Below are 212,867 nucleotides of genomic sequence, written 5' to 3'. Positions count from 1 at the left end.
CTCCCAGGATGTGACACATAAAAAACCATAAAACTAAGATGCTAATGAAAATCTCATGAGCAGCTAAGCTAGTCTCCCAGTGTTAGATCCTTCTGTAAATGATTAAAATGTCTCAAGTGTGGAACTATCCACTAAAGTGCGTGGGGAAGTCAGGGAAAAGGAACAGTAAAAAACAAATAGATTCTTCAAGGGTGGTAAACAGAAGATTTAGTTTTAGAAACAAGTACCCCAACGAATCCTCCTGTTCTCTCCAAAGGAAGCCCCCTCACCCTCTGATTTTAAATGAATTCCGATCAGTAAGTACTTTTGGAAATGACTTCTTCTTACTGCAACTTCCCACAAGAGGTGAAGCCATGCTGTTGACATGCTCAGGTTTCCACAGCGACCCCAGTGACATGAAGGTGCTGGAAGCACAGATTTCATTCTTCTTCAGCATTTCACTCTGGATGAGAAATATTTTCAATTGATATTCATGAGGAAATTTTTCAGAGGAAACCATCCATAATATGTAACATGTTGTTCTATTACATTTGGCACACTCTGTCTACCCTTGCATTCATTCATTTGTTAATTCAACAAATATTTAGTAAGTGCCTACTATGTGGCAGGAATTAATGAACATAGCAGATAAACCCATGTTTTCATTAAGTGAGTGAAGGCAGATAAAATCTATAGAGCCTATTTTTAAATGTATTTTACCATTACCATCTTTATCACTGCTGTCTGTTTCTCTTTGGTGTCTCTCAATATCACCCTGTTCTCCATCCAACCCCACAATCAAATCTACAGCATCCTCCTTCCTTACTTTCATATTTGGCCCAATCATTGAAATAGAGTAGGAAGTTTGTTGTATATGCCTCTCAACTTAGATCCCCAGCACTAACATTGACCTGGTAAGGAACCTAAGTCACACTTCTATTCTGCATTGGCAACAGACTTCATATCTTTTAAGGTGAATCTACCCTTGATTTGGTGATTTGCACATTCCTTGTGTGCAATTCTGAATTCTGCATAGAATCAAGAACTGGGTATAGTCTTTAATGATGTAAAAATATATATATAGTATTTAATAAATTATTTGCATAGTCTCAGGAACTAGAGTTACATAGACAATAGAGCAATGATAAAAAAATTTAACCATCTGGACATTGAAAAAAATTATTACATGTACTATATTGAACACTTATGGAGTTGCCTTCTTAGCAACATATAGAAAATGACCCCCTCCCCATTCATTGTTATGATCAAAGCCAAGTTCATACACAGTGATCCTCTCTTTCCTTATTACAATTGACTGGTTTAGGGATAGGCACTTGACTCAAGCTGAGCTAAGTAGGTAATTAGTTTCCTACCTAATATTTGCTGAGTAAATGAATTATTGGTCTGCTCCCAACTTTTGTCAGTGGGATATTTAAGAAGAGACCCAAATTTGTTGGTTAGAATCTACCTATGGTGATCTCTAAGAATCTATGAATACTCCATTTATTTCAACACTGGAAAAGTATCAAAATGATTTACTTACCCAAATTTGCCTCAAAATCCTTCAATGTTTATTTGGTTGGCTTTAATCCCCAGTGACCAGTCTATTATTAGGTCCATGGGGCCACTTTTCAGACCCAGGACAACTGCCTTGGAATTATTTTCCTCCCGAAATCTTACCTTAGAAACACAATCTGCTTTTCTACTGGCTTTAATGCTAATCGGAGTCAGTCCATCTCTTGGGATTTTTACTCCAACTGTATCTTGGAATACACAACAGGATACTTCCTGGCTACAACCATACTTTCTACAGCTCTTAATTTCCTTTCTACCTTGGAAAGAATGCACAAAATACCCAGGAAGAAATATACCCACTAAAGCAATATTTTGAAGTATTAGTGCTTGTCAGGTTTTTTTCTTTATACAAGCATAGGAAGCTGGTTAGTTATTTAATCTATGAAATATCCAGAAGAATGCTTCAACTCAAGACATTTAGAAGACAACAAAAGTAAAACTCTGTATGTGTTTTTATCTTTTTGGTAAACTTATGCTAAACAATTACATTCAGCATAGATTCAATATAGTGGTCATTTGACATTCATTTCCAATTCCCTCTCAAATGAGAAGTTGGTGAAGACTCTTAAACATTGAGAATATAGTGTCTGTGATTTTTCTGGTCCAAGTTTTTTTTCTCCAAGTGTTGTTGGTCTTTTCGGGGCCCTACATTATTCTCCTCTCCCACCAACGTGCAACAGCATCTTGGTCCTTTCTCAGGGCCTTTGTAATCACCTGAGAAAAGTTCTTAGGTTTGCTTATGCACTTTTTAAAATTACTCTCCTTTTTGTAAAAAGAGTACAATTTGAGTTTCATTCTGAATGCTTTGGGCAAAAACCAGAAGGGGATCTATTTCTAAAACAGCATCATTAGACATTCCCTTGGAACAGAAGCTCGGGGCTGTTTGGTTAGAATTTTTCTGAAGCTACTGTCGCATAGGCTACACAGGTACACAGGTCTTTTTTATCTTTTATGAGTTTTCTTACTAATCATTGTGGAGAAATAGCTAAAGGAAAGCAAATTCCCCTAAGCTAAGAAGTTCCAGAACTTTCTGTATTTCACAAAATTCTTACAGCTATGGTTTATTATTCCGACCTCTTGAATGTTGGTGGCTAGAAACTACCTTTTAACTTCTGCTTTATGATTTATCCCTGAGGGCATGTCTCACCAAATATTAACCCTTTCTACCGACTTCCATTCAATGCAAGTACACATTCAAGTTAGAGAACGACAATGGGCATAGACCAGTTCACATGCAGTTGTTTCAATGAGCTAGTTGCACTTCTTAGGACTTCCAGAAGGGAAACTCCTATTTCTGTGGTCCCATTGGGCTCTTGCTATACTCTCTTCGAGTATTTGGGTTTTATTTGATAAAAAAATATCGAACAGTGTAATACAGTGCTTCTCACCGGCATTCACCCATAACTTCCTCCCCCCAAAACATAGAAGTACATATATCATTCACCAATTCAAAGAGCTCTCTTTACATGAGTCTAATTATACTTTTTGATCGATTCTCTCCATAAATACTTCCCAAACTCGCTTGTCCTCTAAACTAAGAGGACAACAATATGCACTACATAAAGAACCTGGACCTTATATTCAAGAGTCTTTCAATTTCTGGCTCTAGAACCTACTGCCTATATGGCCTCGAACAAGCAAAGTGAATCTCAGTTGCATTGATTTTTAATAATATCTTATTCAATTGGGCTTTTGTGAGGATTAGGTCAAGCAGTACTGTATGTGATTGTACCTAATACAGAGCCTGGCCTCTTTTAGGAACTCAATAAATATTAGGTTATTTTCCTTTTTTTTTTTTCTTTCTCAGAACTTTAGAAACAAGAGGTAAGCACATCACAAAAAACAGGTGACTCTGCTGACTCAGTAGGTACAAGAAGCAAAAGTGCCCAAATGAACCATTTTATTTGCTGAACCCACTTCCTGAAAAGATATTCAGAATTTAATTTCTGGAGCAAGGATCTTTGTATCCCCAGTTTATGCTCTTCTTTGTTCATTGTCAAGTGAGATCGATATCACCCTCCACATTGAACAATCAGGGGCAATTTGGCTCAGAGCTTTCAGATAAGCCTCTGTTTCCCTGAAGCCATTTTCTGAAGGAAAGGTCTAAAAAATAAATGATTTTTACTTTCAAAAGCCATAGATATAGCTGAGATTAAGCTGGCTCAGGAAGTCTAGGGTGAGGTCCCTGATTCTGTGTTCTTATTCTCCCAGGATCTCATTCAGTTAATTGGTCACACTTTAATAAACAGCAATCTACAATGTCTGATGACCACGGACATGAGGGGCAATGTGACTGATGGCATCCTGGTCATGACTTCCGGTGAAGGATTGTTACCTTGTATGCTCCCCATGAACCTTGGCCATGAATTAGGAAAGTCTGCCTTTTAAGATTCAAAACATTCCCCAAATGTCGTCAGCTTCTTTCTATGTCTTCTGGTCTGGACTGAGTAAAGCGGATTTTCCTCCCTATTCTGTTTGGGCCTCATTCAATCAGTTGAAGTTCTGAATAGAAGAGAAAGTCCGAGTAGGAGCGGATGCCTGCCTGACTGCCTGAAGTGGGATAGAGGTCTTTTCTGTCCTTTGCACTCAGGCTGACACATCGGTTTTCCTTGGGTCTCTGGTTGCCACCAGCAAATCTTGGGACTTGTCAGCCTTGATAATTTTGTGAGTTCCTATCTTTTAATAAATCTCTCTTTCTCTCTTGATTTGCATGTGGATCGACATGGATATAAATGTTGATCTTCTTACCTGTCTATTTCATTGAAAAGCCATAATGGAACCAAAACCATAAGCTGGCTTTGTGGCTCCTCCTACCCCAAATAATCTTCTACCCACAGACTGGACATTGGAGTGCAGCAACTCCTTCTGCTTCTCGAGGAAGGCAAACGTCTGCATTACAGTCATCTGTCAATAGGCTAATATTATTGTCAGCAAGAGTGGATCTCTTTGGCATCCATAATTTAGCCACTTACGTTTTCAACATTGTTGTAGAAAAATGGACTTGACCTTCGTCCGAGGACTGCTGAGTCAGACCTTTTAATGACCTCATTTACTATGTTCCCAGTGCAGTTCCATGACCACGCATAATGTCAGCATCTTGAGAGTAGAATCGGTACTCTTTTACATACAGAGGGTTTGAACTCAGAGAGTAAAGAAGACAGCTGAAGCCCTTATCCTCATGGAGCATCTGAAAAGCAATTACATCTTTAATTTGCAAACACCTCGCCTCGCCTTGGACCCAATCACAGGCACCTTTGTGTGTCAGGTAATCTGTGCCCCTTTGAGAACTACTTGTCCTAATTCACTTCCTTACATTTATTAGAAAGTCTCTAATGGAATTGTTGTCCTAAAAGATGGTATAAAATTTGAAGGACCTTAGACTTACAAAGCCAGCAAAGGGAACAGAGATAACTTGTGCGGTCTTGAGTGTGGGGAAAGAAATTTAGGTCATGCATTTGGATTCATGAAAAAGAAGGCAAAATGAAAAAAGTAAAAATCAGAACATTTGTCTGTTTCCATGTGCCTCACCTTAAAATATTTTTCAAAAATACATTAGTAGTGTTTGAATGTATTTAAATGCTGATTGTACACATTGCAGCTCTCAGTTCAGGCTCTCCCTAGTGTTCTAGTTACTCTCATCAACTTTGAACCTCACAGGTGATCAAGAATGAATATCTAAAGTCAATCTGATTAACAAAATATCAATGTCAAACTGTCCTTTGCTTACAATATGTAATTACTTTTAACATTTTCTTCTTTGTGTTTAAAACAAGTATCATACTTATTATATCTTTTCTGCCATAATTCTTTCACTTATAATTTTGAGAAAACAATTAAGAAAAACCTTTCCCCCCCCTAAATACTATTAACTTTTGTTGCTGTTGTTGTTAAAGAGCAGTGAATGAAACTCTTTGATTACTTGTAAAGCGAGCTGTTTTAGGGTATGTGGGTAGACTGATGACTAGGTAAAGTTATTAATTAAATTTACACCAAGAAAAGAAAAAAATATTCCAATGAATAGAATCACTATTTGAAGCCTAACTTTGAGCAAGGTGACTTACTGATAAAGAGAAATGACAATGTCAGTGATTGATGAGCTACGCACTCAGAATTATGCATGGTCATCATTAACTATTCCACTGAAGAAGTGATTTAAGCAAAAACACTATCCTGGGGTGAGGGCAGAACAGGGAACTAACATTCATTGAGCATCTACTCTGTGACAGGTATTTGACCCTTGCTATTTCATTTGATCCTCAAAAGAAATCTTCAAGGGAGGTATTACAATGTCATTGTTTTACATGTCAGGAAACAAACTCTAAAACCAGTGACTGGCCCTCCTAACTGAGCAGAATTCAGTAAGGGAAGGAGCAGAGTGTCAAACCAGGTTTTTATTACTACAGAGTTTATCATCTTTGTAGAATGTTGCCACTTAAAAACAAATAGAGAAAATATAGGAGTAAAAAGTCCTTGTGCAAACTATATTTAAACATTGACAACGCGTACTTTTGTTGAGTTTTATTGAAATGCTAAGTTTCTTGACATTTTTACTTTCAAGCCTTCAAATTTGGCACTTTCGAAACTGCAGTGAAAACTTTAAAAGAATTACACAAAATTTGAGTGAAGTCTTTTTTTTCCTGGTCTTTGCATTGTTTTTGTTTTAAATCTTATTTTCCAATTACAGTTCACATTCAATATCATTTTGTATTAGTTTCGGATTGGATTTCAGCAATGGTGGTCGGCATGAACTGCAAGCCAGACTGATTTTCAGGAATGGTGGGAGGGACTAAAGACTGATGGTTTAACAAACTGGGAGAGGTTTTCTGCAGCTAGGTGAGGAGGCAAGGTTGCCTGAAGTAAAACTAGGGGTTCGGGAGGCAGAGATAAAAGTTACCTAGAGATCTAGAGATCTAGATCCACGCTGGATAAAATACAAGCCAGCATCAGCCCTGGGGTGAAGGTGGGAGGAGGGAAGAAGCAAGTGGTCAGGGCAGCAAGAATCACCACCATCCTGCCTGCTTCCTGCACTGTTGACCATCTTCCTGAGGCTCATACCTGTGTGCAGAGCCCTGCCCCAGATGAGGAAACTTGGGGTGCCAGGCTCAGATGCAGCTCAGTGACGGAGCAGCAGCCATGCCTTCTCTGAATGGGACACACATTTTCTGGACTATGACAGTCACTTGGAGTTTTCCTGCAGGTGCCTATGAAAATCTGGGAGATGAGAGTCATTGGACACCCCAGAACTCAATCTCCCAACACCTCAATACACGTTTTCCAGACAGAAGGAGGATGGGAGAAGGACTGAGACAGAAGAAATTTGCATGCACTCGTTTTCCTTCATCCACTCCACCTTCAAGAGCTGGTAAATGCAGTCAGTATAACAGAAGTACCAGTCGGCATTCCTCTCTCCAAAAGGAAGGATGGCTTTGGCCACCCCTTGCCTTCTCTCAGGGATCCCGAGCCGTGGGAGAATTTAATGGGCCCTGCATATCCCCACGTTTTTGATAATTGTAGATGCCACAGGCTTCTCTGCTTCCATTTACATCCTTGTTCCTCATGCATAAGCCGAGGACGGCAGCCAGAGTTCGCAGCAGATAGAAATTCTGTGATATCCTTTCCACAGGTGAGGTTCCAAATAGCCAGAGGTTAGTGCTGTGTCGTCCAGGATATGGAGAGTAAAGAATTCTTTTTAGCTTAAAGCCAGGGCTTGTGGGCAGAATGAAAATGCAAATTTCAGACCCCTAGCCCAGTGCCGCCTGGTTTAATAAAAATCTCTTCATTATTGATGTGCCTTAAGAGGATTAAAAAGTACAATAGCTCTCTTCTACCATTCCAGACATCAACGATTTTAAGTGGCAGTCCTGAGAACTGCTTTAAAAATTAACAATGCTGAAGTAAAGAATGTTTCCAGATATTTCTATGTTTTTACTATATGCTGAGCTAGGTAACCAAAAATCTTAGGAAGACTCTGAAAGTGTCACAAATGAAGATGATCCAAATTCAACATCGTTTTAAGTAATGGCCTCAAGTCACTTTTCTTCCAAAGGGCAGCCTAGTGACCAGGGCCAAAGAAATTGTCCTGCTTCCTGTAAGACTGGTCCGAGCAGGGCCACCACTACCCTACATAGTGACTTGTGTGAAGTAGGAAATGGGGCCTCCCCCGGGTGGAGGCTGCCCAGGTGGCAGCTGGCAGGGGGGAAACAAAAGCTGGATTTCAGCTGCTCAGCACCCTGGCCTCAGTGCACGGTGGCACAGCTGTGTGCACCAGCTCTGGTTAAAATCCTATGCCCAGGTGGATGAAACCTAGCTTGGGAGTGTCAAGAAATGTATACAATGTGGTCTGTGAAGAACTCTTTCTTAGGCCCCGTGGAGTCTTCATCAAGACCAGCCTTGGACATATTACTTAAGCACTCTATGTCTCCAGAGCTCATACACTGTCTCGAACTAACTTTCAAGAATGTTTTAAAAATAAGATATTTATCCAAGTGCACCCAGGGGGAAAGTAAGGGCCACTGCAAAGGCTTGCAGTCTCCTGATCAATTATTCATTCACCGCTCAGCAAAGCTCCCACAAGATGGGATCTGCATGCACTCGGTAATTTACTTTGTTTTCAAAGACAAATGAGACTCCTTTGAAGGAGGCTGTCACTCAGATTGCACATTTCAGCTGTGTCATCTTTGTCACTGTGCTTGCAAAACCCAAGGGGATTCAGCCCCCTCCCCCCAAGCTGGAACTGCAAGTAGAACAAGAGGCAGCTAAATGTGTAAAGTAAAAATCGATTTCAAAGATAAAGTTAATAAATGTGCAGCTAATTTTAAAAATATGTCTTTGGGAGATTTTTTTATGCCTAGCCTATCTAATGAAAGGGTAATATGCAAATTAACCATCACTCTGTCACAAAGATAGCGGCGCCCATAGCGGCCGGGGCACTGGATGCTGGCGGCATTGACCCGGTGACAAGCCCCAGTGTCCTGCGCACCCCGACCCGTGGAGGGAGGGCTGGCAGGCCTCTGGCCAGAGGCCGGCCAGGGCGCGGGATGCTGGCGTCATTGCAGGCCGGGCTGAGGAACCCCCACCCCCGTGCACGAATTTCGTGCACTGGGCCTCTAGTAAAATAATATATGTGGTATATGCATTGTAAAACATTCACATGCAAAATATACAGAACAAAAAATAAGTGTCCCTTTACTGTTCCCCAAATGCCACTCCTCTGACCAGAAGAAACCACTGTTAATAATTATTTCTAATTTTTTTTCTAAAAAATTATACATACACATGTACCTATACAAATGTGTTTAGATACATTTTAAAGTAAGCTTTTTAATTAAAGCATAACACAGATGTAGGCACAGCATAATTTTATATCTTAATAAATTGTCACAGACTGCACGCTCCAATATAACTACCAAGAAACTACCAAATCAAGACACAAAGCACTATCAGCACATAAGAGGCCCCAAATGTTCCTTATCAATCTAGGTATAGTTTTGGTGCATAAGATACACATTTTGCTGTCGTTAACTTTTTCCAGTTAACAATAATTTTTATGCCAAAAATGTATATATTAGTTTTACTGCTTTGTAATATTTATTTGTATTTGCTTAACATAGTTATTTAACATTAGCCTGTTAATAGACATTTATTTTATTAAAATAATATTGTATAAAACATTAAGCTCTAAGTTTAAACATCGATGTGAGAGGGAAACATCTATCAGTTGCCTTGCATACACACCTGGACCAGGGATTCAACCAAGAATTGAACCTGCAACCTTTTGGTGTAAGGGACCACCCTTCACATAAGCAACCCAGCTAGGGTGCATCCCAATTTTAAGGCCACAATTAACCTTAATTACCTCCTTAAAGACCTTACCTCCATATGTAGTCACCTTGGGGGGTTAGGGCTTCAACAATTGACTTTTGGGGACCACCATTCAGCCCATAACTCTGCCATAATAAATTATACACATTTAGCAGATTACAGCCACACAAATTTGTTACCTTCTGTGGGTCAGAAATCTGGGTTGGTTTCTCTGCTCTCATTTCACAAAGATGAAATCATGATCTTGTCCTGCTGGTTTCTTGTAAAGAGGCTCTAGGACAGTGGTTCTCAACCTTTCTAATGCCGCGACCCTTTAATACAGTTCCTCATGTTGTGGTGACCCCCAACCATAAAATTATTTTCGTTGCTACTTCATAACTGTAATTTTGCTACTGTTAATGAATCGTAATGTAAATATCTGTGTTTTCCGATGGTCTTAGGTGACCCTGCTAGTGGTTCTCAACCTGTGGATCGCGACCCACAGGTTGAGAACCGCTGCTGTAGAGCCTAAGACCATCGGAAAACACAGATATCTACATTACGATTCATAACAGTAGCAAAATTATAGTTATGAAGTAGCAACAAAAATAATTTTATGGTTGGGGGTCACCACAACATGAGGAACTGTATTAAAGGGTCGCGGCATTAGAAAGGTTGAGAACCACTGCTCTAGGAAGTATCTGCTTCTCAGCTCTTCAGTTATTGGCAGAACCCAGTTCCTTGCAGTTGAAGTTCCCTATTTCCTTTCTGGCTATTATTTGGAGGCCACCCTTAACATCTAGAGTCCTCTCTCAGGTCTTCGTCTGTGGGCCCCTCCATCTTAGAGCCAGCAACATTGCATCAATTTCTTCTCACACTCCTTGACTGCTTGTTCTGTGTTTGCAAGGGATCGTGTGTTTAGATTATGTCCACCTTTATAATCCAGGATAATCTCCTGATTTAAATTCTGTACCTTTAATCACACCTGCAAAATTCCCTTTTCCATGCATTCTACAGCATCTTCACAGCTTCCAGGGATTGGAGAAAGGGCCTTTTGGGGAGCCCATTATTCAGTTTACTACACTAGCATTTACATTAGAGCTTCCAATCCCTCCAAGAGAGAGTTGTGGGAACAACACCAAACAGTAATGGTAATAGAAGTTCTTGATTTGTTACTGGTTTATGAGACTAGTTCTAGCACTTTATAACTTAGCAGGATGCTGGCTTTGGACCTGAGTGTGTGTGTGTGTGTGTGTGTGTGTGAGTGTGTCTGACTTCCCTGGTAATATATGTATATTAAAAAGTATCCAGTTATCATTATTTTATAATTTAAAAAAATAATAATTGCTTTTCAACACTGTCAAATGTCTTTTTGGCATCTACTATAATGTTTATGTTTTTCTCTTTTGACCTATTAAGATGGTACATAAATTAGACTATTTATATTAATAGTTTTTCTACTATTGAATTATCTTTACACTCTAGAGTCATTTTAATATATGCCCATAATCCATATCATGTGAGTTTTTTGTATATATTTTTAAAATATAACTTTCTATTTTGTCTTATTTGTTAAGTTTTTATATCAGGGTTATTATGATCTCATAAGAAGAATTGGGATGATTCCTTTTTCTCTGTGCCCTGGAGCTCTTTAAATATTACACCAGGTGTCTGTTCCTTAAGAGTTTAAAAGAATGCCTCTGAGCACCACTTGGAGTTAGCACATTTTGAGAGAAAGCTTCTTTCATAAATTTTTAAATTTTTTCCTCTTTTTGAATCAGTCCATCACAGTTTCTTTCCCACATTAAATACTTATACACGTACTTTGAATGAACACCATATATCTCAATACATAGCTTTGAATGTGATCAATGGCATGCTTTTTGCCATATCTTCTCGAGGTTGGGTTGACAATAATGCTACATGCAGAGGGAAGAGGGACAAATATGCCCAATTTGCTTTAATAACATTCATAGCAGAGAAACTCATCTCTAGGAAGTGTGGTGATGGGAATGAAAATGAGATACTGAAGCAAATGTATCAAGTTTTCAATATGAATATTTCACTTTTTCCCAAAATGAAGAAATAGAGCTGTAATTTCAAAATCCATCTTCAAGTTTTCATCAGTACTCAGCTCCAAAACTTACCCTTTAAGGTTACAAATGTACAATATCTTTTGATGAAAGAACAAATGAAAAGCGAATGAAATTTCCTGGAATGAATCTTCTCTTGACAGAAGATAAAACTCAAAACATCCTACCATTTGAAAGGGTTTCAGTGATTACTCTTTGTAAGTGTGCAATATCCAAATCATCACCTCCTTCATGGTTAATCATTGTTAAATTACGAAAAATGTCACAGTGGTCTGTAGAAACTATCCTTACAACTTCTTTTGCTTTCATTTTTGCCCTTTTATTTTAACTGCCTTTGAAAAGCATGTTGCTTTTTTTTTTCTTGCATGGACATATTAAACATTAAAATACAGAAGAGAAAGATATATATTTATAGGGATATTAGGGTAAAAGTAAGTCCAGATGTCCATTTTGCAACTTTAAAATGTTGGGACCTAAAACATTGAGATATTTTTCCTAGCTCAGATATTCTCAACAGAAAATTTTACCTTAATAACCCTTGTATGTCAGCATGTAGTAATAGTTGCTTATAATCAACTCATATGGTAAACAGAATAAGGACAATAATCTCAAAGTTAACACATTAGCCTTATGAAATTCACAAAATTTATAGCATCAGTAAGTGCACGATATAGATGAGCTGACATTTTTCATAGCAGGACTCCCAGTGAAGGAAGCAGGATGCTGACTGATTGACACCTCCCGAACCTGAGGAACGACCTCAGAATGCTTCTCATTGCAGCTGCACCATCAGAGCATATTCCTGCAGGAAACTTAAATCCCAAACCCATTTGTTGACCAAAAAATTGATGTGAATAAACATTTAAATGATTGCATAAAGTAACAATTTATAAAAAAGAAAAACACTCTTACATTTTCTCGTTATTGTACACATTTGGTTTGCCTTCAAATCTTAAACTATCACAAGCTGTAATGCATGTTACGTTTTTGGCTAGTCTTAGTAGGACTTCTTTTTCTCTTATGTATTATAATCCATACATTTACAATAGTGTTGTAAATGGCTTCCTTAGGTTGACTAGTATGCAATCTTATCTTCCACAAAAATAAGTGTGTCTTCTTTCCAATATTTATGCTTCTCATATCTTTGTCCTTTCTAATTGTATTGGGTAGTACAGAATTATGTTAGACTAGAGTTTGTCAGCTTCAGCGAGTAGGGTAAGGGAAGGCTCTCCTGTGCATTGTGGAATATTTAAGCAGCAAAGTCTGGCCTCTACCTACTAGATGCCAGTAGTAACATGTTGTGGTCAAAAAGCTGAGTTAGAGGTAAGTAAACAAGAGGTCAGAGAGGATAGGAGTAGCAATTAGGAAGTTGGATATTGATGGGTAAGATCTCTGTGAGGAGTATTACCTATCACTGAGCCCATTTGAGATGCTTTCTGATTTATTATCTGTGTCTATTCATTTGCTTAGAAAGCAGTTACACAGCACAATCTATTTAAAAATCTGCAGAGACAAAAAGAGAAAGGAAAAACGTTCAAAATTATGAGAGTTGCTATTTCTGAGTGGAGGATCCTTTGAAATTTTTTTCAACTTTTAAAAACATCTTTATGATTTGATGGATACAATTTTTAAAAATTGAGCTTATGTATATTTATAATAAAATAATAGTATTTAAAATATTAATTTACAAAACTTGGTAGATGCTGAATAACCATAATTATGCTAAAAGCTAGATCATTAGAAACTCTAATGTTAAAGCTATTTGTTTATGGATTATAGAAATGTCTTTTTTGTATTTTTCTTTTTTGTGATAAACATGTGTGATTCTATTGTTGGAAGGAATTTTGATTTTTTTAAGAAAATTTTTTAAAGATGGATCTTGATCAAAAGCTCTGGGGTATTATGGTTATGGGAGTAAGTAGTTTAATAGAGTGAATATCTCTAGAAGCAGCAGCGAGTAAAAAAAAAACACAAAAAAACCCTAAAAATACTCTAACTTGCCTTTGTTATATTGGAAATTCAGTGAGCTAAACAGAAGACGCCATAATCAAAGAGCCGAATTTGGAGTCTTTATTTCAAAAGCTGGCGTTCACGAGAGGACTCGTGCCTCTCCAAACCTCGAGACCCCCAATGAGCTCAGGGGATCGCATATAAAGGCAAAAACTGCGTCCCTGTTAGAACAAAGGGGGAAGCTGTGCTTAGCAGATATTTTGCAGAGAGCTTGTAGCCTTGAGCACAGCACAGCTTAGATAACCCGAAGACACCTGGCATGGGAGGAACTAAGGACGGCCCTGACCCTTACGTCAGCAGAAAGGCTTGCAGGACCAGATAATTAAGAAGGGGCAGTGACTTAATTATAGGCTAGCAAGAGTGTACATTAGGTTACTGGCACAGATTCAGATTGCTACCCCCCCCCCCCCCAAAAAAAAAAAATGTCTTATTTTCCCCATGACTCGAGCAAGCGTGCTTACAGAAGCTAGAAATAACCGAGTTACTTCCTGGAATTAACAGAACAAAGAACCATTGTGTTTAGTGGAAAATGTTAAACAGCAGTTCTTACAAAATGGAGGTTATGGGAGCAAGATGGAGTGCCTATGGTTCTGATGGAGGGTGAGGGACAGGATGGAGTCAGTCCTTTCCAGGCCCACTGTTCACCTTGTGGTCAACTTTATCTCCAAGGAAATAGAGACAGCGGAGAAGTGATTTCCTATTATGAATGCAGACCGGCACCAGGACCAGCTACAGAATGTATAGAGCTCCAAGCACATGGAACTATGGGCCCTTTGTTCAAAACTCAAGGACTTGAAGACGGTGGGAGCAGGGCATTGGAGGAGTGGGGGCCCTCAGAGCACTACATTTTGCGCACGAGCACGGATGGCATGCCCTGGAAGTCAGCCCTGCCCACGTGGAAGACTTCTTTTATTTGCCAAAGAAGTCATAGCAGGGCCTGGCAGAACATGCTCATTTCACAGTTCATAATAGCCAATAAAAGGTATGTCCTAGATGTTGGCAGGATGGGCGTAAAGAAAAATCAGAGAAAATCACTTCATGACACGGATAGATGAAGTCAATTTCCATGAGTTGAGAATTTCTTGAAAATTTAGTTCAGATTTCATAACTGAGGGTGAAAAATGGGCGTGGGTATCTAAAAAAAAATACGTGCCGATTAAAAACACAGGGCTCCTCAGATGATGTCAGGTTTTAAAGGACTTTTATGTAAGATAATAAACCGTATCACTGAAAGGGAACGTCGGGGCCTCCTACAGTGCTGGAGTCCCTCCTTTTCCTCGGGGGATGTGACCCAAGACCCCCAGTAAATGCTGAAACTGTGAATAGAATTGAATCCAAGTATACCGTTTTTCCTATACATGCCTACCTTCTTCCTTAAAGGAGGCCTTTATAGCTTTTCCTTGGTATTTCAGAACTGCTAGCATTGCTGCTCTGGCGCTCCGGGGGGCGAGGTGGGGAGGGAGGGCATTATCTAGTAAAACAAGGGTCACTTGAGCACAAGCACTGTGATACTGTGACAGCTGTATGATGACTCCTAAGTGACTAACGGGCGGGGATGGCGTGCAGGGAGGATGCTGTGGACCAAGGGATGATTCACTGCTGCCAGGCAGGACCCAGCAGGAGGGAAAGAGATTTTATCACGCCACTCAGACCAGCTTCCCACAATTTAAAACGTATGAACTTTTTATTTCTGGAATTTTCCATTTAATATGTTGGGGTAGTGGTTGACTGGGAGTAACTGAAACTGCGTAAAGCGAAACCGTGGATAAGGGGGGGCAACTGTACTACAGAACGATGCCGGGGTGGTCAAAGGTCAGGGTGAGCTGGGTCCTGGGAGGAAAAGTTCACGCAGTAAACGTGGCTCTTTGCACGTATATTACAAAGACAAGTAAAGGACAGCAGCCCAAAGTCTATGAGTCATAGGTTTAAAGTGAAGACTTCTGGATAGTCACATAACAGGGAAGCTTTTATGACGGACTGTCTAGCCAGGTGGGGAGAGGGCTGGGGGGCAGGTAGGAGTCCACTTGAGGACAGTTTCCTGGTACATTTTCAAGGACTCTGTTCTGGACCCTGTTCTTCTCAACAGCTCCGTGACTTACATCCCGACAGAACAATGAATTAGGTAAAAACTTGCTTGAAGCAGAGAGATGGCTAATGTGTTTTGGTGACAGAACCAATATTATCTTAAATCATCTTAATAACTAGCATCATAGGTCCAATTGGATAAGGTGAAAATAAGTATGAAGTACTGAACTTTGACTGAAAAAAAAAATCAACTGCAAAAATATATCTGAGAGACATGATTTAATAAGACTGCAAGGTTTAGTAGATGACTTCACAATTGATGTGATCAGATTAAGCACAGAAGTGTGCTCTTAAATAAGTGAGTTAGGAGTGCTCTAGTCAGATCACACCTGAAGGACTGGGTGCAATTCTGAGGGCAACTTAAGATGGGAACACTTATAACATCTAACCAAGAATTGCAGACAACTGAGTCACCATTAAAAGGCGGTGACTATGTCACGGTAAGTATGTGGAGCAACAAGAACTCTCAGATTCTGCCAGCGGATGGGGAGTAAACCGGTGTAACCACTTTAGAAGACGTGTGGACACAGCATTTCTGCTCCTCGGTATACACCCTGGAGAAACACCTATTTTTGTGCCCCAGGATATGTGATCTGGAATACTCATAGCAGGCAGCACTGTGCACAATACCCCACGTGGAAAGTTCCCAAATGTGCCTCAATTTTAGAATGGCTTCAAGCAATGTACCATATTCATTCATTCAACGGAACACAATAAGAAGCAAACAAAATACAGCTACACACAACAATAGGCATGAATTTTAAAAACAGCTGTAGAGTAAAGCAATGAAGACATGATTGACACTATATACTGTATGGGTTCATTTTGCAAAGTCCCTCCTCCCCTTCCCCCCCCCCCCCCCCCGCAAAAGAAAAACCCAGGCAAAACTAAACATTATATAGTTAGTTAGGGTTCTATAGTTAGGTGAATAAACTGCCAAAAAATAAACAAATAAAAGCAAAGAAGGAATAACCTTAAAATTCAAAATAGTGTTTTTCTTTGGGGGGATAAAGGAAGAAAAAGGAAGTACTGGCAGTGTTGAGGTTATGGACACTCTTCTGCTTAATGCCCTAAATGGTAATTAGACAGGTATATAGAATTGTGTATTATGCTAGTCATTGACTTTACTGTATATTATATGTAATATATACAAATTTTGAAGAGCTTAAAAAAAGATAAGGGGTTCAAATTAGTGTGAAAATGGTAAAAAAAAAATATCTCAAGGTGAAAAGTTGGGAATGAAAGACTCATAGGAAGCCTGATGGTTATCTTCAGATATTTTGCTGGATATTATTCTAGAGTAGAAATTTTGGATTTGTTTACTCCAAACTCCTCTTTATCTGGGCTTTGAGATCCCCCTTTTTTTTGGGGAAATAACCCCCCTCCACTTTCCCCTTCTCACTTCATTTACATGGTTGATGTCACCCATTTTAATATAGTGTGAGCACCCCAACCTCCTCACACACATAGCCACAGTGGATTAGTTAAAGAGAAAATACCTGGCTCAGGTTAGGTCATAAGAGTCTATTTTCTATAAATGTATATTTAGGGCAACTAGAACTTATCAGTTGAAGTTACAGGGTAAAATGTTTGATTATATGGAACTAATGTATTATTACAGAGTCACTTTCTTCTAAGGTACTGACTGCCCTGTGCCTGGAGGTCTTTAGGTGTGGCCTGAATGATTCAGGAAGATAATAGGCAGAAATAGGGACAGAAAGAAGGTGAAGGGGTTAACTAAAGAACATATATGCATACTCCAGGGACAGAGATAATAATGTGCTGAAAGCCGAGGGAGGGGAATGTGGGGGTGGATGGAGATGGGCAAAGGGCGGGGGAAATGGAGGACATCTGTAATAGTGTCCCCATTAAAACATTTTAATTTAAAAAACTACAAAAGTTCTTAAACATAATACAGATACATGACCGTTCCCCTCATGCACCCTCTCTATTACAATTTTAAATGCCTCTGTTTAGAACTAGTTTTTTTCTTTAAAATTAAAACATGTAATTCCTCTCCTCAAGCATCTAACCAACATCTCCAATATAAGATTCCTTTTGCACATTGAGATTTATGAAAGGCTATAATGACTATGCCATCTTCATTTCATTTCACCTCTCCACATTTCACCTCTTGACTTCAGCTAGGTGAACAAGTTTATCATTTTAAATGTTCTATCTTCAAACTCCCAATGCCTGTTTCTCCCCTAGTATGCTTTGTTATTATTTTTTAGTAATGAAAAAAATTATATCTAAATGGACCTAATGTACTGACTTTAAATGCTAAGATTATATTTTCCAAGAGGAAGAACCAACTTGGTAGAACTAATGCTGAATAAACAACATTAATTATCACTGACAGATTTTCCTTGGTAGATGGGCACAGAAATCTTCAGGGAAGAACTCTTGTTAATGTGCTGGAAAAATTGTGTGCTGGAATTTAGATTGTACTGTAATGATAAAAATTATTTGTATGTTGCATTGCATTATTCAAAAAAAAGAGAAAAGTAATGAGATGAGAGAAATGTGCAATGTGTCATCTATTATTTAAAATAATCAAGTAGATCAAGTAGTTCATTCCACTGTGGGATGGAAATGCAGCATTATTTATTTATTTATTTATTTATTTATTTATTTATTTATTTTGGCACAGGACATTTTGATACTTAAGGTGAGAGAGACATTCCCCAGTTCATTTGACTCTTACTTACCTATTATCTGAGCATACCTACTGGAGTATTTAAATTTGGGGCAATAATTGTCAAATAAAATAAAACACTGTTAAAATAAAGTTGTTTGAAATTCATATGATAAAATTTGTTTATATTCTTCACAAATAAATTAATTGCAGACTGTTAAAAAATTCCTGCATTTAAAAATATTTTCAAATATTCTAGAATTATTATTTAATATATGAAGTCAAGAGATGTTAGACTGGAAAAAGAGGAAGATTTGTACAGTTTTGGCATTGAAAGTCCCTGCCTTTCAACATACTAGGGTGTTTGTGTTAAGCAGCCTTTAAGGCAGCCTCCAGGGATACCAGCCTCCTGAATGTCATGCATTATTTATTCCCCTTGAATATGGGCTGCATGAATCAGCTCACTTCTAGTGAACAGAATATGGCAAAGAGTAGGCTAGGAAAATGCGGTGGCTTCCATCTTGGGCATGTTCACTCTTTCTGTCTCCTGGATTGCTCCTCTTAGAAAACCCAGTTACCATGCTGTGAGGCATTCCCGTGGAGACATCCACAGAGCAAGAGACTAAAGCCTGCCAACAACAAATAGCTGAGCTTGGAAGTGGATCCCACCTCAGTCAAACCTTCAGGTGAGGTTAGATCCCTAGGTGATGGTTTGAACGCCACCTCGGGAAAGACTCTAAGTCAGAAGTGCACTACTCACTTGTGCCCAGATTTCTGACTCATAGAAACTGTGAGATGATAAATGTTTGTTGCTGTGCGCTGCTGAATTTGGGGGTCATTTGTTATGCAGCAATGGATATCTAAAACAGTTGTACCAGCAAAATGGAGATTTGGGGAAAGGGTACATTTGATAATATTCTATGCATGATTTTACCTAGAAAAGTCAGGCAAAGGGGGGGTGGTAGATGAAAAATGGTCCCCATGCTAATCCATGGAACCTGTGAATCTGTTCCTTCAATAGCAAAAGGGATTCCGCAAGGGTAATTATGGTTCTTAATATGGAAAGACTATCCTGGATTATCCAGTTGGGCCCAAAGTAATCACAAAGGTCCTTTATTAGGGAGGCGGGAGCATGAGTCAGAAAGGAGATGTGACCATGGCAGGAGAGGCTGGAGTTCTGTGCTCTAAAGAGGAAGAGTCATGACCTAGGAATGTAGGCGGCCCCTCGAACCTGGGAAGGGGCAGGAATGCATTCTTCCTTAGAGCCTCCAGAAGGAACGCGTTCCTGCCAACAGGTTGATTTTATCCCAGTGAAGTGGATTTTGGACTCTGACCTTCAGCACTATCTATACTAATAAAAGCCTAGGTGGTCGTCACACCCTCACGCTGTCACACCGTCATGCTGTCACGCCGTCACAATCCATCACCAGAGTGGGCGGGGCTTGACGCTGTGTGTGTGGCATGGGGGTGGGTCCCGGCGGCTGCTCTGCTCGGCTTCCACCGGGGTTCCTGAGGCCCCACGTGTGATGTGGAGGCAGGACCCCCGGCTCTGGGGCAATCCATCAAGGAGCCCCGGATGGGTGGGCGGGGCCTACCTCTTTGTGGCGATTCTATCCCGGGGCTCCTGCACTGTGAGAGGGCACAGGCCAGACTGGGGGACTCCCCCTCCGAGTGCACGAATTTCATGCACCAGGCCACTAGTAAGATAATAAATTTGTGTTGTCATAAGCCATTTTGTGGTAATTTGTTATAGCAACAGTAGGCAACTAATACAGGAGCATTTGTGAACATCCTACTGTACTGTTGTTATATTGGAATCCACATGTGGAATGGCAAAACCAGGGGTTTAAGACAATACAGACTGAATAAAAAGTGGTATCATGTTCAAATTGGTCTTGAAGTAACAGCACTTCCCACCCTCTGCCTCCTTCCACCTCTGGCATCTCACAATTTTCCATTATACGACCAAAGGGAACATGGAAAAAAAACACACACCTCACAACGAAAATTAAAATTTACAAGCAAATGAGAGGCTAGGCTGTATGAAGGCAAGAACCGTTTCTGTTTTAATCATGACTGTTAAACCAGCAACCAGTACAGCACGGCCATATTGCAGACTTGATAAATGTCTGCTGAATATTGTCAAATGCACAACCTAAAAACTGACGTTGTCAGAACTTGCCTGTAATGATAAGACAGATGGATTATACTGAGGAAACCCATGTGGACCATGATGGCATGTGCAGTTTGTCTTGAAACTTAGCCTATCCGGGGGGAAAACAGGTGAGAACCAGGGACTTTTTTATCCAGAAGACGGCGTGTGGTTGGTTCTTCTTCTATGAAGGCTTTGCTTTTTAAAAAACAGAGAGAGAAGTATGTCTTGCCTCCATCCCTCCTTGGTTCTAGGTTCATTTAAATGCATCAGCTCTAAACTTAGTCTCCTGGAGTGAAAGCTAACTCATTAGGGTACACACAGGAAGAACAGGCGGTACTACATAGGGTTTCATCTCTTTCGGTTGTTCAGACTATCAAATAATCATATGTAGGGAAAAAGGAGAATAGGACTAAACTGAAAACAAAGTAAATATCTGTCAAAAATTGGTAATTGGATTGGGACTTGCCTACATCTTTGTATCCAGGTACAAATCTGAGAATGGAATTTGACTAGCACAAAAGTTGAAAGAGAACAAAATAGGGAAAAATCTGTATCTATGATTTGATAGAGAAGAAAATGAAAAACAATCAGTTTTCTGAAGACTTAGAAAAAAAGCACATTGGTGGAAAGCCATGACCTAATAATCTAAGAAGAAAATTCTAAGAATTTTTGGCAGTCTCATCAAATAAAAGTAGATATGATTTCTTTGAAACAGAAAAAAAGGCATAAGGAAAAACAGACCAAAATAAAAAGAGAACAGTCCAAATATAAAACACACACACGAAAATAAGATAGTGAGCAATTACTAAGAAACTAAAAAAATAATAAAAACATTAAATCCCACATTGCAGGGAATAAAGGGTGGAAATAATGAGTGAAAAACTGAAATAGAGGGTTGAGATGCTATCTTGAAATGCCAAGGAAAGAAAGAGGATAGATATAAAATAGAGAATGAAAATGTAACAAAAGAAAAACATTCATAGAGAAGAGCAAAAGTTATGAAATGATGATAAGAAACTTTTCAAACCCCCAAACATCTACATGGTATTTTTTTAAAGAGTTATCCATTCTCTAGGCAAAATAAATGAAAAGGAATCTACAACTAAATGCATCTGACAATATTTTTATTTGCAAGGATTAAAAAATGGTCTGTAAAATCTCTAGAGAAAATAGATCTTTATATCTATGATTATATCTAAATCTACAAATATCTACATTATGTCTATATCAATATCTACATCTGTATCTATGACCCATATATAGAGCCAAATTTCAGATTGGGTGAAGATTTTTCTTCCTCAAAAACATATGGCAATAGGGCTATGTGACCAAACGTGTTCCAGACTAAACTGATTCTCATGTATAAAAGCTCTTATAAATCCACACTCCCATTTAGAATGGCTCATCAAGTCTATCACCCATTTATTCACCTTTCTTAAATAACTTGAAGACATATATCCAATGATCAAGAAGTAAAATAAAATTAAGCTTATGAATGAAGAAAAGATATTTCAAAGGAAGGAGACAGTGCACTAAAACTAATGTTTTTTAAAAATTCTGAATTATTTTAACATGGATGTAACAACTAATTGGAACTTGCAAAAATTATTAATTGTGGAGAAGACATAGCAATTGCTCCACAAGTAATATATTCCAAAGAAATGAGTTTGCATTTGTGCAAACATATAGCTAATAAATGTTCACTAAAGATATATATTTATATATAGTTACAAAATGAGAATACCTTAAATCCACCAATAGAAAAATAATTGAGTTCATTGTGATATATAGCATTATGATGAATAATGATACAGTTCTTATGACAGTATGATAGAAGAACATTCAATAGCATGGGGAAATGTACACAATCTATTTTAGTGCGAAAAATAAGTTATAAAACAGTATGCATAAAATAAACAGTTTTTGTGAAAATAATGCATGTGTGCACGAAAGGATACTGGAAGATTTTGTGCACAATCACTAACAGTGATTTTCTCTGGATGATTTTCCTTTTTTTGTTTTGTTTGAGATTTATGCACTTTCTAAATGTTCTGCCATCAACAGGTATCACTTTGGAACCAACATGCACATTCTCTGCTTCAGCGGCAAATAGAAACATGCGTACCCTACTTTACATTTCACGAGCTGCGTTAAGAAGCAGAAGGAGCCACAACAGCTAATCTATAAAACCGAAACTATTATTTTGAGGTAGGCAGACATTCTCCAGCACTTAGGGGGACAGTCACTCAGCTGGCTGGAGGTGCATTTTCCCGTTAGTGCAGAATTTAGGTGGACACTCAGCCAGCAGGAGGTACATTTTCTCGTTAGTGCAGACCAGCGCCCCCGCTGTGGTAATGGACTCTCAGAATCCAGCCTGCTCCAGGCACCAAATTAAAATTCTTTTGAGGTTCCATGAAATCACCGTTAAGATTTACCCTGGAAATCGTCCTGGCCAGGATGTTTTCTATTCCCTGTAGACGTTACTAATTGATCAGATTAGCTGTTTGCCATCTTATGTTCATTACTCTGAAACTGCATTTATTCATTCAATCACTTGGTTAGTCAGATAGTCAGTCTGTCCATCAACAAATGTTTCAGAGTCAGACATCATTCTACCTATTGTGTTAAAACACAGCAGTGAACAAGACACCCGAGATATCCACTCCTGCGAAGCTTACATCCTACTGTAGGAAGATGGTCAATGAATAAGTTAAACATAAACAAGCAAGATCATTTTAGCCAGTGATGAGTGTTATGAGAAAATTAAACAGAAAAAAACAAGTGAGGAAAAGAGAAGTTTGCTTTATACATGATGACCAGGTAAGTTCTCTGAGGAGGTGGCCTTTTTGCCAAGACTGGAATGGCAGGTCAGAGTCAGCCATGAGACCATTTGAGAGAAGAGCATTTCACAGAGTAAACAACGAGTGCAAATGTCCTGGGGCAGGAAGGCGCCTGTGTTTAAGGAAAGGCAAGAGGTCTTTGGCAAGAGGTCCAGTGTGGCGGAGGCAGATAAATGGAGATGTATCAGTTACATCCATGAGGAAAAACAACAACTGCTACTGCATTTAAAATGAGGGAATTAATGTATGGAATTGGTTGCATGGGTGGTAGAAGAGATCAGAAGCCAGTGGGAGGGTGAGGCACTCAAAGATTAGGAGTAGCAGCCCGGGCTGGGAGGTCTAGGGGAGGGTGAGCGGTAAGCGGGGCCAGGTCAGGGCCACTCCGCGGAAGCTGGACTTGTCCCACAGAAGTAGAGCCATGGAGGAGACAGGTCAGAGAGACGGGGTGCATGTCCTAGTTCCTCCCTTCCTCCCTCTCCTCCCAGAGCCTTCCACTGGCAGACTCAGGCAGAGGGCCACTGATGCAGGAACAGACCGGGGAGTGGGGAAGGATCGGGTCTGCAGGCAAACAGGAGGACAGGTGCAGGCGGGAGAGGCGTCAGGTCCCAAGGGGTCAGGTCAGGAAAAGCCTGGCAGCTGAGGGAGGGTCAGGAGCAGGGCCCGAGTGTGCAGGGAAGCCGGGGAGGGTCTCTAGTCCCCGGAGAGGGTGAGGCAAAGTCCTGGAACTTAGAAAGTCTGGTCCTGCCTTCAAGTCTTCTGGGTCCCATGTCCTTGCTGAGGCGTGAGTATCCAGTTCGCTAATCCCCGTCCCAAATGCTGTTGTAAGTTATGAGAGCAAAAGGCCAATTTACCACTTACCTACAACACAGCTAAAACACTCAGAGGACATGTGCGCAGTTCCAGCGCTGCAGGGACGTCAGTGAGCTGCAGTATAGCATAGCAACAAGAAGCACAGACAGCCTGGGTTCGAATCCAAGTTCTGCCACCTGCCGTCAAGGTGAGCTCATTTCAGCGAGGTCTTCTGATGGGAACTATTCACACTCCCTCCTGTTGTTAACGACTCCGGGTCTTAGATCTTTTTTCACTCTGGTGTCTACTCTTGTTAACCAACTCAAGTTCCCTTTGAATTTGTTTACTCCAAACTCCTCTGGTCGGCAAACTCATTAGTCAACAGAGCCAAATATCAACTGTACAACGATTGAAATTTCTTTTGAGAGCCAAATTTTTTAAACTTAACCCTCTTCTAACGCCACTTCTTCAAAATAGACTCGCCCAGGCCGTGGTATTTTGTGGAAGAGCCACACTCAAGGGGCCAAAGAGCCGCATTACTATAGGTAATGGATGAAGCAATGAAAAACTGGTCTTGGGTGTGATGTCCTGAGGCAACACTTTGCCAAGTTACAATACAGCCGTGCTTTGAAATGCCATTTCTTCAGTTTTGTTTATTTAATAGAGGTGTCAAGCTTTGAAATCAGATTTCATGGGGTCACCTCAGCCCAACTGCTTTTCAGTTTGGGACTTAACTATTTGGTAACTCGAGTTTCTCATCAGTAAAACAGGAGAATTAATAATATCCCTTTAAGAAGATATCTGTGAATTTAGATAAATTATATGTAGAGCACTTGCCATAGGGCCTGGAACTTAACAGATGTTAAATGGGTGTCGGCTGTTGCTAGTATTGTTGCCATTGTTATGGTTAGTTATGGCAACTTTGCTCTAACAAAAGATTTAAATGGGCTTCAGAGATTATGCAATTCACAAAATACCATATTTATTCTAGACTAACTCATCATTTCTTTGTCATTTTTATTCCATCTTCAATTATCTATCTTTGTCATTGGCATTATAATCAATTCACAAGTAATTTTCAAGTTTTTGAGTTATTAAGGAGCTTACTTTTTGCTTTCTTATTTGCACTGATAGTCAAGAATTTTCCAAATGTTTGGAAGTAAATAGGCATTATTGCATACACTCTAAACCACACACATGCGCACACATGCACACACCCGGAAACATGCGGTGTAAACATCACTGCACCCAGAGCACTAAACATCCCAGGAGCAAAATTATCGTGGCTTCCTATTCTCTCTTCCAGAGAAAAGGAACATTTACTTAAATGACCAGGAAGCATCATGTAAATGAAGCTACTGGAAAGATGTTAAGACATCCAGGTTCCTGAGCCTCTGGCAAACCTACTGAGTCAGACTCTCCCACATGAGAAGTTACCAGGTTTCCTCACAACCGGGCCTTCCCTGTGAGGATGAGTAGTGAGGTTGACTATAGCAAAAAGGGTGCAATACCGCAGTTATGGGGGAGCGATGAGGATCCCAGGAGCACTTAGGGTCAGAGCAGTGGACCAAAAAGAACAAGTGTCAAATTACAGCGTGAAGGCTGGGGAGTATTGGTGAGAGGGGGAAGAGATCAACAGAAGGACTTGCATGCATGCATATAAGCACAATGGACACAAGACACTGGGGCGGTGGGGGGTGGGTGAGGGCTTGCGACAGGGGGTAGGGGAGGCTGGGGGAAGGTCAATGGGGTGGGGGGAAAGGAGATATATGTACTACTACATGTAATACTTTAAACAATAAAATAAAATTAAAACAACAACAACAAAGAACAAGGGAACCATCACCTCTGCTGAGATCAGCCTGGAGAGAAGATTGTTGTTGGAGGCTTCTCTCCGATAGCATGGGGGGTCCTGTTCTCCAGCCACACACAGCTATGCACACCTCATTCCAGGAGAACAACAGGACAGATGGCAACCATTTTGTATGTGAAGCTGAAAAGGAAAGATATTTAGCTAATTATGTCATTCTGAGTATTTGTGTGTGTGTGTGTGTGTGTGTGTGTGTGTGTGTGTGTGTGGTTCTGGAGAATTCTTCCTCTAATATTGACGTTCTTTATGTTTACCTACACTTCACCCACACTCTCCTCTCCAAAATAGAATTTACAGTTGATGTGAAATAGGTCTTTCTCTCAAAATTGTCTTCAACTCTATAAAGAAGGAGTGGGCGGGAAAGCACTTTGCCAGAGTGAAAGCAGCACGCACTTCTGCCTGCTGCCCGCTCTCCCTCCCAAGGGGCTGCACAAACTGCTGTCTTACAGAAGCCACCGAGTTCTGTGGGTCTTTCTCTTTGGTGATACGAGTTCTTACGTTTTAAAAGACAGGAAGGTGGCGGGCATGAAAAGGGGCCCTTAGACTAACAATCCTATCCATTTTATTCCATTTTAATCTACAATCATGACTTCCCCTTGGATCATCCTTTAAGCAACTCATGTCTACCAATTCAAAAGCACTTTTGCTATTTGCTTTGTTCTTTTCCTTGGAAATAAATGCTGTGTTCAGACTGCTGTGAGGCCCCATTTGCTCATGTTCGTGTTTCTGCCCGTGGCACCTCTTGCTCCTAGGTATTGGTTCTATTATTTTATAAAGATTATTGTGATGTCTTTTCCTTAGAGTCCAAGCACTCAAGTTGTCTCTTACGTTTATCTTTGATTCCAGAGGAAGTAATTTTAAATGTGAAAGAACACAATCGATGCTAATATTGGAAGTTTCACAGAGTTCTCCTCCACTCCTATTCTTACTTTATCAATAGGTAGTATTGAAAGCTTGCCAGGTGCAAGTCATGAGCTACATGTTTTCAGTGTATTATCTCCTCTATCCTCCTCACACCCTTTTATGGAGGTGGTAACATTTTACCAATGAAGTCAGTGAGGTACAGAAGTGTTAAGTCACCTGCTCATAGTCACACAGGTAATAAAAGCACAGTGGGGACATGAACCCAAGTCTGTATGACACTAGAGTGGACCAAATTTAACATCACTCAATAATACCTTGCATATTTACTAAAATTATGTGATGTTTTCAGTTTTGCAAGGTCTGTATTTGTGATAGCCTAATTATGTCCCACTCAAAGACATCAGTTCCTAATCCCTCATGCCTATAAATGTGCCCTTATTTGGAAAAAGGGTTTTTGCAGATGCAATTAAGTAATTATTCTAGATCATTCATGCAATCACATGTCCTTATTTGGAGATAGGATCCTCATGAGCGAGGCAGACGAATGTTAGACATAGACCAAAGAAGAAAAAGCAACGTGAAGGTGGGGCAGATAGTAGTGATATGGCCACAAGCCAAGGAATGCCAGTTGCCATAGGAACCTAATACATATTCAAGAAACCGTGTGTTACTTCACTGGTAATTCAGACAACAGAAGAGAAATGGTGCCTTGGTGACGACCTTACCTTTTAAATAGCCTGAAATTTTTCCAAGTTGACTACATGTTTACATATTTCCTCTCATTATTTTGAGACAAAATGAAGGCATGCATATTGAAGAGTGAAAATGTGTAACTTTGGAAAGCAAACTGGGGAAGAAAGTTAAAACGGAAATGTCTTTGTCATTGATTCTTCACTATTTTTTTCTTGTGTTCACTCCTATCTAGAGCACACTTGATAGCAGGTGCCTGTAGCTGGTCCTAGGTGATGTGTCTGAGTTGCCCTTCCTCCTTGGCCACACCCTGGTACTGCCGGGTGGCCCAGTACTCCAGAAGCAGCCCAACTTGGCAGTCCCCTCGCAGCTCTGATGACTAGCCGTTTACTGCAGGGTGTCATAGTGAGAGCCTTTTTAATAACTTCCCGCTGAAAAAACACATTCCCCAAAGTCTAGCTGACTGCTTGTCTGAATTCCTGATTCCTTCCTCCCCCTTCCTGTGGGAAAGCCTAGGGGGAGAAAAGCAACAGGATATCCTGCTGACCATTTCCCCCCTTTTCTCCCCCAACTGCCCAACCTCATGATCAACCTTTTTACTCCCTTATGTGAAAACCATTCTACATTCACTAGTTGTTTCTAATCTGGTTTCTGATGCAGATTATCTTATGAAATAACTTATAAGTATAAAAATCTCAGATGATATCATAAACAATTTTCTAAAAGCGTTAAATAAGTTTTAATAATATTAAATAGAAATTTAATAAGTTTAAAACAACGCAAAGTAAATTTTGTCACTATTTGCATATTTTTTTCTGATTTTTGTCTTCTTGTTCTTACTCTTACCCTATTTATTGCCAAATTTTTACCTTACATAGTTTCGAAAGGACAAAATAGCTTTTCAATATTCTTAGCTCCTTTTAAGTTCATTTATAAATATAAATGAACTGAAGTCATCAATTGTGATTGATTGAATTGTGTAGCCTCCCCAAAAATATGTTGGAGACCTAATCCCTTGTTCCTAAAAGAAAAAAGACCTTGTTTGGAGACAGGATCTTGAGAGAGGGAATCAAGTTAAAACGAGGTCATTAGGGTGTCCTTATTTAGAGGGAAAATTTGGAATCAGAAATAGACACATGTGAAAACCCACAGGAAGAAGTTGCCCATGTGCCTGAAATGAGGCAGCTACAAGCCAAGGAATGCCAAAGAGTGCCAGCAAGCACCAAGCACCAGGCATGGAAGGATGCTCCCCGATAGCCTTCAGAGGGGGCACAGCCCTGCCAACACCTTGGTTTTGGACTTCTGGCCTTCAGAAATATGAGACAATACATTTCTCTTGTTTTAAGCCACACAGTTTTTGGTAAGAAACTAATGCATTACTAAATAAAGACAAACAAACAAGCATAGACGTATTATTAATTTTAGTCATTTGTGTTGTTAAGAATTTCAGGCTAAATTTAAATGTGACCATCCAAAGGGATCATCTGGAGAGATCAGTGAAAATTGCGCTGATCAGAGGAGTTCAGAAAGAGTAATTGAGGAAATCAGTTACATCAATCAAGAATGGCTGCCTATTTCCCAAGATGTCTCCCAAGTAGTTGCTCCATTTGAAAAGAGTTCATTGATTTCAGAGTTTTGCCTTTTTGAGATCATCTAGTAATTTTTGCACACCCCTTGGTACTCAGCTAAGGTTCACCACCTTGGTGAAACCTTCCCTATTCCTTATCCTTGAGAGGACTGATGCCTCCACCTTTTTCGACCCCATGGTTCCTTTCACACTGTATTTGCAATTCAGTTCCTCTCACACTGTATTTACAATTATTTTTTTTTCTCTTCCAGGAGTCTGTTAGTTTCTAAAGGCTACTCACTGGCACAGAGTAGCTATTCAGTACACTAGTTTGGAAGCCTAGAACTATCTGGAGTTTGTAGAGGTCAGGTGACTCACACAAGTTCACTGTATTAGCCTCCTATGGCTGCTGTAGCAAATTACCATGAATATAGTAGCTTAAATCAACCCAGATTTATTGTTTTACACTTTCAGAGGTCAAAACCTCAAACGCAGTCCCACTGGGCTCAAGTTCAGGTCTTGGAGGGACGGATTTCTTCCCAAGGACCTGAGAATTTCTTTCCTTGCCTTGTTCAGCTTTTAGTGATCACCTGCTGGCTTCCTCATCTGGTTTCCTATATAGTCCATCTTCAAAGCCAGCAGTGCAGCATTTTCTCATCTCTCCATATCTCTGACTTCTGTTCCCTGACTCTGACCTTCCTGCTTTCCCCTTATACTGGGCTCACCTGGATAATCCAGGATAACCTCCCCATATCAAGTTTCTTAACCTAACCATGTCTGCAAAGACTCTTTTGCCATGTAAGGTAACATATTCACAGGTTCCGGGGATTCTAACATAGACATCTTTGGGGGGATCATTATTTATCTACCACAGTCACGCAACTTCTTCTGGGAAACTCCTGTGGTTTTTGCCCACAATAAATACCCTGATGACAACTGCATAGGCATCTTCAGCCCAAGCTTATCCTCACAGATCTCAGACTTGCAGGGCCCAAAGTTTACCCTCTATTTTTTCATGGAATGCCCCAAAGATACCATAAACTCAGGATACCCAAATTGAGCTTCTCAATTCTGCTGTCACTCTCATCTCTTATTGGTCATTGGCTCATCAGTGGCCATGGCAGTCAGGCTAGAAACTTTGGGATGGTACTTGTTTTCTCCTGTTGCCTTAACCCCCAAGTAATCTATCACCATGTTTTGCTGATCCCACTTCTCAGCTGTTTCTGAAGTCTCTTTCTCCCTGTTACTCCCCATGTCATGTCCTGACTCAGTCGCTCATCAGTTCAAACCTGGGCAATAAAATGTCTTCTAACTATGTCTGCCTGACTCTGCCCACCATCCCTTAAGTCTATTTTCCTGTCTGCAACAGAGGACTTACTTAATCACTATATCTTAGCTTTTTTTTCTTTCCTGAGGATATGGTGTTGTTTTTAAATTGATTTTAGAGAGAGGAAGGGAGAGAGAGAGAGAAAGGGAGAGAGAGAAACATTGATGTGAGAGACACATTAATTGGATGCCTCCCATATTCACCCCTATTAAGGATTGAACCTGCAACCCAGGTAATGTGCCCTGACAGAGAATAGAACCTGCAACCTTTTGGTGGGATGACGTGCCAACCAACTGAGCCACCTGGCCAGGGTAACTGAGCTGTTTTTCTCTCACTCTCATTCTCCAGAGAGCACATTCTCAATCTTTCACAAGAACCCACCTCTCAGACTCTCCTTTAGGGGACTCAGCCTAGTCTAGGATACAATCGCTATATCTCAGTTATCTCAGATTCCCCCTATTCTCTTACCCCCATCTAACGATGCCTTCTGTCTCATTTGCTTTAATTGCGCCACGTACCCATGCCCAGACTAAACCGCTGTTAAGGAAAAGGCATTACCATTATTACCTTAGACTATGTATCAGAGATGGAATAGATTTAGGGAAGATCAGTCATTCAAATATCAACAGATATGATCCACTCTACAGGAGGATTTTATTCTTCCCTTGGTTTACTTGGAATGTGGCGCTGGGAAGCAAATGTCTGAATCTGAAATTGCAGGGAACTGCGATGAGGACACATTAACTTACTAAGCTGAATAAGCTTTTGATAATTTTAGAGGAACAGTATTTTCCCAGCTCCTCTAATTCTCAGGCAATTCCAATGCCCTAAGCCTCTAAAGCAATTTTAAAATGTTAATGGGGGAACAAAAGCCTAAGAGCACATTGCATGATTCCTGCTGCAATGTGACACACAGGTCAGTGGACAGAGAAAGCTTCGTTCCTTTTTTCTTTCCTTATTGATTAAGGTATTACATATGTGTCCTTATCCCCCCATTGCCCTCCCACCGCCCCACTCATGCCCTCACCCCCCTGGTGTCTGTGTCCATTGGTTAGGCCCATATGCATGCATACAAGTCCTTTGGTCAATCTCACCTCCTTACCCTCAGCCGCCCCTACCTTCCCTCTGAGGTTTGATGGTCTGATCAATGCTTCTCTGTCTCTGGATCTGTTTTTGTTCATCAGTTTATGTTGTTCATTATATTCCATAAATGAGTGAGATCATGTGATATTTACCTTTCATTGACTGGCTTATTTCGCTTAGCATAATGCTCTCCAGGTCCATCCATGCTGTTGCAAATGGTAAGAATTCCTTCTTTTTTACTGCAGCGTGGTATTCCATTGTGTAGATGTACCACAGTTTTCTAATCCACTCATCTGCTGATGGGCACTTAGGCTTCGTTCCTTTGCAAAGCACAAGGTCACTAGGAAATGCTGTGAGATTTAACAATTGGTCTCATCCTAAAACCATAATGTCAGGACAAAACATAAAAATCAATCTATTATAAACAAAACTCATAGGAAATAAATTTTTCCAGACACCTATGATATCACCAGAAACATTTATCTTCTGCTTCCATTTGTGGAGAAGTTAGGAAATTAGAGTAAATGGGGGATGCATGAGGCAGTCTCTTCCCTACTATCCTGGACTTACCCCATATTCCAATCTTTCCCCTTGGGGTACAGCTTCATATTTCCTGGCTCTTTTCATTGAAAGAAAATACAATGAAATGAAAAAAGAAGTGAGTTGAAAGACATGGTATTTATTATCTGAGAAAACAAAATACATTGTCTTTCTTCTGTTCTTGCTTTTAATTTTCCATCCCTTAAAATTGAATTTGGGGTTTTAATTTTGTTTTACCACTTCCTCAGGAGAAAATGGGAAGATACATGTGAGCTTTTGAAAAGTAAAACAAATTTCTTACAATAAAATCAAAGTAGTGGCTAGTGTTCCATTATTTTAAAAAGTGGACAGGAAACTATAAAATTCAGGTCCATGTATGTGATGGCCCCTTAATAAAGATACTTTTCTAACATAGGAGGCATAACAATGAGGGGGAAAGCATATTAGATTGTTGTGGTAGTCTAGAAATCCGAGTCCGTTCCCTCCCTTACTACTCGTTCACTGTGGGCAAGTCACTTATCCTCTCTAGTTTGAACTTTCTTATCTTGAAATTTTCCTATATAATAAAGAGGTAATATGCAAATTGACCCTCACACCCTCACAAAATCACTGCCTATGACCAGGCTGGCAGGGGGGTTAGTGAGGGACCACCAAATGACTGAACAGCAGGCTGTATGTTGCGACCAGGCCAGTGGGGGGTGGGGGGAGCAGTTGGGGGTGACCAGGCCAGCAGGGGGGACAGTCGGGGTGGAGCAGGCCAGCAGGAGGGGCAGTAAGAGGCAACCAGGCTGGCAGGGAGGGGTGGCAGTTAGGGGCGATTAAGCTGGCAGGTGGGGGGGGGCAGTGAGGGGCAACTAAGCCAGTGGGGGAGCAGTTGGGGGTGACCAGGCCGGCAGGGGGGGCAGATAGGGGTGACCAGGCCGGCAGAGGGTGGCAGTTGGGGGCGACCTGGCCAGCAGCAGGGGGCAGTTAGGGGTGACTAGGCTGGCGGGGGGGGGGGCAGTTAAGGGCAATCAGGCCGGCATGCAGAGGCAGTGAGGGGTGATCAGGCTGGTGGGGGGGGGCAGTTAATGGCAGCAGGCAGGTGAGCAATTAGGAGCCAGAAGTTCAGGATTGTGAGAGGGATATCTGACTGCCAGGGGATCGGGCCTAAATCAGCAGTTGGACATCCCCCAAGGGGTCCCAGATTGGAGAGGGTGCAGGCTGGGCTGAGGGGACCCCCCCCCCATGCATGAATTTCATGCACCGGGCCTCTAGTATTGAAATATTAGGAGACTGCTACCACTAATAGTGCTGTTCATTATAACAATCATGACATCTACTGAGCACATGACAAGCACTGTGTGATATGTGCGCACCTATGCCTCCTATTCTTTTCTCACAAACCTCCGCTACAGGTATTGAAATGCCCATTTAATAGAGTTGGCTTCTCTGTTAAGAGACTTTTGTTATCAAGTCCTACAGGGAATTTATGAGCTGCTGTGATCTTGCAGAAAAGTGCAGGTGATAACGTGAGTGAAGTTGCTAATACAGTGGAGCCATTTTTACCCATTACCATGGACACTGTGAGTGAATAACAGTGGCAGTGCATGGCCTTTGACTTCCGGCTTCTATGGGCATCGATAAAATATGTTGGCATGACCCTAACTCTTACTCTCACTCTGGTTCCCTCTACTTTCTTGCTTATGTGCAGTAGGATGGGTAGATTAACCAAAGAGCCTCTTTCTTCTTTTAAACATTACTTAGACCCCATGGAACTTGCATTACTTCAGGATTTTCAGCAGACTTGGACCCATGGGGAAAAGAGAGGACTGCTTGGGCCATAAGCCTAAATTGCATAATCCAGCTCTATGGGGAATTCTTATATTATTCTTATTACATTCTTATCAGGCAGAAGTCCAGCTAAGAGTAAAGTGAATGCTTGATTTCCCATTTGTCATTGTCCCATTGAGTGTGTTAATCCCACAGGCTCCTCAGGGAGATAAGAGGACATAGGACCACACAGTAGAAATCAGTAATTCTGGATCTTCTGGCCATCATAGCATCATGGAATCCTCTCACCCTCAGCTCTGAAAAACACACAACTATGGACAACATCTGGGATTCCTATGCCCGATTCGAGTATGCCAAAACATGGCCTGGGTGAGCGCCAAAGAAGGAACAAGTCTAGGTTGTAAGCTCTAGTATATCCTGTATTTAGATAGTTGACTAGATGGATGAAGCTGGCCTGTGGGGGCAGAAAGCTGTCTTTGGACTCTAGTTAAAAATGGCATAAAGTGACTGAGGCCTTTAGCTTAGACATTTCAGGTTTTGTTTAGTCAAGAATACCAAGTTATAGGCTGAAATTAACCGGCCACCCAAGCAAGAAACTTTTATTTTAAATTAGAAATCCCTTTAGCCATGTGTTGGATATCAACATGTTTTAGTAATTGAAAATAGTTGGTGTTTTTCACACAAAAAAATAAATGTTAAAGTTTTTTGGGGAAAGCTTTGGCTATGGAACAATTGTGGGACAACATCATGTTTTTAAAAGCTTTCTGCAAAAGCAACCGACAGTGCTTTTATTCTCTCCTTCACCATATCCTCCTTTTAGCCTGTGCCTAGCTTTCTAATGGGTTAAAGTACTCAAAGCTATTGCTTTCATTCTACAAATACAATCCCAGCAACAATGCTCTCTAAATTCATTTTTGTTGTCACTCGGCTCAATTGAGTAATTAAATTTTTGAAAAACAAAATGAAGCTAGGAAAATGACATTTTAGCCATCTGAGATCATCGCTGATGACCAGGCAAAGCTATGGTTACTATTAGTGACATGGGCAACAGAGAGCAGGGGAAAGGAAGTCACAGACTCTACAACAGGGGTTGTGGGCTTTGGTTGGTGTTTCCTCTGTCGCTGGGAGAGAAATGACTTCACATTTAGCATCTTACACACCCTGTTACTGCGCTATAATTTTGGGATCGGGAATTCAAGCAGAACTCAGCTGCTGATTCTCACTTGTGGCCTCGGATGCTGTTGCAGTCAGATGCTAGCTGGGGCTTCCCTCATAGATCATGGACTGCAACAGACAGCAAAATGACTCACTCCCGGGGCTCTCCGTGGGGGTGTCACCCAGAGCAATCGCACGTGGCCTGGGCTTCTCACAGCATGCCTGCCAGGTCCCCAGAAGAGCGACTCCTGGGGAAGCACCCAGCCGCCTGGCTTCTCAGGGGCAAGGCAAGAGCTGCATGGTTTTCTTCCTAGCCAGCCCTGAAGAGAATTCGATGTCACTTTCTCTGAATTCTGTTGGTTATCAAACCACCGCAATGGCAAAGAGAGGGGCATTAGACCCCACCTGTTGAAATGAGGAAAGTCAAAGAATTTATGGCCATCTTCACCTGCCAAAAATTGGTTAGCTACCTAAGCAGCTTCTCAGAATGCGCACAGAAACCACTCTCAGAAAAGCAGAAGCGGTGGGAGAGCTGTTTTAGAGATTTTCCTATCTGCTCCTCGGAGGTGACACGAGGAGACTTATTTCCACGGGGTTCTTTCCTTCTTTCCCTGGAACTCTGTTTACAGGTGTACCCATAGTGAAATTCTTGCAAGGATTGAAGAGATTGCTTTATTAACATTGAATTCCAGGAAAAAAAATTTCCATCTGCTCTTTCAAACCAGGGATATTATTTTCCACCAGATGTTGGTAAGTTTAAGTGGCCATGTTATTTTTCTGAACTGTTTTAGTTCAAATATTCATATGTTTAGGAGTGTAGTTTTGAAAGTAGCCACTTCTGGACACATATGTAATACCTTAATCAATAAAGAAAACAAACAAACAAACAAACAAATAAATAAATTGATAAAAAAAAAAAAAGGAAAGTAGCCACTTTCATCAAAAAAGAAGTCCTGGCAGCGGAACATGTCCTCCATAAGCCATGATGTAAAACTTGCTCATGTAAAGGCATCTATGTCTTCATTTGGTGAGGTCTGTGGATAGAAGAAGGAATCATATCACTTGAACAATAGATCTCATTGACAGATGTACTTAAGCAAATGTCTGAGATTTCCCCCATCTTTGAATTTTCTAGGAAAATGTCAACTTGATCTTGATTTGTTTGGTCTGAAATCATGCAGCGGCATTTAAAAAATAAAATTTGTTTCAAGCTGGGCAGGTAGTCCTATAATAGTTGTTTCTACCCCCAAGGTCAGGTTTAAATCAAAAACAAAAACAAAAAAAGAAGAAAATTGAAAGCATTTGTTCTCATTACTCTTGACCCAGTGTCTCTCAAATGATAATGGGAATACAAATCACATAGAGAAATTGAACCTGTCAGTTCTCATTCTGGAGGTCTTGAATGGGGCTGGAGAGTTTGTGTTTTCAAAAGCTCCCTGAAGATATGGCTGCCATTGGTTAACAGACAGCATTTTGAGGAGCAGTAATTAGGTTTGACTGGGAGGGGAGACAGTGGGAAAAGGGCAGACGGAGACATGCTACCTGTTTAGATGGACTTCCAAGAGTAACTAACACATTTATATGAATTTAAAACTTAATTTTTAAAAAGGCGATTAATGTTTATCAATGGCAAAATATGTGGAATTAACCACATATGGGAATTCTATTATGGAATAAAGCATAGTGAGAAAAACAAAACAAATGAACAGAATCACCCCAAATGCTACTGTTAATATTTTGATATCTCTTTCTAAAAATAAGAAGCACTTCTTATTTTGAAATCAACATATAATTTTTAAGTAATTCAAAAATATTTTTTTCTGATATGTTGGTTAAATTATTTTACTAAACTCATTAACATTCCATGTTAAATATTTTTCTACAACATTTTAGTAGCTTTATAATGCTTTAGTGTGCACTTATTTTATAATTTTTCAATAATCTATTTAAGTTGCTTCCATTTTTCACTACTTTGCATCTTAATAAACATTGTTAAATGCTCATTTAGCACATGCTTTCCATTTTCTTTTACAAAAAACTTTTGTCATTGATGTTATTAAGTCAGTGGTGTGATGTTTCTAATGTCCTTGTGTACATTAAAGTCATTTTAGAAAATGACAAATTGTCCTCCTGAAATGTATAAGATATACACTGAGTGGCCAGATTATTGTGATCTCTGAATGCATAATAATCTGGCCACTCAGTGTATATCCTATATAATAAAAGGCTAATATGCAAATTGTCCCCTTGACCAGGAGTTCGACCAGCAGGCAGGCTGGCCAACCGCCAATGTCCCCTCCCCCCTGGCCAGGCTGGCCGGACCCCACCCATGCACAAATTCATGCACTGGGACTCATCCTATATAATAAAGAGGTAATATGCAAATTGACCATTACTCCAGCACACAAGATAGCCGCCTCCATGTGGAAAAAGATGGCCACCGCCATGTGGCCACAAGATGGCCTCCACAAGATGGCCTGCAAGGGAGGGCAGTTGTGGGCAATCAGGCCATTAGGGGAGGGCTGTTGAGAGGGACCAGGCCTGCAAGGGAGGGCAGTTGGGGGTGACCAGGCTGGCAAGGGAGGGAAGTTAGGGGTGACCAGGCCAACAGGGGAAGGCAGTTGTGGGTGACCAAGCCTGCACGGGAGGACAGTTAGGGGCGACAAGGCTGGCAGGGGAGGGCAGTTAGGGACAATCGGGCCAGCGGGGGAACAGTTAGGCATTGATCAGGCTGGCAGGGGAGTGGTTAGGGGGTGATCAGGCTGGCAGGCAGAAGCAGTTAGGGGCAATCATGCAGGCAGGCAGGCAGGTGAGTGGTTGGGAGCCAGCAGTCCTAGATTGTGAGAGGGATCCCAGATTGGAGAGGGTGCAGGCTGGGCTGAGGGATACACCCCTTCTCCCCCTGTGCATGAATATATATACTGAGTGGCCAGATTATTATGTGTTCAGAGATCATAATAATCTGGCCACTCAGTATATAATCTCCCTCCAGCTCATTCACTGTCTTCATCTTTGCCAATTTGCCATTTGACAAATGGACTGCTCAATGCTGGCAAAGTTGTGAAAAAGCCATTCTCATAAGCCATTAATGGGAAAGTAAATCAGAACAATATTCCTGGAAAGTAATTTTTAGTAGAGTATAAAGAGTCTTGAGAGTGTTCATACCCTTTGACCTACTTCTGAAAATTTGTCACAAAGCAACAATTCAAAATGTGAAGAAATAATTGTATACAAAATAGTTATATTTTAACAGGAAAATATTGTAAACATACTAGTTGTCTAAAAAATATGAAGAAATTATTATGTAAATTATGACATACTAGTACATTTTTAAAATTTTAGGTAAGGATTAAAATAATATTTACAAAGGTATAAAATACGCATAAAAATGCTGGGTGAAAGTAAATATACCCAGGTTATTAAAGAGTGACTGCCTGCGAGTGGTGAAATTCACCCTGTGATACTCAACGAAGCACCATGTACATGCACTACAGTGTAGGTGCTGCCCCCTGGAGTTGTGCAGTGAGATAACACTGGTGAAATGATTGAATTTTCCATTCTGCTTCACTAGAGGGGGCCTGTCCCCTTTGGGCTAATGTGAAGGGATGCCCAAAGGGAATTTTCATGAGGAAGACACAAGAAGACTTAACAAACAAAAACATGTTTACTGACTGCCTCAAATTAAAGAGCTGAACATCAGTACCAGAGGTGCTGTGCTGGATAACGCGAAATAAAATGTAGAAACAGCTCCACTGTGGGATGGTTTCACTGCTTATTCATACTACAAATAGCCCTAACCGGATTGGCTCAGTGGATAGAGTGTCAGCCTGTGGACTGAAGGGTCCCAGGTTCCATTCCAGTCAAGGGTACATGCCTGGGTTGCAGGCTCAGTCCACAATAGAGGTGTGCAGGAGACAGCCTGTCAATGATTCTCTCTCATCATTGATGTTTCTATCTCTCTTTCCCTCTCCCTTCCTCTCTGAAATCAATAAAGATATATTTTTAAAAATACTACAAATAAGTAATACTGTACAATAATGGAACCAGTTTGGTATTTCAAACCATATCCTCAGGAAATGAAAACTTAATCTCTAAGGTTGGATTTCACATGATAGTACACCTCGTCTGATCAATTCAGGGCAATGGATTTTGTCTCAGTTGTTTCTGGTATGAATTCAGTGAAATCAGGCTTCCTTCAATTTTTCTGACCCTCTTTTCCTTGGAAGATCCCTAAATTCTAGCTTGTGTATTGCCCAGCCTTCACTGGAAGAGAGGTTTCTGTGCATGGACATTGGCACCTGTTGGTTTCCTCCACTGAGTCTCCATATACATGCAGAGAGAGCTCCAACCCCTCTGCTCTCCGGGGACTGACCTCTGAACATCTGCATCCTCCTCATCCTGATGGGGGCCACTCTAGGGCTGTGGTCCTCTCAGCCACTTCCTCCCAACTCACAGGAGCTGAGAAAATTTTGCTCATTCTCCTGCTTTTTTCTGGGATGTGTGTGTTGGTGGGAGGGTTGTGGCGAGACACCTTCCCTGCCTAAACATATTATGCTACCATTTCTTCTGTGGTTGCATGCTTGGGTGTGAGGGAACAGGGATGGCAGTGGGGCTACTGTGAGAAGTTTGTAATCTCTCTGGACTTCACAATGAAAGTGAGGTACCCTCTGACCTCAGATTCCCAAACTTATGGAAAAGTTTATCATTTAACTCAGTCATACACAGGGATTCAGTTCCAGACAAGAGAAAGAGGGTCAGGGTTCAGGGACCTCCTGTTTGTGTTCCCCTATTCCTCTCTCATATGTCCCCAAGCTAGCAAGACCTTTACCTAGTCTGTGGTGGCAAGACCACCTGGCATCTCATCTATTCTCTTTCCAGTCTATGGTTTGGGACCAACTTATATGTATTTCAAGCCCTTGCAAAATCAAAAGCATTGGCTTTGAACTACTACTGTCCCTGAAGGTAAAACTTGGACTCCTTAGGTCTCACTGTTTGAATAGGGATCTTCTCTTCAATAGTCTCCCCAACAAAGTCAAAGGGAAGTTAAGAGGGAGTTTAGAGTAAAATCACCTCTTTGCTAACCACCATTACCAGGGCTCCAAAAATGCCCTTACCCTCTGACTTCTTAACATTTTAAATTTCTCTCCTAAGCAATCTCACAAGAATACAAATGCTTTTTTTTTCTTATTGTTTGTATATTTGTCCCATGAGGGCATGGGTTTTGTATGTTTTGTTTGCTGCTGTATTGTCTGTCAAATAAAAAACAATTTGGAATTTTGTATTTCATTTTACTTTATTCAAAAGGATTATTCCAAAAGGATCATCCCCACCATTTTGAGTTCCAGGAAACAGTTCCCTGCAAAGAACCAACCTTCCTCTATGGCTTAGATCAGACTCAGTGATGACCCCCTTGTTTATCCACAACAAGGTCAGACACCGACCCTCCAAATTCCCATTCTTTATCTCGTGATTAGCTGAACCATTGGTCCCCATTGACCAATGGGAGTAAAATGCCCACTATCCTGAGTTTTCCAGACTTAGACAGGCTTCTCTCTTTCCTTCAGGAAAAAGGGAATTGGACTTTGGTGTGCTCTTGAACATAGGGATGTGGAATAACCTCTCCTTCCCTCCTCAATGACAAGAATTGGTTAATCTAGGGCTGTGGTTGGCAAACTGCAGCTCATGAGCCACATGCGGCTCTAAGGAAAGGGGACTATGACAATCCAGAGAGGATAGTGGGAACATTTGCAAAAGGGCAGCACTCCAACCACGATATCTGCAAGCATCTCACAGGTCAGATCGATAAGGGATTGCTAATAGGAAGGAGTAAATGAGACTAGACAAAACCAAGGGTGGGAAGTGAGCTGAGCAGGTGAAGTGATAGGACAGTCAATCAGTGAATAACTTACCCTAGGTCAGTGGTCGGCAAACTCGTTAGTCAACAGAGCCAAATATCAACAGTACAACGATTGAAATTTCTTTTGAGAGCCAAATTTTTTCAACTTAAACTTCTTCTAACGCCACTTCTTCAAAATAGACTCACCCAGGCCGTGGTATTTTGTGGAAGAGCCACACTCGAGAGGCCAAAGAGCCGCATGTGGCTCGAGAGCTGCAGTTTGCCGACCACGGCCCTAGGTTAACCAATTCTTGTCATTGAGGAGGGAAGGAGAGGTTATTCCACATCCCTATGTTCAAGGGCACACCAAAGTCCAATTCCCTTTTTCCTGAAGGAAGGAGAGAAGCCTGTCTAAGTTTGGAAAACTCAGGATAGTGGGCATTTTACTCACATTGGTCAATAGGGACCAATGGTTCAGCTAATCACGAGATAAAGAATGGGAATTTGGAGGGTCGGTGTCTGACCTTGTTGTAGATAAACACGGGGGTCATCATTGAGTCTGATCTAAGCCATAAGAGGAAGGTTGGTTCTTTGCAGGGAACTGTTTCCTGGAACTCAAAACGGTGGGGATGATTTCCAGGAGGAGCCTGTCTTCTGGGCCCAGGTAAGATCAACATGGCCAGCAAGTGCCTAAAACAGTGCCTGCCATATACTAGACACCCACTAAATACTCGTTAAATAAATGAACTAACACCACTTAGGCAAGGAGGTAGGTGAAAGGGCCACCAAAGAATAGGAAGGAATGGGCTCAGACTTCACCTTCTAAGATAATAATTAATCACATGCTAATGTTGTTGCTATTGAGAGCTCATTACACACCAAGCACTGTGATAACAATCTTATCCACACAATCTAGCCTCAGTTCTAACCAAGCTGTGATCCTCACTCAGGCTCTTCCATCCTGCAATGGCTTTCACCTGTCACTACTTGAAATGAGCCGATCGACTTGGACAGCAGAGGATTTACTCTGTTCTGCTCAGAAATCTCCTTTTTCAAAGCCACCTTTTAAAAAAATTGACTTTCTCCTCTGGTGTTATGCATTCATTAGTAAGCTCTCTAAAAATGTTACCTTTTGAAAGAATCGAGGGGCATGTCTATAACTTCAAAATCCTCGTGTTTCTTATGTTCCATTTCAGAGATTGCCTAAAATTTTATATTTACAAAATACTTCAGGTGCTCTCAACAGAGTTGTCACATGAAAAATGCAAGTATTCAACTGAAGTTTATCTCTCAACAAAAGCGAATATGTCTACTGAACTCTTCCTCATTGTTCTGAAAGAGGAACAGAACAAAAGCCGTCCCTTCTACATCAGTGTTCCTTATACAATACCACAGAGAAGGATTTGTTTGGAAATTCTGAAAAGCTATGCTCCTCAACTTTGCTTCTAGAAGAAAGGCAGACATCCATTATAGTCATGACCTGTATGCGTATTGGATTCCTGCAAGGTGAAGTGCACGTACTAGAGTGTTGATTTTTTAAATGTTTTTATTGATTTTTAGAGAGAGGGGAAGGGAGAGGGAGAGAGAGATAGAAACATCAAAGAGAGAGAAATATCAATTGGCTGCCTCCTGCACGACCCCTACTGGGGATGGAGTCTGAAACATGGGCATGTGCTCTGACCAGGAATTCAACGGATGACCTCTTGGTTTATGGGTTAATGCTCAACACTGAGCCACACTGGCTGGGCACTAGAGTGTTAGTTTATCCAGAAGTTTACTCCTACTATTCTGAAGTTATATAGGAAGCTTAAAGATGGTGATTTGAGCTTTTATTCAAATAGAATAGACAATAGGCATTTTGCATTCAGAGAATAATTCCTCCTAGCTCAAAGATCTAAACCTTCATAGAAACAAAAGAATTTCCATTGAAAATCTGAAGTTTAGCTATTGTGAAAATATTTAACCACATCAAATAAAATTGTGTCTAATTTTAAAATATTAAACCCATTGTTTATTTCTGAATACACAATAGTTAAAAGCCTTTGTTGTTTAAAAGAGAATTATCCAACCATATGTGCCAAATTGAATTATAAATTTTGCATTGCAAGGTCCTATTTTTGAATAAGATCAGTAAGTAAATAGTACATTTAATTAAAATTTAACTATTATAAAGTACTTAATGAGGGTGTTTTCAAAAGCATCTGGATTACTTAATGAGATTAGAACAGATTACTTTAAATGCCAGAGCAAATAAAAGTTCCTTTTTAAAAAAAAATTTTTAATTAGATTTCCCCTGGGGGGGAAATTTAGTATGACTTAAAAAAAAAAATTCTCCACCCTCTTTCTACCTCAAAATATTTAAAAACACATTTCTTAAGTGCTTTGGAAGAGACTTTAGAAGAGATCCAGCAATGGAAAATGGTTACCTGTTGTGTGTGCCATTTGAATGTAATGCCATCAGGCAGTGGTGATTTTTTATAGTTGGAGGAGGGAATGCTGGGGTTCAGACTGTTGTGCTTGCACACTTGCGCAAGTCAGCTAATATGGGCAAAGCCTCTTCAGACCTTCAAAAGGAGCTCAGCTCCTGTAAGGCATTTCTCACAAAGGTTCATTTGGACCAACCCTATTTTCCTCTCGTTTTAAAACCTCTTTGGCTGGTTGAGCTTTCTTAACTTCACATGGGATTAGTCTTAGGGATTCATTCTCACCCACGTAGTCATTCGCTCTGATCTGCTCCCAATATTGTGTTTGCTTCCCAGCTCAGGTCCTTGATTTTTCATGGCGTCTAACCTGGGCATTGCAGGTTCCATTCATTTATTAACTGAACATGCATATGGCACATACTATGGGCCAGGCACTACATTAAGAAGCACCCTGCTAAGCATTTATCAAGTTGTAACAAGTATTAATTAATTTTAAATTCATAGCAACTCCATGCAGCTGCTATTGCTATCAACACCACCTTGTAGATGAAAAAATTAAGTAACTTGAAAAACTGGGATTTGAACCCAGGCAGCCTGATTCCAAAATCTCTGCTCTGAACCTTTGAGTCCATGCTCACATTCCCATCCAGGACTGGATGACAGAACAACAGGTTCCACACAGTAAACTTTAAGCCAAATACACAGAAGCCGTATACACAGCAACCCAAACACTGAAGACACACCGATTTGTGGAGCATTAAACAAATACTATATTTTAAGGTGACAGTAAGAGCACCTTATCGAGTATTAAAAATCTAGAGTCCAATTTGATCCTTTTCTCACTTATCCTTAGTTCTGCCTTTATTTTATTATTTCCAGCCTAATCTTTCACAGGACTTTGAATTAAACGGTTCACTTATTACTCACATTGAATCTACCCCATTATGGAGTTTGGGAGAGGTTTTCCAAGTACTATATCCTATTCTTTTGAGTTATTTCAGCTTTTCAGTGCCTCTGGTCTTTTTCTCTGGATTTTAGGTTCATCTATTTCCTAGGTGTTTTTTTTCTTAGTTACAGAAGAAACTACTTGAAGCAGTGTTCTCAAATTTTTGGTCTCAGAACCTCTTTACATTCTTAAATATTATAAAGAGATTATCTTTATGTAGATTAGTATCAATCAATATTTACCCCATTTAAAATTAAAAAGAATAATTTTTCAAATATTCACTTAGTAATTTATTTTAATAATAATAATAAATCCATGACATAGTGACATAAATATCATGTCTTTATAAAAAGTATATGTTCAAAGACAAAAACATTTTGTGGGAAGAGTGGCATCGTTTTGCATTTTCGCAAATGTCTTTAATCTTTGGCTTACTAGCAGACAGCTAGATTCTCATATATCATTCAGTCAGTTTCCCATCGCTTCTGGGAAACCCCACTGCACACTCATAGGAAAATAAGAGCGACAAGGCCCAAAATGTCTTAGTGTTATTAGGAAAATAGTTTTGACTTTACAGACCCCCTGGGAGGGTCTCAGACAACAGGTGGAGGCCCCTTGCTTTAGAGAGAGCAGGTCGGAGAGAAGGGAGGAAAACTATTTCCTCTGCTCTCCTGTCCCCAGCTCTCATTCATCCTCTTTGCAATGTCCTAGAGGGAAAAGCTCAAGAGAAAGCTAAGAAAGACTTTTCTATATTATTTTCAAAAATGCACTGTGACATTGTGCTCTAACTTTGAAAAAAGGAGGCATTTTTTAAACTTATTTTTTACTTGTAAGGGAAAGAACAGAGTCTGTCTTACTTTTCTTTCAGACCAGAATCTCCTTGGGTACCCGAACCTGACATTGATTTAACAAGATGGTTATCAGTCAGTGTTCCCTAGGACAAGTTGCCTAGCAACTTGGAACTTCTATAACATGCCTTTAAAAAGAGTTATAAAATTTCCCGAGGAAAAAAGTATTCTAAAGAGAGAAAAGGTTTTTGGTTTGAATGCTTGGAATTTGGTCAAGAACGATTTGTGAATACACTGAAAGGGAATAGCAAGAGAGTAGCAAGAGAGCTGACTTCAATGTGAACTTCACACTGCTACTTTTATATCAACTACTACTAGAAATCTATATGTAGAAAAGCCTAATATGCAAATTGTCCCTACAGAAGTTTGACCAGGAGACCGGGCGTTTGATTGCTCACTATGACCACCAGGGGGTGGCGTGGAACAAAGGAAGGTGCTGGCCAGTAGCTGGAAGGCCCCAATTGGCTCTGATCGCTGGCCAGGCCTAGGGACCCTACCTATGCATGAATTTTATGCACTTGGCCTCTAGTAATAATAATAATGAAAATGATGATGTCATGCACTGTGTAGATCTAATTCGATAGTTTCCAGGTCTGCAAGCAAGCATGAGTGGTCCATATGAAAATAGCAGTCTTCAAGTTGAATTTTATGTTAGGCACACTGTTGCCTCCCCAGGGCCCTGGAAAAGTAGAAACCTGAAAAGATAGATGGAGCTGGGTGTGACTTTTCATCCAAACTCCTCATTTTACACATTAAGTAACCAAGGTCTAGAAGGGTGAAGTGACTTGCCACAAAAGACACAATATTTAGTCATTTAAAGAAAAAGAACTGGAAGACAAATCTCCAAACCCTAAATAGTTAAAATATGTTTTTATTACCTCCCTATGCTTAAATAACTATAATAATAGCTCACAGTTACAGAGACCTTAATTTACTTTTATTACTCAATACATCATGTCTAGATTTCAACAAAAACTTGCACGCTAATAGGCAAGAAAAACAGTCTGAAGAGAAAAAGTAAGCATCAGATTCAGATATACAGACATTAGAATGATCAGACAGGGAATTTAAAATAACAAGGATTAAATATGCTAAAGTTTCTGACGGAAAAACCAGACAACCGGAAAGAATAGATGGGCAATGTAAACAGAGCTGGAAACTCCATGGGTTTGAATGAAATGCTAGAAATCCAAAGGACAGCAATAGGATGAAAAATGCTTTTGGTGGGCTCATCAGGACACTCAACGTGGCCAAGGAAAGAATTCATGAACTTTATGATAGGTCTATAAAAAGAGGACAGAACATTCAAAAACTGTGGGGGCAATTTCAAAAGGTGAAACGTATACATAATTTGAAGACCAGGAGGGGAAGGAAGAGAGAACAGAGCAGAAGAAATACGCACCTAGGCATACCATTTTTTAAACAATATTTTTATTCATTTCCAAGAGGAAGGGAAGAGGAGGAGGAGGAGAGAGAGAGAGATCAATAATGAGAGAGAATCATTGATCGGCTGCCCCCTGCATGCCCCACACTGGGGATGGAGCCTGCAACCCAGGCATGTGCCCTGACTGGGAATCAAGCATGACCTCCTGGTTCATAAGTCGACACTCAACCCCTGAGTCATGTTGGCCTGGCTAGATATACCATATATAAACTACAGAAAACCAAAGACAAAGAGAAAATCTTGAAAATAGTCAGAGGGTAAAAATCATCTTACCTAACTTATCAGAAATTATACTAGCAAGAGGAGAGTGAAGTGAAATACTTAAAATGTTGAAAAAAGTTTTCTCTGGTAGCACTCTTGAGGATGGATTGATGCAGGGGTCCTCAAACTTTTTAAACAGGGGGGCCAGTTCACTGTCCCTCAGACCGTTGGAGGGCCGAACTATAGTTTAAGAAAAAAAACTATGAACAAATTCCTATGCACACTGCACATATCCTATTTTGAAGTAAAAAAACAAAACGGCAAAAACACCCGCATGTGGCCCGCGGGCCGTAGTTTGAGGACGCCTGGCAGAGGATTTGAATTAGAAGCGGAGGGATATTTTGGAGATTATTGCAGTGGTTAGAGAGAGAGGTTCAAAGCGTTTGAATGTGGACAGTGCTAGTAAAAATGCACAGGAAGTACTGGTTTTATGGTTGTTGGGGATGAAGACTCAGTAGCGTTTGGCACTTGCCTGCATGAGTGCAATGAAGAGAAGGTGGAGTCAAAGCACACATCTGCAATTTCATTGCTGATTGCTTGGGAGGAGCAGCCAGTAACAGTGACCGGGAAATCAAGAAAAGGTGTTAGATGGGGGAAAGAAATATGTCGCCTACTGTTATTTCCTGTTTTCCATGTATTATAAGGAAATTGTTAACTATGAATCTTTAATGGCCATGTTTTCTGAAAATTATTCAATTTGTGAATGATTCCAAATCTGCTTTGCTTTCTACACATCACTGATTTTATTCATTCATTCATTGTAATTGAGTGTCTATTAAGCATAGAGTTCATGGAGTTTTGTATTAGATGCTAATCATTCCTTCAACGATATTCATTACCTTTCAGCCCTATTCTAGGCAGGGGCACAGATATTAGTAAGACCAAGTTTGATTAAAGAGTTTAGAACTGTCCTATTTCTTTTAGTCATTGTTATTATCTTTTTCAAATTAAAGCAAATGTGTTCAGGTAAGAAATCCTGATGCTTTAATATCTGCTTTTCTCTTTTACATTCCAACTGAAATTATAGCTTCTTTAAAAATGGATTCTTCCTGCAAAATCCCTCATACACTTTGATTTGGCACAGAGCACCACTTTACTACAAAGACATAAAATTGCTTTCAGAACAAGGATCTGAGCAACAGAGGACTCTTGCAGGAGGTTTTTAAAACTAAAATTCTTGAGCTAACTTCCTATAGCAACAGTCTACTAAAACAAATTTTGAGGCCCGGCCGGCTTAGCTCAGTGGTTGAGCATTGACCTATGAACCAGAGATCATGGGTTCGATTCCTGGTCAGGGCATCAGGACATATGCCTGGTTGTGGGCTCGATCCCCAGTAGGGGGCATGCAGGAGGAAGCCAATCAACGATTCTCTCTCATCATAGATGTTTCTATCTTTCTCTCCCTCTCCCTTCCTCTCTGAAATCAATAAATATAAATATAAATATATATATATATTTTTAAAAAATAATAAATAAAACAAGTTTTTGGGTTTTTGTTTTAACATTGCCCTAATAAGTGCTTCAGATCTAGGCAATAAAACCAAGCAGGTTTTCAAAATTCACAGGCATTCTAATTAAATTTAAGATTCTTGGAAGATCACTGTATTCTGGAGGCAATTTTTCTTTAATTAATATTAATTATATTTATTTATATTGTCTATACCCCCCACCCCATTTCCAAGAGGCTTCATTGTTTATGACTCAAAGCCTCTTCAGATATAACCATGTCGCTCAAGGTTCTTGCTTCAACACAGAACATTTATTTCCTCCCACTGCAACGATTTCACTGCCCACCATGATTCTATAGAAGAAAGTCCTTCTCAACTATTAACCAACAAATGTTCCTCAACTTAAAAGAATCTGCCAATGTTGTCTCGTCATTGTATCCCTGATGCCTAACGCCATGCCTTGCATAGAATAGATGATGCTCGATATATATTTCCTGAATGAATGAATAAAAGAGGATTTTCTATATTTGCAGTTATCAAGTTTTTTCTGATCATGCACCCCGTCAGTTAAAAAAATAAATCAGAGGTACCCGATTTATTTATTTATACAAGATAGACATGAACTACGCCACCATCTATATTTACTAAATAAAAAAATGAATATTTGAAAATACCAAAAAAAATTAAAGTATCAAGTAAAAAGGTATAAAAGGAATTTATAAATTTTCTACATCCTCATATTGTATTACATTGGATGCATGGACCTCACTTCAGGAAATACTAGGAAGTACTGCTCTGAGGAAAGATGGCCATATGTTATATAAAGTTCACTGCACCTTTTTTTTTTTTCCAAGTTCTAGAAATTAGGTAATCATGGATCATTTCACTAGTAGTATCTCAAATCAACTTAAAACAGTTCTTTATCATAGTAGGAGATTGTAGGAGATCAGAATATTCCACCTTAAAATATGCCATTTTGCCATAAAGATTATTTTGAGCTTCAAAACAATAGAAAAAGCAAACACAGGATGAGCTCTCTGCTGTCCTACTATCGGCCAGAAAAACAGATCATACATTCCCCTAGTGAAGGTGTTCTCCCTCACCCCTTCTTGTACCAGGAAGGGAAAGACACTCTTATCGCCAGAGATAAGACTGCCCCACAAAAGAGTCTACATCACAAACATTTCACTGGGAACTGAGTCTAGAGAGGTAGAATAATAATACAGATAGTAATGTTCTTGGGGACAATGGCCAGGTGAGCAAATATAAAACTCCAGTGTGAGATGCCAAGTTTGTTTCAATGCAGTTACTGGTTTCTTTAAAAATGTTTTTTAATCCCAATGTCTGCATGATCACATTTAACCTGTATCTCTTCAGGATCTGAGTTCTAGGAAATGTGTTCACGTAGTTTTCAAATGCCTCAGCTCTCACCCCAGATTGTACTGGAACCTCCCACATATCTGGGAAAGGTTATTTCTACTCTCCTAGTCCTCTTGAGCCCAAAAGCATTTTCATTTTTCTGTTTTTCCATGGTGTCCCTATCTTCTATATACCCATTATCAAAGGACCCTCTACCATAATCTAAGCACTTACCAGTCACATCAAATCATAATTTTTTTTTTTTTTTGCGGGGCGGGGACTAAGGGGCAACTTTTGGTGTTTGTCTCACATGAGATAAATAATCCATCTCCTAATGTTCTTTAGGCTCTTGAAAAAAACATCATCAAATGAACTTTAACACCAATCTAGTGCTACTGGTTCAAGTTCACAAAAAACCTTCCTCATTCTGGTGTTTTATTCCAAAGAAAATATTGGCTGCAGAGGGTAATGTAACTCCCGACCTTTTTTTTCCCCCCAGTATAGCTATTAAAGCTCTCATTCTTCTGAGGTAGTATCTTACTACAGTAATATGCTAGAGCATTTATATTTTTTTGTGTTACCTAACACCAATACATCTTCTGATTCCAACACTTTCTCCTTATTTGCAATGGAGACACAAGTCTTTAAAACAGACACAACAGTTTATAATGTTGCTTTTTTATAGCCAACCAAGTTATTCTACTATCCCTACCTATACTAGTAAGCTTTATGTCTCCGATTTTACCCTCATGATTAAATTGCTAACCAAAATTAAGCTGCATATATTAAAGCTCAAATTTACAAATGTTTAAAGCTAAAGCCTTTTCAGTATTAGTTCTTCAAATTAGCTACAACATTAAATTACCTTCTTTAGTGCCTTCCTGAAATTCAAGTTAATTACAAGAAAATGGTGCAATGTCTATAGAAGTATTAAATCATAGTTAAATCAACAAAAGGGACACGTTAGAGTATTTTATAGGAATGTGATTTTATTATGACTTTATTATAAGTGTATGATCCAAATGGAAAAAACGTCTGAAGTTTTCCTTATTCTTTAGTTAGCAAATTGGTGTCCTTTTTGAAATATCTGACATCTATGATTGGCAGAGGGCAGCACATTAGCTCCCATGCTAAGCTTCAAGATCAAGTAGCCCAGATGCTGTGGATCACAGAGATCTCCTTTTTCTTCACTCTATTTTATTCTTTCTTTCTCTTTCTCTCTGTCCTTCCTTGCTTCCTCCTCCTCCTCCTTCTCCTCCTACTCGTCCTCCTCCCTCTCCTCCCTTTTCTTGTACTCACCCCTCTTCTTCCTTTCCTCCCTACTCCTCTTCTCTTTTTCAGACTCAGAAGTTTAATTTGGTTAAATCCAGAAATAAAATCAGCTCAGTCATCTCTAGATACTAAATTGCCAACGGAGTACATGACTGACATTTTTACCAAAAGGAAATTACCCATATCAGACTTTTCCATCTTTGGACTTTTCCCTCACTAGTTATTTCCATAATATGAGTAAGGCATGTAAGAAAAATACCAAGTCACCATCATCTTGTAATTGTGTGAACTGGAAAAAAAGAACAGCTTTTCCTTCATCTGGTTTTTGGCTCTTACCTCTTTTGTCACATCTTCCACTCTTTCATTTGTGACTGAGATGGAATAAAAGCTATATTACATCGCTCATCACCAAGTCTTTCTGCCCATTCCCATCAGAAATTGTTTTGCCTCCCTTCCTACCTCACACCCCATGGAGTCATTCATGATACTTCAAAACGGATATCAATTCCAAGAATCTCAAAAGTACATCTTATTCAGAACTTCTTTGATTTTTCCCTTATGTAGTGCTGCTGGCCCCCAGATTTTATCCTAAAGGTTAGACTTAACCTTCTGTAAATTCGGGGTGGAAGGAAAACTGATCTCTCCACTCCCACCTTCCTCCTATCAGTCCCCCTTGCACTTCTGGGATAGTGATCTCTTTCACTGTACTCAGCTGGTCTACAAGCCCCTTCATCCCACTCCTGCCGATCTCTCATAAGATATTAACAGGTAACTATGTTGTGAGTGAAATAAGGTTGAAATCTGACCTCAAGTCTCCAATGGTCTTCAAGTTAATAGAAGGCTCTGTTTTCCAAAAACTTTACAGGCTCAAAGAAAAGCAGCATTGGAGTTAAATGATAGGCATTGGGTTTATATTTTATAGGGATTTCTCATATAATGATGGCTTATTCTGCTTCCAAATACTCATGTCTTTTCAACCTGTGCTAGAAATAAGCACAGTGATTTGCTCTTCCACTTTTTGTGTAATGTTTGATACATATGCACATATATAAATATGTTTATATATCTATACTAATAAAAGCCCAGGTGGTCCTTGTGCCCTCATGCATGATATCATCACAAGATGGCCGCCACAAGATGACTGCCAAAAGATGGTGACCACAAGATGGCCGCCAAAAAGATGGCCGCATGCACAGCAGAAGCAAGGCCCGGTGGCTGCTCCATGTGGTGAGGCCTGGGGATCCTGCAACTCTGTGCAGAGCGGAGGAGGCGGGTCCTGGTGGAGGGGGCAGGTTGCAGCAAGGGAGGGCAGTTGTGGGTGATCAGGCTGGCAGGGGAGCGGTTAGGGGGCGATCAGGCTGACAGGCAGGTGGGCAAGTGATTAGGAGCCAGTGGTCCCAGGTTGTGAGAGGGATGTCTGACTGCCGGTTTAGGCCCGATCCCAGGATCAGGCCTAAACTGGCAGTTGGACATCCCCCAAGGGGTCCCAGTTTGGAGAGGGTGCAGGCCGGACTGAGGGACACCTTCCCATACACAAATTTCGTGCACCGGGCCTCTAGTCTATATTCTAAAAGTCTATATTCTGTAACACCATAATGCCGGAATGACCAAACGACTGGTCATCAGGAGGTGTATGGAGAACCTCTCAGGCCCTCCCCCTGGCTCATAAGCCACTTGCAGCAGTGGGGTGGGGCTCATGGCTCACACAGCACGGCTTGTTCCCTCCCCCGCAGGCTCTGATCGCAGCAAGGCTGGTGGCCGGCAGGTGGAAGGGGTAGTGGGTGGGTGGGTGTGGCGAGGTGCATGCAAGTGGGCAGGGCCACACAATTTCACTGCTGGGCCTCTAGTGTACATATCCTGTATATGTTAATGTCAAAGAATACAGTATGGAGGTTGCTCAGGGCTAGTGAGGGAAGTTAAATATACGGTATATCTTCTTTTGCCTGTAATTTCCTGATACAGAATATTTCCATTATTTGACTTGCAAATTTATACCCTGTGGACTTGTCCTCATGAACCTTTTTGTCAGAATAAAAATGCTACCTTGACTAATAAAATAAAGGTACTTTCTAAGTAATAGAATTTACTATAATTATTGGTCACCACATCATTGCTATTTTAGCATATATTATATGCATTAATTTCCTGGTAGCTGTCAAAATCTTGCCCTGTCTTTGGGGATGCACTAAGTATCTTTAATAGGGATTATTTGGTGAGACTAGTAGGAATTTAATATAAAAAGAGATCCATCTGGTAGATATATCAAATTAATAGTACTTGAACATTGAGTTCCCCTTTCCAAAAACTAATTAGGCATAAAAAATCAAGTTTCTTAACAAATACAGATGTGTTGTCATTATAATTTCACCACAGGTTGCCTTTGTTCCATCTGAGTGGTTTAGAATGAATAAAACTTTTGCATACCTGTTATTAACTTGATGAAATACAGTGCTTGATGACTAAGTAAGGAAACTGAAGCTAACTTCATGCTTCATTTATCATAGACTAGAGGCCTGGTGCACGAAATTCGTACACGGGGGGGGGGGGTGTCCCTCAGCCCAGCCTGCTCCCTCTCCAATCTGGGACCCCTCAAGGGATGTCCAACTGCCCGTTTAGGCCCGATCCCAGTAGGATCGGGCCTAAACGGGCAGTCGGACATCCCTCTCACAATCCAGGACTGCTGGCTCCCAACTGCTTGCTTGCCTGCCTTCCTGATTGCCCCTAACCGCTTCTGCCTGCCAGCCTGATCACCCCCTAACCACTCCCCTGCCAGCCTGTTTGCCCCTAACTGCCCTCCCCTGCAGGCCTGGTCACCCCTAACTGCCCTCCCCTAACTGCCCTCTCCTGCAGGCTTGATCGCCCCCAACTGCCCTCTCTTGAAGGTCTTGTGCCTCCCAACTGCCCTCCCCCACTGGCCATCTTGTGTCCACATGGGGCAGCCATCTTTCACCACATGGGGGCAGCCATCTTGTGTGTTGGAGTGATGGTCAATTTGCATATTACTCTTTTATTAGATAGGATGTTTGGAACTCTTTTGGATACAGCCTGATCCAATCAGTCTTCTCAAACTTGTAGAGGATTTGATCATTTAATCACGTGCTCAAATCAGGTATGTAGGAATGTGATATGGAAGTTGCTAGTATCCAAAGCAAATACAGACCTTACTATGGATTTGACTTCCTGATACAATTCAAGACAGCATGATTTAAAGCACCCAGATTAGTGCTACAACAATTCAGCAGTGTCCCAGAGGTCACATAATCTGAAGGAGAACTTTTTCTTCTTGGGGATTTGACTTATCAAGGGCCATTCTCTCCTATATTGCAGTATTCTCGAGTGAAATTTGTGTGTGGACTCTATAGGTTCTATAGAAAAAAGCCTCCTATTAAAGTTTCTATTAAAGTTTGTAATTGCCATCTCCAATAAAAATATTTCCTTAAAAATTTAACTATATTGCCCTAGCCTGTTTGCTCAGTGGATAGAGCATTGGCCCACAGACCAAAGGGTCCCGGGTTCAATTCCAGTCAACGACACGTACCTTGGTTGCAGGTTCCCCTGCCCTGGTTGGATTGTGTGCAGAAGGCAACCAATCAATGTGCCTCTCACATTGATGACAGAGATGGCTCTCTGTCTCTCCCTCTCCCTTCCACTCTCTCTAAAAATCAACGAAAAATATGCTTGGGTGAGGATTAACAAAACAAACAAACAAAATCTAACTATAGCCCATTCAGCATGGCTCAGAGGTTGAGCATCAACCTATGAACCAGGAGGTCACAGTTCAATTCCCAAGGCAGCCGATAAATGATACTCTCTCATCATTGATGTTTCTATCTCTCTCTCCCTCTCACTTCCTCTCTGAAATCAATAAAAAATATTAATTTAAAAACTTAGCTGTATTTATTCTTTCAGAGGGCATAGAAAGATAGGTGGTACCCTGAAAGAAGAAATTGGCTTAGGCTGAAGAAGTCACATATAGATACTTTGACCTCACATGTACACACACACACACACACACTCCAGTGGGGAAGGAAGCGTTGCAAGTATCATGGAGCCTAAAGTGGTACTGCCTAGGTATCAGGTTCTGGGACAGAGTTTGTCAATAATAGGCCCAATCTATCAAGACATTTACCAGACTATTATGACATACTGGGGGCTTTTCATAAATCCTATCTTTCCGTTTAAAGGACTGTTTGTTTTCAGATTTTGTGCTTCTTACTTCTTTTGGTGTGAATTGTTCTTTCTTATGTGAAATGATGGCCAGAGAAGATATAGCATTTGTTTTTATGTTCTTACTTAAAAAAAAAAAAAACCTGTGCAGCCTTACATTGGCTTTCAAATTTGCTTTTGGAATATTGCCAGCTGATCCAATTCAAGAGCCTAGAAATTGCTACTCAACATGAAGCATACACACTCCCTTCATTCTTGCTGAATAAAAGGAATTATCATTCTGGTTTTATAAACCATTCCATAGAAATGTAGTTTTATGTTACTGCTCTGGCCAAAGACGCCACCTCCACCCCATCCATTAAAAAAATAAAACAAAAACAAAAAAAAAATAAAAAAATAAAACACCTAAAAAGTAAATAATCAAGAGGGAATGTGATTATAGTATAGTTTATTTCATCGAGTAGATATATGGCTAAAATGCTCCCAAAATATATGTTTTCTTTTACCTCTAATATCATAGTCCTTATAAAATTAGTATTGTGATTTTCCTTGAAATAAAAAATACAACAATTCAGTAAACTTTTTGTAATCCAATGGCTATGTTATGAAATGGTCATTTCTTTTATAACATTTGTAAAGGAACTAATAAAAAATTTAAAATGTGAACAGATGAAGTTTGAAAAATTAATGAGACCTTAACTGAATATAACATAATGCATCATAATGAAAACACAGTTCATGGTAGGAATAAATATGAGAATAACTTTCTTCATATGATTTTGAAGTCATCAAGGAGTCAATATAATCTTCTACAGTATCTTTGGCTTTAATTGTATTACCATGTAGTTAAACAATCGGCCTTCAATAGCTGCCTCCTTCCAAGGTAGGTAGTAAATATATATTACTGAGTATATTGTTTTCTAAATATCAGTATGTTAATCTGGTCAATACAGTGTCTTTCAAGTTTTCTATATCATTAATAAACATTTTATCTAGTTTATCAATTATTGAGAGTGGAGTGTTAAAACCTTCAATTATAGTTTTATAAACTTTTAAGTTTATGTAATTTTAATTTTCCTTTAGTTCCATCAGTTTTTGCTTCTGTTATTCGGGTGTATAACAAATAAGATTATTATATATATTCTTAGTGTTTTTCTTTAATTTTAGTAACACTCCTATCATGAAATCAACTTTGTCAGGAATCTATATTGCTACTTAAACTTTCTAGTTTACATAATGTCTGCTTTTCCAAAATTTAACTTACCTTTATATTTAAAGTGCATTTCTTTTAAGCAGTATATAGTTGGGTTTTGCTTTTTAAAAAATCCAATTTGATAATTTATGCATTTTAACTGAAGTTTTTGGTTAATTTATACACAATGAAATTATTGGTGGTAGTTGAGTTTAAATCTATCATATTACCACTTATTTTATTTGTCCCATTTTTTTCTTATTCCCTTTTTCCTCCTTTTCTGCATTCTTTTGGCTTCAGTATTTGCTTTCAATAATTTCTTTACCAGACCTTAAGCTATATCATTAAAAACATTTTAGTGGGTTGCTTTAGGGATTAAATATGTAACCAGAACTTGTTGGTATATGCCTTAAAAATATTATATAGGAGCATTCAAGATCTTGCTTCCAGGCATGTCATCAGTTTGGCTCAAATAATCTCTTTTTTTAATTTTTAATTTTTTTCTTTATTGATTAAGGTATTACATATGTGTCCTTATCCCTCCATTGCCCCCTCTGAGCCCCCCATTCATGCCCTTACCTTTCTGGTCAAATAAACACTTATAAAATTTGGAAAAATAGATTATATAGAATATCAGGTTATTTTAAAAACTTTACACTAATACAATTATACTTAGTCTCCTCCTGTTCACTGTGCTATTCTTAGGATATATTTTATGTCTACATATGTTTTAAATACAAAAATATATTGTTATTATATATGCATTCATCAGTTTCTTTTAAAAAACAGAGGAAATGAGAAAAAATTCTTTCATATTAACCCACATGTTTCCCATTTCCAGTGTTCTTCCTTCTTTTATGTTGATACTAGAGGTCTGGTGCATGAAATTCGTGCATGGGTAGGGTCCCTAGGTGATCAGGGCAATTGGGGCCTTCTGGTTGCCGGCCAAGGCTTTTCTTCCCCAGCTGCCGGCTGGGGCCTTCCTTCATTCCATGCTGCCCCCGGTGGTCAGTACATGTCATAGCGATCTATTGAACTGCCAGTCTCCTGGTTGAACTCCCAAGGGGACATTTTTCATATTAGCCTTTTATATATATACTAGAGGCCCGATGCACGAATTCGTGCACCCGTGGGGTCCCTCAGTCTGGCCTATGGGATTGTGCCGAAACTGGCTCTCTGACATCCCCTGAGGGGTCCTGGATTGTGAGAGGGCACAGGCCAGGCCAGGCCGAGGGACCCCACCAGTGCACGACTGGGGCTGGGGAGAGCTGCAGGAGGTTGGCCAGCTGGGGAGGGACCGTGAGAGGGCTCAAGGGTATATCTGACCCATCTCACTCAGTCCCGATCGGCCAGACCCCAGCAGCAAGCTAACCTACTGGTTGGAGCATCTGCTCCCTGGTGGTCAGTGCACGTCATAGCAAGTGGTTGAGGGTCTTGGCATATCATTAGCATATTAACTTTGATTGGTTGAACAGCCGACCGGTCGACCAGACACTTAGCATATTAGGCTTTTATTATATAGGATAGATGAGTTATTATCTGGTATTATTTTCCTTAAACTTGAAGAGTTTATTTTAACAGTCTCATGGTGTAGGTCTGCTGGCATCAAACTTCTTTCTTCTTGAGACTTTCTTATCTAAAAATGCCTTTATTTTGCCCTTATTGTTGAGGAAATATTTTTGCTGGATATGGAATTATAGATTTAATGCTTCTTCAATAACCTAAAAATATTCTATTGTCCTCTGGTTTGCATTGTTTCTTATACCATCAGTTGTCATTATTCTCATTGATCTCCTCTATGCAATCTATGTTTTTTCTCTGTGTACTTTTTAAGGTATTCTCCTAATCTTCATCTTTATGCAATTTGACAACATGACAATTTGACAATGAGCTTATGCATAGTTTTTCCTATTTAGGTTTGTTTGAAAAATATGTATGTATATATATTTTTAAGTCAAATTCAGAAAATGTTTGGCCATTGTGTCTTCAAAGATTTTTTTCTACTCCAATATCTCTTTCATCTTATTTTAGATCTTCAATTACACAAGATATTATTCTATAAGTCATGGAGCTCTGTTTATTTTTTTCAGACTTTTTACTCTTTATGTTAAGTTTGGATGGTTTCTAGTGTCCTACTTCATTCATTCATTTCTTCCACAGTCTCTATTTTACTGTAAGTCGTCCAGTGAAATTTACATTTTAATCAAAGGAGTTTTCAGATATAGACCTTCCATCAGTTTTTTTAATAGCTTTTATTGCACTGCTGGGTTTCCAGATCTGTCCACATATTACATCCATATTTTGATTTACATCCTTAAAATATTTATAACATTTTGTATAGCTGTTGTCTTTGTTTGCAAATTTCATTTTGACTGCTTTAGAGCTGGGCATGTGAAAAATTGTTCTAGTTTCTGGGTATGTCAAAATGAGAAGCAATCCATGTATTAAGATATCCAAGACTCCACTGGTGCATCTTACCCACTGGCGTTGAGATGAAAAGGCTGTCAATTAGGGCTGTCAACCATAATTTTAGAAAAGTAATTTGACTTGAGTTAAAGAGTAGACTTTGGTACAACTGGTCATAAAAATACAGACAGGAATTAGCATGGCACATTGTTATTCATGATAGAATGTGTAAAATTAGAGATTCACGGAGAAAAATAGAATAAGATTATGGAATGCCTGAAAAGTTTGACATATACTTTTATAGAAAATAAGAAACGACTGCCATCTTATAAGGTCTGAGGAATAGCACAATAAAGGAAAATGGTTCTGCTGATTTTCCTTTTTTATGATCTTTCCTGTACTCAGAAATACAGGCTAGATCATTGTCTACATATGAAACATTGGAAGCATAAAAACAAAAGATTCCCATCAAAAGTCGAAGTATAGAGGATATTGACTTTTATGAGTTAGTAACTCAACACAACCCTATTCTCTGGAAAATATTTTTAGAGAGTAATTGCAGTGGGGCTAGTTGTAAAATTTGGCATACATAAAAATCCAGTTTTCCATAAAGCATAATCCATGAGAGAGAGAAAATGGCAGGCCTAGCTGCACAAGCAACAATATCGCTATAGGAACAATTTGATTACAGTCAGCAAAACTGAGAGTGTTTACTGGCAATGTTAATTTTTTCGCTGGGGCGGGAACAAGACATGAATTTAGGGCTCCACGTTTGTGATACTAAAGTGTGGTTGGGCTTCTCTGAAAACTTCAGTATGGGAAAATAAGAAATTAGAGCAAGTATTCTGATAAATGAACTTCGGTTACTCTTTCTTGGTTATAGAATATATGACTCACTTTTCATCAGACGGCACCAAGTGTTTTGTTTTATTAACTTGATTTTGTTTCAAGTCCGATTGTTCTCTATGATTGAAAATTTAAATGTTTGCCTGCGAAAGACACAAGCCATATACTATAAGACAAAGCATATAAGACAAATCCCATGAACCTGGAAAATAAGACAAGTAGTAGAAAGGGTCAGATCTGCTTTAGTATAAAAGACTCCAAGAATGTTGAAACTGTCACAGTGCTGTTGTTATTTGCCTTAAATAACAAGATACAACGTTGTCTCTGAGAGCCCAAATTAATGCTCTTTGGAAAAAAAAAATGTTGAGGAACATGTTAGAAGATTGCAAAACTGAGTGGTTGGCCACGCTCTGGGTAGTTGGTAAGAGTTAGGTGTCGGGGATGAAAGTTAAAAGGAAAGTACTTATTCTTAGCATTCAGAAGAAGGGTGAAGGGATTGGAAAGATGGGGGGAGAAGGAAGGTTTTATGAAGGTGGTGACGGATGAGCTAGACCTGGAGGACAGCAGTGCTGGCTGAGATGGGGAGCTGCCTGTTTTTATTTTGAAGAGGAGGGATCCAGATGTGGGAAAGTTGGGCAGAACTAACCATGAGGAAAATGCAACTCTCCAAAATGTTTTGAGAGAAAAAATATTTAATGAATTTTTTTTTTCCTGGTCAGACTTTTCTTCCAGGTCATTTATTTTTTATTGCATTTTGACAGAGACTCTCCCTGTGATGAAACCTGAGGTCAGGCACCTCTCCCCTACTGTAACACCCCAGGGGCCTCTTGAATAGTCAAGTCTTCCTTACCCCCCATCTCAGGTCCTTGGGGAGCATCTTGCGCCTGCGCACATTGCAGTCATTCCCACCAGAAGGGGGCAGGCCAGGATTTTCTTCCCTCCGCGCCTGGGTTCTGCCACCCCTCTTCTCCTCCCCGCTTCCTGAGCTCCGGCCGGGATCCGCTTCCTTAGCAACGGGTTGCCCCTGGCAACAGGAGGACGCGAACTCGCAGGCTTGGTTTCCCTCCCGCCGGCAGCCGGAGGCCCAGGCTGCACCATGTCGGAGATCTTGTGCGAGTGGCTCAACCAGGAGGTGAAGACGTCCCAGACCGTGAGTGAGTGTCACAGCCCCGGAGAGGGCCGGGCCGAGCGGGGCGCCTGTCCCCCGGCCCCCTCTTCTTTGGCCCCAGACCCTGCCAGGCTCCTCCCACCCCCACTGTGCCACCCAGGTGGGGTGGGTCCAGCCCGCAGTTTGGGGCCTGCTGAGCTGGCCAGCCCATGGAATGTGCGTGCTCTGGGCCCTTGGCAGGACCTTCTCTGAGTGTTTCCTCCCGTGCAAAGGAGACCCCCCCGGCATCCCCTCCACACACCTGCCTGCCCGCAGGTGTGAGTTCATGCAGAACGTGTCAACATGTACACACGTCGCAGTTTCAGCCCCACATGTACAGACATTCGCTGACTACTGTCTACTCCGGCCCAAAGCTAACTTCATGCTAACCTGATTTCACTCCCAGCCATGCAGTTGCCATCCTAAGTCTCTAAATCTCGCAGAGGCGGCCTTACAGGCTGGCATCTCCCCTGATGGCCCAGGAGTCCCAGCTCAGCACCGGACTCCCTCTCGGCGTCTTTCTGTTGTTTCAAACACAGGAGTTTGTGTCTCAGCGGGTATTGTTTTGGCTCAAGGCAAGAGGTTCTCAGCCCAAATCGGTTCAGTCTGTTTTCCCAGGAACACCCTTGCCTAACACCAACTTGCTACCTCTCATTGAACACGTGGGCACGTACATGGGACCCTGTGCCAAGCCCTTTCTGTAGACTTTCTTATTTAATCCTAAAAACAAACAAACAAAAACCCTAAGATGTGCCGATGAGTAAAAGGGGCTGAGAGAGCGTGGTGATTTGTTCAGGGTCGCACAGCTGGAATTCAAAGCTAGATCTTTGACTTGTGCTCTTGGGCACTATCTTGTACAACTCTATATTTAGGGAATATATTTTTAAATAACTCAGCTCCCCCCAGTGTATTCATGTGAGCTGCTTTTATAGGAATCATTGTTCAATTTGAAGTCACAAGAAGTACAGAAGCTCCTCCGCCGAGGCATGTTGTAACTTCGCAGGGCATAACCTAATTCCTCCATGGTCAGGTGCCAAAGGTGGACTTACTAGTGTTGGTTTAGCAGTGATTCCGTCTTCATGTTACTTGCTGGGACAAAGAAGACGGGATAAGAATGCCACATGAGTGCATGTGTTTCCTTGACGAGGTTGAATCATGGTTCAGTCATTTTTCGGAGGCAGCTAAAGTCCGTTGATTTCTGGATCATTCTGTAGGAAAGAAGTCAATTTGGATAAGCACGTTATTGACCTCTGTGTTGCCTGGACTACCCTGAATATCAGCAGTAAAGAAAAAGAATTCCAATGATCCTTAACTGAGAAGTCTCCCTCCTCTTACGGAGGGAGGTTTCTGGAGTCACTAGAAACTTGATTAGCCCCAACATATGAAGATTCACATCTATGTTACCAAAGCTAAGGACCAGTTAAATGTAACCTGACCATTTCCCCTAGAAAATGAAGCTTAGATGTGTATGTTAGTGAAATGTCTTAGAACACACAAAAGTTGCTCAACACAAAATGACACCTGAAATTCAAGCAATTATTTTCATAATGAAAAATAAGTAATGTTACTAAAGAATTTGCTGTAAAAAATTTTAAGGACGCTCCATTATTTTTAAGAATACACATTGCCTCTGTTTACAAAACTCTTATGAATTCATCATAAGAGGAAACTAGCATCAGAATAGTCTGCATAAAAAAAAAGTGAACGTTCTCAATAGTTGAGTAGAAACCTTTGAATTCCATGTACTGTACCAGTCAGATCCTTTGTAAAGATGGATGTACAAGATAGTCCATGTTCTTTTGGATTCTGGGTGTGGCTCTGTTGAAAATTTTGCAGTATCCAAAATGGAAATAATAATCTCTAGGTCCCCATATTATACCTGGAAAGTAAGGATAAGAATTGCTATATAGTTTGGAGGGTATTAAATGAAGTTGCAAATGAAAAATGCCTACCGCAGTTCTTAACATCTACTACATCAAGATACTGAAAAAATATATTATCTCAACTATTCTTCTGTCTCTCACTTTAGATTAATCCTAGTATAGTGCCTGTCACATAGTGGCATTCTGTAAATAATTCTTTATTACCTGAAAGTCTGCGAGGGAGGCAAAAGTAGAGTATAGGCTGAATCTTACAGATTTGTTCATCTTGAGAAGGTCACCCTGGGAACTTTGACCCTCAGCTTTGTGAGTTCAGAAGCTGTTTTATTATTTTAAGCAAGTTCTTAGGAATTGTTTCCTACTAACTGAAACAACATTTTCCTGATTTTATTAAACCAGGGTACCAATTTATCATGCGGAAAGGATAGTAGAACAACCGATCCTGGCCATTGAGCACAGTGCACCGTCTTAATGGGCTGGTGCACTCGGGAGAAGAGCAAATTTATAGATCAGATTGCTCACTGACAATCAGAAATTAGGTATTATCAAAAGAGCTCTCAAGTTAAGCTAATATTTGATTTGTTTTACTTATCTGCTCCACAGATATTGTATCTACATAGCTGTGACATGTTGGATTAGATTAGGTTAGATTCTATTAGAGCAGAATCCTTCCCTTTTCCTTCTCCTTCTCCTCCTCCTCCTCCTCCTCCTCCTCCTCCTCCTCCTCCTCCTCCTCTTCCTTCCCCACCAGCGCTGGAATAAACCGTACTGCTCAATGTTATTTTCCAGTGTCACTACTACTACAAAAGTTTCTGAAATTACAACATTTGTCTATTCTTTCATTGTAGAAAATCTCTGTTCTTAATAAGGTTAATTAATATATCCAAAGATTATAGTTTACATGATATGTAAAAAAAATTAAATAGATAAAGTTATAAGAGATAGGCTGTGCTCCTTGTTAATTTTTTTGTATAAGTGAGTTTCCATAGGTGGCTAATTTTGTTCTTTCATATTAAATCTTAGTACTTTTATAAAAAATAAAATTTTTTATTATTTGCATTCTTTATTTGAGTCTCCTTGTGCACTACCTAGACTTTGGTGATTAGGTCTTATGTCAAGACCTTTTCAAAAGTATCAAATTTTATTTTTTAAAAGGAGCTGTTAAAATATGTTATAGATACATTTTATAATATACTAGGGGCCTGAGTGCATGGATTCGTGCACCAGTGGAGTCCCTCAGCCTGGCCTGCACCCTCTCGCAATCCAGGATCCCTCGGGGGTTGTCACACTGCCGGCTTTGGCCCTATCCCTGCAGGACCTGTGAGGATCAGGCCAAAACCAGCAGTCTGACATCCCCGAAGGATGTACCAGTGTGCGAAGCGGCAGGTGGCTGGGAAGGAGTCCAAGCCGGGCCGGGTGCCTCACCGCTCCTGCTCATCCTTGCTGCTCGGTAGCGCTGCCATGGAGGCAGAGGCGGAGAGGCTCCCGCCAGCCATGAGCCCAGCTTCTGGCTGAGCGGCACTCCCGCTGTGGGAGTGCACTGACCACCAGGGGGCAGCTCCTGCATTGAGCGTCATAGCAGTCCCTTAGGCTTTGATATAGTATACATAGATTGTGGTGACCTATGATGACCTTACCATATCAAAGAGTCATAGAACTTGAGATCTGAAAAGGAATCTCAGACATCATTTAATTCTTCTTTGGCATATAAGGTAATTAAGTAAGATGTGTTTAGAGATTTGTTTAGAGTTATACAGCTAGGTAGTGGCAAGTTAGCAGTACATTCTGAGTCTGCTGACTTTTAATTCATTCCTCTTATAATCTGGTCTCACTAAACCACACATTTTTCTCATGTTTCACCCCTCAGAGTCATTAGGAAATATATTGCTTCTCACGTAATACCACAGATTTTGATACTTTCTGGCTAGCTCAGCAGCATTCTCCCTTCATTAAAGCTTGGCTTCTTTGGAATGGAGACAGCAAATCTAGTAACAGAAGGCTGTTGCGTAAATCAATTTCAAAATCTTAAGATATGAAGTTTCAAGAAAAGAATGCCACCCGAAATTTAAACCATTAAAGGAGGTTATAATAACATAGAGATTTCATTTTAAACAGTAAATCTTGGGAAATATGATAAAGTCTTCAAAGGAGAAGACGGGTCATCCTATTCTCATACTGGAGGAAAATAAATGGTCAGTCTCCTCTATACAGGACCGCAGTGTACACCTGTAGTTGAACAAAGTCAGGTTTATTGTCTGGTTGACAACTGTGGGGCATCTCAGTAAGAGGGTGTGAGGAAGGATTTAAAGCATTTGTACTTGTGTTAGGTGCTTTTGAGGAGGGTTCAGGGAGGTGGTGCTTTGCTCTGAGTTCGATACTGTCAGAGCATAGGCATCTCTATGGCACGGCACCTTAATAAATCTTATCCAGAAAGTGGAGAGAATAAAGCGCCACAAAGCCACAACTGGTAAAAAAGCAGCAACCAGCCTGGCCAGTGTGGCTCAGTGGTTGAGCGTCAACCCATGAACCAGGAGTTCACTGTTCGATTCCAGGTCAGGGCGCATGCCTGGGTTGCAGGCTGGATCCCCAGTATGGGGCGGGGGGCGTGCAGGAGGCAGCTGATCAGTGATTCTCATCATTGATGTTTCTCTCTCTCTCTCTCTCCTCCCTTCCTCCCTCCCTCCCTCCCTCCCTCCCTCCCTCCCTCCCTCCCTCCCTCCCTCCCTTCCTTCCTTCCTTCCTTCCTTCCTTCCTTCCTTCCTTCCTTCCTCTGAAATCAGTAAAAACATTTTTTTAAAAAAGAGCAACCACTCATAATGGGAAGATTACTGGATGTTTGGTCATTTTTGTGTTTTGGACAACTTTGGTTTGATCTGAGCACAAACATGATTACAGAGGGATTTTGTTCTCGTCTTGATCCATCAGCGTGTCAGAGTGGCCTTGTCAGGCGTTGGTGTGCTGTGAACGTGATTGTGTTTGGCAGGAGAATGCCAAGGCCTGGCCCTGAGGGCCGGCCAGTGCCTAGGAACACCAAGGCCTGATGGGGCCAGGCCGGTTCCCCGCCTTCAGCAGCTGCTCTTCTCTCTCTCAAATAGAAGTAAATTTGCTTGACTTTTTAAACGTGGTTGATGATGCAGGCTAGCACTTTGCTCATCTATTACAGGAAGAGCAAAGGCCATTGAGCATAGAATGGATAGGTCTACAGACTCATACACAATTCCAACACCCAAATGTCTCTTTACTCATTTGGTGGCAAACCTTGGCCGGAAACGCTGTGACGCTACGTGTAGTCTATTTCTCCCACTCAAATGTTTTGCTGTGGAAATCAACTGTGTTTTGATAGCACGTGTTTCTGGTTGGAGTGTTAGAGCTTATCTGGCCCTAAGTGTCGGCCTGTATCTGAGTTTAAAAGACAATGTCAACTATTTGCTCTCTGAGTACTGAATTACCTTTTAAGTAAGAATGTACTCTAGTGCTTGAGGATCTAGTATCGAGCTTCTGAATTATCTAATTAATATAACCTGTTATCTTAAATTAGGAGGCAGTAAGAAGAACAACAATGGTTACTGAGCATTTACTCTGTGCCGGGAACAGCACTAAGCACTTCGCATGCAATATCTCATTTAGTTCTCAGACCAACTCCCATGAGGTAGAGCTGCCCAAAGGCCAGTGGCTTCTCAAGGAGCAAGGAGTCAGAGCCAGAGAATCTGTCTCCGGAGCCTGCGCTCCCCTCGCGGCCACTTTGGAGTGTAGAAGGCTGGTCTCCTTCCCGTGCTTTCTCCAGCCGGCTCAGGGCCGACCTCCCCCTCGGTCCTGGCCTCATACAGAACTTTCCCGAAGGCCCACATCAGAGCTCTCAGCAAAAGACACTTTAGGATGGGGATGAGTTACGTGGCGTGGAAGATGGAAGGCCCAGTTGAGTTGCTGCCGACCAGGCTTATCCCGGATGTAAAGCATGTCAGAGCTCAGCATGAAGCCCTCCCTGGGCTCCCGTGGGTTAGTTATTCTCATCTTCTTCACTGCTCCTTGTCCTAGAATCAACCCACTTCCTTCCCGCAGGAAATGCCAATTGTTAGTGCACATGAACTTATAGAGGGGGCTGTCAGGAAATTAGTCATGATGTTCAGGAACACATCCTGGGAAGAAAAATATGATCAACCAAAGGGGGGAAATAAACTTTGCTTTGCTTTTGCCTTTTCCCCTACTGTTTCTCTCCTCCCACCCCTCTCTCTGGCTTCTTATCTGTCTTCTCATACTTTGTAATCTATGTACTTTTCTTTTCTTGTCTAATTCCTTGCATGTCTTCTTTTTTCTTTACTTTTTTCTACATGTCTTCCTTTTGTTGCTTTTATTGGTTGCTATAGTTTTTCACCCTTCATTCTCTTTTCGGTCTGGGTGGCACGCAGTAAAATCTGCAGTGTCCTATGCTTGCAAAACTGCAGATAGATGTTTTTTTGTACCTGGCTATTTGTAGTGAACTCCTTGACAATGAAATAATAAGTGTTTATTGTTCTCCTTTGACCTTTATGCCCATAAATGCCTCTATTTTACCCATATCAGAATTGCATTATTAATACGACATGCCAACCCAAAGGAAGTGGGTTATGGTTTTATCTTCCTAGTGACCTTTTTGTAGCAGTTTTCTGCAGACTGTCTGCCTGCCACATTGAGAGTGATGGAATCAGACACAGTTATCCCGCAGTTATTCATGAGCTAGACTTCAGTATTCAGTCAGCATGAACAACAGGCCCAGTGCAAAATCCAGAGGGAGGGAGAGGAGGAATGAGACCCTCTGAATGCAACATAGTTCCTGAGTGCAAAGCTATGGTCTTTAGACTATCACTAGAAATCCATAGTCTGACAATGGCTCTTTGTCCAATGGCTCTTCAGAAAACCAAGAGAAGAATGGGGATGGGCTAGGGAAGAGAGAAGGGAAAAAAGCAGAGAGAAGGAAGCAGCAGACAGAAGGGGGGCAAGGCACATCCAGAGCGGCCCAGATGGCACGGTGAGGACAGTGGTGCAGCCGAGACCAGGGCACAGGAGTGGTGGCCAGAAATGGGTGGCCTTCAAGGAAAGGAGACAGCAGCCGTGACTCGGGAGGAGGAGATGGAGGTGGAGGCAGCCATTTGGATTTCAATTGCTTCAAACAACTACTACTGTATGATGCCAGAGACATGGCCAATAGATCCTAATGCTAGACAGTTCCAGAGCTCATCCTTAGTAAATGGAATCAATGGGAGTCATTGACATCATTGTTTAATTACTTGATTATTATATTATTCAACTCCAATATTCAAGTATTGGAGTATTATTAAGAATATAAAATACACAAAAATTAGGAAAACTTTGGGCAAAATTGTGGGCAAGAATCTTATTCCTATGATAACATGTAGTGTTCTGAGTGAGGCCTTTGTGGAACAACTGGCTTCGCCCCACTGCAACCTCACATCAAGCATCAGATCGACAAATCCAACATTTCTTCATATTCAATTAGCCACCTGATTATAGGTCAAATAGATAAAAGAGGACAATCTGGCACAAATGAGTTTGTGATATTGCAATGACATATAGTGTTTTGACTGCTATTGCTTAAAAGACCCTTAAAGAAACATGTTGAAGATGTCTGCAGGATTTTGAAATCATTTGAGAGATGATGGCAGTGTCCTATGATAATATAATTTATGTATCAATTTTATACATCATCCTTTACCCTATATCCTTTACTTCATAAGAAAAATATAAGTGACCCCAAACTAAGGACATTTTTAAAGAAAGCAAATTCTGTTTAACACTTTAATTTTCTTTTTCTGCATTTATCATTAGATGCCTCTTATCTAGCAGGCATTGTACTAAGCGATTCTCATCCATTATCTCTAATCTTTAAAATACGTCTCCAAGATAGGTGTAGCTATGTTCTGTATGTTCTAGAGATGAGAAACTCAGAAAGTACACCCTTACTAAGGGGCAGAGCCAAGATTTCCACATCCATGTCTCTGGCTCCAAAGCCTGTTTTCCTCTGGGCTGTCTGCATCGTTACACAGGACAACTGGACCAGAGTAACCTTCCGTAGCACCAAGGAAAAGCTTGACTGTGTCCAGTTGGCTTTACTTAAGGAGGTGCAGGTGATTTTGTAAAACTTCCATTGTAAAAAGGTTAAAATTGAGTCTTCATTATTGTTTTAGAAAGTTATATTGCACCTCGCTTGGCCAGAATACTGTGCTATCACCACCCACAGGTTGTACTGATAACTAAAGAATTGCAGCGTGATTTTATAAAATACATTGAAGGTTTGTTTTTAAATATAAGGTGATGAATTTGACTGGTTGTGTTTTAATTTGATCAGAAGTTGTCTTTCCTTTCAAAATTTCATATGTCACCAAGTATACATATATGTTTATGCGGGAATTTTTAAAAGACATCTGTTAAACTTCAATCTTTTTATTTGCTTATTAAGATAATATTTCTAGAATTAATTTTATGGAATTTTGAGTTCAAGTTAAATTATGGAGTTTCCCTTTATAAATACATAATTAAAATATGTAGATTCTATGTGCAACATATTGACTTTTTAATCTCTATGCTTACACTCAGGCCCCAAGTCCTTTGCAAAGGCATTTTCCAGTGGCTATCTCATTGGAGAAGTTCTACACAAATTTGAACTCCAGGATGACTTTTCAGAATTTTCACAAAGCAGGTTAGTCAGATTAGTTCTTACTTAAAAAGGGGTCAATTCCTTTGGCATCTGCATGGGTTTAGCCTCCAACAGTAACTTTTAAGAATCATCAATCTCAGGATCCCCTTTAAAGCCTAAACCGAGCAAGAGCACCTTCGTGTGGGACTTGTCTCTTCCTCGTGCATCTGTAACGTGTGAAGTTGCAATTTCTCCCCATCCTCATCGCTTGTTTATTGCCTGTCTTATCGTAGCCATCCGAGCGGCTTTGGGAAAACGTGTAACGACATGAATCCACCATTACTGTATCATACAGAGTCCTGTCACTGCCCCCAGATCCTCCGTGCTGGCTATGCATCTGGCCCACCTCAACCCTGGGCAGCCACTGATCCTGTTACTGCTTCCATATTTTTGCCCTTTCTAGAATGTCCTCCACCTGGAATCATATAGTATGCGGCCTTTTGAGATTGGCTCCTTTCACTTAGTACTGTGTACTTACGGTCCACGGACAGCTTTCCATGGCTTGAAAGCCTGTTTCTTCTCGGTGATGAATAACAGTCCACTGTCTGTCTGTCACGCAGTTCATGCATCCATTCACCTGCAGACGGGCATCAGGGTTGCTCCCAAGTGTTGGCAGTTATGAATAAAGCCTCTGTAAGCACCCATAGACGGGGTGTTGTGTGGACATACATTTTCAGTTCTTTTGAGCAGACACCAAGGAGCAAGATTGCTGGATTGTAAGGCTCTTTGCTTATTTTTACATATTTCTGAGGAGCTTTAAATCTGACCTCTCAGACGGCTGCTGTGTTTTACAGCTTTCACTGTTGCAAAGCTGCTGGGCTTCAAGGCCACCGTGGAGCGGGGAGGATGGGAATGGAAATAGGCCAGTTAAAATGACTGAAAGTGTTGGGCTCAGCACAAAGAGCGTCGGCCTGGGGACTGAAGGGCCCCGGGTTGGATTCCAGTCTAGGGCACGTATCTCAACTGCAGGCTCAATCCCCAGCCCTGGTCGGGCTGTGTGTGAAGGGTGTCTCTCTCACATCAATGTTTCTCTCTCTATCTCTCTCTCTCCCTTCCACTCTCTCTAAAAACAACAATGGAAAAATATCCTCAGGTCAGGATTAACACAAAAGAAAGAAATAAAATGACTAAAACCTCTCTTGGCTTACTGAGATTAGCTGTTGCTGCTGCTGCTGCTGCTGTTTTTAAATAAATGCTGCTTGGATTGTTACAAGCCTTTGACTAATTTCTAGAATTATGAAAAAGTCGATGGATAGGGCTCGTGCCAGGTTTAAGGCTTGGCAACCTGAGCACAGGGCAGCTTCCACACCTTGCCCCACCTTTGCATGGGTGTGTGCCCTGCTCATTATCACAGGTAACAGCCTGCTCTTCCCACCACAAAGGACTCTCTTTCCCACGGAGAGCCAGCGCAATCCCGAAGATGGGGAGGAGACCTACTTCTCCTGACAAAGGAATACTCTCTCCATCTTTAGATTTTGGAACAGCCCACTTTTTTTCCCCCAGGACAACCAGTATTTTAAAGAAGGCAAGGGTCAGTAAATCCATGGATATGACCTTTGTACTAGTGTATTTGGTGGGGGAGAGAATCCTTCTTTGTTAAAATCTATTTTGGGGGCAGCTGTCTAGGGCCAGAGCTCATGTTTTGGGGATTTTTGTCTAATATTTTTTAGTTGCTTTACTCTAAAATGTAAACAATAAAGTAAGTACATGTTGCTAATAACTAAGTTATTTGCCTTGGAAATTACTAAATCCTAACTCACCTAACTCTGAAAGAATTCTTGGTTTGAGAATACTTTTAGTCCATCTCAAAGGGTGGAAAATGAACAGGTTACTTAAAAGAGTGAAAAACAAAGAGGCACAGATACCCCTGAGGGGGCAGCTTCTACTTGCTCTGAAACATGTATTCCCTCACCGAGGGGCAAGGAGAAGAGGAGACAGGTAATCCCTTGGCAAATTAGAACTGTAAATAGGGAGGGAGAAGACTTTTCCCAGAATGCATTTCTTTTCCTCAGAGTCGTGACTTACATCACATACTCTGTCTCCAGAGCAAAGATGCCCCAGTGGTTTCTCTGTGTTCAAAAACATCTGAGTTGATAGTGCGGTGTTCAGGGCTATTTTCAGGCTCTAGTAATAATAGCATTTGAAGAAATGGACGTTTAATCTGTCATTTTGACTTCTGAGTAGTGGTATTTTTCAAAACCATAGTTTCGTTCTTCCCTTAGAAGAAGGAATCTAGTCATCTGGTTTTGTATTGACTTCTTGTAACAATTCCAGCATCTGTTTTAGCAGGAAAGTGTATAAACTGAATGAGTTTTAATTTAGCCATTGAAGAGAAATACTAGTAAAATGCATAAATTTCAGGACAATAGGAGAGCTCAATGCGTTTGCATGATTGAGTGGTTTTAGAGAGGAATGATATATTTAAAAGGACACAGCATAATTCAGACTATTGGACCATGATAGTATCTCTGATATTCGTTTTTAATCCAATGCCAGTGTCTAAACATGTAAAATATTTTAATGCCTAGTGTTTCGAGTGCCAAGCTGAATAATTTTTCTCGCTTGGAGCCAACCCTTCACCTGCTGGGTGTGCAGTTTGATCAGAAAGTGGCTAGCAACATTATCACAGAAAAGCCCGGGGCAGCCACGAAACTCTTGTATCAGTTGTACACGGCTCTCCAGAAGAAGAAGAGGAGTGGGCTGACCGGGGCGGAGATGCAAACCATGCAGCCCCTGAGCACCATGCGCCTCCAGAACATGAAAAGCGAGGCTTTCCGCGATGTAAGTACAGGAGGAAACGGGAGCTGATCGCCACGGGAGCTGCCAGAGAGAATGGCAGTGCTGCTGCGTTCTCAGAGACGCCCCAGCGGGTGTACGTGGCCCTTCAGCGGCCCTTACGTGATTGGCTATAGTGGGGTTTTACTTTATACTAATAGTTTCAGTGCATTTATCCATGTGTAATATCTCCCTCATGCTATCCACATTTCCCAGAGCTTATCAAATTCTGCTTGTTCCTAAGTCCCAGGGTTTTCATGCCGACTCCGCTCTCTCTCATTGTAGCCATATCTGCTCATGAAACTACTGACAGATCTCCTGAGCTCCAGGCTGTGTACTAGATGAGTCTCCCCTAAATTCCACTTTCACCGGGTTCTTCTCTTGCTTACAAACCTTCTGTTTTACATGTATCCTGTCTCCCAATGTAGACTGGTATGCAATAGCTTTCACTAACTGTTCTCAGTCTGTCTTGTAAACGTTATTTCCTCATCGTCCTCAGCATGAAGTCTCGCTTCTGCACTGCTTGGCAGCCTGTCCTGGCTTGTCTGTTCCTACTCTTTCCTTTCCGCGGCCACGCTGACTCTTCTCATCTCTCCTTGGCCCCAAACTTCTCTCCATCTCCCCCATCTCCTGTGCAGCCTTCCCAGGACACATGGGCTCTTCACGGGCACCTCCTTGGGGACAGGTAATTCTCCCTCTCTGGTGTTAACCGTCTGTTCCTGATACCGCTGCTGACTTCCAATATTTATTTGTCTTATAAGATTTTTAGTCACTCAAATTCAAGGGATATGCCTAGTACCATGCTTTCAACATTGCGACCACTCACTAAACTTGTTCTGATAACTTGATAGAACTTCCTGGGTGGCAATTACCTTGAGTTCCTGTGCTATTTCCTTATGGTCAGTGAAGTGCATTAACCTTTCCAGGTCTCTGGGATAATGGCGAGTGCTGCACTGATGCAATGTACTACATGGAAGTGGAAGTAACTAAAATTTTTAGTTTAATTATGAAGCAGCAGTGACATAATAGATGTGAGGGACAGTTCTGCTTTCAGATATGTCTAAGCTTAATGGACAGCCTTATGAGCCTGGTAACAGAATGAAGTCAGGACCCATGGAGAGCTAGAAATTAGATCAGGCGTAAAGCTGAATCACAGGATTGCATCCTGCGTTCTTCACTTGCAAGCTGATTAACTTAGGGGCAGTCCCTAGAATGGTCTTAATTATCCCAACTGTAAAAACAATGATGGTTATCTCTACCTACCTCAGAGTTAGGCTTTTTTCTTTTTTGTAACTTCAAGAAGACAATACACAAGACATTGTAAAGTATAAAATAAGCAGCAGTAACAAATGCTACAGAGCTGGGTAGATGAGGCCAGATTAGAGACCATTGGGGTTCATGTTGGCCATGGGTGACCAGCCAATCATCCATTGAACACATATTTGTTGGGCTCCTACTCTATGCCAGGCACTTGCACAATGAACCCTAATCCTCTTGGAGCTTACATTTTAGGGGGAGAAAAATTTTTCAGTTGAGTGGCTAGATTGCAGTGAGTTGAGGAATAAATTGGAGGTGAGAAAGAGGGGAGCATAGACTATGCTTTCAAGAAATTTGAAAGTGAAGGAGAAAAGGAAATAAGAGCAATAGCTGTGGGAGAGAAGCTCGAGGGAAGTGTGAGACTTTGTTATATGGATATAGATACGGGGACAACCTGCTGGTTGAGGTAACGGAAATCAGTGGCAGGAGAGGCCTGGTGTGAGGATGAAGTGGAAAGAGAGCCTCTGGGAGGAAAGAGGAGGAATGAGGCATTGGTTCCGTTGAATGAGTAGAGATGGCACTCTTCAGTACCAGATGGAGGAAGACACGGTGTTTATTATGTAGTAATATTAAAATCCACTGATTTTAATGAGATGACACGCCCTGTTCCAGGTGCAGTCTATATATTATCTTGCTTAATATTATTTTGCATCAGTCCTATGAGATAGGTATTTTTTCTCTTCGCACTTTGCAGATGGTGAAACTGAGATATGGAGGTTAGAAAAATTGCCCAGCTTTACAGAGCAAGTAGCTAAAACTCAAACCTGAACAATATGACTTTAGGAGCCACACACTTAACAGTAGGCACCGATCTCCGTGGGTACTTCCTGGGTTGGGGGAAAAGTAAGAGTGAAGTTGAAGACCTAGTTATGGCTTGAAGGGGAGAGGTAGGATGATCCAGGACCTTACATTTTTGCTGTCCCTATGGAGATGGAGGCCAGCCCATTTTTCATAGAGAAAAGGGCCGAAGGTGTGGAGGAGCTTAAAGTCCGCTCAAAGGTCCTCAAACATTCTTCTGAGAAAGTGGCAGGATCCACTAAGGCCATATTAGGAGGACCAATGTCATCTTTTTTTCCCCCAGTAAGTCTTCAGCTTCAAAGGAGATTACTTCTAAATATAAAAGTTTTAGCTAAATACATGGTCCATGTTTCTGTGTCCCATTTTACAATCATCTTTAAAAGTTTATTTTCTTATAATATTGCATTCTCCAGTGGCCTGGAAGTTTTAATGTTTCCTCACTTGTTACTAGGAAGAGAGAGGCTCAAGCAATAGAAAGAATCTGACTTATATTATCTCTTACTTAGGTTGAAATTGGTTTTATAAAATTACTTTTATAAAAATATATTTCCAGTAATTTAAATACCATTTATTAAAAAATTAACTCAGGACAAAAATTCACTATACAAATATATATCAGATTATTTTTTAAGAAAGAATTCGAGTCATATTTTTGTATTCTCTCCTTATATCAATTAAGGATGTGAGTAATTAGAATGGGGCTTATAATTATTTTAGCAACCAACAATAGTATCTTATAGAAATTTTATTTCCAAGACAAATTTTATGTGTGCTTATAACAGCGATATACTCTTTATTTTCTAATAATGGCATCTTTTGAAATGCTTTCTTCATTTAGAGACTTAGAAACCTGATACCACGCCAAACTGATTTCAATCTGATGCGGGTTACTCACAAGTTTCAAGAAAAATACGTACACATGAAAGAAGATGTTGTCCGCATGCAATCTGAGAAACTTGAAAAATTCCAAAAACTCAAGGAACAACAAAGATGTTTTAATATCGAAAAGGTTCTATAGCACAATTTTTAACAAAAATTCACGAGTGCATAGTATACTGTGCGACTGATGCCTGACGTACACATTGCATAAGCATTAACGTAGCACAAGTTGCATGCTGCTGAGGCACGACTCCTGCTCTGCCTGCTCTCACCTCTCTGTCCTTCACTTTCCCCTTCTCTCCATCTCCACTTCTGCTCACTGTCACCTCCACTCATGGCTAAGAGGCAAGCACTGCCATTCTCTGGAATGGCAGGACAGCTTGATCTCTTTATAAGATGCCTGGTAGAAATCAATGAATCAGATGCATTAATGATGGGGTGGGAGGCGGGCTCCTGGCTCCTCAGCGAAGGCTGTGGCCATTGTCACCACTGAGGGAGACAGAGCGGACGTTTCTTCTCTCCTCTCCCTCCTTTGTAACCCCTTGGTCTTCCTATCCTCCGCCTATTTCTCTCTTCCTGGCAATGTGTCTTGCTTCCCTTTCCAGCCCCCTAAACCTCTCGGCATCTTCCTGGCCCTTCGGGCTTTGACTGACTCCCTGCTGCTTCTCCTGTTTCTCTGGAAGTCTTTTGTGATCTCCTCTGACATGATGGACCTGAGGGGACACGAGTGTGTGGAGTCATCACAGACTTTTCAGAGAATTGCAGGTGGCTGTGTGTATGGAATGTGTCAACTGCAGGCAAAAGAATTGTAGTTCTCCTTGCACTGTAACTCACTTTATATGAATTCACATATTTAGAATGATAAGAAGTTGACATATCCTGAATGTAGCCAGCTCCTCAGGAGGAGGGAGGGAAAGATGAGAGATGAACTCTGGAAAAAGAGGTGGGCTTCCCTGGGCGTTTCATGGTGAGGAGACAGGCACTCTGAGTGTTTAGGCTGAGACGGGTGCTGGGACTCTAGGTGGAACAAGCCTGCCCAGCCTTGATGAGCCTTGATGTGCCGAGGCTCCTGCAGAAAGTCTCTGCAGAAAGTTGGGAAAAGCAAAGTATGATACCATTAGATATCCTGAAATAAATTGTTAAAATGATAAGAAGCAAATAGGACAAAACGGAGAGCCTATCTCTTCCTGGTTTTCTTAAGAAAAAGGATAAACATAATGCAGTTTAGTAACAATTCGCAATTTAGAAAAGGAACTGAGGAAAATTTTAGAATTATTTTTATTTCTGACTTGTTTCCTATTGTCGTTTCTTACCTTTAGATGTAGGTACCAATGATCTTATTCGTTTAACATACTGCTTTAGTAGTAAAGTTATGATTAGTTTCACGTTACCCCCTAAATCATTTATTTGTAAAATATTTTACCTAATATGTTGTTGTTTTTAATTATGCCCTTCTGCTTAAAATAATTATTGCCTACATGGAGAAGAGATGATTTCATAATCATTTTATATGACTGAGTGACATGACATGAATTCAGTATTTTATGAATTCCGTGTGTAAGTGTGACTGAGTTTGGGGGAAGTTTGTCGTTTCTATTGAGTGCCCAGGAGTCCTCCTAGAGACCTTCTCCTAAACGGAGCTTCCTCTTCAGACCATCTTCAGACAGAGCTTTCTCTTCCCACTACCGGGCAGGTCACGAAGGTGGAACTGGGGAAGGATCGTACTCTGCTTTGTGTTTGGGACACTTTACATTCCTTTTCGTATCAGCACCCAGAATGAAAGTACACACATTTGATTGGTATAACCTGGGGACTCCAACACTGTGTTTTAATATCATACTTTCCAAACCAAGTCATGTTGACACCTGCTTTGTAACATTATACAGTTGTGACCCCCAGTTCGTTGGTTTAGTTGATGAGTTCTGAAAACTTCAGTGGAGAAATTGTGTGTATGTGTTCCTATGAGTGTGTAACATCGCCTATTTGTCTGACGAACTGAATGACTAAACTCATGTCTATGGGGTATTCAGCAACGCTTGAGCAGAAGACGACAAAATGAAATAATGGCCAAAATCCAAGCAGCTATCATACAGATTCCAAAACCGACATCAAATCGCACTCTGAAAGCAATTGAGGCCCAAAAGATGATGAAAAAGAAAAGAGAGGCAGAGGTAAGTGATAGTCCTTTAATACTGGGTTGTGTTTATCTTAATAAAGGAATGACCGTTCCCTAAAACATACAGAGAGATTTCCCAAAACTGCTCACTTTCTTTACAAATTATCCCTGGCACTGTCCCTTCTCATGAGAACGCTTCCACTGTATGCATGTTCGGTCCATTTTATGACGTTATTTGTTCAGAAGCAGAAAATGCAGCTCTGGGCCAGAGATGACAAACTCTGACTAAGTGATGGTACCTGAGTGAGTGCCTGTGCTGAGGGTTCTCTGATGGCTAACGAACCAGGCCAGAACGGGTGCTGTCAGAATGACTCCCGTGGGTGCCACAGGGGCCAGCTGAGGTGCACATTCCATGCATGTGCTACTCCTACCTGCTGTGTTCACTCAGTTGCTCCTTGCCATGCTGCACTATTTTCCGATGAATCCTAGACATGTTGAGTGATTTGCTTGTTTTCAGTATATGTGTTTAAGTTTAAGTTACCTATACAAATGAGTTTTGGCTAGTGATCCATGCCAAAGGATGCCATCTGATTCTGTTCCGTGGAGGAATAATAGTACATTTTGGTAGAAATTCCTGTAGTCCACTTTGCATACCACTACAATAATGACCCAAGAAAAAGATGAATAGCTGCCTTTATTGAGCATCTGCTATATGTCAAGCTATGGAAGCTATGGATTGGACACCTGGCACGATCTTTAATTTATACATAACTCTCTAGGTAGGCTCTTCTTTTGCCCATTTTGTAGATAAGGAAACTGAAACTCACAAAGCTGACGTGTTCTACTCAAGCTCACAGTGCTGGCAAAGCAGAGTTGACAGGTCTCTCTGGTTGTATTTATTTTAGTCTACATTTATTCTTTTTAATTAAAAAATCCTGTGTGTGGATTCTAAGAAATATTACCCACAGACATTTTCTTCTGACCCCATTTTAGTAAAGTACGTAATTCTTATATTTCCTAGAGTTGATTAAATTTTATTAATAAGAAGTGCAGTTGACAGAGGATGAACTAATAGAGAGCAAATTCATAGTGTAAATAAGGCTGCATGAGACAGCGATTTTTAAAGAAATATTTATACCCTAAAATGTGTATTCTCATTTATAAGAATTGCAATTAAAAATCTCAACTATAATTTAATAAATGTTTTTAAACTTAAAAATAATTGTGTCCCAACTCTTACTAAATTTAGAGCTGAAATTGATTCAGGTTAAGCAATTTTCATATTTTTTAGGTATATTTAGTCCAGAGTAGAAGTAACGGATCAGAATTTTAAAAATTTGCTGGAGTGTGGCTTTTCCTATCTCACTTCCTAATTAGCTTGAGTTAGTGGTGCATGTTACCTTGTAAATTTGAATAAATAGGGTATGTGGCAATTTTCAATGATTTTTAGAGGCAGAAAACTGATAACGAATTTTTTTTTAAAAGGATGTGGCCAATGAGATTATGGAGTTTGAAGCATTACTAAAAAAGGATCTCCAAGCAAAAGAAAGGTGGGATGTGAACTATTTTAATAATCACAAAGCTACGTTCTTTTTAACCTGTAGGTTTTGAATATTTTGGAAAAGTGTACCTGGAATAGCTATTCCAAGACCTTTTCACTCTGTAGAAGCTTCATTATGACAGTACACGAAAGAATATAAATGACTTAAAGTTCAGATTAATGGTTCATTAAAAACTTTTGTAAAGTTCAAGAGGGAAAATGGCTATTATAATGCGAAGTTCAATTATTTTTCTATTCTCTGCTTAACATTTCTTAAACTAAAATTGTTTCAAGTTTAAATTTGTCACAGTAAAACCTTTATTAGACGCTAGTTGGTCTCTTACGTGGCCTCCTGAGCATTTAACACAGGGGTTCAATAAAGAGTTGTTGAATCAGTTTGTTGACCAAATGTCACTAAGTCAGTTTGGTGAATTTATTGAAAAAGTGCCTGGTTAATGGGCTTCATTTGCCCAAAGATAAAGATTTTCTGCTGGGGGGGGGGGGTCATTGACTCACAGAAAAGAATCAATTAGGGGCTACATATATAGGAGCAACTTGAGGTGTTTTTCTTTTTTTTTATGTAAACTATCAAACTCTCCTCAATTTATAGAATTTAAATTTATAGACTGAAATAAATCTTTGTCAAAGAAGAAAGACACAAATTATATATTTCAGTTCCATATTAATATTTCTGAGGGAAGGAAACAGAGTCAAATGAGGAGGAATAAGAAAAAGCTAGGAAAAAGTGGTGTGGAAGTCAGGTGTGGCAGGACAGTAAAGCCGGATGAATGCATGTAGTACTTTCCCTCCCCCCACCCCCCTGCAGAAACTCCCAATGCCCGGTTCCCACTCCCATGTTCCAGTGCTGCCCCGACTCCATGAGAAAACACAATCCATGCCTGAACCCACCACATCTACCTGACTGGCCCATGAAACCACTGGACTTCTACCAACTCTCACTCACCTCACCAGCCACACACTCTGGAGTGATAAACATATGGCATCCATCAGCACGACCATCTTGGAGTATTTCGTTACTTTTTGGTGGATGGTATTCTCTGTGGCTCCAGGGCCAGCTCCTTTCCTAGAACACCACACACGTTAGCCACCAGAGGTGACACCAAGCAGCACCCTCCACTCCCTGCCCCAGCAGCCATTCCAATTGATTCGTGACCTTGCCATGTCGGTTAGACGATTCAAAGGTCATCCCTTACAGTATGGCCACTGACACGCACCCTGCTTCCTCTGGCCTTTGCTAGCTGGACCTGAGGCTCGGTCTCTCTACCAGTTAGCTTTAGAAACCACAAGACTAGAGTGGGTGGAAGTGGATGGATGTTTACTTCGTTCTTGTGTCTCAGAAATCAGAATGGAAGCATCCAAGGTGTGTGTTGCAGCTCCAAGGTCCTCAGGGACTGGTCGCCTCCTTTCCTTTTGCTCCACTGTCCCCTCGTGGGGTTTGCCTCCTCATGTCACATTCACAGATGGCTGCTGGAGCTCCGGCCACTTGGCCCTTGTTCCAGTATCAGGAAGGACGACAGGCAAAAGTAGCTATCTCCAGTCTTAAATAGCTCCTTTTAGGAGCCTTCCCCAAAGGCCCACATAACATTTCTGCTCACATCTTATTGGCTGGAATTCAGTCACACTGTCATACGTAGCAGAATGGGAGGCTGGGAAATGTAGTTTTTGGCTAGAGACATTGTTTTTTTTTTTTTTTTCTGAATAAAATTTGGGCTCTGTTTGGAGGAGAATAGGAGGGACATAGCAGTGTCTGTCACAAGTCTCTCTCTGTAGGAGCCTCCTCTTCATCTTGCTAGAGATTTCCCACTGGGCACCATGAATATGACACCTTCCCTTCTCAGAAAGGCAGGATAGGGCCCGGGCAGCAAGAGTCCCTGGACCAGTCACCTCTCGCTGTGACCAGCCTCATCAGAGACTGAACGTCCTGCACAAAGAGCATTTTCTCTGATGGCCCCTAAAGTGAAAAACGTTGGGAAGCACTGGGCTAGAGCAAACTTTGAAAGAAAACCAAGGCTATGGTACAACATGGTCCTTTGTAAGCCTCTTTTGCAATCGCTACTCTTTTGAGACGTTCTGAATTCTTAGCTTAGACTCCAGCATGTTCTGGGCTCGGTGAGAAACTTCACACTAGTCTCCCAGCCAGCTCCTGAGACAGCTCCTCGGGGAAGTCACCTCACAGTGCACCCTGTCCCCTTGTGGAAGAATAAAAGGTCTCAGTGGGAGCAACACGAGAGTTCCCATGGCTACTTTCCCTCACACGTCTGTCTTTATTTTTTAAGACAAAGAACAAATGTGATCTGCTCTTTGCTTCTGTAGCTGAGGTTGCTGGCTGCTGAGCCTGACATTTGGACTCAGACATTTACCATAGGCTCTTCCTAACAAGCTGTTTTTAATATTTACAAATCTGGCCAAGTTTCCTAGTACTAATAATTCACACATATCCTAACTCTATGGAAGCCTGGCAAGCAGATATAAAGAAAACATAATTATTGCCCTCGATAAATCCATATCTAGTTAAATGAATATTCATTCAAGGAAGTATCATGTAGCTTTGTTCAGACCTTTATTATAATAAGACAGCAGATGGATGGGTGGATGAATGAACTGACTGATAAATAAAGGAGGAAAATTATATTTGTTATATTATTAGTAGCATAAATACATTGTCAAAAGAGCCATTAACCCATACTCAGTCCAGGAAAAAATATTTGAACAACACAGTTATGTAAAAATATGATACAAATTTTGATGAATGATCTAAAAAAGTTATGTTACCTAATTTTCATAAATACTTAATTGTACTAGATCTTGATATATAGATTGGGATAAACTTTGTCTTTAATATTATTGAGACTTTGACAGCTACTCAATTTCTGCTCAGCAACTCTCGGTGACAGAATAAACTGAAGGTTGAGCCTCTGTTGATAAAATAACCAGAAATTTAGTGTGTGATTTTAAAAATTATATCACACACCTATTATGCTTCTTAGCATATCATTTGAAATTTAGCAAACATCAGCTACATGGCAGGCATACGAGGCCTAAGTTCAGAAAGGAGTAAAATTGGATATTTTTCTTATGTGCTCAAAGTTAAGCGGAGAGCAGCAAACCTAGAAATAATGAACTATAATATAATGTGATCTGTGCTATCAACATGCAGCTATTGCCTCATTGAACAAGGATTATCTGTGCTTTTGCAAGAGTACCTTTCTCTGTATGAGAATTGATGAACATTTAGTTCCTACACACAATGATAGTGTGTCCTATCTTTTAAGTAAAAGTATAAGTTATATTTTAAAACAAATACACTAATAATTTTTAATATTAAATACCATAATTATTCCTAATATTAAAATTCATGATTTCTTGGCAAGCCATATTATGATATATCTTATACCATTGTCTTACATTGTTTATTGTTTATTTTATTTATTTATTTATTTTATAAGATGATGGCTTTGTTCTTTTTTTTTAATATATTTTTTATTGATTTCAGAGAGGAAGGGAGAGGGAGGGAGAGATAGAAACATCAAGGATGAGAGAGAATCATTGATTGGCTGCCTCCTGCATGCCCCACACTGGGGATCGAGCCCATAACCCACGCATGTGCCCTTGGCCGGAATCAAACCTGGGACCTTTCAGTCCACAGGCTGACGCTCTACTCACTGAGCCAAACTGGCTAGGGCCATTGTTTATTTTTTTAAAGAGGTATGAGGATGAGAATTGGTTATTTGATCTTTATAGACATAAAAATATATCTTCTCATGATAGCTTTTGAAAGAATCTAGCAAATCTCTTCTAAGCCACCATCTGAGTGTGTTTGCTTTGTGTTGGTGAGACGAGCTCTCCTTGAGCCTTTAATTTTGGACACGAGGTAGGACAAATCCCCGAGGTAGGTCTCTTCATCTTGGGTCTTCAGGACTTGGGGAGAAGCTAGGTCAGACCTGTGCCTGTGAGCGTGGCATGTTGAACAAGTCAACATTCAAAGGCCGAGCTTCCGGCAGGCACTGGGCCACTGCCCTCAGCAGCCCGGTAGTTGGGAGGTCATAGAGCAGCCTGCACGTTCATACGTGAGAGAGCGTGGCAGTGGACAGAACCACCCTGGAAGTACTCTGTGTCCTGACTTAATATGCCTGTGACTCCCCTGACACTTGGGTTACCAGTATTGTGCTACTGTTGACTCAAAACAGGGGAAGCAAGAGGCCTAGAGCCAGGAGGAAGAAGAGGAAGAGAAATCCAGAGTGTCTGGGTAGAGTGAAGACCATGAGAAGTGAAAGAACAAGGAGTTGATGGGCCTAGAGAAAAGGCTACGCTAAGGACCCCACAGAGATCGAGTCCGGAAAAGGGGGAGTGGGGGGGGGGGGCGCAAAGTGGAATTTGTTGACCACACTGAAGTGTCACACTGAAGTTCCAGTATTCACTTTCATGCTTATAATGATAAATTAGCAGAGGACTGCAAGGACCTTCTCCTGAGTTCTTCCTCCGTGGTCACAAGTAGTGGCCCGTGATGGTATTACGTTTTGAATCTAAAATAAAAACTATTGTCCTCAGTACACCCAAGGCTTCTTTAGATACAGCAGCCCAGACAACTGCCGATTTGTTAAGCACTTACTCGGATGACGACTACATTAAAAAAATCCAAAAGCGCCTCAAAGAAGACGCGTTTGCACGAGAGCAAAGGGAGAAAAGACGCCGGAGGCTGCTAATGGACCAGCTGATAGCCCACGAAGCACAGGAGGTTAGATATTTGGATGTTGGTTAAGTGATACTGTTGGAAATGTCACAAAATGCAGTCTTTTATATGCACATTACGTGTATCTTATGTATGCATCATCTGCCACTCTGCCTCAAATATCAATGGGACATCCTCACATCATAACATCACTTTGTGCTAAAAGGTCATTTCTCACTTCAGATTCACATTTACCGACATTTTTACATAATTCCCAGGTTCAAGTCGTGGCATTTGCCGCAGTATTGTTGTTATTTGCATCTTGATTCTGAAAAGATACGCAGTATTCCTCTCATAATCTCATAGTGGGAGAGATGGTGTGAAACTGTGTCATTAATGATGCCAGATTTTCTTCTTCAATAATTGGGTCACTGAGTGTGAAATGGGCAACTCCGATTCTTAGGTATTCTTTTGAATTTCCCCCCTTGAGGACTTGAATTACCTCACCCTTCCACATGATGTCTCTGTTTAGACAAGTGAGAGAGCTCGGAGGGGCTTTGGAGAGCACCTTACACCTAAACCCCTCATTTTACTTGTCCGGAAAGAGACCCCGAAAATCCAACTTGCTTGCCTAGGACACGCAGAGGTGCATCGGCCAGGGCCTGTGAGTCCCAGTTCCATGCTTTGCCCACTGTTCACTTACTGCTTCCCTCTTAATTCTCTGAAAGAGAACTGAGCGAATGCATCTGGTTTCTCTTCCAGATCGCAGCCATTACAATGTTCTAGGGTAAGCTGTAGGTCATTTCGCCTTAGCCTCTTCTCCCGTCTTCCCATTCTATCGGGTTTTTGCTTTTCCTCACTCAACAAGGGTTGCAATGTTCCTTCAGGGAACTAATCTGATGCGCCATCTGCGGCCAGATAGTGCCTGCATTTGTTTTTATAACTAGCATTTACGTCGAGTACCTACCTACAGCACAATTCCACATACCGAACATTGAGAATCAGATCCCTTGTTTATGAAACCTTGAAAACAATCACCTATTTTTTTTTCAAATTTTAAATGAGGCAATACATTATTTAAATAATAGGGAGCTATAAATCTGTAATGCTTCTTCTAGATACCAAAAGTGTGCAGCCTTTGTTGGAAATTTGTTTATTTTTATGACTTGATGTTTGCCATGTTCAAATTTAAATCAAATGGCAGAAAGTGATGCAGATGAATGCTGTACCTTTTACACACTGTTCACATCCAGGGTGTTAGCCCAATGGGGAACTAGGACATGACCTTGACAGTGATTGGCCCCCCCATGGTGTTCTCAGGAGGCTTACCGGGAGGAGCAGCTCATCAACCGGCTCATGCGGCAGTCCCAGCAGGAGCGCAGGATCGCCGTGCAGCTCATGCACGTTCGCCACGAAAAGGAAGTTTTATGGCAAAACAGAATCTTCCGGGAAAAACAATATGAGGAGAGACGACTTAAAGATTTCCAGGACGCTCTCGATCGAGAAGGGGTAAACAATATCTCCCTTAAAAATCTTTCTCAGGTTACTTTTGCTTCTTTCTACCTATCAAGGTTAACAAAGCCGTAGGTATGTGGCTGCCAATCAGTGATCTCTCTAAATTATCTCCCCCTTTTTATTTTTGCACAACTACAGTGAAAACACATCCAGTATCCTCCCCTTTAGTCTTGACTCTACAGATATGACCGCTCTCCACAGTCCTATGTCTGCTGGACACTGACCTCCGTGTCCTCTTCAAGAGCGGAATTGTCTGGATCCGTGGCCGGCAAACTGCGACTCGCGAGCCACATGTGGCTCTTTGGCCCCCTGAGTGTGGCTCTTCCACAAAATACCACGGCCTGGGCGAGTCTATTTTGAAGAAGTGGCGTTAGAAGAAGTTTAAGTTTAAAAAATTTGGCTCTCCAAAGAAATTTCCATCGTTGTCCTGTTGATATTTGGCTCTGTGGACTCATGAGTTTGCCGACCACTGGTCTGGATGATAGTTTCATTCCTCTTTTTCTGACGAGAGTGAAGCTGAACGGATTGAGTGCCATTTGCTTACCTGGAAATGATGTGTTTAGCTCATCTGTCCAGGTGCCTGTTTGAAGAACATATTTGCCTCACAAGCCCAGTTGATCAGGTGCAGGACAGGGATGTGGTTCTAGCAGCACTGGTCTCCCTGGGATGGGAAGCGCCCCCTCTCCTCACCTGGGATGGAACGGCCTGCGGAGGGCTGGGCCACTCGGGCCTGCTGCAGGCTCACAGACAGGGATGTAACAATCGCCCCCCTCCCTCCACGGGATTGCCTTTCCCAGCGCTGAGGTAGCTGCTCCCTGAAGCCCCTCCCTCTGAGATGGCTCCTTTCACAGCTTGAACTTACCCCCTCCTCCGTCAGCAGTGGCTAGTGCCTAAGGAGGAATGAAATAAAGAAGTGTTGAATTTTTCAAGGGAACACTATCACCTTTCCTTCCCAGTAAGATCCACTAACAACACAAAACATCATGTGCTTTCTACAGCCTGATCCTTCTCCTTTGTGAAGGCGAAGGAAGTTTTTAAAATTAGTTTTTAATTGTTCTTGTTCTTGTCGTTTTGCTGTTATTTACGGTGGGAGAATTCGATAAGTACCTTTCAGTTTATTAAAAATGTGAAAGTTTGTTCATGCGGTTCACAAGCTGTTGGTAGTGCTTCATACTATGACTGTGAATGGGCTGGACTCGCGAGTTCATGGTCAATGCTGTTGAGCACAGCTGAGAACACGCCTGGTTTTCCTCCTGTTTCTCTGGCCGCCTAGCCTCTGCTCTCGTTGTAGGACATTCTCCTGGAGGAGCAAAGCATTTCCGGGGTCCTTAAAGCTGAGTCCCGGGCCCCTCCTTCCCTCCTCTGTTGCTTCCACAGCCAAGGGGTGTAATTACTGCAGCAGACATGGGACTCACGCCTCTATGTCTCCGGCCTCTGACGTGTGCATCCATTTGTCCAGCCGCGTTCCTGGCATCTCTCTTCATATATCTCACATACACATCACATGTTAAAGTCAAATTTATGACCCATGTCTCTAAACTGGTCTTTTTTAAGGTTCCATATTCCAACAAATGACGTTGCCATTCATTCAGGTGCACAAGTCCAAAACCTCAGGCCCACTTGAAGTCTGGTTAACCCTCACTCCTCCATATCCAACACATCACGTAGTCCCACTGATTTCAGGGACTAAATCAAAACCTCTTCCGTTTGCCCATCTTCCTCCATGCCAACCACCACCCCAGCTACTCCTGCTGCAAGGTCTCCTTCGTCTATTTTTGGTGGCTCTGCATTGGCAACCACAGCGGGCGTGTGCACGATCATAATGTTATTTAGGTCTTTCAAATCGACCTCAGCTAAACTCCAACAACTCACCACTGCCCACAGAGGTGCATAGTGGCCAGGTCATGGGGTCAGGTCATCAGGGAAACGAGTCAGCCATCAGGCACAAGCCCAGTCTGTTGCCATTGAGACTCAGCTACGCCAGCCCACACGTTGCCATCAGCACACAGGTCTTTGAGGAGGCCATTCTGGCTTCTGTGGGCCCCTCACAAGTTCCCCTCTGAGGCTTTGCTGCGACCCAGGAGCTGCAGGGGAGGGGGGTACTCCCTTTCTCTTTCTCCGTGTTCTCAACACCTTTCCCTCTGTCCCCTCTGAGTAATTCAGACTAACTTGCCTTTGGATGTAGCTTTTAAAGTGAGGAGGAGCCTCCATCAGTTCCATCTTTTCCATCTGCAGAAATTCCCTAATGCAGGACTTAACAAGACTTCGGATAACTTGTTAGAAATGAAGAAAGGAGGAAATTAGGTTGAACTTGAACTTATACAAATTGCCTGTCCTACTCCCATCCCTTCCACACCCCTCTCCGCTCTGCAGCCAGGGGGATACTGGTAACTCAGATGCCACACAGCCCGACCCCTTTCCCAGCGACAATAAAACAACAAAACTACAATAACAAGACAAAAGAACCTCCCGTTTGGTTCAGCGGACAATCACAGTTTATTGTCACGCCTTAGTCCCGTGTGAACAGCATCATGGTAAGAAATATTTGCTGTGACGGGACGGTTCGGTTAGTGTTCCTGTTCACGGCAAATCTTGCTAATATTCCCGCTGCGCATGGAGGAGAGGGAGGCGCAGGCCCTGGCTGGCCCAAGTTCACAGCTAGTACTTGACTCCTGTAGGGGACCTGGGGCTCAGATCCCATCACGGCTCCATCCAGGCCCCAGCCCGCCTCCCTGTTCCCCTCACCGGGTCACGTACAGGAGGCAGGTGTTGTTTCTGGAGCCTGCTGGCCCAGGATGGAATGTCTCAGGAGCCGGCTTAGCTGTTTGAAAAGCGGTATGCGGCCGTGCTGAGTTCGACCTCCGGACTTGTGTGAAGAAAGGGTTTTCTAAACAAACCAGTAGTGCCAACCGAGCGGAGGGTAATGACGAACTGCTTCAGTGCTTCATCGCTCTCTGCAGAAATGGATGTCTCTGCGCAGGCATGCTGTCAACGCATTGAGGCTGTGACAGCAGCGGGTTCTGTTGTTGTCTAAGCACATTTAACAACGTCGGCAAATGTGCGGTATTTTCAGGTCAGAATCGGGGGATTTCCAAGAGATTTTCTACGTCTAAATCAGTATTCTAGAACTCCCCCACGAAAGGCACTGGCCGAGCGGCTGTGTCCGCGCAAGCCTCCTTAGATGGGTACAGAGAGGACAGACGTGCTGGAGGTCTAGCACAGGCGTGCCTGCGTCTTTTTTTTTCCTTTTAATGTTTTTTTTTTTCTAATTGATTTTTTAGAGAGGGAGGGAGAGGAATAGAGAGATAGAAACACATGTGCCCTGACCGGGAATGGGACCAGCGACCTCCTGGTTCACGGGGCTGTCCTCAGCCACTGGGCCACACCGGCTGGGCAAAGGTGCCTGTTTCTCTCTCATCCCTGACGATTTAAACCCGTGAGACCAGGGCTTCGTTTAAAACTCTTAAGATGCAACTTATCATCAGTCCCCTTGGGCTTTCCCTGATGAGCCCAGTTTCGTCTGTACTCGGTTTTGCTGATCAGTAAGCTTGAAGGGGAATATTTCCAAACTTGTCTTTGCCATCAGACTCCGTACTCAATGTGTTCAGGAGAAAGGGCGCTATCATTTACTTGGTTTTCCTGGTGTAAAAGGAGGTTTCATTCTCTTTAGAGGTTCATTCCTGTTACGATTGAAATGAAGACATTCCTTTCTTTTCAACCACTGCCCAGTCCCGGGGATTTAAAGGTGTCCGTGTCTCCCTAGGCTTTGGCAAGACAAGCCAAACTCGAGTTTGAGGAACAAGCCATCAGAGAGCGGGAGGTTCACGAGCACATCGCTGTGGAGAGAGCGCAAGCGCTCTACCAGAAGCACTACTTAGCATGCGCAGAGATTCTGGATCAGATACTCGACTTGTCCACCAAAGTGGCAGAATACCGGCTTTTGACAAATAAGTAAGTCCTGTTTTTTCACAGTTAACACAATAGAGACACCCCAGAGAATGAGAAAGGTTACGATTGTAAAGCAGACACTGGGTGGGTAAGAGAGAAAAATGTTTCATGAGCCCTAATGGGTTTGGCTCAGTGGCTAGAGCGTTGGCCTGCGGACTCAAGGGTCCCAGGTTCGATTCCCGTCAAGGGCATGTACCTTGGTTGCGGGCACATCCCCAGTAGGGGGTGTGCAGGAAGCAGCTGATCGATGTTTCTCTCTCATCGATGTTTCTAACTCTCTATCCCTCTCCCTTCCTCTCTGTAAAAAATCAATAAAATATAAAAATAAAAAAAAGAAAGAAAAATGTTTCATGAAGGGAAGGCCGAGAAGTGGGGTCCAGAGAACCTGGATACTGACCTAATTCACCCCTGACTCACCTTATTTAACATGCATTTATGGATCTTTTTCATTTAAATGTTGTGTCTAAATCCACTACAATTTACTAAGACAACTCTGATAATTTATTTGAAACACTTGGGACTTCCTAGGAGACGGGAATTGTTTAAAGATTCTTTTACTAACAATTAATGCAATTTATAAGAAAATATTGAGCAAAACAAGAAATATTAAGACTATACCAAAATAAGAACAAGGGAAAATCTAAATTTAAGTAAAAAGTTAACAACAAAGGATAAATTGAAACACAGTTTTATTATAGGCAGCAGGTTTGCCAGTTACTGCAACTGAGCTACAAATTTTATCTGAGTTTCCTGGTGGCCAAAGCAAAAGGGGAACATATATTATTTCTATGTCAAATAAATGACTGAAAAGCACAACTTACAGAGCACAACTCTCTAGCAAGCTCAAGACTTCCGATATGCATTAGTTTGATTATTGTAGTATTTCACGGAGGCATATACTAGTCTGCCTGTTACTACTATTCTTTTTTTTTTTTTGTCTAAATGCCTCTTACTACTCTTAAGTCCTGCTTCATGAAAATTAATATAGAGAGCATACTGCCTACATGAAACTATTTTTATTATAATTTTAAAAATACATAAAATTTTAAAGTTCCAGAAGTATTGATAAATAGAACTTTTAAGGAGGCTTTCCTTTGAAAATGTGTCTTTTAATTGCAACTGAATAAGATAATTGCACATGAATACAGGTGGGCAAAAGTAGGTGTGTAGTTGTGAGTATGCAAAACAGAGTTTATTCTATTATTTATTAATTATTGTATTATTTGTATTACAACTGTAAACCTACTTTTGCCATCCCCTGTATGGTTTTTTTTTTTTTAGTTTACATGATTAACAATCAAGATAAACTCATTTTAATTTCTCTATATTCTGCACTAAGCAAGGTATTATCAGTATATATATCTTTGGTATCAAGCTATTTATATGAACTGACTTTTGTTAAGACTGCTCCTTAACAAAAATTATTAATATTCAAATAGTAGGCTATTAGTTCAAAAACTGCAAGATTAAGTTTGGGCAATATATAAGTTGTTAATTATTTACTTCATCATAGAAGCCAATGCCACTTTAATAATTCTGGTGTTATATCTATGCCTGAGCTTATTAATTTCTAAACTTCCATATCTCCATAAAGCAATCTCTAGCAACTATTAGTATTTTATTCATGGAAAACATGATTATATTTTAAATTGTAACGTTAAATACTACTTTTTATTGTGGTAAGATATAGAATGAATCATTTTAACGTTTTCAAGTGTACAGTTCAGTGGCATTAAGTACATTCACATCGCTGTGCCCCCATCACCAGCATCCATCTCCAGAACTCCTTCATCATTCCAAACTGGAACTCTGCGGTAATTAAACAATAACTCTGCCCTCGCTCCTTCCCCGGCCCCGGAAACCATGTTCTATTTTCTGTCTCTATGACTTTGACTGTGCAAGGCACCTCGTGTAAGTGGAAACATGGGCATCTGTCCTTTTCTGTCTGGCTGATTTCATTAGCATGTCTTCAAAGTTCATCCATGTGGGACCATGTCTCAGAATGAAATACATGAAATACTGCTGGTTAAGTTGTGATTTTAAGCTCTAGTCCGGCTACTTTTAGGGAACTGTATCTGAGTCATGTCAGTCTCTTTCCTTCCCTGCCCACTTCATTCATCTTGGAGCTGTTGTCCCATCACTGCCTGATTACCTCCTCTAGTCATCCCTCAGGTTTAAATAGAAATAATTGCTGATAAATCATCTTCAAGGTTGCCAAATGTTCAGTGACAATAAGACAACCATGCAGTCGATCTTTCTGTTACACATTAATATGAAAATATGTAAACCAACTGGCACCTTCAAGAGGCCTCGGGAAGTGTTCCGCCTGTTCATTTTGCATAGGAGGGCACTATTGCCAGAGCATTTACATGATTTCCTGAAACCACACAGCCATTTAACAAGACAGCTGGGAATAAAAAACGCTAAGTGCTATGATAGTGTGAGTCATTTTGGAATATATTGTTCTTAGTTCCCGGTCAGTTAGAAAGTTTGAAGAACAGTGTCTTTAAGTAACATTCCTTTATTCAAACCTCCTAAGCTCCAGACATTTCATTAGCCTTTAAGAATATAACAGCAAGTTGGAATCCCTGGTCTCAAACAGCAGACCCCGGAGAATGTATCCTATATAATAAAAGGGTAATATGCAAATCGACTGAACGGTAGTGGTCGCTATGAAGGCAGACGTTCAATGCAGGAGCTGCCCCCTGGTGGTCAGTGCTCTCCCACAGGGGAGCACCACTCAGCCACAAGCTGGGCTAATGGCTGGTGAGCGCAGTGGCCCGCCTCCAGGGCAGCACTAAGCCATCAGTCGGACATCCCCGGAGGGCTCCCAGACTGTGAAAGGGTGAAGGCCAGGCTGAGGGACCCCTCTCCCCCGAGAGCACGAATGTTGTGCACTGGGCCTCTAGTGTAATAATAGAAAGACCACAGTTTAAGGTGTATGTATGACTAGCCGTTGATTCATCTCTACCTTTTTTTTCTTTTGCTATAGTCTGATTCCACATAAAATTATGCATGATTGGAAGGAACTGTTTTTTCATGGAAAGCCCATTTATGAGCAAGCCTCTATTAAGGATCTGCCAGCTAAGCCTTCTGCAGAGCAACTTATAGAAATGGAGAAAAGGGACTTGCTAGATAACAATGATTATGAAGAATATAAGGTATGAACAAAAATGGAATAATTAAGGTGAATGCAACATAATAAACATCATGTTGACAATAATTTTGTGATATTATTTTATTCCTATTAATAAAAAATGGGAATTTTATGTCTGCATTTTTCCCTTGGTTTAATTTGTATTAAAGTACTAATTTGTAAATGCCTAACTACATATACTCTATTATCTGTTACTCCCAGTTGATATTAAGAGTGGTCTGAAAATAATCAAGCATAATATATTGCCTGGGCAGATAAATTGCAGAATTTTAAAATGTTTTTATCTATCAGCATTTTTCTTTGTATGAGCTAACTACCTTTGCTTCATAAACCCCTGTTAAAGGGTATTTCTTAATGTATCTAAATACTATATTGTTCTTAGTGGCAAATGAAAGAGGAGAAGGTTTGAGCTTTATGAGTAGCATAGATTCAAACAAAATTTTATTCAAAGATTTATTTGTATTGGGTGCCAATTGATTTTCTTAGATGAGCTGCTGAAAAGCCTTTGGGGTTAGACAGAACAAGGGCTCATCATTGGCACTGCCATATGCTAGCTGTAAGACCATAGTCAGCCAGTCCCTTAGTGTCAAAAGACTGATTTATGAAATGGCAATAATAATATACCTACCTTATTTTGTTGTTGTGAAGATAGTACATTTTAAAATATATATTTTTTTACTAATTTCAGAGAGAGGAAGGGAGAGGGAGAGAGAGATAGAAATATTAATTATGAGAGAGAATCATTGATTGGCTGTCTCCCTGCACGCGCCGTTCTGGAGATAGAGCCCACAACCCGGGCATGTGCCCAGACCTTGCTGCATGGGCCAGTGCTCAACCACTGAGCCACACTGGCTGAGCTGAAGGTAACACATATTGAACATTTAACAAAGTGCACTGCATGTTGGATGCAAATAATACATATCAGTTTCTTTCCTCACCCAACTTCGTCTCACCTTTAGGAGGAAAATGTAAAATTAATAGCTATTGGATAGAAGTTTTGGGTTGATCAGCAGTAATGAAAGAAAGTATGAGGCTTTTTATTATTAGAAATATTGACTTAATTCCAGAAGGGCAGTAAGTGCAATATGAATGATTTGGCACAATCATTTGTTGAATTCGTCAAATACTCACTAAATAGTTGTTGAAAGGATGCATGAATGAAGTAAATGAATGACAATGAATGGGGCAAAGTGTAAAATGGCACTAATACGTAAATACTGAAAGAAGATAAGAATATGAAAAAAGGCAAGGAAAGAAAATGAGATTATGAGAAACTAAATGTACACCATATTTTAATTGGATGAATCTGTGTTTGTATTACTAAGAGAACTGTTACTTATTAAGGATGAGTAGAATCTTATGGGATGTGTGTGCATATTTATTTCATTTGGCCGTAGAATATACTAGAGGTAGTGTGTCAATCTGAAGTGTAATGCTACAAAATAAATTTTTTTCCTTTTGAAACTATTTTGTTTTTTTTGTTTTTAAATTTCTTTATTGATTAAGGTATTACATATGTGTCCTTATCCCCCCATTGCCCCCCATCCCCCCCCCACTCATGACCTCACCCCCCTGTTGTCTGTGTCCATTAGTTAGGCTTATATGCATGCATACAAGTCCTTTGGTTGATCTCTCCCCATTATAAATATCACACGATCTCACTCATTTATGGAATATAATGAACAACATAAACTGATGAACAAAAACAGATCCAGAGATAGAGAAGCATTGATCAGACCGTCAAACCTCAGAGGGAAGGTAGGGGAGGGTGGGGGTAAGGAGGAGAGATCAACCAAAATAAAATTGTTTGACAATATCAAGTTATGTAAAGGGATTTCTTTCCACTGTAAATTGTCGTTTTATTTGACAGATCTTGCTGATTCATGGAATATTAATTTCTAACTTATTTCTTAAACAGCTCTATCTACTCTATTCTTGTTGTTCTCATAAATCAGGAGACCAGGTAGTCTGCAGCTTAGCAAAGATTTGTCTTTTTAACTTTTTTTTTCTTGTTTGGGAAATCATTACCACAGGAACACAGCCGTCTTACCCACATCCTTTGTAGGAAATTGTAAACTTTTGTTAGGTGTGTGTGAACGTCTGGCAATGCCGTTTATTGTGTTTAAAGCTTTTACTGTTTTTCGGGAAATGAAAATTACCTGAGGATTTCTGATTTGTGTTTATATACTTTGCTCCTTTTGACCACGTGATGGAAGATAATATTCAGATGTTATACATTAATCCTTCCCTATTGTTAGCGCTTTTTTGCCTCTTCGGGATCTTGTTAACTGTCTCTGCCTGCAAGCAAAAAATAAATGTTTCAACTTGTAAAATATATTATTTGGCTTAAGGGGGACACCACAGCCTGGTTTAGCTGAAGGAAGCAGCTGTCCATGTTTATCATTGCTAAATTTGCTCAGCCTTTTTACTCCTTAGGTAAATGCATAACTTAGAAATTAGTCTTCCAAAGGTTTGCATTCTTAGCATACTTTATTGATGCCCATAAACACCTTAAAAAACTAATATCTCCCAGTTTTGAGCCCACACTTTTAAAACTCCATTAGAGAACTATAATGCTTAAATATTTTAAATATTACTCCTAGAAGTTGGCATGAAACACAATTTTGCTCATGTATGCATCATATGTAGCTGCCAAAAATTTGTCTCTTCTTTTTTTAAAATATATTTTTATTGATTTCAGAGAGGAAGGGAGAGAGAGAGAGATAGAAACATCAATGATGAGAGAGAATCATTGACTGGATGCCTCTTGCACGCCCGCCCCACCAGGGATCAAGCCCACAACCCGGGCATGTGCCCTTGACCAGAATCAAACCCGGGACCCTTTAGTCTGCAGGCCTACACTCTATCCATTGAGCCAAACCGGCTAGGGATGTCTCTTTTTTCTTAACATTATTTCCTAAATCATCATACTCCATCATCCAGGAATGGTATGGCCAGAAATATCATTCATTTATCACTCCTAGGGAGGAGGCAGTAACAGCATCATGGAACAGCCAGACCCACTAGGATTCCCGGGCAACTGCCACAGGAAAACAAGGCGTTGTTTAATCGAGTAGGGAAGATCCCTGAAAACCCAGTGCACCACGGGCAGCCGGGGAAGCCAGGAGCTCAGCCTCTCTAGCTCTCTGGAGGCGCGGTCCTCACACAGCAGCCAGTGGTTCTCAATTATGCACTGGACTCCTGCTGGTAAACCCCAAACTCTCCCACGTGCACGTCCTTTTCAGGAAGTCTCCGCCACAACGTACTGGGCAATTTGCAGAGCTCTACTGTGCATGCCAACAAACACGTTTCAGTTGGAATTCCCCCAACTTGAAAGAAGGGTATTTTGTGTCCCACATATCATGTTGTTAAGTCAACCAAAGTTTTTTCATTGTTATTTTTGTTTTTAATGAAAAATTACTGTTTAAGTTCATGATCACTTGAGCTTGTTGTGGTTGTTGGGCTAACCCGAGAGTGTATGTTGTAATGCACATTTTTATCAACAGCACTGTTGGCTTAGGATAGTCTACTAACTAGACTTTAAGATGCCTTTGTATATACTGTGGTTTAACATTCATGCTCCTGTCACTACACCAGATGTATACACACCCCTCCCCAGATTTGTTTATACACTGACATATTGCCAGGTCCTTTTCCACTAGAGAATAGGAATGAGGGACTAAATCGACCAGGGGGTTGCCTTCCTGTGTCTCATCTGATTTGTCTGACTGAAAGGCTCCAGACACTGCCTTGTTCTTACTCTCAACTCCAGCCTTTGTCTTGATCCAGTGGCTTCAGACTCAACTTCAAGAGTGGACACTCCAACTTAGCTCTGCCCTTGCTCCCTGGCTTCCCAGTGAATGGCCTCTTCTTCATAGCTTATTATTTAATCAAATATTCTTATAGGCAGAATATCAATGTGAAGCCTGTGTCACTCAAGTGACATCTTGGGTAACTGACACAAGCACAGTGATAGATTTTTGTAGCAGGTAAGTGATTGTAAATAGACCATTTTTAAAAATTTTTATTTAAAAGATATTTATTGCATTAGTCAACTCAGGTTGCCACTGTAGACTGGGTGGCTTCAAAAAATAGGAACGTATTTCTCACACTCCTGGGAAGTCCAAGATCAGGGTGCCAGCAGACTCAGTTTCCTGGTGAAGACTCTCTTCCAGACTTGAAGGCGGCCACCTTCCCACTGTGTCCTCACATGGAGCAGAGAGAGAGAGATAACTCTGGTCTCTTTCCTTTTTAAAGGACACTATTCCCATTGTGGGGACCCCCACTGTCAAAACCTTATTGCCTAATTACCTTGCAAAGGCCCCAAATATGAATTGTGGAGGGACACCATAGAGTCTGTAACATACATGTTTACTCGGGACACTTATGAAATACCTCAGAGTGCAAGCTTAGGTAATACTTCAAGTGCAAGACTCCTTAAATTCAAATGAAATGGCTGTTTTGATGCTTTTTTTTTCTTCTTCTCTCCCTGTTGAGAAAGAAGTCTTAAAATACCTTATTATTATTTAGTTTTTACTCTGAAGATATGTTTATATCTTCTATTTTGAGCTTTGCGGGAGTATAGCTTACTTTTAAGTAGAGTGAGCAGTTGCTCACATGATGGAAGTGGAGATAATCTGTCAGACCTCCTACTTTAAAAGTTCTGTTTGCCATTGTACCCGATGCCACACATTATCACTTCTTTGGATTAAGACATAAGAGGCACCTGCTGATATACAAACGTTTCCCAAGATAGGTAACAAGAATAACAACCGGCCTCTAAAATAGGAGCTAGGAAAGAAGGTTGGCACTGAAAGTAATATTCGCACCATGGTTCTAGTTTAGTTTTTATGCTGTGCACTTAATGGCTCTATTTGTTTAGAGTTTTGTCTCCAACTCTCTAAATTCCTCCCGTAATGGTAAGGCTAGCTGGCCAGCTTTTTCTGGGTAGGCCTCATTGTGTGGCTGTGTCTTAGTGGGATTACCAGTAGGTGCTATAATACTGATTTATGGTAACCAAACATAGTGATACTAATTTGCAAAGTAGAATATTCATGTATTGATTTCCAAAGGGAGCTGTAGTTATCCTAGCCACGTGGTTACCAAGAAACAAGGCTATCTTTCAACTATTGTTGGCCAAGGATTTCAGAAGACTGGAGGAGGTTTGGCAGAGGTCTTGAGTCTAAGGAGAAGAGGGACTAGAAGGGGAACTTTGCTCATGGGGCCCAATAAATCTCCAGAACCTTGAATGGATCCAAGAAAGTCTTTGAATTTTGGTGTGGGGCAGAGGTGTTGGGCTGAGAACTCTCCCACCTGAAAGAACCCCCCTCTGCTCCTGTCCAGTTCCCATGGCCTGTCAGCAATATACTTTGGTACACTGGACATAGAGTTGTCTTTGATATATTGGTCAGTGCCACCTATAAGCTTTTTTGGAGTGGTCTACGCCTCTTTGAGGTATTTACCTTATGTGACATTAGAGAAATTCTAACCAAGTCTGTCTCTCTGTCTGTCCCTGGCTGAGCAATGGTAGCAGGTAGGTGAATTCAGATGTAGAAGCTTCTGGAAAAGTTTTTTGAGCAGCAAGACGATAAAAGTTGGTATCAAAGTGATCTTGAGGGAGACACCACCTCCCTGGTGAATAGAGCATAGTTTGACCAACTAAGAAATACAGTTTACTGTTTTTATTAGAAGGACTACCAACTCTAGAATTGTTTGGTGGCCCTTTCACAGGGAGAGATCTGATATAATGTCCAGTGTGATGCTGACCCAAGGGCATTTGGGGGTCAGGAAGAATGCAGTAGCCTTAAAGTCTTAATTTGTTTCAGACCCAGGCAATTGTGCTGTAAAAAGAACTGGACTAGCTGCACAGCTGCTGTAATCCCCACTATGCTGCGTTCAATGCCCCAGGAGGGCCGGGGTGCTTGCCAGGGCAGAGAATGGAACCAGGACTATGGACCTGTCCTTTTGGGGTGAAGAAGGTACTCCTCCCTGGATCTCCTCCACTGAGTCCCTTTGAGCACGTCTGGCATCAGAGTGCCACACTAGCCCCTGCCCATTGTTTGCAGCTGATTTGTCGCTGAATTTCAGCAGCACAGAAATATCCATTTTCAGGACAGAGGAGCTCTCAAAGTGGCTTCGTTTCAGTTGCTCCTGGTAATCAGACCTGCAAGACGAAGTGTCAGCCCAGTTATTCTGGCTGCCTGATCTATAAGTAAGAAAAAGAAGCCTGCCCCTTCTTGCAAGTGCTGGGCTTTCTGAACTGATGGACTTGTTAGAAGCGAGAATTGTTAGGTTGTGCATGGTGAGGTGCCAGCCTCTCTCAGGTGTAGGCCTTCCGGCCTTGACAGTGATTTTCATCACCTGCTGGGTAAGTGACCATGGCCAATATGAATTTCCCTCAAAGTAGGGGAATTCAAATTAGGCACAATGTAGGTAGAATTTGTTACCTGGGTCTCCTTTTGTGATAGGCTAGAACTAAATATCTATTTCCGTGGCATTAGGTCAGGGCAGGTTGGGGAAGGCTGCTGCTGGGACCTAAGTGATACGGTTCTGAGTGAAAGCCGTTATTAGGATTAGGACCAGGTCTTCACATTTCCTAGTGAGACAGAATTAACTGCAGGATCTGCTGATAGGCAGGCATTGACTACTCGCAATTCTTCTTGTAGCCAGAACAGCCTTCAGTTCAGCATTGTGGGTGAAGTAGAGTTAACGGCTGTCTCTCCCTGCTTACCATGGGCTACGTATGCACTTCCTGACAATAGGTAGGGGGCTCAGACTGAGAACTCTAGCACAGAGGTGCATGAAGGCATACCTTCTCTCTGGAGGTGCATCTGCCCTGCCAACATCAGTGAGAGGTGTATATCCCCATGCCCTTAGCTCCTCTGTAATCTACAGGCAAGCCTGGCAGAAAGGTATGGCCAGGTAGCTAACCATGGCTATCACATGACTGGAAGTCAGGTGACTTAGAAAGGCTGCCAAGCTCACTCAGCAAGGCCAGCTCATCTTTTCTAGTTGCTCTGAGACCTTTAAATCGAGTCCCAACACAGAGCCTACTCCATGACAGTTCTTTGGTGAGACGTCAGAATTTAGTTGTCCATCAGCTGCTGACTTCTCCTCTCTTCCTCCTTGTTAAGGGTTGCGCAGGGCAGGATCCATTCTTCTCATTGGAACCTGGCCATCAAAAAGGTTCCACACTGTGGTTAAGAAACCATATTGTGCTTACATGAGCTGACTCCCCATCGTGCAAAGTATCCAACCACCATTTCTGCTTCTCCTGAGAATCATGGGCAGTTGCCAGGAATTTAAAAGTCTGAATTACAGATTTAGGCAGTTCCCCCATGTTCCCTCGGGGTTTTTGAGTGGTTGGAGGAGAAAAAGCCTGGGAAGGAAAGGCAAAGAACAGAAGCTCTGAAAGCTACAAAGTTTTACCTTAGTACTCCATTGTGGAGTATGGCTTTTTTTCTGAATGCCAAATTTCAGTAATTGGAATATAGCCCCTGGATTTTCCATGTTGCCATAGTAATAAGTGTGTTCCTATAACATCTGATTACCTCTGGTAGGAGACAGGACAGATCCAAACAGAAGATCAGCCAGGATTGCCGGTGCCAGAGATTGAATTCTTTGAACTGGAACCAAGATGATCAAGATAGTTTATCTGAAAGTAGCCAGAAACAGGAAGCAGCAGAGGTGGACTCAAGCCAAGTCCTTTGAGTAGGCCAAGGATCAAAGCTGAGATTGGTGAGAACCAGACTAGAGAATGAAAATGAAGCTGGGTGGTTGGAAGGGAGGCAGAACTGGAACAGAAGAAGATGCGGATTAAAGGCTTGGAAGCAAAGTGAGGGGGCCCCAGGCAATTGCCACAAAAGAGCTGGAATGTCTGCGCCTTGTTTTTATTATCTGCCCGTCATGTGGTTCATGGTTGCACCAACCTGGTTTAGGAGACCCAAGGCAAATATCCAGTTGGGAATATGAAATTAATCAGGTCACAAACAGCGCTCCATACATCACCTCTTACATGCCCGTTCACACAGGCAGCTCCTTCTCATTCCAGGCCACTGTAAAATCTCCGGCAGTGGTTCTTACAAAGTCCCAAACATATAGATTGTGAATAATTTATTACATTTCAACTGAGATGCTTTTTGCGGCCATAAAAAGGACACCTTGATTTAATGGAGAAGCTCTCTCAAAATCATACTACAAACCCTGACTTCAAGAAATGCTTCCAGGACTAGCTAATTTCGTACATGGCCTGTGGATTCTTGCCGACTTCTATTTGTAATGATGACATTTCCTGATCTAGATTTGGGGTTGAGTTGTGTCTTTCAATCTTATTTGGGAAACTAAGATCTAAAATCAACCACACAAATAAGATCTAAAAAAAGGTGAGTAAACTGGACTTTAAATTATTATCAATTATGAGAAATTGCACCTAGAATTATGTTATTATTTTTAAAATATATTTTGGTGAATCTCTACTTGGTAACTCTCTGGGTTGAGTCACTGTTAGTATAAAGTTAAGGGTTTGTCCTTCCTATTTAAGAGATGAATCCAAGATGGTACTCAGACACATGAAATCAGAACTGAGGGCACCTGGTTTCTTGTCCAATAAAACATCCTTTATTTTTTGTTTTTTTTTTTTGTGTTTTTTTTTTCAAGCAGTGGATTGAGAATAGAATATGAAATTAATTCATAGGTCATAATCATTATTTTTTTAAAAATAGAAACACGACATAATGAAAATGATGCAATGGTATACAATAGAAACCAAAGCACCCCACCGGTAGCAAGGATAGGTATTGTATACAACATTTTTTTCTGTCTTACACGTACTTGTGCACAAATACTGGTAACAATGTAAAATGCATTTCTTATGGAGGGCCCTTGGCCAAAATGTCTGAAAGCCACTTTCCTGGAAGATGCAGTACAATTGGTAATTGTTCTTCAATAGAGGCCAGACAGCTGGAGGAGTGCTCACAGGGTTCCTAACAATAAAAAATGGAGACATTTGGTGAAGTGGTTGACCTGGAAGGAAGCCTGTACTAGTAGCTAAAGGAAAGGTCACCATGATGAACAAAGATAGAACGTCCTCCGGAATTTGAGGATTGATAATGGCTCCGACAACCCCTGAGGCTGCAACTACAAGCCTCAGCTGCCTTCAGCTATCACAGACTGTCTTCTCTTCCTCACTTTCTGCCGAGTGGCGGGCAAGAAAAACCAGCCACAGCAGATGCAGAATTCATGCGGCTCGAAAGCCTTGGCAGGGTGGAGTTGTGGTGCTTCGACCACTGCACTCTAAAGGAGGCTCAGCCTCATTTTGTGGAGTTACTACATGTGGCATTTCTCGAAGTCAGTTTATTAGAAGCTTCCACCATTAGTTTTTTGGCCACCGTAACCAGATAATATGTCTGTTGTTGGGTTTTATTATCTCCAGGTAAAAAGATGGCATTTCAAGGAAACTGGCAGGTCTGAATGCATTTGGGGTTGAATTGTGAGTCGCTTGGAGCCTACCAGCCTGGGAATAGCTGGGCACTTCAGGCCATGTAGATGCTGGTAAATTCTAGCCACTGATGAAGACAAACACTGGATTGTGTGTACTCTCCAACCAGTACCGCCACTCTACAAAAGCCACATTCCAAGGTGGCTACTAAATAGCATTGGCATAACTCAGTGTGTGTTGGTTGAATATTGTGCTAGTGGAACTCACATGACAGTTGAATGTTTCCCAAGGTCCAGATTCAGTTAACACAGGTTTGTCAAAGTGAACTGTGTCTCCTCTCTCTTTTAAAAGGATAGATGAGAAAGCTCTATTTCCATCTTGGATCTCTAGAAGAAATGAGAATGAGGTACATTTGCTTTGCTCCAAGGGTAATCATGTTCAGAGAAGCAAGCAAAGCATGTTGAGAAAACCATGCATCTCCGCCAGCAGCAGCATCTAGCCACTTGGGCAATATTGCAGTCAAGGAGAGAATCCAGTGACCTGATCACATGGGAGATCTTAGGTGTGTCTTTGAAGTGTGCACATTCAAACACACTGTTCTCAATCAGGTCTGTCTGTAAATGCTCATGATACTTGTAGCCAGTTAATAACAAGGGGACCAAGGACAATGATTTATCAGGCCACAGGACACAAAAGGATATGACAGACGGGATGTAACCAGAATCAGAAGACTAGGGAACCTGAGGTAGTGACAACATGATATAGAGAACCATGTGAGTGTACTGAATCCAGGCTGGTAAACAGATTATTAGGTCCATGTTATCGGTGAAAACAGGAGAATTGGGAGATACCATGGTCCCAGGAATTCAGAATTCAGTTTCCGGAAAGGTCAGTGTAAGTCAATTACTAAAAATAGTACTAGTAAAGAGGTTATGACTTTTAATCAAGGTCAGGGATTGTTTACTCTGTTGTAATTTTATGATCTCTGTGTGTAGGTAGACAAGAGGTGTTGATAGATCTTGAGTCTTGCACTTTTACCTTCTCAAAAAGACATATTGACGGTATTTCTATAGGCACAATAAAAATAAAGAGATGTTAATTGTTCATTATATATGCATGTCAGTTGACATGAATTAGTACTAAGACCAAGGAGCACATCTACACACAAAATAGTGTCTTACTAAAGTACTAGTTGATACCAGGTGAGACTTACCTGGTGTTGCCCACTCTAGGCATCAGAGTCCTGAAACTAATAGCTAGCTAGATGTCTATTTATAACAGTACCTGAAGGAGTAAGAACTAAATATATTGTATAATTTTTCTCTAGTATAATTTTATTATATAATTATGTAAAATAGAAACCTGGTTCTTCTTCACTAACGAACTAGACAATCTCTTTTGCTCAATGGAGTGAAACTAGTAATCTTCATTCTGGTCTGAATTTACCTCTTTTTCCAGTTCTTCTGACCTCTTTTTCACTCATCATGTTCTTGTTCCAACCTGAGCTGTTTACCTTGTCTTACCCTTTATTCTTGGTCTTCAACTGTGTTTTTAAGATGGTTCAAATGTGTCCCCCCCAAAAAAACAAAAAACAAAAAAACACCTTGATCTGCTTATCTCCACAGGTCAGGCCTCCGTTCTTTTTCTAATCTAAGCATTCCATTCTCTTCATGGTCAACATTCTGTCCCATTGTGTTCTGCCACATTCACTCAGTGATGGAAGAGGGCTTTATTCTGCTGCCTCTGAGCAGCAGCAGCCATCTCTATACCAGAGACTCAATTCCACAGCCACCTCCACTTCCCTAGGGACATTGTTCCCTAGGGACATTGCAACTTCTTTCTTTTTCTTATGTAGAACTCCTTGTTTAGAACTCCCAGAATAGTGTGACTCTTAAGCTAATGATGAGCATCTTTTTCTTATTCCTGCCTTTAATGGAAAAATGTATCATTCATCTTTGTTCACCACTACCTATGGCTCCTAAGGGTGCTAAGGATGTCATCTTCAATTCATTGCACATTAAAGGATTTGCTTTGTTTAATATATATATGTATGTGTGTGTATATATATATATATAGTCTCATCAGAAATGAATTTTGAATTTTATCAGATGCTTGGTCAAAATGATCATGGCTTTTTTTAAAAAAAATAGCTTATTAATGTGATATGGTAACAGGTTTTCTAATATTTATCCTACCCAGTATTTATGAAGTAACTCTGATTTAGTTATGGCAAGACAACTTCAACATAATATAGAGGTTATGAGCACATGTTCTGGAATCTGCCTGCCTGCGTTCCAATACAAGTTCTGCCATTACTATTTGTTGTGAACACTGACAAGAAATTTAGCTTCTATAATACTCAGGTGTTTTCTTCTGAAAAATCAGAAAGATAAGAATACTTTTGTAAGAGTTGTGTGAGAATCTTGTGAGATAATGCATAAAAACAACAGTATATGGCACATACTGTGTAGTAAATGTCAATTGGTATCTTTATTGCCTCTTAATATAATGCTAATTCTGTTACTATTGTAGGCATGATTCTTGTAAAATATTTCCAAGTGAGGTTGGCTTGTAGTTTTCTTCTTGGATGCTATTTTTGTCAATTACTTTTGATATCTTTCTGGTATCAGGATTATGCTAGTTTTGTCAGGTGAACTGGAAAGCTTTCTATTTCATTCCATTCTCTGGAAAACTAAACAGCACTTACATTTCAGTTTAATTATGGTATGAACATTTTTCTGCAGACTATGATGGTCTTCAGGATTCCTCTGGATATAGTTCTTTGACAATTTTTCCACTTTTTTCATGGCTTTCATCTTTCAAATACTCCACTTAAATTAAAAATTGTATCATTTTTACTCTCCTACAATATCATTTTACCATACAGTAATAAATTCCAGTTTTTTATAGTAGAGTTATACATAACATTTTCTTAAAGATTTTTAAGTCTTCTTAAAATCTGTTACTTTCTTCCTATTATGTTATAAAATTGATACTTGCTATTCTTCACCTTTGTTCAGAACTAATAGCAATTTTATTATCAGGATTATCATGGACAAATGTAGGAATATATCAATAAAAAGTATCTCAATAGTTTGCTCTCTAATTTATCAATTTCCATTTTTATGAGTCTCTTCTTCCTTTTTTTTACTTTATTTTAATATTATTTTTCCTATTTCAATGCTTAGTTTATTAATTTCCCTTCTTTTTAGGTCAAGGCATTATACTAAGGAACTATGAATTTTCCTCTAAGTACAGTTTGATCCCATCCCATATTGTTAATAAATTTATTGTTTTAATGTTCTTTTTGGATATTTATATTTTTAATTTCTTTCTTGCATCAAGAATTACTCAAAAAGACTGATTTTAGTTGTTAAAAATTTATATTTTTCATATCTTTCAAAAATCAATTTCTAGTTTTATTACACAGAGCTCAGAGAATGTGGTCTGTAGTGTTGTTGTTTTTCTTTCCCTCTAATTGTTTGATCATTTCAGCAAGAAACCTGGAAAAAACTGGGAGTTAAACATAGCCACCATATTGGGCATGAAATAGCAGATAAAACTATTACTGCTTTTTTATCTGCTTACTTATGATAGTTTTAAGTATCCTAATGCTCAACCTGGACTATAATTTGCCTCAGTTAACTCAATATGCCTCCTTTTATAAACTGTTATGGATTTTAGAGTTGGGTTAGTGTGTGTTTTCTTAATTTTTATGTGGTGAGCTCAATTTTTGCTCCCTAATATGAAAATATTGTATTAGTCATTTATGTAATACTAGAGGCCCGATGCACGAAATTCATGCAAGGGACTCAGCACTCGCAGCTGTGGCGGCTGCCTCGGCCCTCACAGCCCCGGCTTCGTCTGGAAGGTCATCTGGAAGATCGTCCGGACAGTCCTTCTGCTGTTCTGCCATCCAGTCTAATTAGCACATTGTGCTTTTATTATTATATATAATAATTCGACCTATTGATTAGCTTTTGTTTGTTATAATTTGGATTTGCTTTCAATATCCTTATATGCCTAAATTCCACTTTTAAGAATATTATGTTTTGTTTGTCTCATTGCTACTTTCACAGAACATGGTTGGAGAGTGGGCCTTACCAGAAGAAATGATTGAAAGTTTACCACCCTCCAACAATTGCATATTGGGCCATGTGGTTCACAGACTAACTGAAAAATCTCTTCCCCCTCAAGTTGAATCAACAGAATCTGAAGTGCCTTCATGTGCTATTAAAGGGTGCATATTAGGGAAGACATTTAGTGGAAAAACAACTGCTGTAAATGCTCTAGAAAAAGGTAGAATTTTTTCCTTTTTATATTTGTATTTATCTAATTATCTTAACATTGACTGTTTTTACAAATGGCTGTGTCTGTAGAAAACATACACGAGGGTCTGCTGATATATTAGGAAAATCTGTCATCAAGAATTTTATAATAGAATGATCAAATAATTTGTTTCCAAGTTAGACACTCACCAATATAGAGTCATAAACTGTGACTGTCCCAGGCAAACCTGGTTATATGGATATGCTACATTATCATGATGCAGAGTATAACTAGAAATAACAAGTCTTGAACTTTTCCTCATAAATTTTACTTACTTTACCAACAGATGAAGTAGGATATTAATAATTTGTCACAAGTACAAGAGAAATTCACTTAAAATTATATAATATAAAAAAATGTAAATATTTTCATGCTTTATATTTTTTGAATTTTCACTCTGTCTTTAATGAGCCTTAGTCTTTCTCTGTAAAAGTTCTTTCAGTTAGAGGAAAAATCACAGGTTACCATCTGTTCAATTAATTTTTATTCATTATGTGTTTCCCTTTTTCATGGGAGAGCTCAAAATTTGCACTGAGGCCAGTCCATCTTGAATCATTCTAAGACAAAGAAGGGCAGGTCATTATTGAGATGTCAAAGAGCCCTCCTTAAAAAGCAACTAGACAAAATCACAATGAGATAACTCCTCACATCACTAGAATAGGTGTATTTTTTAAAATACATTTTATCAATTTTTAGAGAGAGAGGAAGGGAGAGGGATAGAGAGATAAAAACATCGATGAGAGAGGAACATCATCAATCGGCTGCCTCCTGCATGCGCCCCCACTGGGGATCAAGCCCACACCCAGGCATGTGTCCTGACCAGGAATCTAACTGATGACCTCTTGGTTCATGGGTCAGTGCTCAACCGCTGAACCACACTGGCTGGGCCAGTGTAATTTTTTTTAATGGGAAAAAGACAAGTAGAGATATTGGGACACATTGCTGGTGGGATTGTAAAGTGGTACAGCCATAATGGAAATCAGTTTAGTGGTTTCTCAAGTAAGCTAAACACAGTATTGCCATATAACTCCAGCAATTCCACTACTAGTTATATACCCAAAAATATTAAACACAGGTGTTCAAAAAGAAGAAACAACATTGTATAAGAATATTCATAGCAGTACCGTTAATAACCAAAACTTGGAACTAATCCAAATGTCCTTCAACTGATGAATGGATAACAAATATATATCCACACAATGGAATATCATTCATTCATAAGAAGGAGTGAAGTACTGATGCATGCTACAACATGAATGTACCTTGAAAACATACTGAGCAAAAGAAGTCAAGACACAAAAGACCACATATTGTATGATTCCACTGATATGAAATATTCAGAATAGAAATATCCATAGAGACAGGAAACAAATTAGTTGTTGCCAGGGACAGGGATAGGGTGAAGAAGTGACTGCTTAATGAATACAGGGGTTCCTTTTGGGATGATAAAATTTTTCTGGAACAAGATAGTGGTGATGGTTGGACAACATTGTGAATAACTTAAATACCACTGAAGTGTGTCTGTAGAACAGTCAAAATGGGTACTTGTATGTTCTGTGAATTCTAACACAATATTTTAAAAAAGCAGCTTGATTCAGACAGCAGTTCTAGGGGGCCCTTAAGACAGTGTGAGAAGGCGAACCCAGCACAGAAAGACAATGATGTCAGTGTCCTACATGAGAAGCTGTCAGTAAAACTGCCTTTTGTACTTTAGACTTTCCTGTCCAGGTACTTTCTATCGACACGCTTCTCCGAGAAGCTATCAAAGCAAGTCATGACAATGAAACCGTCAGTGAGGCCCTTCTGATTCAGCACGAAGCCGAAGAAAAGGCTCCGTCAGAGCTGCATAGTAGCGAAAGCCAGGCAAGTGCGATTTTAGTTATCTTTCTTGCACCTTGTGTATGAGATTTGAAGCTAGATAGAACCTAAAAGATCTCCTAGACCAGAGCTTGATGACCTTTTCTGTAAAGGTCCCAAGAGTAAATAGTTGAGGTTTTTGTGGGTCAAGAGGCAAAATCAAGGATATTATGGGGTACTTATATACCACAAGAGAAAATCCACCCCACCACCAGTTTCCCTGGGTGGTCCGTCCAGGGTGATGGTCTGGCTTTGTGCCCAGTCACCTTCCGCTAGAGGCATTCTCCTCAGGAAAGAGCCACTGATGGTGAGGGAGTGGAGGGCCTGAATTTTAAGGGCTGGAGGGGAGAGGATATGAGTGCTGTGGGGAGTTCAGCAAGTCACTAGCACCTGGAGTGAAATTCTACTACTGAGAGCCTGGCATTGGCCAACAGCAGAGTCCCTATCATGTAGTTGGAGCCAAAGCCAGCCCTGGGCAATGGTCAATGCCAGTGCTAGAGCTGAGCAGGGACAGGAGGTGGAGGGTGACACCCGGTTTAGTCCCCAGGCTCACAATGGTGTCTTATGGAGTTTTAAGTGCCCACGGACCATATAAAAATAGCCCCCTAAATTTGGTCCATGCGCATTGTTGGCCCATCTCTGATCTAAACTCATAGATCTCAGTTTGTGGAGGTGTGGGGTTGAAGGGAGGTTTACCAGCATCACATTCTCATCAGTATTGCATCTTGCTACATTATTACATGAAGATTCTAGTGCAGGAAATAGGAGAATGTGGCCCCACCTTGGGAGACAGTAGAAGCCCTAAGCATGAATTGGTTTGATTAGGGTAAGACCCTTGGTAATGTCTAGACTGTGATCGAGATCCCAGGTTCTAAACCCAAAGCTCTTTCCCCTACCTTATGCTGTCTCTGCAACTGAATGAATTAGCAGAGAATCTAATCCCAGATCATTGGCATGAGCTATAAAATAAGTATCCTTTAACTATGAATTCTGAAAATAACTGTGAGTTTTCTTCACTGGGGGATGCTTTGTCTTCCATGTTGTAGTACTCTTCATACTCTAACCTTTTGGATGCCAGATAACACACATCTTTATTTCCCTTATGGTTAGCTATGATTGACATCTCTAGGATTGTTCTTTCTAAGGTGGTTTCCATAAACTTTACCTCTTTCTCACCTTCCACTGTGTTTTCAAAATGGCAGTTGCTGTATTTTACATAGGAATTGAAGGCCAATTGAAAGACACATTCCACCACACATACCTAATCATTTCCATTAGAGGGACAGGCTGTGTATTTCCATAAGCACAATTATCACCAAACTTTGTTTCTTTCTGGAAATTATTCAGTCCCTCTAAATATCACTTATGTCTTAATGTTACAAAATAGTATTTTTTTCAAACCTCACTTATAGAAATGAAATTTATAATGCTATTAAAATGACAATATTAAACCTGTTCGTGTGTGTGTGTTTTCTCCCCAAAGGATCTTCAAAGTAAATTTTCACTTGAGCTACTTTCAGAGGAAGCCTTTCCAGAAACGGAAGATAAAACTACACTTAGTAAGTAAGACATTAAAACACATCATCCAGCCCCAGCTGGTTTGGCTCAGTGGAGAGAGTGTCAGCCTGTGAACTGAAAGGTCCCAGGTTCAATGCCGGTCAAGAGTACATGCCTGGGTCGCAGGCTCGATCCCCACTAAGGGGTGTGCAGGAGGCGGCCGATCCATTATTCTCTCTCATCGATGGTGTTTCTATCTCTCTCCCTCTCCTTTCCTCTCTAAAATCAATACACACACACACACACACACACACACACACACACACACACTATATGTGTGTGTATATATATGTATATATATGTGTGTGTGTGTGTGTGTGTGTGTGTGTGTATAACACATCAACACATCATCTATCATTTACATTAGAAGGACAGACAAACAGTAAGAGCACATGTATGTGAGCACAAATGTGCTTGCAGGGGAGTCTCACATAATTGTCTCCATGGTCATTTGACAGACAGAACAAGATAAACACAGAGATCCCTAACCTTTGTCTACAACTGGGGATAAGAGACAAAAATAACAAGGAATTTTTTCACACTCCTTCAATGGTTGCTCAGTTTGGCTGTGTTATCAAGACCACCAGAATATATCCTCCTCCTTTCTTCCTGGCTTTTCATTGTTTGTTTCACCTATGCAGGTCTGGGTGAGTGAGTATTACTGGGGCCCTCTCCGCATACTACTGCTTTATTCACGGTGTTGAGGGAGGCTGCAGGGTCTGGACTCTTCAAGCCACCTGAACAGTGGTACCTTAGATAATACTCAGTGTATTCCTAACCGTGAGCAAGGCAAATAGAACCAAGCTTCCCAAACCTAATGAGAAATTAGCCCCAGTCCTTTAGATCCTTTGTAGAACCACTGGTAGAAAGCAATTTTAAGTCTTAAATATGCCTTCTATGTGTGCTAGTGACAGCTTTTCCATATTCAATAGTTTCTTCATATCTATACTAATAAAAGGGTAATATGCTAATTAGACCAGACATTGTCTTCTGGATGTTCTTCCGGACAAAGCCACAGTGGCGGGGGCCGAGGCAGAGGTGGTTAGGGGCAATCAGGCCAGCAGGGGAGAGCAGTTAGGGGCCAATCAGACTGGCAAGGAAGCAGTTAGGGGAGATCAGGCAGGCAGGCAGGTGAGCGGTTGGGAGCCAGCAGTCCTGGATTACAAGAGGGTGCAGGTGGGGCTGAGGGTTCTCCTCCCATGCACGAATTTTGTGCACTGTGCCTCTAGTTCTAGAATAATGTTAAGATTCTCCTGTGCCATCATCACAATTGCCATCACCACTGGACAATGCCTAGATTCCCTATGAGCATGCAACTCCCTAGAGCAGCCGAGTTTTTCATCGTTTAAAGGGAGATAATCTGTCCCTTATTTGGGGTATTTGTTTCTTCCAGATATTTTCATTGATTTTTAATCTAAGTACTGTATAACCAATTTTATTACAAAAGTACAGTGATTATAAATGGACTCTGAAAACTTTGTATTTTTTCATAGAATTTAACCAAAACCCCTCTGTCTTCTAACATTTTCTACTTTTAGACTTGTTACTTATAACTAGATAATCCAGGAAAAATAAAAATATTGACAATTTCTTGAGAAACCTAACTTGTTTTCTGAAAAGAAAAGCCCAATCTGAATGCATTTCTGAGGATATTGTTGTGAGTGAGCCATACTGAGTGAAGGAGGTGGAAAACACCAAGCCACACAGTGGCCAGGATCTTAATGTTGTGGAATGAGGGTAACAGCCATACTGTGGTATTTCTATTACTTACTTCCTCTGAGTATTAGGCATAACTGGGTCCAATGACCCATCAATCCAAAACCATAGATGGTCAGATGCTAACATGGTTGTTAGTTGTAAGTACTGGCATTTGTTCTTACCACTTTTTCCTGTTGATAGGTTCTGATACCAATAAAACACCAAAAGCTGAAGAAATCAAGTTAAGTGACAGTGTCTCTAAAGTAAGTATTGTAATATAATTTTGGTTGCTGGTATACTGGAGTGTATCATGATCCCTTGCTCTTAGGAGTATCTTCAAGTGGAATGAAATAGCAATGTGTTCCTCTTTGGGTTAAAGTAAGTCCGATAGTAAAATATAAGCTAACTCTGAGTTTACTTGATATTCTTTATATTATTTACTTTAAAGCAGTGGAAATTGATGTTCAATTTTGCCAAGTAAGAAAGTAAACACATTCTTTTATTTTAGACTTATGCCAAATTTATATTTATGTGTTTTTCTTTACCACTCAATTTATGACTTTTATTTTCTTTCAGACTCTCTTTGCCTCTAAAGAATTTTTCCAGAATTAATTATTTGCCTTATTTGTGACTCTACAGAATATTTTATTAATCTCTGAAAAAATATTTACAACAATTCACTCACTATTGTTTTAGTGGAAACTAATATTTCTGTATGTAGTATTGCTTTCCTGTATATGGAAACATTTTTTATTTATTTTCACAGTTCACTGTATGTGCTCAAATAGAATGGCCAGGTTAATCAAGTATAATTTCATTGACTTTATTTTTTTTACATTAGATTACTTCTTTATGCATTTCATCATGAAAAAACAATTTTATAATATTTTAGATTTCAAAACTGTTTAAAGAGAGAAAAAGTTTTGGAAGGATATATACCAAACTATAAACATAATGACCAGTAGAGAAAGTGATAAAGGGGGCCTTATAATTTTTACTCTGTGTATTTGAAATATAAATTATCAGAAAGGCTAAGTTTGTTTTCATATTTACATTTATTGAGTTATAGTTCCCCCCAAAGTCCATATTTCAGTTCAATTCAAAGGTTATACTTTATTTCATACACTGTTGTAATGATTTGGGATATATCACTGAACAAAAAAGAGTGTTTGGACCTGATGGAGTTTGCATTTTAATAGAGGAAGACAGGTAATAAACCACAAACACATAAACAAATGAATTGTATGGTCTATTAGATGGTGATGATGCTGGGAGAAAAGAAAAAGTAGAATAGAATGGAGTAGAGTAGAGTAGAGTAGAGTAGAGTAGAGTAGAGTAGAGTAAGGGGGATCAGGGACCTAGACCGTGGAACAAGGGGAAGTTTCTGTCTCACATGGGGTAGTCCTCCTTGAGAAGGTGAAATTTAAGCAGATTGAAGGAAGATTGAGAGAGTCATCCAAGTGGGCCTGAGGAAGCACTTCAGGCGGAGAGCAGAGCTGGATGGCAACCATGAGGCAGAAAGGTGCTTGGTACCCATGGGAGAGGAGTAAGCGATGAGACTAGACAGATGCACAGGAAAAGAGAGGATTCAGGCCATCCAGCGCCTTACAGGCAATGATTAGGACATATGGAGTAAAAGGGGGAGCCTTTGCTGGGTATTGAGTAGAGATGTAGTATCATTTAACTTATAAAATGCTCAGTCTGGCAGCTGAGTGAAGAACAGGCATGAGGGAAGTTGATATAATAGAGTAGCTTTGTTGGACTAGCTCTTCTACAGATAACATTCTAAGGCTGGCCAAAATAGAAAAGCTTATTATTTGAGGGCCAACAGCAGGTGGGTAAAGCAAAGCAGCAAACAAGCACCAGGCAGAAAACGTATTGAATGTGACCATTGAATGAAGAGAGCGTCCCTGGACAGGAGCCATGCTTCTGCAGGTCATACCAGACATGCCCCAGCTGCGTGGCACGAGCTGCTAGAACTCCAGCAGAAAGCCTCCTTCTTTCTGATTTAAAGTATTAGAGGATGAAGTTGGGGATGCCAAAAATTAAACAAGACCTCGGAAGGGAGGGAGTCACAAAGGAGGAACCTCAAAACCTGCATACACATTTCCCTTAAATGCTTGGCTGACCCCGGAATTGTCACAAACAATTGGCATCTTCATCAGAGAAAATGACCATTTCGTGATTTTTTCTCCAAATATTTATAATCTTACTCTTAAAGTAGCGGTACTCTCCCACCCATTGTTTATTTTTGTAGCTCACTGTGCGGGCTCAGCTTGGTGCAAAATCCGAAAAATTGCTGAAGAAAGGAAAGAGCGTTTCTGACACGTTGCTAGTTAACATCATGGTAAATGCTATTAAGTAAGTACTATTTTTTATCTATTTAATATATTCTCTACCATATAGAGATATATAAAAATAATATAGAAATATTTTATATTTAATACCTAATGAATGCTACTACTCATCTATATAAGAAAACACACAGCAAGATCAAGATATGTTTTGTGATTTACATGCCTGTATTTCACTTTCTGCTTTACCAACTATATTTTGTTCACCCAGATGCTAATTCAGGTCAGTTTCTATAACATGTGAGAAAGTCAAAGAGAAAGCAGGTACTACTTAGAAAAGCCAATGGGTGACGGATTATGGAGGGCAGAGACCCTAACTGTGGGTTCACAGGCCAATGTGCTTCCTCGTTTTGTGTTTCAGGAGGAGGGTGTGAACTTAGGGATCCAAAGGTTGAGCAGCAATGAGTAAGAAGGTGGTGAGAATGTAGAGGTGCACAGGGAAGAATTAATTATGTGCAGAACACAGAGGTAACATGTGATAGGGGATGAAGAAAAGCCAAAATAGACTGCAATTCGGTAATCTTCCTCTTTTCTAAGGAAGGAGAATTTCCACAGGCCTTCTTTGTAATACAGAAAAGGGCAAAGTAAGAGAAGCCATAGAAGCTCAGTTGATACATATAATAAAGAGATGAGGTTTAGAAGGATGGGAAAAAAAAAGAATCAAAAAGCCATCATGAAAGAGAGCTGGGATGGGTGAGGGAATAGAATGGGGTAGCTGGTGCTGTGTGGGAAACATGAGACCAGAGAGAGAGGGAGGGAAGGAGGTTTTAGGGAAGTTGTGCTCCGCATCTGGAATGGACTCCGCCTTTAGTGTTTTCTTAAGACCTCATTAAAGGTTTGAGTTGCTTTTCCATTGTGATGTATCTTGGAATGATTGCTCCTTGAATGCAGTGCTGAACAAAGGGGGTCACCGGGATGCTCCCCCTCAGAGCTGGAAGGGATCTCATTCTACTAGTTGTAACATTTCTCAGAACTGGTGCAAAATATGTCTTACCTATGGGACTCCTTGTTCGAAGCATTGTGTATGAAAAAAAAAAAAAAGCAGCTATAAAGCAGATCTTAGCTTTGGCTTCAGCGGCGTTAGAGTGTCTGCGCATTATCCTCTTCACTACCCTCCCACAACCATCCCCACTGCTCCTGAGGCACCTTCAGAGGTCTGTTGTCACTTTGAAATTCTTTCATCTAGCCCAAACCCATTCGTCTTCAATGAGGAAAACAAGGCACATGGCAGTTCCATGAAGCAGTTCAGTCACCTGTCTGGTTAGTAGGGTGGCCAGAGCCAAAGCCCAGGTCTTCTCACTCTATGTCACCTGATGTCATCACAGTTGAACAAGTGTGACCCTGACCACCTCTTCCCTCTGAAGTAGCTCCTGAGACTGTGGGTGGAGGAGGGGTCACACAGAGCTGGTGAGGTGCTCAAGAAACATCGCCATTGTAGGTCAACAAGCCGATTCTATATGGTGCTTTACCAAACTCTGGACAACCTATAAAAGCAAAAATGAGGTTATTTTCCTGCTTTTCATAGTTCTAACAGAAAAAGATACAAGATCATAACTTTTAATCCAAACACCAAAATCTCAATTGTGCATGATTTAGAGGTTTAGAAGAGCAAAGTTAAAGTTTATACCCTTTTCATACTCTTTTCCAATTTAAAGAACTAAAATAATTCTTAGATCACCCATTCTCTATAGAGGATGCTACACTGAGGGTCTGTACCCAACTTATAACTTAATTGAGATAAAGAAGACTTGCTTGAATTTTTCTAAGTAGAAATATGATAATTACCAGTTGTGTGGTGAAGTGGATGAGAGATGAGTTCAGATCAGGCGGTCATGACTCCATGCTGGCTTGGGTGGGGTAGGAAGAACTTCCCAGGTTGGTATTGTGAGTATCCATCATGTACTAACCTCTGTGCTAGGGTCTTAAAATGTATCATTTCAGTTCATTCTCACAACCACCCTCTGAGGTACGCTATCCCACTATGTATAGATGAGGAAATAATTTCAGTGGAGAAACTGCCTGAGAACACAATCTAGAAAGTGCAATTCATACTAATTCATACTCACACAACAGTGAGGAGATCAGTTTGTTTGAAGTGTACAAAATAGTACAAAATTGTGAGAGAGAAGATGTCATAGGTAAGGAAGTTGTGCCTATGTAGTTTTAAATACCATCTCATGGCCTCTAGAATAAATTTGGAGGGCAGCAGGTACCCACAGAAGGATTTTAAGCAAGTAAATGATTAGTTAACCCAAATTTACTATAAAGAAATAATATTCATATAGGAGGAGATTGTTATGAAGTTGAAACAAAGATAAAGGAAAGATTAATTGTATTATTATTTCTAATGTACTTATGCCTACCGAACCATTCATGATTTGTCCATTTTCAATTTAGTCAGATACCTGTGGATCAAGGCTGGGTCCTCGATGGTTTTCCAATGACACTGAACCAAGCAGAGCTTCTAGAGCAAGCTCTCACAGGCTGCACCAGAAACCTCATGGAACTGGAGGAAAAGAAAGCACGAATATTCACACTGGCTGTTGATCCTATAACTGCCAAAGATGTGCCTTTTTCCCCAGCTGTATTTGATTTTGTCATGTTATTAGATATTTCAGATAATTCCTCACTGGGTCGCATGAATGACATAATGGGTAAGTTGCACACCATTCTTCTTCTTTCTTCTTCTTCTTCTTCTTCTTCTTCTTCTTCTTCTTCTTCTTCTTCTTCTTCTTCTTCTTCTTCTTCTTCTTCTTCTCCTTCTTCTTCTTCTTCTTCTTCTTCTTCATCTTCTTCTTCTTCTTCTCTTTCTCCTTCTTTTTCTTCTCCTTCTCCTTCTCCTCCTCCTCCTCCTCCTCCTCCTCCTCCTCCTCCTCCTCCTCCTCCTCCTCCTCCTCCTCCTTCTTCTCCTTCTCCTTCTTCTCTTTCTTCCCCTTCTCCTCCTTTGATGATCTTATTTACAATTTAAATTTCTCTAGGATACTGGGTATTCTAAATTTTCTGGCACTAACTAACTGGAGTTAGTGCAGACTCATTCCCACAAAATTGCACCCAATTACTGATGTCAATCTCAAGTAGTGGATCCCCAGGTTACCAACACTTCTGTCTAAGTTGACTGCAGATATGGGGGCTTCCATGACTCCTCCTTGGGTTTGATAAATTACTATAATGGATCACAGGACTCAGGGAAACACTTTACTTATGATTACTGGTTCATTATAATGGAGGTTATAAAGGATGTAGATGAATGGCCAGATAAAGGGGTGCATACAAGGTCTGGAAGCATCCCTGTGCATCTTGGAGTGCACCCTCCTCCCAGAATGTGGATGCATTCGTCAACCCAGAAGCTCTTGAGGCCCCTTCTTCAGAGGTTTTTTTTTTTTTTTCCAAAGATGTCTACTGATATTAGTATAAGCCAAACACAGAAATTAAAGTTATTAGCTGAGGGAGAGAAGTTGAAGAGTTCAACCATGCAACTGCGGTTTGCTAAAATATAAAGCAAAGCCAGGATAATGCTGCTAATTTGGTGGAAAAGGATGTTTAGGGACTGACTGATGTCAAAGAAGTTCATCAGCGACGTGGGAGTACTGGACAGATAATCAGAGTATAAATTGTTAAGATTGCAGAGGTGAAGCCATTCAAGGTGACCACAAAATCCTAGATGTGGCCATGGTAGTGAGTGCCAGAGGTAGAGAGAAGGGGTAGGGTTGGGGAGAAAGGGATGCTCATGCATGTGCTGAAGGCCTTGACATACACGAGAAAGTAACCCTGAGATGGTGCATGGCAGCATCTCCTGAGAAAATCTCCCACAGTTTCCTTCAATCACCCATTACTGATGTCAGTCATCTTTGAGTTTTATAAATATCCAGAGCATTATTCTGTATTCTAAATCCATTTCCTCTTTTTCTGCCATAAATGTAGATGGAAAAAAAATGCATTGCTGTATCCTGTGAAGGTCCTTCATTTTCTTGAACATCGTTAATTCACTCTTCAATGTTCTTTTGCAGTGCCTGAGTAATTCTATTTTTTTAAAAATCTAGTTCAAGGCTTTTCCCCCCTCTTCATGATTTTCTATTTATTCTAAATTCATGAGTGCTCTGGGCTTTATACTATTAATTCTGAATAGGGCTCAGTCAGAGCTGTTGAGATTGTTTTCGTTATTGTTTTTGGCCTCTTATGGTCTATTCCTTTCTGTTTATTCCACACTAGGGAAAGATCATAGAATCTAGAAAGAAAGATAAATTACTTTATTGCAATATAATACTGACAAATAACTTTTATGCATATTTGAGTTTATATCTACCCTGTTATTTCATTCTTAATTTTTACATCTTGGTGGTGATTTTCTAATCATTTGCTAGTCTGTTATTCATGATTACCCATCATTTTTCATTGTCATCTCTTCATAGTTAATCATGAGACCCTCTCCAATGAAACCACAACTCCTCTTTATTGTTATATATATATATATATATATATATATATATATATATATATATATATATTTAAATTTCTTTATTGATTAAGGTATCACATATTTGTCCTCATCCCCCCATTCCCATCCCACACCCCTCCCCACACATGCCCCCACCCCCCTGTTGTCCTTAACCGCTGGTTAGGCTCATATGCTTGCACACAAGTCCTTTGGTTGATCTCTCCCCTTTACTCCCACCCTCCCCTACCCTCCCTCTGAGACCCGACAGTCTGATCCATGCCTCCTTGTTTCTGGGTCTGTTCTTGTTCATCCGTCTATGTTCTTCATTATTTCCCCTAGATGAGTGAGATCATGTGCTATTAGAAATACACTTATAAGAACTGAAAATGAGACAAGCAATAATGGTTATGGTGACAGGCAAATGAATCAGTCTGTAGTGAGTTTCTTTCTGGGCCAACAGTTCTTTTGAGACCCAATTTCAATGTCCAACAGTTCCTTATGTGTACATGTCAGCACTGACATGTTTTCTCCAATTTCCAAGGAAAATTTAAATTCTGATCCAAAAACTACACTCTTTAAACATCTTATTAAGCATTTTTAATCATTTTGGACCAAAGGTGGGACCATATCTATCTGACTTTCTTGCATCAGTACATTTTGTTAGGTCCACGCTGACAGGAGCCAGGCCAAGAGACATTGTGAGAGTTGAAGAAATGTTACTGCATTCTCTCACAGCGGGCTGAGACCAGTGTGTCGGTGTCAGCCCCAAAAGGAAGGTTAGGTCCTCTCATATAGGGCAAAAGCGTGCAATAGAGGGTCAGGATGTGGGTGCATGAGTTGTTCAAGGGAGTCAAGGGAGGAGAGTGCACAGGTCCAACAGGCAGAGGGGCATACTTCTTATCTCGCCCCTGCAGGCCCCCAAGCTATGGGAAAAGGCTTATAACAACATCCATTTCAGAAAACATGTCCAAGCAGGAGCGTAAGGGCAGGTCACCCTAACACATTTTAACAGTGCGTCAGCAACTTGGCCTCGTTTTGCAAATTATCTAATTAAGTAATTTTCATGTCACAGCTAAAGCATTTTCAACTGAGACTTGTCATGAAGATGTCAATCAACGTGTAGCTGCTAGAAAACCAGATACGGATGGTGACCAGAATTTAAGAGACCAAATACAGCATCGGTTAGTATAAAACTCAGCATCCTTGCTTCTTATCCTTTGAAAAGACTGACAACAAGTCACTTTGGGATCATCAGATCTAGGGAAAAGATGCCTCTCCTAGCATTCAGCCTTTTATTGAGAGAGCAAAACTAAGTAGCTTTGATGTTGAGTGCTAGCTTGCTGACAAAGTCAGAGCACCAGTCACCATAACCTGGGAGGGAAGAACTAAATCAGGTAGCACCTCCCTCTGTGGTTACAGAACTTCCAAATTCATTATATGGAATCCTAATCCAGTCCCTATTCAGCAAATGCCCAGGACGACCGTGAAATCTCAAAGAGCTGGGCAGCAGACTACAGAGTGTAGTTCTAAAACTACTTCTGTTTTGCTAAAATGAAGTTAAGCTTTTTTTAAAAAAAAAAAGAAACTATTCTTTTGGTTGCATGCAATTTGTTCATTGGAAAAGAAAATTTAAACAATTTTATGAAACCTTGAGAAGTCTAAAAATACATAGTGATCCAGGGACAAGTAATTTGAGCTACATTAATTAAGTCTACCGTCTCTCAGGGAGCACAGGGAAGTTTCAAGAAGCATTCCAAGAATATATTTGAGCAAAGTAAGTAAGTCTGAACCAGCTCCACTTACTCGAGGATCTCTTCAATTTCTGTCTCTAAGAAAAGAGTAGATGACGTCGGTGGCTCAGGCTGCAGCTGCCCTCAAAAGTATATTCAGTTCTTCCCCTGTGAGTGCAGACCATGTATCCTTAGAAAACTGAACTGCCACTAAAAGGTTCCTGAAATGATTCTATTTTAAACCTTCTTTTACTCTTTCATACACCTCAAAAATATGGCTTTTGGGTATTAAATAATTTCTTCTTTAAAGTGAATATTCTTCCATTGTCTGCAGAGTTCTTAAAGTTGGTCTTTCAGATTTAACTAGATTGGCAATGTGTGTGTTTTCATTATGGATGTGAGATAAATTATGCATAATGTTACTTGAATATTTCAGTCAGTATGTGATGTTTACATAATATTTTGATATTGTAGAATTATAGGTTTCTTGGAAAACTGGCCTTTATTGGAGCAATGGTTTACAGAACCAGAAAATATTCTGATAAAAATTAATGCTGAAGTAGATAAAGAGTCTTTATGCCAAAAAGTGAAAGAAATGTTTACGAGTGAAGTGGTTAAAAAAGAGAATAAAGGTAACCAAATTTTTTTTTATAATTTTGAGCTCATATAATCAAAATGTATGGTTTTCATGAATTTAGGAGGGAATGAGAATGTGATCACAAAGTCCTGTTTTGTATTTGGATTATGCCATCTACAAGTGTCTTACACCTCTGGTTTTGGTTTTCTGCCACAGATGTTTCTAAATAAAATATTTTTCTATTTGTTTTAATTTAATCAAAATAGGTCATCTAGCTGAAAGCATTGTTTTCGTATGAAAAACAATAATAGCAGAGTTAAAATTAAGGCTGTTATTGAAAAGGGTAAAGATACCACTCTGTCACCCTCAGCCTCATAAGGAAACAGTGTGTGAATTCTCCTTTCGGGAGGGGAACACTAGGCAGTTTATTTACCCCAATCTTCCCTTGTTGGTGTGAATTGACTGATTGTGAACGATGGACTTACATGCCGGCTTCTGGGATACAGATTACCCAGATCTAACCATCCTGACCTCCGGTGTCCTTCACCTAACCAGTAATAAGCGTTCCATGGTACTATTGGCACTTATTATTGAAAGGGATGAGGAGTCATCCACTGTCAATGTCAGACTTCACGTGGAAACTCTCCCTTGAGAAATGATTTGCAAAATGTTTCCCTTTTATCAATTACCCCTAATTATATTGGCAACGGCAGTTTCTTGGTATAATTAAAAAATGGTCAAAGTATCACAAGGATTCTAAAACTACAAGCTGCCCCTGGCCACTAGACTTGTGACCGACCTACCCTCATGTGTCAGTTGCCTGACACTGAAGTAGCACCCGGGTATCAGGCACAACCACCCCGGGGGCCAGGACCTGCCACAGAGAAAGATAAGCTCCTGGAACTCCCGTGTAAAGCTTTCAGACAAAGTAAAAACCGGATCCATCGATTATTTAAGAGGCCTAGCATGTTATTGGAAGGTTGGGTGTTAGGCCAAGAGGAGGAACAAACCTCGTACAGCCATCTCAGAGTCTGGGCTGGGACGCAAAACCAAACTGATTCTAAGCTGTGGCCTCGAACATCTGCAGGTTAGAATCAATTTGTTTTTCTTGGCTATCAGTCTCACTTTAATGTTTTCCTAAAGATTTTACATTCTAATCACCGATTTCATTAGCAGACTGAACTGCCATTTATCTAAGATCTACAGTCCAATCAGTTAGTTATTTTAACAAATATTTTATCCTTAACATACTAAACATTTGCTTAGTACTCTGTTAAAAAAATAAAAGGGTGTGGTGCTTTTATATATATTCTGATGCCCCCCCAAAAAAGTGACCATGATATATTGTTAAATAGGAAAAGGCAGGTTGTATATTAAATAATCTCGTTTTTGTTTTTAAAAGTGTGTCTATGAAAAATAAATAAATAAAAGTGTGCCTGTGTATTAAATATGCACAGGAAAGAGTCTGGCAGCCTATACAGCACTTGATGGTCAGGAAGGGAGAAGGACAAGGAGCCTGAACAGACCATTTCCGTTTCTACTTCTTTGTCTAAATTGTCTGATTTTTTTAAAAAATAGTAACTCTATTACTTTATAATCAGAGAAAAAGTTATTTTCTACTTTGAAAAAATCTACTAGAACGAAACCTCCTTGTTTGTTGAACTGCAAAGAATAATCTAAGGGCAAAGGGAGGATGTACAAAGAGAAATAGCCATAATGAGAGTGTAGGGACTCATTGCCAGGGCGCAGGCCGTGAAGTTGTGGCCATTTCCAGCATGGAGGGCTTGAAGGTCAGGGAGGGCAAGGACAGTGTGCTAGAAAGGGTGAACTTGAATCATGAAAGCCAAAGGGCCTTAACAATAACAGGAGCCTGGGAAAACACGAGCCAGCCATGCTCGGCCACTCAAGGCCCTGGGCTGATTGTCCCCTCCGCTGGGGACACTCTTTCCTCCCTTACCCACAGGCCTCAAGTCTTTGCTCAAACCCCGCCTTCTCAGTGGGCCTGCCCTGCTCAGCACTCTATTTAAAACTTCATTGGCTGCCCCACAGCACTCCCAATCCCCTGTACTCTGTTCTATTTATCTTCTTAGCACTTGTCACCTTCCAACCTCTTATAGAAATTAACTTACTCATGCCCTCCTGGCACCACTCAGTGGTTGGGCACCGACCTATGAACCAGGAGGTCACGGTTCAATTCCCAGTTGGGGCACATGCCTGAGTTGTGGGCTCAGTCCCCAGTGTGGGGCGTGCAGGAGGCAGCCAATCAATGATTCTCATCAATGATGTTTCTCTCTCTCTTCTCCCTTCCTCTCTGAAATCATTGAAATTTAAGCATCACATTGATGGCTTGCCTCTCACCACTGGAATGCAAGCTTCACGAGGCAGTGATTTTTCTCTCTCATTTTACTGTTGTGTCTTCAGCAACCAGATCTGTGTGGTGTTGTTTGTAGCAGTAATAGTAGTACTAGCAGTGCCAGGAGTAGTAGCAGCAGCAGTGGGAATAGTAGTGGTAATGGGTAATAGTAGTCTTACCTTATTGTCAGCCCTTCCTTTCTTTCAAGGCACAATTCAGGTTTAGTGAATGGTGGTTACATGAATGAATGAACTGCTAAAACTCAGTGGAGTACTATGTGCTACTCTAAGCGCTGTACATCTATTCACTCATAGACGTTGGTGCTGACAGCTCCTTCCCCTTCCTTTCCACCCCCCCCCCCACCCCCACCTCCTTCATCATATTGCTCCTCACCTTCTCGTTACACTTTTTTAAATCTTGTTTTTCCATTGGAAATTTTGAAATAATCCTTTTTTCCTATTCTACCACATTAGCTACGTTTAGATTGTTGCTTTTACATTTGGCACCCCCTCAACAAACCACACACACACACACACACACACACACAAGCAATCCCCTCTCCATTCCCATCCCAGCCTCACCACCAACACCATCAGGAGGGACATGGCATTTCTTGCCAAGCAGCGAGGCTGAAAATCTTAAGGACTGGATAGTTTTAGGGAGAGCCCGAAAACATAAATTCGGCCTTAAATCAATTTATATCCATTTAGGTAGTTAATAGTAGGTCAGGTGAAAGAGTAGGCGTTTGAAATTCCTAATAAAAGTCTGTTCTTATCGTCCTTTTGAAGTTAAAAGGAAACTAGAAGAAAAGGAAGCTGCGAAAAAGGAAGCTGCTTCCCTGGCTGAATCTCCACCTTTGCCGCCGCCTCCCCCGCCTCCTGAACCAGAAAAAGAGAAGGAAACGCACCCTCAGCATGAGCGCCCCAAAGCTTCTGCAAAAGGAAAGCCCGCACCAGGTGATTGAGGGAGCAATCTTCCACCCTGCCCGCCAGTCTCATTTCCACTTAGAAGAGAATGACTATGGTAGTCCCAGCCCTCTAGCCTGGAGTCAGACCCTGAGCAACTCTAGTCCTATGGAAACAAGCCACAGGCTCAGATGGAGGTGGAAGAGCCCTTAGTAGCTAAGAGCCTGGATGTCACAAAGCCCAGGCACTTCACTGCGTCGGGGGCGGGGACCATGAAGTTCTCACACCCAGATCTACTGATTAGAATAAGTCCGCAGATGGGAAGAGAAAAGGTACAGAGTATAATCAGAAGGAATTTAGAGCAGATCAGGAGGACAGGCATCTGCGTGCTGAGCTGTAGTTTTACGTATCATGAGAACATCTTATGACCAGGAGAATGAGCATAAGCAGGTATCCACAGAATAAGGGAACAAATCAACAGTACTCATTAGAGACTAGGATTTATATGTAACTTAATCTTCAGTGCAGTGTGATTATAAAAGGATAGGAGAAGTATATAGTGTAATATATAATATATATGGATAAAGAGTTTGTATAGAAAATATTTTGTAGCTTACATTTTTTCTAGATTCTTAACCACTGAGGACTGTTATGTGATAGACAATGAAAATAATGACAAATGTAAAGTGCTTAATTGTTGAAATGCATGATGTTGGTAGAATATCATAAGTTTGGATTGTATACATGAACAAATGTGGCCGTAGTTTCTGGTTTCAGCTTTATGAGTGGCAGGTGGTACAGTTACCCAAGACTATCTGAGTATATCTAAAAATTTTTTAATTATTTTAAAATAAATTTTTATTGACTTCAGAGAGGAAGGGAAAGGAAGAAAGAGATAGAAACATCAATGATGAGAGAGACTCATCAATCAGCTGCCTCCTGCACACCCCACACTGGGGATTGAGCCCACAACCTGGCATGTACCCTGACTGGGAATAGAACCGTGACCTCCTGTTCATAGGTCAACCCTCAGCCATTGAGCCACGCCTGCTGAGCTACCTAGGTATATTCTTGATAGTGTTTCATGATTGCATTTCCAACACAATCATCTTCATGCTTCATGGAGATTTGAAATGGGCCTGAATATTTTTAAATTCAATTTATTTATATTAAACAAATAAATTTGAAGACTTCACAACATGCTATGGTCTATGAAAGACCATTATATTCCAACAAAATGGGGCTTAACTAAAGGCAAAATACACAAACTCTAAAAAAAGTTTTTATCATATCATAAAGCTGTGCCCTACCTGGTTTGGCTCAGTGGATAGAGCATCATTCTGGGACCAAAGGGTCCCACGTTCAGTTCTGCTCAAGGGCACGTACCTTGGTTGCAGGATCCTCCCTGGCCCAGACCCTGGTCAAGTGCGTGCAGGAGGCAACCAATCAATGTGTTTCTCTCACATCGATATTTCTCTCTGTTTTTCCCTCTCTCTTCCACTCTCCCTAGAAATAATGGGAAAATATCCTCAGGTGAGGAGGATTAACAAAAAACACACAAAAGAAATCCACAAAGCTGTTAGTTAAATATACACCCTTCCCCACTATCTCACTAAGGATTTTTAAAAAAACAATTCAGAGATTGGAGGAAAAATGGAAATCTTTAAAATGTCTGGTAGAACTGGGAAGATAGTCTCCACAGCAGCTCAAGTGAGACAGGCCTTCAACCTGTGGCTCAGCTCTTCCCCACTCCCCCCCTCCCCCCGCCCCCGCCAACCCCTCAGCCTGCTCACGGGTGGGAGGGTCCATGTACCTGAGCCAGGCCCCTCAAACCAATCTCTGGTGTTTCTGGTCATGACACAGCTCAGTCTGAATTTCTGAAGTTTCCTTGTGAATTTAAAATTGTTCTTTAATACTGTGCACTGGAGATATAATAAAGCTATTGTTGCTTCAAAGAGTGGTTGTATCTGCGGTCTCTTTTTTTCCACCAAGGACAGGGCTGGTGCCTGAGCTTTAAAAATGTGCAGAAGGGTTCATCTCCAGAGGCCTAATTACTGCCTTCCGACTGTAATCCCTATTGCAAGGAGATGGCGGTGCTTTGGGGCGTTGGTGGGGCAATAGAACAGGCCTCGCTGCCCTTAAAGCTCAGGGAAGCTTGGTTAAGCAATTTTAGGAGGAAATTTTCCAGCAGGTTTTTTTTTTTAATATATGTAAAAATTTACAACTTTTTTAAAAGAGAAGATTTCAGAACTAAAAGCCTGAGGCCTCTGAACATGCCCAACTCAAACACCCAACTAGAATCACCTTTAGGAGTTGAGATAAAAAGAATAGGAATTAGTAAAAAACAAAAAAAAACAAAAACAATTAAGGGTGGAAATGGGGTCAAGAGTGAGGCATAGGCACAGTATAGTGAGTACTAAGTGATTTTTGTCCAAGTATACATAGAATATGGTTCTGCATTTTACATCTGCTGCAAATGCACTTGGGATTAAGCTTGAAAACTTCAGAGTTATGGTCTAGTAAAGAGTTTAGTACCAAATCTACTACCAAATGTCAGAATTTCATTTAAAACTAAAACTCTCACTGTGATGAAATCACCCATGCTGCTAGTTACGAATATTTGTTGAGACTTCAGAATGTATTTTAGAACTGATTAAAACAAAACAAAACAAAAATGTGGACAGAGTGCATGCTGTCCCAGTGGAAACTAGATTTTCCCACAATACTTTATAAGTTGTGTTTTAGGTACCACTATTTTTACCTTCTTTTCTCTGTTGCCTTGAGCTTAAGTTTAGAGCAAGTTAAACAGTTGATTACCCAGAATAATGTAATTAAAGGAACTAGAACCATACGTAGACTTCTATCATCATCATCATCATCATTTTATTAAGCTTATTTCTTTGAAAAGGAATGAATTCAAATGTTTGAATTTCTTATTTATTTATTTATTTATTTATTTATGAGTTTGGAGGTCAGCTATTTGGATGTATCAAGTTCTTTTATGGAAGTTAACAAAGATTCAGGATATTCCTTCTCTATGTCTTGTACTGGTCTTATTTTTATGGACTCTTGGTTGTTGGATCTGAGATGTTTAAATGTAAGTGACATGTGGTATGCATTGACATATTCTTATAACTATCACTTCTAAATACAAAGAATAGGTTCAGATGGAGTCTCTCTCCATCACAGACATTTAAATTGTCCTATATATTCATCTTTCTACTGAAGAAAAATAGTGTAGCTCCAGGAGAAAGTGAAAAAAATGATTGAATTTATTGCTGAATAATGCAGGATGTAGTGATTTTTTTTTCAAGGAACTGATTTATTATTTGGGACATCTTATTGACCTCCAGATCATCAGTTTCCCATTTTCTCTCTTCCAATATATTTTTGGACTAGATTTCAGGGAATCCACAATAAATATATCCAATCTACCCTCTGCATTGCAAATTACAGTCAATGCAAAATAGAACTGCAGAAGTCACAAGGTAACCAAGTGTGTGGTCGAGAGAAGTTTAAGGATGTGCCATATCAAAACATGTGGTTATTTAACTCTTCTTCGAGGTGTTTTGGCATCATTCTATTACCAACTCAGTTGTGTTGTATAAGGATCCTTCAGTTGAAATAAATCCAAACACAGCCATACACTTCAAATGGATTTGTGACTAACTTTTAAAACTCTATAGGTCTGTTGCATTAAAGAATTTACAGCCCTAACCGGTTTGGCTCAGTGGATAGATAGTCGGCCTGCAGACTGAAGGATCCCAGGTTCGATTCCAGTCAAGGGCATGTACCTTGGTTGCGGGCACATCCCCAGTAGGGAGTGTGCAGGAGGCAGCTGATCGATGTTTCTCTCTCATCGATGTTTCTAACTCTCTATCCCTCTCCCTTCTTCTCTGTAAAAAAATCAATAAAATATATTTTAAAAAAATAATTTGCAAACAAACCCACTATGAAATGTTGGTGTTAAACTAGGACTAAACTTCTGTGTGACAGGATAGAATAGTTCTAAGGAGGCTGTCATTCAAGAAGTTCTGAACCACAGCCTGTCTTCTGATGAATTTTAACTCATGGTAAAGGCCTGAGCCATTTTATGGGGTTCACAAATGTAACTGTCTATCTGTGAGAAGTAACATTTGGTTGCTTACAAATCATATAGCTCAGACTATGAAAGAAAACCATAAATGATATGTATGTGTTGAATTTTGTTTAGAAGCCCCGCGTGGTAAGCAAGACTCTCCTCCGGAAGGAAAGGGGAAGAAAGGTGATACTGCACTCAAAAGAAAAGGTATATCTGATTAAATATAATTCCACACTTTCTAACTGTCTCAGTGAAAAGTTAGGTTATTGGTATACACTGAATACTCCTCTCAGGCATTTGTAAGCCATACGCCCCTGCCAAAGAATATAACCTCATTGTTTCCACAGCCTGGCTCTTAGCAAAGGTCCTGCTGAGAAAAGTGATGCTTGTGAGGAATAATTTCAAGAACATCTAATATGCAGAATATCCATTCATCACAGATACTATAGATGTTATCCTTGGGCTAAGCTATGTCATCAGAAAGCTACGTACTGAACCTATTTCTTAGGTTCCCATGGAATTGCTTTCACTGATAAGCACTTTGGTATAAAATCCTCAATGACCTTCATGACATCACATAGCAGTGGAGGTGAAACTTTCATTATACCAATAACAATCTGGTATTATATTTTCTGAGGGGGTAGCATGCCCACAACATCATTCAGTGGCCCCTATAGGAAATCCTCGGGGAGAAATTTCATTTAGAATCAAGGGACAGGAAAATCCTTCTTCCTCTAAGTGATTAAATAATTAGCTAAAGGATAGCATTTCCTCTTTTTTTTTAATTTTTCTGTCTAAAAGTTTAGAACCGATTAGTGACTCAGATTTAGTATCTATGCAAGGACCTAGGTCTCAGTATCTGCCTTCTAATTCCTCCCCTGGCTTTGACCTTCTACTTTAAGTTGTATTTTTCCTGGCCCTAATTTCATTTATGCTTTTTTTTTCCTATTTTATCTTAACTATTTCTGTGAAATAAGGGGGATATATTTTAAAGTAATTGACAGTTGATAAAGGAAATCCCCACTTCTAAAAAGCATGTTAGTTAGATTTATGTTGAAGCTGCTGCAATGGCTAGTTAATTAGGGCGTGAAAGGTAGCTATGGATACAGACAGTTGGCATTTTCCAGGGTGCATTCGAATGGGTTGTCATGAAGTGGGTACCTCTGTTTAGCTTTCAATACAAATTGCCAGTGCAGTTGCCTCCTAAGAGTGTGCAATGTTCACAAAATGAAGTGCTTTATTTTCGGCATTTAAAGATACATAACTAGGAATCTCAAAGAGAATATCACCCTTCTCTGATGATTATATGCCCTAATGGGCTTAAGTAACTAGAGCCACTTGGTGAGTTAACACTGAGATAAAAATTTTAGCTGAAATGTTAAGGACTATTATTTATGCTCACCTCTCACCTGCTTATACTAATAGGAGAATAGTTTTCACATTTACATGATTCATCCCTTGCTTTCTTAGTGTGATCAACAAAATCAAATGAAGGAATATTATAAAATCATCAAAAGTAGGAGTTAATTATACCTATGCATATTAGGTACTAAACCATCAAGTTAGACATAATAGTGCACATGCTCTAAGATCATAAAAGTGTACAGACTCTAAACAAACAATGAGCAGATACAAGTTCAGCCAGTAAAATATATACACTGGAGTGATGTAGTTTATTCAACTGAAGTAACTCCAGGGACATACAAAAAAGGTTGCCCTTATTTTACTGAAATTCTATTGTATTTAATAATATTTGAAATAGATGAAGAAGAAAAAAAAACTCATTCCATCTCACATTGATAATTACAAAGTTCTTCTTAGGAATTTTCTTAGAGAAATTTATCTTAAAGTGGCCATAACATTCTCACTTTTATTGCACCAGAGAGTCAAGTCAAAGGATGAAAAATTATCAACAGAAAAAAATAGATGAACATTTTGGTTATTGACTAAACAAAGATTTATTAAATTTTTCTAAATTAAAAAAAATCTAGATACAACATTAGACCTGTGAATAATGGATACTCTTTTTAAATATATAAGTAGAACTCACCTAAACTACCCACAAAATACAATTGCCAATTTTCCCCTCTACATATAATCCATATATTTTAACTAGCATTAAAGTAGAAGATGTATTTACTTCCTAAAGAGCATTTTTATTCAAACAACATTCCATACATATATTTTTGGGAAAGAATGTGCTCCCAGTTCTACAGGCATCTATAAACTGCATCTAGAATCTGGATAACTAATCTGAAGATAAGTAGAATTTAAACAGAATGACTTTCTACACTCTGACAACCTTGATCCTTTAAGGAGGTAATGGTTCTTCCTGAATCAAGGCGCCTTGGTCAGTCACAGTCTTTTAGATCATTAGGGTGCACTTGACAGGTCTTGGTCCCATCTTGATGCTGAACTGAAAATTAGGTCTTAGGTCTCTTTCTCCTCCTTTTCTTCCTCTTCTTTCTTCTCCTCTTTCTCCTTCCTCTCTCTTTCCCTCCTCTCCCCTCAGCTGCCCTACCCTCTCCTCTCCTTCTGTCTCTTTAATGCCTTAATTCAACCAGGCTATGGCACAGCAATTACCGTTAGCCATACTCCCTGACTCCAGCAAGAAATATAGTTTTCCACTCAGAAACCCAATGCCTCATGCAGGGAATGTGGGACTATTCAGGAGCTACCACACACCTTCTTCTCTTCCCCTATATCCCTCACCAACTCTGGATAACTCCTACAATAACCTCCTCTTCCCCCACGCCTGCCCTGCTCCTTCCCTGGGCTTCAAGGAACACCACGTACCACTTCTGTTAGGGCTGCCCTCTTTCTCATTCAGGGTGAAAAGTTTCACGTGCCAGTTTTTGCAATAGTAAATGAAATACACTTTTCTCTAGACTCTAAACTTTGTAAGAACTATATGTTCATTGTGGAAGAAAGGACAGAGATAAAAATAAAATATCAAGTTGCTTTTCATAGCCAAATGAACAAGAGAGGTTGTAGTGCTTTAAAAAACTAGTATGGGTATTATTGGCTAATTTCTGGGCTGTAGAAAATGAGGTTTATTATTTTTGAATAGTTGATGCTACCCAGAGTTGCTTAAAATGTAATTAATGAATTGCCTGAAGTCCATGGCATTCATATATTTATTCGCCCGCCAGAATCTGGTCCCGTTCACCTACTTGTAGTGGAATGATTTATATGCTTGTTTAAGGTTCTGTTAAAGGAAAACTGTCTGGAGGAAAAGCATCAGGAAGGAAATCACCTGCTGAATCCACAGTTCTGTCACCTACCCCAATAGGGCCACCACCACCTAAGCCAGGATCGGAAGAATGGGTCTATGTGAATGAACCAATTCCTGAGGTATGGCAGTTTAGATTCAAGCTAGTAGAATCTATTCTTTTTATCATTTACTAGCGTTCCCATTGCAGGAAAAATCCTGCAATAGGGTTTCCTGCTGCACTCTACCCCACCCTGCCTGCTCTCCTCCCTTGTCCCCTGCCCCGCGATCTCCGCCAGCCCCCCTTCTTTTCTAACTTCTCCACCAGCCCGCTCTCCTCCCTTCTCCCCCGTCCCGCCTTCTCCGCCAGCCCCCCTGCTTTTCTAACTTCTCTGCCAGCCTGCTCTCCTTCCTTCTTCCCTGGCCCCGCCTCCGCTCTTCCCTTCTCCCCCAGCCCCGCCTCCGCTCCTCCCTTCTACCCCGGCCCCACCCCTTCTCCCCCGGCCCCGCCTGCTCAACTTCCTTCTCCCCTGGCCCCGACTCCGCTCCTCCCTTCTCCTCCCCCTCGGCTTGCTTGCTTCTCTGCAGTTTTGCTCCCTTCTGCAGCTCTTGGCTTCTTTCTACGCTGTCGCGATATGCAAATTAGCCGCCATGTTTGTTTGGATAATTTGCATATTCGTCCTGATTGGTTGGTGGGCGTGGCTTGGCTGGTGGGCGTGGCTTGGGCGTAGCGAAGGTGCGGTCAATTTGCATATTTGTCTATTATTAGATTAGATAGTAAGAGTCACACCATTACATATATGTTGATGAATATATTCATCAAAAACCAAGATTATTTTTTGAGTCTATTCATTGATCCACATCTCATCCTTTCTCCACTCCCTCAAGTTACTGAGTCATGCTTTGAACTGCTGTTGAGTGCTCTGTTGTTGAACTGCTGTTGAGTACAGAAATCAAGGGAGCAAATGGCTCCTGTGAGGACCCATTTTTTCCTCAGGGACAAGCAGAGATGCAGTTTCCTAGAAAAATTACTTCCCCAGAGCACATATCCAGAACTTATAGCTCCTTTTCCATGTTCCCATGCCCATCATAATGCCTTCAAGTGAAGTTTAACCTCTGGTTTTCAGAAATGGAAGAAATGTTTGGAAGCTAACTAAACTAATAAAAGAACAGGTAGTTGTCTGGCCTGAGCACTTTAAATGGGTGCACTCATTCAGGTGAAGAGGTGCCCGAGGTGAGCCCTGGAAGCGCCAATCAGTTCTTTGTTCTCTGACAACTGCAACGCCCAGTTGCCAACTAGATACATCTGATTGCCTTAATAGAGAAATCATCTTGGAAAATCACACAGATTGGCCTTTCCTTTAGCTGACAATCTGTGCCAGGCGTTTGAGACTCAGTCATGAATTGCAGTGATTGTGGGGTTGCTGTTATTATAGAGGTTTCCTAGGAAATGTCTTACCTCCCCAATTACAACATAAACTCTTTAATTAATTAATTTGTATTGAGGGCGAAATTACCACAGAAAACATGTGAAGATGAGAACATGAAGTTATGTAATTATGGATGTAATTAAGCCAAACTACACTACTTTTTTTAAATAAACATATTAAAAACTGTCATAGAAGCAAGATATATATATATATATATATATATATATATATATATATATATATATATATAGTGGTTTAAGTGACATTATTTGGCAAGGGTAGAGAGTGAGGGACAAAAATATGGAAACCCAGTTTTTAACTCCAAATCTTGAAGAAATAAAATCATAGAGGACAAGAGGGAAATAGAGGACAGGAGTAGAAAAATAAACATTAACACCAGCTGCCATCCCTATAGATCTTTTAGCAGTCAAGATTCTAGCTGAAAGCAGATAATAAATTAAGAAGAGTCGAGAAAGGACTATTTACAAATATGCAGCCAATAAGTAAGGAAACCTATGAAAATTACATCATTATCCCTGAAAGAGGGATACCTGGGAGCCATCATGGCCCCGAGGCCTGAGAAGGTGAGAGGATCCTCAAGAGGACCTCGGCATGAAGAGGGCCACCCACAGGAGCTGTGACCTTCAGCAGAGGGAGGCAGGCACCCACAGTGACCCAGCAGAAAGGAGCAGGGAAGGACATAGGCAGATCAAATGGTCTCCCCTCTCCCTTATCACTGGCCCAGCAGGTGGAGGACAAGGGCATTTCCTGAAGTATTTCTCCTAAGTTAGTCTTCCAGAGCACAGAGCAGGGTGAAGAATGGAGGATAGGAAGTTAGTCTAGAACAGGGGTTCTCAACCTTTCTAATGCCGCGACCCTTTAATACAGTTCCTCATGTTGTGGTAACCCCCAACCATAAAATTATTTTCGTTGCTACTTCATAACTGTAATTTTGCTACTGTTAATGAATCGTAATGTAAATATCTGTGTTTTCCGATGGTCTTAGCTCTACAGCAGCGGTTCTCAACCTGTGGGTCGTGACCCTGCTAGCAACCCTGCTAGCGGTTCTCAACCTGTGGGTCGTGACCCTGCTAGCAACCCTGCTAGCGGTTCTCAACCTGTGGGTCACGACCCACAGGTTGAGAACCGCTGCTGTAGAGCCTAAGACCATCGGAAAACACAGATATTTACATTACGATTCATTAACAGTAGCAAAATTACAGTTATGAAGTAGCAACGAAAATAATTTTATGGTTGGGGGTCACCACAACATGAGGAACTATATTAAAGGGTCGCAGCATTAGAAAGGTTGAGAACCCCTGGTCTAGAAGGACAATGAGAAGATGTGCAGCACAGACCTCTCGTTGCCTAAGCAAAACCATGTTACCACCAGAAGTAGCCTAGAGCCTAGAGTCTATAAAGCAGGCCACATGATCCACTCTAGGTCTTTTCCCACTCTAAGCTTCTCACATGGTTGAGTTGTAGAACTTACCTGCTAAGGAAGAGGAAAGAAATACCCAGTTAAATTTGAATTTCAGAGAATGGACTAGTTTAACTGACATCTTGTACTTTATCTGGCAATACTAGTTTCAGGCCTGCCAAGGACCCCATATGTATCTTACCTCAATAGGGGGGAGAAGAGGGATGGAGGGAAGGAGAGAGGGGGGAAGGGAGTCAGCAGCCAAGTTCAAGGAGAGCCTTGGTCTCCCTTTGCCAGCCACAAGGGAAGGTGCAGAGAGAACCAATGAGGCAGTCAACATGAGAGGTCTTTGCTTTCTAGTTCTGAAGCTTTGGAGAATAACAAGGTTGGATAGGTGGGTCAAGGGAGTACCATTGACATGGTATATCTTGAGTTTAAAATGATGTTTGACAATTTCTCATGAAGTTCTTGTAGATAAATGAGAGCTGTGAGCAGGATGTTAGTTTGATTAGGTCCATTCTTAGGTGGTATCTCTTCATGCAGAGAGTGTTAATTCATGGGTTGAAGTCAACCAGGAGGGAGATTTAGCAGTGGGCTTATTTAAAATGGTCTTTACCACCATTCTGGATACCACATCCTTTAAGAGAGATCATGACAAACTGGACACCGGAAGGGGGAACTAGGTAAGAAAAAGGAGTTAAAATAATGCCAGAGGAGCATTAAAGTAAGCGTAAATGTTTAATTTAGATGAATGCTTGAAGTATAGTTGGACATAGAATTATAGGCTTTTAAAAGTAGGTGGAGCCATCCAGTCTTCTAAAAATTTAACTGACGATAAAATTGGGTTCAGGTGACTTGACTTACATTCATGTTAACGTTTATTGAGCACCTTTTATGTGCTGTACTGGGTGCTGAGAATCCCCAAACAAGCAGGAAGGCACATTTCTGCTCAATGCAAGGAAGAATGTTCTAGTAACATGAGTTGTGTGACACTGTAGGGGGCTGCCTTAGAAAGTCGTGCTTAATGCATCAGTGAGGTCCACATAGAGACTGAATAATCCATTTCTAGTATTTGGCATTTCTGAATTGAAGAGAAAATTAAGCCAAATGACCCCATGTGTGAATCCCTGAGTAAATAAATCCACAGCCAATAAGGGAATAAGTAGTAGTACCGTAAATTTATACTGAAGATCATCAGTTTTATTTCATTTTGATTATTTCTTGGTTTTTAATTATTTATTTGCATTATTAAAAATAACATAAAAGAAACTTCCAATTTTCAAGGTGCACAGAACAAGATAAAATCTCTTTGATGAATCCAGAGAAATAACTCATCATCACTCTGACATGAACACTAGGTGTTCTCTACACAAGGCAATTTTCCAACTTAGGTAAAATGTGATATCTGTGACAATGCAATTCATTCATTCAATAAATATTTCTTTGGGCACCTACTGTCCCTCAGAGATGTGGAAATTATAGGGAAAACTGTATAGTCTCAAGTAAGACAACCATTCTTTCTGGCTTTATGAGACAGGTAGTCCCAAGAATCAGCTGGGTGAGGGGAAGGAAAAAGGAGCAAGAAGTTGCACAGGGACTTTTTAAATAGTAGCAGTTGCATCTTGACCTTCTTGCTTAGTATTGCTCTTTTGACTCAATTATTCAGAATTTCAGTTTGAAATTATGATTTGTATGCTTTTCCATTTAACAGGACATGCCTTCATTTTTAGCACCTTACTGGGAACTAATAGAACGTTCCTATGCAAACTCCATCAAATTAGTCCTGAGGAACCTGCGAGAAGACCAGCACATTGTGCTTGCTTTCTTGTATGAGATTCGGTAAGTAAAGCTTCCAAAGTTCAAATGTTGTAGTTTGCAGGCATGACATGTAGGTGCCAGCTCATTCTTTTAATGCCTGACAGAACGAGTTTCCAGCAGTTTCTAAGGCGTCCAGATCAGAAGCAAGATTTTGTATCTCAATGGCAGGCTGATTTCAACTCTCTTCCTGAGGACTTGTGGGATGATGAGGAAACCAAGGCGGAATTACACGAAAGAGTGAATGTAAGCTGCTGGGCCACACACTGCCTTGGACTGCAGAACCCTAGCCCATGCCCTCTTGCTTCCCTGAGGTGTAAGGATGAAGAGGGAAATGGCCTGAACACTTAGTCTCAAGAGCGGTTGTGTGAAGGCCCACCGGGAAGGAGCAGGTTCAGTACAGAAGTGACTGAGTGAGCCATGGAGATATTGGGGGATTAGTGCATCAGTCAAGGGGAAAAACCAAGGCAAACACATGGGCGTGTGACTTGGTGTCTTTCAGACAGAATAGAAGCAAAATAAATATTTGTTGAATGACGTGTATTAAGTCTACATTTTCTTTAGGGACATTTTGAAGACAGGCAAAGGATTTGAGTTTTATTACACTCAAATAAACAGCGATGTTTCCTTCTGCCCAGGATTTACGAGACCGCCTGTGGGACATCTGTGATGCCCGGAAGGAGGAGGCAGAGCAGGAGCGGCTGGACATCATCAGCAACAGCTGGTTGCAGGACTCGACTGGAATACTGATTAACAATTTCTTCTCACTGATGCAGGTAAGGGCGCCGGTCAGGATGACCCCGACTCCGCCCGCCACAGCCATGTTCCTCCTGTAAACAGGTCCTTTGGGAATGCGAAGGGTCTGCTCAGGGCTCATTTTACTCAATGCACTCTGCCCACCCTGAGCTCCAAGCCCAGGAAGTCAGCAGAAAGAAATCATTTTGGCTCCAGCCAGACAAGCACCAGAATCAGGAGCATCTCAAGCAGCCACCCACCAGCTCTGCTTCCAGACCACCTGGAGCTGTGGAGGGGACGGCGGAGACCGTGTCTCTGATGGTGGCTCCCTCGTTAGCCTCTCACATCGCATACCCAAAGTGACCAGCCGGAGCCCAGGAGAGCAGATCAGAAGTGTGGGCCAGATCAGACTCAGCAAGCATTTGATGCCAGAAAAAATGGTTATGCCTGGATTGGAAAAGCAGACCATTCATGAAAACAACCTGATTAACATATCTGCAGCCTGTTAAATAGCAAGCTGCACTGAACAAGAAGACAGACATTGATTTCGCCCCCCCCCCCCCCCCACAGACTACCATCAACAGTAGGGGAGAGAGCACAGACCAAGCTCTGCCAAGGATGAGGGCATACAGTTTCTAAGACCTGGGGTGGGGTGAGGGGAACAAGTTACTGGCCACCTGTGTTTTCTAACCAGCCTTGCCTAAAGGGGGGGTACACTATGTCCTATGCTCAAGACAGGAGGAAGCTGGACCACTTGGACCAAGTCATCCTCCCAAAGGAACCGAGACCTAGAAGGCTCTCTTCCTTGATGCTTACATTTCAAAGAGATGGTTCCCGGCTCCTAGAAAAAGTCAGTCTGGGTTCTAAAACCGACGGTTATCAAAAGATATCTCAAAGGGACAGAGAAAGGATTTACAATGACAAGTTTTCTAAAGTCAATATACCGCCTGGCCAGCATGGCTCAGTGGTTGAGTGTCAACCTATGAACCCAGAGTTCACAGTTCGATTCCTGGTCAGGGCACATGCCAGGGTGCCGGCTCGATCTCCAGTGGGGGGCATGCAGGAGGCAGCCGATTGATGATTCCCTCTCATCATTGATGTTTCTGTCTCTCTCTCCCTCTCCCTTCCTCTCAGAAATCAATAAAAATATATTAAATAAATAAATAAAGTAAATACACTAAGAACAAGGGAGGTAGGAGCCTAGGGTTAGGAAGAAACCTGTCTGAAATTTAATCTCTCTAAGGGGAATAAGAAGGCTGTTGTGGTCAAGCTATGTCTACATGAGTGTTTTTTTCTAAGCGAATAGCAGTCAGGGCAGAGAATGGAAAAGGGGGCATTTCTAGTCTTCTGCTGATTCACTTACATGAGGACCTACCGCAAAAATGAGAATATTTAGCTGGTCATTGCCGGAGCTAAGATACAGTAGGTGTTCAAAGAGTGCTTTTTAAACAAATGACTGTGAATGCCAGAGCAAACCCCTGGTGCGTGGCAGGTTGGACCACCGTTGGCCTGAAAAGTCAATAGAAACCTGTGAGGTTGGACCACAGTTGGCCCAGAACACCCTCGCAATGACTAACTCTGGGATCCTGATGGGACCTACAAGGCATGTATTGTGCAAAAGATTAAAGTGAGACAACCAAGCAGCTAAAGCCAGTCTGGGTAACATTTCAGGACATGCGTTTGGGCAAGCAGAGACCGAATGTTGAAACGGGTGTGTCAAACGCTTATAGCAGAAATAACTGAAATCCACTAGTGCAGGTAAAGGGAATAGAGAATTTTTGTGAATCATTCTCAATAGTCTGGGCAATACTTGGAAATGGTATAACTCTCACATCTCAGCAATACCTAGGTTTAAAGCTTTCTCTCTCTCTCTCTCTCTCTCTCTCTCTCTCTCTCTCCCTCCCTCCTTCCCTCCCTCCCTCCCTCCCTCCCTCCCTCCCTCCCTCCCTCCCTCTGAGAAACTGAGTCCACAGCTAAAAGCAACTATGGGGAAAAGAGGACAGTCTATAGGATACATTTTCTACCAAATAAATTTTAGAGAATGCTATCCTAGATCATTTCTAAGATTCCTGTCCCTAAGATTTTAGGACAAGAGAAATAATAAGAAAGCATTATTTACTAGTTATCATAAAGGTGAGGGGAGTCTTGTTTAATTCGGCTTATATGAGAATCCTGGATATAGAATGGCTTCTTACTTATGGTTAGCTATAGATGTATCAAATTCTGCCCTGTTATATAAAATAACAAAACAATGTTAGCCTAGAGCCATGGTCGGCGAACTCATTAGTCAACAGAGCCAAATATCAGCAGTACAACAATTGAAATTTCTTTTGAGAGCCAAATTTTTTAAACTTAAGCTTCTTCTAACACCACTTCTTCAAAATAGACTCTCCCAGGCCATGGTATTTTGTGGAAGAGCCACACTCAAGGGGCCAAAGAGCCGCATGTGGCTCGCGAGCCACAGTTTGCCAAACACTGGCCTAGAGCATTGATACCAGCACTGTGCCAAATACCAATGGTGTAAAATAGGATCTACTAAACTTAGTCATAATTAAAGAGTTCAGTTCTCTAAGCTAAAGAGGAAATAATTTCCTGGTCTCTCAATTTATTTACCAAATAATGTAATGCTATAGATTAATGATTTATGATTTTTATAACCTCACAGCACATTTCTTCACTTCCCCAACATTATTTGCCAATAGCCACTTTGTACATGGGTTGACCATTGCATGCTGCTCACTGCCAGGGGTTTTGTGCAGGTTCTCATGAGTATAGTTTATAAGACTCATTTTCTCACCACTGTTTTAGCAAATCTAAGCATGGCAGGTACAAACACTTACTGCCAAACTGTGAAATTAGTCCATATGTGGATATTTTAAAACTCAATTGGGTTTCTTGGCAAGGAAAATGTTTCCTTTTCCTAATCATTTCCAAATGCTAGTTTGAAGTTACTTAAATATATGTTTATGTTGACAATCCACGAGTAATTCAAGTGTGTCCCATAATTTAAAACAATATATGAATGGTCATTCTATTGTTTAACATAGATTCCAACGAACCAAATGAGCTTCTTCCTGTTTCATTGTTTTAGCTAGAAAAGTTTGATACTGCAGAGAACAGCTTTTCAGAAGCAATTTGGCTTAGCTTTGGGGGATCAAAACAAACTTATTGAAACTGTTCTTGTCTTTTGTTGTAGACTACAATACAGAGCAGACATTTATTCGTTCCAAACTGAATATGAATTGTACAAGATAGTCTCTTGCAAGTTATTGTCTTATGAAATAACTGACAACATTAATTGCTTGCTAAATATGGGGATCCCTTCAGAAATACCCTCGGGTCAGGCACAGCTAAGGGCTTTGGACACTAGGCCAGCTTCGCTCCTTTTAGGAAAGAGGCTTTCTGTAATGACTGGCTATATGCACGAGAGCTTCAGTAGCTAAACCCTCAGGTACCTGTTTAAGTAGCCCCACTGACTAAAGCAAAGTCCAAGGCCGCGTTTACACAACCCAAGAGAAGCACAGATGCGCCGACAAGACTGACATCTAATGGCAGCAAAGGTGGGAAAACTCTTGTGTGTCTTGCTGCAAAGGGAAGTCACCTGGCTGGCAGGGAGTCGCTGGTGAATAACTGATGCTTGCCTCGTCAGCAGCTCCTCTGTGCTTCTCTATCCCCCTCAAGGAACCTACTGGTAAAGCATGGAGGAGTGATCTTACCCTACATATTGAGCAAGGATGGACCTGTGGCAAGAGAACTGCTCATCATCACTTTACTTCCCTTTTTCCACAACTAGAGGACCAAGCCTAGTCTTACGTTGTATTTCAGTTTTTTTGTATTTGTATTTTATATTTATATTTATAATAGTTTTGGTATCTCTCAAATCAACTAACATGTGATCTATGACAGAAGACAATCAAATGTTTATTAATATATTGATTGCTGGAATACAGGACACAGAAAGAATTCTTAATATCAAAATAATGAATAATATGCTCTACACTACATCAGACATCATGCAATCTTTTGACACAATATTTAGAGGCCCTGGCTATGAGGGAAGCCCGGGTCCTGGGTGCCAGCCAGTGGCCGGAGGGAAGCCGGTGCCGGCAGCTGGGGGAAGGAAGGCCTACTTTTGCACGAATTTTGTGCATCGGGCCTCTAGTACTCAGTAAGTACAGAAAATGCAAAGTCACCAGTTTTCTTCAACTTTTATGAAATTTTACACATACACATGTAGCCAATTCTCTTTCTTAATTTCCGGAAAATTAATTTCAACCTAAATTTTAGAGCTTAAAATAGTGTTCACAGAGCTTATATAGAAAATATGCACAGATCAGATTGGGTGTTTTTTTTTTTTTTGGTGTGTGTGTGAGGGGGGGGGGTATTAACATTATATTTGCTATTAAAGGCAGAACTGAACCGTTTTCAAGATACAAGGAGACTCCTTCAAGATTATTACAAGGGAATGGAAGGCAAAATCCCAATAGAAGAAAATAAGAAATTTACTCGCCTCCCATTGGTCCAACTGGATACTAAAGAGATCTTGGAAAACCAATTTAGGTAAGACAGATTATGATGTCATGCTGTCATTTGTCTGAACATAAAGCTTTAAGACTTTAAATCGAATACCACTTATAAAAACGACACTCCTGTATCTGCAAATCCAAAATCCAAAAAGCTCTAAAAACTGAACATTTTTTTCTAACTTCAAATTAGGACTATTGATATGCATTATGTATCCCACTAATGGTGAATATGTACTCATTTTCGCTGCAGAGGGGATAGTGTGTTTTGTTATGGAATGTTGCCACAGAGTGCTACAAATAATAGAAATGATATAGTGTGTATGAACTCTGAATTCTGAAATCAAATGGCTTCCAGTAAGGGAGTGTGAGCCTCTACCACTTCATGGAAATCTCAGGCTGCTCTGTGTGTATGTGTGTATGTGTCATACTATGTACGTGAAAATGGCGGGGGTTATGGGTCTTCTTTTACAGGTAAGAAAACTGAGAAATAGTAAAGACTCAGTCATATGTGATTACGACGTTGTGAGACTAAAAGACATTAGTGTTCTAACATCGGATTCCTGCCCGTAAGAAAACTAACTCGGTGGTAAGGGTGGAACAAAAATTATATTTTCAGCCAAACACTCCTGTGAAATATAAAAGTTTTATTAAAAAATATTTTATAGACCCAATAGGTGGGGACCGGGGAGTGACAAGATCCCAAACCCTGAGAAGCTACAAACAGATAGCAAAGTCTTTAAGCCCTAGCCGGTTTGGCTCAGTGGATAGGGCAACGGCCTGCGGACCTAAGGGTCCTGGGTTCAATTCCGGTGAAGGGCACGTACCTTCATTGCAGGCTTCTCCCCAGCCAGGGCCCTGGTCAGGGTGCGTGCATGAGGCAAATAATCGATGTGTTTCTCTCACATCGATTTCTCTCTCTGTCTTTCCCTCTCTCTTCACTCTCTCTAAAAATCAATGGGAAAATGTCCTCAGGTGGTGATTAACAAAACAGCAACACCCAGGCCAGCTAATTGTTTGCTGGGGCTCACAGTCCACTGTCTGAGTCACTGCTCTGTTCTCCAGCAGCTGGACAGCCAAACCCAGTGCGTGTTCCCCTTTTGCTCCCGACTCCTCCACAGGCCTCAGCAAAGGCATCCTCGGAGCGCCTCTCCCCCATCCCTTGCCCAAGCCAAAAGCTCTGCTCACTCTGTCACCGAGTGGATCCCAGTCCCAGGGAGCATCCTGCCCCGAGGCTCTCTCCTGCCCCTGTTGGTCTTTGAGATCCTAGGATCCTTAGGTGAGAAACTGCCCCTCCTCATCTCTGAATGTGCTATGTGGAGCAGCAATACGATTGACGGGAGGGAGAGGGAGATGGAACTCCGTGTGCCCACATCACTTTACAGGACAGAGAGACGGCTGAGGCCAGCCTAGTGCGAGAGAGGGGAGGCTGCTGGAGCGCCCTTGCAGAGTTCACCCCTGCCACAGCCAGCTTTCTCACCCTCCGTGTCAGAAAGCCAGATGCTAGTCAGCTGGAAGAAGCGAGGCCCAGCTCCACATGGCTCGCTTTTTCCTAGGGAGGATTTGCTCCGTGTGGGAAGCGTATGCCCTGGGTAAATTTCAAAATTGCATTTCTTCACAATGGCCATCGTTTAATCCCCCTCCTCACAGTTTAAGAACTAACCCTGAAAATTATGTCTGGTCACTGTTTGTTTCCAGTTTCCTCTTTTTTTTTTTTTTTTTTTTTTTTAAGATGTTCTAGACCACAAAGATGTGAATACAGGCTTCTACCAGGAAAACTTTGACAGTGGAGATTTAAAGCAAGACAACAAAATTCACAGAGTGACATAGGCATGAAAAATAAAATTCTGTTACAGTCTTTATATTTTTTTGTTTGTTTTCCAAAGAATTCCTCTGGTTTCTCGGATATCCATTTCTACGGATTTAGCTGTCTCCAAACCAAAATCAAAAGCCATCCTGAAGGGCAAGACTGATTACTCCCTGGAGAAAGTAGAGCTAAACTTTGAGACCGATGAGAAGCTGATATTGGACACCTGGCAGCAGGCTTCCTCAGCCATATCTCACATGGTAAGCTGTGCTTGTTTACAGATTTCAGTAATACCCATTCATTAAATGCCAATGTTGGTCGTTATGAATAAAAAATGTACACCATGTTTACAAGCATTGTATACAATATCTCAACTTTTTTTTCTGAAAGAAATATAAAGTGAAACAATTAAAACAGCAAATATATGAGCCCAAGAAATGAATGAACCAACATTTGGGTTATTTTTATTATGCTGGGCCAGGCAGGGTTCCAAGTACAGGGCCAATCATTAGTGTCAATGAAGTGGGTCAAGTGTGAGGCAATAGGGAAGGGTGGGACTATGGCCAAGTGGCAATCACACCTTTGTCTCAAGAGGCACGGTCCTAACCAACTTTGCCACTGAAGGACGAAGCCCAGTATGACCAGATTTTCACTTTTACAAGAAAAGCCAGAAATTCATATTTTTATGTGACACCTACTGATGTTAACATGTTAGAAATTATGTCAAATTTTTAAAGATTTACAGAGCCAAGCGAAATACACATCTGCCCTTTCGGCCCCGAGTTTATAACCTCTGCTAGGCATTATACATAAGTAGCCCATGGGGTAAGTATTATCATCCTCTTTCCATTGACAAACCAAGGCCTAGTGAGATTAAGAAACTTGCCCAAGGTCACTCATCAGGTAAGTGTCAAAAGGAGGTTTGAATCTGGGTCTGTGTGACTTCAGAGTTCATGTCCTCTTCTCCTTCCCTGGGAGGTAAAGTAATGATAGTCCCTGCCTGCACCGAGCCTGCACTGGATCACAGGAGAAAGGAAGAGCATCCGGTCACTTTAATCTAGTCCGAGGCTGCGTCCCCTCAGAGAAGACACACACGGAGTTTAACTCGGTCGACATTGTTCCCTCTCCCTCCAGCTCTGGGCCCACCGATGTAGCTTCCGTCTTCGTTCTGTGCCAAGCCTTCTCCGATTCTCCCTGACCTATCCCATTCCAACAGAAAGCAGTGCCAACTTTCCAAAAGATTTGTGGCAGAGGTAGAAGAGGATCTTGCATGACCAATATTGCTCTCTTGGTGAGCAATCAGCATTGCGGTTGGGCATTTTCCGAGTCCCGTCCTGGCCACTCTGCCTCCGGGTTCTTTTCTCTGGCCCTGGTCCCACAGCAGCCTCAGTGCCTCCCTTCTGTCCCCTGCCCCTCTCCCTTGTTCTCCTTCTGTTTCCTGCCTCTCAAAAGGGATTGTGGACTCTTGCCATTGTCTTGCTTCTTTTTAAAACCATGCAGTGTGCATTTTGACACACATATGAGAGGTGCATGAAATAGAACTGCATGCCCAGATTGCATACTCCTGGAACCCCCAATGGGGAGAGAGGAGGTCTACACCTGCCAAGTCCTTCACGTGCCCCTGCCCAGCCCGAACCCCTTCCTCCCTGCAAACGGGAGCCTCCATCCTGCCTGCTTAGCAATCATTTCCTTGATTTTCTTTTATTCCCCACGTCTATACCTCTTAAGCAGCATAGTTTAGCTTTGCTTGCTTTTGGGCTTTAAATAAATGGACTCCTACCTCCTGCCTCTTTGTGTCTTCTTTTGCTCGGTAGTATTTGTGATATTCATCCCATCCTGTTGAGCGTAGCTGTATTCTGTTCAGCGTTGTCACTGTACAGCGTTGCATTATACAAATAGATCACAGGTTAAGCAGATACACATGTGGGCTCCCTTTTTGGTGTCATTGTGGCCACTGCTGCTGTGAGCATTCTTGAACTTGTCCCCCGATGTGCATGTGCACGCATCACTGTGGGGCGCGTGTCTGGTTGTATGCATTTGCTATCTTCCATGTCGGTGGACAACACTGTACATAGTGCTTCAGCATTCAGAGGCAACGCCGGCATCTTTCCCCATCTTACTGCAGTATCATCCCGCCACCACACATCACAAATTCTGCCTACTGCATTGCTCTCTTTGCCTATCCTTGTACCCATTAAAGGCCAGTGTTGGTCATTATGAATAAAAAAGTTACACAATGTTTGCCAGCATTGTATACAATATCTCCACTTTTTTGGTCGTTGTGCACATTGACTTGTTATCTGGATGAGCAGATCTTCCCACCTGGCCTTCATAAGTCAAGAGCATTTTGGCTTCTCTAGGCTTTCTGCCTTTCCATACACATTTTCACATCAGCTTGTCAAGAGTTAGGAAAATGTTGGCTGTAGATATTTTTTTTTCCATAGAATTTATCAGACTATGAAACTTGCTTTTCGTTTCTAGCTTACTATGAAGGTTTTTAAATGAATTGTACTAGTAAATGCTTTTTCTGCATGTGATGTTTTTCTCCATTTTATGCTGATGTGAAATATGTTGATCAATTTTATAATGTTAAACTGACATCACATTCGTGAAATAAGTCCAACATTGTAATGAAGCCTCGTCCTTCTTACACATTGCTGAATTTGTCTTTTAATAACCTGTTTAGCATTTTTAAATTTTTGAACAAGTAATTTCAACATCCAGGTAATACTAGCCTCATGAGTTGAGTTGGGATATAGCTTTGGAAGATTTTGTGGAAGTTAGAATTATTTCTTCTTGAAATGTTTGGTAGCATTTGCCAAGAAGACATCTAGGCTTATAGGAAGTTTGTAGAAAGTTTGTATGAAGAGTTTCTGTTGCTCCCTCCACACAGGGATTCATTTTCTTAAATAGATATAGGTAATTTCTATTTTTGTGTCTTCTTGGGAAAAACCTGGGTTGGTTTTGGTAAGTTTTGTGTTGCTAAAAATTTTTCCATTTCTACATTTTCAACTGTATTAGCATGAAGTTCTTTAAAATATATCTTTATGTTTGTGTTACTATAATACAGTATATTATCTACTTGATGATATTTATCTTTGCGCTTTCCCCCTTCCTGATCATCTTACCCAGAACTTTATCAATTATATCAGTCTTTTCAAAGAACTAACTTCCAACTTCATTGATTCATTTTACTTTGTGGTTTCCCCCCCCCCTTAATTTTACTTTTTTCCTCATTATTTTTTGGGGGATTATTTCCCCATTCAAACCCTCTAGCAAACTGACGAGATATTGCATCTTATATTTTCAATGGGCATTAACCATTTCAATGCCTTGGCTAATGCCATTTCTCTTTCCTAAATTGTGTTTCTCCTTCCTTTTTTCACATAAATTCTACACTTTCTTTAAGTCTTCGGAGCTAGTTTATACCTTGATTCCTGACCAGTTGGTTGCCTCTTTTCGGAAGTCCTAGCCTTCTATGCTCTTCCAATTCTTTTCACAGTTATTGCCTTTCCCATTCATTTGGCTCTTATTATCTAGATTATTGTTTTAGTTTTATTTTGTTATTTTCTTGAATACTAACTAGATTCTAAAACTTTTATATACCCTACACCTAGACAATGCCCACATCTAACAGGACACTAAGCCCTAAATACAGTCTCGGATGCTGCTGCTTCCATACCGATGATGTTGATGTTGATATTAGCGATGGTGGCAACAACAGTGGTGATCACCACAAAGACCACAAAAGCTACCAAGCACTAGAGAGTAGGAAACCAGAGCTAGGAGTTCTAGGAAAAAAAGTATGAATAATTATTTGCATTGCTAATGGAGCTACATAAACATAATTTGCAAGTCTTGTGTGTCCCATTAAAGTTAGCTGGGGGAAATTACATTTTAAAATATGACACGTAGACATTTTAAATTTATAAAACACTGTTAGAAAGAGAATATGCTACAGCACAAAGAGCACTGGCTACCCTACCCCTCTTGTTGAAGCTATGTGATTTTAGGAAAGTCTGAGTCTTCTGTTCCTTCAGTGTATAACATGGAAGACATTCTATCTACCTTCTCTTTTTCAGATGGTTGAAAAGATTTCATGAAATAATGTATGAAAGTGTTTTGGAAATTTCAAGTGTAACAGATCATTTTGTTAAGATATTCAAAATTGGACTTCTTTCCTTGTGGGACTTTAAAAAACACATAGAAAGCATAGGAGAAAGGATCGTTTGTGAATTAATATTATTCATAATTATTTTGAATCCTGCTTTCATGTTTCTAATAGGCATTTATGACTTTGATGTCACATGACCTTGAGGAGCTTTTGAGTTCCAAATGAGAGAGTTCCAGGTGATTCAGTTAACTATTGCAGGGGAAACAATGCCGGCTGAGATTAGTGCCCTGAAGGGAGAAGTCTTTCACACAGGCTTTCTTCTCTGCAGTGGTCTGACCAGGAGCTACTCATTTAGTATGCTATGCTAATTTTTAGGAAAACTTCCTTCTAATTAGCAGGTATGCAATGATTTCAAAGAAGCAAGTCCTATTTAATACCCACGATGCCAAGGCATTATTTCCAGAGTTTCTTCAGCCTTACAAGCTAGACTGCTGAATGTATTGTGAATTATGTGGTTTGTTTTTTTTGAGAAAGACCCAAAGGTCTTTGAAAGACATGAATAGAAAAATTAAGATGATGATAATTACCAACATCATCATCATCACCACCAACACAAGGTTGTTTACAAGGGAGAAAAATCCAATTTTAAAGGAAATTGCTAACTTGGTACTTTGCAAGAACAGATTCAAAAATGAATTGCTTGCAATTTAGGGTGGAATGTTAACAAGCCAGCTTTCAGCTTTTACCCAGAATTTGGAAGTACAGTATATAGCATGAAGTCCATTTTTATCAAAAGAGCATCTGATTAAAAACCATACCGGCTTGCTCTTTGAAACCTTTCCATATCCCTCCAAGGTTCTGCTGATACTGAAGAAGCTGCGGAATATGATTATCTTAAAAGAAATTCCATCAACTAACAAGCATTGCCTGGCCACCCCTTCTGAGCATAGCACAGTGCCAGAGGGATAATGCCAAGAAGTAGGACTGGCCCAGCTCTCGGGAGCTGCCCAGCCCATGTGGAAGGGGGCGGGGGGGGGGGGGTTTGACACTCAACGCTCACGGAAAAGCTGGGGACAGTTATATGCCAAGCTGTGGGGTATGGAGTGCAGCAGGGATTGGGAGAAGACAGGAATAGACAGGTCTATCTGGACCCCATGACTAGGCTTCTTTGAGGATAGAGATTGTGCCTTATCTCTCTATTTACCTCCACTCGACTTCTTCTTTCTCCTTCTGGCCCCTCCCCCAATTCGCCCCCCTCCCCCACCCCCCAGCAAGAATGTCAAGCTTGGACACTGTAAGCACTTTAGTAAACAAATGGATTCCCTCGGACCGCCATTTCTTCACCAGTTGCCTTCTTAAGATGTTAAAGTTGAGCCACACGTGGCTCCTGCCTCCAGGGTGGGTGCAGGTTTTCTCTCTCTCCTTTGGGAGTCTTTCCTCAATGCTTATTTCTCAGCGTTACACCCAGAAATGCCCTTCACCTCTCCAGAGCCACTTGGACTCCTTTAAAAAGGTCCAATCTGCCCTAACCGGTTTGGCTCAGTGGATAGAGCATCGGCCTGCAGACTGAAGGGTTCCAGGTTCAATTCCGGTCAAGGGCATGTACCTTAGTTGAGGGCACATCCCCAGTAGGGAGTGTGCAGGAGGCAGCTGATCAATGTCTCTCATCGATGTTTCTAACTCTCTATCCCTCTCCCTTCCTCTCTGTAAAAAATCAATAAAATATATTTAAAAATAATTTTAAAAGGTCCAATCTTTCTAACGTAGGCACAGCCCCAGCTGTCCAAGCCTTGAGACAAGGTTTTCCTGCCTGAAGCACAGGGCCAGCCTGAGAGGAGAGCTGAGGGGGGTCCTGGCAGGGCCCTGCCCTCCCCATTCATCAGCTAGTGTGGGGTGGCCACACAACTAATCTCTCAAACCCAGACACGTGTGAGAATGAAAGGAGGGGGTGCTGAGATGAAGAGAGACTGAGAGTTTCCTGAGCGGAGGAAGCTAAGAAGCGACCATGAGGTGAGCTTGCAGGACAGGTCCTCCTCACAAACACTGCGCCTTCCTGGGTGACATCTAGTCTTAGAGTAGAATGAAGCCCAGGATTCAAGTGTCCAGGAGCCCAAGCCATACAGGACATGCGCTTCCCAAACTGCTTGGGGAGCATGAAAAGTTCTCACCCATTTTATGCATAAAACAAAGATAAGCATAAAGCACATAGACAGATGCAATCTCTTCTGCAGTATTAAAATTCCCTGGAGGGGGGTGTGATGGGAAACCTATTTTTAAAAATCCAATACATGCCCAGGATACATGCCCAGGGTTGCAGTTTCAATCGCCAGTAGAAGGCGTGCAGGAGGCAGCCAAATGATGTTCAGATTTCACATTGATGTTTCTCTCTCTCCCTCCCTCCCTCCCTCCCTCCCTGCCTCTCTCTTCCTCTCTCTATAAAAGTCAATTTAAAAATCTTTTTGAAAAAGTCCAAAAGGGGTCAATAATAATAAAAAATATATATTGAGAAACACTGATATAGGGGGGTGCCCCTGATTAAAGGCCCAGAAATAATAGGAACTTGGGAGGATATAGGTAGGTAGATCCACAGGGTCTGAGATTTTTTTAAAAGGGACTTTTGCATAACCAGGGAGCTGTCGTGGTCTGGAGGTGGCAATGAGGAGACCTAGGATGCACCCCCCCCCGCCCCCCCGCCCCCCGCCGGAGGCAGGGCTTGGGAAGGTGCGAGGCCTCCGCGGATGGCCACAGGGAGCTGCATCTTGGGCCAGGGCCTGGTTTCCATCCAAGTAGGATGCCGAAGTGTGCGTGCTGGAGAGACTGAATACAGGGCATGGCTGTTTGTGGTGGTTTCAGTGGAATCACATGAGGACGAAAGCTAAAAGGTTATCGTATTTCACAACATTGCCCTCACTGAAATATGGCTCTTATACAACCAGGTGGCTGCTGAAGTTCATCAGAGGCTCCTGGAAGAGGAAAAAGAAAACCAGCCAGCAGAAACCAAAGAAAAATCTCCTCAGATGAACGCTAACAAAAAAAACAAAAAGGAACCGCCCAAGAAAAAACTTCCAGACAAAAAAGAGAAAGGTATTCGTGGTTTAGGCATCCAGAACTGTGGCTGCTTAAGCCTCTCGTCGGTGGAAAGCCAGCATTTAAGCTCCCACACTAGCCTCTAAGCCGCTGAATGAGGTCCATTAGGTTTAACGGAGAGACCCGGGCTCCTGTGAACGGAGGTATCGGTTTGTAAATCATACTGAGTGCCAGACCTACCTAACTTGTTTATCCAAACAGCCATGCATGTCCAGGGTAAAATTAACCTCCAAGGCAGTTTTGAACATGTTAAAGGGACTCCAAGATGACACTGTGTGATCTGAAAAGGGGCTGACACTCGCTGCAAATAACCAAGAGGAAGTTAAAAGCTAATCATATGTACATACGTTTAAGGTTTAATTCAGATGTCAGGTTTTAGTCAAGCAAGTCCTTCTCTCCTGGAGGCCTCCTGGAGAGCCGAGAGGAAAGAAAACTCGTGTTGGGAGAGACCTCCCCTTAACCTTGGAGATGAGCCCTGCCACAACATTGCCTCCCCTCCGAATGCTTGCTCACGCGCATTTCTTCCGTGAGCTGGGGCAGGAGAGGAAGAGATGGAGAAGCACATGAACACCAGTCACTTCACTCATCAGTTGCTCCTAATGAGTGTTAGGCACCCGCCATGTGAAGCACACTCCGATGGGTGCTGAGGACCCAATGGCGAATTTTAGAGAAACCAGAGCATGGCCCCTCGCCCCATGGGACTGGAGTCTAGCAACAGAGATGGGCCTTTGGCATCTCCCTGTTCTTCGGGAGGGGAGGTGCCAGGTCACCCCACTCCATCTGAGGGGCAGGGAAACACTTCCCAATGGAGTCCATTTAAGCAGCCGTGGGAGGGAGGGAGGGGTGTGGGTGGTGGCCCTTGATGCAAATGGCAGAGTAGCAGCATGATAAAGGACAGGCCAGTTCAGTGCATCTCAGATGATGAAAGGAAAAGATACACGCAACATTTGAAGGGAATGCTTCCATTTACTTTCATGGAATCACTAGTTGCATTCAGTCTCTTCATTTCACAGATGATAAAACAGAAATGCAGGAGATCGAGCTCTCTTTCATCTGTAACTTTATACATAGATCCACTCTAGTTATCGATATACCTTATTACAATTTCTTTGTTTACACTTATTCTTCTTCAAAAGATTTAAACCCCTTGAGGAAGGTCCTTCAAGAACTATTTACTGAACTTAGCAGAGTTATGTAAACTGGGCCCACAACTAAGAGTCACACTGTCAAATTCTCAATTACTGACAAACTCTTAGGTTCCAATGTTCTTCTGTAATCACTGACGTACGTATAGTTACGTGCTAGTTGCAAGGTAATTAAGTAGACTACAGATTCGTGACCATCAGCTACATTCAACTGTATGATCCTCTGGTCTTTTCTTGATGAAGACCTTGGGAACACTTGGCTAATGTAAGTAACCCTTACAGAGTTGTCCTTCTACAGGTGGCCAATGGCGTCCACGGTGTGTTGAGGTTCGCCAATTTCTGTCCCCAGACTCTGAATTGCAGCCTCTTTGGAGTTGGTCCGTAACCATGTCTGCACTTGCTGCACAACCTCATTTTCCCACGATGCCACACAAATGGGGCGTTTTTATCTGTGTCCAGCCCAGATGCCACGTGGCGAGTTCTCAGGGAGCTGCTATCAATATTTCACACTCACACTAGCAGGACCAGGGTTTCCTCCTTTCTAAGTCACTAGAGGGTTATGGCTCTACACATTTCACTTCATGCTCATTTTGTCCAAGTACCATGTGTGTACACTTGTCTACTGTAAGCTTACTCGGTGGGTTTCGTTGGCCTCTCAGGTAAATCACCACCTACAGCAGAGGCCACTCCTATAACACTATCCCCGGAGGATATGATGGAAATGGAAAAGAAGAATGAACTGAGACTCAAAATAAAGGAGGAACATATTGCTGCCCTGCAATTTGAAGGTAACAATTAGAAAGAACTAAGATGATCCTTTTCAGTAGAAAATAGACCAGTAGGCAAATAGCCCACAGCCAGCTCAAAGCGTGTCTTTGGGGACACAAAGCAAACAGAAGAGTACAGCATTCAGCTGGTTGTTTTCATGTGACCACAGGAAGACCACATCTGACTGTTGTATCATTGTCTGCTAGGATCTCAAAGAACAACAACAACAACAAAGAGACTTTGGGAAGGGCTTAGGAGAGCAGCAGTAATGTATAATCTCAAAGAATAGGAACACAGAATGTTCTAGAGTTGGTGTGATTTTACAGATGGAAAGAAGGTTGGGTAGGTGGCTCTGTATTCTAATAAGATTTACTTAGGCATCTCATTAGAAAAATGAACCCTACCCAAAGTTGAACAGGCTCTGAAAGTGAATTCTTGGGAGCAAAGCCCATAGGAGAGCCAGTCATGGATGAGTAATGTCCAAGGGCCTCCTTCTCTCTGGATAGCAATGACTCTACAAGACAGTCTCCTCCAGGCTCCTCGAGTTGTCTTATAATGTATTGCAAAGTGGGACTTGAAAAGATCAGGAAAATGAGCAAAAGTGTCCTCAGTGGAAAGGAACTATGGTCAATATAGTAGGTGACAAAGTCATAACATTACATTACTAGGTCAGCTGGGACACATTAACTGCTCAATGACCATTAACTATTACCGATGTTTTCCATCCCTTGCTTCTCTCCTCTTCTCCCTTTCCCCCATCCCACTACCATCTGCTTCCATAATCCCAAGACTTCCCAGAAGGTGAATTGAACACAGGAAGTAAGTTGAACACAGAAAGATCTGTGGGGTCAGGAAAGGCAGGACACATCTTCTCTCCCACTGCCCATCCCCACCTCTGCTTTCAGTAGTTAAGTCTACTTCATCTTCCAGTTCATTCATACATGACCCCTGCTGTGGTTAATTCCCTCGTTCACACAGTAAATGTCTATTGGGTTTCCATTATGTGTCAGCCGTGTAACAGTTGCTGGGAACACACTCATATATACACAAACACGAAACTAACAAAATTAAAACCCAATCTGGAGGAAGAGAAAAGCAAACAATCCCATATAATATGTTGTGATATTGAAGGTTGGTTTACAGGACAAAGGGAGCATTGGGGAGGGGGAAGAGGGGGCAGCAGGGGAATGTTCAGAAAGACTTCCCAGCAGGTGAATTAATGCTTGAGCTGAACTGGTAGAATGTGGAGAAGTTTGCTCTGGGACACATGAACTTGACCCTAGTTTTCCCAGTGCTGAGAAAGACAATGGCATTGTCATCCCAAATCAAAAGACTCTCTCCCCCTTCTGAAATTAGGACATTATCTATTTGTGTTTTTCCATTCCAATTTGTCGAGGAGGATATTATTCTGAAGTGCAATAAATGTAAAGCTCTCCTACAGTTTTGGCTTAAATAAACTGTCAAGTGACTCTACCACATCTGCTTCTCAATGAGGTATTATCCACATTGTTAGATTAAATGTGTGTCTGAAGTTTCACAGATCAAAGCTTGATTGGTTTAAAATTTGACTTCAGTTCATCAGAAAATGCATGTACATATAATACATTAAAAAAGTCCTTATTTCTCTTTTTAAATAGAGATAGCCACCCAGTTCCGACTTGAGCTGATAAAGATCAAAGCGTTGGCTTTCCTTGAAGATCTAGTAACAAAGGTGGTTGAGGTATATAAGCTCCTGGAAAAGTGGCTTGGAGAGAGGTACTTGCGTGAAATGGCCAGGTAAAGGACTGCAGGACTCTTTAAAAATACACTTTGGTAACTTCCGAAGACCAAAATTGACAAAGATTTTTAAGGTGCATACAAATGCAAATTACATTTACAAATAGAAATTTTGGCCTTTTAGACAATCACATGTACCTTCGAATTGACTCTTTTCAAACAGTAAATCACGTTTCAGAGGGTTGCATTGCTATATCCAGTCTTGCACATGATTTAAGAGTCTGGCTTTCACACTACTCAATGAGGACCTCAGTTTACAAGTGAACAGTATAGGCGATCTTTAGATATTTTTCAGAAGTAAGGTAACGTTTCCTATCTTTCTAATGCCAGGCTTATTGCTAGTCAGGGCCAATTCGTGGAAGGTTGAGAAGTCATGACATGTTTTCCTCGGCATGCTGGCCCCCTTGGAAGGGTAATGGTACCCTGCTCTGCTTTCCTGCTGGGTTCCAAAGGCTTTCCAGACTCTCCCTGCTTGTGAAATCCTCTTCATTGTCCCCTACAAAGGAGTAAAGAAGCATCTGGGCAGAGTGAAAATAGCCCTCAGGAGACCTGGGCTCCCACTTTGTCCACAAATTAGCAGCTTGCCTAATCGCTGCAGGCCCGCTTCATCTGTAAACAGAAGCGCTCCAACTGGAGTATTTCCCAGGCTCCTACTGGATAGAGATTCTGATACACTACAGTTGGCAGCAAACATTAACTAAACACTTGGAAGTTGCTACGTACATATGGCAAGTCCTGGATACAGATGGCAAGTTCTCTCAGAGGCAAAAGACGTGGTTGTTATGGCTTGTGTTCTCCAATCCTTGTCTCATAATGAAAGTTCTGTTGTGAAATATTTATCCCAGTTGTTTATATCCGTTGCTTCATGGTAGTGTGCGCACACACACACACACACACACACACACGCACACACATACGCACTCACTCCGTGGTAACCTTACTGTAGTAATGCGTACAATGATTTCACTGAATAGCCACGTCCGTTACTCATCAGCACCACGGAGCACTGACGCTCAGGTCTGTGGCCTGCCTGTCACTTAGCAATGAAAACCTATCATCTTCATTCTGAGGCGGCACAGCTCGCACCCATGAGCCAGCACATGTATGTAAATGCTCTTTATTTCTATCAGATGTCCTCATATTGCTCAGGTGCATATTATGTGTCTGTATATCTCTGATCTCTGAATGTGGCCACAAGAATTTGAAACCTAGGGCTGCTCAGCTGAGCTTTCCATTTTGGTTATTGCAAAAATCCTGCAGAGATTAAAAATAAAATAGAGCTGTCAGATTCCTTGGAACTTCAAACCCGTTTTTCATTTTCCTAGCATTTTCCCCCTCGCATTCTTGCTAAGGTTGCTCTTGGTAACCTTTTACCAGATGGCCTGCTTACTGTGATATCCGGCTCATGGCTTGCTCTCTGCCTGCATCTGGAGTCCCTCCCCGCTCACCAGTTGTAAGCTCAGCCATCCAATACCCTGCCCCGCCCCCCAACACACTAACACCATCAAGGCCAACCTAATTAGATAACATGCTCCAGGGACATCACCAACATGGCATGCTGGAGTTAAATTGAAGGGTATCAGTGGAAAGAAAGCAATTCATACTGCTTTGGAACAATTTCAGTATGTGAATATTTTGGGGTTCCTAAATTCTGTAAGAACAGATTAAACATGCATTGTTTTCTATTATGTTCAATCTGTGTTGCAAGCTATGAACAAAATCCTCCCAGTAATACAGTGATACAGTATTTATCTATAAAACGTTTCTGGCCTTTAATAGAGCTGTAACTGTAATCCCCAATGCAGCTTAAATCCATGCCCTGTGTGATTCCGCTTTTCTAGCCATGAGGTATGGAGGTGTGTGTGATGGCAAAGATAAGGGTATTCAGAGAATTCAGTAAGGTACCCAAGGACCCATGGCTAGGGAGGGGCCTGGAATGAGAGCTCACCCAGGGTCCACAGTGGTCCCTAACTATCGCTGCTTATCCTTCAGTTTATATATGCTTATGTAAATTTGATCCACTTTATAATTTATCCTGATTCCAAATGAGCGTGTTATTCCAACAGTCATATATTACAGGGTTGTTGTTTTTTTCCCATGGCATATAACCATATTCTGGTTCATACTTAGAATGAAATATATCACTTGTCATAATCTCGCTTATGTAATAAAATATCTTTTAATACAAATATAACCATATTTAATGATCCCTTCTTGTTTAGCTTTGTATTAAATGTGTGGCTGTAAGCTCTACCACAAGCATGTATTTTGACTCTAATCTGCATTTATTTATCTCTACCCTGCCTCTTCACAAATGGATTTGAGGAGAAGTTAGAAATTTTAAACTTGCAGATTGAATTGTCTAACTTAGCCATAGACTGTCATAACTTAGTGTGTGTATCGAATAAGCAGGCAGTGTTAACCTCGTGGGGGTCTTCACTGGCAATAACCCTCTTCATTTTTTCCCCGTTCAGTGTGGAGAAACTAACTGAGATAGCTCGCTATCACATTGAAACGTCTACAAAAATTCAGAACGAACTTTATTTAGACCAGGACGGCTTCTTCATTAACGGCGACATCAAAGTCTTCCCCGACCCCCCTCCTCCGGTTCGCCCTCCGCCCGTGGAGAGGGAAGAGAATGGCACCCTGACCATCGAGCAGCTGGACACTCTGCGAGACCAGTTCTCAGACATCGCACCCAAGGGTAAGAAAGGCCATGGCTCTGGGAAGAGCACAAAGGTGGTCAGGGTTCGCCAGGATGGTGATCACTTGCCCACAAGCAAAATCAGCCCTGTGGGACGGCACGGCCCCCAAATGAGCCCTTGCTTTGTTGTAGCCCATCTCTTATTTGCTTCGTACAACATAGACCTGAATTTAACAAATGGAAGAAAAACAGTGACTAACGCTTTGGCCGTGGGGGGGTTCCTCATCCCTGGCTGGTGAGTTGGTAAATTTGAGCAGTGCTCCATTTGGCAATTGAGAGACAGCTTCGTGTGTACTTCTACTTTAGGCTTTGTATTGGGATTGTGAGTTTGTGGAAGTGGATTTTGAAGATTATCCACCACTCTTAATCCCTTTCAGAAGGGACCTTAGTAGCTGTGATGATAACCATAATGAGTGCTTGAATCCAACCTTAAAAGCAGAGTTTGTATTTCAACCAAAAGTTTAAAAATAAATAACAAAAAGCAGCTATAACTTGACTTGTGTATGTCTCAGATTAACTCTAGAGACCCTTGGGATGAAAAGATGTCAACTGACACAGTTATCTATTTTCAGAGTATGGTAGAGTACAACAGCTTGCAGAGTATGGTAGAAAGGGGAAGGAAGGGAGAAGAAAGACAGGGAAGGAGGGAGGGGGGGAAGGAGGGAGTTATATTTTTAACAAAGTAGGTGTAAAAGGAAAACCGCTTGCCCTGGGGACTTTGAGTGAAATTTGCATAGGCAAGCAAAAAAGAAGAAAACCTAAACGTCTATTTAGGTTCTTTCTGGAACAGAATATGAACTTTATAAAAGTCCTCGAGAATGAAAAGCAAAGGAGAATCAGTGGGTGGGGAGGTTGGTCAGGCAAAATGTTGTGCAGCTACACGTTGGCAGGAGGGACTGAAAGAAGTGAAGAGTGATTTCGTGGCAAGGTTACCGGGGGGATTTCAAGTTGGGGAACTGTTACTAGGAGGTGTGTGTAGTGAGGCAGGAGTTCGATGTTTCAGGAAAGGGCAGGACCCTGCTCTGCTGCTCCTTCCCCATCTGCAGGAGCTGCAGGCGACAGATGGGGAGGCCTCCTCTGTCTGGGGAGCCACCTCCACCCACCCGAGCTGGGGACTTCCTAGGAACCCCGGTTTACCGATGCTGGTTGTGCTTAATGCAGAATTTCCAAGGCTGTATAATACTGAGGGGCTTGTGGATGTTGATGGTTCAGAATGAGTTATGGTCTATGAGCAAGCAGTTAATTCGTTTTCTTTATTATGAACTCAAGTATGCCATTTGGGAAAAAATACCTATTGCATATTTTGCTTCTTAAGTACATGTAAAATACTTCGCACGGCATTTGGGTAGTCCACCAACAGAAGTCATCTTCCGTGCTGTTGTTTTTGCTAATGCTATAAAGGGAAGGCAAACAATAGTCATTCCACTTCCTGCGCCCCAGAGTCACAGAATTAGAGATTCTCTCATGACCCCTTCAAGTCAAGCTGCAAATATTGGCATTGCCCCCACCCGTACCCTGAGCAAGTCCAACAGTTACCACCCACTCCTTCTCCCCGTCTCACCCAGCCCCGGAAAGCATCCCCCGACTTTCATCTTCCCTCTCCATTTCTGTGACTGCTGTTCAGTGCCTTAAGTGATGCACGCCTTTCTATCTTGTAAATGATGTCTTTTGTCATAGTCCTTCCAAGAGTTAGAAAACAATCTTTTATGATACTCTTCATTGTATTTACCCCACAACGCTACGATATCAAAAGACCATCTCGGTTGAAGTAATAACAAATTTGAAACTGTGGAGCAATTGTCAGAAGGTGGTACATTTCTAAATGTATGATCCAACAGAACTTCCTGCTTGAATTTTTTAAAATTGCTATTATTTCTAAGCTAAAAGAAGTATGAGCTTTTTCTTACACTATTTCATATATGCCACTGCAACCCAGGGTATTTCAAATGCAAACTTCAAGCTCACTAAAATATATAAAATAAAATGAACAGATGGATTTTTTTTTCTAGGAAAAAAGCGTACATATTTGCACATAACAGTCATTGTGTTACTAGACCTGCAGTAAGATGATTTTTAGCAAATTTACATGAATGATGAAAATAGAGTTATAAAGTCTAACTTAACGATGCAAATATTAATCTACATAAATAAAATTATAGAAGGAAATCGATAATCTTTGATTAAAACAAGTGACTGGTACTTTCAGTACTTGTGAGTAGTTACTCTCTGTACATAAATGGCAAGAACTAAAGCTTAAGGGGTTTTCTGCTGAGTATTAGCTGATCTACTTGATCTTACTAGCCCTGGCCGGTTTGGCTCAGTTGGTTGGAGCATCATCCCATGCACTGGAAGGTCGTGGGTTCAATTCCTGGTCAGGGCACATACCTAGGTTGTAGGTTCAATCCCCAGATGCGGCAAGTACAGGAGGCAATCGATTGATGTTTCTCTCTCTTTCTTTCTCTCCCTCCCTCCCTCCCCCCTCTCTAAAGATCAATTTAAAAACTAGTTCTTACTAAAGATAATGTAAAATTGAAAAGCATCATGTACTCTAATGCTTATATTCAATATTCCTTTCCTGGTCAAATTCTGCTGCTTGTGATGATTCTAAATCTCCTTTGGTAAAGGTAGTAATTAGACATAAAATATCATTTCTTAATATGATTGTCATAAATAGGCTGGGGGGAAAATGACCTTATGTGTGATAATCATACAAGGTCATGCTAAATGCAATGAAACAACTCGTGCTAGCATTTTTCTTGCTGCCTGGTGGCATGCGCCCTTTAGTATCTTAAGAGCAGCTTAAGTAAGAGCAGTCCCTGAATCAGCAAGACATTTATCCCACCGACTGTCTGTCTCAGGCAGCATTTCCACGAGCATACTCCCAACAGAGAGGGGATTTAGTGAGTATTTTCAGAATTATAACCAAAGCCAATATTGGCATGGCATCAGAAGCTATGCATCAAACCCCATGCTAGCATGGCTGGATGGGTAAGAAGATTCACTGATGGGTAAGAGGAGTCTGACAGCTCTTTTCAAATCCACTCTTGTCAAATGACTGCAATATGATCTTGGGCTAGTTAACCTCTCTATCTCACTTTTCTCATCTGTAAAATGGGTAACTAATGGGGTTATTATGAGTATTATAGTAATTGATATACATAAACTGCTGAGGAAGTGTCCGGTACCTCGAATGTACAATTTTAAGTGTAACCTAAATCATTTAATTACATAAGTACAGTAACATATTACTAGAAAATATAGAGCATTATACAATACTAGAGGCCCATTGCATGAAGATTCGAGCAATAGGCCTTCCTTCCCCTGGCTGCCGGCACTGGCTTTCCTCCAGCCTTCGCTCGGGCCACAGCGGAGGAGCCAAGCCTCTTCAGTCTTCAGTCTTCAGTCTTCAGTCTTTGCTTGGGCCGGAGCCTTCAGTCTTTGCTCTGTGCCTGCATGTGCAAATTAACCTTCCATCTTTGTTGGGTTAACTTGCATACTCACTCCTGATTGGTTGGTGGGTGTTGTGGATGCACGGTCAATTTGCATATTTCTCTTTTATTAGTGTAGATTAATGCAAATTCTCATTATTATTATTCAAAATGTTAGCTCAGCATCCTGAAGGTGCATGTATCCTACTAGCACCTGCAGCATTACCCCAGAACACATCCAGAAAAAATTACATCACCTGGTAGAATTAAACCATAGGTTACATGGCTCCCCAAGGACCGTAAGCATCCCCAACAAAAACACTCATTTTTGTATGGCAGTAGGCTCTGGGTCGGTACAGCCTGTCTCTAAACAGCAAGTGCCAAGCGCATGGGAAAGACAGCCCTTATCCAGTGGAAGCAATTTGGAGTCTGCAGAAATTAGAACACTTCAGCAATGTCCTCTGTCCACATTTAAACCATAAGAACTCCTTTTTCTTGTAAGCCTGTCAGCACTCCACGTAATGCCTGCGGAGATGCAGTTCAATGGGTCCAGCAGATCTGACCCTCACTCCTTCCTCAGGAGAGGCAGCGTTCAGTGGTCCAAGGCCTCTCGCATTGTTCTGAGAACTGACAAGGAGCCCCTGCACACCCCTCTGGGAGACCCTTAGATCAGGGACTGGCCTCAGAGGGCACCATGTCAGAGCTCCAGGCTGTGGTGGCTAAGCCATCATTCAGCTCCTTGGTCTTAGAGGAACTCAAGGGAGGCAGTAGTCATGGCCGCCCGTGTGGATCAGCACAGGGGTTCGCTGGCAGGAGACTCCTGGACAGAAGCTTCCAGGAAGAGAAGCGGGGTAGGGCCTGCCAGGCACCGGGGACATGGCGTAGACATTGAGATTTTGAGGTGGCATGACGAATTTAGGGAACAGCACACAGACCAGCTGGGGCAAGAGGCAGGAGGTGAGGACCACAAAGAGGTTGTGGTCAAGTCGTGAAGTCTCAAGTGGCTTGCAAAGGGCACAAAAGAGGAGGGTTACCAAAGGCGTGTGGCACCGAGGGACGAGGAGCAGGGATTGGAGGAGGAGGAGACCAGGAGAGCAGCGGGGGCTACTCCATCTACAAAGCCTCGACCAGCCCGCAGGCGGGAGCAAGGGCGCCTGGCTTGTTGCCTATGAGGAGGTAGGTATGTGGGCTGGGCTCTCTGCCTTCAGAGAGAAACTGGTACTGTAGGGTTTTGCTTTGTGTAATTTTAATTTGTGTGTGCTTCCAACAGGTAAGTATATATTCCCCTCTCTGACAAATCATCACAAATGAGACCTTTGGGGGGAAGGAAAACATGAGGCATGAATCCCAGTTGCTTTACAAAACCACCTAACGGGCCCCAAAGCCTGACGCTCTTTTGTAACAATGAGGCTGTGTGGCTGCTGGAGAAGCGCAGGAGAGAAGAGACATCCAAGGCAGATTAAAAAAAATATATATATATTTAGGAAGAGAAAGGGAGAGAGACATCAATGATGAGGAAGAATCATTGATCAACTGCCTCCTGCACACACCCTACTGGGGATCAAGCCCACACCCAGGCATGTGCCCTGACCAGGAATTGAACCTTGACCTCCTGGTTCATGGGTCGACACTCAACCACTGAGCCACACCGCCTGGCCCAAACCTGATCTTGCAGACACACTGCTGTGCCCTGTTGTTCTTTTTTTCCCACTGTGAAAAGGAAGTGATAGCAAAAACAGTAACGCATGGAGAAATGGATTCTGGAGTGAAGAGTAGCCCCCTTTTCCCTTATGAGAAACCCGTAATAATGAAGTGGGTAAATATGGGGGGCTGTGGAGTAGGACTGCCCGCTAGCGAACCCCAACTCCACCCCTATGAGCACTGTGACCCTGGGCAAATCAAGTAACCTCTCTGTGCCTTGGTTCTTTTACCTATAAAATGGTGATAATAGTAATTAGTCCGTTTTCTTCACTATAAAGTAAGGAGACTGTATATAAGGATTAAATTACATAAGCCATTGAAAGCACTAACCAGGATGCCTGGTCAGTAGTAAGCACGCACTTTGGCTTTTTCCAGAAATGATGAGTAAGTGTGGGGGGCAGGCATTAAGCAAAACTGGGGGTAGACTTTGGCGGACACTAACAACAATGTGGAGCTGTTTTAAAGGCAGGGATCCTGCAGGCCATCTGAGTCGAGTCACCAAAACACAGAGAAAAACATGGACGCTTGACCACTACCTTCCAAAGAAGAACAATCCATTTTTGAAAATCTGGCTAAAAAAAAAAAAAGACCCCTGGCTTGTATATGATGAGATCCTAACCCTTATGTTCTGCGGCCTGTGTCGTAAGCATGGTGTGGAGTCGAGGGGAAATCAAATGAGTTCCTTCCATGGCACTGACAACTTTAGGGCTGGGTTTCTCAGAGCACAGCATCCCAGCACAGCATTCCAGCACGGCATCCAGCACGGCATCCCGGCACGGCATCTCAGAGAACAGCATCTCAGAGGACGGCATCCCAGCACAGCATCTCAGAGTACGGCATCCCAGCACAGCATCCCAGCACAGCATCTCAGAGCACAGCATCCCGGCACGGCATCCCGGCACAGCATCCCGGCACAGCCTCCCAGCACGGCATCCCAGCACGGCATCCCAGCACAGCATCCCAGCACGGCATCCCAGCACAACATCCCAGCACGGCTCAGGCCGGGGCTTCATTGATGGGAGCAGCAGATGGTCCTCTGGTGAACAGAGCCCCCACGGGACTGGCGGCGGGGACCACGAGCCCAGTAACCCTGGGGCAAGTCCAGAACTTACTCCGATCCTGCCATGCTGTCACCAAGACCCGACGGCCCCTCCGAGATTCTATTTGGATGTGCAAGTTGGCTGATACGAAGGGTGTCGATATTGGCCCGTGTTCCGAGCTAACAAATCAGCAAGAACATTTACATATTGTATTGCTAAAGGAGAACGGGGGTGGGGGGGGATCTAAGAGAGAAACTAGAGAGAAGTAAGTTTTCCTCTGTCCTCAGGGATGGGCTCTCAGCCAGAGCGATGGAGGACGCTGAACTTGTCTATGTGCAGTTTGCACCTGGAAGCTGCATTGCCAGCTTGTTGGGGTACAAACAGTAGAAAGAAAGGATCCTCTGGCCATCGAAACTGCCATGGAGAAAATTCTAGAGAGAAATCTTCAGCTTAGTCTGTCGGACCAAGACTGGGCAAGGAAGCTGCTTGGTTTGGGAAGTGATGGGTCCTCTGGCTCAGAGGGTTAAAACAGCGGGGTGGCCCTGCTTTTAAGAGAAATCCTGCCACGTGTGCTGGCTGTGTGTTGCTGAGCACATCTCCTTGAACTCTCTCACGAGGCAGAGTTCCAGAGCGTTCCCCTGTACAAGGGTGTCAGAGACCTCCTTCACAGCGCCTGTCACTTCTATCAAGTTCACCGCCACCTAAGAGCTCCCTGGTAACTGTGCTCAGAGGCCTTCACCTCCATCCTGTAATGCCTCCTAGGGCCGGAGGTGGGGTGGCTGCAGGATTACAGGCAGCCATCCAGGCCTTTCCCAAGGGACACCCTGCAACTGTCCGGCAACGGCGTTCAGTGAGTAATTCTGAACTAACACGCTGTTTTAGTTTTTCAGAATAATAGAAAATATTTTTATTGAGCAATTCGAAATAATAATTTTGAGAAAGACAGACCTCTCTTTTATTCCCCACCTGTGCTACAGACAGGTGGAGGCAGAAGTCATACCGGTCGTGAGAAAGCCCAAGGACTTCTAGGGTTCCTTCTCCGAGCAGACACTCTTAGCTTTGTTCCTTTCCTGGTGGATGTCATTCATGAGCTTAGCATTCTGCCCCATGTCAGCCAAAGCGAAAACGCTTCAATCGCGGATGTATTGGCTACCTTGGAGTCGACATGGGAAATGCTCCGAACGTGTCAGACGAGGTGAGGAGTCGGGGATGACCTCTTGGGAAATGGTTTGCCAGGGGCTTTTCCATTTAATGGTTATGTGGGCATTTTGTTTCTCCCCAGCCCAGGGCCAGGAGAACTAGCGTGGCTTCAGTCGCACACTTTCATGGTAACTGCCTCAAAGGAAAAGGAAACTTTTCTGGTGTGAGAAGCACGGTTTTGACACATCTTGTCACGAGGCTGCGAGGCTGTTTCAGAGATGCCAGCCACGATGTGGTGAAGGCAGCCGTGACTGGAAGCTTTAAATCGCGGCCCGCAAAGATCAGTCAAGGTAACCTGTATGCGCTGACTCTGAACCTACGGTTCTTTGATCGTCTGCATGAGTGCTTTTTCTAGAAGTAACTTTTCGTTTGCATACTGATGGCAGAATTCAGAGATAAAGAAGTGTTCGTCCTGATGGCACATTATGGACCAGTATTGGCAGCTGCTAATGTGCAAATCGATGAAGTGCCCACTGAGGGGAGCGTGCTGAAGTTAGAGACTTATGCTGGGTGAGCATCAGCAAACTAGCGGATCTTTACAAACATTAGGGTAAAACTTGGGAGTCTCAATCTTGCACATTTTTTTCACTTTCCCTCCAAGGTTACAGGACATCCACGAATTGACCTGAGATGATGTGACTTCGGCTCGCTTACACAGATATCCAAACACCCTGACCATGGTGGACCTCGTGCTGACCCTCCCGGCAGACTCAGCGGGGCTTTCGTCAGATGCAATGCACCAAGTCCCAGAGGCACGCCAAGGTCAAGGCTGATGGCATGTCAGGTCTCCTGAATATTCAACTGAATTCTCCCGACATTCGTAACGTTGACCCCAGGAAAGCTAACCATTTATGGAATATGAGAACGCTGTCATCAGCTGGTGACACAAGACCTAACTCGGATTGCTCATCCAACTCAGGAAGCCATGATGAAAGTGACTAGTAGTATGACAAATGTTGACTTCATCTTTGGTCATAGCAGAAACAACAACAAAAATTATTTTCAAGCCTGAAATATAAAAGTAAAACCATCACCGGTCTTCGCATCAAAGACAAAAGGCATTTGGTATCTCCCAGACTTACACAGCGAAAATCCAAAAACTGGTTTTCCAATCACACTCTGATTCTACTTGTATCTTCACACATTCTTTCACAGTCTTTGGGTGGAGGTGTATATTTCTAAGCAATGGTGTTATTTTGATGCCATCTTTCTGAGAGTTATGTGGACAGATCATATCACTATATGCCTTGGTCATTTAAGTAACGGGATAAATATTAAATAGTTTTTTTACAGTTCACACTAATGTCCCCAGGTAAAGAGTTCTTATGTAACTAGAAATAGTGTCATGCATCCCTGGCCAGTGTGACTCAGTTGGTTGGAGTGTCCTCCTGTGCACCAAAAGGTTGTAGGTTCAACCCCCAGGTCCAGGCTCACCTCATTGGGAGGCAATCAATCAATGTTTCTCTCTCTCCTCTCCTCTCCCTCTGCTTTCCTCCCTTTCTCCTCTTGCCTTTCCTTCCCCTCTAAAAAAATCATGAAAAAATGTATTGTCTTACAGCACTTTGCTTGCACCATGGCTATTAGAGACAGTGGAAATATTTTCTACATCTACCAGAATTTTTTAAGTATTTTGAGCCTCTTCATAGTTTCAAAAGAGGTTTTTTTATGGTTTTATATCAAGGAACATGAATGGTTTATTTCTAACTTACCTGAAAACCAACGTTATATCATGTAAAGATCGTTTTACTGAAAATTCTACTACTTGAAAAGTATTCTCATCTCTATAAAATTGAATATTCAGGTTTGATTTAAAAAAAGATAAAGAATTTATTTCTGAACAACCAGCTGGATGGCCAGTCAAATCAAAGAAAAACATATTCTGCTCTTGCTCCCCAGAAAATTACCGTCCAAATCTCAAAATTGTAGATTTGGTTTGAGCCACTGAAATTTTGCATGGATTACTGCATGCTCCTAAAGGTTAAAGGAGATGATAAAATTTAGCTTGGACTTTTATAAATGCTAAAAATTTAGTAGTAAAAAGAAAATTTGAGATGCTATGTCTACAGCTTTCATTCTTTTTGTTTCTAAAAAAGAATAGCCATCCACTCTGGACCTGAAAGACACCCAATACATGTAGGAGTCTCTTCAGCTCTAGCAGGAACCTCTGCTGTGGGAGTTAGACATTTCTGAAGCAGACTCGCTTATTTTGCTTTCCTATCGCTTTTAAATGCACGTGCGTACAATTTGAAATGAGAAACCGACTAAGCAAACATCTTTGCTGGACAGGGTAAAGTAGACTAGCATATAAGAGCAAAGCATTGAAAAGGTTAGTAGTAATCTTTTAAAAATTCTTTGAAATAGTGAGCCAATTTTATGATTGAGTTTATAATTTCAATCCAATAATTTAATAATTCAAATCTCCTTACATTTATAAAAAAATATATTCTGATCTAAAGAGTGAAGTGAGGATAAGTGTGTTAACTTGATCATTGTGGTGATTTGCATGCCTTTGAAACACCTTTATCCCATATTTTCTGCAATATTTTACTCTTGCATCCTACTGTATAATAGGAAAACTTAGGTATTTTTAAAAATTCAACCAATTCTGAGTAAAAGGTAAAAAAATGAAAAAAGAAAAAGAAAAAAAGCCCTTCAAACTAAAATATGAAGTCCCAGGAAAGAAATAATGGGAGAGCATCAGGAAATTAATTGTTATTTTTATGCTTTCAAAATGTCTTCTGCTTCTCTAAAGGTTATTGTTTTAAATAATATGAATAAAGTGATTCCCCGTCACATAACTGAGAAATATGTTTCACTGTGTTATAGGCATCATAGGAAATAAACTGTTTACGGACATTCTTCTTGACTTGGTGACGCTGAACCTTGGGACCAACAGTCTTCCCAGCAGTTGGATGCACCTCACTCAACCTGAAGTAAGCCTCCATTTTATACGGGTTTCAAAGCTCTGAGAATTTTCATTTGATCAATAAATCAATAGTTTTACGAATAACCAGTTACTCGCACAGCATCTGACATTTAGTAGGCAACCAATAAAAATTGAATGATTGCATGGATGAACGTAAGACATGCTCAGTCATGGAAGAAGGAATGAGGATGCTCACAGTCAATGAAATATGATTGAGCCCATGAGGCTCAGCCCCTAAGCTTGTGGCCATAGTTAGGATCGTCCCATCCTACCTGATGGGACGATCCTAACTAGTAAAAGTAAGATGATCCTGGCAGTTTTTGCTTTTCGTCTTCCTCTGTTTCTCAAGAATGTGTCAGAAAACGAAGAGGTTAAGGAGTATGTCCCTACAGGCTGCCTGCCTTGCCCAGCCCCTTTATCACTTTCTCCCTCCTCTGTTGAAAACGTGCAAAATCAACTGGGACACACGCATACATTCACGTAACAGTAAGCAGAAACCCAAATGTCAAAGAAGCGGAAGATGAAACGCTCTCAGGGTGCTGACTGCCTGGCGTAGAGCGGCCGAAACCCTTCACCCGAATCTCTTACCAAGACCCCTGGGCAGATAGGGCGTCTCGCTGGAATCATACAAACATTCCAGTGGCATATCCTGTTTTCTTCTAGTTCCAGGAGTTAACCTCGCTAATCACAGTAAACTCGGAGTTGGTGGACTGGCGGAAATTCCTGTTGGTGACCTCGCGACCGTGGCCCATCCCTCTGGAGGAGGAGCTGCTGGAGACCCTGCAGAGGTTCAAGGCCGTGGACGAGGAGCAGTCGGGCACCGTCACTTACGAGCAGTACATGCAGGTGGCTAGCGACGCCCGGGGGCGCTAATCCCAGACCACTTTCCGCCTAAGAAGGCGAATGTGACTGGGGCCCTTGACCAGAGCAATTCTGGTCGAGAGCAGAGTCCAGACTGCAGAGGAGTGAGGGAACGGTGAGGTCTGTAGAAAGTGACCAGAAGAAAAAACTCATTTATGAGAAGCGTGAGTAAGGAAGGCGTGAGAGTGAACTCCCATAACTGAGAAGGGCCTGCATTGCTCATTGCCTGCCTGTAATCGAATTCCCCCTGTTGCCGACCAGCTCACACTGCTGGCGGACACAGAGATGTCCACGCTTGTAAGGTGCTCATTTTGAAAAGAGTGATCCCCTAGATGCCTGTGTCTCAGGTGCATGCCTCCACTGAAAGGTCACCCCCCTCCCGCTTCTTTCCTCCCGTGATGAACGCCAGCCCCGACGTTCTCACGCTCTCACCACGGAGCCAGAGGAAAGAGCACTTCCACGGTGAGAAGAGCCCTTCAAGGCGGATCAGACCAGCTCAGGTGATGAGGCTCTGACTTACGTCCCAAGTAGAGCCGTTTAGGAATTCTGAACAAGCTGTCCCGAGCTTACAACTTGTGAAGGTGATTTTTATCTTTGGCTCAAGGCTTCTAACAGTGGGCACTGTGCAGTCCCCCGCCTTCACTGTTTACAGTGCGTGCCCGTCAACACAGGATATCGATTTAAACATCCTTTTTCACAGACATGAGACGAGCAAAGGGTGGTAGCGACTTTTACCGAAGTCCTGAGCCAAAACCAGAAAGCTCCTTTACCAAAGGTGTGCATTTCTTAGCAAAATGGAGAAATGCTTCCTTGGGCCCGGCCCGTGTTTCGGGAGCAGTTGATTTCTGAACTCTGCCCTCTCCTCTTGCCCCCAAATTCCCACTCCTCGGGAGCCCCGGAACAACGAGGCCATCTGGAGAGGCCCCTGGACCATCCCACGTCGTAACTTCTACAGATTTCCAACACTCCCCAGCTCACCAAAAGCAGTTCTTTTATGGGAAAAGTCAAACAGCTTCTAGGGCAAAACTTTGTAAGATTTATTGCAAATGCCACATGTCAACGGGGAAATAGTATAGGAAACTTCATTGCTGAGATGAAGTTTTCTGGGAGAGAAAGGCTCTCTCCTCTGCTGTTTGTCTATCGTTTTCTTTTCTTCTGACTAATTGCAAGTTCACCACAGCAGCCACATGAGAGAGCGTGCTGATTTCCCGGCTCTCACGATGGAAGGAGACACGAGGTTTGTGAGGTCAGGGCCCTGCGCCTCGGCTCAGCCTTGCATGTGAGCATGAAAGCCCGCTCGCCCTGTGCTCCCCGCAGCCCTGCAGCCGCCGTCACACGCCTGCCTCTGTCAAGTGTGCATGTGTAGTCAGTCTCATGTGCAGCTCTGTGATGTTCAGCTCTCACTCCTGCTCTCGGTGAGGGTGCGTGTTATTGCAGGCTTCATGAGTCAGGCGTCCTAGGGTCCCAGCAGTGCGGTCATTCTTTTCTAAGGAGAGGCATTGAAAGGCCAAATCCTCTGGCCATATTTTAGCAAGAGAGTTCCAAGGGCATTTCCATGTTTTAAGGAGAAATCACCTCCCAGGGAGGCAGGGTGTGGTGGCCTGAACTCGCTTTGCCCATTGCAGCCCTGCTCTACTGGTTCAGGTCAGCATTTCATATTGTAAAAGTTTTCATGGATGACTTTTTTAACACTGTACGTTGTTTTCCAATTAGGTTATTTTGTTCTTTCTAATGTGGCCCTCTTGTGTGTGAAACATTTTTTAATCCTCACCCAAGGATATGCTGTTGTTTTTATATTATTGTTTTGGAGAGAGGAAGGGAGAAAGACATGAGAGAGAGACCACCGATCGGTGGCCTCCCAGATGTGCCCCGACCTGGGATCCAGCCTGCAACCTAGGTGTGTGCTCTGACTGGGAATCGAATCGGCGACCTTTCGGTGCACGGGACAATGCTCCCACCAGCTGAGCCACACTGGCCAGGGCATGTGCGAAACATTTGAGACAGTTTTGTAGTTTCTGAAATGCTATAAATGTTTGGAAAACTAATCTAAATGAACCATTGGTTTTACAAATCAAGGAAGATTCCTGTGCACAGAAACCGTCGGATGTGGAGTTGAGAATTGGTTGAGCGATGGGGGAAAGGGTAGGGATCCTACCTCTGTTTCTTTATTTCCACTCTAGCCTCTTTTACTATTTCCTCTTTATTACATGTATTCAGCAATTTGATTGTTATGTTACTCCTTGTAGTTATTTTTCTGCGTGGGGTTCATTGAGCTTCTTGAACCTGTGGGCTTTTTAGTTTTTGTTTAATTTGGAGAAATTTCAGGATATTTTCCCAAATATTATCTTCTGCACCCTCTGCTTTCTCAAAATCCAGTCACATGTTTATTGTCCCACAGGTACTGAAGCTTAGCTCAGTTTTCCCAGTCTCCCTTCTCTGTACTTTATTTCGTATTCATTTCTATTTCTGTGTCTTCAAGTTCACTGATTATTTCCTCTGCCACGTCAACCCTACTATTAACACCATCCCGTGGATGTTTCATTTCAGTTATTGGACTTTTTATCCCTAGAAGCTCAGGTTGGGTTTATTTAATTTCTTTTATTTCTTCCTTCATTATGTGCATGTTTTTCCTCCACATCCTTGAACAAGTGAAATATATTTAGAATCACTAAGTGAATGTAGCCTTGTCTGTTCATTCTATCATCTGTTTCATTTCTGTGTTTGTTCATTTCTATTGATTGGTGTTTCTCCTGGCTATAGGTCATATTTTCTAGCTTCTCTTGCATGCCGAGTAACTTTATATTGGATGCCAGATAGTGTGACTTTTATATTGTTGGGTGCCCAGTTTTGTATGCTTTACATATTGTCAGACATGCAGAGATGTTACTTGAGTCAGTTTTGTCATTTCAAGGTTACATTAAGATTTGTAAAGATGTGTCAAAAAGAAAGTAGAGAATGGTCTGAGCAGAGACTGATATGACAAGATGAAAGTTGTGAGAAGGTTGATGTGGTTGCATGGTGCAACTAAAACAAATAAGAGGGTGACTGGACACATAACCAGCTCCAAGGTGACTGGGGGAGCCTGTGAGGGAGTAATGAGGTTCCACACCAGTATGGCAGCCATGGGAAGGGAGAGATGGGCAAGACATCGCCAAATGGGAATCCAGGGATTTCATAATCGGTGTTAGATACAGGCTGAGAAACAGCGAGGTCAGTAAAAAGTAGGCCTTTGAGCTCTTGAGTCAGCCAGTCAGTTATTCAACAAAGACTTTCCAGAACCAACAATGGGCTCTGAGAACAGACAGCAACTCAGGCAGGGCGTGTGGAATGCGAGCTACTGTCACTGGTGCAGTCCCCTCCAAAATATTGCTGTGTGAGCAAAATCTAGGGCAGTGACCTTCAAGCCTCATCGCATGTCCCAAGTTCAAACACAGCTGGCATCCCTAATTTGTGGATTTTCATTTATAAATTATACATGTGTGCTACTGCAACTGATATATTATAGACATTATTACATTTTTAAAAATAAAAGTTACAAATGATGATCAAATTACATGTAATTGTTAGTTCTAGTATTTGCTCCTGCATCCCCAAGGTTTCTCCAGCCCACTTCAGACACCTCCACAAGGTGGGTTCAGTCTCTGTGGCTTTTAGCAGAACAATTATATCTCAGCATGCTACATGAATAATTTTTATTTTTGTTATAGGCTGGTCTGTGGTTTACAGAGGATGAAGATATAAAAATTCCAGAAAATCCTCTTGAGCCGCTGCCATTCAATAGGCTGGAGCATCTCATACAGGTAATTACTGAGATCTTTAAAAGCAAATTAATGCTTTGCCCTGGCTGGGTGGCTCAGTTGTTTGGAGCATCATCTCATACACCAAAATGTTGCAGGTTTGATTCTCTGTCAGGACATATACCTAGATTGTGGGTTTGATCCCCAGACAAGGTGTGTAAGAGAGGCAACTGATCTAAATTTCTCTCTGACATCCATGTTTCTCTCTCTCTCTCTCAAACCAACAAAAACATATCCTTGCCCTGGCCGGTTTTGCTCAGTGGATAGAGCATTGGCCTGCAGACTACAGGGTCCCAGGTTCAATTCCTGGTCAGGGCACATGCCTGGGTTGCTGGCTCGATCCCCAATAGGGGGTGTGCAGGAGGCAGCCGATCGATGACTCTCTCATCATTGATGTTTCTATCTCTCTCTCCCTCTCCCTTCCTCTCTGAAATGAATAAAAATATTTAAAAAAAAAACCACACATCCTTGAGTGAGGACTTTTTTTTTAAATTGAGTACTTTGACACTGATCAATTCCTTTGTCTTTTCTTCCACTTGTATAATTTGTTTTAGACACCACTGCCACCCTCCAGTTCCTCTGCTCCATCTGCCAGGGAGAGACTAACACTCACTAAGTCACTAAGTGGCAGCACAGAGGAGCCCTGGGGAGGAGGCAGGCCCCACTCCTAGGTAGAATCCGCTGTTGACCCTCTAGGTGAATTTGGACAAGTTCCACCACCTCTCTGGCTTCCCTCCTCTCATCTGTCAAATAAGCTAAGATGTTACTCACCACATTTGTCTCTAAGTGCCCTTCCAATTCAAAAAGCTTAGCATGAAAATGGTCATTTTACCCATATATGTCTTTGTTCATTTCTTTCTGATTTTGACTAACATGGTACAACATACCAACAGTTTGCATATGGTATTGGCCATGGCCCATTGGATTTTCATTATTATCTAAAATATCAAGAGTAACTATTGATAATAGTACTATAATGATAGTGGTAATACACTGATGATAATAATAGAGTAATGCTGTTACCTTCTATTCCTGAGGCCATAATAGAAAGCAATACCTTAAAATCTAAAAACAACTCTGACTTCAGTGTAAATGTTTAAAATATGAAAATATGCAAAACTCAATAAGCTAGGAGAAGTGTTGGAGGATAGATTTAGACACCACAGCAAACTGTGTAGATCTATTATTCCATTTCTAGCCAACCGTGAGTCTGAAATTGCCGAGCAAAATTGAACATGACTCCAGTTATAACCTCAAAGTGAGCAATTTCCTTCCATTGAATGACATATTCTGAACACCTCTGCTAAATGCGAGCCGAGAGCAGGGAGGAGAGAGGGCCCAGGAATTACCAGGAGCCCGAGACAGGTGGCAGTTTCAGGGGCAGCTTTTTGTTTGGGTTTTTTGTGTGTTTTACAATGGGACCCTGGGGGACTGAGGTCAGTTCTGTAAAGCTTCGCGAGGCCGTCTCTCTACGATTTTGTGAGCAAATCTGCAATGACATGAACAGGTCCTTCATTACTTGGCAAGAAACCAGCAGATTGAATAGCACCTTCCCTTCCAGACAGCAGTTTTTAGAAATGTCAGACAAATACCAGATGGTCGCAGTCATATGTGGACTCTAATGGACAAAATAAACTGATGAGCAACATAGATCCAGAGGCCTGGATGCATGCAACAGACTGGCAGCTGTCAGAAGAGAGGGTGGTTAGGGGACTGGGTGAAAGAAGGTGAAGGAATTAAGCAAAAAAACACATATGCGTAACCCATAGACACAGACAACAGTGTGGTCATGGCCAGAGGGAAAGGGGGTGGGGGGGGGGGGGCAAAGGGAGGATGTATGGGGCAGAAAGAGACCTTGCTTGGAGTGAAGGGCGCACGTTGCCATGTGCAGATGATGTTTTGTTGAGTTGTACACTTGAAACCTGTATGGTTTTGTGAACCGATATCACCCCAATAAATTCAATTTTAAAAATTAAATTAAATTGTTAAAAAGAAAAAGAAATACCAGCCGAGGGCAGAGCCTTTTAGTTGCTCACCCTGCCGCTAAGGCCAGACGGCAGACAGTGGGTCACCCCGGGACCGAGTAGCAGCAAAGCAGGAAAGGGCCAGGCCCCTCTACTCCTAGTCTGTGCAAATCCCTGAAGTAACTCAAAGGCAAGTGATAAGGAGAGGAAAATGCATGGTCCTGGATGAACCCACGAGCAGGATCATGACCCCTGAGAAACCTAAGGATGCCTTAGCCTCAGAGGGAGTTTCTAAGCATCTCAGCCTGGCTCCGGGCCTGGCTTACAGAAGACACTCAGTAAACATTCGCTAAAAGGGTGGCTGGATGAATGAACTTACAGATCCCATCAAACTCTGATTCTTTCTTTTCTGCTTTGTCAGCGTAACCAATTTTATGCATTTTCCTATAAACATCATTTTTATTTACACGTTTATTAGATTTGCTGAATACCAGAAGTTCCCTTTTCCGTCTTGATGTATGTCTCAGTAGATGCGCCCACAGCCGTAGGGATTGCTGGTGATAGGGAGCGGCATGGTATCTCGGATCGAGGCCCTGGCTCCTCACAGCGCAGGCCAGGCCCAGCAACACGGGAGCCCCCTAGGAGCTTGCTACATGTGAGGGACCTCAGGCTGCTCCAGACCATCGGCTTCATTAGAATCTGTATTTCGAGCAGATTCTCCGGGTCACTGTATGCACGTGTTTGAGAAGAGCCAGTCACTGCCCCAAACAGGTCCAATGGGTCGTAGGTGTGGCCTGTGGGTCTCAGGCCATGGCCTCAGCTTTGCAGGACCCCAGAGGATGTTAGGTTCCCGCGTACCAGCTCCTCGTGCTGCCAAATGCACAAGACGCTGTGCAGAGAGCTGGCCGCCCCCTCGGGCCTCAGCATGAGAGGGAGACTTAGCAAACAACGGCGACTCGGTGGGTAGCGCACTCTCTCCCTGGAGGTGCGCCCATGTGGGAAGAAGTCACGTTACTGTCAGCAGATTAAGTCTGAAGTCCAGAGCAAGGTGGGCCCGTCTAAAGATTTTAATGGCAAGGGTCCCAGTGGCCTTGGGCATAGTTGGCCCGCCCTCTCCCCACTCCACACACAGAGGGGTGTACCGGAAGCTTCATGCTCAGGATTCAGGGCCCAGTTTGTCAGGGTGGTGCTGATCACAGACCGAGGGGTCCTTGCTCTTGGGTTCCCTTTTCCTACTTAACGTGTGGTCCCCACCATCTTGACTAGCACATTTTTTTTCCTAAATATGTTAATACCATTGGATAGCATACAGTTTCCTTTACCATTAGAATTCCAAGCCCTACTTTTTATGGGTTTTTAAATTTTATTTAGCATATTCTTCGTTTACTATCATTCATTATATGTTAGTTTTACTGATTCTGTCCTCAGAAAGTGACCGTTTTCCACAGCTGCTGGGGAGAGGGCGTCCGCATGCCCTGTCCACCGGCTGACAGCCTGAGTGCGTGCAATTGATCTTTGGCTGACATCCTTTGTGTGCGCAGTTCTTCTTCAGGCTCTTCGCTGACCCTGAGAAGGATCCACCCCTGCTGGACTACACACAGATGCTGCTTTACTTTGCTAGCCACCCAAACCCTGAGGAAGGGGTCTACAGGGCCCTCAGTGTGGCCATTGGGACGCACATCTTCCAGCCAATCGAATTGGTTCCTCTTCCTATAGATCAGGTAATTGAGTTCCAGAAATGGACCAGCCCTGGGGTCTGGAGGGGGATGCCAGCAGGTCCTACATGTCTAACAAAGACTGCGTTCTTTTCCTTTCCGTATTTTCCTGGATAACTAACACAACCAAGTTGCACATACTAGGTCTTCAATCAGCCTTATTCAGTTGGACCCCACTGTCCAAAAAAAATGCTTTTGTAGTCGTCAACATTTGCTCAAAGTTTCTCGGCGGAATCAAAGTTTGCTCTGTAAAGGACAGCCTTTCTTTTGCATGAAGTGTTACTCCTGATAAATGAGAAAGAACGGGGGTCAGTCTATCTGAACGCTTTATGGAAATCCTATGTAAAACCCATCCAGACTTTAGACACATCCCACGTGGGGAGCCTGGATGATCTCTGAGAGAAGAGCATTTCATGTGAAGACAGCAGTAAATTCGAAAGCCCTAAAGTGGGGTCACGCCTGGTGTATTCCAAGCAACAGAGAGTCAGCCGTTGTAGTTGGAGAGGAGTGAGCTGGAGGAGTGGTTGGAAAGGAAAGTGGGGGAGAGAGCTCAGAGGGCTTGGCAGGCCCTGCCAAGAGATGGGACCAGAAGTCATTGGAGTGTGGCCATCTGACTGACAATGTGAGGCCCTCCGGGCTGCGATGTTGAGACCAGACTGCAGTGGGCGGAGGGGCGGGGGGAGGAGGGAGCAAAAGAGGCAAAAGGAGAGCTCGTTATTCAGGAAAGCGGTTGCTTATCCATGGAATCCTTTTGCTAAGTTATTTCTACCTTGATTTGGGGACAACATGTTACCCCAAAGTAGTTGCCACATAGCAAGTATTCAACTGTTTGTAAACATGGCAGGAAAGAAGGGGGGAAGAGAGAGGGGAAGGAATAGAACCCAGTCTCCAAGGTAAAGCAGAGGAGAGCAGCTATTCCAGGCAGAGACAAAAACAGGATCCATGAGGCTGCAAGGAGCCAGAGACCAGGAAAAAGGACGCCCATGCTAGAGCTGTTGCTACAGCAACAGACAGCTGCCTTGGTGGGTAGCAGCCAAGCCAGCTAGCAGGGCAGAATCCCTTCTATCCCTGAATCACCCATTCAGAGTCAGCTACTGCCCCACCCAGGAAGCAGCTCCCCTGGAGGGCTTCTCTCAAGAGCTCTTTGAAAACCCAAGGACGCTGCACCTGAACTGACCCACAACCAGGGAACAGCAGAGTGAACCGCAGAGGAGCCAGGGATGGAATGCACGCGTCCCACACCACGCGGGCCGGCCTGTTCCTGGCCTGAGTGAACCCTAGGAGGTTTGACCTGCAGGATCCACCCACCTCCCTCCTTCTTGCTCACCCCTGTCCTGCCATCCTGCACCCACTGATGCGGCTCTGTTCCTGTGCCCTTTCCAACTGTGTTCTAGTTTCCTGGGCAACCTCATCCCAGGAAGCCATCATGAGCCTACTCAGAAATCACACCTCCAGCAGATTCACAGCCACCCCCACGGCACTGAATCAGAGCTCTGCTTTCGCTTTCCACATAAACAACTAGAAATCTCCCCAATATGTCAGCTTGTCTTACTCTGCTTCTGAGACGCAGGCTGTTCTAGTTGATGTGGCACAGACCTCCTGTTTAACCCCCTTCTTCTTGGGTATTTTAAAAGACGTTCGAGAGCGGAGCACGAATGAGTATGCCCTAGTCCCAGTGAAACTTGAAGTAAGTTGACACATTGGAAAATGGTTCATTCTGACCCAGGCGGTGTGGGGTTCTGATGTTGGAATTTAGTAACCAGTCAGCTTGAATCTCCCAGAGTTTGCAAGTCTCATTAAAGCATCTGGGCAGAGCCTGGGAGGCCCTGGGGTTGGAAACACACACATTTTTATTCCATTTGGCTCTCTGATGCTTTGCCCACATTGGTCCTGTTAGTGACCTGCTCCGCCCTGAGATGCGGGAATGAGCTGATTGCGTATAGAAATGCGTGGTTTGGCCCATTCCGGAGACCATCTGCTGGGAGGCCTCCAGGGCTGCCTCTGGGCGTTCGCCGAGTGTGACATGGCATTTGCTAGGGCCACAATCTGATGACCATGTGACTCACACAGAATTTTGATGCCACTAATAATTGCTCATTCAGATGCACCGGCTCTTTTCCTCTCCCGCCTCCTGGCTTTGATCACACACCTCCATTAAAAACCGTGGTCTTTCCAAGATGTGTGTTGGAGAAGGTCCCTCTGCACACGCTGCAGTCCCTAGTCGCTCTGGTCCCAATCTCAGCCTTGCTCCCCTCTCCCCTCCCTCTGAACCACTAATTCCATTCTGTCCCAACCCCTAGAGAGCAAAAATGTTAAAAGCATCCTCTGACACTAATAAGTTAAGGATTAAATTGTTTTCCTTTAGCTAAACTTGAAAGATGACTTATCCATGCTGATTGTGTCAGGCCTTGGACAAGCTGGTTCCTCTCTATGGAGACAGTGCGGAGAGACCAGTTCCTTCTCTCTTTAATTGTGGTATCACCTGCTCCTCTAACCTGACTGGTCATTGGCTTACCCACAGGCTCTGTCTGTATGTGTCCACACAGCACCTGTGCTGCATCTGAATAGGAATTCACTCATTCTTCACTCGCTCAGCAGGAGGTTTCACATCTCTAAGTACGTTTCACTACACTGGGGAATTGTTGATGGGCAGCCACTGTGATGATCCCCAGGCTTCCTAGGTGGAGACAAGGCCAGTTTCCCATTTCTGCCGTGTAGCGTTTCAGCTGTTCAAAATGGAGAAGAGGATGGATGGATGGATGGATGGATGGATGGATGGATGGATGGATAAATAGATGTGCTTAATTCCAAAATCTTCACCTGATAGAAAGTTCTCTCTCTCTCTCTCTCTCTCTCTCTCTCTCTCTCTCTCTCTCCTCTCTTTCTCTCTCCCCCTCCCTCCATCCCTCCCTCTCGGTTAGATTTAATTGCCAACAGAATGGGGCTAGAATTTGGACGTGCTTTTCAGTTTGGCCAGCATATTCTCTTCTTGACTTTGTGTAGCTAGTTTGTGGTAGGCACTATCATCCCATGGCATAAAAAACAGGTGACAACGTTGGTGCTTTTTCAATGCCTCTGTTACTGGGAAGAATTCAGTCTGACTTCATGTTCTCTTCATTTGTTTGTGCAGACCTACTTCTTCACTGACGAGAGTCCACTTCAGGACTATTCTGAACCAGAGGAGAACTTTTTAAATGCGTTAAGGGAATTCAGAGAGGAAAGGGAGGAAAAGGAACAAGAAATCCCTGAAAACCCCAACACGGAAAAGATTTCTTTGGAAACACTGCTCAACGTGTTCGGAGCACAGAACAAAGCCCAGGACGCCAACAGATTTGCCTGCCACCTGAGGGCAGAGAACGCCTACTTAGAGGTTGGTCAGACTCGGCAAAGGGAGCGACGTGTGCATAAGAGAAGTTGCCCCAAGTTGAAGCATATTTTATGGAATTTCTTTATTAAGTAAAAAGCACTTTTTAACATTTGCAGAACTGTAATAGTAATTAATTTTATTTTTTTTAAGAACTTCATAAAAGTATTTGAGGACCTGGGTGCCAAGAATCTGGAGCCGATCGAAGTCGCGGTTCTTTTGAAGCATCCTTTTATTCAAGACCTGATTTCAAGCTATCCAGGCTATAAGATCCCTGTGAGTATTACCCAAAGGCATCCTTGTTGGGCTGAGCTCAGGTTGGAGCGTAGTGGGACATTCAGATGTGGGCTAGCAGGAAGGGGGAAGAAGCTGGACTCAGCCAGACAGGGTCTGGGGAAGCTGAGCTGGGAATGGCATCAGGCCAGATAGGCCAGCCTACAATACCCCAGGGCAGCAGGCCAGGCACAGTGCAGATAGCTATCAGTAATAGGGGTCTCTTAGTACTATAGATAGTACTGGAGATACTAGGGATAGTACTCTCGTTGCTATGGATAGTACGAGAAATACTAGGGATAATACTCTCAGTGTAATGGATAGACTACTGGGGTAGTACTCTCAGTGCTATGGGTAGTACTAGAAATACTAGGGGTAGTATTCTCAGTGTTATGGATGGTACTAGAGATACCAGGGATAGTACTCTTGGTGCTATGGATAGTACTAGAAATGCTAGGGATAGAACTTGAAATACTTGGGATAGTACTCAGTGCTATGGACAGTACAAGATATACTAGGGGTAGTACTCTCAGTATAATGGATGGTACTAGAAATACTAGAGATAGTATTCTTGGTACTATATGTAGTACTAAAAATACTAGGGATAGAACTCTCAGTACTATAGGTAGTACTAGAGATACTAGGGGTAGTACTCTCAGTGCTATGTCTAGCACTATAGATAGTACTAGAACTACAAGGGATAATGCTCGTACTATCCATAGCATCGAGAGTACTATCCCTAGTATCTCCAGTACTATCTATAGTACTAAGAGATCCCTATTACAGATAGCTATCTGCACTGTGCCTGGTCTGCTGCCCTGAGGTATTATAGATAGTACTAGAAATACTAGGGATAGTACTCTCGGTGCTATGGATGGAACTAGAAATACTAGGTGTAGTACTCTCAGTACTGTGGATGGTACTTGAAATACTAGTAGTAGTACTCTCAGTGCTATGGATGGTACTGGAAACACAAGGGATAGTACTCTCAGTGCTACGGATGGTGCTAGAAGCACTAGGGGTAGTACTCTCAGTACTGTGGATCAGCCTCATCAGGACCATAGGACTACCTTGGATCTAAAACAGAAGGCTGGAGGTAGATGATGGTTAAAGCCAGATGGATGCCAGCATTTGTGTTCTGGATAACTCCCGCCACCTAATGACCCTAGCCTGTGATTGAAAAGTATGGGGAATAAATCCCCCCTTGCCGAAGAGAATTGAAACCATGATCCCCAGCCAAGAGCTGACATATCCATGGTACACATTGTCTATGTAATACACACGGTCACAGTGCCTGGGAAAGATTGGGTGCCAGTTCCATCCAGGAAACTGTGTTCAGGATGGGGAAACTGAGGACGAAACCCATAAAGACTGGACCAACCCAGCAGAAAGAAGGAAGGATGAAAGGAAGAGCTGCACCTCAGAGCTCACTCGGTAGCCAAGCAAGTTTCAACTCCACGTGCTGAATGTACCCCCACCATGGCCAGCCCCGGCTCGCCAACAGCAAGGGGAGGAGGACAGAGGCTGGCCCCTTTCAGGGTGTGGCAGCTCCTCCCACACGCGTGGAGCTCTCCTATTTGGCTCCTGCTAGTTGTTTATTGGACGAAAACACGTTTGCTGAGCTTAAGATACAAGCACTTTAGCTTTGGTAAAATACAGGTGATATAAGGTGCACTTCTCTTGACTTCTCAGTGATTACTACCTTTGCCCAGAAATGGGACTATCCAGACTTAAATATCTTTGTCTCTAAATTGGTGATGCTTTCTCATGCAAATGTTATTACCTATATCAGTGATCATGGAAGTGGGTGTCTACTAAGCCAGCAGTAAAGCATGATTATCGCATTTAGGAACACGGGCTCTGGAATCAGAAAGCCATGGGACTGAGTCTGGGTCCACCACTCCCTAGAACCGGACTTTCACTCTCTCTTGGTCCTGGCTTTCCGGGCTGTTCAGTGGGGTTAACAGCCCTTCCTATTTAAAGGGTTGTGCTGAGAACTCAATGAGATTACGCAGCTGAAGCACTTGCCATGGTACACGACAATGTGTACCACGCATGTCAAGCACTACAGAAAAGACGGCTGTTGTGATGACTAGTCAACACCCAGCGCTCACCACTGACGCCGGTCATATAAGGACGCATGAGCACCCAGCTCGCTGCTGCTCCCAAGCAATACACTTTTGTTTGCAAGAGAATTTTTTCATGCAGGAATCCCATGAGAATGATGTAAGGTGAACCACCCAAGCGCACGATTATAGGAATTCAAAACATAGGGCCTTCTTGGATGTGTGTGCTAGACAGTGAGTCCTTAAAGATGGCCAGGGTTTTGGAAAGTGGAGGGCGGGGAGGGGTGTCGGCCTGGCTTTTGTTGTGGGGTGGAGTGGGGGCAGCCTCCCAGGTGAGAGGAGGGGCCTGGGCAAAGGTGTGGAGAGGACTGCATGGGAGGAGCAGGAGCCTGACCGGCTGACGGGAGTTGGTGAAGGGCTTAGTGATGCCATCGGAGCAGTAAGATGGGGCCAGATTGCAAAGATCCCAGCGGCCACCCGGGGAAGTTCGGATTTGATTTGAAACGCGATGGAGAGTGGATATAGACTTCTGAGCAGGGGTGTGAAAGGGCATTAATTTCCTCATCCCTGTGTGTTTCTTTGTCTTAACCATAGCGTCTCATTATGCCTCTACATCTTACAGGACTCTTTTAAGAATTATTTGTGTCTCTTTCTTTAAATAGGTCTGAGATATTTGGAAACACAGTTGGCTGTTATTCCAAGTTATTCACACATCCCACAAACACCTGCTGTTTGCACTGAAACTAGTATGCCGCGTGTCCCTTTCAGCGTCTTCTATTTTATTCCTTCACTAGAAGCCCAATGCATGAAGATTGGTGCAAGAATGGGCCTTTCTTTTCCTGGCTGCAGGCACTGCCTTTCTGCTCCCGCCCCAGAGCCACCTCTTTCAGCTCCAGCCACGCTCCAGCCCCACCTTTCCACACTGCCCAGAAGCCCTGAGCGGCTGGGATGGTGCAGAATGCCTGCATCCCACCCCGCCCCCAGCCGCTTGACACCTGCATATGCAAATTAACCTACCATCTTTGTTGGATTAATTTGCATACTCACTCCTGATTGGCTGGTGGACATTGCGAAGGTATGGTCCATTTGCATCTTTCTCTTTTATTAGTGTAGATTAGTACAGGGCAGCTTTCTTCCCCACTTCATTTTAGGAGGGCATAAGTCAGTACACCCCTAGAATTAGTGGGGACAGAGCACACCAGAACTAGATAAAGGAGCAGTGAGAGAGAGATGAGTGAGTGTCACACACAGGATGGGGGAGTCATCAGCTGTGGGGATCTGTCACCCTTTTTTCCCTCTTGTTAGACATCCCTCTGGGTACGGTGGGTTCCGGAAGCCTGTGACTTCAGACTGCATTTCATCCCACGTGTTCCGTCCACATTTCAGGGAGCGGCCCTTTTATTTTGAACCAGCAAAAAGGTTTTTCAAAACCCCTTGGCGTTGTGGGCAATAGGATTCATCTCCTATTGCCAAGAATAAGTAGGAGCATAAAATGATACCACAGGTATCCCGGATGGGAGAAAAACTCGCTGCGAAGTCAGGACCACTTGCCATCACCCCTACTCTCGCCGAATGACTGGCCACCATGGTGGTTACCTTGCAGAGAAGAGCTAGTCCTCACTTTGCAGAGAAAAGAACACAGCCCGCAGTGCTGCCTCAGAGAGCCAGCCCCTGGGGAGGTGCCCTCACTCCTGGGGAGCTGGCCGCCAGAAGGCTGCTTTTAATATGGTTCCTTCCTCATTTGGAGGGAGTGTCATCAGTTTGCAGCCTCTTCCACTGAAGTCCTGCTGGCATCTTGGACAGTGCGGTTCCTCTTTGCGCAGGGCTGTCTCCCGTGTGGCAGCAATCTAACATTTGGGGCCTTACCCACTGTGTTCCACCTTGATATATTGACCCCCAAACTACCTCCGCACCTTCCCCAGTGCCCCCCGGCTTCCAGCACCAGAGTGGCCTGACGCTCTAATAGCAGAAAGGGAGTTTGTCTGTCAGCCAGTCGTCAGTCTGTTCAGTCTCGTTCCCTCGCTGCCAGGGTGCTTCTGCTGAGTCAGCTTCCTCGCCTCTCCTCTCCTTGACCTTCACATCTCCTCCCTGTCACTCCACTGAGGTGTCTAAGGAGTCAGTGGGCCACCACCATCAGGACTCACTCACGATTGCGAATCAAGGGGAGTTGAGCCTGCCACCTGAAAAGGCTTAATTCTGATATTCTAAAATGAAAGAAGTCTCCTTTTCCATAACATGCTCTATTCTCACTTTCACTAAGTAAAAAAGGAAAGACACAGAGAGAGAGAATAAGAAGGGAGGGGAGGGAACGTAAGAGAGAGGGGAAGAGAGAGGGAAGGATGGAGGGAGGGAGAGAGGGAGGAAGAAAAGAAAGAAACAGGAGGGAAGGAAGGAGGAAGGAAAGAAAGAAAGAGAGAGAGAGAAAGAAAAGGAAAGGAAAGAAAAGGAAAGAGAGAAAGAAAGAAAGAAAGAAAGAAAGAAAGAAAGAAAGGAAGGAAGGAAGGAAGGAAGGAAGGAAGGAAGGAAGGAAGGAAGGAAGGAAGGAAGGAAGAGAGAGAAAGAAAGAAAGAAAGAAAGAAAGAAAGAAAGAAAGAAAGAAAGAAAGAAAGAAAGAAAGAAAGAAAGAAAGAAAGAAAAGGGAGGGGGGAAGGAAGGAAGGAAGGAAGGAAGGAAGGAAGGAAGGAAGGAAGGAAGGAAGGAAGGAAGGAAGTTAGGAAGGAAGGAAGGAAGGAAGGAAGGAAGGAAGGAAGGAAGGAAGGAAGGAAGGGAGAGATGGAGACAGAAAGAAAGGAAGAAAGGAGGGAGGGAGGGAAGGAAGACAGAAAGGAAAAGAAAGAAGACTCTGAAGACTCAGGCACAGGTCTTAACATCATTTTTGCTCCAGATATCCATGAACAAGTAAGTAGATCGCATTTTAAAATGAACTTTAACCACAGTGGTGTTATTTGAAGATCTCTCAAGATAAGTAGAGCACAAGCTAGAGTGTGGTTTTTCAGGTTACAATGTTTGCTCTTATAAACAGTGGGAAGTGGAAGGTTGTTGCCTAACAGCTCTGTTGGGCAACAGCTCAGTTTACAAAGTTCGTGTTTGAGAGCAGCAACATTTTAAAAGTGCATATTTAGAAACCAAGTATGCATAAGTATTTTCATATGTTTTATTTTGCTCCTGCAGAGGGTGGCCTGGCTTTGCGGTTAGGAGAGCAGGCTCGGGACCACACTGATTGAACCCAATCCGTGTGTAGGGTTCATACCAACCAATTGTGTGATCTTGGGCAAGTGACCTGATGATGCCTTGGTTTCCCATCTGTAAAATAGGGTTAATTATCACACATACCTCACAGGGTTCTTGTATGGATTAAATCACTTAATCTATATATAAAAGTGCTTGGCAGCGATAGATCACTCAATAAATGCTAGCTATTAGCTATCATTATCAGTGGGTCTGATGGTAATTGTACGGGAACTGTTTCTGAGCTGTGGAAAGGCTATGTGTGGGAGAACTAATAGGCTGGCACATCGCCTCTTGAATTCAGAGTCCGCTCTTGGAGAGAAGGAAAGCGGTCCCTGCTGCAGGGCCCCGGAGACAAAGGTTCAAGCCCAGGATCACCCGTGTGGAAAATATCTACACGGAAAATTCAGATTTTTATGTGGGATTTTATAGTTGTTTGAGTAGAGTTGCTTATTTCACCTCTGCTTTCATAGATCTGATACAAAAAGTAAGCTTCCTAAATTATTAAGAAAATGCTTTGGTGAAATGTGCCAAGACCAATGAGAGCATTGTGCCTTGGTTATTAGCGAGTGGAGTCCATTAATTTCCTCTGACAAATATACTTACAAATGCAAGCGAACACACGATTTTCTATTCAAACCTAACAGATTTCTTATCATGAATACGTGATGAGTATATGTAAATTTCTTTTAACTAACTTCTAAATGGAACATATAGCTTTAAAGTTAGGGCTTCCATTCAACAGGAGATAATGATAAATCTGTCAGCGTTAAAATCGGAAGAGAATTTCTGTGAAGCCCCAATCACACGAGGACCAAATTCCTATAACTGTCAGTGTGACTGGAAGGGACTCTCGTGCTGTTTGGTCTTCAGGGCACCTGACTTTAAAATATGCTCCCACCTTCTCATTGACCTTCATAACAAAACACGATGGCTGCTTCAGTGCCTCGTGCTGTCAAAGTTCCCAGGTCAAACACTTCCAGACTCTCTCAAGCTTTCCTCAGTTAACTGCCCCTGAAAACTATGGCCTGCGATTTCAGCTAGAAACGTAGCCCAGGTTGGTTTAAGTATCTGGAGTTTTCAATTCTCCCCCTGCCACGGAGTGTCAGATAACCACAGGCCAGCTCATCCCTAAGCGCCCGAGTTGACAGTCAGTACCTGCACTAGTTAAAGGGATTCAGAGTCCTTGGCGGGTGGACTGCTTCTTCTCTCAGTTCCTCTTCACTCCATTCACTGAAGATGGGCCTTTGACTGTAGAAGATCTGTGTTTTCAAAGAAGCGTTCCTAGTCAAGACAGTGATTCACTGCGATTCCTGGCAGTGACATGTAGAAGCAGCATGTGTGTGTGTGTGTGTGTGTGTGTGTGTGTGTGTGTGTGTGTGTGTCACTCGGCCGAACTAACCCATGTCTTTGTGAGTGAAGTGGCCACAGTCAAACTGAAACCTTTGGAACTCACCTCTGAAGAAAAGAAACTTCCCTAAATTTGTGTGTGTAGGGGAGGGAGGGAGCAAACTAGAAACCACATAAACATAATTCTATATTTTCCACAAGTGTTTGTATCCCTGCTACACTGTGATAGTATGTTAAGTTTATTTTTAACAATAGGGTGGTGAAGGCATGGGGTAGGGAGCCGGGGCAGGCTAGAAGGGGTCAGAGGGGGGCGGGAACCTATGTAATACTTTCAACAATAAAGATTTTTTTAATCACAAGTATAATAATAATTTACAAATAGATTGAAAAAATATCTGTGATTTAAAATGTAAGCAAGCTGGGCATTTTAAGTGGGTGAAAAACAGATCCTTCTATTCCTGGTATTAAAAACAAACAAACAAAACATGGAGAGATGAGGCAATCCCCACCACCTCAGTAATCTGCTGTTCTAAAAGTCTACAAGTCTGTAGACATGATTGATTTAACAGTAGGATTTTCCTTTAACAGAAAGTGAATACTGCTTTTGATTCATTAATAGAGAAATAATCTTTTGGCTTACCCATTATGTGCCAAACTCCATGTAATTGCTTTTATAAACATGCTTTAAGCTAATGGGACAATTCCATTATGAAATGAGGAAAAGCGGGAGAGGATTCAAACTAAATACAGAGCAATTTTATCAAAGGGAAACAATAAAAACCTACTTACTCTTTAATCACTGCCATGTATTAGGTGATCATTAATCCTGTCATTTGTAAATGTTTACAACTTCTCTTTAAATCTCTCCTCTTAGGATATTAAACTGATTCTGCAAAGGAGTGAGCACGTACAAGGAAGTGATGAAGAGAGATCTCCCTCAAGACTGACAGAGGACAGGAAATGAAAACCAAAGAGTGTGATGGTTACAATTTGGCAATGAATCCTTCCACATCCAATGCAAACACGGTGTTTGTCATGTATGTTTTTGTTGTAAGTGTAGAAATGACCCCTACCAGGTTATGTGGAGGGCTTCTTTAACTCAGAGAATATTCTGCAATAAATCTTAAATTTCTGAGCAAAAAAATGTAAAGTGAAAAGAAATGCATTTTGAAGGGATTCTGAAAAATAGAAGGCACCAGAACAAGATATTCCAAAAAAAAAAAAAATCAACACATGAACAATCCCTATGAGAAGTATCTAGATGAGGCAGATGCAGTCAAAATTCCCCCAAAGCTCCACACCAGGGCATTTCTGCTGTGGACATTTTGTGGTTCTGGCTCCGAGTGCTGTGAAGTCCACGGTTCATCCCACTAGCCAAGGAGAAGGCTGCTTTATCAGCCGCTGGTACAAGTCAGGCTCCTGTAGTCTATTCATAATTCTTTCATCACAGAATAGAATCTTCCCTGTATAGACAGATGTACAATTATATCTTTTCAGTTGTATAAATTAGCAAATCAATCAATTCTTGAGATAAGTAAGTTGGGTTTTTTGTGTGTGTTTTTAAAGTGAGTGATAATACATTCTCAATGGCGGGGCTCCTATGAAACACCCTCTGGGTTTCCACACTGGCTGCTCCTTCTGAGGGTATCTTGCTGGATCCTCCTCTTACAGAGGTTGTTGGGTCTCCCAACTATTGGGTCTCCAGGGTTCAGTGTTTCCTATCCACAGACAATCCCTGGAGGATCCACCCATTTCCATAATGTATGGGTGTTACCGAAGCTAGTGCTGAAGTTTCCATTCCCGTCTTCCTGGCACACTTCTCTTTTGCTGCCCACATGATTACCACACGGGTAGGTCATAGTTATCACAAGCACATGTCCACGGCCAGCAGAGGAGTCTTTTATAATAATGCAAGTCAGGTCACGTCACCCGCCTGCTCCAATCCGATATTGGCCTCCCACCGCATGCAGAGTCTAGTCCAAGTCCTCACCTTGATCTCACCCCTTGCTACCTCTCTGATCTCATCTCTTGCTATTCTTCCTCTTGCCCACTCTGCTTAAGGGACAACTCCACCTTGTTGATTCTGGAACACACCAGGCATGCCCCTGCCTCGGGACCTTGGCTCTTTTTTTCTTCCTCTCTGCCTGGAAAGACTTTCTCCCAAATATCTGGGGTTGGCCCCCGACTTCTTTCAGGTCTCTGTTCAAAAGACACTTTGCCAGTAAGGCCTTCCCTCAACACATAATACAAAATAGAAATGACTCACCACCCCCACACGGCTCACCCCCACTTTGATTCTTTCCCATTGAACTTATCAGCAGCTGGCAAACTATATATTTACTCTTTTGTTTGTCTGTCATTCCACTAGGTTGTCAGTTCCAGGAAGCCAGTGATTTTGTGTTATTTTCTTTATTGCTATGCCCCAGAAACTAAGAGTAAAATAATAACCAGCTTTAAACTGTGGTGATGCATTTATGCAAAATGTGTGGAAATATCACATTTAGATTGCTCACTAAAACAATGAGCAGTTTCTATTGTAGGTGGGAATTATAGTCTATTTCCAGGAAGTGACACATGTCCTAAATTTGCTTCTTATGGGCTAAGGTTTTCCCAAAACTTTGTCTTTGAGATGAAGATTAATGACTCAGAAGCATGCTTGGGTGGGAAATGCAGAAGAAACTCTACCAGAGATTTCAAAATTACAATTTAGCTGATTCACATGTCATTCTAGTTATTGTCAAATAATTCTATTTATTCTAGAGAAGGGAACAGAGGAATAAGGATGTCCTCTGCTATCCTGAAGTTCATCTTTTCCCAAAGACCTGCATTAGTGCATTGACAGCTTTTTCCCGAAAAGTGAAATCCTCTTTGGATTTTCTTTCTCTTCTCTGTCTTCCCCTAAATAGATCTCCACCCCCTTCACACCTGACTCTCAATGTCCATTTAAATGAAAGACCCATTTCTTCATCTATAATGAAGATGGATGTTTTATATTAATTCCTGCGGAAAACCTGCCAGGGAGTCACCATTTCCTCCAAATCATGGTCCAGGAGGTGTCAGCAAGAACTGCTCGAAAAGCCACCTCCTGCCAGCATAACATTGGCCTCACTGGAAGTTTCTATCAGCTATGGCTGCCTTCTCTCCATCTTCATCAAACTCGCCACCAAATTGTCACCCTCTTCAGCATATCTCTCTTTCTCTCTCTCTCTCTCTCTCTCTCTCTCTCTCTCTCTCTCTCTCCCCCTCCCTCTCTCCCCTCTCTCCCCTCCAGCTGTTGCTTTAATGAGATGGATCTGAGGTCTCTTATCCTAGTTACTCTCCCTGGAAATCAGCGGCATTTTACAGGATCACTTTGGGTATTCTCATATATCTTCAGGAACAAGGTAAACAATACAGACTGAGTGGGGGGGGGGGGGGAGACAAGTGAATTTGTATTGGAGTGGAGTGTCTTCAGCAAGCACAGAAGACTTACCACATGAATAATTCAGTGGACTGTCAGGTATAGGAGAGACTGACTATATCTGTCTTATTCACCTCTGTGACAGAACACATCAAAGAAATTCAAAGAAAGATACGGAATCCATGCAAATTATAATTATGGTTGACACGATGTTGGAAGAGAGATTTAAATTAAATTATGTTTAATAAGAGAAGGAAGACCCAATGACAAAGTTAGGATATTACTAACAGACAACAATAGATAATTATAGCAAATATTGCTGAGGGTTTACCAGAAGGCACCCACCACAGGCATTCAATTCTCACTTCTCACCACTCTTCGAAATGGTTCCTCTGCAGCTTGCCATTGACGTGTAATGAAAATGACATTTTCAAGAGATTGCGTAACTTGCCCAAGGTCACACAGTTGGTAAATAATAGACACAGACTAGAAACCTTGTATTAATCCCAAAAGCCTTCCTCCTACCCAGTTTGCTCAATAAAGGTACAAATAGCCAATTACAAAGCACAGGAGGGAGGAGGTATGGCTTAGCAGTCTTTAACAATAAAAGCACAAGGCTTGTTCCCAGGAAATGGAATCTAATCTGCTGTGGGACAGGCCCTAAAGAATCCAGTGTCCTCAAGCCTTCCAGCAGGAAGGGAGATGCAGCTTTTCCTCCACGCCCTGGTGGTCAGGCCTCTGCTGCAACTCAATGTGCGGTTCCTGGCCACACACTCTCATTCGTTCACGTTTCATAAACGCAGACAAGCTGATCTCTCCGGTCAGAAGTGAAGGGACTCAAAATCCCTTAGCCTGGGCCTAAAGGGACACGGAGCCAGCCCAGCGAGTTGAAAAGCTGTCCAGATGAGGTCTCTTTTCTGCAGCCCCAGGGGATGAAGCAACACTAGGGTGGAGGTTGCAGCAAGACAGATTTCAGCTGAGCCCATGATGCTCCAAGCTCCCCGTTTCTGGAAGTTTTCTGAGAGAGGAAGGACACCAGGTGGCAGGGAAGTTGGCAGCCATGACAGGAGCCCAGAACTTGACCTGTTTGTCCTGCTCCCACTGCAATTCTCTCTCTCCTGAATCAGCTTCTCGGCTCTGCTCCCCCAACTTCCACCTTCCCACGGGTCCTTTCAGCTGGGTCTCCATGGTGTGTGGGTCTCACCTTTCTCTAGAGCACTTTGGCTCAGCTTAGCCCACTGTTTGAGCACCCCATAGTTGCCTGCACTAGAGTTCCCACCCATGGAGCCCAATACTAGCCTTCAGCCACTTAGCTGTTGCCCTGCCCAAGCCAGCCTGTGGTTCCCTAAGGCAGTGGTCGGCAAACTCATTAGTCCACAGAGCCAAATATCAACAGTACAACGATTGAAATTTCTTTTGAGAGCCGAAAACCAACTTCTGCGCATGGGCCACGAAGTTTCAATCGCACTGTACGCGCGCCCGCACGTGGTATTTTGTGGAAGAGCCACACTCAAGGGGCCAAAGAGCCGCATGCGGCTCTCGAGCCACAGTTTGCTGACCACTGCCCTAAGGGGATTACAATGGGATCAGAAGGGATGCAGACATTGGATGGGGCATTTGGTGGACTCGCTGAAGGTTTGAGTGTGAGAGACCAGGAGACCCATAAGCGATGCCCTTAAAACAGGATTGGAAGGTAGGAGGAGGGGGTCTCCCCAGAGAACCTCAGAGACAGATGGAGCCATGAAGTCATCCACCAGATCACATCTGCTAGAGGCTGACTGACTCATGGAAGCCGATGAACCTGCTTTTAGGACCTGGAACCTGATCTAACCCCCGAACAGGTCAGCCCAGTGGCCCCTACCATCTGGGCTCCTCCTAGGCCCCTCTCTACTCCCTACCCATTTCCTATCTTACAAAAAGGTGCCCTAGTTCTACCCCTACACCTTGCCCAACTTACTCTGCCTTTCCTACTGTGCCGGCACATTTGTCTGAATAACAAATGTCTGTGTCCTGATGCAACAGCTCCTGTGGTCTCCCATGGTTTTCCTGTCATGGTCTCTGACACAGGCTTAGCGGGTGTCCTCTGTTCCTGGTGGCATCACCAAGGATGCTGGTGACAGAGGGATAAACAAATCTGTAAGCGCGTTCACTCTTGGATTCTCAGCGTAAGGACAGAGTAACGTGTTGTTTTCAAGCCTGTGTCAAAACAAATCTGGCAAGAGATGCCACCAGAGGCTGTGGCTGCAGTTCAAAGCCCCCAGAGGGCCGAGCCGGGCTCAAAGCAGCACCTTGAGCACTGGAGCTCCGAGCCAGCGCTGTTGTGTCTTTGCTCACTTCACGCTAACCGCAGGGAGACAGCGACACCAAGCCCTGTCTGAACAGCCTCACCTTGCTGTGCCCCCACAAACCAGGCTGAAACCACAGCATCCTCCTCGCCTACGGCAGACTTCACCGTGCACCCCGAAGGGCGAGGGCTGCTGCTTCTTCCGCCGGCCTCACTCTTTGTGCCCAGTTCACGGTCAAGTCCCTCTAAGTCCAGGAGAGCCTTTGCCACCATTCTTCTTGCCAAGAGCCTACAGGAACAGTGCCCTGGACTGGCAGACACCACTAAGCTTTCTCTTGCTGCGGGAGGGCTTGGCCATTCCCTGCTGAATCTGGCTGCCCCTCATAAAGCTCACCCAGGGCGCCATATGGAAATTTCCTTTAAAATGCCAGGGGCCACTTGTAAAACTATGCTGCTGTTCTTTCTTCCAGAGGGCAACTTCCTCCAAGCCGAGACCCATGTTCCTAAATATTACATTTTCTAAGGGCGTCGAGAAAGGTAGCCAGTGGGTAGTAATAAATACTTCTTGGGTATTTGCCATGTGCCAGCTACTATTCTACAAACTTTCCAAGAACTGGCTCATTTAATTCTCATCTCCAGGCAACCGTATAAGGTTGGTATATTACTCCCCTCTTTATATAGCAAAAGGAGCTTAGGCATGAGGGGTTAAGGAGTTCACCTAACTCAGTGGTCGGCAAACTGCGACTCGCGAGCCACATGCGGCTCGCAAGCCGCGGTTTGCAGCTCTGTTGACTAATGAGTTTGCCGACCACTATCATATACTACCCTTTACCTCTTTGCACACAATATGCCACAATTGCCTAATCCTCACAGCTTCCAACTACACGGTAACATTTAGTCTAGTCCAGTGGTCGGCAAACTCATTAGTCAACAGAGCAGCAAACCACGGCTCGCGAGCCGCAGTTTGCCGACCGCTGACCTAACTACACAGCCAGTAAGAGGCTAGGACTCCTACCGGGAGGGAAGGGATCTGTCTCCAGATGTTGGCTCTTAACCTTCCACTGTGGGTCAGGCAGGGGCATCACAAGGTATAACCTCGTGGGGAAAGTCCCACTCGCTCCCCTCGGCTACAGACCAGCCTCGTCAACGCCCTGGAGCCTCGCCTTCGCCCTGGCAGCACTTTGCCAGCAGGGCCTTGGCTTATTGGATCTGACTCCATTGACAGACCGACCCCGCCTCTTGTGGCCACCTGGCTGGCCTTCCCTGTGTTCCTAACGTGTCTGCTCTTCCCACCCGCATGTGGATCTCCTCATGTCTAATCACAGTGTCCCGCTGTTTGACCTTTGACTTGGCCGCATGCGGTCCACTCACTATCTAGTCTCCCAGGTCAGCAGGAGGGTCTAAACCCTTTATCCTGGCAAACACTCTAGACTGAGGACATTTGGAACAGATGAGTCCCCAGAATACACTTCCCAGGGTAAGCCCCTCTACTGCAGAGGAGTCGTAATAAGCCAGGACTCCTCTGTTAGCCTCGTAGCTTAACTTAATGGCCAAATGAAGACTCGTGTGCTTTCAACTGAATTCCTCCCATTTCCTCGATGGCATGGTTATGAGATGATTTGACCATAAGAGCGCAGGCTGCAAACACAAATGCTAGAGGGACTGGGCAGGCATTTTTTAAGTACTGAGCAGGTCAGGTTTTTGTTTTGTGTGTTTTTTTTTTTTTAAATGGCTTCTCAGTCTTTCATTTTAAAAGACAGCACAGGATAGTCCTGGCCCAGCGTTGGTTGGTGGTTAGAGCATCGGCCTGCACACCAGAGTGTTGCAGGTTCTAATCCCCACCCCAGTCTGGGCATGTGTGGGAAGCAACCGATTGATGTGTCTCTCTCACACTGATGTTTCTCTCTCCTCTCTCTCTCTCTCTCTCTCTCTCTCTCTCTCTCTCTCTCTCTCTCCCCCTCCCTCCCTCCCTTCTACTCTTTCCTACAGCAATGGGAAAATATCCCCAGGTGAGGATTAAAAAAGAGAGAGTACAGGATAGACTTCGCTTTTTTCTTAATTTTTACTGAAGAAAACAAGCATAAGCATGATGATGATAAACAGCGATTACCCTTTATCCTCGGTGTTAGCGAGGCCACTGGGCGAAGCGAGGACTGTCACACACTAACTGGCTGCCACCAAATGTCACCGGCAATGGCAATACCATGGGAAGCCAGAAATTCTGGTCCTTATGCAAAATTCCTTAAACTGTAACTATTGACAACCAATTCAATACGTTTAAACCCCCTGTGGGCCAACTCTGTGTAAGCCCAATGACTGTATTCTTCCTTTGGCACTATCAGGTTTTCCCCAGGGGTCACCCCCAGCAAGTCCGAAGGACTGGTCGTGGCAGCAAAAATAGGCTGCCAAACGCAGTGCTCACAGTTCAAAGCTTGTGCCCAGGGCCACCACTCGCTCATCTAGCACCTTCGCATGACCTTCCACAGACACGCTAGGGGAGATGTCCCTTCCTCCAGACACTCGGCACGTGGCCGGGCACAGCAGATCAGCTAAGGGAGTTCATCTCCCTTTTTCCGCTCAACTGGTTGCATTTTTGCAGCGCACAAACCACCCAGCCAAGTTCAGCAGCCCTGACGGGTCCCCACCCAGCGTATCTGGACACTCGAGCCTGGAGGATGAAACCATAAAACAACCTGAAGAGGGAAGGCAGGCAGCAGCCAGGCTTCTCCAGCTGTTGCTCGTCAATTCCTAGACTGCCAGTCACTTGAGCCCCGGGAGGCTAGGGTGCACAGCTAGACCAAGATCAAAGGCACAACCCTCTCTACAGCCCACTTCTCATCCCATGCGTGTCCCATCCACATTAGACACTGGAGGACAGAAGAGAGATATGCACATGTGCGTGGGACAAGGCTGAGCCTTGAAGGAACCTGGAAGTGGTGAACTAGGCCAAGTCCAAGAATAAGCACCTGACCGCATTGCACCATCTGCTGATGCTCTTGCCCACACGTTCCTTTGCATAAGGAGGCTGAATCGCAGTGCACCTACCTTGTACCTAACTCTCAATGTTATCTGCAAGGCTGAATTGAAATGGAAAAGCCAGCACCGCTTCCTGTAGCCACCCCTCCTCCTATGACTAGAAACAGGGCAAAGCTACCAAGGTGGCGAGTTTACTCAAAACTCACATGTCAATTACGATCAAACTCTCATTCCCAAACCACAACGGGTGGATCTACTTCCAAAGTGACTGCAGACTCACTTCATAAGACACCCCCTTCCTCTGGCAGAAACTCCCAGAGGTGGAAGAGCATGGTCAGATGTGTTTCCTATGCCCACCCCATCATCCTGTTCCTTTCCACTGCCACCCCCTTTCCTCTTTAGGAAAGTAAGACTTTATGAAAACCTCTTAACTGATTCTAGGGGAACTCTGGGTAAAAGCACTTCCTGGATCGCCTCCCATCCTCTGGCTCCCCACCTGTCCCAGCACCCACCCAATACCCAGAGATCCTCACAGCTGAGCCACAGGGACATGAGAATGGAGAGCAACCCCCTTCCCTCAACTTCCCTGGAAGGTGATGCGTGCTGCTCTTTCCCACAGAGGACAGGTGAAATTAATCTCCATGTGCATGCTAGAGAGAGCAAGAGGTGCCTGAAGACCAGGTAGGAGCCAATGACTGTACAGCTGGCTGGTCCCTGACCCTGGAAGTTCCTCAAGAGTTGATTAGATAGTAGCTGGTTGGCCATGACCCTCTTATTTAGGTCCTCGGTTTTTTCCTAGGACCCGGAGAAGTCCAGAAATAAACCACTATTTCTCATGAATTGAGCGTTTCTGCTATGAGTGTAGCAGGAACTCAGTCTGGGACTCAGAAGCCCATATGCAGAAGTAAAATCCTGAGATAAAGTGTACCCTGAGCATAGAAGGAGCTAGAGCAGCTAGATTGAGTACCGATGTCATGGCCACAGTGTGTTTTCTGTTACTTGGGATGGTGATCACAGTTTTCACACTACGGGGATGTCGCAGAAAAAGTTGAGAGGTGCCCTATGACATTGACTCACTCTGTCATTTGACATTTGCCCTGCCAAGTGTTCCCTTATCAGATAACCCCCACTGACATCATTACATTTTCATATCCTCAAAAAGTATGCTGTGTTGCTCAGAGAATGCCTCACCAGGCTTCCCAAACTAGAATTTAAAATATAATATACGAACTCCCAGGACAGACAAAGTCCTTTTCTGTGAAGATGCTTTAACTAGCGTGTGCTCTCCTAATTAATCCTAAAAATAATGTCCATCTATTTCAGTAATTACGGCAGGAGAAAGTAAACTTACATTCTAGAACGTAAGAACCACTCCCTTCACCGGAATTTGATGCCAGGTTCTCCTTTCTCCCCCATGATTCTTGCATAGCATCATCCTGCCTCTTAAAAGCAATCATCACCTGGTCTCCTATCATCAGCTGGCTGTGCTATCTTCTCTTCCCCAAAGGGAGAGTCTGCCGGTAATATACCAAAACGTCACTTCTGACCTTGGGGAGACTTCTTATAGTCAATTATCTAATGAAATGTACATTTTGGGTGCTATATCCTTCTGGAAACAGATTTTGCTAAGATATTTTTCGGTAAGTTTTTAAAATGTAAAGTGCTGCTATCTTATCATTTTCAATAAAATGTTGCTTATGGTTGTTTACTTGTCAAAGAAAAACAACAAAAACCACGGGAGCCACAGGGCTGCCATCTCCCTGTAGACTTGAGGGTAGAAAGTGATCATTCTATTTGCAAGCAGTTGCTCTTAACAACTTTTAAACAAATAATACACATGGAAATGTACAAAGGTTACACACATAGATGGTGAAAAGCAAATTTCCATGCCAGTGCTGTCGGCCAGTCCCACAATGCTCCACAAAACAGTCAACTGCTATGACTAATTTCCTAATTATCCTTCCAGGGAGGACACTTGACAAATACACCCCCTCTCACTTCTACACAGATTGCAAATGACTTAAAACATTGATTTTAAAATGACAAAGTCCATGTGAGTCACCCAGGGATCTTATTAAAATGCAGATTCTGATTCAGTAAATCTTTTGTCCTGAGTCCCGCTAAGACCCTGAATTTCTGACAAGCTCCCAGGTGAAGCTAAGGCTGCTGGTCCATGGAGCACACATTGAATAACAAGCATCTTGAAAATTACATTCCTCTAATACATGTTGGGAGAAGTGTGAGTTCATACATGTTTTTTGGAAAGAAATCTTACAACATTTGTTAAAAGTCTAAATACTTGAAGTCTTCAACCCAACAATCCCATTCTTGAAGATCAGTGGAAATAGGTGGAGAAAAATGGCCCTCCTAGAGGAAATGATTGAGTTAATTATGATATATGCAGATCATGGGACACTATGTCATCATTAAAAAATAAAAGAAAATTTTAAAAAGATGAAAAAATAAACAAAAAAGGAAAAATATACAGAGAGAGAAACTTCAGAGGTAAGTAGTTGATTTAGAGACATTTCCACAAGGTATGTTGAGTGAGTAAAGCCAGATTCAGGAAAGTATGTATTATATGATTCTATTTTTTAAAATAAAAGACAAAAACTACATGCATATGTATGTACCATGTGTTCTATGTGTATATATACATGTGTGTGTGCTGCTATATATGATTCTATATGCATGTAGAAAAATATGAGAAGACACACACTAAGTTATTAGCCTGGATTTAGGTGGCAGGATGTGATTGTGGGTGAAAAGGGCAAACAAATACAAAAATGAGGGGAAAATTGTGTTAAAATAGCATGTATGATAGTATTATTGTATATATCTAAGTAGGTTTATACATAAAGAAATTGGAAAAACCCCTATTTTTATATTAAACAAACACCTATGTATGACATCAAAAACAAAATATATATATATTTTAAGATAAAATGTGAGACCTCCCCAATGTTCTCAAAACATGGTCTTTCTCTCTTAACTTCCTTATAATGACTTTGATATGAATGTGTGAGAATCCATGTTTAGCTCATTGGTGCCTACATGCTAGTTTGGTTGTTTTCAGCAGAAAAAAAAAAGAAATCAGAATGAAGATTGGTATCTCAATAATGGCCATGGAAGGACAGGATTTGGGGTTCCCCAAATCAATTGCTCATAAGGGTAGGCACCATAACTGTGATTGAATCCCCTGCCCCCGAGGTCCTCATTGAGAGGTATCACCAATTTCCCTTTATGTAGCTCAGTAATCACCACCTGTCCGCAACAGCTCCCTTCAAAGCTTGTTTTCCCCCAAAGAAATAAACACCAAGTTAGCAGTATTTACCCCACATCACGGGGCAGAATGTAGGGCAGATGACCCAAGTACGTGAAATGCACCGAATTTAAAATCCTTTTATCGGCAGAGTTAAGAAACATTATTTTTTCCTCCCCACCACTTACCCACATCTGAGCACAATCAGACACTTAAAATACACACACAGCAGAACAGCTAGAAAAAAATACAACCACACTTGCATTTTTTTTAAGACTTTCAGATAATATCAAAGATTATTTCCAAGCCACAGTCCTGGTTTTGTAGTCCAAAGCAATGCTATAACCATTTCAGAAATGGAGCACGATACAGGTAGGTTTCCAGCTCCTTCTCCTTTTAAAATACAGATTTTAATTTGACTTCAATGGCAAAGTTACTCGACCTAAAATATATATATAATCGAATACATTCAGTTACATCACCCAAAATGCTTATTTTTATGGGAAATTGAAAAGTATGAGATATCTAGATGTCCAGATACCCAAAACATCTGCTGTCTGCTTCCTTCTTTTCTGTGAAGTTTTTTTCCCAAAGGAGAAAGTTCTAAGCATGAAAGAGAACAGACCATCTTCCCTGTCTCATTTTTTCTTGTCACCTTCATTAAGTTTTCTCACAACAGTTGTCGGAGGTTAACATACTGTTTACTTGCGGTTTGTTAAGGCGGGTCTGAAAGAGTCGGTGTTCTTGGGGCTTCTGGTGCCAACCAGATGTAAACATTTAGTCTTCCTGGGCAAATAGCATCACGTCCCTCTCACCTCCACCAAGTACACAAGCCTGTGTGAATAAGATGGTGGGGCATCACCAAGGCAACTGGAAAAACTATAACCTCTGACCCTTCAGAATTTCCCCTTCCAGACAAATATTGAACTGGCACGGGGCAGTAAGTGTTCAGCCCCACCTTCCCTGGCAAGGCAGCAGCCTCTCTGGGATAAGAAGGCACCAGGGAGATGATGTCCCATCCTGCCTCCTCCCAGCACCTTAAGATAAGGTCCATTGGAAATTCAGACCTGTCGCTGGTTCCTAGAATGCAGCTAAACAGTCCTGCAGGGTGATGTAGGGTGATCCGTGGATAGGGAGGGACACCCAGGATGAGACAAAAGACAAAACACCAAAGTCTTGTGTTTTGCTGTTTGATGGCCCCCAACCCCAACACACACACACACACACACACACCTCATAACTTCATAGCATGGTACATACTAATTGTCTGATTTAATAGGGAATCCTTTCTGAGTTCAGGATGAGAGTAAGCAACATAATGCTCTCTCAGCAGTATAATTTTACTGATTACAAATATTAAAGACATGTGTTTATAGGAACTAAGGTGAAAAAAGCACATCCTGATGCAAGGCCATTTTCCACTCGATGGACTTAGCTTCCCTACAAGTTAGCCTCTCTGAAGCTGGAATGAACCTTACAATTAATGTCATCTTGAGTTGGTGAATTGTGTGAAATAAGAACAATATCAAATTCACATATAAATGTTGCTGATTCTAAAGCAAATGTAAGTAAAGTAAGTTTCTTTCTTTGTGTGAACCACATCCCGCATGATTCAGGGTTCAGGATCTGGAGAAGGGCCGCGTGCAAATGACAGAGATAAGACAAGAAATAATAATTTGGAAATTGGGGGGTCAGGCGAAAGTTCAACTCAAGGGGAAAGACTTCACTGGTGCCCAGGCCTTGCCAACCTTTTACTCAATTTTGGATACACATATAGCCCTTAGTCAGGCAGGCAATTCTGGTAACAGACAGACTATCTTAAAGGTCAGTAAATATTAGTAAAGATTTACTCTGAGACTATTTGGTCAGGGAATTGCTTGAGCCACCATTGTCTCGACTAACAATCAGTGCATAGCTCTGGCCCTTGCCAGGGCTCAAGGTTCACCAGCATTCCGGGCTCCTTGTTTACACTTCTCTGATAGTGAAGACAATGGGTAGCTTCCAATATTTCTTAATCACACCCTCTCAGGCTTTTTGTTTTATTTTTAAATCATGTATTGATCTAGGAAGTATTTTACTTATTGATGATTACTAATCAAGCATCCCTCTAGGTTACCTAATTTACCAGAATTGTGAAGTATTTGGTGCCATAGTAATGATACTTTGCTTTAAAGGTAATTTTTACTGTTACTGTGGTTGTTAATTCCATTGGATGGATTGCAACTCATGTTCATCACTGTGGAAGGAGGGCTCTGTAACTCTACCTTTTTTCCTTTTGTTTTCAAATGTTACATAGCTTTTTATTGTGAAAAAATGAACTCCAACGTACACAAGTAGAATCGTGCTTAGCAGGGCACTGACCTGACCTACTTTGACAGGAATGTGTTGCACAATTGCAAATCACTTACCAACACTGACTGACCTATTTCCAATTATATAAGCTTCTCTGAAACATTTATTGAGAGGGAACATGAATTAAAATCATTATGGAAATACTTCTTCAATCAGGCAGGAGCAAAATTACAGAAAATGCTACCACAAAATCTTATCCTACCCTGCTCTTCAGATAGAGACATCTTTTTCCAGGTTCCCCTTTTTTTCTCCTTGAGTGTTCTTAATGATTTATTAAGAATTATCCTTAAGAACCAAACTGCTCCCTTAGCCAGCTCTTATCTCCTCTAAAGTGACCAGTTTGATTCATCTTACTAGATTGATGACTCATATTTGAATGAATCATTTTGAACCTCTAGATTAAAAGCTGTTTTCAGGACCGGATCAAATTATCTGGCAGTTTTTCTTTTGCACGGGGAGGGGGGTGAGACTGTATCATGCAAAATATTACCTGGATGTCACATTTTTTATGCTGACCCTTCTATACATAAAACATTCTATTTAGGACTCATGGAAATACACCTCAAACTGGCACAAGATTAAGCTTTTGGAGGGTCTAGTGTCTGCAAGTTCCAGAATCATCCAGATAAAAAAAATCCACCCATCCATTTTCATTAAATAATTGCCAAGGTGCTAATTGCGTGTATTTTGGGTGTTCTCTTATTGGGGAAATGTTTTTAACACCTATAAACCACAAGCAGAGTGTTAAACAAAGCTTTTTGTTCCCACAATTTGTTCAAGAACAATTTGCATCTGTAAGCAAAAATTAATATCAACATGGTTCTGGCCCGAAGTGCTGAGTTAGACCATACGTTCGTAGCAGGTCTATTGAAAGAAAGGGGTTCGGATAAACTGGATTTCAGAAACCAACCGGAAGAGGAAGGTGCAGAATCCTTTTCATTTCTACTCAAAATTGGCTCATGGTTTTTACTTTGTTTTTATTGCCTGGAAAACAAGATCTAATCCTACTTGTTTGAAGTTAGTCTCAGAACACAGCCCGACTTCAAAGTGGCTAAGACAAAATCAACTTCTGGTGCATCACAAAAATAAAAGCCAGGGTGTCAAAATAGAACTATTGTCTAAACCATGTAAACAGGAAAACCTAATCTCTCTAAAGTTTCCTACCTGAACACCTTTTTTGTTGTTCAGCAAGCAAGTTGGTAAATCATCAAGAAACATCAAGACGGTGCTTGCAATGGATAAGACATTGCTTCTTTGATATCGTAACTCACAGCAAGATAACCAAGATGGGAATAGTTGCAGCCAGCCTGAATTGAGCCAATCGTGTGTCATCTGCAACCAAAAAAAGGGAAGAGACCAAAGAAGAAGGAAGATAGGTGAAAAAAGCATGCTTAGAACTATTACTTGTTTTATTGAGAATCAAAATAAGAATTATGAGGGTATTTTAAGCCTGGTTGATAAACGAATTCAATCTTCTTCTTAAACTTGAAATCGACTCATTGAAAATGCAAATAAGAAGCTACTTTGTCCCTGAGAACCTGAGTGGTTTCTCTTTCCTTGTCAGTTTCATTGAAATAACATTGTCCTCACGGATGGTGTGTGAATATTTTCCAAGTTTTAGCAAATGTGGTAGCACTTTCAAGAGTCAGGGCTGACGGACATTTACTGGCATCCCAAATCCCATTCTGTGATCTAAGACTAAGCAGGAGCAGAACTTCAACAGACATCAAGAACCCTGCAGCTAGGATTTGAGATTTGCATATGACCTAGCAATGGTCTCCATGTACGTGAAGGCTCTTCTAAACACCCATGCAGAGCAATTCTTGATGTTTACTGACCTCAACAAAGAAAAAGGAGCCTAAATCACTGCATGAAGGAATTAACTTTCAAGCTTTCTTTACTCAGTGAACATTTATGAGGAATTAAACTGGAAAAATTCTAATGATGTTTCATACAGTTATGATTCTATGACTCCTACTTTGCAATCAATGCTACAAAAATCAACCATGCATTCATCTTCTCAATACAGTATACCTGGTGTAACCAGACAATCAATGGGTCCGGGCTGCCTGTCACTACTTGAGCCAATTAAGCAGAGGCAGGGTTGAATCATATATGAGCATTTAAGCCAATACCGCCGGCAGCATGGGAGAGCAGCAGGTCATCCACAAAAATCTGCTCGGCACCCACCATAAGCCAGCTGCTTATATTGGGTGCATGGGGAAGTAGCTAAAGGGTATGCCCAATGGGCAGTTAACAGGTAAGCAGGCTGGAGATTTACAAAGGCCTGCAGGTCTGCAAAAGGGCTGGGGATCTTAGTGATATGCAAGGGTTGGGGTCTTCAAAGGGCTGGCGGCTCTGGTTTCTGCAACAAAGTTGTTCCTCTTTCCATGATCATAGGCAGCTCCCAATGGGGAGGAAGGGCTGCATTTCCAGGTGAGCTCCCAGGTCTTGAGTGCAGCTGCCAGCCAGGTTAGAATGTGCCTTCTTTATTTTTTAATGTATTTTTATTGATTTTTTTAGAGAGGAAGGAGAGAGATAGAAACATCAATGATGAGAGAGAATCATTGATCGGCTGCCTCCTGCATGTCCCCCACAGGGGATCGAGCTTGCAACCCCAGTCATGTGCCCTTGGCTGGAATCAAACCTGGGACCCTTCAGTCTGCAGGCTGACGCTCTATCCACTGAACCAAACCGGCTAGGGCCGAATGTGCCTTCTTTAATCAAAATAAAGCAATCACAGTTAACAGAGCAGGATTAATATTTCTTAGAGTTCTAGCTGGTTCCCCAGCATTCTATTTCTGCCCCTGTCACTGGTACTATGATGGTGATACAGGAATGGACAAGACATTGCCCATTCCTTTCAGGAACTCCTCACTTAGTGAAGGACATTGACTAATAAGCAGTGTCCTCATTTGCACGAGCCCCCAGGAGGCTATGGGAACTGCAGCAGAGAAACAACTAAAGTGTGTACCTGCTCCTCCCAGGAGGGCTAGCCAAGTGCAGAAGAAGAAGAAATACTTTTCCACCTTTCCAAGTTCTTCTGGTCGGGCTAATAATCAAATTAACATGAGACAGGTTAACAGGGGGAAAGAACCTGATTTAATAAGTATGTACAAGAATATGAGCCCTGCGGAAACGCGGGGCAGTTGAGGCTTAGATGCCATCTGCAGCTGAGGAGAACGCAGCGTGTGGCTTGGGACTTCAAAAGGCAGGAAGGCAATTCACATGGAGATGAAAAGCAAGCGTTGGGTAAATAAATGTTTGCTGGGCCATCTGAACAATGGGACACACAGAGGACTTGGACTGGTCCCTGTCTATCACACACGAGCTCCTATGACACTATGCTAGTAGTTATCTATGATGACATCGCCCTTCCTGGAGCCGCTCTCTATCTAAGTTCCTTTTAGGCAGTTAGGCAGAAAGGCTAAGGTTTTTCCTGAGTCTTGTGTTTCTTAAAAATAATCGCCTTAAAATCGTCTATATCCCAAAAGGCATGTTTTGGAGTGGCAAACTCTGCTCCCCCTCACACGGTGTATGGGTATTTCATCTTTAAATTTTGTTCTTTGGGGCAGATTAGTATAGCAGTTAAGAGCATGGGTTTGGAATCATACAGACCTGCATCCTCCTTAAAATAGCAGCATAACTCTGTGGAGGTTATTTAAAATCTCAAAGGCTAAGTTTCCTACTGAATAAGTTTGTTGAAATAATTAAATGAGATAAAACAAGATGCTCAGCATGTGTTTGCAATGATGGTGGTGGTGATGATGATAATGAACGATGATGATGAAGGAGGAGGAGGAGGAGGAGGAGGAGGAGGAGGAGGGGGAGGAGGAAGAGGGGAAGGAGGAGGAGGGGGAGGAGGAGGAGGGGAAGGAGGAGGAGGAGGAGGAGGAGGAGGAGGAGGAGGAGGAGGAGGAGGAGGAAGGGGAGGAGGAGGAGGAGGAGGAGGAGGAGGAGGAGGAGGAGGAGGAGGAGGAGGAGGAGGAGGAGGATAGTGGGTCCCCTGCATTGCATATGCATTTATTCACTTGGCTCTTTGAGGAGTCATTGCTAATTGCAAGCCTTTTGAGGGTTACCCTTCCCTCCCGGCAATGCAGTCCTCCCATGAACTGGTTTTACCTGGTACTTTTCCTATTATGAGCTGTATTTCTCTCTCCTGCCTGGGGCTTTTTTCCATTCACCATTCAGAACTTTCAGATTTTTCTTTTGATAAATGTGCTCATGATTCCAAACCCCCCTCAGTTATGGTCATAACAATGCCTAATTGCCTGCTGGCATTCATAGTGGATTCTTACTTTGTATCATAGTCAATTCCCTCAATTGCTTCGTAAACAAACATTTCTTGTAATCGCCAAACAACTACCTAGAAAGTTGAGGGAAAGGGGTAGTGGCTTTGGTTTTTTGGGTTGTTCTTTTTTTTCAGTGTTAATCAGAGAATAACTGAAAGTGATGTTTTATGACTAAACTGTTGAAATGACATTATTCAAGTTGAAGTTTTTGTCTGGAGTCAGTGGTTAGCATTAACATACTTCTAACATTCTGATATATTATCTTGAATACATTTTAAATTTCATTTTCCAAGTAATGAAATTTTAAATTTCCAAATAACTATTACTTTAAATATAGTGAAATACCCTTTTGGATCCCACTTCTCAGTTCATTCGCAAATGTGAAACACAACGATGGGTTATCATCTTGATGACCAAGAAGGAGAAGACATTCTGAACAATCGTGAACCAAAATTGATGGGAACAGAGAGGAAACAAAAAACACCAAAAATCTTGTATCTCTATACAGGAAAACTGACAATAAGCAAACATTTTTTTTTTTTTTTTTATTTTTTTTTTGCCAAATGAAGGGCAAATAAAAACTCACATAAAGTAAGAAGAAAAGAGAAATGTAGGGAATGCAGAGAAGACTATTGAGTTCATATTCTCCATCCGTAAGATGAGTTTTTAAAATTATTTCAGAGAGCAAGCAGCCTGTTCCTTCCTCCCCAGCTGCCCATCTCCTCTAACATCCTGGGACTCGGCTAACTTGGGAGGCAATGCTTAAGGGCTGCATCCACATAGCACCAGGACAGGAGACTGGTCTAACAGGGAAGGCGCAGTGCATCGTGGGACTGACCTCTAAAGGTGAACTTGCCTGACTTTGGGGATTGAGTAGAAGGAGCCCAGATTGGCATGGAATCAAACAAAGGAAACCAATAGCAGAACCAACAGAGGTGCCGAGGACAACAAAGACAGCAAATCTAATGCTTATGTTGGTGGTGGAAGAACAGCGCCTGGTGTTAGACCACTGGGGTCAGACCAGACCTGGGTTCAGCAACCTCAGTACTTGGGTTCTGGCTAGGAAAGAATTCAGAGCCAAGACTCAAATTATAAGAGAACATTTATTTGGAAAATCACAAAAGTAATTCATAGAAAAAACGGGTTATCATCTTGGCTCTTTGAGGAGCCATTGCTAATTGCAAGCCTTTTGAGAAAAAATGGGTTTAGGAAACAAGTTATAGAGGTAAAGGAAGAGCCCTTGGAGCTTAGAAGTTCTTAAAAGCACCTTGGAGCGGGGAGGGGGGCGGTAAGAAAGGAGAGGGGGAGGGGAAGAGGGAAAGGAAAGGCTTGATGTTATATAATTGAGGCCTCGATGTTATCTCTAGGGAGGACAAGGTCAGGGCATCCAAACTGCATGACCAGCGATTTGCTAGGGGAAGAACGGTCACCCTGGGAACGAGGTCCCACCCTACAATTCTCCTTTGCTGGGCACCCAGGGCTTTCCCCCCTGGTGACCTTCAGTACCGGGCCCATCGTCCTTGCCCTGCTCACGTCTTGCCTAACTGCCTACCACAATAACAGCCACCATTCGCCGAACACTTGTTATATGTCCGTTTCCTGCTAAATGCTTTAAGGTTCATGTCTCGGCAGAAGCATCATTCTGTGCATTTTTTAAATTAGAATTCTGAGACTCAGGGGCGGGCTTCCCCACCACCCTATCCCGTCTCTCTGATGTGATCTGCAATGTAGTCATTTATTTATTTCTTGCTATGAGCACTCCAGTTATATAATTTTGAGTGAGTCTTTCAATCCCTCTAAGTTTTAGGTGATTTAACATGGGAATAATACTACCATTTAAAATCGTTAAAGTAAGACACACATAGCACAATAATCCTGCACTGGGTAAGGAACACCAAAGCTGTTACTGTAGAAGTTCTATCAGAAGTAGGAATTAGTCATTTAGCTAAAAATAATAGAATAAAGAGCAGAACCATTAAAAATCATAATCTAAGTATGTTTGACAAGTTAATGTCTATTCATTTGCCAATATCTTGATATAAGACTAAGGGTTTTGTTTTGTTTTTTTAGTTCATGTCCTCTTATTGGAGTTTGATGTTATTTGTCATGTGCCCTCAGAAGGCTTTTTCCAATAATTTCCAGCTAATGGTTCTTAATTAACCAATAAACTAATGATACTTGTGAAACTGAGTGAAGAATGCCTTTAGATGTTGATGGTTTTCTTCTTACCAATCCTTAACAATTGTCACACACCTAGTTAGATGGCCATATTTCAATGTAAGGAGTAAATCAAATTTTAAAAAATAACTCAAATGTGACTTTATAGAAATAATGATTTTTATATTATATGGATAGGTCATCAGTTTATGTAGTATTTAACTAACTTGGGTAATTATAATAACAAATACATCTTGCAAAAACAAGTTTGCAGACCAATGACATATATCTTTGGTAAATAAACAATTCCACTGGTCAGAGCAGCATGCCTTGGTGATCAGTGGGCCTGAAGTATCAGCCTCGTGTGTAAAGGAAACAGAGACAATTGGTTAATTTGATAGTCAGGTAAGGGAAGCTCTATGACACAAGATTGTATTGTGTCTTCTCTCTCTTATCACACAGCCCAGGACAGAATATATTAAACATCAAAAGAAGAGAGGACGGCTGAACTTTACCTTCTTGGATCATTTTAATTATTTACTGATATTGCTATAACCTCCAGAGTTTCACTTTGAATAACAAGAAAAAAATGCTAAGGAAGCAGATGAAAAAATAAAGGCAGTGCCAAAGCTTCTATCAGACAAAGAAAAAAGTCCCACAGAATTGAGAGACAAGGATTCATACGTTGCAAAGGTAAACTTTGCCTCTTTAAGGTTGTAAATTGTCACTTCTTGAGTTTTCGCTGCCCTACCCGTTTCTCCTTCACTTGTTGTTCATAAAAATAAAAAATGAAAACTGCTAGAAAATTCAAAAGATCAGCGCTCTTCTAGTTCCTTGATTTAATCTAGTCATATTTATTCTGTCACGCCACAAAAATGAACTTACAGATCATCTGGTCCCATGTTTTTTCATCAGAAGAGTGAAATTTTCTCTTCAAAGTGAAATTTTAAAGGGAGTTGGCAATATATTGAAAATATAACAAGGGACATGTACTAATTATGGTGGAAGAAGGTGGTCCCATTGCTACCCTATCCCGATGCCCACTTGAGGACCAGCTCAGGGGCTCAGAGGTATGAAAACCATCAAACACTTTTCATAGTCTTGTTCCTTCTTTAAGCCAGTCAAAAATTAGTCACACTGAACACACACACAAACACGCAGTGAAGGCACTGATAACTAATATAAATTCACTGCTGATGTCTTGGGACTTTGGAGCAGAGCTATTATATGGTTCAATTCTCCATAACACAGCCTGAGAGCCTGTTTACCCAAAGGCTTATGTCATTTGACAGTTCTCACATCAGTTCAGGCCAGGGTCTCTCTCTCCTTGGTCCCACACCCCTTCTCTGGCTACTCAAGCTCTCTGCATCCATGCCCTATTTCCTCCACAGACACGCAACAGCCATTTTTATTCTAAAATAGAGGAAGCCAACTGTCCACCAATACTAAACCTGTTTTTTAGCCACATGTGACCACTCATGCCTTTCACAAGGCCCTTGGAAAACCGGCCACACACTAATCATGTCCCATTGTAAGTCAAATATGCTTTCTACCAGGTAGCTACCATGAACAACATCTAATTCTTCCAATCACATCATCTGAGCTATGATTCATCTCTTCTTATATTTGTGCTGTGATTCTAGATAATCATACTAGCCCACTAAAATATGACTCTTTGGTTAGTAATACTTTCCCCAGTCAGATATCAGAATGAGGCTTTAAGGAGTATTCTCACCAAGTTATTTCCCTCCCCTCTTCTCTCCTTTCTATGATTTTCTTTAAAAATACATACCTATGGTAGATTAGAAAGACATTTGAAAATATCAACGAAATTTACACAAACCTTTAACTTGACCGATCTAGAAAAAAGAGAAAAGATTCAAACTACTAAAATCAGGGATGAAAGAGCAGGCTACCTAGATGATGGACAAATTCCTAGCAAGACACAAACTACCAACATTGACTCCCTATCCTAACAACTTGTTGCAAATTCTCTTAGTTTGGTGGGATTTCACTTATTTTTCAAAGGGATCTCAAATGGGAACTAAATTTTTATAAAGGAGTTTAGGGAGCTTAGTTTGCTCTTCTTTATTTAGGTTTCCTAATGAAGTCTTAGGAGCAATTGACCAACAGCTTCTCAACTCAAATTGCTTCCCCTTTCCTCCCTCAGACCTGACTCAAGTTCAGGGATTTTCTTCTCCCTCTTTCCAGTCCTAGCTGAATGTCCAAGGCTATACTTTTTGTCTTCTCTGTATTTAGCACTCACCCAAAACTCCACTGGGGGAAAAGCCAGACCATATTAGAGCATTGTCCCTGCGGGGCAGCCAGAGGGAAATTGATGGCCTTGTTGAAGTAAAATCTTCATTGGCCCCTGGGAAGGGCGGCTGGTAGAGCTCTGGGTTGCGGTGGTGTGTAGGGTCCCCAAAGCGGAGAGGTGAGGCTCTGGTTTATCTTGCGACGAAATCCCAGGGATTGGAAGACAGGTTGCAGCTAGGGACATCCATCTCTGAGCTGCTCTCTCTTAGCCTTGGGAACATGCCCTCTTTTCCCATCCTTTCTCCCTTCTCTCCACTCTCTCCGCCCCCATACAAATCCTCTGCTAGAGGGAGGGATGAACAGTGTGATATCTCAGGGTACAGGGAAGGAGAGAATACTTTCTTGACACTCTTCATGCCATTCTTCTCTTTACTGTCTTCAAGGCTCAGGCTTTTGCAATTCAAAAGCCGGAAGATACTTTCTTCGGTGTTTTCAACTAGTGCCTTTCTGCCCTTGTTGTGGGTGGAAAATAGCTCTTCCACGGGATTGAGAGAAAGCCATTTCAAGGATCTACACATGGGAGACTGTGGTGTGGTGACAAGGTGATTTATTTGTGATGGCTCCCTCTGTCCTGCCAGGAAAAATCCAATCTTGCCTTCAGCAAGGCCAAGACAAGGGCCAGTGTCTAGAATAGTTGCTTCATAGTCCTTCAGAGCTCTCAGGACGAGTAAGGGAGAGAGAGAGAAGAGAGAGAGAGAGATTCTTTCTTCACCTGAGATTTTAACCAGGGGTTTTTTCAAAATGACCAATCAACTTCCCAAACTTTCTTGGACTTCCGATGGGGTCCACCCCTGGCTAATGATCCCTTTTCCAGGTTAAACTGACAGGCCTCTATGGTCAAGCACCTCTCCCTGTGCCATTTTGACTTTATTGTGCATGTACTTACCTCCCCCTGCTTCTCCCCACCTCCACCCCCCTCCCCCACAATCCAGGAGGGGGAGGGAGGAGAGTTCATCCTTGGCTGGGCAATGCTCTAATCTCCGTGCACTTTGTGTGGAGCTATAGCTTCCGGGTGAAGAAAACAGGCCTGTGCTTCCCGGTGAATATGCTCAGTAATGTCTGACTGGCCCTTCGCTTCCTTGCCCCTCAATAATTAGCTAACTAGGGTAACACCCTGAGTCAAGAGTTCAGAATGCCTAGATCTTCTATGAAGGGAAGGGAATAAGGGGAAAGAAGACACATGGGCAGGGCAGGGAGGGAGCAGTGATTAATATTTCCAAAGCATCACCATTCAAGAGCTGGCCCCACGGCCCCCTGGCTCAGCCTCCTCCTCTTCCCTCCTACGCTCTTTGGTAGCCTCTGAACTCTTTATGAAGGACCCTCTGGAAACGTGGGCACAAAGCACTGCCCAGAATGACCTACGATTTTACTTAAATAGGATTTTGCCCTCAGGGGAGACATTGTACAATTCAGGCAAAATTCAACTTCCCATAATGAACTAGAAAAACCCAGAGTCCTTTCAGTGGAAAAATAAGCACAAGATGTACCCTGAAGTTCCCTACCTGCCCCTGCCATTATTCTTCATTTAGCAGAAGTAAATCCTCTTCTATCGCTGCCAGCAGTGGGAGAGAATATAGCTAAGAAAGCACAGGTGTGGGGCAGAGTTAGGGAATAGACTGCGCTGTTTGTAGAAAGAAAGGCAGTTGCTTTGGAAAAGGTACAGGCAGTGCTTAGAAAGAAGAAGATGGTCAGAAGCCTCCACAGGAGAAAGGCCAACCTCCTTCCAATCACTGGAGATGGAATCGGCAAGGACAGCTTCTCCCATCTGCTCCTGAGCTGGGAAGGCAGAAACCAGCACAAATACTCGATGTTTGAGTTGCACGGTTGGACATACCGGCTCTCACCTGCCGAGATGGAGGTGAGAGAATGCATTAGGATCCTGCAGTATCTCAACACCCAGAAATGCAAGTCAAGAGTCTCAGAGACAGCTGCCTGGGTTCCTCATAGTCCACAGGCCCCATGATGGCAACTCAATTGCTTTCGCATGGTGTCCCCCTGGGTCAACGTTTTGAAATTTAATATTTTGGGTCACAGTTCCTTTTGAGAGTCTAATTTTTTTAAAAAAAATACCTTTACCCCCATATATTGCTTACAATTTCAGGGATTCATGGAGTTCCCCAATTAGAATCCTGGGTTTAGAGTTTTGAGTCTCTTTAAAGCCTCTTAGAATCAAAAATCTGAGATTAGAGAAAATGACCCTGGTATAAATATTAAAATTCTTACTTCCTCAGTGGCCAAGTGCAAGCTCACCCTACCCAGATCTAGATCCACTCACCTGATAGGTCATTTCACATCCTTTAATCCCAAGAGCAAATGCCTTCTCTCTCTACTCCCATAGGTGGAGATAGCTACTGCTGCCTATGTTCTTCCTGGACACGCTTTTGCATAACAACTCAGTCTACAACTCTTGCAGCGGCTACCTGTTCTCCTCAAAATGCATTCTCCGCCCTTCTTCCTTTTACAAATAGAACCTGCAGTTTTACTTGAATCCATAGTTACTCTTTTTCAGACCACATTTTCCTTTCTCCCTTACAGCTCAAGTAGCCATGGGGACTACTCTCTGGCCAATCGCCTAAGAGTAGAGGTAATATCCTCTATGCAACTTTCAGATCATGCCCTTGAAAAGGAAAGTGATTTCTTTTCACTTTTTTGCATCTACTTCCCAAGGACTGCAATGTGCTGGTAAGCTAACTTCAAATACATAGACAAGACCAACATCCTATGAAATCAAAGACTAGGCTGGGTTCCTAGTGGAATGAAGTCATGGAGCTGCCTACCCCAGGGATTATCTACTATGAGAGAGCAGTAAATTTTGCACCTTTGTTAGAGCCACCATATTTCTGTGTCCCCATTTTCTTGAAATTTTTCTGGAAGTGACTTAGCCCAGGGTTATGTAGTCTGGCAACAAACACACCTCTTATTTCTTCTTTTTTAGGAACACATGCTATTTCTCTGTGACAGTTCCATGAACATTATCACTCAGGATCACTTTTAACGTTGACTTTGCATATTTAGGTTGGGAAGTTATGAGATACCAATGCTGTTTTGGGGGACTCGATTTACACAGAGATGCTGGGTTCTAACTGGGCAGGGGAAGCACATGACATAGAATAGAGGGCTTTTACCAATTTTCCCAGTTGTCTGAGTCTAAATGCAGGTGTGGCCATCAGCACTGCAGTCCCTTAGAAAGTGGTTTGTGGGAGGATAGAAGCTCACCCCAACACAAGGGCCATGGGCCAAGGCCCAGGATGGTCTCACCTGAGCCAGATTTTTCTCTGTGGAAGGTTGTGCCTGACATCAGGGTTATGAGCTGGATCCTACCATGAACTGTCTTCTGGAAAGGGCCTGAGAGAGAGACTCTGAGTTACAGAGAGACCAACACCTGCTCCAGCTGCTCTACTGCCACCTGCAGTCATTGCCAGAAGGCAAGTCACTTTCCCCAAAGATGGACACTCTTGTTTACACTTTTATCGAAATGTGGGTATGTCCTGACATCAAACTACTCCATTTCTGGCAGAAATGTCTTCAGCAAAGAAGGAACAGTTGGCACTCAAAGATTCCATTTTTGTTGCATGCAAAGACCAAGACTAAAATCTTGTAGAGACAAAACATCTTTGACATTTCAAACTCTGCCCAGAAAGAACAGAAATGACAGCAAGGCATGAGGCTGAAGACGTGGGGTAGGAGGAAAGGGAAATGAAAGAAGAGCCACAACAAGGAAAATATTATGCTCCTGGAAATGAAACTTCATGATGCTGGGACTCCCCCTGACAGCCCAGAGACTGACTCAGCACGCATTGATAAAGCACTAAAGAAGATTCATTTAGGACTAGACCAAGGTTAGGTTTCCCTACAGCCAGATTCACCCACTTGACCCTCTTGGGTGGTTTTATTTCTCTTTTTCCACAGTTTTTGGGGGTCCCTAGTCACTCCACTGAGCTGGCATGGATTTCTTTTCTCCACCAGGAAGCAGGGGCTATGGATCAAATCTAACTGTTAATTAAAGAAAGTAAGTGACTGTAGAAGGAGGGGCAGTTAAAACAGATTTCTTGAACGTGTTGGAACTTTCTGAGTATTTCTCAAACATCAGATTTTGCCCAGGATACTCCTATAGCAACATATACTGTTTATTATTATTACTGTTGTGTAGTAGTTATTGTTTCACTCTATTGCCCTTCAATATTCAGTCTCAAGGTAAGTCACCCTTAAATCTTTCCCATTTAAGACATATAACTAAATGTTTAAGGGTTATTTTATAAGTTTTATCTAAAAACTGGCCCAGAGAAATACTTTGCTTTTGAAACAGTTTATTTCCCAAGGGCACTGAAAGAGCTCATGCATTAGTATCTGACCCAATAACTTTATAATTTCTGTCAAGAATGGAAGTGAAATTTCTGTTCCTAAGAGGAGCCTGGATGGGGAAGATTCATAATAAGTTCAGATGCTCAGCCCCAAATTTGCCCAGAGAAATTTTTGTCCTTAACCCATTGGAAATAAAGAGAAAAACATGGGACTTGCTGGCGTGCATTTTTACCAAGTCAACAAACAACGAACAATCCCTCCTCCAGCTCTAGCATTCCCGCCTCTCAGGCCCAGCTGCCAGTCACTTATCTCAGCTCTCCAGGACTGCACCAGTTATAGACAAAGGGCGCGTAACCGACTACAGCACAACATGAAAAGAAAATCTTTCTGTGTTTTGTCTGTTTAACAAGTGGTCTGAACGATCACAAGAATGAACGTAGCTAACTGATTGATACTGGGAGTGTACCAGGTCACTGTGAGACATGATCAACTGCCTTTCCTTTTTATGATTCAGCGCTTCATAGCAACTCATGAAACTAAAGGAAGACAAGATATAAAAGAAGGAAGAGAGACGGTAGCGCTGAGAGAAGATGTATGATCCAACCAGGTTGCTGTGTCAAAGGACTTGCTTTACCCACAGTCCACTGCTCAGATCCTGTTTTCACAGCTGGGGGCTCAGGTGTCCTGCGTGCCTTTCCTGATCTGCCTTTCTTCTCTCTCTCCACTTCTCTCCTGCGCAGTAGTGACAAAGCAATAGAGTAAATGTCTCTCATTTGGGGGACAGTTGGAGTGAGGCTGTCCTTGCTCCATTTTCTAAGTCTCCAAGGACTCACGGGACCTGGGTGAAGAAAGTAGAGAAGGCACCATTGGTCCCCATCACCTCTAGAAGGACGAGGGAGCCTTCTCATTTCTTTGAGCTCCCCCATGCTTTACCTAGGTTTCTCTCTGAGGTCCTTCGGCATCTCCTGCCCCACCCAAAGAGAGCTAGCACACCAGTGGAAATCCCCTGAGCAAACTAGCACATGCTGTACC

At 42.0% G+C, this 212,867-nt stretch overlaps 1 protein-coding gene across 1 annotated transcript; it reads left to right on the top strand.

Moving 5' to 3' along the window:
• Positions 1-60,272: 60,272 nt before the first annotated feature.
• SPEF2 (sperm flagellar 2) lies at positions 60,273-185,458 on the top strand (the record flags this gene model as incomplete). Its single annotated transcript, XM_079798216.1, has 36 exons — positions 60,273-60,435; positions 68,900-69,002; positions 71,528-71,780; positions 76,799-76,939; positions 78,370-78,434; positions 82,994-83,180; positions 84,435-84,623; positions 88,393-88,580; positions 91,570-91,738; positions 105,250-105,469; positions 107,214-107,362; positions 108,840-108,915; positions 110,813-110,874; positions 112,869-112,972; positions 115,363-115,619; positions 118,473-118,581; positions 119,605-119,762; positions 122,849-123,016; positions 127,179-127,253; positions 130,252-130,400; positions 134,819-134,946; positions 135,030-135,168; positions 135,561-135,698; positions 140,066-140,217; positions 142,067-142,247; positions 149,038-149,185; positions 150,993-151,121; positions 152,739-152,877; positions 155,352-155,581; positions 165,777-165,883; positions 166,540-166,722; positions 170,445-170,537; positions 174,040-174,219; positions 177,344-177,583; positions 177,731-177,853; positions 185,369-185,458. The coding sequence occupies exons 1-36, from the start codon at positions 60,378-60,380 to the stop codon at positions 185,456-185,458; spliced, it is 5,280 nt and encodes a 1,759-aa protein (XP_079654342.1). The 5' UTR covers positions 60,273-60,377.
• Between the last annotated feature and the right edge of the window lie 27,409 nt (positions 185,459-212,867).

Source organism: Cnephaeus nilssonii, assembly GCF_951640355.1.
Source record: "Cnephaeus nilssonii genome assembly, chromosome: 2".
NCBI lineage: Eukaryota > Metazoa > Chordata > Mammalia > Chiroptera > Vespertilionidae > Cnephaeus > Cnephaeus nilssonii.
The sequence above is the reverse complement of the archived record's forward strand: the minus strand, read 5'-3'. Positions and strand labels throughout refer to the sequence as shown.